General features: G+C 43.7%; 7 protein-coding genes and 1 pseudogene across 26 annotated transcripts; 5 read left to right on the top strand and 3 right to left on the bottom strand.

The window, feature by feature from the left end:
- The first annotated feature begins 24,550 nt into the window (after positions 1 to 24,550).
- Positions 24,551 to 70,559, top strand: kif26aa (kinesin family member 26Aa). The gene is made up of 13 exons (XM_078173587.1): positions 24,551 to 26,669; positions 29,499 to 29,694; positions 34,207 to 34,419; positions 36,344 to 36,437; positions 36,524 to 36,798; positions 38,286 to 38,469; positions 41,142 to 41,298; positions 45,147 to 45,309; positions 48,147 to 51,309; positions 54,521 to 54,711; positions 59,210 to 59,230; positions 62,686 to 62,836; positions 67,247 to 70,559. Exons 1-13 carry the CDS (start codon positions 26,653 to 26,655, stop codon positions 67,432 to 67,434), a joined length of 5,013 nt encoding a protein of 1,670 aa, XP_078029713.1. The 5' UTR covers positions 24,551 to 26,652; the 3' UTR covers positions 67,435 to 70,559.
- Positions 54,743 to 58,956, top strand: LOC144466510 (E3 SUMO-protein ligase ZBED1-like). The gene is made up of 2 exons (XM_078173593.1): positions 54,743 to 56,885; positions 57,372 to 58,956. Exons 1-2 carry the CDS (start codon positions 56,328 to 56,330, stop codon positions 57,438 to 57,440), a joined length of 627 nt encoding a protein of 208 aa, XP_078029719.1. The 5' UTR covers positions 54,743 to 56,327; the 3' UTR covers positions 57,441 to 58,956.
- Positions 70,560 to 114,805: 44,246 nt separating the features above from the next.
- LOC117270538 (kelch repeat and BTB domain-containing protein 11-like) lies at positions 114,806 to 116,683 on the top strand. The gene has a single exon (XM_033648198.2). It carries the CDS (start codon positions 115,153 to 115,155, stop codon positions 116,356 to 116,358), a length of 1,206 nt encoding a protein of 401 aa, XP_033504089.2. The 5' UTR covers positions 114,806 to 115,152; the 3' UTR covers positions 116,359 to 116,683.
- Positions 116,684 to 120,766: 4,083 nt separating this feature from the next.
- LOC144466509 (C-C chemokine receptor type 6 pseudogene) lies at positions 120,767 to 126,091 on the bottom strand (annotated as a pseudogene). 4 transcript variants are annotated; one of them, XR_013493107.1, is made up of 3 exons: positions 125,918 to 126,091; positions 122,932 to 123,214; positions 120,767 to 122,455 (listed from the first exon to the last, which is right to left on the bottom strand). The product of XR_013493107.1 is annotated as a C-C chemokine receptor type 6 pseudogene, transcript variant X3 (transcript). The 4 variants fall into 4 exon arrangements; XR_013493105.1 differs by having other exon boundaries at positions 120,767 to 122,458; positions 125,918 to 126,090; XR_013493106.1 differs by lacking the exon at positions 125,918 to 126,091 and having other exon boundaries at positions 120,767 to 122,458; positions 122,932 to 123,311.
- Positions 126,092 to 130,412: 4,321 nt separating this feature from the next.
- On the bottom strand, positions 130,413 to 144,442 carry ccr6a (chemokine (C-C motif) receptor 6a). Of its 2 annotated transcripts, XM_033648559.2 has the most exons (3): positions 143,645 to 144,442; positions 140,999 to 141,107; positions 130,413 to 132,906 (listed from the first exon to the last, which is right to left on the bottom strand). In XM_033648559.2, the coding sequence occupies exon 3, from the start codon at positions 132,889 to 132,891 to the stop codon at positions 131,761 to 131,763; it is 1,131 nt and encodes a 376-aa protein (XP_033504450.2). In that variant the 5' UTR covers positions 132,892 to 132,906; positions 140,999 to 141,107; positions 143,645 to 144,442; the 3' UTR covers positions 130,413 to 131,760. The 2 variants fall into 2 exon arrangements, with proteins under 2 accessions (XP_033504450.2, XP_033504454.2); XM_033648563.2 differs by lacking the exon at positions 140,999 to 141,107.
- A 143-nt stretch (positions 144,443 to 144,585) lies between these two features.
- cep43 (centrosomal protein 43) lies at positions 144,586 to 205,686 on the bottom strand. Of its 10 annotated transcripts, XM_078173577.1 has the most exons (22): positions 205,491 to 205,686; positions 200,634 to 200,687; positions 200,023 to 200,077; positions 199,284 to 199,372; positions 195,635 to 195,757; positions 194,335 to 194,361; positions 191,366 to 191,422; positions 191,202 to 191,272; positions 190,483 to 190,544; positions 189,091 to 189,152; positions 179,479 to 179,544; positions 177,742 to 177,783; positions 167,028 to 167,209; positions 165,775 to 165,831; positions 164,837 to 164,968; positions 164,585 to 164,659; positions 160,110 to 160,187; positions 145,657 to 145,775; positions 145,470 to 145,544; positions 145,075 to 145,108; positions 144,837 to 144,924; positions 144,586 to 144,747 (listed from the first exon to the last, which is right to left on the bottom strand). In XM_078173577.1, the coding sequence occupies exons 1-22, from the start codon at positions 205,572 to 205,574 to the stop codon at positions 144,667 to 144,669; spliced, it is 1,713 nt and encodes a 570-aa protein (XP_078029703.1). In that variant the 5' UTR covers positions 205,575 to 205,686; the 3' UTR covers positions 144,586 to 144,666. The 10 variants fall into 10 exon arrangements, with proteins under 10 accessions (XP_078029703.1, XP_078029706.1, XP_078029705.1 ...); XM_078173580.1 differs by lacking the exon at positions 164,837 to 164,968; XM_078173579.1 differs by lacking the exon at positions 177,742 to 177,783.
- An 8,570-nt stretch (positions 205,687 to 214,256) lies between these two features.
- Positions 214,257 to 236,676, top strand: mboat2b (membrane bound O-acyltransferase domain containing 2b). The gene is made up of 13 exons (XM_033649011.2): positions 214,257 to 214,547; positions 216,383 to 216,528; positions 219,972 to 220,049; positions 226,775 to 226,870; positions 226,964 to 227,019; positions 227,109 to 227,163; positions 227,453 to 227,636; positions 229,075 to 229,267; positions 229,348 to 229,451; positions 229,583 to 229,647; positions 233,789 to 233,921; positions 234,155 to 234,306; positions 234,459 to 236,676. Exons 1-13 carry the CDS (start codon positions 214,455 to 214,457, stop codon positions 234,619 to 234,621), a joined length of 1,518 nt encoding a protein of 505 aa, XP_033504902.1. The 5' UTR covers positions 214,257 to 214,454; the 3' UTR covers positions 234,622 to 236,676.
- Positions 236,677 to 238,190: 1,514 nt separating this feature from the next.
- kidins220b (kinase D-interacting substrate 220b) lies at positions 238,191 to 285,307 on the top strand. Of its 6 annotated transcripts, none has more exons than XM_078173572.1 (30): positions 238,191 to 238,354; positions 241,691 to 241,848; positions 251,818 to 251,916; positions 252,019 to 252,117; positions 252,437 to 252,535; positions 252,779 to 252,880; positions 252,989 to 253,087; positions 253,266 to 253,463; positions 253,725 to 253,823; positions 253,947 to 254,045; positions 258,239 to 258,337; positions 261,546 to 261,723; positions 262,488 to 262,652; positions 262,747 to 262,926; positions 271,150 to 271,315; positions 271,474 to 271,625; positions 271,709 to 271,998; positions 272,113 to 272,253; positions 272,472 to 272,709; positions 272,810 to 272,898; positions 273,055 to 273,199; positions 273,354 to 273,516; positions 273,683 to 273,861; positions 273,994 to 274,229; positions 274,736 to 274,858; positions 275,194 to 275,223; positions 280,069 to 280,206; positions 280,289 to 280,387; positions 281,881 to 282,111; positions 282,190 to 285,307. In XM_078173572.1, the coding sequence occupies exons 2-30, from the start codon at positions 241,717 to 241,719 to the stop codon at positions 283,363 to 283,365; spliced, it is 5,244 nt and encodes a 1,747-aa protein (XP_078029698.1). In that variant the 5' UTR covers positions 238,191 to 238,354; positions 241,691 to 241,716; the 3' UTR covers positions 283,366 to 285,307. The 6 variants fall into 6 exon arrangements, with proteins under 6 accessions (XP_078029698.1, XP_078029697.1, XP_078029700.1 ...); XM_078173571.1 differs by having other exon boundaries at positions 272,807 to 272,898; XM_078173574.1 differs by lacking the exon at positions 275,194 to 275,223.
- Positions 285,308 to 288,358: the final 3,051 nt, after the last annotated feature.

Raw genomic sequence — 288,358 nt, 5'->3', positions numbered from 1 at the left:
TCTTAGTTCCTGTTAGTACACGTGCTGCTGCATTCTGAATTAGCTGGAGAGTTTTTAAGGACTTACTAGAGCTACCTGATAATAGAGAGTTACAGTAATCCAGCCTTGAGGTAACAAAAGCATGGACCAATTTTTCTGCATCTTTTCGGGTCAGGATAGGCCTAATTTTCGCAATATTACGCAGATGAAAAAATGCAGTCCGTGAGGTTTGCTTTAAATGAGAATTAAAAGACAAATCTTGATCAAATATTACTCCGAGGTTTCTTACGGTAGTGCTAGAGGCCAGAGCAATGCCATCTAGAGAAACTATGTCATCAGATAAAGAGTCTCTGAGTTGTTTGGGGCCAAGAACAATAACTTCAGTTTTGTCTGAATTTAACATCAGGAAATTGGTGCTCATCCAATTTTTTATGTCTTTAAGGCAGTTATGGAGTTTAGTTAATTGATTACTTTCTTCTGGCTTCATCGATAAATACAACTGTGTATCATCCGCATAACAATGGAAATTTATAGAGTGATTTCTAATGATGTTACCTAAAGGAAGCATATATAGAGTAAATAGGATTGGTCTGAGCACAGAACCTTGCGGAACTCCAAAACAAACTTTGGTACGTAAGGATGATTCATTACGAACGTCAACAAATTGAAAACGATCAGATAAATAAGATTTAAACCAGCTTAGTGCTGAACCTTTTAGGCCAATTAAGTGTTCCAGTCTCTGCAGCAGAATTTGATGGTCAATTGTGTCAAATGCCGCATTAAGATCTAATAAAACAAGAACAGAGACGAGTCCTTTGTCTGAAGCAATCAGAAGGTCATTTGTAATTTTAACTAGTGCTGTCTCAGTGCTATGATGCACTCTAAATCCTGACTGAAATTCCTCAGATAAATTATTATCCTGGAGAAAATCACACAGCTGGTCTGCGACTACTTTCTCAAGGATCTTTGACATAAAGGGAAGATTAGATATTGGTCTATAGTTGGCTAACACCTCTGGATCCAGGGTGGGCTTTTTTAGTAGAGGTTTAATTACAGCTACCTTAAAAGACTGTGGTACATAGCCTGTTAATAAGGATATATTGATCATATCTAATATATGAGTGTTAACTAAAGGTAAGACCTCCTTAAGTAGCCTAGTTGGGATGGGGTCTAAGAGACACGTTGATGATTTAGATGAAGAAATCACTGCGGTCAATTCTTGAAGAGAAATTGGGGAGAAGCAATCTAAATATATATTAGATTCTACAGCTGTGTTTGAGGTTAGATAGGTACTATCTGAGGACAGGAGGTCATGAATTTTGCCTCTAATAGTTAGAATTTTGTCATTAAAAAAGCTCATAAAATCATTACTGCTAAGGGCTAAAGGAATACAAGGCTCAATAGAGCTTTGACTCTCAGTCAGCCTGGCTACAGTGCTGAAAAGAAACCTGGGGTTGTTCTTGTTTTCTTCTATTAATGCTGAGTAATAGTTTGCTCTGGCATTGCGGAGGCCCCTCTTATAAGTTTTGAGACTGTCTGTCCAGATTAAACGAGATTCTTCCAGTTTGGTTAATCGCCAATTCCTTTCAAATTTTCGCGATATTTGTTTTAACCTACGGGTTTGAGAGTTATATCAAGGAGCAAACTTTCTTTGCTTTGTTAACTTCTTTTTAAGAGGAGCTACAGAGTCAAGTGTTGTTCGCAGCGAGCCTACGGCGCTATCGACAAAATGATCAAAGTCGGCACGGGAAACCTCTGTTACTGAAGGTATTGGTATTGAATTTAACGACGAAGTAATCTTTTCCTTAAATTTTGTGACAGCACTATCTGATAAACATCTAGTATAGTAACTGTTGCTGAGTGGCGTGTAATCGAGTAAAAAGAAATCAAAAGTAATCAGATAATGATCTGATAGCAAGGGATTCTGTGGAAAGACTTTTAGGTTATCAATTTCAATTCCATACGTCAGAACTAGATCGAGGGTATGGTTAAAACAATGAGTGGGTTCACGTACACCCTGACTGAAGCCAATGGAGTCTAATAATGAGATAAACGCGGTAGCCAGGGAGTCATTATCAGCGTCGACATGAATGTTAAAATCGCCTACAATAATAACTTGATCTGATTTAAGAACTAAACTGGATAAAAACTCTGAGAATTCAGATACAAATTCAGAATACGGGCCAGGAGCACGGTACACTATAACAAATAAAAGTGGCTGCGAGGTTTTCCAGGTCGGATGTAAAACACTAAGAACGAGGCTTTCAAATGAATTATAATCTAGTTTAGGTTTAGGGCTGATTAACAGACTAGAGTTAAAAATGGCTGCAACTCCCCCTCCTCGGCCGCTGCCTCGAGGAATGTGGGTATTATTATGACTGGGAGGAGTGGACTCATTTAGACTAACATATTCATCTTGACACAGCCAGGTTTCAGTGAGACTGAGTAAATCAATATGATTATCTGATATTAATTTGTTTACTAACACTGCTTTAGACGATAGAGACCTGATATTTAACAGTCCGCATTTAATTCTCCTGTTTTGTCTTTCTGTCACAGAAGAGGTTTTAATTTTTATGAGGTTGTTATGCACAACTCCTCTTTGTTTAATTTTAGATTTAAATAATTTAGGTGGTCGGGAGACAGACACCGTTTGTATAAAACTATGAAAACTATGGCTGGGTAACTGAACTAGAAGCTCAGAGAAGCGTATAGGACTGCGACTCTCTGTCCTGGTCTCAACTCTGGGTTGTCAGGGATTTAAATTACTAATAAAATTTGCCAGGTTCCTAGAAATGAGAGCAGCTCCATCCAAAGTGGGGTGAATGCCGTCTCTCCTAATAAGACCAGGTTTTCCCCAGAAAGTTTGCCAATTATTAACAAAACCCACATCGTTTGCTGGACACCACCTGGACAGCCAGCGGTTAAATGATGACATGCGGCTAAACATGTCATCACTGGTCAGATTTGGGAGGGGTCCAGAGAAAACTACGGAGTCCGACATCGTTTTTGCATATTCACACACCGAGGCAATATTAATTTTAGTGACCTCCGATTGGCGTAACCGGGTGTCATTGCCGCCAACGTGAATAACAGTCTTACTGAATCTACGTTTAGCTTTAGCCAGCAGTTTTAAATTTGACTCAATGTCGCCCGCTCTGGCCCCAGGGATACATTTGATTATGGCCGCTGGTGTTGCTAACTTCACGTTCCTCAGAATAGAGCTGCCAATAACCAGAGTTTTATCCTCAGCGGGTGTGTCGCTGAGTGGGGAAAAGCGGTTGGAAACGTGAACAGGCTGGTGGTGAGCCGTGGGCTTCTGCTTGGAGCTGTGCTTCTGGCGAACAGTTACCCAGCCTCCCGGCTGAACGGGAGTTACCGGAGGACAGTTAGCTGAGGCTAAGGCTATGCTATGTGGCTCCGCACCGGCTACAGGGGGCTGGCTAACTACCGCAGCTACTGAATGGTTTTCCATGGTGCGGAGCCGCACTTCTAATTCACTAAGCCTCGCCTCCAACGCAGCAAATAAGCTACACTTATTACAATTACCACTGTCGCTAAAGGAGGCAGAGGCATAACTGAACATTTGGCTCACCGGGCAAGAAAGAGCAGAAGAAGGAGAAGCCATGGCTAAGCTAAAGTAGCTAACAAGGCTAAGAGCGTGCAAACAACAGCTAAGAGATTAGCGAGAAAGTCGTAGAAAGGAGGAGAGCTATAAGTGCTTAAACAGAACCAGTGTGGGTTATGACTTGAAGTAGACGTTAAAGCAACTGAGGTGAGAAAGCAGGCTAGCAGAATTCACCAGAGCAGTACAGAGACGCTGTCACAGAAACACCGGAAATGACACAACTCGCTTACCGCAATACGTCAGCACGTCAATCTCAAATGTTTGACAGTTGCAGTGTAGTTCACATCTAGACTCCTAACACACATTACATCATCAGTTTATAATTAACTTCATGAAAAATAATCATGACAATTATGAATATAAGAGTTTATTCATTCATCAACACACACACACACACCCACACACACACACACACACACACGTGGTTACGTTTAGCCAACACACACACACGTGGTTACGTTTAGCCAACACACACACACACACACACACACGTGGTTACGTTTAGCCAACACACACACACACACACACACACACACACGTGGTTACGTTTAGCCAACACACACACACATGGTTACGTTTAGCCAACACACACACACACACACACACACACACACACACACACGTGGTTACGTTTAGCCAACACACACACACACACACACGGTTACGTTTAGCCAACGCACACACACACACACGTGGTTATGTTTAGCCAACACACACACACACACACACACACACACACACGTGGTTACATTTAGCCAACACACACACACACACACACACGTGGTTACGTTTAGCCAACACACACACACACACACACACACACACACACACACGTGGTTACGTTTAGCCAACACACACACGCACACACACACACACACACACGTGGTTACGTTTAGCCAACACACACACACACACACGTGGTTACGTTTAGCCAACACACACACACACACACACATACGTGGTTATGTTTAGCCAACACACACACACACACACACACGTGGTTACGTTTAGCCAACACACACACACACACACACACACACACACACACACGTGGTTACGTTTAGCCAACACACACACACACACACACGCACACACACACACACACACACACACACGTGGTTACGTTTAGCCAACACACACACACACACACCCACACACACGTGGTTACGTTTAGCCAACACACACACACACACACACACACACACACACACACACACACGTGGTTACGTTTAGCCAACACAGAAACACTCAAACACAAACTGGAGTTTCAGAGTTTTTCATTTTCATCAGCTCCTCAAAGATTAAACTTTTCTTCTGATCTGAATATTGACTTTAAATCTTTTGTCTCTGACTCCGCCCCCTCAGGACGTGGCCTATGCCTCCTTCCTCTTCGATAAACTCCAGCGGCTCCAGTGTCCTCGCCGCGGCCGCCATGCCTCTGTGGATGCTCATTGTGACGTGTGTGGCGCCTCCTTCCACCAGCTGAGACGTCTCGCTCTGCGTCGTGCTCTGGGCATCAGCAGAGAGATGACGCCTCGCCCTGCTGGCCCCGGTGTACCCCCACCCCCCACCTCCACTGCCACCACCACCTTCGCCCGGCCGATGTCAGATAAGCTGCCGCTGAAGCAGCAGAAGTGGTCGGTTGAGGATCATCAGGGGGGCAGGACTCTGTGGGGGTGGGGCGGAGTTCACAGCACCTACCTGGGAGGGGGCGGAGCCAAAGGTCTGGCCACAGTCACACCTCTTCCTCTGAACGCACAGCACCACCTGGAGGGAGTGTGGAGGGTCTCCTGCTGCACTCCTGAACACCTGCACGCTACGGTGAGCCGTGAGGGACAAACTGCATCAATACACACACACACACACACACACACACACACACACACACACACACACACACACATACATACACATACAAACCTGGTTAATAACTTCTCTGGGATTTAAACAAAACGTGTGTGTTACCTCATGTTTATTCTGACATGTTAAAACGAATCAGGTCCAACATGTTCATCAGCTGATGGGTGAGCCAGGCTAACAGTTTCCCCCCGCTCCCAGTCTTTATGCTAAGCTAACGTTAGCACAACTCAATGTTATAAAGACTGTTTCATTGACTGACGCCTGTCCTGATCCTGGAGACAGAAAAGATTCATAAGATAACATCTGACACAGACTCTCAGGGGTTGTTAGAACGCCCCCTGCAGTCTCTCTCAGGTACGAGGGACCAGGACCTCATCATGACCTTGGTTTTGATTTCCCAGAGTTCTGTGTGTGTGAGTCAGAGCTCTGCAGACTCATGGCTGTGGTGGAGCAGATGTTGATGTGGGCTGACGGCAGCAGCAGCCGGTAAACGCTCCACCCTCTGCAGGAAGCTACGTCTTCATTATCCACCTCATTGTTCTCCATCAGCATGCTGAGAGAAGCTTCGTCAGTCTCCACAACATGCTCACGCACACACACACCTGACACACACCGCACACATCCACGGCACTCAGTTTCTCCTCAGATGGTGAAAACACCTTAAATGAAGATTATCCTTAAAATCTGAGTTAAGATTTCTTAAGAATAAAATTGTTTGCACAAAACACCCTTAATTCTTCTCCTCCATTTCCGTAAAGTGTTCACTTAGCATTTAGAGTTTTACCACCCCTGAAAACTCGCACTTTTGCCGCCTTAACTTTCGTCCTCGTATCGCCATGTTTCCCCTGGTGCTGCTGGGCGGCATTAAACAACCACTGGCAGCATATCATGGTGACATAAAAGGACACCTTGTTTTGTTGGTTTCTGACGAGTCACTGCCCAAGCACCGGATTTTGACAACTTCAGAATGAGTCCAGGCTCTGGTTGCAGTGTCCTCCATGTACGCTCTTGTTGTTATTTGCAGATCAGATTTACTCTTTAGTGAGTGCAGTCTTTTATTCTATTCTGTCTATTTTCCTCCTCTGAACAACTTTATTGTCTCGTCTTCTTTTCTTCTGCCATCTTCTCATTAATTCTACTCTGTGAGATGAGATCAGGCATCACGAGCGCAAACAGTCATAAAATCTCTTTTAATGTGTTTTTGCTTAACTAAGGAAACTTTTTTAAGGGATTCTGTGCAACACCCCCCAGCTAAGATGGAATTAGGCCTTAAGGGTAATACTGAAGAAGAAGAAGAAGAAGTCACAGTTCAGAACAACAGCGAGTTCCTGATAATGACCTCACAGCTGTTTTTCTGTTTAACGCTCTGAACCTGATTGAATAATTAAAACCTGTCCCACAGATTCAAACCAGCGGAGGAGCTGGCGGCCCTCGCTGCTCTCTGCTCGTTAGCGTTTAGCAGGATTAGCCATCAGCCACCGACATCAGTTGTTCAGTCAGCGGTCATGTTATTGTGATGGAGCAGAGTGGGAAGTTTGGACGCCAGCGAGTCGTCTAATGATCTCAGATAATCAGTTAATGACCTCATCAACATGAGCCTCCTCCTGCTGCAGCTGATGGAGCGTCAAGCTAACGAACCTCCCGCTGCAGGGGCGGTCATCTTTTCCTCCTCTGGGACCTTGAGCATGTCCGAGGACGTTAATCATTTTTTATTGAATCAACGAGGCTTCAGTCTGAAAATCAGAAAATATCAAACAGTCAAAGCTACAAGAGGCCAGTGGTCAGAAAACCTACAGCTCCCATGATGCATTTCTCCAACAGTCAGTCAATCACAGAGCGCCACGTTAACGAGAAAACTGATTTTACAACCACACAGCTTCTGTTTATGATTCTGGATCAGTTTGGGATGAATTCAGTTACCATGGTGACTGACTCAGGCCTCTGACTGGCTTCATCTCCATAGCAACAGCAGCAGAGGCTCATGGGTAGTGTAGTATTCAGAGACAGAAACAAACATAGTGACTGTTATTCAGAATATAAACTTGTACGATCAGTAAAGTGTCTTTATTCTGACGTGATTTTCCAGCATGAACCGACAATAATCAATAAAATTATTGATCATAACGAATGACAGGTTTTAACTTCCTGTGTCTCATCTGTCAGGCTCTGACATCAGATGCAGATCATGTGACCCCGAAGACTTCCACTCAGGACATCAAACCAGCAGCTCACAGCGTTGCCACCCAAACCAGCCAACCTCTGTCTCCTGCCGCCACCTTCTTCATCAGGTCAGTGAACGCATCACCCATCGACCCTTTAACCAATAAACTTTACAGCACTGCTCAGCGCTTCACAGGATCGTACTCTGCAGCACCGTGAGATAAAGATCTGCAAAAGTAAAGTGAATAAAATAAAAGATAAAAACAGAAACACACCAGGTGTAATTCAAAAACTGTTCAGACTGTAAAACCCCAAAGTTTGAGTGAACCTCTGAATTTGTTCTCTCATTGAAACGTTTCAAAGTGTGAATGGAAAAAATATTTTCATACATTAAACATGAAGAGCTTTCAGTCACATTTCATGGTCTTCATCAGCTTACAGTACATTAACATAATCATCTCCACAAACATCAAAGCTCCAGAGTGTCAGATTATAATCTGATGCTTGTGTTCTGGTTCCCTCAGAATGAGCTGTTCATATCTACACATGGGGTACGTCCCAAGTCCCTTAAAATTACTGCTAACCACCTAACCTAGCCACCTTACCTAACTGTTTAGTCCCTCCCACTTAGGAAAACATTTAAGGAGTCAGGAGTTAGGAGTGAGGAGCGAGGATTGCTGATAAGAGACATGAGACGGCCTTACTCTGAAGCGTCACGTAAAGCGACGTCCTATTCTGGTGACGGCGGCACAGCTGGATCTGCTGCATAACGGAGCCACTGTTTGGCGTACATCCCAAGTCACATTATATTCACTGATCAAAGCCCAAGAACAGTAATTCGTATGACACAATGAGACAGAGAGAGAGAGACAGAGAGAGAGAGAGAGAGAGAGAGTACTTTATTTGTAAATTTTTAATGTCTTTGGCAATATTGTTAATCTACAGTCATGCCAATAAAGCTTATTGAAATTGAAAAAATTGAGAGACAGAGAGAGAGAGACAGAGAGAGACAGAGAGACAGAGAGAGAGAGACAGACAGACAGAGAGAGAGAGAGAGAGAGACAGAGAGAGAGAGAGACAGAGAGAGAGAGAGACAGACAGACAGACAGACAGACAGAGAGAGACAGACAGACAGAGAGAGAGAGAGAGAGACAGAGAGAGAGAGAGAGAGACAGAGACAGAGAGAGAGAGAGACAGAGAGAGAGAGAGAGACAGAGAGACAGACAGACAGAGAGAGAGACAGAGACAGAGAGAGAGAGAGACTAATTGAGAAGGGTGTAGGGGGGAAGGTCTATGACATCATCAAAACCATGTACAGTCATATGAAATGTGCTGTTAAAATTAACATGGAAACAGATTTCTTCCCCCAGAGTAGAGGAGTAAAACAGGGCTGCAGTCTCAGTCCCACCCTCTTCAACATTTATATCGATGAATTGGCCAAATCACTAGAACTATCTGACATCCCTGGTCTCACTCTGTCTGACACACAGGTTAAATGCCTACTTTTTGCAGATGATCTCATATTGCTGGCTCCATCAAATGAAGCACTACAACAGCAACTGGATCACCTGCAAACCTTCTGTCAGACCTGGGCCCTGACAGTTAATCTGGACAAAACCAAAATTATGATATTCCAGAAACGACCCAGGGGTCAGGGAGACCAAACCAGGTTTTTCCTGGGCTCTCATGAGGTGGAGCACACACACGACTACACATACTTAGGACTACACATCACGTCCACGGGAAACTTTAACCTGGCTGTTGATGATCTCAGAGAGAGGGGAAGAAGGGCTTTCTATGCTATAAAGAAATCTTCAAACATTAATATACCCATTAGAATCTGGCTCAAAATATTCAAATCTATAATTGAACCAGTTATTCTGTATGGTAGTGAGGTGTGGGGTCCTCTTGCAAATCAAGATTTTGAAAAATGGGACAAACACCCCATCGAAATCCTGCATACAGAGATTTGCAAGAGCATCCTCAGAGTGCACAGGAACACCCCCAACAACGGGTGCCGAGCTGAGCTAGGCCAATTCCCCCTTTTAATTAGAATTCAAAAAAGAGCCATCAAATTTTATAAACACCTTAAAACAAGTGACCCCAACTCCTACCACTACAAAGCTCTGCAATGCCAAGAGGAGAGCATGGAGAAGAGCCCCCTCAGCCAGCTGGTCCTGAGGCTCAGCTCCTCTAACAGCACAAGACCTCAGGACAGCCCTCACACAATCTGGACCCACCAAATTATAGAGAAACAAAAAGAACATTACATTAACTATTGGACATCGACCACAAAAATGCAAAGCAAACTTCAGTGTTATTTGGCTCTAAACAGACAGTACACGGTGGCAGAATATCTGAGCACCGTGACTGATGAGAAACTGAGGAAGACTTTGACCATGTACAGACTCAGTGACCACAGCTTGGCCATAGAGACGGGCAGACACAGGCAGACCTGGCTGCCCAGAGAGGACAGGTTGTGTGAGCTCTGTCCACACAGACAAGCGGAGACAGAGACACACTTCCTGTTGCACTGCAGCAAGTATGAACACATCAGAGCCAACTTCCTCTCAAAAATAAAACATAAAGTCACTGACTTTGATTCTCTGCCTGATCAAACTAAAATGCAACACATCCTTGGAGAGAACAGAGTCAGCAGCTTAGCAGCAGCAAAATATGTCAGGTTATGCCACAGCCTGAGGGACAACCATCACAACACCTGACACACCTGTCTATATTTACAGTCCTTGTAACTCACAACCTACATTTTTCTTTATTCATTTTTTTTATATATTATATATTGGTGTATTGTATTGTAGATTGGTGTATTTTGTATTATATATCATATATTTAATCTTTTTTTTTTTTATAGTTTTCTGACTTACTTTTATTATTGTACTTTATTTGTAAATTTTTAATGTCTTTGGCAATATTGTTAATCTACAGTCATGCCAATAAAGCTTATTGAAATTGAAATTGAAATTGAAATTGATAGTAATGAAAGTAATAATAATAATTAATATTAATATTAATAATTAATATTACCTACAGCCTATTAAACATTATTCCACTCACATGACATGCAGGACAATTAATGATGGGCAAATGTGTTTGTGTATGTGTGTGTGTAGTGTTATATCAGTCGAGCAGCTGCACATTTAACAGTCACACATCACAGACAGTCCGCTGAACAACGCAACAGGTTGTGAATGAAATAAACTTAATTACAACATGACAGTCTTGCAGGAAATATCATTAACGTTACTCTTTGTAGTCACGTAGGCATGTGAATTACAGCGTTTCATTGCAAAGAATGCATGTAACGGGTACACTTGAGCTGTTTCTCCGCCATCTCGTTCAAATGAGACAGACGAAGGGGGCGGGTATTTATACTTCATTGCCTCAAGCTGAAAAAGACTTCCTGTTAGGAACCTCTCGTGTTGCTGATCTGTTCTGTACGACATCTATTGCACGTCTGTCCGTCCTGGAAGAGGGATCCCTCCTCAGTTGCTCTTCCTGAGGTTTCTACCGTTTTTTTTCCCTGTTAAAGGGTTTTTTTTTGGGGAGTTTTTCCTGATCAGCTGTGAGGGTCATAAGGACAGAGGGATGTCGTATGCTGTAAAGCCCTGTGAGGCAAATTGTGATTTGTGATATTGTGCTTTATAAATAAAATTGATTGATTGATTGATCGTGTTACCCTACTCATCGCACCTACCAGATCCTTCCTAACGCCTAACGCTAACTCCTTACTGGCAGGAATAAGAGACATGAGATGGCCTTAAAGATGGCGGACCTCGAACGACTTCCGGTTCAAGTAAGGAGTTAGGAGTTAGCAGTATAAAATAAGAGACTTGGGACGTACCCAGGGAGCAGGTCCTCGTCTACAGAGATCACCATGTTGCACCGCCATGTTTCTACAGTAGCCCAGAATGGACAAACCAAACACTGACTCTAGATAGAGACATTCATGTGTTCATAATCAGCAGCTCCTCTGTGACGAGCAGCGCCAGAGAAACACTGAGTTTTATGCCTTCGCACTGGTGACAGCTGCGTCCATCTATCCCATCCTCTCTCAAGAGGGGATTTCTTCTTAAATTTGGCACAAACATTCACTTGGACTCAATGATGAACTGATATTTTGGTGGTCATGGGTTTAAACTCAAGGTCACTGTAACCTTACACAGTCTCATTCTCAGGAACGTAGTATCTCAAGAAGGCCTTGAGGGATGTTCCTCAAATTTGGCACAAACGTCCACTCAAACTCAAAAATTAACTAATTATAAATTTTGTAGTCGAAGGTCAAAGGTCATTATGACCTCACAAAACATGTTTTTGTCCATAACTGAAGAGTTCATTCACTAGTTCTGACCAAACTTGACACAAATGTCTAACAGGATAAAATAATGAAGGTTAAAAGGTCAAAGGTCAGCTTGACTGTGACATCTTCATGTTTTAACCTCATTGATCGAGCTAACTCGATCTTCTGTGTGTGAAGCTTCCATGTTTTCACTGACATGGATGGAGACTGTCAGAGACACTGGACTGGTGGGTGGAGTCATACAACCACAGGGTGGACTGGTGGGCGGAGTCATACAACCACAGGGTGGACTGGTGGGTGGAGTCATACAACCACAGGGTGGACTGGTGGGCGGAGTCATACAACCACAGGGTGGACTGGTGGGGGGAGTCATACAACCACAGAGTGGACTGGTGGGAGGAGTCATACAACCACAGGGTGGACTGGTGGGCGGAGTCATACAACCACAGGGTGGACTGGTGGGCGGAGTCATACAACCACAGGGTGGACTGGTGGGTGGAGTCATACAACCACAGGGTGGACTGGTGGGCGGAGTCATACAACCACAGGGTGGACTGGTGGGAGGAGTCATACAACCACAGAGTGGACTGGTGGGCGGAGTCATACAACCACAGGGTGGACTGGTGGGAGGAGTCATACAACCACAGGGAGGGCTGGTGGGCGGAGTCATACAACCACAGGGTGGACTGGTGGGAGGAGTCATACAACCACAGGGTGGACTGGTGGGAGGAGTCATACAACCACAGGGTGGACTGGTGGGTGGAGTCATACAACCACAGGGAGGGCTGGTGGGCGGAGTCATACAACCACAGGGTGGACTGGTGGGTGGAGTCATACAACCACAGGGTGGACTGGTGGGCGGAGTCATACAACCACAGGGTGGACTGGAGGGTTGAGTCATACAACCACAGGGTGGACTGGTGGGAGGAGTCATACAACCACAGGGTGGACTGGTGGGCGGAGTCATACAACCACAGGGTGGACTGGAGGGTGGAGTCATACAACCACAGGGTGGACTGGTGGGCGGAGTCATACAGCCACAGGGTGGACTGGTGGGCGGAGTCATACAACCACAGGGTGGACTGGTGGGCGGAGTCATACAACCACAGGGTGGACTGGTGGGCGGAGTCATACAACCACAGGGTGGACTGGTGGGAGGAGTCATACAACCACAGGGTGGACTGGTGGGCGGAGTCATACAAGCACAGGGTGGACTGGTGGGTGGAGTCATACAACCACAGGGTGGACTGGTGGGAGGAGTCATACAACCACAGGGTGGACTGGTGGGAGGAGTCATACAACCACAGGGTGGACTGGTGGGAGGAGTCATACAACCACAGGGTGGACTGGTGGGCGGAGTCATACAACCACAGGGTGGACTGGTGGGAGGAGTCATACAACCACAGGGTGGACTGGTGGGCGGAGTCATACAACCACAGGGCTGTGATTCTAGTTTTAACCTGAACCTGTTTCCATCTGAATAACGCTGACAACATGAGACACCTGATTTAAATGAAACTTTAAATCTGTGTGTTTCGCTTTAAGGGTAAACTGAAGGGTGAATTTTTGGTGTGAATCTGCAGCTGAACTCTGAAGAGAAATACGGTGATGACGTTCTGTAAATCGTTCTCCTGGATGAAAGTTCTGTGTTCCCACCAAACCAACCTGGTCTCAATCTGAAGTCTTGAGTTCTGGTGCTTGGTCAGTGACCTCCAGCGTCTGATGACAAAAGCCGTCCTGTCACAGCCAATCAGCTTGTTCTGACCTCAGCATCAGTCTGATGTGTCCCATATGACAGGCCAACAGATATTGATCCTGATCTGATGATTGATCAGACGCTGATCCTCTTCCTGTCTTCCCAACGCCACCTGTTTATCTAAGAAGGTCGAGAATATTTAACGGTTCTGTATCATCAGACTGGTTTTTGAAGTCAGACGGCGACTTTGATACAAAGTGGTGACCACGACACGTGAACACACGGATGTATAAAGACACCTGGATACAGTGTTGGAGGCGGGTCCTGGGTCAATCCTGTCAAAGTTACTCAGAGGCTCATGAAGCCAAAATGGTTCAGCTGATGTGTGTAACATTATCTGGATGGTGCAGGTGCAGCAGAGACCTTTGCCGGCTGATACTTCCTGTTTAGCGCTCCGTTGATCTGCACGGTGATAAAAGTGATTGAATCTCGCAGCTGTTTAGACGTTGCAAATGTTTTCAGGATCAAATCTTGAGAAACGAGTCATTTACAGACGTCTCTTTATCAGTGGAGGTCTGTGGGAGGAAGTGTGGTCGGGCCGCAGGGCGTCATGTGACCAACAGAATTGGCTGAAAGCCTGTCACACTTCCTGGAGGTCAGATGTGAATGTATGAATCAGATCTGCTTCATTCGCCCCCTGCTGGAGACATAATGAACTGCAGTGAACTGGATCTTTCTGAGCTCTGATTGGCTGCTCTGAAACAACATGACCTTTGAGAGTGACCCGACGCTGGCGGCACGCTCTGTGAAACATTTAGTATAGAGTCAGCTGACTGCTCTCTGTGTGTCAGGGTGAGTATTGCACACAGTATCCTGTTAGCTAACTTCCTTTTTATGCTAACTTCCTGTCCGAACATCAAAGACCACAGAAGTTGTCACTGAATGAACAGATGTCTGCTGACTATTTAACGTACATGGAGCTGTGCGGAAATGAGGCATTCACGTGCGGCCATGACACGGCGCCTCACACCACCTCCTGATGGATCTCTGTGGCCGGGGCTATTGTCAGGGGTCACTGTGGGTGGTGGGAGGTGTCAGCTGGTTTATTCATTTCACTATGCCTCTTATTATTATCACTGTCTGTGTGTGTGTGTCTGTGTGTGTGTCTGATGGAAATGTTAAAGATTAATGTGGTCATGAAACAGAGACTCCCCATGACGAAGCTCATCACACATTCAGAAACATGAAGCAGAAGAAAAGATGTCCATAATTCAGAGGACGAAGAGAGACCTCTGTGTGATGAAGGAGGAGGAGGAGGAGGAGGAGCTAACATCAGTGTGTGGAGCGTCTGAACTGGTTCCTGTCAGGTCACACCAGGGCTGGACTGGGACAAAAAATCGTCCCGGGCATTTTGAGCCTAGTCCGGCCCACCAGGTATTGATGGAAAGACAATGAAGCCTATGAATGAAAACAAACATTCTTGTGACACCACTTGTACACTGTCTTGTTGGTGTTTATGTACTTGTCTAATAAATTTAAACCTACACCATCCTCCCAGTCCCATTATTCTATACAGTACTTACTTAGAGGAACCCAAAAGGCTGCTTGGTCTAATGAACCTCCTGAACAATGAACGTATGATGGGATCCTGAAAATTGGACAGTGAGGAACAGAGATGAGACATGATCACTGATGAATATTAAAATGAATAAATGACAGATTTAGTAATATTTTCATAGACTATGTACTCACCACATCAATAAACAGCACAACAACACATAATACTTCCTCAAACATGGCAACCTTTAAAAAGTGAAGGGATATTTTAAATTGAATGGAAACATGCCCACAATAAAAACAAAATACAGGTAATTATTGTCCACAAGAGTTTGCTGTTACATGTCAGTAAAAAAACAATAAGATAAAAACACAACTTATCTAGAATAAAGAGAATATTTATGTATAAAAGACAAATACATTTAAGTAGTTACTTTTAACTCCAAGCCACTTTTATGTTAATGAGCAGCAACACATCTCCTGGCAAATCCTAATTTGATTCAATCTAAATTATATCTGCAAGTGGGTTTATGATGAATACTAGCCTCATCATTTGGTTTTACATGAACATTTTTGCTCTGTTGAGCTTTAGCTGTTTCAGAGTAAAGAATTACTGCATAGTGCACTTATATCAATTAATAGACATTGAAATATTTTACTACCTAACTAATAAAGACTATACTTAACTAACTAAATGAATAAAATAAAGTTACTGAAGCACTAAGATCACCATCACTAGTATAACATCATAGAAACAGCCCAGCAGTAGAGAAACCCCGTCATGCTGCTCAACAGCCAGCTAAATTGTTAAATGGCCTACTCATAACTGTGCTGTGTTAAGAGTTAGCAAGCACAACGAAAATAAACTATCAACCAAACTTGATTCATATCTGACCCAGGTAGACTGCTGTTCATCACTTCTTACCTGAAGCTCAAATTCCCCTCCAGTCGCACCGACTGTGCCGTCGTCATATAATGCGGCGGCCGCGGGTCTCCTCCTCCTCCTGCCTCCCCTTCACCTCATCCACCTGCTGACGGCCACCTCCGCCATCATTACCTGCTGCAGCTGTCACTGATGCTGCCGCTGAAGAAGCTCCGCCATAGCCAGCAAACATCTGTGTTATTTTAACACATTTGGCAGCATCTTCCTAAAGGGCTTGTCTCTTTTTCTCTCTTATTTTTTCCGCACCTCCTTTGAGTTTCTTCTCAATTTTGTCAGTCTCCTCTCTCTCTGTATGATTGATTGACTGGCAGCCGAGGCCCAAGTGGGAGTGGGCACCGGCCCTCGGCTGTAATTGGTCCAGCCCAGAATCAATCATGACTAATGGGCCGATCTACCAGTTTTGTGTACCAATAGGTATCATGACATGACTAAAAAAAAAAAAAAAAGAAAAAAGGCCCGGCCCAAAATTACCATCTGATGGCCAGTCCAGCACTGGGTCACACTCAGGGCTCAGGTCCTGCTCTGACATCACTTTGCCGTCTGTGTGATGTTGTGTTTGTGTGTTTCATGGCAGTGTGTGTTCACTGAGCAGCAGTGTGAGCTTCATGTTGCTCCTCTTATTAAACTGAAACTGTCAACAATATGTCACCAGCCCCCCCTCCCCGTCACTGAGGGGAGTCGAGTTCCCCAAAGTGTGTTTCTGGCTTTGGGCCGAGCGTCAGTATCGATGTGTTGGACTGAGGAGCGTCCGTCCTGACTGTGTTTGTGGAGGAGCTGCAGATCTGCAGCAATGCACCAAAATGTGACCTGGAAATGTGTCAGAGACTCGCAGGAGGCTGATTAACCATGCAGGGTCTGATGTCCACGAAACACGAGTCACTGCCACCGATGACTTTCAAAGCTCTCACAAAGTTAACTGAGAGGAGAGACGGCCCAGAGCTCACTGAGACACAGCTGCTCCTCTTTTACTCTTTGCATCAGTTCGTCTGTGTGTGAGCAGAGTTCAGTCTGTTGGTTGGATCCAGACCGACTGTCGCCTCAGATTTGTGCTGCTTGTTTATCTGTGAAGACATGTCAGGGACAGACGCAGTGAGACTGTTCTTAAAGATGAAACTCCATCAGCAGGTGTCTCCGTCCTCTCGGCTCTCATCACGTTCTGTCTCAGCAGGACGCTCGGCTCAGCCAGGCTTCAGAGCCCAGAGCAGAGTCTGTGGGTCACATGACTGCTGCTGATGTACAAACACGTCTTTTAACACTGATGTTCATCAGGTCCAGATAAAGTGACCGTCACACGTTTCAACCTGTGAGTTCATCATGAGGAGAACCTGCATGTGAAGGAAAAGACGTCACATGACAGCGCCACCTGCTGCTACCACATATATCTACAGGTTATCTAGATATTCATAGAGACTGATGGCAGAGTATGGACACACTGGGTCTCATTCATGAAACGTGAGCAGAAGGAATTTGTGTGTAAACTGTTCGCAGACGGAAATTTACGTGCATGTCCTCATTCATCAATATTTTAGTAGCTCCGATCTTTTCGTAGCTACTAACAAAATCTACTCCTGCTCCTGACCACTCGTAGTGCTTGTGTAAATTTAGTAAAGCACATAAATATTGCTTGTCACTATTGGAAATTACAATTTTAACTTGTATTGCGCTCTGTTATGTACACAATACACAGATGCCTTTGAAACACGTAATCTAAACATGACAAAATATTAAAAATATAACACATTTAGTTAAATTAGTTGGCAATTAGCAGGTTTAAGATCCAGATTAAGTTTGTGATGATGATTCACATGATTGTGAATTATCTATGTAAATCGACTCAATAGATTACACGTTCTTTCTACATGTTGAATGATGATAATAAAAATATCCGTAAGGACAGCCGGATCACAGCCTCTTCGGCCTCGGTGCCTGGGTTCAGCAGGAGCAGCAGGTGGTGGAGCCACGAAGGAGCACGCGCCAGCTGAAAGAATTATTTGAGACAACACTCTTTTTTTTTTGTTTTTGTGGCTTTTTCATCATTTGAATGAATAAATCTGATTTGAAAACTGTTTAATTTACGTTGTATAAAACAGAGCTTTAGTCTATTAAGATTCAAATAATTTGAAGACGATGCATACAAACTGCTGTAGGCTATATGTTATCCGTATCATTTGTTAAAATAAATGTTAAATAGCTCTACATTCCGACAGCCATCACTGATTTAGAGTTTATCCATTACGCACAAAACATCTCTGGTTTCCCGTTCCCACTTCATTCAAAACCCCACAAATGAATCTTCTGTTTGTTTGGTGACCGCTGTATTTTTTGTGTGTGTGCTTATGTGTTTCTTTGCCTCCAGTTTCATATGAAACCATTTACGCTTCACCTCTGACACCTCTGGTTCTTTGTACCACGGAGACAACATTAACAGCATCTGTTACCTCCCTCCAGGCCTTCACTTTGCCTGTCCCTGTCACACCACTACTAACTGAAGAAAATAAAATGTTTTTTCTTAAGTCCACTTCATCCAAAATTATTTCAATCTCCGCTTCGGAAAAATTCTTTTTTCTTTCTCTCTCTCTCTCTCTTTGTTTGCGCCATGACTGACAGGTCGACTGGATTCACCTACACCTCCTTATATGGTGGTCATTGGCTATTCATGGGTGGGGATTTATGCTAATTGATGATTACCGGGAGTGCACTGTCACTTTACGATGGATTGGCATTCATGATCATACACACGTGTTTACGATCAAATCTGAGTTTCCCGCAGCGTTCCTGAATCCAGAGTAGGTTTTTAGTAGAGTAGGCTTTTATGTGCAAATCTACACACAGATTTACTCATTTTTCATGAATGAGACACAATGTTTTGGGGTTGTCCGTCTGTCCTGTCCTTGTGAACGTGATATCTCAAGAACGCGTTAAAAGAATTTCTTCACAGTTTGGCACAAATGTTCATTCGGACTCAACAACAAACTGATATTTTAGTGGTCGGAGGTCAAAGATCACTGTGACTTCTCCAGAACACCATCAGAGAATTTCTTCACATTTAGCATAAACATTTACCTGAACTCCACAATCCATCACATCCTCACTGTGACCTCGTCATATGTCCACGTTTGGTCATGGACTTTCCACGTCCACATATGACGTCCAAGGTACCCTGGGTGTGTTGGTTGTTGACGTTCTGGGACGCCGTGTCAACTTCAGCCTGTTACATGCATTGTCTGTTTTCAAAATACACTTCTGTTTTCACAGGAAATGTATAGTTTGCATACAGTCTCTTTCAAAATAAAAGCACTACGTCGGTACAACACCACCAACTGATGTTTTTTTCTTTCAGCACACACACACATGATTACATTTAGCCAACACACACACACACACACACACACACACACACGTAGTTACGTTTAGCCAACACACACACACACACATATACACACACACACACATATACACACACACACACACACACGTAGTTACGTTTAGCCAACACACACACACACACACACACACGTAGTTATGTTTAGCCAACACACACACACACACACACACACACACACACATGTAGTTACGTTTAGCCAACACACACATACACACACACAAACACACACACACACACACGTAGTTATGTTTAGCCAACAAGGTTTGGGATAAGATTAATATGATGGTTACAGTAATTTAATGAGTCTGCTGACGTGAAAGGACGGCGTTTTTTAGTCTGTGTCTGACATCAGAGGTCACTGACCAAGCGCCAGTATTCGACTTCAGAATGAGACCGGGTTGGTGGGCGACAGGACAGGAGTTTGGTATCAGAAGTGTTCTGGGCTCCGTCTGTAGTACGAGTAGTGTTGACCAATCATGTCTGAACAGGTAAAGACTCTGTGTGAAGAGGAGGGACTGACATCTGATCATCCATCAGACTGAGATTTAATAAACTGCAGACACAGACAGATGCTGTGCGTGAAGCTGGACACAATAATGTGAACACACTGACACGTAAAGACAGCTGACCTGTGAGGACGACAGGACATTCTGACGCCGTCCTGCGGGACGTCAGAGGACGGACTCTCTGTGTGACTGTGGGAAATAAAAACTCTGGCTGTGAGTCATGTTCAGTGTTCGATGAGAGAGACGCACTGATGGACTGAACATTGTTTCATCTCAGAGCTGTGGACCTGCTCAGGGCCTGTGTGTCTCTTACTGATCATAGTCCAAGAAAGACAAACATGTCTCACTACAAAGAGACGGACGTCTGTCCTCTGGGTGTTCGATTCATCTGACAGACTGAAGAGAAATGTTTCTGTGTTCAGAGGAGACGAGACGCCGTACAGATTCTGTCAGAGCTCAGAGGAACTGCAGAAACGTCTGTCCCACTGTCTCAGTTCATGTGTCCAGGTTTGTCCTCAGGACGAGGACGCAGTGAGGATGTCATGTACAAATCTGGACCCGTCTGCCATCACACAGATGATGTTGTTACTGTTGACTGTTTCCTGGTAAAGATTCGTGTTACATTCCTGTAAAATTTCAACTTTGTTCTTTAATTTTTAATTAAATTTGATTTTATTTTGACTCTTTATCATGAATGTGTCTATTTATAAAGAAAACTTCAACTTTTCCCTGTAAAACTATGAAAACTCTATGAAAACTTTTTCCCTTTAACATTTAATGTTTTTTCCACAACATTATGACGTATTTCCACATCACCTCTCATATTCCCAGTGGTTTATAATAAATTAGTCTCTTTATTTACTTTATTACTTTATTGACTTTATTCTGGTGGCCCTCTGACTCTGATGATATCTCTACATTGATTAATAGATCATCAGTTTGCTGCAGCTCCTCTCACCTCTCTGCAGTCTGACAACTTCCTGCGGCTGCTCACCTGGTATTGATCGCTGTCTGCTTCAGAGTATTGATCTGGATATTGATCTGTGGATCCTCTCTGATACTTTGTCTCTGTCTGCAGATATGATTCAGTTTTTTTCTTACAGTATTGATCTGCTCCTCTGATCACTCATCATCATCATCATCATCATCATCTGTTCAATCAGATTGATTTATTGATCTGTTTTTTTTTTTTTTGTTTTTTTTTAAAATCCAAACCTGTCTCATGTTTCTACTGACTGATCCAGAGTCTGAAAAATATCATGGCTAATAATTTAAAATAATGGCAAGTACAGTAACGGCCAGTGGCTAGGTATGGTAAATAATGGATACCAATAAATGGCAGGTAATTGCAAATGACTGTGAGTAATCACTGGTCGTGGCTTGTAATGGAAAATAAAGGTTCAAATAATGGGTAATAATGATGTACCAGAGCTAGTAATGACAAGTACTGGATATTAATGAAAGGTAATGGGTAGGTGTTGCAAATAATGTAAAATTATGTAAAATATTGGCAAGTGTAATGATGAGTCGTGCCTAAAATAGCAAATAATGGATACCAATGAAAGGTAATCGCTACAAATGGAGAGTAATGGCAGGTTATTGCAAATAATGGCAAGTAATTACTAGTCGTGGCTAGTAACTGGAAATAATGTCTAGTAATTTCAATCAATTCAATCAATCAATTTCCAACTACAGGGGGATCACACTCCTCAGCCTACCCGGTGAGGTCTACTCCAGGGTGCTGGAGAAGAGAGTCCGGTCGATAGTTGAACCTCGGATTGAGGAGGAGCAATGTGGTTTTCGTCCCGGACGTGGAACCGTGGACCAGCTCTTTACCCTCGCCAGGGTGCTGGAGGGGGCATGGGAGTTCGCCCAACCAGTCCACATGTGTTTTGTGGATTTGGAGAAGGCTTACGACCGCGTCCCCAGGGGCATCCTGTGGGGGGTGCTCCGGGAGTATGGGGTTGGTGGCCCCTTGCTAAGGGCCATCCAGTCCCTGTACCAAAGGAGCGCGAGTCTGGTTCGCGTGGCCGGCAGTAAGTTGGACCTGTTCCCGGTGAGGGTTGGACTCCGCCAGGGCTGCCCTTTGTCACCGGTTCTGTTCATAACCTTCATGGACAGAATTTCTAGGCGCAGCCGAGTGGTGGAGGGTGTCAGGTTCAGTGACGGGAGAATCTTGTCCCTGCTTTTTGTGGATGACGTGGTCCTCCTAGCTCCATCGAACAGTGACCTCCAGCTCTCGCTGGGACGGTTCGTAGCCGAGTGTGAAGCGGCTGGGATGAGAATCAGCATCTCCAAGTCTGAGGCCATGGTCCTCAGCTGGAAAAGGGTGGATTGCCCACTCCAGGTCGGGGAGGAGGTCTTGCCTCAGGTGGAGGATTTAAGTATCTTGGGACCTTGTTCACGAGTGGGGGTAGGATGGAGTGAGAGATTGACAGGTGGATTGGGGCGGCGTCAGCAGTGATGCAGACACTTAACTGGTCCGTTGTGGTGAAAAGGGAGCTTAGCCAGAAAGCGAAGCTCTCGATTTACCGGTCGATCTACGTTCCAACCCTCACCTATGGTCACGAGCTCTGGGCAGAGACCGAAAGAACGAGATCGTGAGTACAAGCGGCCGAAATGAGTTTCCTCCGCAGGGTGGCTGGGCTCAGCCTTAGAGATAGGGTGAGGAGCTCGGACATCCGGGAGGGACTCGGAGTAGAGCCGCTGCTCCTCCACATCGAGAGGAGGGTTAGGGGAGGAGACCTCGGGGCTGCCCCAGGACACGCTGGAGGGATTACATTGCCCGGCTGGCCTGGGAACGCCTCGGGGTTCCCTTGGAAGAGCTGACGGAAGTGGCTGGGGAGAGGACTGTCTGGGCTTCTTTGCTGAGGCTGCTGCCCCTGTGACCCGGACCCGGATAAGTGGATGACGAGTACGAGTATGAATTTTATTTATAAAGCCCAGTATCACAAATCACAATTTGCCTCAGAGGCTTTACAGCATACAATATCCCTCTGTCCAGCAGAACAGGAAAAACTCCCCAAAAAAACCTTAAACGGGGGAAATTTAAAATAATGGCAAGTACAGTAATAACCAGTGGAAAGTAATGGCAAATAGTAATGTTGTAATGTAATGGCAAGCAATGGTGAGCAATGGTGAACAATGACCATGGTGAGCAATGGTGAACAATGGTGAGCAATGGTGAGCAATAGTGAGCAATGGTGAACAGTGACCATGGTGAACAATGGTGTGCAATGGTGAACAATGGTGAGCAATGGTGAGCAATTGTGAACAATGACCATGGTGAGCAATGGTGAGCAATGGTGAACAATGACCATGGTGAGCAATGGTGAACAATGGTGAGCAATGGTGAGCAATAGTGAGCAATGGTGAACAGTGACCATGGTGAACAATGGTGTGCAATGGTGAACAATGGTGAGCAATGGTGAGCAATTGTGAACAATGACCATGGTGAGCAATGGTGAGCAATGGTGAGCAATGACCATGGTGAGCAATGGTGAACAATGGTGAGCAATGGTGAGCAATTGTGAACAATGACCATGGTGAGCAATGGTGAGCAATGGTGAACAATGGTGAGCAATGGTTAGATTTTGCAAATAATGTAAAATAATGGCTGATAATTAGAAATAATGGATACCAATGAAAGGTAACTGTAGAAATGGAGAGTAATGGGCAGTAATGGCAAATCAGAATGGTGAGTAATAAAAATTAAGGCTTAATAATGTAAAACAATGACATGAATTATTACCTTGTGGCGCCCTGGTAGCGCCCCTGTTGGTCATGCGCCCCCTGTAGGCCGTCTGACACACAGCCGTCTGCTTCATGTCGTCCTCTGTTTCTCTCTTTCTGTCTTTCTGTTCTGACTCATAACAAAGGACATAAAAACAAAACAAATAAACAAAATGTGTCATTTTGTACCAAACTTGTTAAAACATCTGAAGATTTGAATGTTGTATAAATATTTCATTTTATTTCTGTGCTGTTTTAATTGTTTTGTTTTTATTTGTATTGAACTTTTTTTCTCTTTATTTACTGTTTATAATCATGATGTGTTCACTGTCCTCTGGTAATTCTGGGACAGGCACTAAAACAACTCTAAGTCAACGAGGTTCAGTGTTACACATAGAAATAAAGTTAATTTATATGTGAACATGAAATAATTAAAAATAAAACTTCACACAGTCTAAAATATTATTAATGATATTTATGATCATTTATAAAACACACAGTTTAATTCAGTTTAAACTATAGTCATTAAGATGTGACGTTCACTGTGACTGGTCCTTCATCACCACACACACACACACACACACACACACATGCTGAGTGTCTTTGAAGTCCAGTGGTGGGGGTGTCTGTCTTCTCATGAAGTATTCATGTAGCATGTCAAGTGTGTGTGTGTGTGTGTGTGTGTGTGTGTGTTTCACGGCTGCTGTGTGTCGACACGACGAGGAGGCGGGGCTGTGAGGAGAGAGGGAGGAGGGGGGAGGACAGGGAGGAGAGGTGAGGGAGGTAGACAGACGGAGGGACGGACGGAGGGGAGGAAGGCTGGAGCATCGCCAGTGTTTCCCGGCAACAACATCAGTGAGCGGCAGGAATCCTCCCGCTCTTCATCCTCCCGCTCTTCATCCTCCCATTTGTTCCCACCTACTGATTTTAATCCTTTATTCCTCCTCTGCTGCTGCTCTCCTTCATCACCCCCCCCCCCCTCCCGTGAGTTAGAGGAGGAGGAGGAGGAGGAAGGAGGGAGAGGAAAAGCATTGCGATACTGCAGGAACAGACTGAGGAGCTACAGGAGAGAAGAGAGAGGGAGAGGAAGAGGAGAGGAGGAGGAAGAAGGAGGAGGAGAGGAAAACCAGAAAGAGAAACAGAGAGGTGAAATTAAGACGGGGACAGAAGGAGGTCGGTGCAAAGGAAACGATGATGGAAAAGAGGAGAACATGAGCTGAAGGAGAGCAGCAGGAGGAAAAGGTAAAAGTAAAGACAGAGGAGAAACAGGACGGACGGAGAGGAAGACAGGAGGGAAACGGTGAGGAAAAGGAGGCTGAGTTCAGCGGAAATGAAAGAGGAGCAAAGTGAAGGATAAGGACAGGAGGAGGAGGTGAAGAGGAGCAGATGGAGGGGTTTGGTGCAGTGTGTGTCGGGTGGAGGCAGTCGGGTGGAGAGATGCATCTCTGCAGGACTTTGATACTTTCTGCTGCTTTTCATGGATCATTTTTCAACAGGAACTTCGCTCCATGTTCTCTGAAAACTTCCTGCTGATTGGATGGACGCTGCAGGTCAGACATGAGACTCAAGGACACGCACGGACGGACGGATGGAGAGTTTACTGATGTGTTGAGGATGGAGTGATACAGCCGTCGGTCTGATCGACAGGCGGACTGAAACCTGTTGGAACATCACCAAGAAATCCCCAGAGGAGTTTGTTGGGAGGAGATGTAGTCACGCAGACGTCACGGTGCAGATGATGATGAAAGGAGGTGTTTGGCACATTTGGACTCGTCTTTTTGACTCAAAGACGAAGTGAAGTCTTGGGGAACTTCCTGAAGGCACTCGGTGAGAATTACTGTGAAAAGAGGAAATAGCTGACTGATGGTCGACTGATGCGTTAAAGTCTAAAAGTCATTTCAACAAACCAGGAAGAGTCTCAGAAAATGTCCAGACTCCTTCAGGACTCTGATCTGTCAGATATCACTTCAGGGTCACAGAGGTTACTGACAGATGGATGTGTTCAGGGTGAACTGAAACTGTTGGACGTGTGTTTGCAGACATACAGAACGATCTGATTGATGACACACACATCCACAGGACTGTGGTGGGAGATGATCTAACAGATGAAAACAGAAGCAAGTGAGGACAGATGCAGTTTACAGATATTTCAATGAACCCAGAACATTTTTTTTAAACTCTCAGATCTCCTGAGAAGTTTGGTGACAGCGACTGGAGTCGTCACTGATGGACGAGATGTCAGGTCACTGATGTTTCAAGAGTGAATTGACACTGTTGGACGATTATCAGATGCACAAGCAAGACTGAAGCCTGTTTGAAACTTGGTGAGGAGTTTGTTGAGACTCGAATCACTTTGACGTCGTCACAGGATCGACGGACAGTTTACAGATACATTCAGGATAAATTTGTGCAGTTTGGATTTTTGTTTGTAGACGTAGATTTTATTGATGAACCTGAGGCCTTTGGTGTCAATGCTCCTGAAAACAGGAAAACACAGGATGACCAAATCGTTTACTCACACATGCAAGTTAAAGTCCTCCAATTGACGTCTGTCCTGGAACAACCCACCTTTGGATCCTTGTTGCCAGAACACATTTTGGGGGATTTTGATGGAATGACTGGTCTAAACTTTTCTGAAAACTTTTCTTGTACCTTTCTGGATTTATCTCGGACTCTACCTGGAGAACTTCCATTTTCTGGATCACTTCTGGCTCCACGTGTTGGTTTTCCTGCCGCCATGTTTCACAGTCGAACACATCGCTCATGTCTCAGCCTCGCTGGTTTTTACTGATTCCTCTCTTGTTGGATTCAATCTGGTTCTGTGCAATGGTGAATGAGGATGAGTTTGGACCTGGTTCCTCTTCGAGGTGGAGAACTCTGAGCAGATAATGGACTGGAAGGAACTGTGAGTATCACTGTCTCCTCCACAGCATCCATCTGGTTTCATGATCTTTATGTGTCGGTTGGTTGATTTCAGAGTTTGAAAAAAGCCTCAGGTTCCAGGATGTTGATGTGTTCAGAGGAACAGAGAAGACGGTGTAGAAATAAAGTCCATAAATCTAGTTTAGTGGAGACGGCAGGAGGTTTAACTGTAAAGAGAGATCGTTGGCGGAGCAGAGGGAGAGTTAACTTTAATGTTAGCTTGTAAAATAACACAAACTCTTTCCTCTTTATGTTGAGCTGCAGCTTCACACACTCGAAAAGGAAGTCTTTGCCTTTTTATGAGTCTCTGAGGTCTCTTTGTGGTCCAGGCTCTTCAATATATTACAGTCTCATTATTAACCCTGCGAGTCTCTCTGAGCCCAGTTCAACCAGAAGGTTTTCCTCATCTTGTCATGTCTGCATCCTTCACCAGAAACACTGCTCACTAATAATTGACCACATAGTTATTGAACTCTGAGTTTGTGCTCGTCCGACTCCTCCACAGTTTCGTCGCTTTTCTGTTCCAGTGTTATTTTTCTCAGGCTGAATTTTTGGTGCAGGAGATGAAGATATGAACAGTCGTCAGGCCCAGGCCCAGGCCCAGGCCCAGGCTCAGCTGTTTGATCACTGTGGAGTTTTTAGTTTGTGCTGCTGTTGAACTTTGAGGTGTTTCTACATTTACTCTGCACACTGATTCAAATGGGTCGGACATAATGCTAAAATCTCTGTGTGATGCAACACGATTTAACTACGTCCTCCAACAGTTAGCCGATGTGAAAGTACGACAAACGTCTCTGTAACAGACTGAAAACAGACAGAAACTTTTATCTGCTCAGTAACAAATTGAACTTTTCACTCTTTGTGTCTTTTCATTGTTTATTTAATTTACGGCAGATTTTTAACAGAAGATTCTGTTTGCGTCTCGTTCTGAGGCCCCTTTAACTCTGTCTGCTTAAATCCTCCTACAGACTGTGAGATGTTATCAGTCCTCTAAGTTTAGTGCAGTGACACTGTGTCACATGGATCTGATAAACTATGGTATGACATCATGTGATGCTGCAGGGTTATTATTGCAACTGTGAAGGGCAACATAGAGGGAACATTTAATACAATGAATAAGACTAATTAATAAAATGCCCCAAAAAAATGTTGAGAAAATATCAGAAAAATATTCTTAAATTGTCCAAAAAGTTTTGATAAAATCTCAGGAAAAATGTTTAAAAACATGTCCGACAAAATGTTGATAAAATGTCCCAAAAAAATCTGCAGTTTGTGTTTGCAGAGTTTCTTGTGATAATTGTAACACTGTGTGTGTGTATGTGTGTGTGTATGTGTGTGTGTGTGTGTGTGTATTCCCTGAGGCTGTACACTCTGCTGTCCTTCATGGACACTGTATAATTACACACTCTGTTCTCTGATTGGACTCAGTGAGGAGGATGGAGGGATGAAGAGGAGGAGGAGGAAGAGTCTCTTCTTCCCTAATGATGTCAGATCTCAGTTTGAGCCTCCTCGACCCCCCATTGAGCCTCCTCCTCCTCGTCCTCCCCCCTCTCTGTACTGTAACAAGCAGTCTGCAGGTCAGCCGAGGTTTTTTTCAGATTAAAGTTAAAGTCTTCTTCCTGTGGACGATGTCAGTGACTCACATTTGGAGCCTCTACAGTCCAGTCCCTCTGGAACCAGCAGTAAGCCTTCAGACATGGTACCTAGACCCTGGGTGTGTTCAGACAGTCCTCTTAAATGTGGGCGGGGTTGTTGTCACTCACTGCTCCGTCCAGCACTCGCTGTATTTCCTCATCAGCGGTGACACAGATGGAAGTCTGCACCTGGTTTATCGTCCACAGAACGAGGCTGCACGCCCACATTTTCACAACAAAATAGAACAGGCTGCAGTGAGAGTCTCTCTCCATGGGATATTTAAAAAAAATAGCAGCTTTGTGCATTTAGTCCTTCTCAGGCAGAATGAGCTGGAAAATATCATCCAAAACCTAATATCATACATGGCTGGTACAACTCCATCATTACTTCAATCAGTAGAGACAGAGGAATAAAGTAAAGATAATATTTAATACAGAATATGAGTGAACCGATGAACAGGTGATTTGTGCTGATGAAGATTTATCAAGTCTTTGGACAACAGAGGAGATATTTTCTGATCGAGGGACATCTGAGCAGCAGCAGGTTCACTCCCCACTGTGGAGTCCAGACACTGGTGGAAGGGGTGGCTGAGTCTGAGGATGATGACTCTGAGGCTGATGACTCTGAGGCTGATGAGTCTGAGGCTGATGAGTCTGAGGCTGATGACTCTGAGGATGATGACTCTGAGGCTGATGAGTCTGAGGCTGATGAGTCTGAGGCTGATGAGTCTGAGGATGATGACTGAGGCTGATGAGTCTGAGGATGATGACTCTGAAACAGATGACTCTGAGGCTGATGAGTCTGAGGATGATGACTGAGGCTGATGAGTCTGAGGATGATGACTCTGAAACAGATGACTCTGAGGCTGATGAGTCTGAGGATGATGACTCTGAGGATGATGAGTCTGAGGCTGATGACTCTGAGGCTGATGAGTCTGAGGCTGATGAGTCTGAGGCTGATGACTCTGAGGCTGATGACTCTGAGGCTGATGAGTCTGTAAAGACTGGGTGGTAATGGGGAGGTGGAGGGCATGCACAACTGCAACAAAAAAAGAAAGAACCATGTTTAAAATGATGAGGTGATTGGCACACAGGGAAGGTCAACCTATGATAATGGTGATGATGATGATGTTGTTGACTGATGAAGATGATGTCTGACTCTGTGTCTCTGTCCTCAGGGCGGCTCAGAAGCTCAGTCTGTCCCGCAGGAAGAAGTCCCAGCCGGGCGCCGGGTCCACATCACCCGCTGAGGCCTCGGGGCCCTTGCTTTACACTGGGGGCTTCAGCGGGGCCCTGCAGCTGTCCCCGCCCGCCGTCCCACCATGCCTCCTCCGGGCCAGATCAAAGGTCAAGGACACGCCGGGGATGGGGAAGGTATGAAGTCATGTAGTTACCCAGAATGTACTGCAGCAGCTCAGATTCTCAGCCTTCTGGAATCTCATGAATCCAGTCCAATCCACATTGGCCGGGTGGCGGGCTTTGGGAACCGTCAGTGGGTGGGTGGGTGGAGTCAGTGGGTGGGGGTCATAGGGTCATCTGGATGAAGGAGCTTCCTGTTTGAGTATGAAGGAGCTGACTAATGATGATGATGATGATGATGATGATGATGATGAAGCAGTCTTTATTCAACCTGTTTTTTTGTCATTGCGCTGCTGACCCCTGATCGCTGCAGACATGATGTTCTCAGGTTGTCCATCTGTCCTTTTCCATTCTGTTGAGTCAGATATCTCTGAAGGGACTTGAGGGTATCTCTCGAATTTGACACAAATGTCCACTTGGCCTGAAGAATGAACAGATTAGAATTAGGTTGGTTTTGTCCATAACTGAAGAATTGATTCACTAATTCTGAGCAAACTTGACACAAATGTCTAACAGGATAAAATAATGAAGGTCAAAAGGTCAAAGGTCAGCTTGACTGTGACATCATCATGTTTTAACGTATCTCAGGAACAGAAGGGGAGACATTTGGTCAGATACTGAATTGGTGACTCTAATCTTGAAAATGTGCTCATTGTATAGATCTTCTGTGTGTGATGGGTGGAGTCATACAACCACAGGGTGGACTGGTGGGAGGAGTCATACAACCACAGGGTGGACTGGTGGGTGGAGTCATACAACCACAGGGTGGACTGGTGGGAGGAGTCATACAACCACAGGGTGGACTGGTGGGTGGAGTCATACAACCACAGGGTGGACTGGTGGGAGGAGTCATACAACCACAGGGTGGACTGGTGGGTGGAGTCATACAACCACAGGGTGGACTGGTGGGAGGAGTCATACAACCACAGGGTGGACTGGTGGGAGGAGTCATACAACCACAGGGTGGACTGGTGGGTGGAGTCATACAACCACAGGGTGGACTGGTGGGAGGAGTCATACAACCACAGGGTGGACTGGTGGGTGGAGTCATACAACCACAGGGTGGACTGGTGGGAGGAGTCATACAACCACAGAGTGGACTGGTGGGAGGAGTCATACAACCACAGAGTGGACTGGTGGGCGGAGTCATACAACCACAGGGTGGACTGGTGGGAGGAGTCATACAACCACAGAGTGGACTGGTGGGCGGAGTCATACAACCACAGGGTGGACTGGTGGGAGGAGTCATACAACCACAGGGTGGACTGGTGGGAGGAGTCATACAACCACAGAGTGGACTGGTGGGCGGAGTCATACAACCACAGGGTGGACTGGTGGGAGGAGTCATACAACCACAGGGTGGACTGGTGGGAGGAGTCATACAACCACAGGGTGGACTGGTGGGAGGAGTCATACAACCACAGGGTGGACTGGTGGGAGGAGTCATACAACCACAGGGTGGTGACTCTAGTTTACAGTTTAAAGAGTAAATATCATTTTTTGATTTGAAACGTCTCAGAGTCTCAAACGTCCTTTTGGAGACGTGGACCTGTCCTCCTCCGGTCTGATGTGAGAGCAGATCATCAGGATGTGGTTTCAGGCTGTAATGAGCTGTGTGTCCTCTGGGGGACGCTCTCAGGACTTGAGACTGTCCAACAGGGCAGCTGTCTGCTGTCATTATGTAACACGTGTAGAGACGTGTGTTTGGACTCAAATTCAGCTGCTGGCTGCAGATCAGACGCTCGGCTGTCACTGAGCATCCTGCTGCCAGGTCTGCTGCTGTAGATGCAGGTTTTGGTCTGTCCAGACGTGTCATTCATACATACGTGTCGTACACAGTGTTCCCACCAGTCTCTGAGCCTCTGTCTCACTGAGCTCGTCTCCTGCCGGACTGTTGGAGCATTAACCCTTCATGTACCTGAGGTCACGATGAAACATGTCCTGCTGCAGCACGTCTGCAGTTCAACAGTCTTGACTCTTCAGCTTCGTTCTCCTTCATCTGTGACCCAGCAGATTCTCCAGGATGCCACAGGAGTCTGATCAGACCTGAGGGACAGTTAACGAGCCGCAGCAGACAGGAAGAGGAAGTACATCAGTATGTTCATTAGAGTGGAGGAGTTCTGCTGCAGCTCAGACCTCAGCCAGCCTCAAGACCTGCTCATGTCATTATCAGAGGCCATACACATGCCGTGTCTTTATCTGCCTGGAATATGTGAGGTCAGACGCTGGGATCTACTCTGAGCTAATTTTCAAGGGCACAGTGGCAGGTTGTGTCTGTGGTTGGTAAGCAACCATAACCAGCACCGTATCCCAGCCTGTTAACCTGAAACCTTGAGGTCAAAGCTGATCTACTGGGACAGATGTGACGCTCTGACAGCTCTGCACTAACATGATCAGCTTCTCGTCCATATTCATCACACACTGATATTTACTGAAGAAGAAAAGATATCTGTCAGCTGTGATTGGTTGGTCCTCGTCACATGACATGTGGTGTGAGCTGCTGTGTTCCATAAGTTGAACCCAGTTTATCTCAGGGTGCAGCTGTTGCGCCCTGAACAAAAGGCCCTCAGGAACATGTGTGCGCTGCGACACCATTGCTCTGGCGTCTGAGCGCCTGCTGCACGTCTGCAATGAAAACAATGAATCTGAGGGCGCACACAGCGCAGCATGTTTACAGCTCCTATAAGTTTCAATTTCAATTTCAATTTTATTTATAAAGCCCAATATCACAAATCACAATTTGCCTCACAGGGCTTTACAGCATACGACATCCCTCTGTCCTTATGACCCTCACAGCTGATCAGGAAAAACTCCCCAAAAAAACCCTTTAACAGGGAAAAAACGGTAGAAACCTCAGGAAGAGCAACTGAGGAGGGATCCCTCTTCCAGGACGGACAGACGTGCAATAGATGTCGTACAGAACAGATCAGCATAATAAATTAACAGTAATCCATATGACACAATGAGACAGAGAGAGAGAGAGAGAGAGAGAGAGACAGAGAGAGAGATGCAGGTAATGACAGTAGGTTACAACAACATTATTGAAAGTAATAATATTATAGTTATAGTTCTGGCTACTGTGGTACAATATGTTCTCAGAGGAGACACTGCAGGTGATCAGGTTTAAACTAACAGATTTCACCAGGAAACTTTCTGATTCCTCTCATTAAGACACTTATCATTATTAATGACAAGTATACTGAAGTTTGATGTTAAAATATGAAATGAGGCATCATCTCGTTAAATGTAAACTTTCTACAAACATCAGTCTGAAGTGAAACAAACTTTAAAGGTGTATTTTGGATGTTTCTTTGTCTCCTGTCTGACAGCAGTCGTCACTGGAGACAGACGGGTCAGTTCTCAGCTGCAGACTGTGTCACGTGTTGTCGCTGTAAAAAGTGTTTTATCGTCGTTTGTTGGTCATAAAGTTCAAACTGTGAGTCACAGCAGAGACTCATAAGACACTGATCTGAGACTCACCGGTCACATGAGTTCAGATCTGTAATAACAGTCTTTCTTTCTGTTTCCTTTCGCTTCATGTCTTTCTTTTATTTTTAATTTGTCTTGTTGTTTTTCATCCTGTCTCCCTCTCTCGTCACTTCAAGTTATTCCATCCATTTATTTTTTTTTACAAATTTCTAAATTAATTTTAATGTTAAATTTCTTTCTCCCTGTTTTTATTCTTTATTTTCCTTTCTTTCCTTCGTAAGCATTTTATTTTACTTTTTCTTTAATCATCATTTGTCTGTCTCATCCTCTCATTCTCTTTCATCAGTTATTTTTACACCAGCAGACGTCACCATCTTCACTCTCTGTCTCTGTGACTGAACGAAGAAACTGATTTCATCTTCTGACGATTCTTCAAATCTTTAACAACAAATATTCTGTGTTTAAAAGGAGAAAATAAATCTTTAATTTCAGCTGAAGAGTCGACAGATTTTTATTTCACATTGAATCTGATGTCATCATTATGTGTCACAGCTCAGACTCTGATTGGTCCCTGTCTGTCACTAATGATATTATTTAGGTGAAACAAAGTGACGGCGCTCCTCTTCAGCTCTTCATCACATATTCAGAGCCACAGCTGCTTCACAGACTGCAGGTGTGTCTGCTGTAGACGAGCGGCGTCCTGCGTGCGGCCGCAGTAACTGAGGAGCTGATGATTCGCTCCGCTGGCTCGCAGCAACACATCATTTAAAAACTGCTGCGTCTCAGATTGTTTTTGGCTTTATACTTGACCTCGTCACCGCCGTCGAGCGCCAACTCAGCAGCTCTGTGACACACCAATAAAAAGCCTTCAGAGAGCCACAGCACGCCACGGCGGGCTGATCTGAGATCGGATACAGCAGCTACTGCAGGTCAGAGGTCAGGAGGTCGGGACGTTGGTCACACTGTGGTCACAAACTGCTCCTGAGGGTCTAATGACACCAGCTGATGATGTCGACATTCATCAGACTGCTGACAGTGACATAAAGACACCTGCCGGTCCCCCGTCCTCTCTGATGTGGACTTCCTGTCTGTCTCCAGGTCAGAGTGATGGTCCGGATCTGTTCAGTCCACAGCAGCGAGTCTTCAGAGTCCATGTCCCTCCTCAAAGTGGACGGCAGAAAGAAGCTGCTGACTCTCTGTGAGACGTCAGCCGGAGGACAAACCGCTGCTACCACCGCCCAGAGACGATCCTCCGCCTCCGCTCCAAAGACCTTCACCTTCGACACCATCTTCACCCAGGATGCCTCACAGGTGAGACGGGACAGAGTCGGCTCTGCTTTAGTTTAACCCTCAGAGACAGATACACACCAGGAGACACACACTTCCTGTGTCCTGATGTCAGAGTGAAACTCGCTTCAGCTTCAGACACTTTACTAACCTGCTCAGTCTGTAACTTACACACTGATAGTCTGAGCTCTTCATCACACACAGTGTGTTTTTAGTGTGTGTGTGTGTGTGTGTGTGTGTGTGTGTGTGTGTGTGTGTGTGTGTGGGTCTGACTGATCAAACACACGCTGACGTTCAGCCTCCTGCTGACTTAACGATCAGATGATTCAGGTTGTGTTTCAGAAGCAGAGCTGCAGGTTTCAACAGCTGACTGTGGAGTCTGTGTCATCTCCTCTCGTTATGTCTTGATACTAACATACTGTGACATCATCACATAAAGTCTGGGATCATAACAGGAAGTAACCTACAGTGTCACACAGTAACACAACGTAATGTGGATCACAGTGACTTATTGTCACTCAGGCAGCGTTCACACCTGCCCTGTTTGGTTCGGTTCAGTTGAACTCAGGTGTGTTTGCCCCCTCAGTGCGGTTGGTTTGTGGAGGTGTGAACACGCCAAAACCAACCGGACTGAGACCTTCTTGAAGAGGTGGTCTCAGTCCGGTTCCAAAGGAACTCTGGTGCGGTTGGTTTGTGGTGAGAAGGTGTTCCGACCTGGATGTGAAGCAACTGCAGTCATATGACACATTGTTTGGGTTAAACATGAGCATGTTACAGTCCTGGAGGATTATTAATGTGCACCTCCTCCTGTACTGCCTTAATATGCACATTCAGCACATCCAATGCATCAAAACATTGTTTTCTAGTTGGAGCCGCGCCTCGTTTTCAAACTGTATGCTTTGACTAAAATGAACAATGACAGCAATATAGTCCACGATGAGCAGCGCTAAAATCAACCTGCGTAGTTGTCCCTCCATTGTGACATTAGAAAGTGTCACATTTATCTTGCAAGTGTACTCTTCTTCAACGTTTGCTTTACTTCCTGGATTTTTCCCACATGGAAATTCTGACCAATCAATAGCAGCTTTCTCACACAAGGCATTTGATCTGGTCCTTTTGTAAATACTGCCGTGAGAACACGAACCAACTCTAGGCAATTATACAACTTTGGAACAACATGAGTCCCTGATTCAGACCAGAGGAGACCACTCTAGGGCTGACAGCAGCCTGAACATCAGCTGAACTGAGTCATAATGTGACATCACTGAAAATAAACAAACACAACTAAGTACTTTATTTTTTTTATTTAACCAGCAGGTCTAAAAGAACAACTTCCTGTTTACAGTAGAAGCTGGGCAGAGTCGTGGATCATCATGTGATATAACATGAGCTAAGGTATTAAATTATAATGAGCTGTGAGGTCATGGAGACGAGGCTGCAGATAATCAGTGCTGATGTTCAGTCCAACAGGACGACCTCCGGTGTGACATCACTTTTATACAAAAGATCTACAGGCACCGTTCGTCAACAGTGACGACAGGTTCTGATTTATTTGATTTATTAGATAACGTTAATAAAAAAAACTTTATGGGTTAAAAGTGACGAGACGACTCCATGAGAGCCGACGAGAACAAACATCAGGCACACAACACTGTGTATGACGCACAACGTGAAGCTCCGCCCCCTCAAACAGAATAAATCGCACAATATGGCGGAAGCTTCATTCAGGCAGAGAATTCGATCTGAGCATAGATTTTGATTAAACATGACATGATGATGTTCAATAACTAGAACTAGAAGAAAGGTTTCGTGACATGACCTGAACAGTTAACGTGACGTCACGTGTGCGAACACATCCCATCATAATACAGTGTGTAAACTTCCTCCCTGTGAGGTGACTGTGCTCTGACGTGATTGGCTGACACTAACTGGATCTGGCCCCTGATAGGCTGAGGTGTGTTCAGGGACGGTGGCAGAGGTCATCCAGTCGGTGGTGAATGGAGCAGACGGCTGCATCTTCTGCTTCGGACACAAGAACCTGGGTAAAACACTAACTGAGACACACACACACACACACAGAGTTACCTGACCTGTCACATAACCATTCTGTTGACTCCGCCCCCCTCAGGTAAGACCTACACCATGATTGGACGGGACTGCTCCACCCAGAGTCTGGGCGTGGCTCCGACCGCCATCTCGTGGCTGTTTAAGGTGATCGAGGAGCGGAGGGAGAAGTCTGGAGCTCGTTTCTCAGTCAGAGTGTCGGCTGTGGAGATCTCTGGTCGGGAGGAGACGCTCAGCGACCTCCTGGCTGAACTCTCCTCCTCCTCCTCAGGGGGGAGCCAGCAGGAGGCCCCGGGGCCCGCAGTGTCCCTGAGAGAAGACCCCCTCTGTGGATCCCAGGTAGGTCATCCACTCCCTCCTACATCATCTCTTTCTTCCAGAGGCAGCGGGGCAACAACAGACTCACCAAATACCGCTGCTTTGTCAGTGTTGGCTAAACGTAACCACGTGTGTGTGTTGGCTAAACGTAACCACGTGTGTGTGTTGGCTAAACGTAACCACGTGTGTGTGTCGGCTAAACGTAACGACACATGTGTGTGTCGGCTAAACGTAACCACGTGTGTGTGTTGGCTAAATGTAACCACGTGTGTGTGTTGGCTAAACGTAACCACGTGTGTGTTGGCTAAACATAACCACGTGTGTGTGTCGGCTAAACGTAACCACGTGTGTGTGTTGGCTAAACGTAACCACGTGTGTGTCTCGGCTAAACGTAACCACGTGTGTGTGTGTTGGCTAAACATAACCACGTGTGTGTGTTGGCTAAACGTAACCACGTGTGTGTTGGCTAAACATAACCACGTGTGTGTGTTGGCTAAACGTAACCACACGTGTGTGTGTCGGCTAAACGTAACCACGTGTGTGTGTTGGCTAAATGTAACCACGTGTGTGTGTCGGCTAAACGTAACCACAACATCAGGTGGTGGTGTTGTACTGACGTAGTGCTTTTATTTTGAAAGAGACTGTATGCAAACTGTACATTTCCTGTGAAAACAGAAGTGTATTTTGAAAACAGACAATGCATGTAACAGGCTGAAGTTGACACGGCGTCCCAGAACGTCAACAACCAACACAACCAGGGTACCTTGGACGTCACAGTGAGGATGATGATGGACGGGGACAACAGACACATGAGGACACAGAACTCCGTATTTAGACGTGTGTGTCCTATGACGAGGCGTCAGTATTTGACGAGATGAGAACATGTCAGGTCACCTCGCCTCCTTCACTGCCTCCTCTCTTCCTGTCTGACCTTGTCCTCAGCTCGGGGGACTTTGTCTCAGTCCACAACTGTCCAATTAGTCCTGACCTTCCTCCTTTTATTCCTCCTCAGTCTGTGTTATCTCCCCGGGCTGCGTCTGTCTCACACTTTATCTCCTCTCACTTTAATTTTCTCTCCACTTCTTTTTCTTTATCAAGCCTCATTCTGTCTCCTTTCAGCCGCTATCATCCGCTCGCTTTTATCTCTGAGACACTCTTCATCACGTCTTCATCACGTCTTCATCACGTCTTCATCACATCCTTCTCATTAACTCAAACTGACGTCTTCACCTGAACTTACTTCTTCTTCTGCTCTGTGTTTCAGCAGTGTTATACTTCCTGTTTCTGTCCTCAGGTTGATGGATGTTGTTGTTCATGTATCTGGTGGAGGTGGAGGTGCAGCCTGAAGCAGTGATCAGGTGGTGCAGCCTCCTCCGTCAGTCACATGTCGTCTGTGCACCAGCAGACTTCATTAAACCACCATATTCATGACGATAAGCTTCATGTTGTTCCTGCTTCTCTGGGTTCTTTATCCTCCTCACCTGACTCCTCACCCCTCTCTCCATCAGCTGCAGAACCAGACGGAGCTTCGGGCCACCAATGCTGAGCGAGCAGCGTTTTTCCTGGACGCCGCGCTGGCAGCGAGGAACAGCAGCCGGGCGCCGAATGATCAGGAGGTCCGGAGGAACTCTCACTTCCTGTTCACCCTGCACCTTTACCAGGAGAGGCAGGACAAGAGCAACAAGGCGGCAGGTCAGTGTGTGTGTGTGTCTGTGTCTGTGTCTGTGTGTGTGTGTGTGTCTGTGTCTGTGTGTGTGTGTGTCTCTCTGTGTGTGTGTGTGTGTGTGTATGTCTCTGTGTGCTTATTTTTCTGTTACGTTCATCAGACACACACACAGACACACCGTCCTGCTGACACTGATACACACTGCAGCACCAACTGTGGATTCATCCGCCCCTGAAAATAGTCCCCATCATGTTTGTCTAATAAAAACGACAGTGAGCGGCTGATCACTGATCAAACTATTGATTATTGAAGATTGTCAGCAGGAACCAACGAGCTCAGAGACACAGACAGGAAGTTAGACTCACATGTTGGTTTGAGTCTGATTATTGGATTCATTAAAGAGACGTTCGACCCGACACAAAGTGAAACTAACGTCTGACTCTGAGGTTGTAAAAACTGAGATGATGAATTTAAACTGAACCCAAAGTTGAATTAAAGAGAAATCACAGTGATGCAGCGACGCTGACGTCTGTGTGCACACAGCGAGCCCTCGGGCTGTAATAAACTCATCTGTTGGTGACTCTGCAGTCGTTCACTCTCTTCCTCCTCCTCCTCCTCCTCCTCCTCCTCCCCCCTCTGCTTTTCATTTCCAAACAAGCAGCTGCTAATTAGCTTCATCCTGATCTGCCGCCGCCGTGCTCTACACGAACATTAACGAGCAGAGAGGCTACGCTAACGCCACCTCCGCCCACGCCTACCTGTCACAGCAGTTATTAGTGTTTCACTGCTCTTGGAATAAATCTGCATGCTTAATGAGGCCTGAAGCCTTCGTGTGTCCTGCAGAGAAACTCCGCCGCTCTCAGCACTTTGTAAATCCTGCTGATGTGAGCAGCTGATGGTTCACGCCATCTGACGCTGTTAAAGAGAGCAGAGATAACAGACTGGGATCAGATCTGAGCTGCTCACACTCGTCCTGCCGTCACAGACAACACTCATCTTTTATCAGGTTACAGATGTTTATACATGTTGATGGTTAAAAACAGATTTGACTTAATGACATCAGAGCATCAACACAGCTACTGTCTGTGTGAAGATGGAGTGATGGCGTCCTGAGCAGAGAAGGAAGCTGTAATCTGAGCGTCTCTGTGGTTTGTTGTACGGCTGCACGGCTAATGGGAATATTATCAAAATCACAGCACGATCACGTCAAATATCTAAATCACAGGCGCTGTGAAGGTAAAATGTGTCACAGCAGAGTGTGATTACTGAGACTGTCACAGAACATGAAAGTTTGGGACAGACGCCGCCAAGAATCACATCATCATTTTAATATTTGTTACAGTAAATAAACAAAGGCAAGTGTCACCATTCCAACTGAATGATCGTGATGTGATTTATTTTTGGCACATTGTGCAGCCCCAGTTTGTTGTGGTAATGTGGTCGTGCAGTGTGTTCATGTTAGTGCACGTGTCTGCTGACACTGACTCCCTCGGCCTCAGGCTTCACTGCACAGGGACACGCCTTAGCGGTGATATGAGATGCACTGGGCAGCAGCATTTTGGATGCTCTGAAGAGCAGGAAAGTGTGCACGGGGAGGGCGGGAGCAGAGGGTCAAACACACTCCAGACTTTCACCCAGCAGCCTGCTGTTTGTTTCCTGTGAAACCAAAAGTAGATTCAGTTACCTGAATAACAACGTAGTGTGCTACGCTAGTGACACACTGATCAACCAAACATTCAAACCACTGACAGGTGACGTGAACTGATCATCTTGTTTCAATGTCCTGCTGATAAACCTTGCACACATCTATCGAGCAGAAACTGGACATTTCCTGTGAAAACAGAAGTTTATTTTGAAAAGACACGATGTCTTTTACAGGCATAAACTGACACAGCGTCCCTGAGGACACGTAGAGTATCATGTTTAGATGTGTATGTCTGATAATGGGACCATGTCATCATGTAAGTGTAGTCCCCGCCCTCTGGTTTCCTCCTAGTTAGCACCGTTAGCCCAGTAAGAACTGTTGCTGTAGTTTAGCACTGTTCATAGAGTTAGCACAGTTAGCTGCTAGCTGCTAGTTCAGCCAGCTTCATGTTGAGAGTTGTGTGCAGAAAACTGGTATGATCCGAATATCTCAGAGAGCCACTTTAACTTGGGACTTGTTCACCTTGACTCAGGAATTTCCTTGATTCTTTCTTGTCACATGACTCGGACTCAGCAGATCACCCTGATTTCACTCAGTATGACAAAATCAAAAAAGACCCGCCCACCTTGACTTGGGATGTACCTCAGTTTCTGGTCCTCTCAACTTGGGACTTGTTGGTGCTGACTCTGGTCTTGCGATGGGACTTGACTTAGACCTGTACTGACCTTGTATCTGATACGCAACTTCATTTGGGACTTTTTGTCCTGGAAATTGTTAGCGACTTGTCCCAGGACTCGCTGTCCTTGACCTTGTGTCTGATACAGAACTTGATGAGGGACGTTCTGCTCTGGACTTGTTAGGGACTTGTTGGGAACTTGACCTGGGACTTGGGAAACAGTGACATGTCTGAGCTCTGATGTCTCAGTTGGGGCTGTGAGCAGTCTGATATTTAACTAACCTGATGAATCAGTTATTAAAATAAGCATCAATCATGTTTCTGTCAGTGAAGCAGCCGATGGTTGAACAGCTGTCGTCTCCGTTTCTGTCCCTCAGTGTCCGGGCGGAGTCGTCTCCACCTGCTGGATCTGGGCAGCTGTGAGACAGACATCAGCAGGACCAGAGAGGGAGGCGGAGGACAGTGTCTGTCTCTGTCCGCGCTGGGAAACGTCATCCTCGCCCTCGCCAATGGAGCCAAGCATGTTCCCTACAGGTACCGGCTTGCATGTTGATGACCTGGCAGTGGTCAAAGGTCACAGACAGACCGCAGCTCGGAGACTGAATACTGATTGTGTATTTAATGGGTTTGGCTGATTAGGCGATGAATGAATCACTCAGTACAGACTGATGGAGGTTCAGTCCTCCGGATCCTTCAGCACCATCATTCTTATCATTCTTTATTCTCAGCCTGTTGTTGGTGTTTTGTCTCCTTTTGCTTTTTAAGCTGTTTAATTTTTGGATGTGTTTGGGGGGATTTCATGCTCATTTACTATTTGTGCAGTAACGACTTTTGTTAGTCCAACTTGTTCTCATTCTAAAGTTGTCAAATCCCGCCATGTGGTCAGTCATTTCCAGGTCAGACACCAACGAGATACGCCACTGTCCAGCGTCAGTTTATAACGCAACTTAAAGAGCTGTAAAGTCACTACAGGGCGGGCAGGAGGGGAGGTGGGACTGTCACCCAGGAGTCAGGTGTTCACTTCCTGTATAACTGTAGAGCCAAACCATGATGTTTCTCATAAACCTAACTATCAATCAATCAATTAATCAATTTTATTTATAAAGCCCAATATCACAAATCACAATTTGCCTCACAGGGCTTTACAGCATACGACATCCCTCTGTCCTTATGACCCTCACAGCTGATCAGGAAAAACTCCTCAAAAAAACCCTTTAACGGAAAAAAAAAACGGTAGAAACCTCAGGAAGAGCAACTGAGGAGGGATCCCTCTTCCAGGACGGACAGACGTGCAATAGATGTCGTACAGAACAGATCAGCATAATAAATTAACAGTAATCCATATGACACAATGAGACAGAGAGAGAGAGAGAGAGAGAGAGAGAGATGCAGGTAATGACAGTAGCTTACAACAACATTATTGAAAGTAATAATATTATAGTTATAGTTCTGGCTACTGTGGTACAATATGTTGAAAGTATGTATTAATATCTGACAGTATACTTGTGTGACAATAGTCATATGTGTATAATAACAGTAGAAGTATGACTAATGACTAATGATGGCAGCAGCAGCAGGAGGCATCTGGCAGGACCACGGCAGCAGCACAACCACACACGTCACGCTGTCCAGGCACCGCTGTGATATGAGTTAATCTGAGAGACAGTGGAGCACAAAGGCTCCGGAGAAGAAGCCGAGTTAGTGACATCCAGAATGGCCGAGTTAGCAAGATGCAGTAATAGAATACGAGAGAGAGAGAGAGAGAGAGAGAGAGAGAGAGAGAGAGAAGGTGCCCGGTGTATTATAGGGGGGTCCTCCGGCAGACTAGGCCTAAGTCAGCCTAACTAGGGGCTGGTACAGGGCAAGCCTGAGCCAGCCCTAACTATAAGCTTTATCAAAGAGGAAAGTCTTAAGTCTAGTCTTAAATGTGGAGACGGTGTCTGCCTCCCGGACCGTAACAGGAAGATGATTCCACAGGAGAGGAGCCTGATAGCTGAAGGCTCTGGCTCCTGATCTACTTTTGGAGACTTTAGGGACCACGAGTAACCCTGCGTTCTCAGAGCGCAGTGTTCTGGTGGGATAATATGGCACTATGAGCTGTCTAAGATATGACGGAGCTTGACCATTTAGAGCTTTATAAGTTAACAGTAGGATTTTAAATTCAATTCTGGATTTTACAGGGAGCCAGTGCAGAGAAGCTAAAACAGGAGAAATATGATCTCGTTTCTTAGTTCCTGTTAGTACACGTGCTGCTGCATTCTGAATTAGCTGGAGAGTTTTTAAGGACTTACTAGAGCTACCTGATAATAGAGAGTTACAGTAATCCAGCCTTGAGGTAACAAAAGCGTGGACCAATTTTTCTGCATCTTTTCGGGTCAGGATAGGCCTAATTTTCACAATATTACGCAGATGAAAAAATGCAGTCCGTGAGGTTTGCTTTAAATGAGAATTAAAATACAAATCTTGATCAAATATTACTCTGAGGTTTCTTACGGTAGTGCTAGAGGCCAGAGCAATGCCATCTAGAGAAACTATGTCATCAGATAAAGAGTCTCTGAGTTGTTTGGGGCCAAGAACAATAACTTCAGTTTTTTCTGAATTTAACATCAGGAAATTGGTGCTCATCCAAGTTTTTATGTCTTTAAGGCAGTTATGGAGTTTAGTTAATTGATTACTTTCTTACACTATGTGTTTTTGTCTCCTGAACTCCAGGAAGTAAACCTAAAAACAAAGTTTTGGCCAATGTTTCAAGTTGATTTTGAAAAAGACTGTCTGAATTTAAGGAGCAGAAACTGACCATTTCCTGTAAAAACAGAGGCTGATTTTGAAAAGACACGCTGCATGTAACAGGTGTAAACTGACACCAGAACATCAACATGCCCTGGATACCTGCGCATCACATGAAGACGTCAGAAGTCCACTGAACAAGCTGCAGTATGTGACGAGTTGTGATGAGAACATGTTGGTTAACTAAGTCTTGTGGTGGTGGATTAGGTGGGGTGGGGCGTGGTGGTAGGTGTTTGTGCCTCACAACCTCGTCTCATGATCCGTGTACGGCCTTCACTCATCTGAAAGAAAGATGGACGCATCTGATGAGTCCATCTGAGGCTCTTCGATGGGTCTCTGCTGTTCAGTCACTGGGCCTCATTCACCACCTGTCGTTACACTTCGCATGGTTCATGTGTTTCCTTCATTTCTACAGCTGTATAATAACTCTACTGTATAATCTAAATTACAATCATGTTTTTATCATTCATATTTTTAAACCTCCATCCCGACGGTAACTGCAGCCAGAGGCATTATGTTTTCAGGTTTGTCGTCTGTCCCATTCTTATAACTGCGATATCTCAAGAACACCTTGAGGGAATTTCCTCATATTTGGCACAAACATCCACTTGAACTTAGTGATGAACTGATTAGAATTTGGTGGTCAAAGATCAACATCACTGTGATCTTGCATCCATCTCATTCTCAAGAACAACTTGAGAGGTCGTCTGTCAGCTCCACAACAGGGAATTCCTTCAAATTTGACACAAACGTCCACTTGGACTGAAGAATGAACTGATTACAATTTGGCTTTTGAAGGACAAAGGTCACTGTGACCTCACAAAACATGTTTTCGTCCATAACTGAAGATCTCATACACGAATTCTGAGCAAACTTGACACAAATGTCTAACAGGATAAAATAATAAAGGTCAAAAGGTCAAAGGTCAGCTGTACTGTGACATCATCATGTTTTAACGTCATATCTCAGGAACAGAAGGGGAGACATTTGGTCAGACATTGGATCTTATTTGCAGCTGATTATACACCAAAGGTTTATTTGATTATATCTGATTTGAATCTGATGCATCTCTTCAGTTTTCTTTTCAGTTCCTGTTTTCACGCGGCCCTGCAGTCTGATGCCCTTATATGGGCGTTTGTTGGGAGTTTGTGTTCATTAAGATCAGTTGACGTGCACTTTGATTTTCTGAGGACACTGGGATTCATCATTAGAAGAACACAAGTGTGAACAGATGTGCACACGTAGACCAAGATGTCGGTGAATGTGACTCACTTCCTGTTAAATATCCTCACATTAAGGAGGCTGATGTGAATGTGAACTTTTCATTAACAAGCACTGAGCTCTGCTGGAGCTCAGCTGTGAAGTTATAAAGAAGCTGAGGCTGCAGATTGGATAGTCAGGATGTGATCAGAGTCTTTAGAGGCCGTAGTTCTGACTCCAGATCACATGAGTTCAAAGTCAGCGTCATTAATGTGAAATGAGAGATGATTTTTATTCCTTTTGCTGTGCGTGGGGTAACAGAGGGTTTCACAGGCCTGTCTCAGCGTCGGCTCTGGTTTACTGGCTAACGAGGGGTTTCTTGATCTATTATTCAGGGACAGTAAGCTCACCATGCTGCTCAGAGAGTCCCTCGGTAACATCAACTGTCGAACCACCATGATTGCCCACATCTCTGACTCCCCAACCAACTACATGGAGACGCTGACCACAGTGCAGCTGGCGTCCCGCATCCACCGCATGAGGAAAAAGAAGTCCAAGGTGCTTCATCTTTTATTCAGTCTTTTATTCCTCAGAGCTGTCGATGAGCTACAGAGGGGACTGATAATTATATTTCATGTTTGGTGATAAATGAAAAACAGTCCATCAGGACACGTTTAATATCTGTATTGATGCTAACAGTGTTTGACTGAATGATTTTTATTTCTGTTATGGCTCAGCAGCAGTGGAGACAAATCTTTAACTCCATTTAAAGATATTTTAAAGATTTATAATTGAATGTTTTATTCTCTCTGACCACACGTCTCATCTTCGTCATGCAAAAATTAAAGAAAACTCAAAAAACAAAACATACATCAGCAGATATTAATCAGTAGAGATGAGATGACATGAAATGAATAGGGATGACATGACATGAGTAGAGATGACATGACATGACATGAGTAGAGATGGGTGACTAGAGATGACATGACATGAGTAGAGATGACATGACATGACATGGGTAGAGATGACATGACATAACTAGAGATGACATGACATGAGTAGAGGAGGTGACTAGAGATGACATGATGAATAGAGATGACATGACATGAATAGGGATGACAGGACATGAGTAGGGATGACACAACATGACATGAGTAGAGATGACATGACATGAGTAGAGATGACATGGCATGACATGAGTAGGGGTGGCATGAAAGGACATGAGTAGAGATGGCATGACATGAGTAGAGTAGAGATGACATGACATGAAATGAATAGGGATTACATGACATGAGTAGAGATGACATGACATTGGTAGAGATGACATGACAGGACATGAGTAGAGATGACATGATATGAGCAGAGATGGGATGACTAGAGATGACATGACATGAAATGAATAGGGATTACATGACATGAGTAGAGATGACATGACGAGTAGAGATGACATGACATGAAATGAAGAGGGTTACATGACATGAGTAGAGATGACATGACATGAAATGAATAGGGATTACATGACATGAGTAGAGATGACATGACACGGCATGGGTAGAGATGACATGACACGGCATGAGTAGAGATGACATGACATGAGTAGAGTTGAGATGACATGACATGAATAGAGTAGAGATGACATGACATGAATAGCGATGACATGAGTAGAGTAGAGATGACATGACATGAGTAGAGATGACATGAGTAGAGTAGAGATGACATGGCATAACTAGAGATGAGATGACATGACATGAATAGAGATGACATGACATAACTAGAGATGAGGTGACTAGAGATGACATGACATAACTAGAGATGAGGTGACTAGAGATGACATGACATGAGATGAATACGGATGACATGACATGAATAAGGATGACATGACATGAGTAGAGATGACATGACATGAGTAAGGATGGCATGAAAGGACATGAGTAGAGATGACATGAGTAGAGATGACATGGGTGACTAGAGATGACATGACAAGAGTAGAGATGAGGTGACCAGAGATGACATAAGTAGAGATGACATGACATGAGTACAGATGAGGTGACTAGAGATGACATGACATGAGTAGAGTAGAGATGACATGACATGACTAGAGATGACATGCCATGAGTAGAGATGAGGTGACTAGAGATAACATGACAAGACCTGTCAATGTCAAGATTCGCACACTGATCTCACTCAGCCTCACCAGTCACTGGTAACACTAATGTTTCCTCTGTCTGGACCTTTGTCAGGAGGATTTAACATCATTCTTTTTAACACTGATCCTAAATAATGCTCTGCCAATTTCATGTGCACAAGTGTGTGTGTAGGTGTTTCTGAATACCTGACAGTGACACGTGAACCATCTGTCACATATTAATACTCTGTATGAAACAGACAGGAAACAAGGGAACAAGCACAACATGCAAAATCTGGTGTTAAATGTTCTTAACGAAGGTCCAGAGTAACGAGACATTAATATAAGCATTAAATCATGAAGCTGAGCAGGAACAGTGTATGAGATCTTCTTTAAAGACTCTGTTTGAACCAAAATATTAAAATGAAACAATATTAAACAGGAACTTGTTTGTTCGTGCAGGTCGTCACATCAGCTTATTATTTATGAGCTTTAAAGTATTTAACTTTGTGAGAGGAGACATTTGAAATATTTCCATGTGATGGAACAAATATTTCTTTACTGCATGAATAATGAATGTTGGGACAAAAAAAGAATAATAACGGACTCAGTTTAAAGTGTAAAGACCTTTTGTTGAATTGAAAAACGTACTCATGTTTTTTTTTTGAGAGATGTGACTTCCTGATTTCCTGCCAATCGTGAAGTTTCCATGGTTACCAGATATGTCAGGCTCAATAACAGCGAGATGTGACTGACATTTAATGTAATGGAGCAGAAAGAAAACGGCACCCTGGGCTTAAATATCACATTTCACTGCAGACTGAGCTGACAGGAAATACAGCTGATATATCACAGCTTTAAAAACACTGAAGCTTCTTCTGAGCTCATTTAAAGGGAAGCGTTTCTCTGAGTGAGCTTTAAGCCACTTCCTGCAGCTGGTGTCTGTAAATCTGTACGACAGGATCAGACTCATAACTCAGGGAGATTATTCTGCTGTGATATGACAGATAACTGATGTCAGTGTGTCTGTGGTGAGATGAAACTGATCTTCACTCTCATTAGAGGCTGTATTTGTATCATACAGACTGAAGAAGCAAGAAGCCACGTGGTCATGAGTTTATACGTCTCATTGACATTCATGTTAATCCGGCCCACAGCGTGCACTGTAACCTCGTGCTGTATCGACAGCCGACGCTCCAGACGTGTGTTCAGGCTGATCACTGCAGCTGAGGTCTCTTCTCTTTGTTAATTATGTCCTTTTTATCTGCAGTACGCCTCCAGCTCATCCGGAGGGGAGAGTTCCTGCGAGGAAGGCCCGTCCCATCGACCCCCTCATCTTCAGCCCTTCCACCCTCGAACTGTGGCCCTCGATCCTGACACACCCCTGCTGCTCTCCAGCGATCCTGACTACTCCTCCAGCAGTGAACACTCTTGCGACACCGTCATCTACATTGGGCCCGGAGGGGCGGCCATCTCGGACCGAGAGCTGAGCGACAATGAGGGGCCGCCTTCCTTTGTCCCCATCATCCCCTCCCTGAACAAGAAGCGAGTCAAAGACTCCCCCCGGTCTGACGGAGACCACTTCAAGTGTAACACTTTTGCAGAGCTGCAGGAGAGACTCGACTGCATTGACGGCAGCGAGGGTCCGGCCATGTTCAGCATGGAGGTCAAAGCAGCACCAGCAGTGGCACTCAGGACTCAGGGTGGAGCTACAAAACCCACAGAGGCAATGTCTCCACCTAAACCTGAGACGTACTCTTCCCACAGGTTCTTAGAAAGCACAAATAAACCTGATCAGGAACAATCCAAATCCCCTTCAGTCAGCGGCCTCCTGGACTCTTCCAGACGGATGAGTGCAGATGGGGAGAAACTTCCAGCCCCTCCCCCTCAGCCATGTGGGGTTAAACAGGTCGGGGCTTTGGGCCAGGATGCAGAGCCTGTGGTTCGAGAGAAGGTCTACCTCACAGGAGGTGTTCCCAAACCGTCAGCCTCGCCGTCTATACCCAGGACATCCAGGGCAGCATCTCAGTCCAGGGGCATTGTAGCCAGGACTCCCCCAGTGGGTATGAGCCAACCGGCCTTGAGGCAAAGCCAACCGCTGGGGTCCCCCAACATGGAGAGGGCCCACAGTTTGCGGGCCGCTCTGTTAGGAAGATGTCTGGACACAGATTTTCTGAGGACGACCGTGACTCTGCAGCAGCCGGTGGAGCTGAACGGGGAGGACGAGCTTGTGTTCACAGTTGTAGAGGAGCTTCCACATGGCCTCGTCCCGGACAACGGCCGCCCCTCCAACCTCCTCAGCTTCAACACTGACTGCTCTCTACAGGCCTTAGCCTCTGGCTCGCGGCCCGTCAGCATCATCAGCAGTATTAACGATGAGTATGATGCGTACACGTGTCAACATGGAGCTGTGGGACCTGGGGCTGATGTTGGCATTGAATGCCAGGAATTGCAGTTTTCCCAATATGACAACAAGCAGTCCACTGACTCATGGTTGAGAGAGGTGAGTGCTGATTCGGCTGAAGCTGAAGGCGCTCATTCAAGCAACATTAACAGGCTTTACGTGAGGGACAGAATTGTGGCATCACAGAGTGCGTCCATGCTGTCCTCGCCAAGTATGTTTCATAAACAGCCGTTTCTGCAGCACGGCATCAAGAGCTCCCTGAACGACAGCGGCATCTGTTTCTCAGAGCTGGACAGTGACCCTGCTACTCCGAACAAACCTTCTCTGACAAAGTGCCCCCCCTCCCCTGACTCAACCAAAGCCAGAGGCTCTCTGAAGGTGAGATCCAGCACCCTGAATCCTTCAGTGTCCGCCCACATTTCCCATCACGCCGCCCATTCCAGTCTTCCCAGGAAAAATAAGCTTACCTCATCTGCAGCAGCAGCCTACAACAGACAGGAAGGCAGACATGATGACTTTTTGCTTCAGGGAAGCAGCCACTTTGATCCCAGAGGGGTGGAGTTTCTCTCTGCTGGTAAGCCACTGAGAAGTGGCACGAGTAGTGTTTCCTCTAAGAGGCCCGGCGGGAACAGTAACAGTGTGCCCCGCCCACCAAAGGCACAAACGTCAGCTCAGAGGGTTGTTGACGGCTGTGAGAAGTCCAGCAGCAGGAGAGGAGATACTCTTATCAAGCTGCCACAACTCACCAGGGGCGCAACAACTCTGGGAACCGTTTCTGTTCCCCAGAGTTCTGAACTGAAATGGAGTAATGAGGGTGTGTCAGTGACAGGAACCCTGAGGTTTTCATCCCTGGGAAAAAAGTCAAACGGGCAGAAAAGCAGCGTCATCTCCAAGTTTGGATCTGGAAATATCTCCCCTGCTGCTCCACCTGTCAGACAGTCGAGCCAAGAACAAAAGACAAAGCCTGCGATTTCTCCAAGTGCCTTAAAAACAAGCAGCGACACTGGAAAATTACCGTTCCCTAAAACATCAACCTCAGAGGAGGAATTCAACATCAGGCTGCGGGCCGAGTCGTTCACCCACAGGACATCCAGTCTGAAAACTGAACAGGGCTCTGCAAGGATGTCCTCCAGCCTGAAGACACGAGGGATCAAAGCAGATTCTTCCAGGTACCTTGGCAGTCTGATGTCTCTGGAGAGATGTGACGGTCAAACAGCAGGGTCCAAGCCTGAACCGTCCAGGGAGAGCAGTGGTGCTACTTTAGGAGGGAACAGCAGATCCAACAGATCAGTGCCAAGACTCGGGGTTCCAGCCTCCACCTCCACCTCTGCTGCTGCTTCACAACTTTCCTCTGCTGTCCTTGCACCTACAAGTAAGCTTGGTCAGGTCAAAAGCAGCAGCAGCTGTCGAGCAGCAGTTTCTGGTGGATCAAAGGTTCGAACTCTGTCCGCCAGCACTTCCAAAAGCACGAGCTCCTCTCCTAAACCTCCTGATAATGGTGCTGCACGCAACACCAGCCTGTCTCCAACTGTTAAGTCCCCCGCTCGGTCGGGGGCAGGAGCCAAGACAGGAAGAGGCACCATCATGGGCACGAAACAGGCCATCAGCAGGGCAGCTAACAGCCGTGTTAGCGAGCTAGCCACTGGTAGTCAAAGGAAGCAGCTCAGCAGGGGCACCAGAGTGACAGGAAGTGATGGCACTGACAGCGGGACTAGTAGTATCAGTGGTTCGCCAATCAACATGTTGCTGCCATCACCTTACAGCAAGATCACAGCGCCTCGCAGGCCGCAGCGCTACAGCAGCGGGCACGGCAGTGACAACAGCAGCATCCTCAGTGGGGAGCTGCCCCCCGCCATGGGACGCACCGCCCTGTTTTACCACAGCGGGGGGAGCAGCGGCTATGAGAGTATGATCCGGGACAGTGAGACCACCGGCAGCACCTCTTCAGCACATGACTCCATGAGCGAGAGCGGAGTGTCCTCGTCCAATAGGAGCAGAGTTTCCAAATCGCCCAAGAAGAGAGGAAACGGTGAGTCTGCTTTGCACCTGTTTTCATCACGTCACAGAGATGTAAACAGGTGGATTCAGAATGTTTAGACTGTTCAGACTCAATAAATATGATGCCAATCTGCCTGGTGGGGGCGCTGTAATCTAAGGTCAACTTTGAACAGTCATAAGTCCTGCAGAGCCAGTCTGATTAACTTGAAATTGAAAACACAAGTGCAGCTCAGTGGCCTCTACAGAAAGCCTCTTAAGACCTGCCTGACTAGATTTTATGCCATTTTGAATTTTTTTTTTAAATCTGTTTTTGACATCATCTCCTAAACTGTAGGTCTGATTTGTACCACATTTTCTGTGGATCATTATTGGACTAAGCTGATCTAAGGTTATTAAAATCTTGTCAATATCTCAGTATGATTTGAAATTCTTGACTGATGAACTTCAAATGGGGCGTAACTCAGCACATAAATAGACCTAACTCAACAATGGTTTGGCCAATCATCACGAAACTTGCAGTTAATGTCCTCATTAGTACCTGAAACATACCCTGAGAGGTTCGTTTAATTTGACGACTAAGAGGTGTCACAAATGCAAAAAATGTGCCTGGCACAACACAAATCAGACAATAGATCTCGAATCATTTGTCTAATCATTACAAAACTTGCAGAATATGTCTGAGTAATGAACAACGTGCGTAAAATGAGAACATTTGCCTGGGGTAAAATTTGGCCATGAATCAATGACAGTTTGTCCACATATCTTCACACTCAATGGATATTTTGATGCCATTGAAGGATGGCAGCCATCAGTCCTAACTATTCTTGGAACCCATTGGCTGTATTCGGCGTCTGACTTCCGGCAGACGGCGATACAGCCTCTGGGGGCAGACCCCCGATTTTTTGGCATTCTGGTTTGATTTGGGCGGAGGAGGCGAATTTCCATTTCCGACTTCTGTTTATATATAAGTAAATATGCTGAACCATTGCAATGCATTCGGAGTTTGCAGTGACGCCAATTATGTTCCGCCTCGTTAGTTCACCGCATGGACCGTTTAACCTGGCAACAACTGCAGCCCGCTCAAATGTGATTGGTCAATATCACACGGACTACAAACAGCCTACAACCGGAAACCAGGGCTCTTCTGCTCTTCTTCCAGAGGCAAGCTCTCCGGGGTTTGCCTACAGACTTTACATTCACTGAATGTAAAGTCTGTATATAGAGACTACTAACTAACTAACTAATTAACTGAACTAAAGACTAAAGTGAGTTACCAAAGTGTCCTACAGTTGATAAGTGGGGTGATCAGTGTTGGCCCAGCGCAGATTGGTACATAAATAAATGAGGACCTACCTGATGGTGATAACAGCTGTTAGTTATCTTTATGAAGGTGATGTGAACCATCAGAGTTTTAATCATCCACAGTGTTAAACTTCAAACTGTCCATGATGTCTCTAACCCTGGATTCATCCTTCAGGAATCAAAAAGATCAAGGCATCAATAAATTTCACAACATGTGGACACTTTATGTTCTGTCAGCCCTCACACATGTGTACTTCTACTTCATTACAGACCTGGTACACTGTGGTCCCTGATGTTCTCATAGTACTGAGACGTTTGTAGCTGGAGACCAACTGCATCATGTGTACTGTGTTTTTCTGTAGAGAGATTACAGCCTGTGTTTTTGTGGACATTTAAAGTCCTAAATACAGTGGAGCAGGAATGAGTCCTCACCCCTGGACACGAGTTAGCATGTTAGCATATTAGTACTTCCTGTTCCCTGGTCGTGAAGTCAGTGTGTGAAATAATGTCTGTGGTCAACATGAGCTGAAGAGACGTCAGTAAATACCCCGCTGTCAGTTTACAGCTTTATGTGTCTCTGACAAGATGAGACTACAGAACGCCACCACATCCAACACAACGTCACAGCCTCGCTGTGGTGGTGACGTTAAGTCATGTGACCTTGGTGCAGTTTGTTTACGGACTCGGCCTGGTGGTGATTTGTGGCTGATTAAATTCATTCTTCAACAATCATAAAGTGGTGTTCATTAGTGAAGATTATCTGACTGATCAGAAACATTTGTTATCCAAAATCCAACGGAGCAATCTGATTGGGTGTTTGACGAGGGAACCAGGGCACCGCTGACTTCAACGTCGGACTACAGAAACACATCATCCCTGCAGATCTCTGTTGTCAGCTGAGGAATGTGAGGTGGATCCTCAGAGGGCGGAGCATCACTGTTTCATCTCCTCTAATTATTATTGAAATGAGGTTTGACATCATCAGAGTGAACAGCAGAAGTTTAACGCTGTAATCTGACATTCACCAACTGATTCTGATTGTACTGATTCAGACTGTGACAGAGCCATAAAACTCTTCTGAAGCTACATCAATAAATTAACATGTATATGAGTTTTTTCTGCGGCGTGCTCTGGTACATCAGCGTGTGTGATGATGGGATGAAAGCGGCTGTTGGGTCTCATATTTTCATGAAGCACATTGAAGAGTTGAGGTTTTATCAAAGGCTGCTCTCCTCTCTGATATATCACTGCATTGATTTGTCCTCAGATCTACATCCACACACGTTATCTGGGCCGGTGTAGTGTGTCCTGCCTCTGTTACCGTACAGCAGCTGATTGTGATTCATGGCAGCGATGTGCAGGTCAGGCAGCCTGATGCATATGGAATCAGCACTCGTGTGATCTGTCTGCCATCAGTCTGCAGATCTGGGCTCGTTTCTGCCTCATGAATATTTCATGAAGCTGCTGCGATTCCCGGTGTACATATCCAACTCCAATTATCACCCACACACCCCCCCCATCCACTCCACAGCACACACACTCCCCCTCAATCTGTCACCGCTGTCGAGTCGTCACATACAGACTCTGAACGCTCTTAATAACCAGTAATGTCTCTGTGTTTGTGCTGCACGCTGTTGCTTTTGGTTTTACTCTCTCGGCAGTTATGATAATGATAAAATTAATTTGTTTGGCGGCTCTCTGACAGACGCCTGTACAAAGTCATTAAAAATAAGATGGAGGTCTTCAGGTTGACGGTGGTGGTTTTAAACCTTATCAGCGACACAAATGGTTGTTGACACAGAACAGTGTTGGAACACTGAACTGATGAAGACGATGAGGCTAATTAAAAATAACGAGCCGTCTGTGTCGCCACCTGTCATCTACTGATATCAAGAATGAAATTAAACCTTGTTTCTGTTGTCACATTTTTATTCCATCAGGTTTCCTCCGGCGGCGTCTGATCCCAGCTCCCCTGCCGGACCCCTCATCCCTGATCAGGAAGGTCGGGGGTCAGTGGGTGGACCTGCCCCCACTGGGCGGCACGCTGAAGGAACCCTTTGAGATAAAGGTGTATGAGATCGACGACGTGGAGCGCCTGCAGAGGAGGAGGGAGGTGGTGACGGGGTCAGAGGTGAGGAGTACTCCACCTGCCCAGATATGAAGGTTATACAACTGTCAGCCGATCATCAGAACAAACACCAGCTGGAAGCATTCAGCATCACTGACAAAGACTTCAGTCACAGGTTGAGCTTTTGAATCGTTAGCTTCTTTAAATATGATGTCGTTCATCAGAGTGCTGATGAGACTAGTGATGGGCATTTTAGCCGATGCGCAATCAGTGCATCGATGCAAGGGTCTATGATACATTGCATCGGTTGGAGTGGTGTACATTGGATATAAACTGGGCTGAAACCACATCTCCTTGTAAAAGCTTTGCATCGGTAAAATCCGATTTCTTCTTATTATATATATATTTTAAATGATTATTTTCAGTCAATTCACTTCCATAATTATCTCAATCAGCCGTTTCTCACGAGCAGACACACTCTGATTCACCTATTCACCCCTAGGCGTAGTACGCATCACTAGTCACTGAATATCAACATCCGGGCTGAAAAAGAAGAAGAAGAATAACAACAATAACATCCATGCAACAGAGTCGACAAGAAACGAACGTGTTAAAGTGGGCTACCGGTAAACATGGCAGAAGACGAACAACAAATTCATAGTTTACCGAGCCATACATACAAGTCCAATGCTTGGCGTCACTTCGGATTTTTCAAAAAGGACGGAAACCTTGATAAGTCCCAAGCAATTTGTAAGATATGCCGTCTTGCTATAAAGTACACAGGCAGCACGACCAACCTGATAACTCACCTGAAACGACGACACAGTGGCTGAAGAAGCCCCCTCGGTATTAGCCAACTCGCCCGGCTCGGATCATGCCTCGGATTCACCTCATGCTACTAGTAGCTCCAGCGGCGCTAACAAACAGCCAAGCATCAGTACTTTTTTCCAAACTCCTCTGGGCGCAAACTCTGCCCGCGCCAAGGTAATAACTAAAGCCATTGCAATCTATATATGCAAAGATATCCAGCCGTACAGTGCTACAGAGGGCGAGGGCTTTGAATACCTCATGAGCGTCCTGGAGCCGAGGTATAAAAAGCCAGGCAGGAAGGTTTTCGCGGAAAAACAAATACCCGAGCTGTACCAGAAAGTAAAACAAGACATAGCTAAATCAATGCATAATGCTAATACAGTCGTCATGACAATTGATGGCTGGACGTCTTGTGCTACAGACTCGTTTGTCACTGTCACAGCACATTACATTGACGAAGAGTGGACTTCGCAAAGCCATGTGCTACAAACGCGCAAGTTTACCGAGGCCCACACAGGGAAGAATCTAGCAGCCTTGCTGCAGGAAGTTTTCCGCGAGTGGAAATTACAAGACAAGAAAACAGCCTTGGTCACAGATAACGCCTCGAACATGCTACTGGCTGCAGCTTTGGCAAAAGTTGGTCTACACGTGAGATGCGCCGCGCACCTACTCAACTTGGCTTCACAAAAAGCCCTGAAAAGGTGTTGGAGCTACTGGTGAAACTGAGAAAGGTGAGTGTACTTTGGAGAGTAGGCCTACCAACCAAATCTTGTTATACATGTACCTGTACTGTATAATGACAAAGTTTATTTCATTCATTCACTCAATCATTCATTCATCCATCCATTCAGGTGGTTACATTTTTTCACATGAGCCCAAAGGCAACTGAACTGCTACGTGAAACCCAGACCCAGCTCAACTTGCCAAAGCACAAGCTGATCCATGATGTTCCCACGAGATGGAACAGTTCCCTTGACATGCTGGCGCGTTTCTGGGAACAGCAGCCTGCCGTGCTGAATACTTTGCTCTCAAGGAAAATCAAGAAGGACGAAGACATGGCCAGGCTGAGTGAAGACGACATGGCACTGATCCAAGAAGTCGTCAAACTGATGACTCCCCTGAAAGTGGCAACCACACTCCTCAGCGAGGAAAAGAATCCCACCATCACAATGATCTCTCCACTCCAGGCGAAACTGCAGAAGCACTTCCAGGCAAAAGAAAGTGATCTGCCTGAGATTTCAGAGATGAAACGACGATTCAACCAGGACTTTTCCGGCCGCTATGCCAATATCCAAGACACCCTCCACTGTGCCACAGCCCTTGACCCACGCTTCAAGGACCTGGCGTTCCTTGATGATGAAACCACCAAGGACACAATCTTCATGAAGATTGCTGCAGAGGTGGTGAACATGGATGGAGAGGACGAGGTAAGATTTAGACTACTCAGCGCTCCCTCTCTTTCACTCTCTCTCTCTACTGGCATGTCATGGTGATGTTCATTTGTTTAGTTTAAGAAAATCTGTTTTATACCAATTCTGTAGTAGTAATTAATGAATAATGAATACTGATTATGGTCAGGCAGGTGACAGTTACACAGACAGCCAGAATGACAGCCAGACAGCTGAAGGCAGCTCACAACGTGACAGGAGCACTCACCGAGAGGAAGAGAGTGAGAATGAGGAAGAGAGTGAGAATGAGGAAGAGAGTGAGACAGGTTTGTTTAGTCAGGATATTTCAGAGCTGTGATAAAGTATTTTGTGGATCATGTGAATGTGGCTTTATTAATTATTAGGCCTAGACATTGTGTATTTATTATTTATTGATTTATTATTTATGTATGCCATTTACTGTTAAATGAATGACAGACATAATTGCACAACTTGTAATTCCTTCTCCTCTGATCCACTCCTTAGATGACGTCCCTGAGCCTCCAGCGAAGAAAACAGCCTTGGACCAGATGTTTGGGGGATTCCTCACTCTGAGAGCACCACTGAAGACCACAAGGGAGAGAGCTAAGGAGGAAATCTTGAAATATCAGGAGAGGGCTTCTCTAGATCTGAGTGGTGATGTGTTACAGTGGTGGAGATATCAAGGAGATCTTCCACTGCTTGCAGCTTTGGCAAAGCACTATCTGTCCATTCCAGCAACAAGTGTAGCGTCGGAGCGAGTATCTAGCACAGCAGGTGACATAGTCACAGCCCAGCGCAGTTTACTTGCCCCTGAACATGTGGATCAGCTGGTATTCATGAAGAAAAACCTTAAAAAAAGACATTTGTCTTAAGTTTGCTGTTATGATAATGGTGAGGCTGGTGTTGTTTATGTAGGCCTAATCTTTATTTTTGTAGTTATGACAGACCTGTTTTGTGACTGTTTATCTGTTTAGTCTAAATTGTTAATAACATGTCCTGACTCCTGACAGCTTTGTAGGCTGAGCTCCACTACTGTTAGGCCTATGTGCCTTTTGTGAATAGGCCAACTTATTTATGTTGACAAACACCTCCTCAATGCTTAAGTAGCCTAATTTAAGAGATCTGTCTTCATTTGTTATAAGCCTCTTAATGATGAGAAGTATGGTACTGCTTATATGTTCTTGAAGGAACAATAAAGTTGAGTTGAATTTGCACAGATTTGCATTGTTTTTGAATCGTAATTGCATCGTGATTGAATCGCGGTAGGAAGATAAATCATATCGTACTGAATCGTTAGATGCTTCATGTGAATCGTTAGTGTATCGTACCGTAGCCTATATATCGAGATGCATATCGTATCGTCCTGGGGATGGAGATTTCCATCCCTAGATGAGACAGAAAACAGAGGCTAAAGTTAGCTAACGTTAGCCTGTCAGTGGTGCATCCATGTTCACAGCTGAAATGTAAAGACAGTGATACTCTCCACATTTTCTCACCCAGCCTGAAACCCTGAAATCACCTGATCACACCTGATCACACCTGATATCACCTGAAATCACCTGATATGACCTGATCACACCTGATATCACCTGAAATCACCTGATCACACCTGATATCACCTGATATCACCTGAAATTACCTGAAATCACCTGATCACACCTGATATCACCTGAAATCACCTGATCACACCTGAAATCACCTGATCACACCTGATATCACCTGAAATCACCTGAAATCACCTGATCACACCTGATATCACCTGAAATCACCTGATCACACCTGATTAATCCAGTGAGAACATGTGAGGCAGGAGGTTTAATCAGTGACCTGTGAGTCTGAGCGTTCAGGAATCATCAGAGCTGTGGTTCAGTCAGCTTCTAACTAAACTGCATCATCTACAGAATATAATGAATATGAGGAAGACGAGGGACACATGATGAAGGTGGATAAGTAATGAGGGAGCATGAATGTGTCTCGTTACTCAGATAGACTCAGGTCTGTCCTCCTGAGACTGTCACACATTTAAAGACGTCCGTCTTCATGAGCTCCAGCCTGAGGCCAGTTTATCTTCCAGTCACTCACAGGTCAGTCCTAATTGGTTTAGATGGGAGTGATGGGTGGAGGGGGAGGGGGGGAGGGGGTGCAATGATGGATGAAGGTTGGGCGTTGGCTGGTTGGTCTTTATGGCCGTCACCTCTCTCTGTGTTGACGGGTCATTAACCTTCAGTGTGTGGAGGGAAGTGAAGTCATGAACTGATTTATTTTCAGTTAGAGGTACAGGATGTGCTCTTCATCACAGCCTCATCATCCTCTTCTTCTCTGTCTCTGTCTTCTCTCTGCAGCCATTCCATGATGTTGAAAAGGTGAGTTTGGATCAGATGATCACACTAATGTTCGACGGATGTTACAGCCTCAGTTAATTTTAATATAAATCCTTTTTGTTCTCATGTCGTGTTCACACCAAACATGATGTGAATTTTCGTGTTGCATTACTGACGCTAGTTTAACGCTAGAATATTTTATGTTGACTTGGTTCATATGCACAAATAACTTGCATCATCCACACATGAACTTGCCAGTACGTCTTTGGCGTGCTGATTGGTCACGGCGCAAATTAGATGTTTAAGTTCAGATTTTTTAACAGGAATAAGCAAACGATGCAAAACTGCACCACTCGCTTCATCCATGGCGCCCATCACGCTGCCTGGCGTCAAACATCACTGTCTTCATATGGAATAATTAGATGTTTTACTAATATTAATATTAATTATATCATACCAATGAATTGTGTGAAATATATAAATTAATAATGATTCCTGGAAAAAGATGAACTCAATATTCTAAAAATATTTCATCATCCTAATTTGACACCAGCAGATTGTTATCAGAGTTCAACTGGTTTAATTCTGTAAATCAGTGATTCACATTTCTCCTCATGTGTTCACACCGACCTCAATAAAACGCTTCACACCAGTGACTGACACGTAAAGACCAGATTAGACGTGAAATCCCGCTGGGTGGCGTGATGTACATGACATGAATGACATGAAACACGTGAATTAAGCAATGCAAATGAAGCGAGTAGTGTGATTTCACATCATGCGCTTAGTCACAAGAGTTGAAAAATCTGAACTTCAGCGACCAATTCGTGCTGCAATAGCCAATCAGCATTGAGATCATCCAGGGATGGATGACGCTGAGGACGTACCGGTGGAAGTTCACGAGATATGCGCACATATAAAGAGTCAACACAAAATATTCCAGTGGTCAAACTCATGACAGTAATGTGACATGAAACTTCTCATTGTGTTTGGTGTGAACACAGTTGGTTTGCTCTTTCTGTCCAGTAGTCTGACTCTACAGCAGGAAACAGCACTTCAAAATAAAAGCTTTGTGCTGAAAATTCACTGTGCTTAAAAACAAAGACACGTTTGTGACGCACTTTTAGACCACGACCCACCAGTTGGGAACCACTCCTGTAGTTTATATTTTTCCTCAGCAGTTTTTCCTAGTGAGACTTTTATTTGACATGGCAGCTTCTGGTTGATTGATTCAGAATAAAGCTGAAGCTAACAGGCTAACTGTGTTAGCAGCTCGCTGAGCTTGTTTTGAGTCCAGTTCAGACCAAAGATTCACAACAAGACAAAACTGTTTTAGAACACAGAGAACACAGAGAAAAGTGTCAGCGGTGTGAACTGGCCGGTCTGAGCTCGACTCAAGCTGGCTGATGGTGTCACCTGACACTCAGCTGGTCAAATGGCTGACGGCTGGTTTTAAAGTACGTCACCTGTTTTAACAGCCAATCAGCTTGTAGTGAAGTCTGCTGGTCAAAATGACCACAGACGGCGTGTTGGCTTGCTGCAGCAGGTGCTCCGTCCCCACAGAGCCCTCTGTTTCTGTCCTCACGGTGTGCCGGTGTCAGACGGTGGGTCGCTGCTGCTGCTGGCTGTATGTGCTTATGCCCCGCCCACACACACATTCACATTGACTGATGAATTGGCGCTGGTTATTTATATTATTGTGGTGTATTGATTATGAATACAGTCCATCTGATGCTGGTTTTGTTTCATCACTGTAGCCAGTATCTCACTATCACTATCCTCATTCAGATTTTAAGAAGCTACAAATTATATTCAGCCACAAAATAAGTCTGAAAAGATGCAAATCAGAACGAAGCACAGAGAGTTGTTGACTAGAGATGATGCGCCGTCTCATGGCGGTCACTTCCTGTCGACGTTACAGATCAGAAGCACAGAGAGTTGTTGACTAGAGATGATACGCCGTCTCACGGTGGTCACTTCCTGTCGACGTTACAGATCAGAAGCACAGAGAGTCGTTGACTAGAGATGATACGCCGTCTCACGGTGGTCACTTCCTGTCGACGTTACAGATCAGAAGCACAGAGAGTCGTTGACTAGAGATGATACGCCGTCTCACGGTGGTCACTTCCTGTCGACGTTACAGATCAGAAGCACAGAGAGTCGTTGACTAGAGATGATACGCCGTCTCACGGCGGTCACTTCCTGTCGACGTTACAGATCAGAAGCACAGAGAGTTGTTGACTAGAGATGATACGTCGTCTCATGGCGGTCACTTCCTGTCGACGTTACAGATCAGAAGCACAGAGTCGTTGACTAGAGATGATACGCCGTCTCACGGCGGTCACTTCCTGTCAGCGTTACAGATCAGAAGCACAGAGAATCGTTGACTAGAGATGATACGCCGTCTCATGGCGGTCACTTCCTGTCGACGTTACAGATCAGAAGCACAGAGAATCGTTGACTAGAGATGATACGCCGTCTCATGGTGGTCACTTCCTGTCGACGTTACAGATCAGAAGCACAGAGAATCGTTGACTAGAGATGATACGCCGTCTCATGGTGGTCACTTCCTGTCAATGTTACAGATCAGAAGCACAGAGAATCGTTGACTAGAGATGATACGCCGTCTCATGGTGGTCACTTCCTGTCAGCGTTACAGATCAGAAGCACAGAGAGCTGTTGACTAGAGATGATACGCCGTCTCACGGTGGTCACTTCCTGTCAAGCGTGCACACGTGAGCGCGGAGCACAGAGAAGCAGTCAGAGCTACAGGCTACAATGAGGCTAAAAACAGAGTTCAAATGACGTTTTTCGAAACAGCTTTTTATGTCGGGGCTTCAGGACACTTGGATCACTATGGATGAGCAGTATGGAGATACTTTGTGGATTCAATTTTGTGTTCTTGGACGTTAGTCTGGGGCCCCGTATGCCATTAGGTGTGCTAGCTCCCTTGGCATGAGGGTGAGTAGATAATGGCTGAATTGTCATTTTTGGGTGCACTATCCTTTTAACAAACGTGGAAACTCTGCCTCCTTTATAACAGTTTACGTCTCATTAAGATACCGATCTTAAGAGAAAAATGATCACATGTCCTCATGGATAAAACATTCGTATCAGTCTGTGAGCGCTGCAGCGTTTCCTGCCTCAGCAGAGACTTCCTCCCTTCTGTCTTCCTCCAACACCTGTAATTAAGTGAAGCTGAGAGGCGACACTGATCCACCTCTCCGTCACCTGTCCGTCCTCAACTGGCCCTAATCCTCCGCCCACAGATTAAGCCTACAGCCGGCAGATTATTGCACATGCTAATTTTATCTCCGGCTGGCTCCTAATTAAATCCAGCCATGGACACAGACTGACGTCTCAGAGCAGGTTAGCAGCCCCCATTCCACTGGTGGTAATCCCCCCTCCCACCTATATAAACCTGCTGACGCTCTGCAGAGTTCACATCACAGAGACACCAGAGACAGAAGTATCAGCAGTTTGTGTTTGGTCCTCAGGGTCTGCTGTACTTTAACGCCCGGCTGAGGATGCTGGAGAAGCGACAGCAGCAGACCAGGGAGCTGAAGAGCAAACATGAGAGGCTGAAGGTGGAGCTGGAGGAGGCCAAGAGCCGGCTGATGCTCCACCCCGGCAAGTGGAGTGGAGAGTGTGAGTACAGCACACACACGTACACAGCACACACACATGTACACAGATCATATATAAATACAGTCATTACAGTATAAAACTCTGCCAGTGACGGGGTTCACTGTCGCTCAGTGGTGAGGCTCACAGGTCAGATTTTCAACAAAGATGAATTTGAGGCAAAATATTCACAACACTTTGACCCTGCAGGTGAATCCACTGACCCTGGTGATTCAACTGACATTTATTTATTTCTGCTGTTTGAAATGTTAATGTGACGTCAGCTGATATTATCACAGAGGTGGATCTTATTAGACGACTCTTATTCTACTGCGTACTTCACTTCAACTCCACTCAGCTCACTTTGAGACCAGGTTCTTTGGCACCAGGTTCTTTGGCACCAGGTTCTTTGGTACCAGGTTCTTTGAGACCAGGGCCCGTATTCACAAAGAATCCTAAGACTAAAAGTAGCTCTTAGTGACGTCATTCTAAGAAAAATCTTAGAATTCCTCGAATTCTAAGATTTTTCTTAGAATTTTCCCTTGGTAAGATAAAAGTTATTCACAAAGCATCTTAGGCCTTAAGAGAGCTCCTAAGGTGAAAAACTGTTAAGAGGAGGGAGGAGGACTTTTAAGAAGCCTAAGAGTGTCTTAAACAGAGAAGATGGCGGAAAGACAGAGAGGAAGGAGAGATATTCTCCGTATATTGAACGACAGTGATTTAATAAGACGCTACCGGCTTGATCGTGCAGGGAGAATGTTTGTGGTTGACCTCATCAGGGATGAGCTTACTTTTCCCACCCAGCGTAGAAACGCAATAACGCCTGCTTTGGATTGCAGCACGTACCAGCGCTTCTCACACTCATCGCTTGTGCGTAAAAGGAGAGGGAACGACGCACTGATTTGTTGGGCAATGTGCTTCCAAGTCTGCCTCTTCCCTTGTGCCGTGATCCCGGGACCGAATTTCCCTCTTAAAGCTCATTTGTTCTCCTCCATGAGCTGCGCCAACAGCAGACACTGCTCTTCTGTCCAGTTCGGCTTTCTCGTTCTTTTTTTCTCCATTTCATTCGTTGTTTTGGTCATTCTGCCAAATCACACCGCTTTTTACAAGGAGGCCAGCAATCACAGTAACTGCTGACAGCTGAGTCTGCGTCCACCATTAATATCAAATAGATTAAGCAGTAAAATTACCAGCATGGCGAGTAAACATAACAATAAGCAAATTAATATAATAATCGGCATGTGAATGAGGTACGTTCAAACATTTTGAAGCTGTGTAACAATTAATTTAATTTTGCTGAGTTTCATCATCATGACATAAAATTATTTTCACGATTACACATTTCTTAATACAGTCTACGTTCTATGATCGGTTCATTTCACTGTCCATTCATTACTAGGAGCGCATTTTTTTTTTTTGTAACAACCAATCACAGCTTTTAGAAGACTGCGTCATACCTAGCAACGGGGTCAACCACACCTCCTCACTAAGATAAACGTGTCTGTCCCCTCCTTGCTCAGAGTTGCTCTCAGTATTGATGGATTCTCGGCTGATGGCCAGGGTGACCTCACGTCAATCTGCTGTGACCAGTTACCAATCAGAGGAACACCTTCAATTTGTTAATCATATGTTTCAGTGTATGTAGTATACAACGTGGTGTATGAAGGGCTTGGTGCGTTGTACAGTAAACATCCTTTGTTAGGTTAGTGATGATTCTCTCTGACCAATCAGAGGTCTGCAGTGTTTGCACCCCACCTTCTATTATCAGCTCATTTGGAACCTCCACCGAGGTGGTGCCATGAACGCATTATCTGCCAGGTTCTGTCTACGACTGCTGTTCATGGAAAACCTTTGAACAGAAACCCTGCACAGTGCTCTCACTCAGCCTCGCAGTTTATTACTTTCACCAGTGGTTCAGTCCTCCTGCACCTTCAGCAAGACTGTTCTCATGATAACACTCTAAAGCTGTTCTCAGAGATGATCCAGCGTCTGACCACAAACACACAGTGTGGACAGACAGACAGTGGGTGTTTCTCAGAGTCAAGAGAACGAGTCCTCCAGAGACAGAGTCCTTCCTCTCATTCAGTGAACACACACTGGAACAGACTAACAAGTGTCCCCATGTGATCATCATTAACCCTCAGCAGACTGAAGAGGTTTCACTGAAGAGGCCCCGCCCTCACTACCTGCAAATCGTGTGCAAAGCATTGTGGGGATTTTATACCCGTGGAGGATCCACACATGCATCCTTGGTGTTTCTGTGAAAGAAGGACTCAGTCCTTCGTGAAACTCAGAAGAATCCTTGACATTGGAACAGTCCTTCCTTCGATGGGTCGATGACGTAACGTCCTCCAGATTCAGCTGTTCGAGGATCCTCGGTGACAGTTCTAGCCTAAACGTCCCCCCACACGTTGTGACAATGTGCCGCCCTGGGCAGACGCCCATTCGGCCTATATTGGGATCTGCTACTGAGGATCCTTTCTTGACTTTGAGAAACATCCAGTGTGTTTTCAGCTGAGAGCGCGAGCAGCTCGAAGCCTCACCTGTTAAAACTCTTCCTCTGCAGCTCTACTGGCTCCACCAGGATTCTGTTTCTGGCTCCAGCTGGCGGAGTTCGGAGAGGAGACTGTTGGAGCAAACTGTGAAGACAAACAGCCTCGAGGGACACAGTTTTATTTTCCATCAGCGGGACGAACTCTCAGCTCACCTCTGAGAAAACAGTCAGACGAGCTGCGAGGCCTCGGCTCGTCCTCAGATCAATAAGACATTATCTCCTCCAGTAGCTGCTCATAAATCTCTGTCTGCTTCTGTGGAGATACAGAGACGTGGTCAGGCTCCGTCAGCGTATCCCAGCATGCCCTGCACCATCAGAGAAGAAGACATCACACTGACTGAGATTAATTAATTAATTAATTAATTCATTCATTCATTCATTCAGACTGACTCCACCCTGAAACACCTGACACACTTTGGATATTTTTTACACTGACTCTTTTACACAAGATTTTTCCCAAACTACAAACTGTTAGATTTTATGTGTTTGATACGATCGTGTTTCTCCAGACGATCCTCGGCTGACGAGACAGAAAGAGTCCGCAGACATCTGAGCCGATTCACCGTGTTCTCTTTATGTTTAAGCCTCGGCGTTCGAGACAGCCGAGATCGAAGACATCATGTTTACAGGTTGTCAATCCGTCCGACACACACTTTCCAAATTTTCTTCAAATTTGGCACAAATGTCCACCTGGACTGAAGAATGAACTGATTAGAATTTGGTGGTCAAAGGTAAATGTGACCTTGCATTTGTTTCATTCTCATGAATTCAGTGTCTCAAGAACGGCTTAAGGACATTTTTTTCCTTGGCACAAACATCAACTTGGACTGAAGAATAAACTGATTGAAATGAGGAATTTTGAGGTTGAAGGACAAAGGTCACTGTGACCTTGTGTCTGTCTTATTCCCATGAATGTGATATCTAAAGTATATCTTGAGTGAGTTTCTTGAAATTTGACACAAACATCCACTTGGACTCAGCAATGCAGTGATTACATTTTGGTGATCAAAGGTCACTATGACATCATCTGTCTCATTCTTATGAACATGATATTTCAATCCCCCAAATTTGGCACAAATGTCCTCTTGGACTTTTGCCCTCAGAATTTTGTGGTCAAAGGTCAGTGTGACCTCACAAAACATGTTTTTGTCCATAACTGAAGAATTCATTCACGAATTCTGACCAACCTTGACACAAATGTCTAACAGGATAAAATAATGAAGGTCAAAAGGTCAAAGGTCAGCTTGACTGTGGCATCATCATGTTTTAACATCATATCTCAGGAACAGAAGGGGAGACATTTGGTCAGATACTGAATCTGATTGGTCAGGAATTTGTAGCTTCTTTTCAGCAGCGTCCATATTTGAATTGTCGTCTTCTGTCATTGCTCCGTTCAAGTCTGGACGGACATTTCCCTTTAAGGGCAGCGGCCTTGTGTGTAACCTGTGAGTGTGTGACATGAGTTTTGTTGTGTGTGGAGGGAAGCAGCTATGTTGGATTGTCATGGTGACGATGCAACAAACAGTGATGACAGCAGCAGAATGAAGTGTGTGAATAAGTTCAGGGCTGTTAGACCTCATGAGATGGCCATGTTTTGTGGTGAAGACTCATAAAGTCTGTGTTGGTGAACAGCACCTGAACGCCTCACGGTCCTTCCCTTTGCACTGCTAGAGGCTAGTCACCAGCTAACAACGAGTCAGGCTAACATTATTGTTAAGAAGGTTAGGAGTCCTCACTGAGAGGTGACACATGGATATAAACTGTAACTGTGACTGGGCCGGTGGGCGGAGTCATACAACCACAGGGCGGTGATTCTTGCGTATTCATATGAAATGTTTTTAACTCTGACTCGTCTCTTCCTGTCTGTGTCCCCCCTCCAGTCGACGTGGACCAGGACCTGGACCGGGAGTCCCAGGAGTACCTGGAGGCTCTGGCTCAGGTCACGGCGGAGCTGGAGTACTGCGTCAACCTCTGCAAGTCCCGCGTCATGATGGAGACATGCTTTGACATCGCTGTGACATCAGCCGCCGCCGCCACGCAGGGAGGACAGCAGGAGGTGGAGGTGTGAGAGGAGAGACGGGGATGGGCGTATTAAAAGAGCACCACTGCTGTCAGCCTGCCCCCTGTGGCTACTCACAGTACTGCAACAAAAAAAAATCTACTGAGGCCCCAAAAACACTGACAGTCATGCACAAGGGAGCAACTTTGATTAAAATGAATGAGTGAAATGTTGAAGTGCAGTTTCTAGCTCTGATAACACGTTCATGGCGACCAATGGGAAGCGCAGAAAGGAGAGGAGTCTCTGTGGCATAATGACAAAGGACATGATTTATTGTCCTGAGCAGAAATTCATTTTTCAGGACATCACAGGAAAACTCTGACGTCATTTATCTCAGCGGACAAAACGTCCGACAGACTCATTCATTCATTCGTTTAATCAAAGTCAAATCTCTGAAGACTCGAACAGATGAGACGGAGACGGAGACAGAGGAGCTGCAGCTGGAACAAACAGGAAGTTAAAAACTCAGAACATGTCGGTGACAACTGATGTAAGAAAACTGTTTTTGGATGTGTTTCCATGGTGACTGACGTTTGTCCTCTGTGGACACATCCCGTCAAAGCAGAGGAACACACTGCTGGTCCTGAGTCAGTGACGACGAACAGATCTCAGAGAGGATGAAAGTTCTGGAAGTGCCTTTCTATTTATCATCTAATTTAATACATTAATTATTTATTCTGATTTTATATGTTTATCATGTCTGTTTGTTTTTATGGTGCTGATCTTAAAACTTTAATATATTAGTTATGCAAAAAGCTGATGTGTGATTTCAGAGTTTACATGATAGAAACTGTATTTAAGTTTGAGCGAGAGAAGAAAAAAAAGGAGACGGAGAGACGAGCAATAATTCAGTTATTAATACAGAGCTCATCTCACTGGATGATTTGCTGCCTTTGACTCGACACACACACTGACTCACAGCTTCTGTCAGATTATCATTTAAAGATAAATCTCCTCCTTATCGTCTCATGAAATGTGAACTCATGTTGAAATCATTTAGTCTCATTGTCATTGACGTTTATCCAGATTAAACATGACTCCATAAATCCTCTCAGAAATCAGAGACAAAAAATCATCATGTTTCCTTCAGCTCAGTGTGAACAGACACACCTCGCCAGCTCTGACAGACAGAAACACGTTCTGATGGTAAAAAACCTGAAAGCAGAAACTGTCGGTCGTCTCTGAGACCAGAACCAAAGAGCAGGAAACAGGAGCAAACTGAGTCCAGCAGACGAGCTCTGGTTCTTGAAACCTTGGTTCGATCTGGAGAACCAGTCTGCGTTTCCACCAGCAGAACCATTGAAATACATAGATAGATAGAAGTAAACAGTTGTAGCAGGACGACAGATCACTCTGACGACCTGTGAGCTTCTAGTCTTTTTCCTGACGAGTTCTTGTTATGTTTCTCGTTTGTTGCCGTCTCTATCGTCTCTTTCCAACCTGTAGACTATGACACGCCCTCTGATGTCATCATGTTTCAAACATCCATTTCAGAAATACCTGCCGTTTGTTGGTTCAGAAACAACTTTCTGGGCTCCAAACCAGTTTAATTTTTTTGAAATGCTCTGTCCAGTTCACGATGAGATGCAGGAACCAGAACAGAAGCTGTTTTATGTTGGTGGAAAAGTGACCTGAGAGACTCGACTGATTCAAACTGAGACGAGTCTGTGAGCTGAAAATGTTTCACTGATTGAAGATGACAAACAACAAACTTCATCAGTCAAATATAAGCTCTCTAAATTCAATATTTAAACATCTAAAAAAGTTGATATTGTCTCTATATTTTATTCATATTTTTGCAACATTTTACGACATTTTATAAACATTTTTGAGACATTTTATTAATATGTGTTGAAGAATTTAATAACATTTTTATGACCTTTTTTCAGTATTTTTTTCAGATATTTTATTATTTTTTTGACATTTTATCAACATTTATTAAGACATTTTTAAACTAGTTAAAGAGTAGATTTGTTTTCTGTCAGGTGCCTCAGCTGTGGCAGGAGATATCATGTTTTCAAGCCCATTCTCATAAACATAATATGTCAACAACATGCTGAGGGAATTTTTAAAACTTTGACTCAAACGTCCACCTGGACTCAACAATGAACTGATTAGAATTTTGTGGTCAAAGGTCACTGTGACCTCACAAAACATGTTTTTGTCCATAACTGAAGAATTCATTCACTAATTCTGACCAAACTTGACACAAATGTCTAACAGGATAAAATAATGAAGGTCAAAAGGTCAAAGGTCAGCTTGACTGTGACATCATCATGTTTTAACGTCATATCTCAGGAACAGAAGGGGAGACATTTGGTCAGATACTGAATTGGTGACTCTAATCTTGAAACTGTGCTGATTGTATAGATCTTCTGTGTGTGAAGCATCCATGTTTTCACTGACATGGATGGAGACTGACTCTGTTCATCAAAATGCTTCAAAGCCTGACATTCAATAACAGTGTAGAAACCAGGCTGAGTCACACTGTCACCCTGAGGAGTCATTCATTCATTCAAATTTCTAACTTTGTTTCTTCAACCATTTTTTCCTCTTTAACTTTCTGAAGTGTCTGTTCTTCTCCTCCCTCTTCTTCTTCTCCTTCTCCTCCTCCTTCTCCTTCTTCTCCTTCTTCTTCTTCTTCTTCTTCTTCTCCTCCTCCTCCTCCTCCTCCTCCTCTTCCTCTTCCTCTTCTTCTCCTCCTCCTCCTCCTCTTCTTCTTCTCCTTCTCCTCCTCCTCCTCCTCCTCCTCCTCCTCTTTCTCTTCTTCTCCTCCTCCTCCTCCTCTTCTCCTCCTCCTCCTCCTCCTCCTCCTCCTGGTCAGTCGACATTAAAACATTCTCAGGCTGTTTTTAAAGTTGCTGCATGAAAACTTTTCTTCTTCTTCTTCTTTAAACATGTGATGTTCTGCTTCTGTTTCTTTAGTTGTGTTTGTCTTAGAAGAAAAAGTGAGTTTTGCCAAACACATTTTTTTAAAGTGACGTGAGACCTTTACTAACTCTTTTTTTATTTATTTTGGTACTGTACAGTTTTCTAATCATTTGTAAAGAAAAGAGAAGAGTTTGGAAAACAGTGTACAGGCTGGGTGGGTTGCCTCGTGTCATACATGTTAATAAAGATAAGAGTCTTTTGGTTAAATCACAACACGAGTCACTTTTTATTATCTGTTGTACATTTTAGAAAAAGTGTCCTGCTGTCAGTCTGACCACATGAGATCAGTTTAAAGCTCCAGTGTGTGTCAGGTTTATCCAGTGTGTGTGTCAGGTTTATCCAGTGTGTGTGTCAGGTTTATCCAGTGTGTGTCAGGTGTATCCAGTGTGTGTGTCAGGTTTATCCAGTGTGTGTGTCAGGTTTATCCAGTGTGTGTGTCAGGTGTATCCAGTGTGTGTCAGGTTTATCCAGTGTGTGTGTCAGGTTTATCCAGTGTGTGTCAGGTTTATCCAGTGTGTGTGTCAGGTTTATCCAGTGTGTGTGTCAGGTTTATCCAGTGTGTGTCAGGTGTATCCAGTGTGTGTGTCAGGTTTATCCAGTGTGTGTGTCAGGTTTATCCAGTGTGTGTGTCAGGTTTATCCAGTGTGTGTCAGGTGTATCCAGTGTGTGTCAGGTTTATCCAGTGTGTGTCAGGTGTATCCAGTGTGTGTGTCAGGTTTATCCAGTGTGTGTGTCAGGTGTATCCAGTGTGTGTGTCAGGTTTATCCAGTGTGTGTGTCAGGTTTATCCAGTGTGTGTGTCAGGTGTATCCAGTGTGTGTGTCAGGTTTATCCAGTGTGTGTGTCAGGTTTATCCAGTGTGTGTGTCAGGTTTATCAGGTGTGTGTGTCAGGTTTATCCAGTGTGTGTCAGGTGAATCCAGTGTGTGTCAGGTTTATCCAGTGTGTGTCAGGTGTATCCAGTGTGTGTGTCAGGTGTATCCAGTGTGTGTGTCAGGTTTATCCAGTGTGTGTGTCAGGTTTATCCAGTGTGTGTCAGGTGTATCCAGTGTGTGTCAGGTTTATCCAGTGTGTGTCAGGTGTATCCAGTGTGTGTCAGGTTTATCCAGTGTGTGTCAGGTGTATCCAGTGTGTGTCAGGTTTATCCAGTGTGTGTCAGATGTATCCAGTGTGTGTCAGGTGTATCCAGTGTGTGTCAGGTTTATCCAGTGTGTGTCAGGTGTATCCAGTGTGTGTCAGGTTTATCCAGTGTGTGTCAGGTTTATCCAGTGTGTGTCAGGTGTATCCAGTGTGTGTCAGGTTTATCCAGTGTGTGTCAGGTGTATCCAGTGTGTGTCAGGTTTATCCAGTGTGTGTCAGGTGTATCCAGTGTGTGTCAGGTGTATCCAGTGTGTGTCAGGTGTATCCAGTGTGTGTCAGGTTTATCCAGTGTGTGTCAGGTTTATCCAGTGTGTGTCAGGTGTATCCAGTGTGTGTCAGGTTTATCCAGTGTGTGTCAGGTGTATCCAGTGTGTGTCAGGTTTATCCAGTGTGTGTCAGGTGTATCCAGTGTGTGTCAGGTGTATCCAGTGTGTGTCAGGTGTATCCAGTGTGTGTCAGGTTTATCCAGTGTGTGTCAGGTGTATCCAGTGTGTGTCAGGTTTATCCAGTGTGTGTCAGGTGTATCCAGTGTGTGTCAGGTGTATCCAGTGTGTGTCAGGTTTATCCAGTGTGTGTCAGGTGTATCCAGTGTGTGTCAGGTGTATCCAGTGTGTGTCAGGTTTATCCAGTGTGTGTCAGGTTTATCCAGTGTGTGTGTCAGGTTTATCCAGTGTGTGTGTCAGGTTTATCAGGTGTGTGTGTCAGGTGTATCCAGTGTGTGTCAGGTTTATCCAGTGTGTGTCAGGTGTATCCAGTGTGTGTCAGGTTTATCCAGTGTGTGTGTCAGGTTTATCCAGTGTGTGTGTCAGGTGTATCCAGTGTGTGTGTCAGGTTTATCAGGTGTGTGTGTCAGGTTTATCCAGTGTGTGTGTCAGGTTTATCCAGTGTGTGTGTCAGGTGTATCCAGTGTGTGTGTCAGGTTTATCCAGTGTGTGTGTCAGGTTTATCCAGTGTGTGTCAGGTTTATCCAATGTGTGTCAGGTTTATCCAGTGTGTGTGTCAGGTGTATCCAGTGTGTGTGTCAGGTTTATCCAGTGTGTGTGTCAGGTTTATCCAGTGTGTGTGTCAGGTGTATCCAGTGTGTGTGTCAGGTTTATCCAGTGTGTGTGTCAGGTTTATCCAGTGTGTGTGTCAGGTTTATCCAGTGTGTGTCAGGTTTATCCAATGTGTGTCAGGTTTATCCAGTGTGTGTGTCAGGTTTATCCAGTGTGTGTGTCAGGTTTATCAGGTGTGTGTGTCAGGTTTATCCAGTGTGTGTGTGTCAGGTTTATCAGGTGTGTGTGTCAGGTTTATCCAGTGTGTGTCAGGTGTATCCAGTGTGTGTGTCAGGTTTATCCAGTGTGTGTGTCAGGTGTATCCAGTGTGTGTGTCAGGTTTATCCAGTGTGTGTGTCAGGTTTATCCAGTGTGTGTGTCAGGTGTATCCAGTGTGTGTGTCAGGTTTATCAGGTGTGTGTGTCAGGTGTATCCAGTGTGTGTGTCAGGTTTATCAGGTGTGTGTGTCAGGTTTATCCAGTGTGTGTCAGGTGTATCCAGTGTGTGTGTCAGGTTTATCCAGTGTGTGTGTCAGGTTTATCCAGTGTGTGTGTCAGGTTTATCAGGTGTGTGTGTCAGGTTTATCCAGTGTGTGTCAGGTGTATCCAGTGTGTGTGTCAGGTTTATCCAGTGTGTGTCAGGTGTATCCAGTGTGTGTGTCAGGTTTATCCAGTGTGTGTCAGGTGTATCCAGTGTGTGTGTCAGGTGTATCCAGTGTGTGTCAGGTTTATCCAGTGTGTGTCAGGTGTATCCAGTGTGTGTCAGGTGTATCCAGTGTGTGTGTCAGGTTTATCCAGTGTGTGTCAGGTTTATCCAGTGTGTGTGTCAGGTTTATCCAGTGTGTGTCAGGTGTATCCAGTGTGTGTGTCAGGTTTATCCAGTGTGTGTGTCAGGTTTATCCAGCGTGTGTGTCAGGTTAATCCAGTGTGTGTCAGGTTTATCCAGTGTGTGTCAGGTGTATCCAGTGTGTGTCAGGTTTATCCAGTGTGTGTCAGGTGTATCCAGTGTGTGTGTCAGGTTTATCCAGTGTGTGTGTCAGGTTTATCCAGTGTGTGTGTCAGGTTTATCCAGTGTGTGTCAGATTTATCTGGTGTGTGTCAGGTTTATCCAGTGTGTGTCAGATTTATCCAGTGTGTGTCAGGTTTATCCAGTGTGTGTCAGGTTTATCCAGTGTGTGTCAGATTTATCCAGTGTGTGTCAGATTTATCCAGTGTGTGTCAGGTTTATCCAGTGTGTGTCAGGTGTATCCAGTGTGTGTCAGGTGTATCCAGTGTGTGTGTCAGGTTTATCCAGTGTGTGTGTCAGGTTTATCCAGTGTGTGTGTCAGGTGTATCCAGTGTGTGTGTCAGGTTTATCCAGTGTGTGTGTCAGGTTTATCCAGTGTGTGTGTCAGGTGTATCCAGTGTGTGTGTCAGGTTTATCCAGTGTGTGTGTCAGGTTTATCCAGTGTGTGTGTCAGGTGTATCCAGTGTGTGTGTCAGGTTTATCCAGTGTGTGTGTCAGGTTTATCCAGTGTGTGTGTCAGGTTTATCCAGTGTGTGTGTCAGGTGTATCCAGTGTGTGTGTCAGGTTTATCCAGTGTGTGTGTCAGGTTTATCCAGTGTGTGTGTCAGGTTTATCCAGTGTGTGTCAGATTTATCTGGTGTGTGTCAGGTTTATCCAGTGTGTGTCAGGTTTATCCAGTGTGTGTCAGATTTATCTGGTGTGTGTCAGGTTTATCCAGTGTGTGTCAGATTTATCTGGTGTGTGTCAGGTGTATCCAGTGTGTGTGTCAGGTTTATCCATTGTGTGTGTGTCAGGTTTATCCAGTGTGTGTGTCAGGTTTATCCAGTGTGTCATCAGATGACTAAGGGAAATGAACATTTCTCCTTCTCTCTGTGCTGCTCAGAAATGACGGTGAGACATCGACACGCTGACAGCATGTTAAAGTCCAGGCTGAGTAACAGACACATAAACACTGTGATGACTGTGACCTCCCTGAGACACTGTCTCTGAATGCTGGGGACACTTCAGGACTTATTCAGACAGGTTGTCTTCCTCTGATGATCCTCAAACTGTAGGTCAGGCTTAATAATGGGTCAATAACAGGTTGATAACAGGTGAATAACAGGGTAATAACAAGTGAATAACAGGGTAATAACAGGTGAATAACAAGTGAATAACAGGTAAATAACAGGTGAATAACAGGTAAATAACAGGTGAATAACAGGTAAAAAAACAAGTGAATAACAGGTGAATAACAGGTAAAAAAAAACAAGTGAATAATAGGTGGATACCAGGTGAAAAACAATCAATCAATCAATCAATCAATTTTATTTATAAAGCACAATATCACAAATCACAATTTGCCTCACAGGGCTTTACAGCATACAACATCCCTCTGTCCTTATGACCCTCACAGCTGATCAGGAAAAACTCCCCAAAAAACCCTTTAACGGGGAAAAAAACGGTAGAAACCTCAGGAAGAGCAACTGAGGAGGGATCCCTCTTCCAGGACGGACAGACGTGCAATAGATGTCGTACAGAACAGATCAGCATAATAAATTAACAGTAATCCATATGACACAATGAGACAGAGAGACAGAGAGAGAGAGAGAGACAGAGAGAGAGATGCAGGTAATAACAGTAGCTTACAACAACATTAATGAAAGTAATAATATTATAGTTATAGTTCTGGCTACTGTGGTACAATATGTTGAAAGTATGTATTAATATCTGGCAGTATACATGTGTGACAATAGTCATATGTGTATAATAACAGTAGAAGTATGACTAATGACTAATGATGGCAGCAGCAGCAGGAGGCATCTGGCAGGACCACGGCAGCAGCACAACCACACACGTCACGCTGTCCAGGCACCGCTGTGATATGAGTTAACCTGAGAGACAGTGGAGCACAAAGGCTCCGGAGAAGAAGCCGAGTTAGTGACATCCAGAATGGCCGAGTTAGCAAGATGCAGTAATAGGATACGAGAGAGAGAGAGAGAGAGAAGGAGAGAAGGTGCCCGGTGTATTATAGGGGGTTCTCCGGCAGACTAGGCCTAAGTCAGCCTAACTAGGGGCTGGTACAGGACAAGCCTGAGCCAGCCCTAACTATAAGCTTTATCAAAGAGGAAAGTCTTAAGTCTAGTCTTAAATGTGGAGACGGTGTCTGCCTCCCGGACCGTAACAGGAAGATGATTCCACAGGAGAGGAGCCTGATAGCTGAAGGCTCTGGCTCCTGATCTACTTTTGGAGACTTTAGGGACCACGAGTAACCCTGCGTTCTCAGAGCGCAGTGTTCTGGTGGGATAATATGGCACTATGAGCTCTCTAAGATATGATGGAGCTTGACCATTTAGAGCTTTATAAGTTAACAGTAGGATTTTAAATTCAATTCTGGATTTTACAGGGAGCCAGTGCAGAGAAGCTAAAACAGGAAATCTCGTTTCTTAGTTCCTGTTAGTACACGTGCTGCTGCATTCTGAATTAGCTGGAGAGTTTTTAAGGACTTACTAGAGCTACCTGATAATAGAGAGTTACAGTAATCCAGCCTAGAGGTAACAAAAGCGTGGACCAATTTTTCTGCATCTTTTCAGGTCAGGATAGGCCTAATTTTCGCAATATTACGCAGATGAAAAAATGCAAGTGGATAACAACTAAATAACAGGTGAATAACAGGTGGATAACAGGTGAAAAACAAGTGAATAAAAGGTAAATAACAGGTGAATAACAGGTAAATAACAGGTAAAAAAACCAGGTTAATAACAGGTGAATAACAGGTGGATAACAAGTAAATAACAGGTGGATAACAGGTGAATAACAGGTAAAAAAACAAGTGAATAACAGGTGAATAACAGGTAAATAACAGGTGAATCACAGGTAAAAAAAAACAAGTGAACAACAGGTAAGTAACAGGTTAAAAAAACAGGTTAATAACAGGTGAATAACAGGTAAATAACAGGTTAATGACAGGTGAATAACAGGTGAATAACAAACTGAAAACAGGTGAATAACAGGTAAATAACAGGGTAATAATAGGTGAATAACAGGTTAACAACAGGTAAAAAACCAGGTGAATAACATGGTTATAACAGGTGAATAACAGGTTAACAACAGGTGAATAACAGGTTAAAAAAACAGGTGAATAACAGGTGAATAACAGGGTTATAACAGGTGAATAACAGGTGTGTAACAGGTGAGTAACAGGTCTATAACAGACATATAACAGCTGAATAACAGGTAAATAACAGGGTAATAATTGGTAAATAACAGGTGAATAATAGGTAAAAAAACCAGGTGAATAACAGGTGAATAACAGGTGTATAACAGGTGAGTCATAGGTTCTATAACAGGTGAGTAACAGGTGTATAACAGGTAAATAACAGGTGAATAACAGGGTTATAACAGGTGAATAACAGGTGTATAACAGGTAAATAACAGGTGAATAACAGGGTTATAACAGGTGAATAACAGGTGAGTAATAGGTTGTATAACAGGTTTATAACAGGTGAATAACAGGGTTATAACAGGTGAATAACAGGTGTATAACAGGTGAGTAATAGGTTGTATAACAGGTGAATAACAGGTTAATAACAGGTGAATAACAAGGTTATAACAGGTGAATAACAGGTGGGTAACATGGTAATAACAGAAGGGTTTCTGTCTGTGTTATGTTCAGCTGATTTTCATGCACAATGCGTCTTTATGAAGTTATCATCATCTCAGCAGACTGAGGGCAGGGACAAAGTGGAGGCTGAGACATCTTCATTGTCTTCATCATCTGATCTCAGACATCAGAGTGAAACGCAGGAAGTCTACAGGGAAATACTTAGAGAGATCAGAGCACCACAGAAGACGTGAATGCGATCCGTCACCTACAGAGAGACAGACAGGAAGTCCCACAGAGATGACACAAAATGAGACGCTGCAGAAAGAGAAACCAGGTTTTCAGGATAACTCAACAGTAGTTTTATAAATAACCTCTCTCGACTCTCAGACCGCTAAAATCTCCGACATTAAACACGGTCATTAAACACATCTCCACCTTCACTGATCAGCGTCACGTCTCTGCTCTGATCTGTCTGTAGTTGTCGAGGTGATTTTCAGTCAGACAGAGTCAGTAAAGTTTTGTTGGAGGAGCTGGAAGTATGATCAGATATTAATAATCCAGCTGGTAATGACCAGTCATCAGAGCAGAGCTGTGGCCGACACACAGAGGGAAAGGTTTGACAGTAAAGTGGATGAATATGAGCAGAGCAGGTTATGTCACACAGTCAGGTGTTATAAACAGGAAGTTTACCTGCAGAGGCTCAGAGGCAGCAGCTGGACCAAAGATGAGCCGAAAGATTCTCGCTCCAATAAAATCTGTAAAATCTTCATGTAAATGTCCACGTCACTCTGGCTCCTGCTAAGCAGCACAGGCACAAAGAGAAGATGGTGAGACATAAATGAATGTGTGAACATGAGTGAAAAACTAATCAACACAGACAGAAATGTCTGTTTAGGGGCTCACTGTGAATAAAACACTTTCAGAAAACCTGCAGTGATCAGAAAAACTGTTCAACAGCAACAGAGGAGACATTTCTTTATTATGCCTGTACACGGAGACAATAAGGGGTTCAAATCTCACTACAACACCCATAATCCCGCAAAACAGTGGTGTAAGGTAGTTGCGATGGGTCCAATAGCACACGCTATCGTGCACATATGGTCTGGTCATCAACACACATATTAAACAACAACCATCACTGTTTATCTGTTTATCAGAAAATATACCAAAGAAAATCAGAAATGATTTATTTAATTTAACAGTTTTAATAATTTATTTGTTATAATTTTGTTCTAGATGTTTTTGATTATTTTACAAAAAAAGAATGAATAAACATGACAGAGATGTGTTTGTCTTTTTCCAGGGAATAAATATATAAATAAAACGTTACTGTTTTTAATGTAATGAGAGTTCTTCTGGCAGGCAGATATCTAAAGTCACAGTCATTCATGATGGCCCACTCTCTCTATGGGCCCCCCACCTCACGGAGCCCCCTGCACTGTCTGTGTTTACAGCCCTGCTCGGTAACATTTGGCCAATCAGTGGCTCTTTAAAAACCTCTGAACTACAGAATGTCTCAGTGACACACATCACCTCAGCTCAGGCTCTGGTTGGCTATCCAGGCCATAGCCACAGCACTTGAAACTCTTACTGGTTGAACTGAGGTGTCAATCAAAAGGTCAGGAGCCAGCCTCCAGTTTGAGGTCCAGTTCAGTCGGTTTGTTTCCATGCAGGATGGAGAAATGATGGATCATATGTGGGGACTTATGAAGGTCTGTGACTGACTCTGGCCACGTTTCCCAGATCGCTCCTAGCGCTAAGAGCTTCTTAAGAACACTCTTAAGCCTCCCGTGAAAGAAAAGCGCGTTTCCCAGAATCGCACTTAGCTTAAGATCTTTCACTAAGAAGGAGTTGTAAGATTGAGCTGACCCACTCTTAACAGTCTTCTTAGCGACCAAACGCTCACAGCTCCAGCCACATCAGGCACATTAATATTACACTAAGCAAGGAGATGTTAAAACAGTGCACACCATATATATTTTGATCTGTTTCATACTTCAGATTTATATTGTTTAGCATTAATTGGTGACAGAAAAGAACAAGTTTCATTCTGCAGGGAAACATGTGTCCTTACTGTGCATATGACAATCAACACTTTGAATCTTGAATCTATATGTTTTATGAAGACCCTATGTGCGCTCAAAGCTGTGGCACAAGTTACGCACCGAAATCTGGCGGAAGAAAAATAAAAATAAGACGAAAAATAAGTATGAGGAATAACAAGTGTGTTCCTGTATGTGCTGTGCACATCAGGCACACAAATAAAATGAATCATCATGACGATCATTTATCATAATTTGTCCGCACATATCCCGTATCTGCATGCACATATCAGATAGTTTACCACATCCAAAATGTGCGTCAGGGCTCAACAGAAACACATCCACCCTCCAAACTTGCGACATTCAGATATCAAGCAACTGACAGGTGTAATTAAGCTCAGCTGGAACCTCATCAAAGGACGCTCCACCCGCTACTCTACATAAAGGTGTTGCCACATCACACATGTGTGAGATACCATGGCTGCTTTACAGCATATTCTCGCTGCTAACCAACAGCATCACCGTGTGCGAAGCCAAACCGTATATGTAAATGCATTTGTGCGTCAGCACTTCAGCCCACTCGACGTGCTGTCAGACCGGGCTGTCCAAACGAAGTAGCAGCTGAGATACAACGCCTCATCAATTAGTGTCTCCACACATCTGGAGGGCAACCCGGTACAATGTGGCCCTCAGCCCGGAGGTGCAGTGCCTGGCTGTGCTGCATTTTTACGCAGTGGGGAGCTTCCTGGAGGTGGTGGGAGACGGCACCGGCCTCAGCAAGGCGTCTGTGTTTTTTTGTTTAAATATAATACATGTCCTCATGATTCTCTTACCAAGACTACTTCTTATTTAGATGTAGTCTTGTTTTCATCATGAAAATAGATCATTAACAAATATTAATCGTCTTAGTTTTTCATTAGAAATATTAGAACACACATACACAAACAGCAGGGAATTAGTGCGTTAGGTAGCAGCGCTGTGTGTGACTTATGCGCTGATTCACAGGTGGGTGATTGATGTGCCTGACATTGATTGATGTAGTTTCAGCACTGCGGAAGTGGCCAGCTCCTGTTAAGAGTGTCTTAACGAGCGATCTTAAGACAGTCCTAAGACGGGCATTAAGAACTCATCTGGAAAACACTCTTAGCGACCTTTCTTACCAAAGATGTTTTAAGATCGTTCTTAACTGGGAAATGCGGCCTGTGTGTTTATGATCAGATTATCTTTGGGGGCTCTGATACACGATGATCGACAGGTTATTGGGTCGAGGACTTTTTGTTTTTATTCTGTAAATTCTCTTCAAAGGTCATCTGTTCTCTGCAGGCTGGATGAGAGCCGACGTTAATCGTGTTTAAATCTTCACGTCATTGACTCTGGCTGAGTGCAACCGCAGGTTTAAAAATTTCTGATGAAACTCTTCAGGTTTGTTTATGACACACCAGTGAACTCATCGTTGTCATGCAGTTTTCAGCTCCACATTAAATATTGATGTGTTTCTCGCTTTGTGACAGCCGTTAGAACGCCAACCTGCAGTGACGCTCACTTCCTGTTTGATCAGAGCTTTATTTAAAGTAGTGACAGACGAGTTCAGCCAGAGTTCAGCTGTGACGTGAATCCTGATGGGTTTTCACTGACACACAGCGAAGCTGACGAGCTTCTGTCAGAACGATGCACCTGAGACGTCCCTGAGGACGCTGGTATACATGTCCTCGGTGTTTACTGTTTGTGTGTGTGTGTGTGGGCCATCAAGGGTTAAAGACTCCATCATTTCCATATTTAACAAGAAGCTTCAGAGCTGATAACATGACAGGAAATCAGACTTCTGGTCGGCACTCTGAGCTTTACAGCGACTAATCCAAAAACATGAGTCCTGTCCAAAGACAGCAACATGAGGGACGGACAGATGGACGGACAGACGGAGGGACGGATGGAAGGACAGACGGAGGGACATGTCCACAGTTTGATTTTTTCATAAAGAGTCAAAACGTCAGAAGAAAAGAAAAAGCTTTGTAAGAGGGATCCCTCCTCAGTTGCTTTTCCATGAGCTTTCTACACTTTTTTCCCGTTAAAGGGTTTTTTTTTTGGGGAATTTTTCCTGATCAGCTGTGAGGGTCATAAGGACAGGGGGATGTCGTATGCTGTAAAGCCCTGTGAGGCAAATTGTGATTTGTGATATTGGGCTTTATAAATAAAATTGATTGATTGATTGAGATCGATGAGGCGAGGCGAGGAAACAGCTGACGGTGAACAGGTCATGTGACAAACACTAATTAAGACCCGTCACTGAGAAGAAGACGAAGAAGAACAAGACAAAGAAGAAGAGGAGAACAGATAGTTTTCACCTCCTGAACGACGGCTAATTTACTCATTAATGAGTCAATAAAAATTCGCTCCATCCTGGTCGCCATGGCGCCCAGAGGCCTCGTCACGTCAGTGCTGGACGAGGAGAAAGCGCAAACAAGTGTCTCGTTCAGAGTTTGTGTTTGACGGGTGAAAATAAAGAGATGAACCAGTGACGACATCACTGATGATCAGACGTTTATACTGAATTCAAATAAACACAAGAAGTTTATTTATGGCAAGGCTTAACTATACAGACCAGTGAGCAGTGATAAGTAACATGTCTTTGGGGTCATCGGGTGGGAACCTCCTTTCACCAGTGACAGCTGATCTTGCTATGAATCCCCTACACCCCACTTCCACTGGACAAATCCTAGTTTTCCATCCTCGCTGCTCAGCTTCTGCTCCTAAAGGCCCGAACATACTTGGGTGTACTATTAGCGGAGCGGACTCCCCGAGGAATGTCCGCAGTCATTCAGGCTTTCATAGTTGAGTGCACTTCTGCGTTGTAGTTTCCTGTAAAAATGTCCGTGAAAAATCCCCGCGATGTGAAAAATACATGCCGAGCAGTCACTGGTGCGCGGAGCGGAGTCCGTGTGGTCGTAAAATCTGAGCTTTGCACGCACAGGGCTTGTGAACGTCCACTTTGAGTCCACGCGAACCTCCACAGAGTCCGTTCCGCATACGTCCGCCCGAGTATGTTCAGGCCTTAAGTCTGCATATCTAAGCTTTTATCTTTCATAGGCTTCTTCCGCTGAATCTTCCCAAGGAACTGTCAGCTCAATTAAATAAACTATCCGTTGACTCACTGACCACAACACTAAGTCAGGCCTCTGCTTGGTACAGACTATTTCCTGGGGAACAACAAGCTTTCCCCCTACATCTACTTGCATTTCCCAATCACAAGCACCTTCTAGGCGGCCACACCCTTGCCTCCTTACTAACTTATCCCTTCTCTATTTCTCTCCCTCATGGACAAACTGAATTGCTAAACTCCTATCCTTAACACCTGAATTCACCTGTCTTCGTTTCCCTTCGATGTCTGCAACTAAACATTTCAACACCTGGTTATGTCGCCATGTATATCGGCCTTGTGACAAGCTAACTTTACAGCCTGACAAAATATGCTTTAAGGTTGCGGTATGTGAACACAATGGGCATGATGGGTCCTCATTTACCCACAGTTTTAGGTTCTGGGGGGTTGGTAACACATCGTATGTAGCCCCTACCAGGAATCTAATACGATTCTCCTCCATACTCCACAGGTCCCTCCAACTTAGCTTCCTCTTCTCTACACTTTCCCAATTCAACCACTGTCCCTGTTTAGCCTGGGCCACTACCTTTGCACCCCTTAGCATCTCCTCTTGTCTACGTATCTGTTCTACAACCAGCTTTCTTTTATCTTTGAGACCTGCTGTATTCCATACCGGTTTGCCTGAGCCAAGCCCCAGGCCTCCCCGGCCAAACTGAACATTACCTACAATCTCTGCATGCCTAAGAGAGATAGAGAGGTGCTCTATCTATTGATGGGGAGAGGACGCTGGCGCTGTCTGTTCGCCGCTTCTCCCCTCAAGCTTCAAGCTTCAAGTTTTTTAGTTTTAAGTTTTAAGTCTTGAGCAATACTGACCACTCTTGCCACCAATTTCTGTGAGCGATTCATCGGTGGAACTGCCATGTTGATGCACGGATCTTACCGACTTGGGCAATTTCCCATCCTGCGGCTGGTAGCAAGTGTCAACGAGCAGGTATCGGTGGTTAGCAGAACAGTTAACCGGCCTTGGCACTCTCAATCCTGCCTGTATCTCCTGCTCTTGGCTCCCTGGATGCCCGACACGCTTCATACGCTCCGATCTCGACTTCACCAGCCATGTCCCTGATGTACCATCTGTGCAGAGTGATTCGCCCCCGAGTGTTTCTCCTCCTGTGTGTGCTACCTCTGTGGCTGACGGTTAATAACAGACGCGGAGCCCAAACGCCTGGCATAATGAACTTCTCTGCTGCCCAGCTGATGAAGCTAAACAACCACAATGCTCCTGCCTGTATGTCGGTCATAAAAGAACTTGATCTCCTACGTCGGCCCCGGTACATCCACAGAAGCTCTCGAAGAAAGTTTGTTTTCTCCTGGTCTGATAACGCCATTCCCTCCGTCTGGTCAGCTGTGCGCCCTGTCGCATCTCTCCCTCGTCATCAGAGCGCTGTCACTCCATGGATTAGTAGCAGTGACACTGGAGTGGCTGCAACAGCGCCACGCATGGACACAGTCAGTAAGCGCGGGGTGAATTTCAGTCTACTTAAATGAGTACAGAGACTCACTACTTCATCCAACATTAAAACTGAACTTTTTAATGTCCAGTCCCTCACAAATAAATCATGCCTCATACATGATCACATACGGGACAAGTGTTATATATAAATGATATAGATATAATGTGCCTAACAGAAACCTGGCATCAACCAGATGTATTTTCTGTTTTAAATGAGACCTGTCCTCCTGGCTACTGTTACCTCCAACAAGCCCGCAGCTCTGGTCGTGGTGGTGGCTTGGCTGTCATCTACCGCAATCACTTGGTCCTGTCTCCCCTGCCTGTCCCTGAACTGTCCTCTTTTGAATGTCTTGCATTCAATAGCAAGCATCCTCTCCCCATGACTGTTCTCTTAATCTACCGTCCACCTAAACCAAATACACGTTTCATCCCAGAGATGTACAATCTTCTTTCCACCTTCTGTTCAACTTCCCCCAACATCATAATTCTTGGAGATTTTAACATCCATGTCAACACCCCCTCCTGCCACCTTGCGTCCGAGTTCCTACAGCTACTGGACTGTTTAAACCTCAGGCAACATTTAGACTCTCCCACACACATCAAGAGGAACATCTTGGATCTTGTTATCACTGACTCTGCCCCTGTAAGTGCACCTTCTGTGTATGATATGGGTGTGTCTGACCTGAATGATCAGAGGAATCTGCTGAAATGTGTTTTTATGTGTTGATAATAAAAATGTCAGATGTCTCTTAAAGCAGCGTCTGATCTTAAACCAGCCGTCAGTCAGACGTACTGAAAGCAGCCGTTCTTTAAAAAGGTTCACTTCCTGCAGGACAGCGGTCTGACAGAAGAACACAGTGTGTAATAAATAAACAGGACATGTTTCTAATTTCAAAGCTTGTGAGATGTGCTGCGGTCCATCAGGCTCCATCCTCTCACTCTGATATCACATGATTTTCTCATTTAGTTTTGGGAGGAAACTTTCTGATGTTCAGTACCGGTGTGTGTCTGCAGTGGATTAAAGCTGCAGCCTGACATTCAGATGCCACTTTATCTCCTGACAGTCGACTGTGAGGGTTTAAGACCCATACATTTGTGAAATTGCAAATAGCGTTGTGATGGCTGCGTGATGGACAGACATCAGCTGAGATGGAAATGGTTATCTACAGAGGAAACAGTTCCAACCATCATCACCATCATCACCATCATCATCATCATCACCATCACCATAATCTGATGGTTGTGTTCTGGTTCCCTCAGAATGAGTTGTTTATATCTACACAGGGAGCAGGTCCTCGTCTACAGAGATCACAGTGTTGCACCGCCATGTTTCTACAGTAGCCCAGAATGGACAAACCAAACACTGATTCTAGATGGAGGCATTCATGTGTTCATAGTTATCAGAGAAACACAGCTGACAATGAACCTGCGTGTTCCTGGTGTAAATCAGCTGGTGTATTTCTGAGAGGAAGAGACCTCTGAGGACAAAAACAAAATCACTCAGAATTAAAGATTCAAAATTATTGAACTCAGTAAATAAAGTTACTTAGTACTAAAATAAAGTGTTTTGAGCTATTAATAATGTTAACTGTTAATTAGCCTTCATTACATTACCATTACATTAACAAATCATATGACCATGAATAACATCTGATATAAATAATGACCGGTCAGGGACGGACACAAGCTTGAATACTTGATTGTAAATCTCCAGGTGTGATCAGGTGACATCAGAAGATGATACAGCGTCCTGATTAATCTGTTACCTCATCATCTCATTATCATCATATCATCATATCATCATCATCATCATCATCATCATCATCATCACCATCATCATCATCATCATCATCATCACACATGTTCCACCACTGTCAGACTGATGTCACACAGCAGCTGGTCTGTGCTGATGTGTCGACCTACTGTAAATAAATGGTGCTTGCAGAACTGTGGTCTCATACCTACGACTGAATTTCAGCCAGGATATATGTATGTGTATATATATAAATATAAATATATATATATATATATATATATATATATATATATATATATATATACATATATATCCTCCTGGGTCCTGACAATTAATTTTTGTCCTCTGTGGAGGACATTGGTCTAACTAGTGTAAGTCAAGTATTCTTTATGCTATCCATTTGGGTCAAATTGTGTTCTGAAGAGGACATCCAGGGCTTTCTAATGATGTAGACATTATGTGGGTGGGATTAACAGGGCAAACACACACCCTTTTCAAAATGGCTGCCATTACGTTTTTCTCATTTTTTGCTGCCAGAGTGGTAATTGATCATTTTCTGGCAAAAGTTATGATTATTTTGTTAATATTTAATTAGTTTCCTGAATATAAGGGTCTTAACTTTAATTTAGAGAGATTTCAGAAATCCAGAGTAATTTTAACCTTTTCAAAATACACCTTTTATTCAATGTCCTCTGTAAAGGACATCAGGACCCCCTGTCTTTTAACCAGTTTCCATGATTCAGCAGGCAGAAGGCCATTAAGGGGAATGACATTTTTTTCTCATAATTTCTAATACATTTTAAAGGTTAGTCAGTGTGAAAGCAGAAATTTGGCTTGGAGTGAGACTCTGAAGTAATGTGTATGCAAGAATTTTAAGGTTTATTGGAAAATAAGAACACCTTAGGTGAACGTACATTCCCATGCATCTATGGTAGGATATTACCTAAAAGGAGAATTTCAAGAAACTTCTTGCTCTATTTCCTTTAAACAATGACAATTCTTGCTGAGAGTGTATTCACACATACAATATTATCTATAAAGCTTCACTCCACTGTTCTTTACCCTTCCCAGGCCACCACACACAATAAAGTTTACCTGGTCTTCGGGGTCCGTCACATAGGGGTCATGGGTCAAACTATGGGGCTCCCCATCACTTCTTATTGCCTGGGTGAGTGTTAAATGACTACATAGCAAGCATTACACCTCATCACATCATAGATAGTGAGGGGTGAATGCAGTTGGACCACTAGGCCTTTAAACCCAGTGGTACAGGGTACCAATCCTGCACCCTGACTGCAACGTCAGGCCCATTGGTATAGCTATTAAGAATACACTCTACCTTGCTACAGCTATCAATCATAGTGTTAAGCATTGAAGACAGCCACATAATAATTCCAGGGGAGTAAAAGTCCTTTGTAGCTCATTTATTTAGAGATAAAGCATAAAATACCCCAAAGTCCCATTGTAACTCAATTGAAACTCATTGACTAACTCTGGAAATTTAAGACCCGACTAAGTCCTGATGTCCTCTACAGAGGACATGTGATAAAAAGTAAATAAATAATATTTTTGAATTTTTTTTTGATGCAAAATGTTTCTTTCAAGTCTAATACTTAAATTACATAAAACAAATCTTGATATCAAAACTTTTTTTCTTCTGGGTCCCAGGAGGATATATATATATATATATATATATATATATATATATATATATAACATATAATTCATTTCTGTAAACTGTCTGCCAAATGATTCAAATGTATTTTATGAAGTTCATAAGAAAACAAAACAGAAGAAACAAAATGCAACTGTATGTTTTAATGAACATGTAAAGGGCTGACTGACAGCTGATGTCAGCACACGATGTGATGTAGGAACGCAGGTCTTTAAACACATTCGTCACAGACCGTGTTTATATTCTTGATAATGGCTAATTAAAATGATTAATATTTCCTGTTGGAGTTTGGAGACAGGAGCTGTGGTCCTGACAGCAGCTTGTTAGAAGATAACACACAGTAAAGCTCGTCACTGTGAGAACAATCAGCCGCTCGCCTCCAACATTCACAAACACACGAAATACAAGACGATGAAACACTGGCTCGTTTCCATGGAAGCACATACAAAGGTTGTCAACATGTGCTCATAAGCCGGGGGGTTGCCAGGTCTGTTTATTGTTCAGTTTGTTTCTCAGCTGGTTAATTAACAGCAGGACTAAAACAGAAAGATCATTGATATTACTGAGCGCGTAAGTGTATGACCGAGAACGTAGAAGAAAATCAGCTCTGTATTTAGCTATTTATTTGTTTTCTTTACAAGATTTTATGGATTTGCTCTGACATGTTCTCCCTGTGTCAGCGTGGGTTTCCTCCAGGTGCTCTGACATGTTCTCCCTGTGTCAGCGTGGGTTTCCTCCAGGTGCTCCGACATGTTCTCCCTGTGTCAGCGTGGGTTTCCTCCAGGTGCTCTGACATGTTCTCCCTGTGTCAGTGTGGGTTTCCTCCAGGTGCTCTGACATGTTCTCCCTGTGTCAGCGTGGGTTTCCTCCAGGTGCTCTGACATGTTCTCCCTGTGTCAGCGTGGGTTTCCTCCAGGTGCTCTGACATGTTCTCCCTGTGTCAGCGTGGGTTTCCTCCAGGTGCTCCAGCTTCCTCCCACAGTCCAAAGACATGCAGGTTAATTGGTGACTCTAAATTGTCCGTAGGTGTGAATGTGAGTGTGAATGGTTGTCTGTCTCTATGTGTCAGTCCTGTGATAGTCTGGTGACCTGTCCAGGGTGAACCCTGCCTCTCACCAAATGTTGGCTGGGATAGGCTCTACCCCCCACCCCACATGAGCCTCAAGAGGACAAGCGGTTAAAAAATGGATGGATGAGTAGAGCTGGAACTCTCAGATCACAAACAGCTGAACACAAGCGGAAAAATAATAACTCTGAATCAAAGTTGAGTTTCCGTGAATTGATTTTGCAGGAAAACCTTATTGGGCATTTTGTCTCTAATTAGTTTCTCTGTTTTCAGCAGAAACATTTTCACAAAATCATGAAAAAAAAATCATAGTACAGCATGTCGTCAAAATTCACAAAAAAGTCATAGTATAGCATGTCGTCCAAAATCATGACAAAACGTCATAGTATAGCATGTCATCCAAAATTATGAAAAAAACATCATAGTATAGCATGTCGTCCAAAATCAATAAAAAAACATCATAGTATGGCATGTCGTTATAAATTTTGAAAAAAACATCATAGTATAGCATGTCATTCAAAATTATGAAAAAAACATCATAGTAAAGTATGTCTTCCAAAATTATGAAAAAAAAACATCATCCTCAGCAAAGTTCACAAAAACGTCATAGTATAGCATGTCGTCAAAATTCACAAAAAAGTTATTGTATAGCATGTCGTCAAAATTCACAAAAATGTGATAGTATAGCATGTCGTCAAAATTCACAAAAACGTCATAGTATAGCATGTCGTTAAATTTAACAAAAAAGTCATATTATAGCATGTCGTCAAAATTCACAAAAACGTCATAGTATAGCATGTCATCCACAATTATGAAAAAAACATCATAGTATAGGATGTCATCCAAAATCACAAAAAAACATCTTAGTATAATATGACATCCACAATTATGAAAAAACGTCATAGTATAGCATGTCGTAAAAATTCACAAAAAAGTCATAGTATAGCATGTCGTCCACAAATATGAAAAAAACATCATAGTATAGCATGTCGTCCAAAATTATGAAAAAAACGTCATAGTATAGCATGTCGTCCAAAATCATGAAAAAAACATCATAGTTAAACATGTCGTCAAAATTCACGACAAACGTCATAGTACAGCATGTCGTCAAAATTCACAAAAAAGTCATAGTATAGCATGTCGTCCAAAATCATGACAAAACGCCATAGTATAGCATGTCATCCAAAATTATGAAAAAAACATCATAGTATAGCATGTCGTCCAAAATCAATAAAAAAACATCATAGTATGGCATGTCGTCAAATTTCACAAAAACATCATAGTATAGCATGTCGTCAAAATTCAGAAAAAAGTTATTGTATAGCATGTCGTCAAAATTCACAAAAACGTGATAGTATAGCATGTCGTCAAAATTCACAAAAACGTCATAGTATAGCATGTCATCAAATGTCACAGAAATGTCAAAGTATAGCATGTCGTCAAAATTCACCAAAAAGTCATAGTATAGCATGTCGTCCACAATTATGAAAAAAACATCATAGTATAGGATGTCATCCAAAATTGTGAAAAAAAGGTCATAGTATAGCATGTCATCCAAAATCATGAAAAAAAAAACATCATAGTTTAACATGTCATCCAAAATCACACAAAAACATCATAGTTTAGCATGTCATCCAAAATCACAAAAACACGTCATAGTATGGCATGCCATCCAAACTCACACAAAAACATCATAATATAGCATGTCGTCCAAAATTATGAAAAAACATCATAGTATAGCATGTCGTCCAAAATTATGAAAAAAACATCATAGTGAAGTATGTCGTCCAACATTATGAAAAAAACGTCATATTGTAGCGCGTCGTCAAATTTCACAAAAAAGTCAAAGTACAGCATGTCGTCAAAATTAGCAAAAAAGTCATAGTATAGCATGTCGTCAAATTTCACAAAAACGTCATAGTATACCATGTCGTCAAATTTCACAAAAACGTCATAGTATAGCATGTCGTCAAAATTCACAAAAAAGTCATAGTATAGCATGTCGTGAAATTCACAAAAAAGCCATAGTATAGCATGTCGTCAAAATTAGCAAAAAAGTCATAGTATAGCATGTCGTCAAAATTAGCAAAAAAGTCATAGTATAGCATGTCGTCAAATTTAACAAAAACGTCATAGTATAGCATGTCGTCAAATTTCACAAAAACGTCATAGTATAGCATGTCGTCAAAATTCACAAAAAAGTCATAGTATAGCATGTCGTGAAATTCACAAAAACGTCATAGTATAGCATGTCGTCAAAATTCACAAAAAAGTCATAGTATAGCATGTCGTGAAATTCACAAAAACGTCATAGTATAGCATGTCGTCAAAATTCACAAAAAAGTCATAGTATAGCATGTCGTGATATTCACAAAAACGTCATAGTATAGCATGTCGTCCAAAATTATGAAAAAAACGTCATAGTATAGCATGTCATCCAAAATCACACAAAAACATCATACTGTAGCATGTCGTACAAAATCACGAAAAAACATTATAGTATAGCATGTCGTCCAAAATCACAAAAAAAATCATAGTATAGGATGTCGTCCAAAATCACAAAAAAAAATCATAGTATAGCACGTCATCCAAAATCACAAGAAAACGTCATAGTATAGCATGACGTCAAAAATCAATAAAAAACGTCATAGTATAGCATGTCGTTCAAAATTATGAAAAAACATCATAGTACAGCATGTCGTCCAAAATTATGAAAAAAACATCATATTGTAGCGGGTCGTCAAATTTCACAAAAAAGTCATAGTACAGCATGTCGTCAAAATTAGCAAAAAAGTCATAGTATAGCATGTCGTCAAATTTCACATAAACGTCATAGTATAGCATGTCGTGAAATTCACAAAAAAGTCATAGTATAGCATGTTGTCAAAATTGACAAAAAAGTCATAGTATAGCATGTTGTGAAATTCACAAAAAAGTCATAGTATAGCATGTCATCAAAATCCACAAAAAAGTCATAGTATAGCATGTCGTCCAAAATTATGAAAAAAACGTCATAGTATAGCATGTCATCAAAATCCACAAAAAAGTCATAGTATAGCATGTCGTCCAAAATTATGAAAAAAACTTGATAGCATAGTATGTCATACAAAATCAAAAAACAAATCCATCTTAGTATAGTATGACATCCAAATTTATGAAAGAAACATCATAGTATAGCATGTCGTCCAAAATATGAAAAAAACGCCATTGTATAGCATGTCATCCAACATTATGAAAGAAGCACAATAATATAGCATGTCGTCCAAATTTGTGAAAAAAACGTCATAGTATGGTATATCGTCCAAAACTGTAAAAAAAATTTCATAGTATGGTATGTCGTCCAAAATCATGAGAAAACATCATAGTGTAGCATGTCGTCCAAAATCATGAGAAAACATCATAGTGTAGCATGTCGTCCAAAGTCATGAAAAAACATCATAGTATAATATGTCGTCCAAAATCACAAAAAAACATCACCGTACAGCATGTCGTCCAAAATCACAAAAAAACATTACAGTATAGCATGTCGTCCAAGATCATGACAAAACGTCATAGTATAGCATGTCGTCCAAAATCACAAAAAAAATATCACAGTTTAGCATGTCGTCCAAAATCACAAAAAACATCACAGTTTAGCATGTCGTCCAAAATCACAAAAAACATCACAGTATAGTATGTCGTCCAAAATCACAAAAAAACATCACAGTATAACATGTCGTCCAAAGTCGTGAAAAAACGTCATAGTATAGCATGTCGTCCAAGATCATGAAAAAACGTCATAGTATAGCACGTCGTCCAAAATCACAAAAGAAATCATAGTATAGCATGTCATCTAAAGTCATGAAAAAACGTCATAGTATAGTATGTCGTCTAAAATCACAAAAAAAACATCACAGTGTAGCATATCGTCCAAAATCACAAAAAAAACATCACAGTATAGTATGTCGTCCAAAATCATAAAAAAACATCACAGTATAACATGTCGTCCAAGATCATGAAAAAACGTCATAGTATAGCATGTCGTCCAAAATCACAAAAATAAAATCTTAGCATAAGTCGTCCAAATTTTAAGGAAAAAAATCATAGTATATAAAGCATGTCGTTTTTTTCATGATTTTGGACGACATGCTATACTGTGATGTTTCTTCATGATTTTCGACAACGAATTAAATCATATTGATTTACTCAGTCTCACAGAAACCTGGCTGTGTCAAGATGAATATGTTAGTCTAAATGAGTCCACTCCTCCCAGTCATAATAATACCCACATTCCTCGAGGCAGTGGCCGAGGAGGGGGAGTTGCAGCCATTTTTAACTCTAGTCTGTTAATCAGCCCTAAACCTAAACTAGATTATAATTCATTTGAAAGCCTCGTTCTTAGTCTTTTACATCCGACCTGGAAAACCTCGCAGCCACTTTTATTTGTTATAGTGTACCGTGCTCCTGGCCCGTATTCTGAATTTGTATCTGAATTCTCAGAGTTTTTATCCAGTTTAGTTCTTAAATCAGATAAAGTTATTATTGTAGGCGATTTTAACATTCATGTCGACGTTGATAATGACTCCCTGGCTACCGCGTTTATCTCATTATTAGACTCCATTGGCTTCAGTCAGGGTGTACGTGAACCCACTCATTGTTTTAACCATACCCTCGATCTAGTTCTGACGTATGGAATTGAAATTGATAACCTAAAAGTCTTTCCACAGAATCCCTCGCTATCGGATCATTATCTGATTACTTTTGATTTCTTTTTACACGATTACACGCCACTCAGCAACAGTTACTATTCTAGATGTTTATCAGATAGTGCTGTCGCAAAATTCAAGGAAAAGATTACTCCGTCGTTAAATTCAATACCAAGTCCCTCAGTAACAGAGGTTTCCTGTACCGACTTTGATCATTTTGTCGATAGCGCCGTAGGCTCGCTGCGAACAACACTTGACTCTGTAGCTCCTCTTAAAAAGAAGTTAAAAAAGCAAAGAAAGTTCGCTCCTTGGTATAACTCTCAAACCCGTAAGTTAAAACAAATATTGCGAAAATTTGAAAGGAATTGGTGATTGACCAAACTGGAAGAATCTCGTTTAATCTGGACAGACAGTCTCAAAACTTATCAATCAATCAATCAATCAATTTTATTTATAAAGCCCAATATCACAAATCACAATTTGCCTCACAGGGCTTTACAGCATACGACATCCCTCTGTCCTTATGACCCTCACAGCTGATCAGGAAAAACTCCCCAAAAAAAAACCCCTTTAACGGGGAAAAAAAATGGTAGAAACCTCAGGAAGAGCAACTGAGGAGGGATCCCTCTTCCAGGACGGACAGACGTGCAATAGATGTCGTACAGAACAGATCAGCATAATAAATTAACAGTAATCCATATGATTAAGTGATCCAGTCTCTGCAGTAGAATTTGATGGTCAATTGTGTCAAACGCCGCACTAAGATCTAATAAAACAAGTACAGAGACAAGTCCTTTGTCTGAAGCAATCAGAAGGTCATTTGTAATTTTAACTAGTGCTGTCTCAGTGCTATGATGCACTCTAAATCCTGACTGAAATTCCTCAAATAAATTATTATCCTGGAGAAAATCACGCAGCTGGTCTGCGACTACTTTCTTAATGATCTTTGACATAAAGGGAAGATTAGATATTGGTCTATAGTTGGCTAACACCTCTGGATCCAGGGTGGGCTTTTTTAGTAGAGGTTTAATTACAGCTACCTTAAAAGACTGTGGTACATAGCCTGTTAATAAGGATATATTGATCATATCTAATATATGAGTGTTAACTAAAGGAAAGACCTCCTTAAGTAGCCTAGTTGGGATGGGGTCTAAGAGACACGATGATTTAGATGAAGAAATCACTGCTGTCAATTTTGGACAGACAGTTTCAAAACTTATAAGAGGGGCCTCCGCAATGCCAGAGCAAACTATTACTCAGCATTAATAGAAGACAATAAGAACAACCCCAGGTTTCTTTTCAGCACTGTAGCCAGGCTGACTGAGAGTCAAAGCTCTATTGAGCCTTGTATTCCTTTAGCCCTTAGCAGTAATGATTTTATGAGCTTTTTTAATGACAAAATTCTAACTATTAGAGGCAAAATTCATGACCTCCTGTCCTCACATAGTACCTATCTAACCTCAAACACAGCTGTAAGACCTAATATATATTTAGATTGCTTCTCCCCAATTTCTCTTCAAGAATTGACCGCAGTGATGTCTTCATCTAAATCATCACAAGGTCTCTTAGACCCCATCCCAACTAGGCTACTTAAGGAGGTCTTTCCTTTAGTTAACACTCATATATTAGATATGATCAATATATCCTTATTAACAGGCTATGTACCACAGTCTTTTAAGGTAGCTGTAATTAAACCTCTACTAAAAAAGCCCACCCTGGATCCAGAGGTGTTAGCCAACTATAGACCCTGGCTCAGGCTTGCCCTTTACCAGCCCCTAGTTAGGCTGACTTAGGCCTAGTCTGCCGGAGGACCCCCTATAATACACCGGGCACCTTCTCTCCTTCTCTCTCTCTCTCTCTCTCTCTCTCTCTCTCTCGTATTCTATTACTGCATCTTGCTAACTCGGCCATTCTGGATGTCACTAACTCGGCTTCTTCTCCGGAGCCTTTGTGCTCCACTGTCTCTCAGATTAACTCATATCACAGCGGTGCCTGGACAGCGTGACGTGTGTGGTTGTGCTGCTGCCGTGGTCCTGCCAGATGCCTCCTGCTGCTGCTGCCATCATTAGTCATTAGTCATACTTCTACTGTTATTATACACATATGACTATTGTCACACATGTATGCTGCCAGATATTAATACATACTTTCAACATATTGTACCACAGTAGCCAGAACTATAACTATAATATTATTACTTTCAATAATGTTGTTGTAAGCTACTGTCATTACCTGCATCTCTCTCTCTGTCTCTCTCTCTGTCTCATTGTGTCATTCGGATTACTGTTAATTTATTATGCTGATCTGTTCTGTACGACATCTATTGCACGTCTGTCCGTCCTGGAAGAGGGATCCCTCCTCAGTTGCTCTTCCTGAGGTTTCTACCGTTTTTTTTCCCTGTTAAAGGGTTTTTTTTGGGGAGTTTTTCCTGATCAGCTGTGAGGGTCATAAGGACAGAGGGATGTTGTATGCTGTAAAGCCCTGTGAGGCAAATTGTGATTTGTGATATTGGCCTTTATAAATAAAATTGATTGATTGATTGATGTTATACTATGACGTTTTTTCATGATTTTCGACGACATGCTATACTGTGACGTTTTTTCATGATTTTGGACAACATGCTATACTATGAGGTTTTTTCATGATTTTCGACAAAATCCTATACTGTGACGTTTACCGTGATTTTGGAGGAAATGCTACACTATGACGTTTTTTGTGATTGTGGACGACATGCTATACTATAATGTTTTTTGTGACTTTGGACAACATGCTATACTATGACGTTTTTTCATGATTTTGGATGACATGCTATACTATGACGTTTTTTCATGATTTTGAACGACATGCTATACTATGACGTTGTTTCATGATTTTGAACGACATGCGATACTATGACGTTTTTTCATGATTTTTAACGACATGCTATACTATGACGTTTTTTCATGATTTTGAATGACATGCTATACTATGACGTTTTTTCATGATTCTGGACGCATTCTATAATATGACGTTTTTTCATGATTTTGGACGACATACTATACTATGATGTTTTTTCATGATTTTGGACGACATCCTATACTATGACGTTTTTTCATGATTTTTAACGACATGCTATACTATGAGGTTTTTTCATGATTTTGGACGACATGCTATACTATGACGTGTTTTCATGATTTTGGACAACATGCTATACTATGACGTTTTTTCATGATTTTTAACGACATGCTATACTATGACGTTTTTTCATGATTTTGAACGACATGCTATACTATGACTTTTTTCATGATCCTGGACGCATTCTATACTATGACATTTTTTCATGATTTTGGACGACATACTATACTATGATGTTTTTTCATGATTTTGGACAACATGCTATACTATGACGTTTTTTCGTGATTTTCGACAACATGCTATACTATGACGTTTTTTCATGATTTTCGATGACATGCTATACTATGACGTTTTTTCATGATTTTCGACGAAATCCTATACTATGACGTTTGTCGTGATTTTGGAGGAAATGCTATACTATCATGTTTTTTGTGATTTTGGACGACATGCTATACTTTGACGTTTTTAGTGTTTTTGGACGACATCCTATACTATGATTTTTTTTGTGAGTTTGGACGACATACTGTACTATGACGTTTTTTCATTATTTTGGATGACATACTATATGATAACGTTTTTTCATTATTTTGGACGACATGCTATACTGTGACGTTTTGTCATGATTTTGGACGACATGCTATACTATGATGTTTTTTATGATTTTGGACGACATGCTTCACAGTTATGTTTTTTATGATTTTGGATGACATGCTATACTATGACGTTTTTACATGATTTCGAGCGACATGCTATACTATGATGTTTTTTGTTAGTTTGGACAACATGCTCTACTATGACGTTTTTTGTGATTTTGGATGACTTGCTATACTATGACCTTTTTTCAAAATTTTGGACGACATGCTATACTATGATGTTTGTCATGATTTTGGACGACATGGTATACTATGACGTGTTTTGTGATTTTGGACGACATGCTATACTATGATGTTTTTTGTGATTTTGATGGACATGCTATACACTATGATGTTTTTCATGATTTGGACGACATGCTATACTATGACGTTTTTTCGTGATTTTGGATGACATTCTACGCTAAGATGTTATTTTCATAATTTTTTGACGACGTGCTATACTATGACATTTTTTCATAATTTTGGACGACATGCTTTGTACTAAAATCGCAAAAAAGACATCATAGTGTAGCATCTCATCCTATAGCATGTCGTCCAAAAAATCTGTAAAAAACATCTTAGTATAGTATGTATAGTATGTATGATATTTTTTCATGATTTTGGACGACATGCTATACTATGACGTTTTTTCTTGGTTTTTGGACGACATGCTATACTAGGACGTTAATAATGAAAAAAGGTCATAGTATAGTATGTCATCCAAAATCATGACAAAACATCAGAGTATAGCATGACGTCCAAAAATCATGAAAAAACATCATAGTATAGTATGTTGTCCAAAACCATGAAAAAATGTCATAGTATAGTATGTCATCCAAAATCATGAAAAAACATCAGAGTATAGCATGACGTCCAAAATCATGAAAAAATCTCATAGTATAGTATGTCGTCCAAAATCATGAAAAAAATCATAGTATAGTATATCGTCCAAAACCATGAAAAACGTCATAGTATAGCATGTCGTCCAAAATCATGAAAAAACATGTTAGTATAGTCTGACGTCAAAAATCATGAAAAACCATCATAGTATAGTATGTCCTCCAAAACCAGAAAAAACGTCATAGTATAGCATGTCGTCCAAAACCAAGAAAAAACATCATAGTACAGTATGTCGTCCAAAACAAAAAAAAACGTCATTGTGTAGCATGTCGTCCAAAATCATGAAAAAAAATCATAGTATAGTATGTCGTCCAAAATCATGAAAAAACATTATAGTATAGCATGTCGTCCAAAATAATGAAAAAACGTCATAGTATAGTATGTCGTCCAAAATCATGACAGAACATCCCGAGTATAGTATGACGTCAAAATCATGAAAAAACATCATAGTATAGCATGTCGTCCAAAACCATGAAAAAACATCATAGTATATTATGTAGTCCAAAACCAAGAAAAAACATCAGAGCATAGCATGACGCCCAAAATCATGAAAAAACGTCATAGTATAGTATATTGTCCAAAACCATGAAAAACGTCATAGTATAGCATGTCGTCCAAAATCATGAAAAAACATCATAGTATAGCATGACGTCAAAAATCATTAAAAAACGTCATAGTACAGCATGTCGTCCAAAATCATGAAAAAAAGTCATAGTATAGTATGTCGTCCAAAACCAAGAAAAAACATCAGAGTATAATATGATGTCTAAAATCATGAAAAAACGTCATAGTATAGTATGTCGTCCAAAACCATGAAAAACATCATAGTATAGCATGTCGTCCAAAACCAAGAAAAAACATCAGAGTATAGCATGACGTCCAACATCATGAAAAAACGTCATAGTATAGTATGTCGTCCAAAATCATTAGAAAACGTCATAATATAGCATGACATCCAAAATCATGAAAAAACATCATAGTATAGCATCTCGTCCAAAATCATGAAAAAACATCATAGTATAGCATGTCGTCCAAAATCAAGAAAGAACGTCATAGTATAGTATGTCATCCAAAATCATAAAAAAACATCATAGTATAGTATGTCATCCACAATCATGACAAAACGTCATCGTATAGCATGTCATCCAAAATCATGAAAAAACATCATAGTATAGCATCTCGTCCAAAATCATGAAAAAACATCATAGTATAGCATGTCGTCCAAAATCATGAAAAAACATGATACTATAGCATGACATCAAAAATCATGAAAAAACATCATAGTATAGTATGTCCTCCAAAACCAAGAAAAAACATCATAGTATAGCATGACGTCCAAAATCATTAAAAGAACATCATAGTATAGCATGTCCTCCAAAACCAAGTAAAAACGTCATAGTATAGCATGACGTCCAAAATCATTAAAAAAAAGGTCAAAGTATAGTATGTCATCCAAAACCAAGTAAAAAAGTCATAGTATAGCATGTCGTCCAAAATCATGAAAAAAACATCACAGTATAGTATGTCCTCCAAAACCAAGTAAAAACGTCATGGTATAGCATGACGTCCAAAATCAAGAAAAAACATAGCTGTATAGCATGACGTCAAAAATCATGACAAAACATCATAGCATAGCATGTCATCCAAAATCTTGAGAAAACATCATAGTATAGCATGACGTCAAAAATCATGAACAAACATCATAGTATAGCTCAACGTCAAAAATCATGAAACAACGTCACAGTATAGCATGTCGTTCAACAACGTCATAGTATAGCATGTCGTCCGAAATCCCAAAAGACGTCATAGTATAGCATCTCGTCCAAAATCATGGAAAAACATCATAGTATAGCACGTCGTCCAAAATCATGCAAAAACGTCGTAGTATAGTATGTCGTCCAAAACCAAGAAAAAAAGTCATAGTATAGCAAAATGTCAAAAATCATGAAAAAACGTCATAGTACAGTATGTCCTCCAAAACCAAGGAAAAACGTCATAGTATAGCATGTCGTCCAAAATCAGGAAAAAATGTCATAGTATAGAATGTCATCCAAAATCACGTAAAAATGTCATAGTATAGCATGTCATCCAAAATCCTGAAAAAACGCCACGTTTTGTCATGATTTTGGACGACATGCTATACTATGATGTTTTTTATGATTTTGGACGACATGCTTCACAGTTATGTTTTTTATGATTTTGGATGACATGCTATACTATGATGTTTTTTGTTAGTTTGGACAACATGCTCTACTATGACGTTTTTTGTGATTTTGGATGACTTGTTATACTATGACCTTTTTTCAAAATTTTGGACGACATGCTATACTATGATGTTTGTCATGATTTTGGACGACATGGTATACTATGACGTGTTTTGTGATTTTGGACAACATGCTATACTATGATGTTTTTTGTGATTTTGATGGACATGCTATACACTATGATGTTTTTCATGATTTGGACGACATGCTATACTATGACGTTTTTTCGTGATTTTGGATGACATTATACGCTAAGATGTTATTTTCATAATTTTTTGACGACGTGCTATACTATGACATTTTTTCATAATTTTGGACGACATGCTTTGTGCTAAAATCGCAAAAAAGACATCATAGTGTAGCATCTCATCCTACAGCATGTCGTCCAAAAAATCTGTAAAAAACATCTTAGTATAGTATGTATAGTATGTATGACGTTTTTTCATGATTTTGGACGACATGCTATACTATGACGTTTTTTCATGATTTTGGACGATATACTATGCTATGATGTTTTTTGCTTTTGTCTGTTTTGTTTGTATTTTTTTATATTTCTACTCGATATTATCAGTTACTTTTATTGGACAAATAAAATAAACATCAGTTCAGCAGTTTCGTTCAGTTCTTTACTTTTTACTGTTTCTTGAAATTCATTTTCAGTAAAACACGTCATCAATACAAGAAAAGGAACCATGTTCATTTTCTTTTTCACCAGACAGTTAGAGCTACTGCGAATGATGATGATATCAGCGTTTCGATGGAAACCTTGAAGGTTCACTGTGTAGGATTTGTTGGCATTCAGTGGTGCGGTTGAAGAGGTTCATTTACTCTTTTCTGTGGCTGATGTGGAAACATGAATGTCTCTATGCAGAGTCAGTGTTTGGTTTGTCCGTTCTGGGCTTCTGTAGAAACATGGCTGTGCAACATGGTGATCTCTGTAGACAAGGACCTGCTCCCTGTGAAGACATAAACATCTCATTCTGAGGGAACGAAAACACAACCATTCTGATCTCCTTCAGTAGATGCTTGTAAATCAGAAACACTGGACCTGATGAAAAATAACTGTTACTGTGAATGTGTTCATCAGAGCGCTATTCTCAACCAGGAAGTGGACGTCAGAGAGAACAGTGTTCACAAACCAAAGTCAACAACAACCAAGAAAACAAATAACACAAATCTAATGTGTTCATTTACTACAGTTATTTAATTAACCACAGTTCAGATGATAAACACACATCACATGACCAAACAAAATATCCAATAAAGTAAAAAAGGGAGTTTTCACTGAGCACTGAGTGGAGCTCCATCTGTCATCTACATTATTATGCAGTTCACTGTTACATCATACTGACATTTCTGATATGACATCACACTGTGACACAACATGTCACATGACTGGTTCCTGCAGAAGTCATCTGTATGTGTGGAATCAAGTTTAAGCATGAGCAGTTGACCTTCAGCTCACCTCGTCATCACAGCCGCCATGTTTCATTAAGGAAATGAAACCTGATGTGAAGGTGTGATGTTATGAACCTGCTTGGCAGCTTCGCCCCGGGAGTCCAAATCATTTCACATTTTAATTTCCCTCTCAGCTGCTGCGCTCCAATAATCCTTCATTCAGTCTCACCATCAAATTGTTTTTAATAAAGGATGATGAAGACTGATGAAGACTCTGAGATGAAGAGCACCAAACCTGATTCATAAAAAAATACATCACAACACAAAGTCCATAAAAGTGTCAGACAAACATTGTCAAGAAAACATGATTTAAAGATGCATTACTAAAATAAATAAATGATAGCTTTGCCCGTCAGAATTCAGTTTCCCTTTAAAACAGTTTAACCCTTTAAAAACTGGAAAATATGGGAAGAAGTCAGCAAGCAACGAAAGAAGAAATGACACAAAACATCAGCAAACAAAGAAAAGTCCGCACACTTCAGCTCCCTTTTTAGGTCCATTTATTCCATCATCGTGAAGTGACGTTTTGGGCCACAGTCTGAAGAAGGGCACATCTCTGCACATGGCTGCATCTCTACATATATGAATGTTACTTAGCAGATCATTAGTACGGCCATAATAAGTTAGGAGGTCATCCTTTGTGAGGGATATCCAGTCTATTTTTTCAGTACCGAGACTACCATCTCTTACTACTGCAGGTAAAATATCAACATTTAGCGACACGGCAAATGGTATGTGGTCTGCTGTTGACGTACCATACAAAATGTCCAAACCCCCCAAAGAGGCATGTGCATCAGCTGTACTGATACAGTGGTCCAGCCCTGACGTGTTGTGCCAAGCCCAGTCCTACTGTTAACTTATAAAGCTCTAAATGGTCAAGCTCCGTCATATCTTAGAGAGCTCATAGTGCCATATTATCCCACCAGAACACTGCGCTCTGAGAACGCAGGGTTACTCGTGGTCCCTAAAGTCTCCAAAAGCAGATCAGGAGCCAGAGCCTTCAGCTATCAGGCTCCTCTCCTGTGGAATCATCTTCCTGTTACGGTCCGGGAGGCAGACACCGTCTCCACATTTAAGACTAGACTTAAGACTTTCCTCTTTGATAAAGCTTATAGTTAGGGCTGGCTCAGGCTTGCCCTGTACCAGCCCCTAGTTAGGCTGACTTAGGCCTAGTCTGCCGGAGGACCCCCCTATAATACACCGGGCACCTTCTCTCCTTCTCTCTCTCTCTCTCTCTCTCTCTCTCTCTCTCTCTCTCTCTCGTATCCTATTACTGCATCTTGCTAACTCGGCCATTCTGGATGTCACTAACTCGGCTTCTTCTCCGGAGCCTTTGTGCTCCACTGTCTCTCAGATTAACTCATATCACAGCGGTGCCTGGACAGCGTGACGTGTGTGGTTGTGCTGCTGCCGTGGTCCTGCCAGATGCCTCCTGCTGCTGCTGCCATCATTAGTCATTAGTCATACTTCTACTGTTATTATACACATATGACTATTGTCACACATGTATACTGTCAGATATTAATACATACTTTCAACATATTGTACCACAGTAGCCAGAACTATAACTATAATATTATTACTTTCATTAATGTTGTTGTAAGCTACTGTCATTACCGTCTGTCCTGCATCTCTCTCTCTCTGTCTCTCTCTGTCTCTCTCTCTGTCTCTGTCTCTCTCTCTGTCTCATTGTGTCATGCGGATTACTGTTAATTTATTATGCTGATCTGTTCTGTACGACATCTATTGCACGTCTGTCCGTCCTGGAAGAGGGATCCCTCCTCAGTTGCTCTTCCTGAGGTTTCTACCGTTTTTTTTCCCCGTTAAAGGGTTTTTTTGGGGAGTTTTTCCTGATCAGCTGTGAGGGTCATAAGGACAGAGGGATGTCGTATGCTGTAAAGCCCTGTGAGGCAAATTGTGATTTGTGATATTGGCCTTTATAAATAAAATTGATTGATTGATTGATTGATTGATTAATGTATGTATAACTATCTGTAGGCAGAAACACTTTGCTAGACAATATACGATTATTATCCTCACAATATTGAACCATGTGATTAGAAAACAATGATTTGCTGTCCAGGAGATCAGGGTTCATATCCCCAGTGACATATATAATGGAGCAGGAATTATCTTGAATAAAAGAGTTGATGAATGCAAGCCTATGTAAATACTCATCCTCATTATCATGGCATGCATAGGGTGTATACACCCTGGACAGGGGGACACCTGTGTCCAACATCTTGGAGCACAGAGGGACACCTGTGTCCAACATCCAGCAGCTTCACTACAACACATCTGATCAATAATCATTAAATACTTTCACAGTAATGATCAATGTTTGTGATCAATAACTGTTCATTCAGACACGTGAGGAAAAGCTCCGCCTCCTCTGGGTGCTGCTCGTTGTCAGAGCTGAGACACTGAAACTGAAATATAAAATGTGTCATCCCTCTGTGAGTCCTTATGCACACAACTGTTAGAATGAGGATGATGATAATCATGGCAGGGACATGATGTCATCACTGTCCACACACACACACACACACACACACACACACACACACACACACCAGCTGATTGACACCTGAGGGGTATTCCAGGTAGGAGGTTCAACAAACTCTGAGTGTAATCCTGAACTCTGACTTGACTTACCCTGAGCTGGAGAACTCTGAATATCCGGTTCCAGAACAGCTGATTCTTATTAGTTCAGTCAACTCTGAGTAGGTACACCTTGAGTTAAGCATGTGCACAACCACAATAAAAAGCCATCATCAATGGAGCCCCGATACCTCGAGTCACCATGGCAACCGGAGAGAAAAAACAATGAACTTATTTTACAGCTGTGGAATTGGAGGTGCTCATGAATGTAGAAACATGGCGGTGCAACATGGCGGTCCAGCTCACATCATGTTGTTCAGACGCAGTGACGTGTGGTCTGCTAAGGCTGCTGCTTCGTCACAGAACATGAAGACGACTGAGTCCATATTTGATACGTCTGTATGAATCTTCCTGTTGTGTATCCACCGCCATCGGTCAGACCAAAGGGCACCTGAGCGACATCACCATCCCTTTATCTGCAGTGCCACCTGCTGTGACATCACAGCTCTACGTAGACTGCGCAGGTGTCAAACCCCAGAGACCCTACAGCATCACAGAGTGTCTCCCCACCTTAGTTGATGAGGCCCCGCCCTCTGGATACAAACGGCTCGTTCTGAGGTAAAGAAGGCGCGACGAGTCCCAACATTTATTTCATTATTATTTATCATTATAAAATAATTAATAAAAACATTTGTGAGCTCGTCACACTCTGCAGCGTCTCTGTCGGGCTCTGCAGCGCCACCTGCTGCTCTCTGACTCTGATTTCCTGTTTCACACTTTTTATTGAAACATTTCAATTCTGACAGATTAAAGATTCTTTAAAACATCAAAATCAGAGGTTTGATCTGCAGAAAGTTATTTATTATGTTTATTAATTCATATTGTAAATGTTCAGTTGATCTTCAGACACTGAAACTGCACAAACAGTGATTTTATTTTGTTGAACACACAGAAACATTTGAAGGTTTGGACTAAAATAAATCCAGACAGGTGTGATTCACACTTTGTGACAGCAGGTGGAGCCGTCTGATCTCAAACTGCTCCTGAAGCTTAGTCTGTCAGTTTCAAAAGTTAAACTCGATCTGCTGTTACTGATGATGTCATGTTACTGATGATGTCACATCGTCTGTTTGTGTTGAAATGATTTCATGTCTTTACATTTCATCAATAACTCATCAGCTGCTTCTTGTGATCAGATTTTCACTTCAGTGTTTGATTTTCTGCAGTTTGTCTGCTGAAATATTAAATTCTCCTTTTTTAACATATAAAAATGTTTTATTTGAATTTTTAAATGTTCTGATCATTTTGTTGATCAATAACAGGTTTGATTTATCAGTTTGTTGATCAATAACAGGTTTGATATTGTTGATCAATAACAGGTTTGATATATCAGTTTGTTGATCAATAACAGGTTTGATTTATCAGTTTGTTGATCATTAACAGGTTTGATATTGTTGATCAATAACAGGTTTGATTTATCAGTTTGTTGATCAATAACAGGTTTATCAGTTTGTTGATCAATAACAGGTTTGATATTGTTGATCAATAACAGGTTTGATTTATCAGTTTGTTGATCAATAACAAGTTTGATATATCAGTTTGTTGATCAATAACGGGTTTGATTTATCAGTTTGTTGATCAATAACGGGTTTGATTTATCAGTTTGTTGATCAATAATGGGTTTGATTTATCAGTTTGTTGATCAATAACAGGTCTGATATTGTTGATCAATAACAGGTTTAATATATCAGTTTGTTGATCAATAACAGGTTTGATATTGTTGATCAATAACAGGTTTGATTTATCAGTTTGTTGATCAATAACAGGTTTGATATTGTTGATCAATAACAGGTTTGATATATCAGTTTGTTGATCAATAACAGGTTTAATATTGTTAATCAATAACAGGTTTGATTTATCAGTTTGTTGATCAATAACAGGTTTGATATTGTTGATCAATAACAGGTTTGATATATCAGTTTGTTGATCAATAACAGGTTTGATATTGTTGATCAATAACAGGTTTGATATATCAGTTTGTTGATCAATAACAGGTTTGAGTTATCAGTTTGTAGATCAATAACAGGTTTGATATTGTTGATCAATAACAGGTTTGATATATCAGTTTGTTGATCAATAACAGGTTTGATATTGTTGATCAATAACAGGTTTGATATATCAGTTTGTTGATCAATAACAGGTTTGATTTATCAGTTTGTTGATCAATAACAGGTTTGATATTGTTGATCATTAACAGGTTTGATATATCAGTTTGTTGATCAATAACAGGTTTGATTTATCAGCTTGTTGATCAATAACAGGTTTGATTTATCAGTTTGAATCGTCACAGATTAAATCATTCAATTAAAGTGTCGGAGGTTTGTCCATCTGTAATCTGTCCTCCTCTCCACTGTGGACATTAATAATGTGTTTATATGGAGACAGAGAAACAAGTCTGTCTGTCTCAGCCTGTCTGTCTCAGTCTGTCTGTCTCAGTCTGTCTCAGCCTGTCTGTCTCAGTCTGTCTCAGTCTGTCTGTCTCAGTCTGTCTGTCTCAGCCTGTCTGTCTCAGTCTGTCTCAGTCTGTCTCAGTCTGTCTGTCTCAGCCTGTCTGTCTCAGTCTGTCTCAGCCTGTCTGTCTCAGTCTGTCTGTCTCAGTCTGTCTCAGCCTGTCTGTCTCAGTCTGTCTCAGTCTGTCTGTCTCAGTCTGTCTGTCTCAGCCTGTCTGTCTCAGTCTGTCTCAGTCTGTCTCAGCCTGTCTGTCTCAGTCTGTCTCAGTCTGTCTGTCTCAGCCTGTCTGTCTCAGTCTGTCTGTCTCAGTCCGCCAGTCTCAGCCTGTCTGTCTCAGTCTGTCTGTCTCAGTCCGTCTGTCTCAGTCTGTCTTAGTCCGTCAGTCTCAGTCCATCTGTCTCAGCCTGTCTGTCTCAGCCTGTTTGTCTCAGTCTGTCTGTCTCAGTCCGTCAGTCTCAGCCTGTTTGTCTCAACCTGTTTGTCTCAGCCTGTCTGTCTCAGCCTGTCTGTCTCAGTCCGTCAGTCTCAGTCTGTCTGTCTCAGCCTGTCTGTCTCAGCCTGTTTGTCTCAGTCTGTCTGTCTCAGTCCGTCAGTCTCAGCCTGTTTGTCTCAGCCTGTTTGTCTCAGCCCGTCTGTCTCAGCCTCACAAGTCGTCCCTCACTAGTTGTCCCTCACAAGTTGTCCCTCACTAGTTGTTGTCCCTCACTAGTTGTCCCTCACAAGTCGTCCCTCACTGGTCGTCCCTCACTAGTTGTCCCTCACAAGTTGTCCCTCACTAGTTGTCGTCCCTCACTAGTCGTCCCTCACTAGTCGCCATCCCTCACTGGTCGTCCCTCACTAGTCGTCTCTCACAAGTAGTCCCTCACTAGTTGTCCTTCACTGGTCGTCCCTCACTAGTTGCCATCCCTCACTGGTCATCCCTCACTAGTCGTCCCTCAAAAGTCGTCCCTTACTAGTTTTCCCTCACTGGTCGTCCCTCACTAGTTGTCCCTCACTGGTCGTCCCTCACTAGTCATCCCTCACTAGTTGTCCCTCACTAGTCACCATCCCTCACTGGTCGTCCCTAACAAGTCGTCCCTCACTAGTTGTCCCTCACTGGTCATCCCTCACTAGCCGTCCCTCACTAGTCGTCCCCCACTAGTCGTCATCCCTCACTAGTCGTTGTTCCTTACTAGTCGTCCCTCACTGGTCGTCCTTCACTGGTCGTCCCTCACTAGTCGCCATCCCTCACTGGTCGTCCCTCACTAGTCATCCCTCACAAGTTGTCCCTCACTGGTCGTCCCTCACTAGTCATCCCTCACTAGTCGTCATCCCTCACTAGTCGTCCCTCACAAGTCATCCCTCACTAGTCGTCCCTCACTAGTCGTACCTCACTAGATGTCCCTCACTAGTTGTCCCTCACAAGTCGTCACTCACTAGTCATCATCCCTCACTAGTTGTCCCTCACAAGTCGTCCCTCACTAGGTGTCCCTCACTGGTTGTCCCTTACTAGTTGTCCCTCACTAGTCATCCCTCACTAGTCGTCCCTCACTGGTCGTCCTTCACTGGTCGTCCCTCACTAGTCGCCATCCCTCACTGGTCGTCCCTCACTAGTCGTCCCTCACAAGTCGTCCCTTACTAGTTGTCCTTCACTGGTCGTCCCTAACTAGTCGCCATCCCTCACTGGTCGTCCCTCACTAGTCGTCCCTCACAAGTCGTCCCTTACTAGTTGTCCCTCACTGGTCGTCCCTAACTAGTTGTCCCTCACTGGTCGTCCCTCACTAGTCATCCCTCACTAGTTGTCCCTCCCTAGTCATCCCTCACTAGTCACCATCCCTCACTGGTCGTCCCTCACAAATCGTTCCTCACTAGTTGTCCCTCACTGGTCATCCCTCACTAGCCGTCCCTCACTAGTCGTCCCCCACTAGTCATCATCCCTCACTAGTCGTCGTTCCTTACTAGTCGTCCCTCACTGGTCGTCCCTCACTAGTCGTCCCTCACTAGTTGTCCCTCACTAGTCACCATCCCTCACTGGTCGTCCCTCACAAGTCGTCCCTTACAAATCGTCCCTCACTAGTTGTCCCTCACTGGTCATCCCTCACTAGCCGTCCCTCACTAGTCATCCCCCACTAGTCGTCATCCCTCACTAGTCGTCATTCCTTATTAGTTGTCCCTCACTGGTCGTCCTTCACTGGTCGTCCTTCACTAGTCGCCATCCCTCACTGGTCGTCCCTCACTAGTCGTCCCTCACAAGTCGTCCCTTACTAGTTGTCCCTCACTGGTCGTCCCTCACTAGTCATCCCTCACTAGTCGTCATCCCTCACTAGTCGTCCCTCACAAGTCATCCCTCACTAGTCGTCCCTCACTAGTCGTACCTCACTAGATGTCCCTCACTAGTTGTCCCTCACAAGTCGTCACTCACTAGTCATCATCCCTCACTAGTTGTCCTTCACAAGTCGTCCCTCACTAGGTGTCCCTCACTGGTTGTCCCTTACTAGTTGTCCCTCACTAGTCATCCCTCACTAGTCGTCCCTCACTGGTCGTCCTTCACTGGTCGTCCCTCACTAGTCGCCATCCCTCAATGGTCGTCCCTCACTAGTCGTCCCTCACAAGTCATCCCTTACTAGTTGTCCTTCACTGGTCGTCCCTAACTAGTCGCCATCCCTCACTGGTCGTCCCTCACTAGTCGTCCCTCACAAGTCGTCCCTTACTAGTTGTCCCTCACTGGTCGTCCCTAACTAGTTGTCCCTCACTGGTCGTCCCTCACTAGTCATCCCTCACTAGTTGTCCCTCCCTAGTCACCATCCCTCACTGGTCGTCCCTCACAAGTCGTTCCTCACTAGTTGTCCCTCACTGGTCATCCCTCACTAGCCGTCCCTCACTAGTCGTCCCCCACTAGTCATCATCCCTCACTAGTCGTCGTTCCTTACTAGTCGTCCCTCACTGGTCGTCCTTCAGTGGTCGTCCCTCACTAGTTGCCATCCCTCACTGGTGGTCCCTCACTAGTCGTCCCTCACAAGTCGTCCCTTACTAGTTGTCCCTCACTGGTCGTCCCTCACTAGTCGTCCCTCACTAGTTGTCCCTCACTAGTCACCATCCCTCACTGGTCGTCCCTCACAAGTCGTCCCTCACTAGTTGTCCCTCACTGGTCATCCCTCACTAGCCGTCCCTCACTAGTCGTCCCCCACTAGTCGTCATCCCTCACTAGTCGTCATTCCTTAATAGTCGTCCCTCACTGGTCGTCCTTCACTGGTCGTCCCTCACTAGTCGCCATCCCTCACTGGTCGTCCCTCACTAGTCGTCCCTCACAAGTCGTCCCTTACTAGTTGTCCCTCACTGGTCGTCCCTCACTAGTCGTCCCTCACTAGTCGTCATCCCTCACTAGTCGTCCCTCACAAGTCATCCCTCACTAGTCGTCCCTCACTAGTCGTACCTCACTAGATGTCCCTCACTAGTTGTCCCTCACAAGTCGTCACTCACTAGTCATCATCCCTCACTAGTTGTCCTTCACAAGTCGTCCCTCACTAGGTGTCCCTCACTGGTTGTCCCTTACTAGTTGTCCCTCACTAGTCATCCCTCACTAGTCGTCCCTCACTGGTCGTCCTTCACTGGTCGTCCCTCACTAGTCGCCATCCCTCAATGGTCATCCCTCACTAGTCGTCCCTCACAAGTCATCCCTTACTAGTTGTCCTTCACTGGTCGTCCCTAACTAGTCGCCATCCCTCACTGGTCGTCCCTCACAAGTCGTCCCTTACTAGTTGTCCTTCACTGGTCGTCCCTAACTAGTTGTCCCTCACTGGTCGTCCCTCACTAGTCATCCCTCACTAGTTGTCCCTCCCTAGTCACCATCCCTCACTGGTCGTCCCTCACAAGTCGTTCCTCACTAGTTGTCCCTCACTGGTCATCCCTCACTAGCCGTCCCTCACTAGTCGTTCCCCACTAGTCATCATCCCTCACTAGTCGTCGTTCCTTACTAGTCGTCCCTCACTGGTCGTCCTTCAGTGGTCGTCCCTCACTAGTTGCCATCCCTCACAAGTCGTCCCTCACAAGTCGTCCCTTACTAGTTGTCCCTCACTGGTCGTCCCTCACTGGTCGTCCCTCACTAGTCGTCCCTCACTAGTCGTCATCCCTCACTAGTCGTCCCTCACAAGTCATCCCTCACAAGTCGTCCCTCACTAGATGTCCCTCACTAGTTGTCCCTCACAAGTCATCACTCATTAGTCGTCATCCCTCACTAGTCGTCCCTCACAAGTTGTCCCTTACTAGTTGTCCCTCACTGGTCGTCCCTAACTAGTTGTCCCTCACTGGTCGTCCCTCACTAGTCATCCCTCACTAGTTGTCCCTCCCTAGTCGTCCCTCACTAGTCACCATCCCTCACTAGTCGTCCCTCACAAGTCGTCCCTCACTGGTCGTCCCTCACTAGTTGTCCCTCACAAGTCGTCCCTCACTAGTCGTCCCTCACTAGTCGTCCCTCACTAGATGTCCCTCACTAGTTGTCCCTCACAAGTCGTCACTCACTAGTCATCATCCCTCACTAGTTGTCCCTCACAAGTCGTCCCTTACTAGTTGTCCCTCACTGGTCGTCCCTCACTAGTTGTCCCTCACTAGTCATCCCTCACTAGTCGTCTCTCACTGGTCGTCCTTCACTGGTCATCCCTCACTAGTCGCCATCCCTCACTGGTCGTCCCTCACTAGTCGTCCCTCACTAGTCGCCCCTTACTAGTTGTCCCTCACTGGTCGTCCCTAACTAGTCGCCATCCCTCACTGGTCGTCCCTCACTAGTCGTCCCTCACAAGTTGTCCCTTACTAGTTGTCCCTCACTGGTCGTCCCTAACGAGTTGTCCCTCACTGGTCGTCCCTCACTAGTCATCCCTCACTAGTTGTCCCTCCCTAGTCGTCCCTCACTAGTCACCATCCCTCACTGGTCGTCCTTCACAAGTCGTCCCTCACTAGTTGTCCCTCACTGGTCGTCCCTCACTAGTCGTCCCTCACTAATTGTTCCTCACTAGTCGTCCCTCACTAGTCGCCATCCCTCACTGGTCATCCCTCACTAGTCGTCCCTCACAAGTCGTCCCTCACTAGTTGTCCTTCACTGGTCGTCCCTCACTAGTCGCCATCCCTCACTGGTCATCCCTCACAAGTCGTCCCTTACTAGTTGTCCCTCACTGGTCGTCCCTAACTAGTTGTCCCTCACTGGTCGTCCCTCACTAGTCGTCCCTCACTAGTTGTCCCTCACTAGTCACCATCCCTCACTAGTCGTCCCTCACAAGTCGTCCCTCACTAGTTGTCCCTCACTGGTCATCCCTCACTAGCCGTCCCTCACTAGTCGTCCCCCACTAGTCGTCATCCCTCACTAGTTGTCATTCCTTACTAGTCGTCCCTCACTGGTCGTCCTTCACTGGTCGTCCCTCACTAGTCGCCATCCCTCACTAGTTGTCCCTCACAAGTCGTCACTCACTAGTCATCATCCCTCACTAGTTGTCCCTCACAAGTCGTCCCTCACTAGGTGTCCCTCACTGGTTGTCCCTCACTAGTCCCTCACTAGTCATCCCTCACTAGTCGTCTCTCACTGGTCGTCCTTCACTGGTCGTCCCTCACTAGTCGCCATCCCTCACTGGTCGTCCCTCACTAGTCGTCCCTCACAAGTCGTCCCTTACTAGTTGTCCCTCACTGGTCGTCCCTAACTAGTCGCCATCCCTCACTGGTCGTCCCTCACAAGTCGTCCCTTACTAGTTGTCCCTCACTGGTCGTCCCTAACTAGTTGTCCCTCACTGGTCATCCCTAACTAGTCATCCCTCACTAGTTGTCCCTCACTAGTCACCATCCCTCACTGGTCGTCCCTCACAAGTCGTCCCTCACTAGTTGTCCCTCACTGGTCGTCCCTCACTAGTCGTCCCTCACTAGTCGCCATCCCTCACTGGTCGTCCCTCACTAGTCGTCCCTCACAAGTCGTCCCTCACTAGTTGTCCCTCACTAGTCGTCATCCCTCACAAGTCGTCCCTCACTAGTTGTCCCTCACTGGTCGTCCCTCACTGGTCGTCCCTCACTAGTTGTCCCTCACTAGTTGTCCCTTACAAGTCATCCCTCACTAGTCGTCCCTCACAAGTCGTGGTCCCTCACTAGTTGTCCCTCACTAGTCGTCCCTCACAAGTCGCCCCTCACTAGTCGTCGTCCCTCACTAGTCGTCCCTCACTAGCCGTCCCTCACTAGTCGTCCCTTACTAGTCGTCCCTCACTAGTCATCCCTCACTAGTCATCCCTCACTGGTCGTCCTTCACTGGTCGTCCCTCACTAGTCGCCATCCCTCACTGGTCGTCCCTCACTAGTCATCCCTCACAAGTCGTCCCTTACTAGTTGTCCCTCACTGGTCGTCCCTCACAAGTCGTCCCTCACTAGTTGTCCCTCACTGGTCGTCCCTCACTAGTCGTCCCTCACAAGTTGTCCCTTACTAGTTGTCCCTCACTGGTCGTCCCTCACTAGTTGTCCCTCCCTAGTCGTCCCTCACTAGTCACCATCCCTCACTGGTCGTCCTTCACAAGTCGTCCCTCACTAGTTGTCCCTCACTGGTCGTCCCTCACTAGTCGTCCCTCACTAATTGTTCCTCACTAGTCGTCCCTCACTAGTCGCCATCCCTCACTGGTCATCCCTCACTAGTCGTCCCTCACAAGTCGTCCCTCACTAGTTGTCCTTCACTGGTCGTCCCTCACTAGTCGCCATCCCTCACTGGTCATCCCTCACAAGTCGTCCCTTACTAGTTGTCCCTCACTGGTCGTCCCTAACTAGTTGTCCCTCACTGGTCGTCCCTCACTAGTCGTCCCTCACTAGTTGTCCCTCACTAGTCACCATCCCTCACTAGTCGTCCCTCACAAGTCGTCCCTCACTAGTTGTCCCTCACTGGTCATCCCTCACTAGCCGTCCCTCACTAGTCGTCCCCCACTAGTCGTCATCCCTCACTAGTCGTCATTCCTTACTAGTCGTCCCTCACTGGTCGTCCTTCACTGGTCGTCCCTCACTAGTCGCCATCCCTCACTAGTTGTCCCTCACAAGTCGTCCCTTACTAGTTGTCCCTCACTGGTCGTCCCTCACTAGTTGTCCCTCACTGGTCGTCCCTCACTAGTCGTCCCTCACTAGTCACCATCCCTCACTGGTCGTCCCTCACTAGTTGTCCCTCACTGGTCATCCCTCACTAGTTGTCCCTCACTGGTTGTCCCTCACTAATTGTCCCTCACTAGTCGTCCCTCACTAGTCGCCATCCGTCACTGGTCGTCCCTCACTAGTCGTCCCTCACAAGTCGTCCCTCACTAGTTGTCCCTCACTGGTCGTCCCTCAGTAGTTGTCCCTCACTGGTCGTCCCTCACTAGTCGTCCCTCACTAGTCATCTTGTCCTCCTGCCCTCCTGCTGTCCTCTGTCTCTCTTCTGGTCCTCCTCCTGTCCTCTGGTCCTGCTACTGTCCTCTGGTCCTCCTGCTGTCCTCCCGCTGCCCTCATCCTGTCCTTCTCCCCTCCTCTGGTCCTCCTACTGTCCTCCTCCTGTCTTCTGGTCCTGCTACTGTCCTCTGGTCCTCCTCCTGTCTTCCTGCTGCTTTTGTCCTGTCCTCCTCCTTTCCTCTGGTCCTCCTACTTTCCTCATCTTGTCCTCCTCCTGTCCTCCTGCTGCCTTCATTCTGTCCTCCTCTGGTCCTCCTACTGTCCTCCTCTGGTCCTCCTACTGTCCTCCTCTTCTCCTCTGGTCCTGCTACTGTCCTCTGGTCCTCCTCCTGTCCTCCTGCTGCCCTCATCCTGTCCTCCTCTGGTCCTCCTACTGTCCTCATCCTCTCCTCTGGTCCTCCTCCTCCTGTCCTCCTCCTGCCCTCGTCCTGTCCTCCTCCTGTTCTCATCCTGTCCTCCTCCTGCCCTCGTCCTGTCCTGTCCTCGCCCTGTCCTTTGGTCCTCCTCCTGTCTTTGTCCTCCTGTCCTCCTCCTGTGACCCACAGTGGGGGTTGGGAGCCACAGGTTGGAAACCAGTGACCGAGGTAACTAAAATACATGTACTCAGTTTCTCAGTTACTCAGTAGAGTCTGAGGTACTTTGACTTCACTGCAGGTTTTTACTGAACTCCAGATTCAGATCATTGAAACTAAACTGATCGATTGATTGATTAATGTCCCTCAGGATTAATAACAAATCTGTCTACGGAATATGATCAATAATCAATCATGATGTCTCAGGATATTTAAAGTCATTAAAATGAGCTGATACTGTGTGTGTGTGTGTGTGTGTGTGTGTGTGTGTCTGTCTGTCTGTCTGTGTCTGTGTGCTCTGCAGCAGAACCTTCAGTGTGATTCTGCACAGGCTCATTGTTCCTGCGGAGTCACTACAGGGGCGTCAACACCGAGAACACAGAGTCCAGTGTGAGAGGAGGAGGAGGAGGAGAGAGAGAGTCCACGCGGTCACTGAACGCCTTTGTGCTCTCAGACACCTCCGGACTCTGCAGCGGGAGGACGCAGCGAGCCTCGGCGGACAGACAGGGGGAGAATCCCGGCTTCAGCGGCCGCCGCGCCCCGCTGGAGGAGGATGGAGGATCCGGAGGGAGGTTTGTGAAACAGGAGCTGCGTGTGTGAAGAGGGAGAGGAGGAGGAGGAGGAGGAGGAGGAGGAAAACTTGAAACAACAGACAGAATAAAGGAGGAGAGGAGGAGTAAAGGGGCGTTGATTGTAGCAGAGGAAGTCGTCTGGATCTGTGACGGGACCCGGATCGATCCGGATCAAATGGAGGCCGGAGAGGGGAGGCAGTCCGACACATTCTCCGGGGATGTGAGCTCACACCTCGGCTCAGCAGCCGCAGACATGTCGCATGACATCAGCGCAGACAACTGCTACGAGCTGCTGACAAAAGCCAAGCGCGCGGGCGCGGAGGGCGAGCGGGACCGGATCTACCGTTACATGAGCGACCACTTCCTGCAGGTGCTGCGGAGCCCCGGGGTGTACGGCCGGCTCACCGCGGGGGAGAGGGAGCTCATCTTGGCCCGCAGGATGGAGGGGACCAAGGTGCTGGCGGTGGCGGAGAGCAGCGAGGTGACTGACCGCGTGGGGAGCCGGGAGAACAGCCGGCCGCAGAGCCCGCTGCTGGCCGCCCCGGAGGACACCGGACACCGGCGGGTGTTGTTCCTCCACCCGGAGCGGCAGCAGTGGGAGGTGCTGACCAGCCTGCCGGAGGAGATCCCGGCCAAAGGCTCCGGGATGTGCACCATGTATAACTACCTGTTCGTGGCGGGGGGCATGAGGGCGCACGGGGACGGCCGCTCCAAAGCGTCGGACCGGGTGTTCTGCTTCAACCCGCGGACCGGCCTGTGGAGCCAGGTCCGGCCTCTGAGCCAGCCCCGCTGCCAGCTGCGGCTGGTCTCCATGGACGGACACCTGTACGCCATCGGAGGGGAGTGTCTGTTCACGGTGGAGCGCTACGACCCGCGCGCGGACAGGTGGAGTCCGGTGGCGCCACTGCCCAAAGGCTCCTTTGCCGTTGCGCACGAGGCGACGTCGTGCGGCGGGGAGCTGTTCGTGTCCGGTGGCTCGCTCTTCTACCGGCTGCTGCGGTACGACTCCCGCCGGGACGAGTGGGAGGAGTGTCCGTTCAACGAAAGCCGGCGCCGCTCCACCGACATGGTGGCGCACCGCAGCCTCGTGTACCGCTTCGACGTGGACCGGGAGCGCGCAGGTGTGAGCGTGTACAAGTACAACACGGTGGTGAAGGCGTGGCACGGCGGCGCCTTCTTCCCGCTCCACAACCCGCTGCCTTTCCGCTGTGCGGTGCTCGGGGACCGGATCTACTGCGTCAACCGGAACCAGGCGGTGCAGTTCGAGGTCCGGGAGGAGCGCGAGGAGCAGGAGGGCTTCCTGCCGGAGCTGCTGCCCTCCCCCCCGGACACCAGAGGGGCCCTGGTGCCCTTCGTCCTCTGTCTGGACCGGGACCACTGAGGGGGCCCGGGACAGATCCGGCATGGTTCGGGACTGAAGAGGCCCGGGACAGATCCGGGACTGTGAGCTGAAGGAGTCCAAACAACAGCTGTGCCTTTTTCTTTAACTCTTTAACTCCTGATTAACAGAAACTTTAGCTTCACTTGTTGCTGCATGGAAAAAAAAAAAAAATCAGCTGATGAAAGATGAGAGGAAGTGACGTCAGCTGTTTGGAGTAAATGAATGTTGATGTTTGATGCAGTTTGTCAGAAGCTGAAACCTGACGTCACAACTTATTTATGTTTCTTTATAATTAACAGAAAGAAAATAAAGTTATAAAAGATAATTCAGTGTTTTTAATGACGTCACAGACGAAACCACAGAATCTAACATGTGTTGTCAGAAACATCTGGAGCGCCTCAGTCACATTTATCTGAAGGTTCTGCATCAAACACAGCGTCACATAAACTCTGAAAATAAACTCAAAAAAACCTTAAATATAGAAAATGTAATGTGAGCCCTGTGAGACGTTCATGGACACGTCTTTATCTCTGTCATGTGGAGACGCAGGTCGACTGAAGGTTGGCATCATCTGTAATCAGAGAACCTGAGACACCTTAAGTTTTCTCCTTAAGTATGACACTTAATTTCTCCTCAGCTGAGGGACAGTTGCACAGAATCCCCAAAAATGTTTCCTTAGTTAAGGACAAACATTAAGTAATTCGCTGTGTAGAAAGAGATTTTACAGCGGTGACAGTTTCCATGGATACTGTTTGTTTGTGACGCCTGTTATCATCTCACAGAGTCGTCTTATCGTACGATGGTGAAAAACTGTCAGAAGAAAAGAAGAGAATAGAAGCAGACAGGTGAGAGGAGGAAGAGATGAAACTTAATATAATATTAATCTTTTAATAGTTTTCAGTGTTTGAGCCAAAATGAAAATCTGATGAATGTTTTTGTTTGTAAAGTGATTGAGAATATTAATTTATGATTGAACCAAAATAACCTCACACACACACACACACACACACACACACACACACACACGAGGACGAGACATTTACAAGCAGCAGCTGGATAACATAACATAACATAACATAACATAACATAACATAACATAACATAACATCTGCTGATGAGTTGTTGCAGCATTTTTTGGGTTGTTACAGATTTGCTTTTAAATTTAAGATTTCTCACCAGTGAAGAATTAATAAATATGTTCAAATCACCACATGAACACACAGAGAGAAACACCAGAGAAAAATCTCTGCTGAGATTTGGAATCAGAAACTGTTTTTCTATCAGACTCATCAGTGACTGGAAACAAAGCTGAGAGAGTCAAACGTCCTCTTAGTGTTTGATGATGCTGTGGTCAGAGGTCACTACAGGTCGTTGATACAGTGATGTCATGTTTCAAAGAGCAGGTCTGAAATAACTGACATCATCACACAGGAAAGAAACTGAGCTCATTAAATCAACACGAGTCTCAGCTTCACACTCAGACCTGATTTATGTGATGAATGAATGAATTTCTATTATCGTGTCATGCAGCAGACACGCCCCGCCCACATGAGCTGACAACACCCCATAAAATCAGAGCGAGCAGAAAGTCAGACACAACAAAATCATCAATATGACAATAATAATAATACATTTTATTTCTGGGCGCCTTTCATGACACTCAAGGTTGCCTTACAGAGTAAAATGCAATAAAGTACAAAGTACGAGATAATTAAACATTTAACAACAAACAAACAAACAAACAAACAAACAAACAGTTCAACCATAAACAAAACATCTGTTCAGGGTTACACACTCAAAGAGCAGGAGAACCTGAACAAAGACAGATCACAGTGTGAACACACCTGAACTCTATGATGTGTGTGTGTGTGTGTGTGTGTGTGTGTGAGACAGCAGGTGGGTGGAGCTTAGGACCATAAACATACCAGAGAGCTGACACACACACACACACACACACACACACACACACACACACACTGTCTCACCAGGTCCTGCTGAGTCCATCTGTTCAGTCTCTGAAGGTCAAACTGAGTCGTCTGTTGTCTCCCTGCAGCAGCTTCTTCATCTTCATCATCGTCATCATCTTTGCTGTTGAACAGAAACATTTTCTTGTATTGATCTTTGTTTTTATATTTCATTACTGGTTTGATAAATGATTCCATAATCAGACTGAGTGTGACATCACTTCCTGTGCTGACAGACCTTGATCAGAGACGTTTGAGTAGAAATGTTTTTAATTTCACTTTAATAAAGAAAAACTGACACGTTTAACTGTTTGACAAGGACAGACGTCAGAGCTGGGCTGGAGACAAACCTCATCCTGCTGCTTTAGTCCATTTACACACCATGATGATGAAGATGATGATGATGATGATGATGATGAAGATGTTTCTGTGGCTTGATTTGATTCAGCAGGAAATAGGAACCTGAGGGAGGAGAGACAAAGACAGAGGAAGAGGACTCAGTGAGACCATAAACAAACAGTCCACAATCATTCAGGATCATCATCATCATCATCTTCATCAGATACACTGACCTGCTCCAGGTGCTGCGTTCAGGGACCAGAGGACAGAGGAGTTTCTGCTCTGATGAGGAAACAAACGGTGGCTGTGTCGTATCTGTAGCGAGGGATGGTTTGACCATGTCCTGGGTAGAGGACAGTCCTGAGACATTCACAGTGTGACAGCTCAGCCTGGTCTCACTGAGAGGACATGTCTCTGAGGTCAGAGAGGACAGACAGGTCAAACAGTCACAGGACTGTGACCCAGAACACCTCTGTGTTATGTCCTGACAGAAAGTCACCAGTGACTAGTTTGAAGTTATGTACGTATGTAAGATGAAACCATCAGACAGGATTCTTTCCTCAAACTAATCCAAACGGTCAGTTCAGAAGAAATCACATGAGCTGCTGTACGAGGACATGTTGTCCACTGTTCAGACTGCACCTGTCCCTTTAACATTAAATTAGATTTAAAAAAATCAATTAAACCAAATCAAATTAAAATTAATCAAATTATTGTCTGTAAATGTATCAGTTGAGGCTTGATGAAGGTTATTTGTTTGATTCTTGTTCTGTTGTTGTTGTTGTTGTTGTTGTTGTTCCCACAGCGGAAGGCTCTGATCATCAGTCTGCTAAAAGCTTCAGTTTAATAAATCTACTGTGACACAGCTGCAGTGTTTTAGTGAGATTAAACTGTCGACTCTTTATGATCTAAAAGCTTCACTGTGAACTCTCTCTCTCTCTCTCTCTCTCACACACACACACACACAGGCTGATATATATATATATACATACCCTACAGCATGGGGGGTGGGGGGACATATGTGACTGGTTTATTATTGTGTGGAGGCTGAAACTGTGACAGCAGCTCCTCAGGCTGCAGGAGGACGGGTCATGATTGTCTTAATTGTATTGATCATATTGATCATGTTTCGAGAATCAGGATCATTTTCTTACTGTCTCTCTGCAGTTTGTGTAAGTCAACAGTTTCCTTCCTCTCTGAGCTGCAGGAAGTTGTTACCTAACTCTAAACTGAAACTCCAACAGTTAAACAGCAGGACATTCGGCTGCAGCTCAGCTCGTCACACAGATATATGAGGAGTGCTCTGTTTGTTTTATGCTCTTCTGGCCACTGGGGGGCAGAACAATTTCACATGAGTACGAGGGGCATCAGGGATCTAAAATTTACGCCGGGTGTTCAGGAACTAAAATGAGTGTGAGGGGCCTCAGGGAACTAAAATGAGCACACGGCATATGGCAATTAAAAATGAGTGCAGGGAGTTCAGGAACTAAAATGAGCAAGGGGAATTAGGGTGCAGGGTGAAGGGCAAAGGGTGAAGGGTGCAGGGTGAAGGGTGCAGGGCGCAGGGTGAAGGGTGAAGGGCAAAGGGTGAAGGGCGCAGGGTGAAGGGTGCAGGTGAAGGGTGAAGGGCGCAGGGTGAAGGGTGAAGGGTGAAGGGCGCAGGGTGAAGGGTGCAGGGTGCAGGGTGAAGGGTGCAGGGTGAAGGGTGCAGGGTGAAGGGTGCAGGGTGCAGGGCGCAGGGTGAAGGGTGCAGGGTGAAGGGTGAAGGGTGCAGGGTGCTCATTTGAAGTTGTTCTGCCCCCCAGTGGCCAAGAAGAGCATAAAACAAACAGAGCGCAGCTTTAAGAAGACGTGTCCTCATATATCTGTGTGACGAGCTGAGCTGCAGGGACATGAGAGAGTTTGGAGGGTTTCGTTTGGCACTGGATTAAAAGGTTGGTTCCTGACAGAGCAGAGGAGTCAGACCTCCTCATTAAATCATCTGTCTTTGAGGACGGCGTCACCTGGTGTCCACACACAGAGTTACAGTGTCAATGAAGTTAACAGCTAACTCTTAAATTAATTCATCAGTGAAAAACTGCTTCAAATTAAAACATTTATTCTGTAGTTTCATTTGACACATTCAAAGTTAAAAAACTCAAATATTAAAGAGACAGGAAACAGTTTAAAGTCGTCAGAGGAGGTCACAGAGAGTTCAGTCTGACATTTAAAATCTAAATTAAATCCAGATCTGATCTTCAGACTGTGAACAGTTTGTAATCCTGAAAATCAGCAGATTAAGATTAAAGCTGCTTCAGCTACGTCACAGGAGGTCAACACAGTAAAACTACTTCCTGTTCTGAAGACTGAAGAAAACTGTCAATCCAACTGAAATATTTCAGTTCCTCCTGTTTTATTTTAGCTGTTTGAAAACTTTTTCTTTTTTAATTTTTTTTTAAAATGCTCATCTGTCCACACTGCTGACGACACACCACAAAAATATGACTCGCATATAAAAACAAAAGATAAAAGCCGTCAGATTTCTCTCCTGATCTTCTGACTAAGCCTGAAGCTTGACACATGAGAACAAACTGAGTCTGGTTTGGATCTCCAGAGAACAGCAGGCCTCAGGCTCAGCTCCAGACATCCCCGGCTGAATCTGCCGGGCGTCCTCACATGGTGAAAGATGAGCCGTTTTCACTGGATCCGTCCACTGAGCGGCGGGTGGACACGTAGACCTTGGAGGTGACCCTGGAGAAGCGGCGCGGGGCGATGTACCTCTTCCCCAGACACCACAGGTCCTGGACGATCCTCCTGAAGTGGTTCCTGAACTTCACCCCGACGAAGGCGTATAGCACCGGGTTCAGGCAGCAGTGCAGGTAGGCGATGCTCTGCGTCACCATCTTGACCATCTGCAGGATGTCCGAGTCTTCGCACGTCTGCAGCTCGAACATGACTGCAGTCTCGTAGAGCAGCGTGATGTTGTAGGGCAGGTGGCAGACGATAAACACCGCCACCACGGCGAACACCACCCACATCGCCTTGTGCCGCTGGAAGTTTTTGGCTTTCAGCAGTGTGACGATGATGGCGGTGTAGCAGAAGACCATGACGAGCAGCGGCAGGAAGAAGCCCGCGGCCAGCTGGGTGCTGGGGACGGCTACCTTGGTCTTCCGGGCCGTGGTGTTGTCCATGAACTTGAACTCGCAGACGTAAGCTGGAGGCCTGGACGTCTGGTTGCTGCCCTCGCCCTCGTCCATGAAGGCGTCCTTGCTGTGGGACGGCTCGTACCAGTTGTAGAAGTAGAAGGTGGGGAAGGACAGCAGTAAGGCGGCGGCCCAAACGATGGCGCAGATGAGGCGGCTGTACGGCAGCGAGCGCAGCCTGAAGCTGCGGCGGGCCTGGACAATGGCGATGTAGCGGTCGGTGCTGATGCAGGCGAGCAGCAGCATGCCGCTGTACAGGTTCACGCTGTAGGAGCCGCGCAGCAGCTTGCAGGCCACCGGCCCCATCGACCACGACGACAGCTCATTGTAGACGATGAGAGGCAGCGACACCACGAACAGCAGGTCTGCGATGGCCACGTTGAGCAGGTAGACGTCGGTCATGGATTTGGTCCTCTTGTAGAAGGCGTAGGTGACGATCACCAGGCAGTTCCCAACAAAGCCCAGGATGCAGATGATGGAGTGGATGTACGGGCCGACCACCAGCTCCACGCTCTGGTTGTTCTGGTGAGAACAAGGTCCAACCAGATCGTAGTCATAATCGTCGCTGTCGTTGTAATCTGATTGGTTGGCGTGGTTCATCTTCTTCTTCTTCTACTGTAAACAAAGACACAAGAGAGACAGAACATCAGACTGAGCACTGATGAGGTCTGAAGATGAATGAATGAGGATTGAAAATGAATGTGTGAGGACTGAAGATGAATGAATGAGAACTGAAGATGAACGTGTGAGGACTGAAGATGAATGAATGAGGACTGAAGATGAATGAGTGAGGACTGAAGATGAATGAATGAGGATTGAAAATGAATGAATGAGGACTGAAGATGAATGAATGAGGACTGAAGATGAACGTGTGAGGACTGAAGATGAATGAATGAGGACTGAAGATGAACGTGTGAGGACTGAAGATGAATGAATGAGGACTGAAGATGAATGTGTGAGGACTGAAGATGAATGAATGAGGACTAAAGATGAATGAGTGAGGACTAAACAGAGAAAAGCTTGGGGGATCAGGAGGAGACTCGCATTGACCAGGAGGAGACTCGTTACAGGAGGAGACTCGTACTAACCAGGAGGAGACTCGTACTGACCAGGCGGAGACTCGCTACAGGAGGAGACTCCTTACAGGAGGAGACTCGTACTGACCAGGCGGAGACTCGTACTGACCAGGAGGAGACTCGTACTGACCAGGCGGAGACTCGTACTGACCAGGAGGAGACTCGTTACAGGAGGAGACTCGTACTGACCAGGCGGAGACTCGTACTGACCAGGAGGAGACTCGTACTGACCAGGCGGAGACTCGTACTGACCAGGCGGAGATAAAGGATGTAGTTAACGTCAAACCAACGTCACCTGTTGGATAGGATATGTGGCACATTTCTTAACTTCTACCACTCAGTACCAACACATTATTATCATTACCAACACATTATTATCATTACCAACACATTATTATCATACCAACACATTATTATCATTACCAACACATTATTATCATACCAACACATTATTATCATTACCAACACATTATTATCATTACCAACACATTATTATCATACCAACACATTATTATCATTACCAACACATTATTATCATACCAACACATTATTATCATTACCAACACATTATTATCATTACCAACACATTATTATCATACCAACACATTATTATCATACCAACACATTATTATCATACCAACACATTATTATCATTACCAACACATTATTATCATACCAACACATTATTATCATTACCAACACATTATTATCATACCAACACATTATTATCATACCAACACATTATTATCATTACCAACACATTATTATCATTACCAACACATTATTATCATACCAACACATTATTATCATACCAACACATTATTATCATACCAACACATTATTATCATTACCAACACATTATTATCATTACCAACACATTATTATCATACCAACACATTATTATCATACCAACACATTATTATCATTACCAACACATTATTATCATACCAACACATTATTATCATTACCAACACATTATTATCATACCAACACATTATTATCATTACCAACACATTATTATCATACCAACACATTATTATCATTACCAACACATTATTATCATACCAACACATTATTATCATTACCAACACATTATTATCATACCAACACATTATTATCATTACCAACACATTATTATCATACCAACACATTATTATCATTACCAACACATTATTATCATACCAACACATTATTATCATTACCAACACATTATTATCATACCAACACATTATTATCATACCAACACATTATTATCATTACCAACACATTATTATCATACCAACACATTATTATCATTACCAACACATTATTATCATACCAACACATTATTATCATACCGACACATTATTATCATTACCAACACATTATTATCATACCAACACATTATTATCATTACCAACACATTATTATCATACCAACACATTATTATCATACCAACACATTATTATCATTACCAACACATTATTATCATACCAACACATTATTATCATTACCAACACATTATTATCATACCAACACATTATTATCATTACCAACACATTATTATCATTACCAACACATTATTATCATACCGACACATTATTATCATTACCAACACATTATTATCATACCAACACATTATTATCATTACCAACACATTATTATCATACCAACACATTATTATCATTACCAGTCCTCATTTTTGCTGAATCGTAGGTCACTGTTTATGTTGTTAGGTAGGAGTTAGCTGACGTTTTTTCTAGCTAGGAAACGTTACAGGTGGTCAGTACCACTGTCCTCTGTTTGATCTGGAATGAGAGAAGCTAGCTGTTGTGTCATGTGCATGTGTTAATATTAAAGCCAAGGTGCTACTGACTAGCTAACTGACTGGATGCCCATTAACATTATAACTCCTATTGTGTGTATTTACTATTATTATTATTTTGTAGATTTCAAGCACTTTTCTTTTTTGAAGTGTATTTTTATTTATGTATTTGTATTATATAATACAGACAAGAAGGAAAAAGGCAGACACAAACATTGAAAAAGTCAGTTACTGTTAATGTGTTAATGTTACATGTTGTGCATTGCATTTCAAACAGAAGTCCAAAAAATAAGCCCAAGGTCCATTTTTGGTATTTTTGGTACTCACTATAGGGGGCTGCTTTACTCCAGAAACATAATACTGTTTATGTGTATGTTGAGGAGCTGCTGTATCAAAATGAGTTGTCCTCCCCAGAAATTAGGGTTACGATATGTTTCTTTTATGATTCCAATCCATTCCTCTTTTGCTGTGGCTCAGCATTTAAATAACCTTTATCAGATTTGATGGTTTAGTCACAGACTTTCCCAAAAAGTGTTGTGCTTTTCTTTCACAAATGTGGGAATGAAATTGAGTTAAAATGTACAAAACAGTGAAATTTATCTTGCCTGGCCGGGCAGCTCTCTGGGTGCTCAGCACCCCTAAACCTCTGATCCTAGAATCGCCCCTGGCGAGAGGACAAAGCTGTGGAGGAGCGAGGGGTGGATCTATCTACTGTCAGCATACAGCCTGTCAGTTAAAAAGGCCCCATCCCCTTAATGATGCGTAACTTTAAGCATATAAACAGGTGAGGTCATCTGATGAATAAGCCCTGCTCATGTTAAATGTATTTTACAGTAAATATGAAGCTACAGCTAGCAGCTCATTAGCTTAGCTTAGCATCTGGAAACAAGGAGGAAGTAGAGCTTAATATTGTAGCACATAAAGATGGAGGACGTTAATCGTTCATCTTCACAGGTGCTGGCAGGTGAGTTTAGTCTCCTTTGGACAGATGAGCTGTTTCCTGTCGTTATGCTAAGCTAACTAGCTGCTGGCTGTAGCTTCATATGAACCACACAGACATGACAGTGATATCAATCTGAACCTGTGACTGTCACAGAGACAGAGAAGTTTAAAAAGTAAGTCGGACACTGACATCGATGTCAGAAATATAACCTTAGAACATTTCAACATTAAAAGTGAAAATGAATCACGCACCTCTGAGGACGTCAGTGACGACAGGACAGAGATTATCAGATGTTTATCACTGGGATACAACTTGTTGAACTGGTTTACAGCCTGACGCAGATTCTTTTATCAGCATTTAAAGACACAGTGAAATAAAGGTTCTGATCCTCTGTCTGCTGTTCAGTTCTTTTGTGGACGTGTGAATCCAGGAGACACTTTGTTGACATGAACCATCTGCTCTGATGACTGACAGGAAGTCATTCTGACAGGAACAAAACACAGACTGTGGACACAGTGTTCAGGTCTGAGAAGTCAGAGCAGTGAGAGTTTCCTCAACATTTAACATAAAACCAGTGATGTAATAACCTGATCAGTGATGTAATAACCTGATCAGTGATGTAGTAACCTGTGATGTAATAACCTGATCAGTGATGTAATAACCTGATCAGTGATGTAGTAACCTGTGATGTAATAACCTGATCAGTGATGTAATAACCTGATCAGTGAAGTAGTAACCTGTGATGTAATAACCTGATCAATTCAATTCAATGTTATTTATAAAGCCCAATATCACAAATCACAATTTGCCTCACAGGGCTTTACAGCATACGACATCCCTCTGTCCTTATGACCCTCACAGCTGATCAGGAAAAACTCCCCAAAAAACCCTTTAACAGGGAAAAAAAACGGTAGAAACCTCAGGAAGAGCAACTGAGGAGGGATCCCTCTTCCAGGACGGACAAACACGCAAGCCTGAGCCAGCCCTAACTATAAGCTTTATCAAAGAGGAAAGTCTTAAGTCTAGTCTTAAATGTGGAGACGGTGTCTGCCTCCCGGACCGTAACAGGAAGATGATTCCACAGGAGAGGAGCCTGATAGCTGAAGGCTCTGGCTCCTGATCTACTTTTGGAGACTTTAGGGACCACGAGTAACCCTGCGTTCTCAGAGCGCAGTGTTCTGGTGGGATAATATGGCACTATGAGCTCTCTAAGATATGACGGAGCTTGACCATTTAGAGCTTTATAAGTTAACAGTAGGATTTTAAATTCAATTCTGGATTTTACAGGGAGCCAGTGCAGAGAAGCTAAAACAGGAGAAATATGATCTCGTTTCTTAGTTCCTGTTAGTACACGTGCTGCTGCATTCTGAATTAGCTGGAGAGTTTTTAAGGACTTACTAGAGCTACCTGATAATAGAGAGTTACAGTAATCCAGCCTTGAGGTAACAAAAGCGTGGACCAATTTTTCTGCATCTTTTCGGGTCAGGATAGGCCTAATTTTCGCAATATTACGCAGATGAAAAAATGCAGTCCGTGAGGTTTGCTTTAAATGAGAATTAAAAGACAAATCTTGATCAAATATTACTCCGAGGTTTCTTACGGTAGTGCTAGAGGCCAGAGCAATGCCATCTAGAGAAACTATGTCATCAGATAAAGAGTCTCTGAGTTGTTTGGGGCCAAGAACAATAACTTCAGTTTTGTCTGAATTTAACATCAGGAAATTGGTGCTCATCCAGGTTTTTATGTCTTTAAGGCAGTTATGGAGTTTAGTTAATTGATTACTTTCTTCTGGCTTCATCAATAAATACAACTGAGTATCATCCGCATAACAATGGAAATTTATAGAGTGATTTCTAATGATGTTACCTAAAGGAAGCATATATAGAGTAAATAGGATTGGTCCGAGCACAGAACCTTGTGGAACTCCAAAACAAACTTTGGTACGTAAGGATGATTCATTATGAACATCAACAAACTGAAAACGATCAGATAAATAAGATTTAAACCAGCTCAGTGCAGAACCTTTTAGGCCAATTAAGTGATCCAGTCTCTGCAGTAGAATTTGATGGTCAATTGTGTCAAACGCCGCATTAAGATCTAATAAAACAAGTACAGAGACAAGTCCTTTGTCTGAAGCAATCAGAAGGTCATTTGTAATTTTAACTAGTGCTGTCTCAGTGCTATGATGCACTCTAAATCCTGACTGAAATTCCTCAAATAAATTATTATCATGGAGAAAATCACACAGCTGGTCTGTGACTACTTTCTCAAGGATCTTTGACATAAAGGGAAGATTAGATATTGGTCTATAGTTGGCTAACACCTCTGGATCCAGGGTGGGCTTTTTTAGTAGAGGTTTAATTACAGCTACCTTAAAAGACTGTGGTACATAGCCTGTTAATAAGGATATATTGATCATATCTAATATATGAGTGTTAACTAAAGGTAAGACCTCCTTAAGTAGCCTAGTTGGGATGGGGTCTAAGAGACACGTTCATGATTTAGATGAAGAAATCAGTGCTGTCAATTCTTGAAGAGAAATTGGGGAGAAGCAATCTAAATATATATTAGGTCTTACAGCTGTGTTTGAGGTTAGATAGGTACTATCTGAGGACAGGAGGTCATGAATTTTGCCTCTAATAGTTAGAATTTTGTCATTAAAAAAGCTCATAAAATCATTACTGCTAAGGGCTAAAGGAATACAAAGCTCAATAGAGCTTTGACTCTCAGTCAGCCTGGCTACAGTGCTGAAAAGAAACCTGGGGTTGTTCTTATTGTCTTCTATTAATGCTGAGTAATAGTTTGCTCTGGCATTGCGGAGGCCCCTCTTATAAGTTTTGAGACTGTCTGTCCAGATTAAACGAGATTCTTCCAGTTTGGTTAATCGCCAATTCCTTTCAAATTTTCACGATATTTGTTTTAACTTACGATCAGTGATCAGTGATGTAGTAACCTGATCAGTGATGTAGTAACCTGATCAGTGATGTATTAACCTGATCAGTGATGTAGTAACCTGATCAGTGATGTAATAACCTGATCAGTGATGTAGTAACCTGTGATGTTATAACCTGATCAGTGATGTAGTAACCTGTGATGTAATAACCTGATCATTGATGTAATAACCTGATCAGTGATGTAATAACCTGATCAATGATGTAGTAACCTGTGATGTAATAACCTGATCATTGATGTAATAACCTGATCATTGATGTAATAACCTGATCAGTGATGTAGTAACCTGATCATTGATGTAATAACCTGATCAGTGATGTAGTAACCTGTGATGTTATAACCTGATCAGTGATGTAGTAACCTGTGATGTAATAACCTGATCATTGATGTAATAACCTGATCAATGATGTAGTAACCTGTGATGTAATAACCTGATCAGTGATGTAGTAACCTGATCATTGATGTAGTAACCTGATCAGTGATGTAATAACCTGATCAGTGATGTAGTAACCTGTGATGTAATAACCTGATGAGTGATGTAATAACCTGATCAGTGATGTAGTAACCTGATCATTGATGTAATAACCTGATCAATGATGTAGTAACCTGTGATGTAGTAACCTGATCAGTGATGTAATAACCTGATCAGTGATGTAGTAACCTGATCAGTGATGTAATAACCTGATCAGTGATGTAGTAACCTGTGATGTAGTAACCTGATCAGTGATGTAATAACCTGATCAGTGATGTAGTAACCTGATCAGTGATGTAATAACCTGATCAGTGATGTAGTAACCTGATCAGTGATGTAATAACCTGATCTGTGATGTAGTAACCTGTGATGTAGTAACCTGATCAGTGATGTAGTAACCTGATCAGTGATGTAATAACCTGATCAGTGATGTAGTAACCTGTGATGTAGTAACCTGTGATGTAGTAACCTGTGATGTAGTAACCTGATCAGTGATGTAGTAACCTGATCAGTGATGTAATAACCTGATCAGTGATGTAGTAACCTGTGATGTAGTAACCTGTGATGTAGTAACCTGTGATGTAATAACCTGATCAGTGATGCAATAACCTGATCAGTGATGTAGTAACCTGATCAGTGATGTAATAACCTGATCAGTGATGTAATAAGCTGATCAGTGATGTAGTAAAGCGTCCCGACTGATATCGTCACGACATCACAAAAGCACTGTTCCATAAACTGAACTCTGACTCTGACTTTAAACAGGTGTTGACGGCGTGCTGCTGAAACCACGGCTCACCATCACTGGATATCTGACCAGTACCGCACACTTCCTCTTTGTTCTTCTCCTTCTTAAAGGAGCTGGTTTTGTTTCCATGTTACAGATTTATCAGTGTTTTATATTTGGGTGTGTCGACTGCCATAAGATGATGCGAGTCAGAGGAGACGCTTCGTTCAGTTAGAAACACTGTCGACTGATGAAGATCATCTCCCTGCATGTCCACCAGTCAGCAGGCGTGTGGGTGGGTTCATCTCCCACTGACTGGGACTTCACTTTAATGCATCATGTGCCTGAACACAACATGTTTTCTGTATAAATCCTTAATTTGACATTTGCAAACATGAGTCAGTGTCAGCTGTTGGCAGCAGGTGAAGGTGACACCAGCTGGACTGTAAATGCTGCACACAGGGTGTAAATAATAGTGTCTGGTGTTTCTTTCTAACCCTGATCAGCTGCTTTCATTAAACTGAAGAAAACAAAAAAAGTTTGCTTATTTTTAAAAAGACTTTATGCATGTAACAGACAGAAACTGTACACTTCCTGTGAAAACAGAAGTTTATTTTGAAAAGACACGATGCATGTAACAAGCACAAACTGACAGACTGTCCCTGAATGTCGCACACCGACACAGGAGGAAACGTAGAGCATCTTAAGTGCAACGCACACCGCTGCCGTACGCCGCGCGTCAAAATGCCCGCCTCCATTATATTCTATGAACCAACCCACACTGGTGCCGGCTGACGCGCCGCGCCGCTCTGCTTCAGCCCACTGCTCTATTTCCAGCGCGGCCGGCGCTCATGGCAGCGCTGCGAGAAAAGCCTTTTATGTACGTCTCGTCTCGTAGGATCAACTCCGGTTGTTTCAAATTTTTAATAAGACGACTTTGATAAGAAACTCACCCATGAAATTCAAGTTGTTGTTGCCTCAAAGTTTTTCCTCTTCTTCTGTTACTAGCAGTTGGCAACCGTGGCAACTAGTGTAGGTACAGCCACCTAGAGGGCTGGGGTGGGAAATACATGTTGATGGTGCCGCTGCGCGCCGCTGCCAGTGTGTGTTGGGGGGCGGCCCTTGACGGCCACAGCGCCGCGCCGGTGGCAGTGTGTGTTGCACTTTATGTTGACGTGTCGGCTCACTGACAGAACAGTGCTATCTGATGAGTTGGGTTGAGAACGTGTTGCGCCACACCGCCGACTCGCTGACACGGGGAGAACATGTGGGAGCACAGACGAGCTCCCCCACACTGGGTTTGAACCCTCTTGCTGTGAGGCGACAGCACTAACCACTGCACCACCGTGCCAACCTTTAGATCAATATGGAAAAAGTAAAAACCGACTTAAACACGACAAAGGACTTTTTGACCTTTCGACCTTTTCAACACTGAACCCAAACCTTCATGTTTCCTGAACGTTAAACGCGAAGGTTCAGAATCTGAAGGTAACACTTAGACCAATGACCTGCTGAGATCAGGTCCTTTACAAAAAGTCAGTAGGATACAGAAATTATATTGAAGAGAGTCACACAGTGTCAACTTGAGAAACAGCTGGTAAAAAAATAAATCTTTAACTCTTAGTTTCTGGACTCTTTAAAGCAAAGCGATGTTTAGTCACAGCGTTCGTCTCTAGCTGATCACGTTTCCTTCTCAGGTTGTTTCATTTCTACAGTTTTTTAATCCTGAGGACGTAAAACTTTGCAGGATTTCACATTTACAAACAAAACATGACACGTCTGGTGTTTTAAATCATTTTAAAGCTGTCAGATTTCTCTCCTGATCTTCTGACTAAGCCTGAAGCTTGACACATGAGAACAAACTGAGTCCAGTTTGGACCTCCAGAGAACAGCAGGGCTCAGGCTCAGCTCCAGACATCCCCGGCTGAATCTGCCGGGCGTCCTCACATGATGAAAGATGAGCCGTTTTCACTGGATCCGTCCACTGAGCGGCGGGTGGACACATAGACCTCGGAGGTGACCCTGGAGAAGCGGCGCGGGGCGATGTACCTCTTCCCCAGACACCACAGGTCCTGGACGATCCTCCTGAAGTGGTTCCTGAACTTCACCCCCACGAAGGCGTATAGCACCGGGTTCAGGCAGCAGTGCAGGTAGGCGATGCTCTGCGTCACCGTCTTGACCATCTGCAGGATGTCCGAGTCTTCGCACGTCTGCAGCTCGAACATGACTGCAGTCTCGTAGAGCAGGGTGATGTTGTAGGGCAGGTGGCAGACGATAAACACCGCCACCACGGCGAACACCACCCGCACCGCCTTGTGCCGCTGGAAGTTTTTGGCTTTCAGCAGCGTGACGATGATGGCGGTGTAGCAGAAGACCATGATGAGCAGCGGCAGGAAGAAGCCCGCGGCCAGCTGGGTGCTGGGGACGGCTACCTTGGTCTTCCGGGCCGTGGTGTTGTCCATGAACTTGAACTCGCAGACGTAAGCTGGAGGCCTGGACGTCTGGTTGCTGCCCTCGCCCTCGTCCATGAAGGCGTCCTTGCTGTGGGACGGCTCGTACCAGTTGTAGAAGTAGAAGGTGGGGAAGGACAGCAGTAAGGCGGCGGCCCAAACGATGGCGCAGATGAGGCGGCTGTACGGCAGCGAGCGCAGCCTGAAGCTGCGGCGGGCCTGGACAATGGCGATGTAGCGGTCGGTGCTGATGCAGGCGAGCAGCAGCATGCCGCTGTACAGGTTCACGCTGTAGGAGCCGCGCAGCAGCTTGCAGGCCACCGGCCCCATCGACCACGACGACAGCTCATTGTAGACGATGAGAGGCAGCGACACCACGAACAGCAGGTCTGCGATGGCCACGTTGAGCAGGTAGACGTCGGTCATGGATTTGGTCCTCTTGTAGAAGGCGTAGGTGACGATCACCAGGCAGTTCCCAACAAAGCCCAGGATGCAGATGATGGAGTGGATGTACGGGCCGACCACCAGCTCCACGCTCTGGTTGTTCTGGTGAGAACAAGGTCCAACCAGGTCGTAGTCATAATCGTCGCTGTAGTTGTAATCTGATTGGTTGGCGTGGTTCATCTTCTTCTTCTTCTACTGTAAACAAAGACACAAGAGAGACAGAACATCAGACTGAGCACTGATGAGGTCTGAGTACAACTGAGACGAGAGTAGGGAACTAACATGAATGAGGGGTGTTTGGGAGCTAAGATGAGTGAAAACAGATGAATGGATGAGGACTGAACATGAATGAATGAGGACTAAACAGAGAAAATCTTGGCGACAGTGAGCTGCAGACTGACGGGACATTTACAGAACAACTGATCCGAGGCATTATCTGATGAGTCATCTCTGCTTATGTAAAATGTATATTACAGTAAATCTGCAGCTACAGCCGGCAGCTCGTTAGCGCAGCTTACAAACTGGTCTGTACTTGTTGCGGTCAGATGGAAAGGAGCAGGTTTCTGAGGAGTGGCTGGACGACAGTCAGGACACATCCAGAAGATAAAGAAGCGTTGATTCAAAGCAGGGGCGGAGCTTAATTATCGACAACCTTTAATACGAGTTTGGTATTTTTTATCCCACTGTCTGACTGTAAATGTCCTCTACATGTAGAGACTCACATGTCCCACTGTCTCACATGTCCTACTGTCTGACTGTAAATGTCCTCTACATGTAGAGTCTCACATGTCCCACAGTGGAGGGACAAACGTCCAATGTGATACAGTGTCAGTTTTAAATCTGTCTTCAAACAGGTTTAATTTTCCGTCCTGGTCATCAGAAGATTTCCTACAGTTCAGTCTCTCTCACAGGAGAAACTGTCTCAGTCTCTGTTTCTGCTTCTGCAGAGCTCACGTACATTTGTACATCTGTATGTTCCATACGTGTCATCTCAGTGTTTGTGAAGTGACGCAGTGACTGAGCTGACTGCATCAGGAGGTGGAGGAGAGGCTGGAGGGTGTGAGCCTGCAGACACTGTTCATGCTGGTGTTTGTGTTTCCAGCTGTGACTGTGCCACGAAAACTGAGTACTTTAACCTCAAACACCATGAGCAGGTGGTGTTTGTGCTTAAATAAAACCACACGTTTTTCAGACATAAAGTTTCAACATGTCCGCTAACAACATACACGTGTAACATATCGATTCAGGTGACTGTTGGTGATGGAAAACACAATCTATATTTTCTCCAGTGTAAAAACATTTCCAACATTTCGACAGATAAAAAGTGAGTCCTGGTGAGTCTCTGGGTCTGTGTGAGGAAACCTGATGTGGTGTCTGACTCCTCATGTTAACATGTTAATACACTGAGATCAGAGAAGAGTTGACCTTACTGTCAAACACACACTGATCAGTTCAGACAGTCCATAAATACAGAAATCAAAGGAGGAAGTATTAACGAGTGAGTGAATCATTAACAGAGCCGACATGTTTGGATCGCTGCAGGTCTGCGTCACGACACAGGTGTGACCCCACCTGGATCGTAGCAGGAACCAAACAGAGGCCTTCATGTGACCCAGATGATGACATCACAGGTCAAATAAACAAGGAGTAACAACAAATGAACAAGTGAATAAAAACACCGATTAACAGGAGATGAGACACAGACACGTGTCCACAGTCTGAGAGGGACAGAGACACTCAGCGTGTAAAATCTTTATCCTTAAAATTGTCGACGTCAAAGAAACCTTTTATCTTAATGACACAAAGACATTTAAACCTTTCTACAAAGGTTTTATTGTTTTTCTTTTTCTTTGTTTGCTTCTTTAACTCTCAGTTATCTATGTCCTCTCCATCGCTCCTTCACTGATCTGAAGTCATTTAATCCTCCTCAGCATGTTGAGCAGCGACTCTGAGAACAAACCTTGAGTTGTCTGAAGTGATGTGAGGTGAAGCCATGAGGAGAGCACAAACCACACATTACATATGAAGTGGGTCACTCCGACGCTTCAGACCCAACTGACCTGTTTTCTGCAGACTTCCTGTCAGCGTTCAGATACCTGAGAACAAATACGCACCACCTCAGCCGACCACAACTGGAACAAACCCCAACAAACTGTGAAGCTCAAACACGCTGACGTCTGTGCCACTTTCATATCATTTAAATACTGAAGCTGCTTTTTTACATCAGACTGAACCAAACAGTCATTTATGTCCTGAAGAAGTCTGGAAACTGTGTCGCGACGCCTCTCATTAACTCCACGTTATTAACACCACGTTATTCACCTGACGTATCAACAGTTTCAAACATGGAGAGCTCAGACCCAGTGAGCTGTGACGTGGTGGTTTGACAGTAGGACATGTGACACAGTGGGACATGTGAGTCTCTACATGTAGAGGACATTTACAGTCAGACAGTGGGACATGTGAGACAGTGGGACATGTGAGTCTCTACATGTAGAGGACATTTACAGTCAGACAGTGGGACATGTGAGACAGTGGGACATGTGAGTCTCTACATGTAGAGGACATTTACAGTCAGACAGTGGGACATGTGAGACAGTGGGACATGTGAGTCTCTACATGTAGAGGACATTTACAGTCAGACAGTGGGACATGTGAGTCTCTACATGTAGAGGACATTTACAGTCAGACAGTGGGACATGTGAGACAGTGGGACATGTGAGTCTCTACATGTAGAGGACATTTACAGTCAGACAGTAGGACATGTGAGACAGTGGGACATGTGAGTCTCTACATGTAGATGACATATACAGTCAGACAGTGGGACATGTGAGACAGTGGGACATGTGAGTCTCTACATGTAGAGGACATTTACAGTCAGACAGTGGGACATGTGAGACAGTGGGACATGTGAGTCTCTACATGTAGATGACATATACAGTCAGACAGTGGGACATGTGAGACAGTGGGACATGTGAGTCTCTACATGTAGAGGACATTTACAGTCAGACAGTGGGACATGTGAGACAGTGGGACATGTGAGTCTCTACATGTAGAGGACATTTACAGTCAGACAGTGGGACATGTGAGACAGTGGGACATGTGAGTCTCTACATGTAGAGGACATTTACAGTCAGACAGTGGGACATGTGAGACTCTACATGTAGAGGACATTTACAGTCAGACAGTGGGACATGTGAGTCTCTACATGTAGAGGACATTTACAGTCAGACAGTGGGACATGTGAGACAGTGGGACATGTGAGTCTCTACATGTAGATGACATATACAGTCAGACAGTGGGACATGTGAGACAGTGGGACATGTGAGTCTCTACATGTAGATGACATTTACAGTCAGACAGTGGGACATGTGAGACAGTGGGACATGTGAGTCTCTACATGTAGAGGACATTTACAGTCAGACAGTGGGACATGTGAGACAGTGGGACATGTGAGTCTCTACATGTAGAGGACATTTACAGTCAGACAGTGGGACATGTGAGACTCTACATGTAGAGGACATTTACAGTCAGACAGTGGGACATGTGAGTCTCTACATGTAGAGGACATTTACAGTCAGACAGTGGGACATGTGACAAGTGGGACATGTGAGTCTCTACATGTAGAGGACATTTACAGTCAGACAGTGGGACATGTGAGACAGTGGGACATGTGAGTCTCTACATGTAGAGGACATTTACAGTCAGACAGTGGGACATGTGAGACAGTTGGACATGTGAGTCTCTACATGTAGAGGACATTTACAGTCAGACAGTGGGACATGTGAGACAGTGGGACATGTGAGTCTCTACATGTAGATGACATATACAGTCAGACAGTGGGACATGTGAGACAGTGGGACATGTGAGTCTCTACATGTAGAGGACATTTACAGTCAGACAGTGGGACATGTGAGACAGTGGGACATGTGAGTCTCTACATGTAGAGGACATTTACAGTCAGACAGTGGGACATGTGAGACAGTGGGACATGTGAGTCTCTACATGTAGATGACATATACAGTCAGACAGTGGGACATGTGAGACAGTGGGACATGTGAGTCTCTACATGTAGAGGACATTTACAGTCAGACAGTGGGACATGTGAGACAGTGGGACATGTGAGTCTCTACATGTAGAGGACATTTACAGTCAGACAGTGGGACATGTGAGACAGTGGGACATGTGAGTCTCTACATGTAGAGGACATTTACAGTCAGACAGTGGGACATGTGAGACTCTACATGTAGAGGACATTTACAGTCAGACAGTGGGACATGTGAGTCTCTACATGTAGAGGACATTTACAGTCAGACAGTGGGACATGTGAGACAGTGGGACATGTGAGTCTCTACATGTAGATGACATATACAGTCAGACAGTGGGACATGTGAGACAGTGGGACATGTGAGTCTCTACATGTAGATGACATTTACAGTCAGACAGTGGGACATGTGAGACAGTGGGACATGTGAGTCTCTACATGTAGAGGACATTTACAGTCAGACAGTGGGACATGTGAGACAGTGGGACATGTGAGTCTCTACATGTAGATGACATATACAGTCAGACAGTGGGACATGTGAGACAGTGGGACATGTGAGTCTCTACATGTAGAGGACATTTACAGTCAGACAGTGGGACATGTGAGACAGTGGGACATGTGAGTCTCTACATGTAGAGGACATTTACAGTCAGACAGTGGGACATGTGAGACTCTACATGTAGAGGACATTTACAGTCAGACAGTGGGACATGTGAGTCTCTACATGTAGAGGACATTTACAGTCAGACAGTGGGACATGTGAGACAGTGGGACATGTGAGTCTCTACATGTAGATGACATATACAGTCAGACAGTGGGACATGTGAGACAGTGGGACATGTGAGTCTCTACATGTAGATGACATTTACAGTCAGACAGTGGGACATGTGAGACAGTGGGACATGTGAGTCTCTACATGTAGAGGACATTTACAGTCAGACAGTGGGACATGTGAGACAGTGGGACATGTGAGTCTCTACATGTAGAGGACATTTACAGTCAGACAGTGGGACATGTGAGACAGTGGGACATGTGAGTCTCTACATGTAGATGACATATACAGTCAGACAGTGGGACATGTGAGACAGTGGGACATGTGAGTCTCTACATGTAGATGACATTTACAGTCAGACAGTGGGACATGTGAGACAGTGGGACATGTGAGTCTCTACATGTAGAGGACATTTACAGTCAGACAGTGGGACATGTGAGACAGTGGGACATGTGAGTCTCTACATGTAGAGGACATTTACAGTCAGACAGTGGGACATGTGAGACTCTACATGTAGAGGACATTTACAGTCAGACAGTGGGACATGTGAGTCTCTACATGTAGAGGACATTTACAGTCAGACAGTGGGACATGTGACAAGTGGGACATGTGAGTCTCTACATGTAGAGGACATTTACAGTCAGACAGTGGGACATGTGAGACAGTGGGACATGTGAGTCTCTACATGTAGAGGACATTTACAGTCAGACAGTGGGACATGTGACACAGTGGGACATGTGAGTCTCTACATGTAGAGGACATTTACAGTCAGACAGTGGGACATGTGAGACAGTGGGACATGTGAGTCTCTACATGTAGAGGACATTTACAGTCAGACAGTGGGACATGTGAGACTCTACATGTAGAGGACATTTACAGTCAGACAGTGGGACATGTGAGTCTCTACATGTAGAGGACATTTACAGTCAGACAGTGGGACATGTGAGACTCTACATGTAGAGGACATTTACAGTCAGACAGTGGGACATGTGAGACTCTACATGTAGAGGACATTTACAGTCAGACAGTGGGACATGTGAGTCTCTACATGTAGAGGACATTTACAGTCAGACAGTGGGACATGTGAGACTCTACATGTAGAGGACATTTACAGTCAGACAGTGGGACATGTGAGTCTCTACATGTAGAGGACATTTACAGTCAGACAGTGGGACATGTGAGTCTCTACATGTAGAGGACATTTACAGTCAGACAGTGGGACATGTGAGACAGTGGGACATGTGAGTCTCTACATGTAGAGGACATTTACAGTCAGACAGTGGGACATGTGAGTCTCTACATGTAGAGGACATTTACAGTCAGACAGTGGGACATGTGAGACTCTACATGTAGAGAACATTTACAGTCAGACAGTGGGACATGTGAGTCTCTACATGTAGAGGACATTTACAGTCAGACAGTGGGACATGTGAGTCTCTACATGTAGAGGACATTTACAGTCAGACAGTGGGACATGTGACACAGTGGGACATGTGAGACTCTACATGTAGAGAACATTTACAGTCAGACAGTGGGACATGTGAGACTCTACATGTAGAGGACATTTACAGTCAGACAGTGGGACATGTGAGACTCTACATGTAGAGAACATTTACAGTCAGACAGTGGGACATGTGAGTCTCTACATGTAGAGGACATTTACAGTCAGACAGTGGGACATGTGAGACTCTACATGTAGAGGACATTTACAGTCAGACAGTGGGACATGTGAGCCTCTACATGTAGAGGACATTTACAGTCAGACAGTGGGACATGTGAGTCTCTACATGTAGAGGACATTTACAGTCAGACAGTGGGACATGTGAGACAGTGGGACATGTGAGTCTCTACATGTAGAGGACATTTACAGTCAGACAGTGGGACATGTGAGACTCTACATGTAGAGGACATTTACAGTCAGACAGTGGGACATGTGAGACAGTGGGACATGTGAGTCTCTACATGTAGAGAACATTTACAGTCAGACAGTGGGACATGTGAGACTCTACATGTAGAGGACATTTACAGTCAGACAGTGGGACATGTGAGTCTCTACATGTAGAGGACATTTACAGTCAGACAGTGGGACATGTGAGTCTCTACATGTAGAGGACATTTACAGTCAGACAGTGGGACATGTGAGACAGTGGGACATGTGAGTCTCTACATGTAGAGGACATTTACAGTCAGACAGTGGGACATGTGAGTCTCTACATGTAGAGGACATTTACAGTCAGACAGTGGGACATGTGAGTCTCTACATGTAGAGGACATTTACAGTCAGACAGTGGGACATGTGAGACAGTGGGACATGTGAGTCTCTACATGTAGAGGACATTTACAGTCAGACAGTGGGACATGTGAGTCTCTACATGTAGAGGACATTTACAGTCAGACAGTGGGACATGTGAGACTCTACATGTAGAGGACATTTACAGTCAGACAGTAGGACATGTGACACAGTGGGACATGTGAGTCTCTACATGTAGAGGACATTTACAGTCAGACAGTGGGACATGTGAGTCTCTACATGTAGAGGACATTTACAGTCAGACAGTGGGACATGTGAGTCTCTACATGTAGAGGACATTTACAGTCAGACAGTGGGACATGTGAGACAGTGGGACATGTGAGTCTCTACATGTAGAGGACATTTACAGTCAGACAGTGGGACATGTGAGTCTCTACATGTAGAGGACATTTACAGTCAGACAGTGGGACATGTGAGTCTCTACATGTAGAGGACATTTACAGTCAGACAGTGGGACATGTGAGACTCTACATGTAGAGGACATTTACAGTCAGACAGTAGGACATGTGACACAGTGGGACATGTGAGTCTCTACATGTAGAGGACATTTACAGTCAGACAGTGGGACATGTGAGTCTCTACATGTAGAGGACATTTACAGTCAGACAGTGGGACATGTGAGTCTCTACATGTAGAGGACATTTACAGTCAGACAGTGGGACATGTGAGACAGTGGGACATGTGAGTCTCTACATGTAGAGGACATTTACAGTCAGACAGTGGGACATGTGAGTCTCTACATGTAGAGGACATTTACAGTCAGACAGTGGGACATGTGAGTCTCTACATGTAGAGGACATTTACAGTCAGACAGTGGGACATGTGAGTCTCTACATGTAGAGGACATTTACAGTCAGACAGTGGGACATGTGAGACTCTACATGTAGAGGACATTTACAGTCAGACAGTGGGACATGTGAGTCTCTACATGTAGAGGACATTTACAGTCAGACAGTGGGACATGTGAGTCTCTACATGTAGAGGACATTTACAGTCAGACAGTGGGACATGTGAGTCTCTACATGTAGAGGACATTTACAGTCAGACAGTGGGACATGTGAGTCTCTACATGTAGAGGACATTTACAGTCAGACAGTGGACACAGAATGATGTCACAGCTCTTCTGTCAAACTGCTGATAAACACTCTTTTTTACTCACAGCTGACAGTTCCTCAAACACCTGGTTGTTCCTGCTCTGTACTTCTGCTCTGTGGACGTTGACAGTAGCTCAGTTTGTCCCGTCTGACTTCCCGTATTTCAAATGTCAGCTGAAGTCAAACAAACAAACAAACAGAGACATCGTCAGGTTTAGATTTTATGTTCCTGACACAGATTTTCAAACTGGACAGACAGAAACGGGTCTCCGAAAACTTTCACGTTTAAATATCAGCGACTAAAAACATTAATATTTATTCTGAATAAAATATTTTAATATTGAGTTTATCTGAATACGAATAAAGTTGAGACTGAGTGTGACCTCATGAGACTGAGTGTGACGTCATCAGACTGAGTGTGACATCATGAGACTGAGTGTGACATCATCAGACTGAGTGTGACATCATGAGACTGAGTGTGACGTCATGAGACTGAGTGTGACATCATCAGACTGAGTGTGACATCATGAGACTGAGTGTGACGTCATGAGACTGAGTGTGACATCATCAGACTGAGTGTGATGTCATGAGACTGAGTGTGACCTCATGAGACTGAGTGTGACATCATGAGACTGTGTGACCTCATGAGACTGAGTGTGACATCATCAGACTGAGTGTGACCTCATGAGACTGAGTGTGACCTCATGAGACTGAGTGTGACATCATGAGACTGAGTGTGACATCATGAGACTGTGTGACCTCATGAGACTGAGTGTGACATCATCAGACTGAGTGTGACCTCATGAGACTGAGTGTGACCTCATGAGACTGACTGTGACATCATGAGACTGTGTGACCTCATGAGACTGAGTGTGACATCATCAGACTGAGTTCAGTTTCTGAGGATCAACGTCAATGGATATTCAGGTCAATGAGCTGCAGCCTGGCTGTGCTGCTCAGCAGACAATGTGGCCTCAGTGTGGCCCCAGTGTAGTGAGAGGCTGAGTCAAACCAGGTACACAGGTTACACTCGGTCCAGCCTGTCCGCTGAAGGTCCGTCTGCAGAGTCACTTCCTGTTCTCCTTCAGGTGAGTCGTCTCGTCAACGTGGAGATTGACGTGACTTAACTGTAAATGGGACTTACAGGTGACTTGCAGAGTGCTGACTTGGTCCCAGTTCTGATCATTTTAAACTGTGTGTGATGAGCTCTGATAGAAACCTGCAGGACTCATCCACTACACTAAACGTCCTCTGTGTAGATGTGACTCGATTGACTTGATGTTACTCGATGTGACGTGTTGACCGAAACACGTCTGAACTAGTTGATTCAAACCTGTGAACCGAGTCACATTATTCCGTCACCTGTTCACATGAAGCTTCTCTTTACATTCAGACGTGTCAGACAAGTGTTTGACGAGCTGAAACCTGATGGCATTCGGCTCAGAGCGACATGTCCACACTGCTGACGGGAACATTTATGGCTGTACTGACACCCTCACAGCAGCCCAGGTGTTACCATGATGATGGATCAGACACACAACTCAGTAATTTTTCTGTTGATGAGTCTCGGTAACCTGAGACAGCCGAACGTGTCGGAGAGAAGTCAGGAAACACAGCAGCTGCAGTCTGAATATTATTATCATATTCTGACTGCAGCTTATCAGAGTTCAGTTTCAAAGTATTTCAAACTTTAGTCTGCTCACTGACGTCTTCATTAAACCTGCTGACTTGCCTGTAGCAGCTCACCTGTACAGGTACGTGACAGGTACATGTTTCAGACTGAGTGAAAACATTTTATTTAAATAAATTCAGATGTTTGAGTCTCGTGAACAGTCCGTGTGTTCATGTGTCCATCTGTGAATTTGAAACAACTTCCACACACACACAAATACAGAGATCTGTAAACTCACAAAAATATTCAGCAAATATAAAACACATCTGCACAAATTACACACATTTAATTTAAATGTAATTAATTTACAGATAAATAAAAATCACCAGTGAATTTCTAACATTTAAAACTTTCAGATATTTGAGTCCAGTTTTTATTTGCAAATCTAAATTCTACAGCTGCAGTTTTTTTTTTATAATCACTGAAATCTGTTTTATATTTTCTGTGTGTGTGTGATGTTTTCTATTAACAGATGACAAATTAACTGTCGAGATAAGACTCTGTATGTTTCCATAGTAACAGCTGCTTTAAGCTTTAATAACATGTTGAATCTTTAGTTTGTGTCCATCAGCAGCAGCAGGTGCGTCTGATCAGCTGATCATGATCTGATAAATCTGTGACTGAAGAAATCAAACTGCTCTGACTCAACGAGACAAAGTGTAAAACTCTGCCGATGTTAAAGATGGTGTTAAAATTAGTTTTAAATGATTTTATTTTTCAGTTTGGTTTCTGTGCAGCAGATTCACAGAGCAGCTGGATATGAATCTTTGTCTTTGTGTCTTCGTCTGTTTCTTTCTGAAGCACTTTAATAAAACATCATCGATTACACTTCACAGCCTGCTGATTTTCAAGATAAACTGACACCAGAGAGACCGACTGATCTTATCAGACTCAGAGTGACATCATGATTTCTGTCTCAGAGTCCTCAGAGACAGACGCAAATGAGAAATGAAGGAGGCAGACGGACAGAGGGACAGACATACTGTAAAGATAGAAACACAGACAGTAAAAATATGAGTAAAAATCAGAACTCACTGACCTGAAGTTTGGATCTGCTGCTGGTTCCCTCGAACAAGTGAAGATGATGATGATGATGATGATGATGATGATGATGATGGGGAGGTGGTGGTGAGGCAGCTGCACGACATCAAACACACACTCTGCTGATAAAAGGGAAATGTGTGTGTGTGTGTGTGTTTGTGAAAGTCTTCCTCTTTGGTTTCACATCCACACACAGACACACACACACACACACACACACTCTCTGTTTCAACTCGTCTCATGTTTCATGTGTATGTGTGTGTGTGTGTGTGTATGTGTGTGTGGGTGTGTGTGTGTGTGTGTGTGTGTGTATGTGTGTGTATGTGTGTGTGGGGGTGTGTGTGTGTGTGTGTGTGTGTGTGTGTGACCCACAGCTGTTTCTGTGTGTGATACATGTGCTAAGGTTTACACAACATTCTGTGGGTTTACTTAGGAAGAACTGGTTAAAACAAGTTAAAGTTACCGCACAGTAAATCTTCACATATTTCCTCCCCTCACAAGTTGTATCCTGTTGCCGTGGAGACGCGTCAATGAGCAACAACATGGTGAGGTGTGACTGTGGAAGTGTGTGTGTCTAAATGTGTTCTGATGTTAATATTCATTAAATAAATGATTTATTCACAAAGCATTTTTTAAACATACAGTTACAAAGCGTTTGACACAGAAGCAGGAAACATTAAAATTCAACAACATGTAAATGTTTGTGTGTACATGTACATATGTTCAGACCACAGATTGATGTCACCGCCCTCGGAGGTGGTCGGGTGCGCTCTGGTCCGACTCTGGAGACGGTCCCTCTCAGGGGGAACTCGCTGTGTTTAAACTGGTGATGTCATTAAACGCAGCAGAGATTGACTCAGAGGAACTGAACACGGCTCAAACATCCTCCGTCACTAACAACTGAAGCTTTGCAGTGAAATCATTCTCCATCAAACAGCCTCTGGATACAAATGACTTTATTTTCTCCTTGACGCTGTACAGACAAATATTGACGACACAAAGAGGTGCATGATGGGAAGGTCAGGCCACGTCCTCCATGTAGTCGGCTCCATGACTGTGACTGAGCTGAGAGACGCTCAGATCCTGAGTGGTTTCATCAAACTGCAGAACAAACACCAACAACATGGAGTTAAAGACTTACAGGACCAGAACTCGCAGGTCAGACCTGAACCAGGAGGCCGTCTCATCACCTTGTCGCTGTTGTCGGGTCCCTCGATGGAAACCTCCTCGATCTCCTCGCCGATGCTGAGCTCGCTCTTGGACAGGTCCGACCGATGGCTGAAGCAGACATAGGAAACCAGTGTTAAACGATGATCCTTCCCGACTGACACTGGTTCTGATCCCGTCTTTAACTTCATCCCTTCATCATACAGCAGAATGAATCCTGAGCATGATGATGTCACTGAAGCTGCATATCATCGGCCTTACCTGTTAAAGTCATCGTCGTATTCCACATCGTCATCTGTTAAAGTTCAAACAAAGTTTTATCAGTGAAGTTAAAACATTTCAACACGTCTTCATCTCTGAGGTTTAACTCTTTACAGACCACACGTTTCTGACTTTCTTACAGCCATGTTTAATTCATACTGTTTAAAGATCCTCTCCACATGTTGTTAACGTGTCCTCCTCAGATCTCCAGAGGACAGAACTCTGTTTAAGGGTTGTTTCTTTATCTGAACTCAGAGTGACGCAGACTGGTCAGAACCATGAAGACACCATAACCTCATCCTGCAGAGTGAGACATGAACCAGCAGAGGGACAGACTGTCCCCTTACAGCGCTGCAGCAGGAGACGCTGTGATGTAATGACGGTTTGAATCGTACCAATGTGTAGAGATCCAGTTTGATCATTCGGAGCCTTTGAGTCTCTGAAGCCTCGCTGTCTGGAGTTCAACGCTCCTGCAGGAAGAAAACACACACTGTGACACACCTGCTGCAGGTGATCCTGCAGAGGGCGCTATAACAACTCCTGGATGTTCAGAATGAAACTTTAACAGTGTTAAGCTCTGACCGTTCCTGCTGTGGCTCTGCTCTGAGGCACTGCTTCCTCCTCCTCCTCCTCCTCCTGGTCTCGGGGCCTCTGACAGGGACCCTGCTGGACTCCCTCTGGCCCCTGTCGCCTCCACCTTCCTGGGATACAAATAGCACTCAGTCTGTGCTCAATGTTACTGCCCACTGCTCACAATCACTGCTCACTCTCACTGTTACTGTTAATGTCACTGCTCACTGTTAATGTCTCTGCTCACTGTTACTGCCCACTGTCACTGTTAATGTTACTGTCACTGCTCACTGTTAATGTCTCTGCTCACTGTTACTGCCCACTGTCACTGTTAATGTTACTGTCACTGCTCACTGTTAATGTCTCTGCTCACTGTTACTGCCCACTGTCACTGTTAATGTTAATGTCACTGCTCACTGTTACTGCCCACTGTCACTGTTAATGTTACTGTCACTGCTCACTGTTAATGTCTCTGCTCACTGTTACTGCCCACTGTCACTGCTCACTGTTACTGCCCACTGTCACTGTTAATGTTACTGTCACTGCTCACTGTTAATGTCTCTGCTCACTGTTACTGCCCACTGTCACTGTTAATGTTACTGTCACTGCTCACTGTCACTATTCCGCTGTGAGGGTCATAAGGACAGAGGGATGTCGTATGCTGTAAAGCCCTGTGAGGCAAACTGTGATTTGTGATATTGGGATTAATAAATAAAATTGATTGATTGATTGCATTGACGATTACTGTTACTGCCCACTGCTCACAATCACTGCTCACTCTCACTCTCACTGCTCACTGTTAGGCCCAATCCCAATTCCTATCTTAACCCTCAATCTTAACCCTCAGTCTCAAAAATCCACGCTCCCGCGAAGTGCTAGTGCTGTCCCGATTCTCAGAGTGTTGAGTTGAGGGCCAAGAATAAGGGCTGTATCTTGGTAGTGAGTGCTATCCCAGAATCCTTTGCGCATCATCCGCCGAGCCCAGCCGAGCCCGGCCGAGTACAGACGATTCAGTCAATGCAAGATGGCGGCGACAAGCGTAAGGAAGCGGAGTCATCAATGTGAGTATTTTCCTCGTTAATAGTTGTTTTAAAATTATGATAACCATTGCATTATCTTAGTTTAACGTCATTTTATGGACTATAGACCTCTTTGTAGCGTAACATACATATTCTTTTCGCTAGCTAACGAAGCCCGCGCGTAACCCTGGTTCTCTGATAACCGAGTATGCTGTCATTCAGTTACAAAAAGTAATTTTTCTCAGTGATAATGTAGTTGTTAAGTTGTTTTAATATACGTGAAATGTTTGCATTGACATTTTTGTAAGATGACCGGACGGTGTCATCTCCTGTAGCTGTAGAGTCTGCAGCTGGTAACGTTACAGCTGCAGGTTAACGTTAGTGATCGTATTATCTGGTGACTTTCCACTGAATAAGTTACGTCAGTTGTTGTGGTACAGGTTATTTGGTTGAATATCAATTTATAACCCAACGAGTGAAACGTTAACGTGGATGAAAGTCACAAGATAACACTTGTGTGACTGTGTAAACAGCCTCACCAGTTCTGCTGGATGTTGACTACAGTATTCATTGTGATAATACTTGCAATACTGCATGAAACTAAACTAATAACTTAACGAATATCTGACAGGTAGCCCAAAAAAATAATAAAAGAAAGTAATGTTGTTATCTCTGTTCCATTTCAGGGCCACCAGACAAAACACAAGCCCTGATTCATTTCAGGGCCACCAATGAAGACAAGTTTACAAAACGCAAGCAGGCTCCAAAAAAACTATGGGAGTGAGTAATTTGTAACTTGTGAACTGTTCATATTCATAACATAATTCTCGGTCACAATGGCAACTGTTCCCCTAATGATCAAGCATTCTGTTTCAATATGAAATCAGCACAGCTGCAGACGGCATTGTCGAAGATTATTGTTTGGTAACTGTACATTTGTTTTGGAGCTGCCCCTATACTGTCACTTTCTGGAAAGATTTTTCCGATTATATTCGTTGTAACATTTATGTTCTATTTTCACTACTGTACAAAGATGTGCTGTTTGGATTTTATGATGTCAGCATTTCAAAACAAAAACAATTCTATATTATTAATCTACTTATCTTAGCGAAATTCCATATTCATAAGAGTAAATTTTGTAACAGAAAACCCTTGTTCAAAATTTTTATGAATGAAATGCAGCAATACTTCGAAACCATTCCGCACTCCACAAACTCCAAAGCTATAAAGACTCTGAAAATATGTAAACAATTTAATGGTTTGAGCTGGTGAACTTTTTTATTTATTTATTTGTTTATTTTATTTCTTTTTCTTTTCTCTTAACCCTGGCATATTTGTTCTGTTCATGTCTGTCACTACTTGTTTTGTACAAGAACTGAAATAAAGTGTTGGGGAAAAAAATTGTCGCATCTTTTTATTGACGACTACTGATGATGTATATTTCTTCTTCTTTGAATTGACAGACTGGACAGAGTTTTGCCCCCCCACAGTCTTAAGACGTATTTGCCTTTGAGGGGTGTCCCATTTTAAAGTCACAAGATAGCCCTTAACACTTGGTTTTGAGGGCTAGTGAGATTGAGGGTTGAGTTTGAGAATTAAGATTGAGGGTTAAGATAGGAATTGTGATTGGGCCTTACTGTCACTGCTCACTGTTACTGTTAATGTCACTGTTCACTGTTACTGTCACTGCTCATTGTTACTGTCACTGTTCACTGTTAATGTCACTGCTCATTGTTACTGTCACTGTTCACTGTTAATGTCACTGCTCATTGTTACTGTCACTGTTCACTGTTAATGTCACTGTTCACTGTTAATGTCACTGTCACTGCTCACTGTTAATGTCACTGTCACTGCTCACTGTTACTGCTCACTACTCACAATCACTGCTCACTCTCACTGTTACTGTTAATGTCACTGATCACTGTTACTGTTAATGTCACTGCTCACTGTTACTGTTAATGTCACTACTCACTGTTAATATCACTGCTCACTGTTACTGTTTTTGTGACTGTCACTGCTCACTGTTACTTTTAATGATACTGCTCACTGTAACTGTTACTGTCATTGCTAACTGTTAATGTCACTACTCACTGTTAATGTCACTGCTAACTGTTACTGTTATTGTCACTGTTACTGTTAATGTTACTGCTCACTGCTCACTGTTACTGTCACTGCTCATTGTTACTGTCACTGTTAATGTCACTGCTCACTGTTACTGTCACTGCTCACTGTTAATGTCACTGCTCATTGTTATTGTCACTATCACTGATCACTGTTAATGTCACTGTTCACTGTTACTGTCACTGCTCACTGTCACTGCTCACTGTTACTGTTAATGTCACTACTCACTGTTAATATCACTGCTCACTGTTACTGTTATTGTCACTGTCACTGCTCACTGTAACTGATAATGTCACTGCTCACTGTTACTGTCATTGCTCACTGTTACTGTCACTGCTCATTGTTACTGTCACTGTTCACTGTTAATGTCACTGCTCACTGTTACTGTTACTGTCACTGCTCATTGATACTGTCACTGTTCACTGTTAATGTCACTGCTCACTGTTACTGTCACTGCTCATTGTTACTGTCACTGCTCATTGTTACTGTCACTACTCACTGTTACTGCTCACAATCACTGCTCACTCTCACTGTCACTGCTCACAATCACTGCTCACTCTCACTGTTACTGTTAATGTCACTGATACTGTCACTTCTCACTGTTACTGTTAATGTCACTGTCACTGTTACTGCTCACTCTCACTGTTACTGTTAATGTCACTACTCACTGTTCACTGTCACTGCTCACTGCTCACAATCACTGCTCACTCTCACTGTTACTGTTAATGTCACTGATACTGTCACTTCTCACTGTTACTGTTAATGTCACTACTCACTGTTAATGTCACTGTCACTGCTCACTGTTACTGTTAATGTCACTACTCACTGTTAATGTCACTGTCACTGCTCACTGTTACTGCTCACTGCTCACAATCACTGCTCACTCTCACTGTTACTGTTAATGTCACTGATACTGTCACTTCTCACTGTTACTGTTAATGTCACTACTCAGTGTTAATGTCACTGTCACTGCTCACTGTTAATGTTAATGTCACTGCTCACTGCTCACAATCACTGCTCACTCTCACTGTTAATGTTAATGTCACTGCTCACTGCTCACAATCACTGCTCACTCTCACTGTTAATGTTAATGTAACTGATACTGTCACTTCTCACTGTTACTGTTAATGTCGCTGATCACTGTTACTGTTAATGTCACTACTCACTGTTAATGTCACTGCTCACTGTTAATGTCACTGTCACTGCTCCCTATTATTGTTAATGTAATTGTCACTGCTCACTGTTACTGTTAATGTCACTGTCACTGCTCACTATTATTGTTAATGTCACTGCTCACTGTTAATGTCACTGCTCACTGTTAATGTCACTGCTCACCGTTACTGTTAATGTCACTGCTCACTGTTACTGTTAATGTCACTGCTCACCGTTACTGTTAATGTCACTGCTCACTGTCACTGTTCACTGTTACTGTCACTGCTCACTGTTAATGTCACTGTCAATGTCACTGCTCATTGTTACTGTCACTATCACTGTTCACTGTTAATGTCACTGCTCACTGTTACTGTTATTATTATTAACTCTTTATTGGACAGGGACAGTGCACACAAAAAAAAACATTAATCTCAGATGAGAAAAGATGCTTTGTGCCAGATTTAGCTGTCAGCTAGCTACTTTCCATCTGTAGTCCCTGGGTAGGTACGCACAAAATCTAAAAACAACATTGAATACAAAACATTCATACAATATAAAATCTCAGGCACACACGTCATATGGACAAATCTACAACATATAAATAACAACAAAGCACATTCATCCGGTTGCCTATAGTTAAAGCTCCATTCAGTGAAATTAAAAATCTATATCACAGTCAAGTTAATGTTGACATGATTGGTTATACAGAATCCATTTTTTAACACCATGGGAAAAAGAATGGAGATCAGAGCAAGTTTTAAGCTGCGCTGGGAGCATATTCAAATGTTTAATAGCTGTAAATGAAAAAGCAGATTGTGCAAGGGCAGTACACCGCAGAGGGATGTTTTGGTCTGAATTTAGAGTAGATCGAGAGGTTCTGGACATTTGCTCTGAGCGAACCTGACAAAAGCTCTTCAGTGGTGAAGGAGCAGCATTGTGAATGATTTTAAATACCAATCGGACTTCTGAGTACAGGATGAGATTTTCAAAACTAAAGAGGTTGCGATTGGACAGTATGTTACAACGATAGTAATTTAAGGATTTCCTATCGTAAACTTTTAAAGCCTGTTTAAAAGAATCTCAATTGGTCTCAGCACAGTCCTACTGGCCTGGGACTAGCAGGATATACAGTAATGGAGATGTGAAAAGATCATGGCATGCAAAAATGTTTTTGCTGCTTCTATTGTTAATGAATTTCTTATGTGTCTAAATTTCACAATGTTATATTTCACCTTTTTGCTCATCTGCTTAATGTGTTTTTCAAAAGTCAGATTAGAATCCAAAACCATACCTAAATATTTGACTTCATTAACATTTTTGATCATTTGTCCCTTAACAGTGAGCTGTGGATACACAGTTTGTTTTTGCTTATTAGCAAAGTACATCGTCACAGTTTTCTTAGTATTCAAAGTAAGACACGAATCATCCAGCCATTTGGCAACTTTATCAAGTGTCAATGAGAGTTTAGTGGCCACCTGTTTCTCCCATGGGTATATATAACCGTATCATCGGCATACATTTGAATATCCACACAAACAGATGGGAGATCATTAATGTAGAGACTGAACAACAGTGGCCCCAGAATAGAGCCTTGAGGCACACCCACTGTACATGATTTTGTTGACAAAAAAATCATTATTTATTCGAACACATTGAGAGCGCCCAGATAAATACGATGTCAGTCAATTTACTACACTAACTGAAAGATTGAATTTCGACAACTTTGATATAAGTATTGGATGGTTCACTGTATCAAATGCTTTTTGAAGGTCAAGAAACACTGCTCCTACCACTCCTCCTTTGTTTAATTTGGCCTTGATTACTTCTAGGAAATGGCAACATGCAGTCTCAGTGGAGTAGTTACTCTTAAATCCGAACTGCATGGGATGGAATGAATCTTTGTTATTAAAATGTGCCACTAACTGTTCTGCAACTACTTTTTCAGCCACTTTAGAAGCAGCAGGTAGTATGCTGATTGGTCTATAGTTGCTCACTTCTTTTCTGTCACCACACCCTTGGGTTTGTTTTGGTTGCTTCTTGGATCCATTTGACGTGCTGACGTATTGCAGTAAGCGAGTTGTGTCATTTCCGGTGTTTCTGTGACAGCGTCTCTGTACTGCTCTGGTGAATTCTGCTAGCCTGCTTTCTCACTTCAGTTGCTTTAACGTCTACTTCAAGTCTTAACCCACAGTGGTTCTGTTTAAGCACTTATAGCTCTCCTCCTTTCTACGACTTTCTCGCTAATCTCTTAGCTGTTGTTTGCACGTTACTAGCCTTGGTAGCTACATTAGCTTTACAGTTAGCGATGGCTTCTCCTTCTGCTCTTTCTTGCTCGGTGTGCCAAATGTTCAGTTATGCCTCTGCCTCCTTTAGCGACAGTGGTAATTGTAATAAGTGTAGCTTATTTGCTGCGTTGGAGGCGAGGCTTAGTGAATTAGAAGCGCGGCTCCACACCATGGAAAACCATTCAGTAGCTGCGGTAGTTAGCCAGCCCCCTGTAGCCGGTGCGGAGCCACATAGCATAGCCTTAGCCTCTGCTAACTGTCCTCCGGCAACTCCCGTGCAGCCGGGAGGCTGGGTAACTGTTCGTGAGAGGCGCAGCTCCAAGCCGAAGCCCACGGCTCACCACCAGCCTGTTCACGTTTCCAACGGCTTTTCCCCACTCAGCGACACACCCGCTGAGGATAAAACTCTGGTTATTGGCAGCTGTATTCTGAGGAACGTGAAGTTAGCAACACCAGCGGCCATAGTCAAATGTATCCCTGGGGCCAGAGCGGGCGACATTGAGTCAAATTTAAAACTGCTGGCTAAAGCTAAACGTAGATTCAGTAAGATTGTTATTCACGTCGGCGGCAATGACACCCGGTTACGCCAATCGGAGGTCACTAAAATTAATATTGCCTCGGTGTGTGAATATGCAAAAACGATGTCGGACTCCGTAGTTTTCTCTGGACCCCTCCCAAATCTGACCAGTAATGACATGTTTAGCCGCATGTCATCATTTAATCGCTGGCTGTCCAGGTGGTGTCCAGCAAACGATGTGGGTTTCGTTAATAATTGGCAAACTTTCTGGGGAAAACCTGGTCTTATTAGGAGAGACGGCATTCATCCCACTTTGGATGGAGCTGCTCTCATTTCTAGGAACCTGGCAAACTTTATTAGTAAATCAAATCCCTGACAACCCAGAGTTGAGAGCAGGACTCGGAGACGCAGTCCTATACGCCTCTCTGAGCTTCTAGTTCAGTTACCCAGCCATAGTTTTCATAGTTTTATACAAACGGTGTCTGTCCCCCGACCACCTAAATTATTTAAATCTAAAATTAAACAAAGAGGAGTTGTGCATAACAACCTCATAAAAATTAAAACCTCTTCTGTGACAGAAAGACAAAACAGGAGAATTAAATGCGGACTGTTAAATATCAGGTCTCTATCGTCTAAAGCAGTGTTAGTAAACAAATTAATATCAGATAATCATATTGATTTACTCAGTCTCACTGAAACCTGGCTGTGTCAAAATGAATATGTTAGTCTAAATGAGTCCACTCCTCCCAGTCATAATAATACCCACATTCCTCGAGGCAGTGGCCGAGGAGGGGGAGTTGCAGCCATTTTTAACTCTAGTCTGTTAATCAGCCCTAAACCTAAACTAGATTATAATTCATTTGAAAGCCTTGTTCTTAGTCTTTTACATCCGACCTGGAAAACCTCGCAGCCACTTTATTTGTTATAGTGTACCGTGCTCCTGGCCCGTATTCTGAATTTGTATCTGAATTCTCAGAGTTTTTATCCAGTTTAGTTGTTAAATCAGGTAAAGTTATTATTTTTAGGCGATTTTAACATTCATGTCGACGTTGATAATGACTCCCTGGCTACCGCGTTTATCTCATTAATAGACTCCATTGGCTTCAGTCAGGGTGTACATGAACCCACTCACTGTTTTAACCATACCCTCGATCTAGTTCTGACGTATGGAATTGAAATTGATAACCTAAAAGTCTTTCCACAGAATCCCTCGCTATCGGATCATTATCTGATTACTTTTGATTTCTTTTTACTCGATTACACGCCACTCAGCAACAGTTACTATACTAGATGTTTATCAGATAGTGCTGTCGCAAAATTTAAGGAAAAGATTACTCCGTCATTAAATTCAATACCAAGTCCCTCAGTAACAGAGGTTTCCTGTACCGACTTTGATCATTTTGTCGATAGCGCCGTAGGCTCAGTGTGAACAACACTTGACTCTGTAGCTCCTCTTAAAAAGAAGTTAAAAAAGCAAAGAAAGTTCGCTCCTTGGTATAACTCTCAAACCCGTAAGTTAAAACAAATATCGCGAAAATTTGAAAGGAATTGGCAATTGACCAAACTGGAAGAATCTCGTTTAATCTGGACAGACAGTCTCAAAACTTATAAGAGGGGCCTCCGCAATGCCAGAGCAAACTATTACTCAGCATTAATAGAAGACAATAAGAACAACCCCAGGTTTCTTTTCAGCACTGTAGCCAGGCTGACTGAGAGTCAAAGCTCTATTGAGCCTTGGATTCCTTTAGCCCTTAGCAGTAATGATTTTATGAGCTTTTTTAATGACAAAATTCTAACTATTAGAGGCAAAATTCATGACCTCCTGTCCTCAGATAGTACCTATCTAACCTCAAACACAGCTGTAAGACCTAATATATATTTAGATTGCTTCTCCCCAATTTCTCTTCAAGAATTGACAGCAGTGATGTCTTCATCTAAATCATCAACGTGTCTCTTAGACCCCATCCCAACTAGGCTACTTAAGGAGGTCTTTCCTTTAGTTAACACTCATATATTAGATATGATCAATATATCCTTATTAACAGGCTATGTACCACAGTCTTTTAAGGTAGCTGTAATTAAACCTCTACTAAAAAAGCCCACCCTGGATCCAGAGGTGTTAGCCAACTATAGACCAATATCTAATCTTCCCTTTATGTCAAAGATCCTTGAGAAAGTAGTCGCAGACCAGCTGTGTGATTTTCTCCATGATAATAATTTATTTGAGGAATTTCAGTCAGGATTTAGAGTGCATCATAGCACTGAGACAGCACTAGTTAAAATTACAAATGACCTTCTGATTGCTTCAGACAAAGGACTTGTCTCTGTACTTGTTTTATTAGATCTTAGTGCGGCGTTTGACACAATTGACCATCAAATTCTACTGCAGAGACTGGATCACTTAATTGGCCTAAAAGGTTCTGCACTAAGCTGGTTTAAATCTTATTTATCTGATCGTTTTCAATTTGCTGATGTTAATAATGAATCATCCTTACGTACCAAAGTTTGTTTTGGAGTTCCGCAAGGTTCTGTGCTCGGACCAATCCTATTTACTCTATATATGCTTCCTTTAGGTAACATCATTAGAAATCACTCTATAAATTTCCATTGTTATGCGGATGATATTCAGTTGTATTTATCGATGAAGCCAGAAGAAAGTAATCAATTAACTAAACTCCATAACTGCCTTAAAGACATAAAAACTTGGATGAGCACCAATTTCCTGATGTTAAAATTCAGACAAAACTGAAGTTATTGTTCTTGGCCCCAAACAACTCAGAGACTCTATCTGATGACATAGTTTCTCTAGATGGCATTGCTCTGGCCTCTAGCACTACCGTAAGAAACCTCGGAGTAATATTTGATCAAGATTTGTCTTTTAATTCTCATTTAAAACAAACCTCACGGACTGCATTTTTTCATCTGCGTAATATTGCGAAAATTAGGCCTATCCTGACCCAAAAAGATGCAGAAAAATTGGTCCACGCTTTTGTTACCTCTAGGCTGGATTACTGTAACTCTCTATTATCAGGTAGCTCTAGTAAGTCCTTAAAAACTCTCCAGCTAATTCAGAATGCAGCAGCACGTGTACTAACAGGAACTAAGAAACGAGATCATATTTCTCCTGTTTTAGCTTCTCTGTACTGGCTCCCTGTAAAATCCAGAATTGAATTTAAAATCCTACTGTTAACTTATAAAGCTCTAAATGGTCAAGCTCCATCATATCTTAGTGAGCTCATAGTGCCATATTATCCCACCAGAACACTGCGCTCTGAGAACGCAGGGTTACTCGTGGTCCCTAAAATCTCCAAAAGTAGATCAGGATCTAGAGCCTTCAGCTATCAGGCTCCTCTCCTGTGGAATCATCTTCCTGTTACGGTCCGGGAGGCAGACACCGTCTCCACATTTAAGACTAGACTTAAGACTTTCCTCTTTGATAAAGATTATAGTTAGGGCTGGCTCAGGCTTGCCCTGTACCAGCCCCTAGTTAGGCTGACTTAGGCCTAGTCTGCCGGAGGACCCCCCTATAATACACCGGGCACCTTCTCTCCTTCTCTCTCTCTCTCTTGTATTCTATTACTGCATCTTGCTAACTCGGCCATTCTGGATGTCACTAACTCGGCTTCTTCTCCGGAGCCTTTGTGCTCCACTGTCTCTCAGATTAACTCATATCACAGCGGTGCCTGGACAGCGTGACGTGTGTGGTTGTGCTGCCGTGGTCCTGCCAGATGCCTCCTGCTGCTGCTGCCATCATTAGTCATTAGTCATACTTCTACTGTTGTTATACACATATGACTATTGTCACACATGTATACTGCCAGATATTAATACATACTTTCAACATATTGTACCACAGTAGCCAAAACTATAACTATAATATTATTACTTTCAATAATGTTGTTGTAAGCTACTGTCATTACCTGCATCTCTCTCTCTCTCTCTCTGTCTCTCTCTCTCTCTCTCTGTCTCTCTGTCTCTCTCTCTGTCTCTCTCTCTCTGTCTCTCTCTCTCTCTCTTTCTGTCTCATTGTGTCATACGGATTACTGTTAATTTATTATGTTGATCTGTTCTGTACGACATCTATTGCACGTCTGTCCGTCCTGGAAGAGGGATCCCTCCTCAGTTGCTCTTCCTGAGGTTTCTACCGTTTTTTTTCCCTGTTAAAGGGTTTTTTTGGGGAGTTTTTCCTTATCCGCTGCGAGGGTCATAAGGACAGAGGGATGTCGTATGCTGTAAAGCCCTGTGAGGCAAATTGTGATTTGTGATATTGGGCTTTATAAATAAAATTGATTGATTGATTGATTGACTTTTGTATATTGGGGTTACAATTGTCATTTTAAATGCTGAAGGGTAAATGCTATCTTTTAATGACTGATTTGTGATATAAGTTATTGGGGTGGTTAAGTAGTTCTTATGTTTTTTAAGAAAAACTGTATCAAGTCCCCAATGATCCTTTGCCTTTGAATTTGATAAAGTTGAGATGATTTTATTCACTTTTTCCTCATTAATAGCATTGAATTTAAATGCATTAATTGCGTTAATGTCACTGCTCACTGTTACTGTCACTATTACTGTTTATGTCACTGCTCATTGTTACTGTCACTATCACTGTTCGCTGTTAATGTCACTGCTCACTGTTACTGTCACTGTCACTGCTCACTGTTACTGTCACTGCTCACTGTTACCGTCACTGCTCACTGTTACTGTCATTATCACTGTTCACTGATGATGTCACTGCTCACTGTTACTGTTAATGTCACTGCTCACTGTTACTGTTAATGTCACTGTTAATGTCACTGTCACTGCTCACTGTTACTGCTCACTGTTACTGTTAATGTCACTGTCACTGTTACTGTTAATGTCACTGCTCACTGTCACTGCTCACTGTCACTGTTAATGTCACTGCTCACTGTTAATGTCACTGTCACTGCTCACTGTTACTGTTAATGTCACTGTCACTGCTCACTGTTACTGTCACTGCTCACTGTTACTGCTCACTGCTCACTGTTAATGTCACTGCTCACTGTTACTGTCACTGCTCACTGTTACTGCTCACTGTTAATGTCACTGCTCACTGTTACTGTCACTGCTCACTGTTACTGTTCACTGTTACTGTCACTGCTCACTGTTACTGCTCACTGTTAATGTCACTGCTCACTGTTACTGTTCACTGTTACTGTTACTGTCACTGCTCACTGTCACTGTTACTATCACTGCTCACTGTTACTGCTTACTGTTACTATTATTGTCACTGCTCACTGTTAATGTCACTGTCACTGCTCACTGTTACTGCTAATGTCACTGCTCACTGCTCACTGTTACTGTCACTGCTCACTGTTACTGCTCACTGCTCACTGTTAATGTCACTGCTCACTGTTACTGTCACTGCTCACTGTTACTGCTCACTGTTAATGTCACTGTCACTGCTCACTGTTACTGCTCACTGTTACTGTTAATGTCACTGTCACTGTTACTGTTAATGTCACTGCTCACTGTCACTGCTCACTGTCACTGTTAATGTCACTGCTCACTGTTAATGTCACTGTCACTGCTCACTGTTACTGTTAATGTCACTGTCACTGCTCACTGTTACTGTCACTGCTCACTGTTACTGCTCACTGCTCACTGTTAATGTCACTGCTCACTGTTACTGTCACTGCTCACTGTTACTGCTCACTGTTAATGTCACTGCTCACTGTTACTGTCACTGCTCACTGTTACTGTTCACTGTTACTGTCACTGCTCACTGTTACTGCTCACTGTTAATGTCACTGCTCACTGTTACTGTCACTGCTCACTGTTACTGTTCACTGTTACTGTTACTGTCACTGCTCACTGTTACTGTTACTATCACTGCTCACTGTTACTGCTTACTGTTACTATTATTGTCACTGCTCACTGTTAATGTCACTGTCACTGCTCACTGTTACTGCTAATGTCACTGCTCACTGTTACTGTTAATGTCACTGCTCACTGTCACTGCTCACTGTTACTGTTAATGTCACTGTCACTGCTCACTGTTAATGTCACTGTCACTGCTACTGTTAATGTCACTGTCACTGCTCACTGTTACTGTTAATGTCACTGTCACTGCTCACTGTTACTGTCACCGCTCACTGTTACTATCACTGCTCACTGTTACTGTTACTGCTTACTGTTACTATTATTGTCACTGCTCACTGTTACTGCTCACTGTTACTGTTACTGCTCACTGTTACTGTTATTGTCACTGCTCATTGTTAATGTCACTGCTCATTGTTACTGTTACTGTCACTGCTCACTGTCACTGCTCACTGTTACTGTTACTGTCACTGCTCACTGTCACTGCTCATTGTTACTGTTACTGCTCACTGTTACTGTTACTGCTCACTGTTACTGTTACTGTCACTGCTCACTGTCACTGTTACTGCTCACTGTTACTGTCACTGCTCATTTTTACTGTTACTGTCACTGGTCACTGTCACTGCTCATTGTTAATGTCACTGCTCACTGTTACTGTCACTGCTCATTGTTACTGTTACTGCTCACTGTTACTGTTACTGCTCACTGTTACTGTTACTGTCACTGCTCACTGTCACTGTTACTGCTCACTGTTACTGTCACTGCTCATTGTTAATGTCAGTGCTCACTGTTACTGTCACTGCTCACTTTCACTGTTAGTGCTCACTGTCACTGCTCACTGTTACTGTCACTGCTCACTGTTACTGTCACTGCTCATTGTTAATGTTACTGCTCACTGTTACTGTTACTGCTCACTGTCACTGCTCACTGTTACTGCTCACTCTCACTGTTACTGTCACTGCTCACTGTTACTGTTACTATTACTATCACTGCTCACTGTTATTGCTCACTGTTACTGTCATGGTTAATGTCACTGCTCACTGTCACTGCTCATTGTTAATGTCACTGCTCACTGTTACTGTTACTGCTCACTGTCACTGCTCACCGTTACTGTCACTGCTCATTGTTAATGTCACTGCTCACTGTTACTGTTATTGTCACTGCTCACTGTTACTGCCAATAATCACTGTCACTGTTCACTGTTCACTGTCACTGCTAACCATTCAGGGTTTAAAATATTGCTTCAGGACTGTTTTACATGTCAACAGACTGATGCACAGTGAGCAGCTCCTGTCTGCAGCCGACTCTACGGTCAGCTGAACGAAACTGAAAACAGGACGATGGGCATTTGTCCTGATGGACGTCTGACAGAATGGTTAAACACACTGAATTATGTGTTTCTAATGTTTTCATTGAGAGATGAAAAGGAGGAGAGTCTTCAACAGCTGCACCTGCTGACAAACTACAGTGACTTCTTGTTTTATCACGGCTGGATGCACCTGTCCCTGTCACCTGACGTCTGCAGCTCACCTGAGCTCAGAGCTCTGACTGTGTTCAGAGAGACCATCGTCTCCCTCGTCCTCTGAGTCAGCAGCAAGGACAGACAGACTGAGAACGGACACACAGACAGACAGACAGACAGAGAGGGACAGAAAGGAAGAAGAGTCAGAGACACAAAGAGGACAGAGACAATGAAAGGGTCAGTCTCATCCTCACATTATAAAGAACGTCTGTCCTTTAAAGACAAATGTCCTCACTTTATAAAAAAATGTCTTCTGTTAATCAAAACAAACATTTGGAACACACTGTACTAAAGACACCATGCAAAGTCATGCAGAAAGTCTCGTGAGACATTCAGGACAGTTTAGTCTTTCAGTGGTTGTGTGTGACTGTTAGAGCAGGAGAGAGGAAGACGCCTGGAGCTGCTCGCTGCTTGCTGCTCAGCGCTCGGTGCCCCCCATTTTGACCCACTTCCTGCTCAGAGCTCATTAAAGTTTGATGGAGCCGACAGTGAGATGTAAACTGATTCACTTACACTTGTCCACTGAGACTTTACACTGACATGGACGCCTGTGTCCTCCACGGGGACATTGCTCTCTTCACACAACGTCAAACACACTGTCCATCACACAGTCAGCCGAGCAGCTGCAGGCGCCTTCAGCCTCCTGATGACATCACACATGAGCTGATGACATCACACATTACAGGTGAATAATGAAGATAAAACAGCAGTGTCAATCCCTCCTCTGCCACCACACTGATGCATGCTGGGAAATCACTCTGACATGTCTCTGGTTAGTCAGTTAGACGGTGTTCACACATCATAAAGAGACAGATGTTCACAGGAGGACAAGACCTGATTCTGGACTAAAACCAGTCTGCTGAACCAGTGAGACCAGTGTCCTCTGACACAGCTGAACCAGTGAAACCAGTGTCCTCTGACACAGTGGAACCAGTGAGACCAGTGTCCTCTGACACAGCTGAACCAGTGAGACCAGTGTCCTCTGACGCAGCTGCTGGTTTCTGTGTGAATGTGACTGTCAGCTTCATCTGATCCACTTTCCTCCAGCAGCAGATATTTATTATCTCAACACTGCTCTGAATGCACCGCTGCTACTGCTGTAATACTGATACTGCTGCTGTCTGAGCTCCTAACTCTACTTCATCTGAACAAACTAAGTACATGTAGCATAGTATTTCTATTGTCTGCTGCTTTACTCTACTCCTCCAGATATTGTACTGTTCAGTGTCTCTGATCTGACAGCTGTTAAACGTCACACAGCTTATTAACTGTGACGCTCTGATTCAGTAACCCGAGGTCGTCTCTTCAGTCTGATCAAAGGTTGGTGTGTGTGACACTGTTGATGAGTGTCGCTCTGTAGAAGTGGTATTTCTGACCAAAAATGTCACGTGACTTTTGTAACGTTGTGACGGCGTTATATTTTTTGCACAATGTATTTGGTAATATTACCACTGTTGTCAAAACACCTGACGACCTCTGATAGAATAAGACGCTGCGACATATCGATGAACATCTGGACTCTGGCATGATGGAGGGACGTTAATACACACCACAACGTCACCACCACAACCAGGCTGGACACAAACTACACCACGGACACATGACTTAACGTCACCACCACAACCGGGCCGTAAACAGACTACACCACGGTCACATGACTTAATGTCACCGCCACAACCAGGCCGTAAACAAACTACACCACGGTCACATGACTGAACGTCACCGCCACAACCAGGCCGTAAACAAACTACACCACGGTCACATGACTTAACGTCACCGCCACAACCAGGCCGTAAACAAACTACACCACGGTCACATGACCTAACGTCACCGCCACAACCATGCCGTAAACAAACTACACCACGGTCACATGACTTAACGTCATCGCCACAACCATGCCGTAAACAAACTACACCACGGTCACATGACTTAACGTCACCGCCACAACCGGGCCGTAAACCAACTACAACACGGTCACATGACTTAACGTCACCGCCACAACCGGGCTGTAAACAAACTACAACACGGTCACATGACTTAACGTCACTGCCACAACCGGGCCGTAAACAAACTACACCACGGTCACATGACTTAACGTCACCGCCACAACCGGGCCGTAAACAAACTACAACACGGTCACATGACTTAACGTCACCACCACAACCAGGCCATAAACCAGCTACACCACGGTCACATGACTGAACGTCACTGCCACAACCAGGCTGGACACAAACTACACCACGGTCACATGACTTAACGTCACCGCCACAACCATGCCGTAAACAAACTACACCACGGTCACATGACCTAACGTCACCACCACAACCATGCCGTAAACAAACTACACCACGGTTACATGACTTAACGTCACTGCCACAACCAGGCTGGACACAAACTACAATACGGTCACACGACTTAACGTTACCGCCACAACCGGGCCGTAAACAAACTACAATACGGTCACACATCTTAACATCACCGCCACAACCGGGCCGTAAACAAACTACACCACGGTCACACGACTTAACGTCACCGCCACAACCGGGCCGTAAACAAACTACAACACGGTCACATGACTTAACGTCACCACCACAACCGGGCCGTAAACAAACTACAACACGGTCACATGACTTAACGTTACCGCCACAACCGGGCCGTAAACCAACTACAACACGGTCACGACTTAACGTCACCGCCACAACCGGGCCGTAAACCAACTACAACACGGTCACATGACTTAACGTCACCACCACAACCAAGCCATAAACCAGCTACACCACGGTCATGTGACTGAACGTCACCGCCACAACCAGGCTGGACACAAACTACACCACGGTCACATGACTTAACGTCACCGCCACAACCATGCCGTAAACAAACTACACCACGGTCACATGACCTAACGTCACCACCACAACCATGCCGTAAACAAACTACAACACGGTCACATGACCTAACGTCACCGCCACAACCATGCTGTAAACAAACTACAACACGGTTACATGACTTGACGTCACTGCCACAACCAGGCTGGACACAAACTACACCACGGTCACACGACTTAACATCACCGCCACAACCGGGCCGTAAACAAACTACAATACGGTCACACGACTTAACATCACCGCCACAACCGGGCCGTAAACAAACTACACCACAGTCACACGACTTAACGTCACCGCCACAACCGGGCCGTAAACAAACTACAATACGATCACACGACTTAACGTTACCGCCACAACCGGGTCGTAAACAAACTACACCACGGTCACACGACTTAACGTCACCGCCACAACCGGGCCGTAAACAAACTACACCACGGTCACACGACTTAACGTCACCGCCACAACCGGGCCGTAAACAAACTACAATACGATCACACGACTTAACGTCACCGCCACAACCGGGCCGTAAACAAACTACACCACGGTCACACGACTTAACGTCACCGCCACAACCGGGCCGTAAACAAACTACAATACGATCACACGACTTAACGTTACCGCCACAACCAGGCCGTAAACAAACTACAATACAGTCACACGACTTAACGTCACCGCCACAACCGGGCCGTAAACAAACTACACCACGGTCACACGACTTAACGTCACCGCCACAACCGGGCCGTAAACAAACTACAATACGGTCACACGACTTAACATCACCGCCACAACCGGGCCGTAAACAAACTACAATACGGTCACACGACTTAACATCACCGCCACAACCGGGCCGTAAACAAACTACACCACGGTCACACGACTTAACGTCACCGCCACAACCGGGCCGTAAACAAACTACAATACGGTCACACGACTTAACGTCACCGCCACAACCGGGAGGTAAACAAACTACAATACGGTCACATGACTTAACGTCACCGCCACAGTGAGGCTGTGACGTTGTGTTGGGCATGACGGCGTTTTGTAGTCTCATCTTGTCAGGGAAACATAAAACTATGGTATTTACTGACGTCACTTCAGCTTGTGTGAACCACAGACCTTATTTCACACACTGGCATTAAAACCAGGAAACAGGAAGTGCTAACATGCTAACATGCTACCTGACTCTGTCAGGAATGAATAAAGTTTTGTGTGTCAGTCCTGATGAGCTTCAGACAAACTCTTTGTTTCAGACATGAATACTGAATATTTACTGAGACACAGAAACACAGATAAAGAATCCTTCAGTCTTCTTTCTCTAAAAGTCTGAACAGAAGAAGAAGAAGCAGCAGTGAACGTGCAAGTGTATGAACGTGTGAGTGTATGAACGTGTGAGTGCCGCCTCAGGACCAATTCAGATAGAGAGACAGCAGACTGAAGACAGCAGAGGAACTACAGACGATTGTCCTCCTCAGTGAAGTGTCTCTGTGTGAACACACTGTAACTGACCAAACATCAACGTCTTTGAACGTCCGTCCAGCCGCCGAGGACAAACAGCACGCACTGATCTCAGGTCAGACACGGCGGCCGTTAAGACTCACTCGCTGAGGCTTTTGCCTCGCCTCATGGAGGACACCACGGGCCCAGAGAGACACTCCTCCCTCAGGGGGACAACACTGCAGGGTGAGGATGGGGGACGCACAGGAAGCGGAAGGCAGGGAGGACGAGGCAGAGAGGACGAGGTAAGGATGCAAGGAGCCAGGAAAGGATATAAGGAGACAAGAACAGGAAGTAAAATAGAAATATAAAGACATCTTGGACAGAGTGGGGACATGAGACAGAGGGACAGATACCTGGCCAGGTGGAACATCAACAGAGGGACATGACAGTGTGTAAGGTCAGAGCAGAGGGACAGACACCTGGACAGGTGGGACATCAACAGAGGGACATGACAGTGTGTAAGGTCAGAGCAGAGGGACAGACACCTGGACAGGTGGAACATCAACAGAGGGACATGACAGTGTGTAAGGTCAGAGCAGAGGAACAGAGGGCCAGAGGGCCTTTATTGTGAAATCAGAGGTGGTGACGAAGATGTTCAGCTTCAGATTTACTGAACATGGTTTTAATAAACGTTCTGTACTTCCTGTTTGGGTTAAAGTTTTATCACCATGTGCTGGTGAGTCATCGTCCGCTTTAATAAACATTTCTTTAACGTCCTGACAGATTAATATGATGTAATAATAATAATAAAATGTTTTTCCACTGTTGAAGTGATTTGGGGAAAGATGTGTTGGATCAGCGCTCTGCGTCAGATCAGGAAACAGAGTGTGATTGGTTCATCCTCAGACACAGAGTCAGGATCTGAACAACAGGAAGAGGAAGACAACACAACAGCAACTGCACAGGAAGTTGAATACAGCACGTAGGAGCAGAGGGCTGAGTCTGAGGAGGAACTTTTCTCCTGAATCATTTTAAAGAAACTTAAAGATGTGAAATTCCTGTGTATCACAGCCTGAACTTATGACCCACTGCCTCATACTGACACACCAATGCTTATAAACCATCATTTATTTATATTACTATGATAATATTTCTCCCATCAAAGATATATATTTGAAACACAAAGTCCAGTCGATATTTAAACTCATGTCAGTAATAAAAACTCTAAAGAAGACTGTGTGCTAGTCTCAGCTCAGGACAGGGCTACAGTAAGAAGACCCTTCAAATCTCAGTCATCATTTAAAGTTGACTTTACTGATGATGTCATCACTGAGAGAGTGGAGAGTCTTACTCTTTGTGACTGTTGGTCCGTTCTGATGGGTCCTGGTCACCCACAGGAGAACTGCGACTGGACCAGAGGACACACATACGCACACACACACACACACACATGAAATCATGATTATGCAGCGCACGTGATGACTTGTATTGTTTACATGACAGCATGTCATTTCTGTCTCTACATGGTTGCACGTTTACAATTCTCCTTTGCTCTGTATCGTGCGCGGTGGAGTTCGGCCCCGATGCGCGCACACACACACAGACCAACCTCTCTCGCTCTCCCTCTGCCATTTTCCACACGCTGTTTTTGAAATCTTACGCGATCACCTGCCCCTCGCATCATTCGTAGTTCACCTACTTGACTGGCTTGTGGAGTGAGAGGAGGGGAGAAGGCAGTATTGCACATACGTGGCTTCCGTAGAAGACAAAATAACATCTCCAGGTACCCTTGATTTCAGTAAATTTGAAATCGTTTGACCTCAAAATCGTAATCGTGATCACAAGACGATTAATTGCAAAGTCCTAGTTCAGATTCATTTTTATCCTCTGCTGACGTTAAACGGATTCACGCTCAGTTACAGCTGAAACCTTAAAAAGATTAAAACTGTCTGAGTGCACTCTGTTCAGACGCTACTAACACCTCCTTCTGTTTAAAACCAAAGTGTGAAAACAACATGTTGTGGGTTTATGCTAAGCTAAGCTAGCTGTTTCCAGTCTTTATGCTAAGCTAAGCTAAGCTAAGCTGTTTCCCTGTTTCCAGTCTTTATGCTAAGCTAAGCTAACTGTTTCCCTGTTTCCAGTCTTTATGCTAAGCTAAGCTAACTGTTTCCCCGTTTCCAGTATTTATGCTAAGCTAGGCGAGCTGTTTCCCCCTGTTTCCAGTCTTTATGCTAAGCTAAGCTGTTTCCAGTCTTTATGCTAAGCTACGCTAACTGTTTCCCCGTTTCCAGTATTTACGCTAAGCTAGGCGAGCTGTTTCCCCGTTTCCAGTCTTTATGCAAAGCTAACTTTTTCCCCCTGTTTACAGTCTTTATGCTAAGCTAAGCGTTTCCCCTGTTTCCAGTCTTTTGCTAAGCTAAGCTAAGCTAGCTGTTTCCCCTGCAGATCATTTAGGCTTCATGATCCACTAAGCAGCTTTAACTGGAATGACAAGGCTCCGCCCCCAACGCTGTATCCAGGGGTCTTTGTACATTCCTGGTTAAAACACAGACTTTTCCTGAGGTGTGACTACACCTTTACTCAGGCCAGGTCATGTGACCTTACCAGCCATAGGTCTTCTGTGGTTTGGGCAGCGGGTCGTCGAAAAACGAGTCCCCGTCTTCAGGATCGTCCTCCACCTCCAGGTTCAGGTCCAGAGGCTCCTTCTTGTGGTCAGACGCCTCGCTGTTTCTGGAGCCCTGCTGCTGAAGGTCTCCTTTACCCACAGAAGCCACGACTCCCGAGTCCTGAGCGTGAACATGAAAACATGACAGACGACACAAACATTAGGCGTATCCAGAAACAGGAAGCTGAATATCAGATCCAGACTGTTAATGATGACAGAGGAAAACATGGAGGCAACTGTCCCTGATGTCTCCTCATGATGTTCATGTGGGAGGCAGACACCGTCTCCACATTTAAGACTAGACTTAAGACTTTCCTCTTTGATAAAGCTTATAGTTAGGGCTGGCTCAGGCTTGCCCTGTACCAGCCCCTAGTTAGGCTGACTTAGGCCTAGTCTGCCGGAGGACCCCCTATAATACACCGGGCACCTTCACTCCTTCTCGCTCTCTCTCTCTCTCTCATATTCTATTACTGCATCTTGCTAACTCGGCCATTCTGGATGTCACTAACTCGGCTTCTTCTCCGGAGCCTTTGTGCTCCACTGTCTCTCAGATTAACTCATATCACAGCGGTGCCTGGACAGCGTGACGTGTGTGGTTGTGCTGCTGCCGTGGTCCTGCCAGATGCCTCCTGCTGCTGCTGCCATCATTAGTCATTAGTCATACTTCTACTGTTATTATACACATATGACTATTGTCACACATGTATGCTGCCAGATATTAATACATACTTTCAACATATTGTACCACAGTAGCCAGAACTATAATATTATTACTTTCATTAATGTTGTTGTAAGCTACTGTCATTACCGTCTGTACTGCATCTCTCTCTCTCTCTCTCTGTCTCTCTCTCTCTCTCTGTCTCATTGTGTCATACGGATTACTGTTAATTTATTATGCTGATCTGTTCTGTACGACATCTATTGCACGTCTGTCCGTCCTGGAAGAGGGATCCCTCCTCAGTTGCTCTTCCTGAGGTTTCTACCGTTTTTTTCCCTGTTGAAGGGTTTTTTTGGGGAGTTTTTCCTGATCAGCTGTGAGGGTCATAAGGACAGAGGGATGTGTCTCTGTGTCTCTCAGTGTGTCTGTGTGTCTCAGTGTGTATTTCTGTGTCTCAGTGTGTCTGTGTGTCTCAGTGCGTGTCTGTGTGTCTCAGTGTGTCTCAGTGTGTCTCTGTGTCTCAGTGTGTCTGTGTGTCGCTGTGTCTCAGTGTGTCTGTGTCTCTGTGTGTCTGCGTCTCTGTGTCTCAGTGTGTGTCTGTGTGTCTCAGTGTGTATCTCTGTGTCTCAGTGTGTCTCAGTGTGTATCTCTGTGTCTCAGTGTGTATCTCTGTGTCTCAGTGTGTCTGTGTGTCTCAGTGTGTCTGTGTCTCTGTGTGTCTGTGTCTCTGTGTGTCTGTGTCTCTCTGTATCTCAGTGTGTCCGTGTCTCTGTGTCTCTGTGTCTCAGTGTGTCTGTATGTCTGTGTGTCTCTGTGTGTCTGTGTCTCAGTGTGTCTGTGTCTCAGTGTGTCTGTGTGTCTCAGTGTGTCTGTGTCTCTGTGTGTCTGTGTCTCTGTGTGTCTGTGTCTCTCTGTATCTCAGTGTGTCCGTGTCTCTGTGTGTCTGTGTCTCAGTGTGTCTGTGTCTCTCTGTATCTCAGTGTGTCCGTGTCTCTGTGTCTCTGTGTGTCTGTGTCTCAGTGTGTCTGTGTGTCTGTGTGTCTCTGTGTGTCTGTGTGTCTGTGTGTCTCTGTGTCTCTGTGTGTCTCTCTGTCTCTCTGCGTGTCTGTGTCTGTGTGTGTCTCTGTGTCTCGTGTGTCTGTGTCTCTGTGTGTCTGTGTGTGTCTGTGTGTGTCTATGTCTCAGTATGTCAGTGTCTGTGTCGCTGTGTCTCTGTGTGTCTGTGTTTCAGTGTCTATGTGTCTGTGTCTCAGTGTGTCTGTGTGTCTGTGTCTGTGTGTCTCAGTGTGTGTCTGTGTGTCTGTGTCTCAGTGTGTCTGTGTGTCTCTGTGTGTCTCAGTGTCTCTGTGTCTCTCTGTGTGTCTGTGTGTCTCTCTGTCTCTCTGTGTGTCTCAGTGTCTCTGTGTCTCTCTGTGTGTCTGTGTCTCTGTGTGTCTGTGTGTCTGTCTGTGTGTCTGTGTCTCTATGTGTCTGTGTCTCTGTGTGTCTGTGTCTCTGTGTGTCTGTGTGTCTCTGTGTCTCAGTGTGTCTGTGTCTCAATGTGTCTGTGTGTCTGTGTGTCTGTCTGTGTGTCTCTGTGTGTCTGTGTCTCAGTGTGTCTGTGTGTCTCTGTGTGTCTCAGTCTCTGTGTCTCAGTGTGTCCGTGTCTCAGTGTGTCTGTGTCTGTGTGTGTCTGTGTGTGTCTGTGTCTCAGTGTGTCTGTGTCTCTGTGTGTCTGTGTTTCAGTGTCTGTGTGTCTGTGTCTCTGTGTGTCTGTGTCTCAGTGTGTCTGTGTGTCTCTGTGTCTCTGTGTGTCTCTCTGTCTCTCTGTGTGTCTCAGTGTCTCTGTGTCTCTCTGTGTGTCTGTGTCTCTGTGTGTCTCTGTGTGTCTGTCTGTGTGTCTGTGTCTCTATGTGTCTGTGTCTCTGTGTGTCTGTGTCTCTGTGTGTCTGTGTGTCTCTGTGTCTCAGTGTGTCTGTGTCTCAGTGTGTCTGTGTGTCTGTCTGTGTGTCTCAGTGTGTCTGTGTCTCAGTGTGTCTGTGTGTCTCTGTGTGTCTCAGTCTCTGTGTCTCAGTGTGTCCGTGTCTCAGTGTGTCTGTGTCTGTGTGTGTCTGTGTGTGTCTGTGTCTCAGTGTGTCTGTGTCTCTGTGTGTCTGTGTTTCAGTGTCTGTGTGTCTGTGTCTCTGTGTGTCTGTGTCTCAGTGTGTCTGTGTGTCTCTGTGTGTCTGTGTTTCAGTGTCTGTGTGTCTGTGTCTCTGTGTGTCTGTGTCTCAGTGTGTCTCTGTGTCTCAGTGTGTCTCTGTGTGTCTGTGTGTCTCAGTGTGTCTGTGTCTGTGTGTCTCTCTGTGTGTCTGTGTGTCTCTGTGTCTCTCTGTGTGTCTGTGTGTCTCTGTGTGTGTCTGTGTGTCTCTGTGTCTCAGTGTGTCTGTGTTTCAGTGTGTCTGTGTGTCTCTGTGTGTCTCTCTGTCTCTCTGTGTGTCTGTGTCTCAGTGTGTCTGTGTCTCTGTGTGTCTGTGTCTCTGTGTGTCTCTGTGTGTCTGCGTCTCTGTGTGTCTCAGTCTCTGTGTCTCTGTGTGTCTCTGTGTGTCTGTGTCTCTGTGTGTCTGTGTCTCAGTGTGTCTCTGTGTGTCTGTGTCTGTGTGTGTCTCTCTGTGTGTCTGTGTGTTTCTGTGTGTCTGTGTGTCTCTCTGTGTGTCTGTGTCTCTGTGTGTCTCTGTGTCTCAGTGTGTCTGTGTCTCTGTGTGTCTCAGTCTCTGTGTCTCTCTCTGTGTGTCTCAGTGTGTCTGTGTGTCTCTGTGTGTCTGTGTGTCTCTGTGTGTCTGTGTGTCTCTGTGTCTGTGTGTCTCTCTGTGTGTCTGTGTCTCAGTGTGTCTGAGTGTCGCTGTGTCTCAGTGTGTCTGTGTGTCTCTGTGTGTCTCTCTGTCTCTCTGTGTGTCTGTGTTTCAGTGTGTCTATGTCTCAGTGTGTCTCTGTGTGTCTCTGTGTCTCAGTGTGTCTGTGTCGCTGTGTCTCAGTGTGTCTCTGTGTGTCTGTGTTTCAGTGTCTATGTGTCTGTGTCTCAGTGTGTCTGTGTCTCAGTGTGTCTGTGTGTCTCAGTGTGTGTCTGTGTGTCTCTGTGTCTCAGTGTGTCTGTGTCTCTGTGTCTCTGTGTGTCTGTGTGTCTGTGTCTCAGTGTGTCTGTGTCTCTCTGTCTCTGTGTGTCTCTGTGTGTCTCTGTGTGTCTGTGTGTCTCTGTGTCTGTCTGTATGTCTGTGTCTCTATGTGTCTCTGTGTCTCAGTGTGTCTGTGTCTCTGTGTGTCTGTGTCTCTGTGTCTCTGTGTGTCTCTCTGTCTCTCTGTGTGTCTCAGTGTCTCTGTGTCTCTCTGTGTGTCTGTGTCTCTGTGTGTCTCTGTGTGTCTGTGTGTCTGTCTGTGTGTCTGTGTCTCTATGTGTCTGTGTCTCTGTGTGTCTGTGTCTCAGTGTGTCTGTCTGTGTGTCTCAGTGTGTCTGTGTCTCTGTGTGTCTCAGTCTCTGTGTCTCAGTGTGTCCGTGTCTCAGTGTGTCTGTGTCTGTGTGTGTCTGTGTGTGTCTGTGTCTCAGTGTGTCTGTGTCTCTGTGTGTCTGTGTTTCAGTGTCTGTGTGTCTGTGTCTCTGTGTGTCTGTGTCTCAGTGTGTCTGTGTGTCTCTGTGTGTCTGTGTTTCAGTGTCTGTGTGTCTGTGTCTCTGTGTGTCTGTGTCTCAGTGTGTCTCTGTGTCTCAGTGTGTCTCTGTGTGTCTGTGTGTCTCAGTGTGTCTGTGTGTCTCTCTGTGTGTCTGTGTGTCTCTGTGTCTCTCTGTGTGTCTGTGTCTGTGTGTCTCTGTGTGTGTCTGTGTGTCTCTGTGTCTCAGTGTGTCTGTGTGTCTCTGTGTGTCTCTCTGTCTCTCTGTGTGTCTGTGTCTCAGTGTGTCTGTGTCTCTGTGTGTCTGTGTCTCAGTGTGTCTGTGTTTCAGTGTGTCTGTGTGTCTGTGTCTCAGTGTGTCTGTGTCTCTGTGTGTCTGTGTCTCAGTGTGTCTGTGTCTCTGTGTGTCTGTGTCTCAGTGTGTCTGTGTCTCTGTCTCTCTGTGTGTCTCAGTCTCTGTGTCTCTGTGTGTCTGTGTCTCTGTGTGTCTCTGTGTGTCTGTGTCTCTGTGTGTCTGTGTCTCAGTGGGTCTGCGTCTCTGTGTGTCTCAGTCTCTGTGTCTCTGTGTGTCTCTGTGTGTCTGTGTCTCTGTGTGTCTGTGTCTCAGTGTGTCTGTGTCTCTGTGTCTCTGTGTGTCTCTCTGTGTGTCTGTGTGTTTCTGTGTGTCTGTGTGTCTCTCTGTCTCTCTGTGTGTCTGTGTCTCTGTGTGTCTCAGTCTCTGTGTCTCTCTCTGTGTGTCTCAGTGTGTCTGTGTGTCTCTGTGTGTCTGTGTGTCTCTGTGTGTCTCTGTGTGTGTCTGTGTGTCTGTGTGTCTCTCTGTGTGTCTGTGTCTCAGTGTGTCTGAGTGTCGCTGTGTCTCAGTGTGTCTGTGTGTCTCTCTGTCTCTCTGTGTGTCTGTGTTTCAGTGTGTCTATGTCTCTGTGTCTGTGTCTCTGTGTGTCTCTGTGTCTCAGTGTGTCTGTGTCGCTGTGTCTCTGTGTGTCTGTGTTTCAGTGTCTATGTGTCTGTGTCTCAGTGTGTCTGTGTCTCAGTGTGTCTGTGTGTCTCAGTGTGTGTCTGTGTGTCTCTGTGTCTCAGTGTGTCTGTGTCTCTGTGTGTCTCAGTCTCTGTGTCTCTGTGTGTCTGTGTCTCAGTGTGTCTGTGTCTCTCTGTCTCTCTGTGTCTCTGTGTGTCTGTGTGTCTCTGTGTCTGTCTGTGTGTCTGTGTCTCTATGTGTCTCTGTGTCTCAGTGTGTCTGTGTCTCTGTGTGTCTGTGTCTCTGTGTGTCTGTGTGTCTCTGTGTGTCTCAGTGTGTCTGTGTCTCAGTGTGTCTGTGTGTCTCTGTGTGTCTCTGTGTCTCAGTGTGTCTGTGTGTCTCTCTGTGTCTCTGTGTCTCTCTGTGTGCCTGTGTGTCTGTGTGTCTCTGTGTCTCTATGTGTCTCTGTGTCTCAGTGTGTCTGTGTCTCTGTGTGTCTGTGTGTCTCTGTGTGTCTCAGTGTGTCTGTGTGTCTCAGTCTCTGTGTCTCAGTGTGTCTGTGTCTCTGTGTGTCTCAGTCTCTGTGTCTCAGTGTGTCCGTGTCTCAGTGTGTCTGTGTCTCTGTGTGTCTGTGTCTCTGTGTCTCAGTGTGTCTGTGTCTCTGTGTGTCTGTGTTTCAGTATCTGTGTGTCTGTGTCTCAGTGTGTCTGTGTGTCTCTGTGTGTCTCAGTCTCTGTGTCTCAGTGTGTCTGTGTCTCAGTGTGTCTCTCTGTCTCTCTGTGTGTCTCTGTGTGTCTGTGTGTGTCTGTGTGTCTCTGTGTGTCTGTGTGTCTCAGTGTGTCTGTGTCTGTGTGTCTCTCTGTCTCTCTGTCTCTCTGTGTGTCTGTGTGTCTCTCTGTGTGTCTGTGTCTGTGTGTTTCTGTGTGTCTCTGTGTGTCTGTGTCTCAGTGTGTCTGTGTCTGTGTGTCTCAGTCTCTGTGTCTCAGTGTGTCTCAGTGTGTCTGTGTCTCTGTGTGTCTGTGTCTCTGTGTGTCTGTGTCTCAGTGTGTCTGTGTGTCTCTGTCTCTGTGTCTCAGTGTGTCTGTGTCTCAGTGTGTCTGTGTCTGTGTGTCTCTCTGTCTCTGTGTGTCTCTGTGTCTCTCTGTGTGTCTGTGCGTGTCTGTGTGTCTCTGTGTGTCTGTGTCTCAGTGTGTCTGTGTGTCTGTGTCTGTGTGTCTCTGTGTCTCTGTGTGTCTCTCTGTCTCTCTGTGTGTCTGTGTCTCAGTGTGTCTGTGTCTCTGTGTGTCTCAGTGTGTCTGTGTCTGTGTGTCTGTGTGTCTCTGTGTCTCTCTGTGTGTCTGTGTCTGTGTGTGTCTGTGTGTCTCTGTGTGTCTGTGTCTCAGTGTGTCTGTGTGTCTCTCTGTCTCTCTGTGTGTCTGTGTCTCAGTGTGTCTGTGTCTCTGTGTGTCTGTGTCTCAGTGCGTCTGTGTGTCTCTGTGTGTCTCTCTGTCTCTCTGTGTGTGTGTCTCAGTGTGTCTGTGTCTCTGTGTCTCAGTGTGTCTGTGTCTGTGTCTCTCTGTGTGTCTGTGTCTGTGTGTCTGTGTCTCTCTGTGTGTCTGTGTCTCAGTGTGTCTGTGTGTCTCTGTGTCTCTGTGTGTCTCTCTGTCTCTCTGTGTGTCTGTGTCTCAGTGTGTCTGTGTCTCTGTGTGTCTGTGTCTCAGTGTGTCTGTGTTTCAGTGTGTCTGTGTGTCTCTGTGTGTCTCTCTGTCTCTCTGTGTGTCTGTGTCTCAGTGTGTCTGTGTCTCTTTGTGTCTGCCTCAGTGTGTCTCTGTGTCTCTGTGTGTCTCAGTGTGTCTCTGTTTCTCTGTGTGTCTCTCTGTGTGTCTGTGTGTTTCTGTCTCTCTGTGTGTCTGTGTCTCTGTGTGTCTGTGTCTCTGTGTGTCTGTGTCTCAGTGTGTCTGTGTGTCTCAGTGTGTCTGTGTCTCAGTGTGTCTGTGTCTGTGTGTCTGTGTGTCTGTGTCTCTGTCTCTCTGTGTGTCTGTGTCTCTGTCTCTCTGTGTGTCTGTGTCTCTGTGTGTCTGTGTGTCTCTGTCTGTCTGTGTGTCTGTGTCTCTATGTGTCTCTGTGTCTCAGTGTGTCTCTCTGTCTCTCTGTGTGTCTGTGTCTCAGTGTGTCTGTGTCTCTGTGTGTCTCAGTGTGTCTGTGTCTGTGTGTCTGTGTGTCTCTGTGTCTCTCTGTGTGTCTGTGTCTCTGTGTGTTTCTGTGTCTCTGTGTGTCTGTGTATCTGTGTCTCAGTGTGTCTCTGCGTGTCTCTGTGTGTCTGTGTCTCTGTGTGTGTCTGTGTCTCTGTGTGTCTGTGTCTCTGTGTGTCTCTGCGTGTCTCTGTGTGTCTGTGTCTCTGTGTGTGTCTGTGTCTTTGTGTGTCTGTGTCTCAGTGTGTCTGTGTGTCGCTGTGTCCCAGTGTGTCTGTGTCTCTGTGTGTCTGTGTTTCAGTGTGTCTGTGTGTCTCAGTGTGTCTGTGTGTGTCTCTGTGTGTCCCAGTGTGTCTGTGTCTCTGTGTGTCTCAGTGTGTCTGTGTGTCTCAGTGTGTCCCTGTGTCTCTGTGTCTCTGTGTGTTTCTGTGTCTCTGTGTGTCTGTGTATCTGTGTCTCAGTGTGTCTCTGTGTGTCTCTGTGTGTCTGTGTCTCAGTGTGTGTCTGTGTCTCTGTGTGTCTGTGTCTCTGTGTGTGTCTGTGTGTCTCAGTGTGTCTCAACATGTCTCTGTGTGTCTGTGTGTCTCTGTGTGTGTCTGTGTCTCTGTGTGTCTGTGTCTCTGTGTGTCTGTGTGTCGCAGTGTGTGTCTGTGTCTCTGTGTGTCTGTGTCTCTGTGTGTGTGTGTGTCTGTGTGTCTCTGTGTGTCTGTGTGTCGCAGTGTGTGTCTGTGTCTCTGTGTCTGTGTCTCAGTGTGTGTCTGTGTCTGTGTGTGTCTGTGTCTCTGTGTGTGTCTGTGTCTCAGTGTGTTTCTGTGTCTCTGTGTGTCTGTGTCTCTGTGTGTGTGTGTGTCTGTGTGTCTCTGTGTGTCTGTGTGTCTGAGTGTGTGTCTGTGTCTCAGTGTGTCTGTGTCTCTGTGTCTCTGTGTCTCAGTGTGTTTCTGTGTCTCAGTGTGTCTGTGTCTCTGTGTGTGTCTGTGTCTCTGTGTGTGTCTGTGTCTCTGTGTGTGTCTGTGTCTCTGTGTGTGTCTGTGTCGCAGTGTGTGTCTGTGTCTCTTTGTGTCTCAGTGTCGAGGTCAGACTGAGTTTATGAACGGTCCAGTTTGTAGTGAACGCAGCCTGTAGCTGAGAGATCGACATATCTCACCTCAAACGTGATGAAGAAATGGTTTAATGAAGATTTTGATTTTCACTGAAATAAAACTACAAACATGAAATTAAGAAACGCCATGTTAATAACATTTGATTAAATAATGTCAGTTAGCTTAGCATCAGTTAGCTTAGCATGACCAGGTTATCACTACAACCTGTACTTGTTCAGTTCAATGATCCACCCACTTGATGAGTCACTGGTCTGAGACTGGTTCACAGTTCCTGAACAGACTCATGTCTCTGCTCCAGTTTGTTCTGCAGGTTTAACTCAGCTCAGGTTTTCCTCCCACTGACGCTGACGTCACACTCAGACTCATTTCTTCAGTGTGTCCACAGATCTTTATGTAACAGATGATTCATTAACATTCAACTACAGACCTGTGTGTTTTATAAACGTCATGGTGACTCCAGTTACCAGTAACACCCACCCACACCCTCCTGTGATGTCATCTGTCTATGTCACATTTACCATCAGTGGCTCCATCTAGGTCATGGCGTGTTATCGTGTCTCTACACGTGGAAACTCTGAAGGTTTAACACACATTATTTATTGATCTAAAATCTATTTCACTGGTTGACTGATTGTGTTTTCATCAGCTGTTTGTGCCCTGCTCTTTAGTCTCAGATGAATTTGAGGTTTGTTTTATGTTCAGCTGGTCAGTGATGTGGACGCAGAGCGCTGTGACCTGCAGCGACCTGTACGACAGGTAACGCCTCATTCATCATGTCTTTATGTTCAGTAAACTAAGTCCTGACAGGCCACGCCCACTCTGACTGCACCTGAAACCACCACTGTTACAGCTACTGTTAAATGAAGAGGCTGCTTGTTGTGAATAATAAAAAGACGAAAATATAAATGTTCTTTTGTTAGAGCAGAAACAACAGGTGCTTAAATCATGTTGAGTTTATCTGACACATGTTTAGTGTCGGTTTGATCAGAGTAACACGCAGCAGACAGGTGTTTCCTCAGCCCTGAGTACTGTCTGCAGGTGCTCCAGGTAAACCTCTACTAATAACTCAGGACACAAACTGAACCGACAGAAGTGACAGTGACCACACCTGTACAGGTGTAGATTGAGATCACTCATATCTGACAGCAGTCTGTGTGTATGTGTGTGTGTGCGTGTGCGTGTGTTCAGGTGAGTTCAGGTGTGTTGAGGTGAGTTCAGGTGAGTTCAGGTGTGTTGAGGTGAGTTCAGGTGTGTACAGGTGAGTTCAGGTGAGAGTGATGACTGAGCTCACTTAGTGAGCAGAGGACAGTGTCAGGGAACAAACATGGTCCACACACGTACGCAGACGCTTCAGGCTATGTAACATTGATTTAACGTGACGCTGCGTTTGCCAGCTACAGTCTGAGCGTTACAGCCAGGAGGCGCTATAACACGAAACAACCAGAGAAAACTGAACCTTTTTGTTTGAGCTGACTCCTGCTCAGAAACACCACAGCTGATCAGTCTGTCACAACTCCTGCTGAACGTGTCTGTGTGATTGTCATCACCTCTTCATTCACACACGGGTCACGTGTTTGTCCCAACTCGACCACATGATGTCATTAAGGTTTGTGAACGACTATAGTGTATAGTGTGTGTGAAAGCTGAGTCACTGTACAGGTACAGGTGTCTCTGACATAAAGCTGAGTCATTGTACAGGTACAGGTGTCTCTGACATAAAGCTGAGTCACTGTACAGGTACAGGTGTCTCTGATATAAAGCTGAGTCACTGTACAGGTACAGGTGTCTCTGACATAAAGCTGAGTCACTGTACAGGTACAGGTGTCTCTGACAAAAAGCTGAGTCACTGTACAGGTACAGGTGTCTCTGACATAGAGCTGAGTCATTGTACAGGTACAGGGGTCTCTGACATAGAGCTGAGTCATTGTACAGGTACAGGTGTCTGACATAAAGCTGAGTCATTGTACAGGTACAGGTGTCTCTGACATAAAGCTGAGTCATTGTACAGGTACAGGTGTCTCTGACATAGAGCTGAGTCATTGTACAGGTAGAGGTGTCTCTGACATAAAGCTGAGTCACTGTACAGGTACAGGTGTCTCTGACATAAAGCTGAGTCATTGTACAGGTACAGGTATGTCCAGGTGTTGTTACCTTTGCTGCAGTCTGACTCTGTCCTCCTTTATATCTGGGGATCTGTGCACACAGGGACACAGCAGCTGTCAGAACTCTGAACCTGAACTCAACTATCACTCTGCTTTAGTGACTTCCTGTCACACTCCGTGGTCACTGTGGGCAACGTAAGTCCACCGACAGTGTTTCTGTCTCTGACGGGATCAGACGGTTATTCTGAGTGTGTGACATCATCATGAGAGGATCCTACAGAGACAGAGCTTTGTGTTAAAGATCCAGAAACAGTCATGCCGTCACCAAACCCACCAGACTCCATTTAAACAATCAGAGGCAGCATGTTGTCACATCTAACTGGTGAATTAAGGGTTAATTTAAACCAAACCAGAGCTGCTGATTGTTGAACAGTGAGAGGATGAACCAGGACAGTTTCACTGAGTTTTATTTTCTTTTCATTTACCTTGAATGAGGTGAGTTTAATGGGGATAAATTTTAAATGGAGTCTGGTGGGTTTGGTGACGGTATATGGACCTGCACTTGTCATCTGACCTCTCAAAGCACTCATTCACCCATTCACACACACATTCACACACTGGTGGCTGAGGCTGCCATACATGGTGCCACCTGCTACTCAGTTTTAACACACTCACTGGGGTTCAGGACCACAGCCGCCCCTGGTGAGTTGTGGTTGAACAACAAGGATCTTCCTGTTGAACACAAAGGATGCTCTCATCATGGTGTCAGACACAATAACAGTCTGATCCTGTCAGAGACAGAAACACTGCCAGTGGACGGACAGTGTGGAAACATCACAGCCTGTTTCTGTCTCTCCACACTGTTCACAGTTATAAACTGTAGTTCCCATCAGACACTGAGACACAGAGGAAGATAGAGGACAGACTCCAGGGAGGAGAATACAGATGTCCCCTTTGATTCAGTTTGATGCTGTACCACTGAGGCTGTGGTTGGTGATGGAGCTGTACTAGGACAGACACAGGTCCCAGTATGTAGTCCAGTACAGCCCCACCTTTAACTGTGACCTCAGTGATCAACACACAGAGGACTGAAACATTACAAGCTTCACACAGACAGGTGTTACTGCACAGCTATCAGCATTAGACTCAGGTGTTCCTAATAAAGTGACCAGACCATCTGACATGGACTCATCCCCAATTTCCACATACTCCATCTGTGCTGCGCTGCGCAGTGCTGTGGATCTGGAGCGACTGACAGCGCGTACCCTCACCTACTGGATGCGTTTCTGGAGTGCCGTGCCGTGTAGCGGAGCTGCACCATTCACTCCAAAAAATCTTGCAATTTTACACCAGGTCTTCTCCTTTTGGTTTGTATCCTTGTAGAAAGGATGTGAGCTGTGGAAATGAAGCTATTCACTAGAATGGGAGCGTATCTGCTACGCACTGCTGTGCGGCACAGACGGAGTATGTGGACATTGGGGGTCAGTCTGTCGACTCTGAAGGTTAAAGCTGTCACATCTTCTGCCCCTGATACAAGATGAACTGATTAATCTGACAGGATGTGATGACAACATGTTGATGAACTGATTAATCTGACAGGATGTGATGACAACATGTTGATGAACTGATTATCTGACAGGATGTGATGACAACATGTTGATGAACTGATAAATCTGACAGGATGTGATGACAACATGTTGATGAAGTCGTAATAACATCAACAGCTGAGCAGGAAACAGAATCAGTTGCAGCTCTGTGTGGGACAAACTCTGAGAAGTGAATGTACCTGACTGACAGGTGAGCCGCTGATCTTCTCCTCAGGTAGGTGACTGACATCAAAGTCCTGAACCACCTGAAGACAAACGTCATAATTAAGAGCCTGAGACTGAGCTGAAGAGACACTATCTCAGTGTCTCTGTGTGTCTGTGACCTCACAGCATATTACTGACCTCACAGCGTGTTACTGACCTCACAGCATGTTACTGACCTCACAGCATGTGACTAACCTCACAGCATGTGACTAACCTCACAGCATGTTATTGACCTCACAGCATGTTACTGAACTCACAGCATGTTACTGACCTCGCAGCATGTTACTGACCTCGCAGCATGTTATTGACCTCACAACATGTTACTGACCTCACAGCCTGTTACTGAACTCACAGCATGTTACTGACCTCACAGCATGTTACTGAACTCACAACATGTTACTGACCTCACAGCCTGTTACTGACCTCACAGCATGTTACTGACCTCACAGCATGTTACTGAACTCACAGCATGTTACTGACCTCGCAGCATGTTATTGACCTCACAACATTTTACTGACCTCACAGCCTGTTACTGAACTCACAGCATGTTACTGACCTCACAGCATGTTACTGAACTCACAACATGTTACTGACCTCACAGCATGTTACTGACCTCACAGCATGTTACTGAACTCACAGCATGTTACTGACCTCACAGCATGTTACTGAACTCACAGCATGTTACTGACCTCACAGCATGTTACTGAACTCACAGCATGTTACTGACCTCACAGCATGTTACTGAACTCACAGCATGTTACTGACCTTGCAGCCTGTTATTGACCTCACAGCATGTTACTGAACTCACAGCATGTTACTGACCTCGCAGCATGTTACTGACCTCGCAGCCTGTTATTGACCTCACAGCATGTTATTGACCTCACAGCATGTTACTGACCTCACAGCCTGTTACTGACCTCACAGCCTGTTACTGAACTCACAGCATGTTACTGACCTCGCAGCATGTTACTGACCTCGCAGCCTGTTATTGAACTCACAGCCTGTTACTGACCTCACAGCCTGTTACTGACCTTGTAGCCTGTTACTGACCTCACAGCCTGTTATTGACCTCACAGCATGTTACTGACCTCACAGCCTGTTACTGACCTCACAGCATGTTATTGACCTCACAGCATGTTACTGACCTCACAGCCTGTTACTGACCTCACAGCATGTGACTAACCTCACAGCATGTTACTAACCTCACAGCATGTTATTGACCTCACAGCATGTTACTGACCTCGCAGCATGTTACTGACCTCGCAGCCTGTTATTGACCTCACAGCATGTTACTGACCTCACAGCCTGTTACTGAACTCACAGCATGTTACTGACCTCACAGCATGTTACTGAACTCACAGCATGTTACTGACCTCACAGCCTGTTACTGACCTCACAGCCTGTTACTGAACTCACAGCATGTTACTGACCTCACAGCATGTTACTGAACTCACAGCATGTTACTGACCTCACAGCTTGTTACTGACCTCACAGCCTGTTATTGACCTCACAGCCTGTTACTGACCTCACAGCTTGTTACTGACCTCACAGCCTGTTATTGACCTCACAGCCTGTTATTGACCTCACAGCCTGTTACTGAACTCACAGCATGTTACTGACCTCACAGCATGTTACTGACCTCACAGCTTGTTACTGACCTCACAGCTTGTTACTGACCTCACAGCATGTTACTGACCTCACAGCATGTTACTAACCTCACAGCATGTTATTGACCTCACAGCATGTTACTGACCTCGCAGCATGTTACTGACCTCGCAGCCTGTTATTGACCTCACAGCATGTTACTGACCTCACAGCCTGTTACTGAACTCACAGCATGTTACTGACCTCACAGCATGTTACTGACCTCACAGCCTGTTACTGACCTCACAGCCTGTTACTGAACTCACAGCATGTTACTGACCTCACAGCATGTTACTGAACTCACAGCATGTTACTGACCTCACAGCATGTTACTGACCTCACAGCCTGTTATTGACCTCACAGCATGTTACTGACCTCACAGCCTGTTACTGACCTCACAGCATGTTACTGAACTCACAGCATGTTACTGAACTCACAGCATGTTACTGAACTCACAGCTTGTTACTGACCTCACAGCCTGTTATTGACCTCACAGCATGTTACTGACCTCACAGCCTGTTACTGACCTCACAGCCTGTTATTGACCTCACAGCATGTTACTGACCTCACAGCCTGTTACTGACCTCACAGCATGTTATTGACCTCACAGCATGTAACTGACCTCACAGCATGTTACTGACCTCACAGCATGTTACTGAACTCACAGCATGTTACTGACCTCACAGCCTGTTACTGACCTCACAGCCTGTTATTGACCTCACAGCCTGTTACTGACCTCACAGCCTGTTACTGACCATGTAGCCTGTTACTGACCTCACAGCCTGTTATTGACCTCACAGCCTGTTACTGACCTCACAGCCTGTTACTGACCTCACAGCATGTGACTAACCTCACAGCATGTTACTGACCTCACAGCATGTTACTGAACTCACAGCATGTTACTGACCTCACAGCATGTTACTGAACTCACAGCATGTTACTGAGCTCGCAGCATGTTACTGACCTCGCAGCCTGTTATTGACCTCACAGCATGTTACTGACCTCACAGCCTGTTACTGAACTCACAGCATGTTACTGACCTCACAGCATGTTACTGAACCCACAGCCTGTTATTGACCTCACAGCATGTTACTGACCTCACAGCCTGTTAGTGACCTCACAGCATGTTATTGACCTCACAGCATGTTACTGACCTCACAGCCTGTAACTGACCTCACAGCCTGTTACTGGCCTCACAGCATGTGACTAACCTCACAGCATGTTACTAACCACACAGCATGTTATTGACCTCACAGCATGTTACTGAACTCACAGCATGTTACTGACCTCGCAGCATGTTACTGACCTCGCAGCCTGTTACTGAACTCACAGCATGTTACTGACCTCACAGCATGTTACTGAACTCACAGCATGTTACTGACCTCACAGCATGTTACTGACCTCACAGCCTGTTACTGACCTCACAGCCTGTTATTGACCTCACAGCCTGTTACTGAACTCACAGCATGTTACTGACCTCACAGCATGTTACTGAACTCACAGCATGGTACTGACCTCACAGCCTGTTACTGACCTCGCAGCCTGTTATTGACCTCACAGCCTGTTACTGACCTCACAGCCTGTTACTGACCTTGTAGCCTGTTACTGACCTCACAGCCTGTTATTGACCTCACAGCATGTTACTGACCTCACAGCCTGTTACTGACCTCACAGCATGTTATTGACCTCACAGCATGTTACTGACCTCACAGCCTGTTACTGACCTCACAGCATGTGACTAACCTCACAGCCTGTTACTGACCTCACAGCATGTTACTGACCTCACAGCCTGTTACTGACCTCACAGCATGTTATTGACCTCACAGCATGTTACTGACCTCACAGCCTGTTACTGACATTCACAGCATGTTACTGACCTCACAGCATGTTATTGACCTCACAGCATGTTACTGAACTCACAGCATGTTACTGACCTCGCAGCATGTTACTGACCTCGCAGCCTGTTATTGACCTCGCAGCATGTTACTGAACTCACAGCATGTTACTGAACTCACAGCATGTTACTGACCTCACAGCCTGTTAGTGACCTCACAGCCTGTTACTGAACTCAAAGCCTGTTACTGACCTCACAGCCTGTTAGTGACCTCACAGCATGTTACTGACCTTACAGCCTGTTACTGACCTCACAGCATGTTACTGACCTCACAGCATGTTATTGACCTCACAGCATGGTACTGACCTCACACATGTTACTGATATTCACAGCTTGTTACTGACCTCACAGCCTGTTACTGACCTCACAGCTTGTTACTGACCTCACAGCCTGTTAGTGACCTCACAGCATGGTACTGACCTCACAGCATGTTATTGACCCCACAGCATGGTACTGACCTCACAGCATGTTACTGACCTCACACATGTTACTGACATTCACAGCTTGTTACTGACCTCACAGCATGGTACTGACCTCACAGCATGTTATTGACCCCACAGCATGGTACTGACCTCACAGCATGTTACTGACCTCACACATGTTACTGACATTCACAGCCTGTTACTGACCTCACAGCATGTTACTGACCTCACAGCATGTTACTGACCTCACAGCTTGTTACTGACCTCACAGCCTGTTACTGACCTCACAGCTTGTTACTGACCTCACAGCTTGTTACTGAACTCACAGCCTGTTACTGAACTCAAACCATGGTACTGACCTCACAGCATGTTACTGACCTCACAGCATGTTACTGACCTCACAGCCTGTTACTGACCTCACAGCATGTTACTGACCTCACAGCATGTTACTGACCTCACAGCATGTTACTGAACTCACAGCATGGTACTGACCTCACAGCTTGTTACTGAACTCACAGTATGTTACTGAACTCACAGCCTGTTACTGACCTCACAGCATGTTATTGACCTCACAGCTTGTTACTGAACTCACACCATGGTACTGACCTCACACCATGGTACTGACCTCACAGCTTGTTACTGACCTCACAGCTTGTAATTGACCTCACAGCCTGTTAGTGACCTCACAGCCTGTTACTGACCTCACAGCATGTTACTGACCTCACAGCATGTTACTGACCTCACAGCTTGTTACTGAACTCACAGCCTGTTACTGACCTCACAGCATGTTACTGACCTCACAGCATGGTACTGACCTCACAGCATGTTATTGACCCCACAGCATGGTACTGACCTCACAGCATGTTACTGACCTCACACATGTTACTGACCTCACAGCTTGTTACTGACCTCACAGCCTGTTATTGACCTCACAGCATGGTACTGACCTCACAGCCTGTTACTGACCTCACAGCCTGTTATTGACCTCACAGCCTGTTACTGAACTCACAGCTTGTTACTGAACTCACACCATGTTATTGACCTCACAGCATGTTACTGACCTCAAAGCTTGTTACTGAACTCACAGCTTGTTACTGACCTCACAGCTTGTTAATGAACTCACACCATGGTACTGACCTCACAGCATGGTACTGACCTCACAACATGTTACTGACCTCACAGCCTGTTATTGACCTCACAGCCTGTTACTGACCTCACAGCCTGTCATTGACCTCACAGCCTGTTACTGAACTCACAGCTTGTTACTGACCTCACACCATGTTATTGACCTCACAGCATGTTACTGACCTCACAGCTTGTTACTGAACTCACAGCTTGTTACTGAACTCACACCATGGTACTGACCTCACAGCTTATTACTGAACTCACAGCCTGTTACTGACCTCACAGCCTGTTACTGAACTCACAGCTTGTTACTGACCTCACAGCCTGTTACTGAACTCACAGCCTGTTACTGACCTCACAGCCTGTTACTGAACTCACAGCTTGTTACTGAACTTACACCATGGTACTGACCTCACAGCATGTTACTGACCTCACAGCTTGTTACTGAACTCACACCATGGTACTGACCTCACAGCCTGTTACTGACCTCACAGCCTGTTACTGACCTCACAGCCTGTTACTGACCTTGTAGCCTGTTACTGACCTCACAGCCTGTTATTGACCTCACAGCATGTTACTGACCTCACAGCCTGTTACTGACCTCACAGCATGTTATTGACCTCACAGCATGTTACTGACCTCACAGCATGTTATTGACCTCACAGCTTGTTACTGAACTCACACCATGGTACTGACCTCACAGCATGGTACTGACCTCACAACATGTTACTGACCTCACAGCCTGTTATTGACCTCACAGCCTGTTACTGACCTCACAGCCTGTTATTGACCTCACAGCCTGTTACTGAACTCACAGCTTGTTACTGACCTCACAGCATGTTACTGACCTCACAGCATGTTACTGAACTCACAGCTTGTTACTGAACTCACACCATGGTACTGACCTCACAGCTTGTTACTGAACTCACACCATGGTACTGACCTCACAGCCTGTTACTGACCTCACAGCCTGTTATTGACCTCACAGCCTGTTACTGAACTCACAGCTTGTTACTGACCTCACAGCTTGTAATTGACCTCACAGCCTGTTAGTGACCTCACAGCCTGTTACTGACCTCACAGCATGTTACTGACCTCACAGCTTGTTACTGAACTCACAGCCTGTTACTGACCTCACAGCTTGTTACTGACCTCACAGCATGGTACTGACCTCACAGCATGTTATTGACCCCACAGCATGGTACTGACCTCACAGCATGTTACTGACCTCACACATGTTACTGACATTCACAGCTTGTTACTGACCTCACAGCCTGTTATTGACCTCACAGCATGGTACTGACCTCACAGCCTGTTACTGACCTCACAGCCTGTTACTGAACTCACAGCTTGTTACTGAACTCACACCATGTTATTGACCTCACAGCATGTTACTGACCTCAAAGCTTGTTACTGAACTCACAGCTTGTTACTGACCTCACAGCTTGTTAATGAACTCACACCATGGTACTGACCTCACAGCATGGTACTGACCTCACAACATGTTACTGACCTCACAGCCTGTTATTGACCTCACAGCCTGTTACTGACCTCACAGCCTGTCATTGACCTCACAGCCTGTTACTGAACTCACAGCTTGTTACTGACCTCACACCATGTTATTGACCTCACAGCATGTTACTGACCTCACAGCTTGTTACTGAACTCACAGCTTGTTACTGAACTCACACCATGGTACTGACCTCACAGCTTATTACTGAACTCACAGCCTGTTACTGACCTCACAGCCTGTTACTGAACTCACAGCTTGTTACTGACCTCACAGCCTGTTACTGAACTCACAGCCTGTTACTGACCTCACAGCCTGTTACTGAACTCACAGCTTGTTACTGAACTTACACCATGGTACTGACCTCACAGCATGTTACTGACCTCACAGCTTGTTACTGAACTCACACCATGGTACTGACCTCACAGCCTGTTACTGACCTCACAGCCTGTTACTGACCTCACAGCCTGTTATTGACCTCACAGCCTGTTACTGAACTCACAGCTTGTTACTGACCTCACAGCATGGTACTGACCTCACAACATGTTACTGACCTCACAGCCTGTTACTGAACTCACAGCTTGTTACTGACCTCACAGCATGGTACTGACCTCACAACATGTTACTGACCTCACAGCCTGTTATTGACCTCACAGCCTGTTACTGACCTCACAGCCTGTTATTGACCTCACAGCCTGTTACTGAACTCACAGCTTGTTACTGACCTCACAGCATGTTAGTGACCTCACAGCTTGTTACTGACCTCACAGCTTGTTACTGACCTCACAGCCTGTTACTGACCTCACAGCATGTTAGTGACCTCACAGCTTGTTACTGACCTCACAGCTTGCTACTGACCTCACAGCATGTTACTGACCTCACAGCATGTTACTGACATTCACAGCTTGTTACTGACCTCACAGCCTGTTACTGAACTCACAGCCTGTTACTGAACTCACAGCATGGTACTGACCTCACAGCTTGTTACTGAACTCACAGCATGTTACTGAACTCACAGCTTGTTACTGACCTCACAGCCTGTTACTGACCTCACAGCTTGTTACTGACCTCACAACATGTTACTGACCTCACAGCCTGTTATTGACCTCACAGCCTGTTACTGACCTCACAGCCTGTTATTGACCTCACAGCCTGTTACTGAACTCACAGCTTGTTACTGACCTCACAGCATGTTAGTGATCTCACAGCTTGTTACTGACCTCACAGCTTGTTACTGACCTCACAGCCTGTTACTGACCTCACAGCATGTTAGTGACCTCACAGCTTGTTACTGACCTCACAGCCTGTTACTGACCTCACAGCATGTTAGTGACCTCACAGCTTGTTACTGACCTCACAGCTTGCTACTGACCTCACAGCATGTTACTGACCTCACAGCATGTTACTGACATTCACAGCTTGTTACTGACCTCACAGCCTGTTACTGAACTCACAGCCTGTTACTGAACTCACAGCATGGTACTGACCTCACAGCTTGTTACTGAACTCACAGCATGTTACTGAACTCACAGCTTGTTACTGACCTCACAGCTTGTTACTGACCTCACAGCTTGTTACTGAACTCACAGCATGTTACTGACATTCACAGCTTATAACTGACCTCACAGCATGTTACTGACCTCACAGCATGTTACTGACCTCACAGCCTGTTATTGACCTCACAGCCTGTTACTGACCTCACAGCCTGTTACTGAACTCACACCATGGTACTGACCTCACAGCATGTTACTGACCTCACAGCATGTTACTGACCTCACAGCTTGTTATTGACCTCACAGCCTGTTACTGACCTCACAGCCTGTTATTGACCTCACAGCCTGTTACTGACCTCACAACATGTTACTGACCTCACAGCTTGTTATTGACCTCACAGCCTGTTACTGACCTCACAGCATGTTACTGACCTCACAGCCCGTTACTGAACTCACAGCATGTTACTGACATTCACAGCTTGTTACTGACCTCACAGCCTGTTATTGACCTCACAGCCTGTTACTGACCTCACAGCATGTTACTGAACTCACAGCCTGTTACTGACCTCACAGCATGTTACTGAACTCACAGCATGGTACTGACCTCACAGCTTGTTACTGACCTCACAGCCTGTTACTGACCTCACAGCCTGTTACTGACTTCACAGCATGTTACTGACCTCACAGCATGTTACTGACCTCACAGCTTGTTATTGACCTCACAGCATGTTACTGACCTCACAGCCTGTTACTGACCTCACAGCCTGTTACTGACCTCACAGCTTGTTATTGACCTCACAGCTTGTTATTGACCTCACAGCCTGTTCCTGACCTCACAGCCTGTTCCTGACTTCACAGCATGTTACTGACTTCACAGCATGTTACTGACCTCACAGCTTGTTACTGACCTCACAGCCTGTTACTGACCTCACAGCCTGTTACTGACCTCACAGCTTGTTATTGACCTCACAGCCTGTTCCTGACCTCACAGCCTGTTCCTGACTTCACAGCATGTTACTGACTTCACAGCATGTTACTGACCTCACAGCCTGTTACTGACCTCACAGCTTGTTACTGACCTCACAGCCTGTTACTGACCTCACAGCCTGTTACTGACCTCACAGCCTGTTATTGACCTCACATTCTGTTACTGTGTATTGTAACAAATCTGTGACAGATGTAACTTCACAATAGTTCCTACAGGTCATTTGGTTCTGTAATATTTATGATATTCAGATTAAACCATTAATCGCCCTGTGTGGTCCTTCTGAAGCGTCTCTTGTCCTGTCACATGTCAGATTGCTGCTTTAAATCTCTGCATGTGAAGTTTAAAACTAAACAGCTTCACCACACCTCTGAGGGGCCCCGTGGCTCAGTGGGTCAGAGCAGGTGCACCCTCATGTAGAAAGGCCATGTATTTGTCCCTTCTCTGTCCCCTTCACACTTCAATCTGTCATTAAAGGGAAAAAGCCCCAAAATGTTCATTAAAGAAAACTCACCACGCTGCAGCACTGAGAGAAGAGACGTCTGTAACACCCCATAAACAGCTGGAAATCCACAGCTGTCAACACAACAACACACAGTACACAATCACAAAAAACACATTCAAGGATCAAACTGACTGATATCTGACACTTTGTATTATATGGACAAAAGTATGTGGACACCCTGAGGACAGACTCTGGTGTCCTGCTGGTTTGTTCTTTCTGCTGTGAGCCTATCAGCTCCAGGTGAGGTGACACCTTATCAGCACATAGAGACATTAAACACATCAGTCTGAGATTCAACACCACACACAGGAGGGAGAAAGACCCCATCTGAACCCCGTCCATCCCATCTGAACCCCATCCATCCCATGTGAACCCCATCCATCCCACCTGAACCCCGTCCATCCCATCTGAACCCCATCCATCCCACCTGAACCCCGTCCATCCCATCTGAACCCCATCCATCCCACCTGAACCCCGTCCATCCCATCTGAACCCCATCCATCCCATGTGAACCCCATCCATCCCACCTGAACCCCATCCATCCCACCTGAACCCCGTCCATCCCATCTAAACCCCATCCATCCCACCTGAACCCCGTCCATCCCATCTGAACCCCATCCATCCCACCTGAACCCCGTCCATCCCATCTAAACCCCGTCCATCCCACCTGAACCCTGTCCATCCCACCTGAACCCCATCCATCCCACCTGAACCCCGTCCATCCCACCTGAACCCCGTCCATCCCACCTGAACCCCGTCCATCCCATCTAAACCCCGTCCATCCCACCTGAACCCCGTCCATCCCATCTAAACCCCGTCCATCCCACCTGAACCCTGTCCATCCCACCTGAACCCCGTCCATCCCATCTAAACCCCATCCATCCCACCTGAACCCCGTCCATCCCATCTGAACCCCATCCATCCCACCTGAACCCCATCCATCCTACCTGAACCCCGTCCATCCCATCTGAACCCCATCCATCCCACCTGAACCCCGTCCATCCCACCTGAACCCCGTCCATCCCACCTGAACCCCATCCATCCCACCTGAACCCCGTCCATCCCATCTGAACCCCATCCTTCCCATGTGAACCCCATCCATCCCATCTGAACCCCATCCATCCCACCTGAACCCCGTCCATCCCATCTAAACCCCGTCCATCCCACCTGAACCCTGTCCATCCCACCTGAACCCCGTCCATCCCATCTGAACCCCATCCATCCCACCTGAACCCCATCCATCCTACCTGAACCCCGTCCATCCCATCTGAACCCCATCCATCCCACCTGAACCCCGTCCATCCCACCTGAACCCCGTCCATCCCACCTGAACCCTGACTGAGAGCTGACCACCTGTCCACATACTTGTGTCCATGTACACATCTGAAAACAGTGTCTCACCTTTAGAGAAGGATCTGTCAGCAGCTCTGAGCTCATCACTGATGAACCTCTCCAACATGTTCCTGCAGATCACAACATCACAGTTGACATCACTCATTCACTCATGATGAGAGGGTTAAACTACAGCTGAGCTCTGACAGATAAGTCTGTCTGTCTGAACATGGAGCAGCAGAAACACACTTAAATTATCATTAAATGTGAATCAAACTAAAACACAGTAACGACACACACGCGCACACACACACACACACACACACACACACAGAAGCTCAGGAACATTACTGATTAAATAAATCGTTACAATAAATAAACAATAATTAATCTGTCAGTGTGTGTGTGTATGTGTGTGTGTCAGTGTATGTCATTGTGTGTGTCACAGTGTGTGTGTGTGTGTGTGTGTGTGTGTCAGTGTATGTCATTTCACCCTGACTGTATATATTTGTGTAAATAATCTTGTTCAGCTTACAACATATATATATATATATATATATATATATATATATACACATATATTTACATTTACGTTTCTTAATAATTCCTGTTTATTTAACTATATATTTGTAAATACTATTGTTTAAATTTCTTATATTTTCACGTATCTTTCATCTCTTGCAAGGAGCACCTATAACATAAATAATTTCCCCTCGGGGATCAATAAAGTATTTCTGATTCTGATTCTGATTCTGATTGCATTGTGTGTGTCACAGTGTGTGTGGTACTTGTTGAGACTGGGGAACAGATCCATGAAGATGTTCTTCAGATCTTCTCTCAGCACCGAGCTGCTCCCGTCCTGCAGGAGGAGAAACAACATCATCAGCCTCCACAAAGCTGGCTGTGACTGGCCAGAGAGTGATGACATCACACTCAAGTATCAGGTGCTCACCTTGTCGTAAAAGTCAAACTTCTTCCGAGCGAGTGAGATCTGTCTCTGAGACGGTTCCTGTGAGACATTACGGAGATGAGAAGCTTCATGAGGACAGGAGGTCATACAAACTAAAATACAAAGTGTTTCAGATTAGGACATTCAGAAACACCACAGACACCAAAATACTACAACCTGAAGGTGAGAAAGTTTGAAGGTTTGGAGGTGTGGAGGTTTGGAGGTGTGGAGGTTTGGAGGTTTGGAGGTATGGAGGTTCAGGGCTCGACAGTGCGAGCGTTTCACTTGCATTTGCGACTAAAAATAGGTGTGTGCGAACTATAAAAAATATTTAGGGGCACATGTGCGCATAAAAAAATCAGCCGAAGCAGCCTATATTTTTGTCACTAAAAAAATAAGATAATCTAACCGCAAATCCCAAGTTGAATTTCCCCTCAGGGGATTAATAAAGTTAAATAAAAAAAATAAAATAAAAAAAATGTTGGAGGAACTCCAGCCGCCTTCCCTCTTCCCCGTGTGACACGGTTATGGGCGGTTTTCCAAGCCACTGTCGGCACAATGAATATCGTGCGTGACGCCAAAGGTAGCGGTGCCGCTTTGTCAGGCGTTGCTGTCCCCTCCATAGACAAACAATGAGACAGCCAGCAAAAAGCAGTTTTACAGCTGATCATGTGTAGAGGCCTTTAGGGACCGTTCGCCACGGTACCGCTGCTGGGCAGGGTGGAAATAAAGCCCTTTTCACACAGAGCGCGCAAAGCGCAGACCTCCACTGACGAACCCATTCATCGTGTATGTGCTACCGCGGCACAATGCCGAGCGTTGCGAGCGAGGTTTAAAGGTTTGAAGGTTTGGATGTTTGAAGGTCTAAAGATTTGGATGTTTGAAGGTTTAAAGGTTTGGAGGTTTGAAGATCTGGAGGTTTAAAGGTTTGAAGATTTGAAGATCTAGAGGTGTGAAGGTTTGGATGTTTGGAGGTTTGAAGGTTTGGAGGTTTGGAGGTTTGAAGGTTTGGAAGTTTGGATGTTTGAAGGTTTGAAGGTTTGGAGGTTTAAAGATCTGGAGGTTTGGAGGTTTAAAGGTTTGGAGGTTTGGAGATTTGGAGGTTTAAAGGTTTGAAGGTTTGGAGGTTTGGAGGTTTAAAGGTTTGGAGGTTTAAAGGTTTAAAGGTTTGGAGGTTTGAAGATCTGGATGTTTGAAGGTTTGGAGATTTGGAGGTTTGGAGGTTTGGAGATTTGAAGGTCTGAAGGTTTGGAGGTTTGAAGGTTTAAAGGTTTGGAGGTTTGAAGATCTGGATGTTTGAAGGTTTGGAGGTTTGGAGGTTTGGAGGTTTGAAGGTTTGGAGGTTTGGAGGTTTAAAGGTTTGGAGGTTTGAAGATCTGGATGTTTGAAGGTTTAAAGGTTTGGAGGTTTGGAGGTTTGAAGGTTTGAAGGTTTAAAGGTTTGGAGGTTTGAAGATCTGGAGATTTAAAGGTTTGGAGGTTTGAAGGTGAGAAAGTTTGAAGGTTTGAAGGTGAGAAAGTTTGAAGGTTTGGAGGTGTGAAGGTTTGGAGATCTGAAAGTGAGAAAGTTTGAAGGTTTGATGGTTTGGAGGTTTGAAGGTGAGAAAGTTTGAAGGTTTGAAGGTTTGATGGTTTGGAGGTTTGAAGGTGAGAAAGTTTGGAGGAGTGAAGGTTTGGAGGTTTGAAGGTGAGAAAGTTTGAAGGTTTGGAGGTGTGAAGGTTTGGAGGTTTGAAGGTGAGAAAGTTTGAAGGTTTGATGGTTTGGAGGTTTGAAGGTGAGAAAGTTTGAAGGTTTGGAGGTGTGAAGGTTTGGAGATCTGAAAGTGAGAAAGTTTGAAGGTTTGATGGTTTGGAGGTTTGAAGGTGAGAAAGTTTGAAGGTTTGAAGGTTTGATGGTTTGGAGGTTTGAAGGTGAGAAAGTTTGGAGGAGTGAAGGTTTGGAGGTTTGAAGGTGAGAAAGTTTGAAGGTTTGGAGGTGTGAAGGTTTGGAGGTTTGAAGGTGAGAAAGTTTGAAGGTTTGATGGTTTGGAGGTTTGAAGGTGAGAAAGTTTGAAGGTTTGGAGGTTTGAAGGTGAGAAAGTTTGAAGGTTTGGAGGTGTGAAGGTGAGAAAGTTTGAAGGTTTGGAGGTGTGAAGGTTTGGAGATCTGAAAGTGAGAAAGTTTGAAGGTTCGATGGTTTGGAGGTTTGAAGGTGAGACAGTTTGAAGGTTTGGAGGTTTGAAGGTGAGAAAGTTTGAAGGTTTGGAGGTGTGAAGGTGAGAAAGTTTGAAGGTTTGGAGGTTTGAAGGTGAGAAAGTTTGAAGGTTTGGAGGTGTGAAGGTTTGGAGATCTGAAAGTGAGAAAGTTTGAAGGTTCGATGGTTTGGAGGTTTGAAGGTGAGACAGTTTGAAGGTTTGGAGGTTTGAAGGTGAGAAAGTTTGAAGGTTTGGAGGTGTGAAGGTGAGAAAGTTTGAAGGTTTGATGGTTTGATGGTTTGGAGTCAAAGATCCTGAGTCCTGCTGTCTCACAGAGAAACAATAAACGTCAACCTACTGAGTCAACATTCACAGTCTGCTGATGACCACTTTATCTCAGGAAATCATGTCTGTATTATTGATGTATTATAAAGTGACCACAGCTCACACACACACACACACACACACGCAGCTCTGTTTTCAGGATCAGTTCTACTGAACTTTCTTGTGTTCATTAGTCAGACTTCCTGTGATCAGCTGCTCCTCTGCTGTATTAATACACAGATTTATAAAGTACAGCCTGAGGTGGAAATATTTACTGCAGCTGTTCACACGTTCACTGAGAACAGGTTCAGATCATATTTCAATATATCACTGCAGCAGGCAGACGACAGTGTGAGTACCCGCAGCTTCTACAGAAACCAGGACACACACAGATCAACAGGAAACCAGAGCTGCACCTCTTCCTCCTCTGACCCAGATCACAACACACACACACACACACACAGTGTCAGCTCACCTTCAGGATGTTTCCACTTCTGTCTCCCTGTTCACAGAACCAGACGCCACAGACAACAGAATCAGGGTCAGAGTCAGGTTTATGTTCAGGTTTATGTTCAGGTTCAGACAGATCTGATCCTGGTTCGGCCAATCACTACCACTAATTAAGTTTTTTGCACTTTACACAAAATATGTGATGAGGTCAGTTTTGTTCTACACGACAGAGATCATGAACCAGATTAGTGGAGAGGAGCGCCGTCAAGGTTTTAAGATGTTCATGAGTCTCATGTCATCAGATCTGTCTTCACAGAGCTGCGTCAGAAACATCTGGAGTCACTCATTATCTTTCTGCTGTAAAGCAAAAAAATGCTCTGACATGTTTGCGTTTCTGTGAACCAATCACAGTCGCCCTGGGCGGAACGAAGTCCAGCGTTGGGGTGGAAGTTGTTCTGGTGGAACATCTGTACGTGAGGAGATGCACTCTGTCTTTAAAATGGCTCCACTGTAGAAACATCCCAGACACATGAACAGCGGTCTCCAGTCTCACTGAGTCAGACTGTTCATTCACACACACGACGCGCGACGCTCCACCATCACAACTCATCTCTGCATGCTGGCGTCCGTTTACACCTCAGCTCTACGTCACATTTCACTGCTCTGATTGGTCGCAGGTCTATCCAATCATATCAAGACGCCATCTGATAACTCCTGCTGAACATCACAGACTGAGCAGCTGAGAGGTTCAAAGTAAAAGGTGTGTGACGGCTGAAGGACGAAGAGGCAGGACTGACCAGACTCTGTCATGTTCATCTGATCACAACATGTTGGTCTCATGTTGGAGCTGATACATCAGTCATGTTATCCCTGAATCACCTGACTGATGATCATGTTAATATTCATACAGCATTAAACACTCTGTCCTGATGTACAGAACCTGTGTGACCACTGGCTGCTTCTACAGGTGTGGAGGCAGGTGGTGCCTGATATTGCTCAGTGACATCACCTGCACCCTATGTGATCCTGTCGTCACTGTTTTTAAGTATGTACTCAGCCTAAAACGTTGCCTGAGGGTGCAGCTGTCACGCCCTGAAAACAGACACTCTGGAACGCTCACACGCTGCGACAGCTTTGCTCTCACTTTTAAGCACGCTTTCTGGGCGTCTACATAAATAACCAATAGACTGGAGGGCACAGAAACACGACGTGTACAGGTGACATACATATACTGACTTTGATCCCAGCAGCGCCTGGTGGCTGTCAGACGACCTGCAGCTGAACTCTGACAGCTGATTGGCTGATGATGTGAATGTTTGTCTCACCTCAGTCAGTTTGTGGCGTCCTCTCCTGACCAGCTCCAGCAGCAGAGGAGACTTCCTGTTGACCTCCGACTCTGACAGACCCAGATCTCTGCAGACCAGCTCCCGACTGTCCACGCCGTTCAGCTGCACACCAACAAGACAATCATCATCACTGTGTGAGTCCCATTTAACTCGTTAACTACAAGTCACACAGTCCATCAACATCCAGTCACCATTCCTTTGTTTTTACATTATCATCTAGAGATGGGTGATCTTGTCCATATCCTATCGTCCTATCGCCATCAAGTGAAATCGCCAATCTGTCATCGCCCGGGGGGGGCGTCATCGCCCGGGGGGGGCGTCGCCGATGAAACGTTCACTTATAGCCTCTCTTTGGCATTTGAGCAGCTTTATAAAACTCTTGAACATGTAATGGCTCCTTAATTAGCAAGTTGACTTTACATAGACGGCATATCTTTTCAATTTCTCCTGACACTGTGTTGTTTGGTTTGTTCACCGCTCCGTGACATGCGCGTTAAGGCCTGAACATACTCGGGCGGAACATACGCGGAACGGACTCCGCGGAGGTCCGCGCGGACTCAAAGCGGACGTCTGCAAGGCCTGTGCGCGCAAAGCTCAAATTTTACGACCGCGCGGACTCCGCGCACCAGTGACTGCTCGGCATGTAATTTTCACATCACGGGGATTTTTCACGGACATTTTTACAGGAAACTACAACGCGGAAGTGCGCTCGACTATGGAAGCCCGAATGACTGCGGACATTCCTCGCGGAGTCCGTTCCGCGTATGTTCCGCCTTAAAGGCCTGAACATACTCGGTTGTTGACTAGAGATGATACACCGTCTCATGGTGGTCACTTCCTGTCAACGTTACAGATCAGAAGCACAGAGAGTTGTTGACTAGAGATGATACACCGTCTCATGGTGGTCACTTCCTGTCAACGTTACAGATCAGAAGCACAGAGAGTTGTTGACTAGAGATGATACGCCGTCTCACGGTGGTCACTTCCTGTCAGCGTTACAGATCAGAAGCACAGAGAGTTGTTGACTAGAGATGATACGCCGTCTCATGGTGGTCACTTCCTGTCAACGTTACAGATCAGAAGCACAGAGAGTTGTTGACTAGAGATGATATGCCGTCTCATGGCGGTCACTTCCTGTCAGCGTTACAGATCAGAAGCACAGAGAGTTGTTGACTAGAGATGATACGCCGTCTCATGGTGGTCACTTCCTGTCAACGTTACAGATCAGAAGCACAGAGAGTTGTTGACTAGAGATGATACACCGTCTCATGGTGGTCACTTCCTGTCAACGTTACAGATCAGAAGCACAGAGAGTTGTTGACTAGAGATGATACACCGTCTCATGGTGGTCACTTCCTGTCAACGTTACAGATCAGAAGCACAGAGAGTTGTCGACTAGAGATGATACACCGTCTCATGGTGGTCACTTCCTGTCAACGTTACAGATCAGAAGCACAGAGAGTTGTTGACTAGAGATGATATGCCGTCTCATGGCGGTCACTTCCTGTCAGCGTTACAGATCAGAAGCACAGAGAGTTGTTGACTAGAGATGATACGCCGTCTCATGGTGGTCACTTCCTGTCAACGTTACAGATCAAAAGCACAGAGAGTTGTTGACTAGAGATGATACGCCGTCTCACGGTGGTCACTTGCTGTCAACGTTACAGATCAGAAGCACAGAGAGTTGTTGACTAGAAATGATGCGCCGTCTCATGGTGGTCACTTCCTGTCAACGTTACAGATCAGAAGTACAGAGAGTTGTTGACTAGAGATGATACGCCGTCTCACGGTGGTCACTTCCTGTCAACGTTACAGATCAGAAGTACAGAGAGTTGTTGACTAGAGATGATATGCCGTCTCATGGTGGTCACTTCCTGTCAACGTTACAGGTCAGAAGTTGACTAGAGATGATACGCCGTCTCATGGCGGTCACTTCCTGTCAACGTTACAGATCAGAAGCACAGAGAGTTGTTGACTAGAGATGATACGCCGTCTCATGGCGGTCACTTCCTGTCAGCGTTACAGATCAGAAGTACAGAGAGTTGTTGACTAGAGATGAATACACCGTCTCATGGCGGTCACTTCCTGTCAACGTTACAGATCAGAAGCACAGAGAGTTGTTGACTAGAGATGATACGCCGTCTCATGGCGGTCACTTGCTGTCAACGTTACAGATCAGAAGTACAGAGAGTTGTTGACTAGAAATGAATACACCGTCTCATGGCGGTCACTTCCTGTCAACGTTACAGATCAAAAGCACAGAGAGTTGTTGACTAGAGATGATACGCCGTCTCACAGTGGTCACTTCCTGTCAACGTTACAGATCAGAAGCACAGAGAGTTGTTGACTAGAGATGATGCGCCGTCTCATGGTGGTCACTTCCTGTCAACGTTACAGATCAGAAGTACAGAGAGTTGTTGACTAGAGATGATACGCCGTCTCATGGCGGTCACTTCCTGTCGACGTTACAGATCAGAAGCACAGAGAGCCGTTGACTAGAGATGATACGCTGTCTCACGGTGGTCACTTCCTGTCAACGTTACAGATCAGAAGTACAGAGAGTTGTTGACTAGAGATGAATACACCGTCTCATGGTGGTCACTTCCTGTCAACGTTACAGATCAGAAGTACAGAGAGTTGTTGACTAGAGATGATATGCCGTCTCATGGTGGTCACTTCCTGTCAACGTTACAGGTCAGAAGTTGACTAGAGATGATACGCCGTCTCATGGCGGTCACTTCCTGTCAACGTTACAGATCAGAAGCACAGAGAGTTGTTGACTAGAGATGATACGCCGTCTCATGGCGGTCACTTCCTGTCAGCGTTACAGATCAGAAGTACAGAGAGTTGTTGACTAGAGATGAATACACCGTCTCATGGTGGTCACTTCCTGTCAACACGCAGCTTTTTACAACATTACAGAACGGAGCGTTGACAGTAGTTGTTTGTTAAAACTCGTCTCGTAATGAATCTTTGTTCTGAACTGGATTTTAAGGTCAGAGGATGCTGACCCACTGATGCCAAGTTCACACTGAATGCTGAAGCACCCTGATGTGTTCACTGTCACGCAGCCATCTATCAGCGGTCACCTGGACGTTCACACCTGAAGCACATTTCTCCACACGGGTCAAATCAATACATTACAGTATCACCATATTTTGGCATGGCGATATCGAATCCATACACAGACGCCAAGTATTGATTATTTTAATTATACAAATTTGACAAATTTATACGAATTTGAAGTTCTAGTGACCTGCCAGAGACAATGGTGACAGCTTTCAGAGACTCAAACATTTTTTTAATCTCATATGGCCACAGTTTAATATTAAATAATTTAAAGACAATATTTATCAGTGGTGTTGATGTGGAGCTCCTCTGTGGTCACATGACCCTGTGGTCACATGTTCAGACTCAGATATTTTAAACATGTTGTGTGATCAACAGATTAAACCTCAGTGATGGTAAAAGTATTACAGTACGATGATGATGTCTCAGTGATGTGTGGTTACTGATGTGAGACATGAAACTGTGATGAATGACAGGAGGACACGTGTCCTGAAGGAGTGAACACACAGCAACAGCCACAGACCACACAGAGTCACACTGTGGTCACATGACCTCTCACCCAGTTTATCTCCGGCTGGAACACGGCGAGGCTGAAGTCCAGGTTAAACACCTGCAGGAAGTCCATGATCAGACTGGCCACAAGGCGTCCTGTAGGGGGACGGGGGGACAGACAGTCAGAGGACACCTGAACACACCGTCAGAGACAACACGAGTCAGAGAGGACACCTGAACACACCGTCAGAGACAACACGAGTCAGAGAGGACACCTGAACACATCATCTCTCAGTGACAGGACACAGTCAGAGGACTCCTGCTGTTCAGACTGAGGACAGACTGAGTAAAATAATAATGTCCCCTGTCTTCTGTCTGTCTCAGAAACAGCAGTCAGGTTCAACAGGTGCTGAAACAACGACTCACAGAACCATTTGAATATTTAACACTGTCAGGACTCAGACTGTTCAGGTCCTCTATGAGGCTCACAGCGCCCCCTGTGGTGACAAACACCAACTACAGCACCTCATACTGACAGTACTATAAGGATTCAGTCTGCTTCCTCAGGTCCTCTCTGACCCTGCTGAACATCCACAGCGCCCCCCTGTGGTCTAACACAGCAACTACAATAACTCAACTCCAGGGCATGAACACGTGCACACGTCCAGCTGCTCTGAGCCACAGCATCACAACATACAGACGAGTCGACATGGGACTGTTCACTCACAGAGACACCAGCTGAACAACAAGAGGAGTTGAAGGTCAGAGGTCAAAAGATCAGACCCTGAGAGAGAACAGAGACTCACCGTCTTTAGTGTTGAGACATTTCTTCAGGTTTTCATTGATCAGAGGAATTTTATTCTGAAACACACACACAGTCTGTAGATCAGCTGCAGTCACAGATTAATATAACATGACAATATGTTCTGTTAATGATTAATGATGTCTGATCAAACTATGTTCTGTTAATGATGTCTGAACTATATTCTGTCCCTCCATCTTCTGTTGAGGACAAACCCAAATATTTGTAACTGGATGGAGTTTCTATAGAAACCAGGAAGTGAACAGAGAAGATGAAGAACCTGGTTCCTCTGTGTGAACACCTCATCCTGGATCTGACCTGAGACAAGACTCATTAACAGGTTACTCATGTCCATCTGATGGTCCTCAGTGAGACATGAGGACAGACAACAGGAGCTGAAGACATGAGGACAGACAACAGGAGCTGAAGACACAAGGACAGACATGAGGACAGACAACAGGAGCTGAAGACATGAGGACAGACAACAGGAGCTCAAGACATGAGGACAGACAACAGGAGCTGAAGACATGAAGACAGACAACAGGAGCTGAAGACATGAGGACAGACAACAGGAGCTGAAGACATGAGGACAGACAACAGGAAGTGGACGCTTACCTCCAGTTTGTCCTGCTCCTCCATGGCCAGGAACACTGCTGCCCTCATCTCTGCCTGCAGGTGAGAGCAGGTGAGTCACACAGGTAGAACATCACCAGTCCTTGAGAAAGTCGTTCCTTGAGAAAGTAGTCGCAGACCAGCTGTGTGATTTTCTCCATGATAATAATTTATTTGAGGAATTTCAGTCAGGATTTAGAGTGCATCATAGCACTGAGACAGCACTAGTTAAAATTACAAATGACCTTCTGATTGCTTCAGACAAAGGACTCGTCTCTGTTCTTGTTTTATTAGATCTTAGTGCGGCGTTTGACACAATTGACCATCAAATTCTACTGCAGAGACTGGATCACTTAATTGGCCTAAAAGGTTCTGCACTAAGCTGGTTTAAATTTTATTTATCTGATCGTTTTCAGTTTGTTCACGTTCATAATGAATCATCCTTATGTACTAAAGTTTGTTTTGGAGTTCCACAAGGTTCTGTGCTCGAACCAATCCTATTTACTCTATATATGCTTCCTTTAGGTAACATCATTAGAAATTAGGGCCGTAACGGTACATGTATTTGTCTCGAACCGTTTGGTACGTGGCTTTCGGTTTGGCACGACCCTGTACCAAATTATTGGGCGCAGGATATTATTTTATTTTATTTTGTTTTATTTTAATTCCGTTTTTGCGAGCCGAACCATTTAAAATATCTAGTTCCCCGAAGGACATAATTGAGTGACGGACCGAGTCCCGTAAATCTCCGTTTTCACTTTGTGCAGCGCATTCTCGCATTTTGACAACATGGCAAGTGAGCCTGACGAACCTGAAGACCAACCCGCAAACCTTAAGTCCTCCGTTCGGGAACACTTTCGTTTCAGGGTAAAATACGAAGATGGAAATAAACAAGTTGACAAGACAAAAGTAGTGTGCCGACACTACAGAAGGTCGGGTATGTACTTGGAAACACGTCTAACATCCTAACGCATCTAAAGCAACACCACCCGAGTTTGAACGTTAACCGGCACGACTAGAAAAAGCAATCTGGTGCAAACTACGATATCGTCGTCGTTTAAAAAGAAAGAGCGTTTCCCTGACCATCGCGCTTTTGTTTACTGCACTTTAACAAAGTGGGAAAGCTAAGTAAGTTCCTAGTAAAACTGAATCTGAGCAGGCTTTAAAGCTGACCAGCTGCACTATACTTTTTATTTTAATTGAGTAAAACTGTTTAAGCAGAAATGTACATTTATATTTTTCATTCAAAAAATGTGGTTACCAATAAGTAAAACATATTTAATAGTTGTCTATTTTTTTCATTACTGTACCGGAAAAAAAAACGAACCGTGACTTGTGTACCGAGGTACGTACCGAACCGAGATTTTTGTGTACCGTTACACCCCTATTAGAAATCACTCTGTAAATTTCCATTGTTATGCGGATGATACTCAGTTGTATTTATCGATGAAGCCAGAAGAAAGTAATCAATTAACTAAACTCCATAACTGCCTTAAAGACATAAAAACTTGGATGAGCACCAATTTCCTGATGTTAAATTCAGACAAAACTGAAGTTATTGTTCTTGGCCCCAAACAACTCAGAGACTCTTTATCTGATGACATAGTTTCTCTAGATGGCATTGCTCTGGCCTCTAGCACTACCGTAAGAAACCTCGGAGTAATATTTGATCAAGATTTGTCTTTTAATTCTCATTCAAAGCAAACCTCACGGACTGCATTTTTTCATCTGCGTAATATTGTGAAAATTAGGCCTATCCTGACCCGAAAAGATGCAGAAAAATTGGTCCATGCTTTTGTTACCTCAAGGCTGGATTACTGTAACTCTCTATTATCAGGTAGCTCTAGTAAGTCCTTAAAAACTCTCCAGCTAATTCAGAATGCAGCAGCACGTGTACTAACAGGAACTAAGAAACGAGATCATATTTCTCCTGTTTTAGCTTCTCTGCACTGGCTCCCTGTAAAATCCAGAATTGAATTTAAAATCCTACTGTTAACTTATAAAGCTCTAAATGGTCAAGCTCCGTCATATCTTAGAGAGCTCATAGTGCCATATTATCCCACCAGAACACTGCGCTCTGAGAACGCAGGGTTACTCGTGGTCCCTAAAGTCTCCAAAAGTAGATCAGGAGCCAGAGCCTTCAGCTATCAGGCTCCTCTCCTGTGGAATCATCTTCCTGTTACGGTCCGGGAGGCAGACACCGTCTCCACATTTAAGACTAGACTTAAGACTTTCCTCTTTGATAAAGCTTATAGTTAGGGCTGGCTCAGGCTTGCCCTGTACCAGCCCCTAGTTAGGCTGACTTAGGCCTAGTCTGCCGGAGGACCCCCTATAATACACCGGGCACCTTCTCTCCTTCTCTCTCTCTCTCTCTCTCTCTCTCTCGTATTCTATTACTGCATCTTGCTAACTCGGTCATTCTGGATGTCACTAACTCGGCTTCTTCTCCGGAGCCTTTGTGCTCCACTGTCTCTCAGATTAACTCATATCACAGCGGTGCCTGGACAGCGTGACGTGTGTGGTTGTGCTGCTGCCGTGGTCCTGCCAGATGCCTCCTGCTGCTGCTGCCATCATTAGTCATTAGTCATACTTCTACTGTTATTATACACATATGACTATTGTCACACATGTATACTGCCAGATATTAATATATACTTTCAACATATTGTACCACAGTAGCCAGAATTATAATTATATTATTACTGTCATTAACGTTGTTGTAAGCTACTGTCATTACCGTCTGTCCTGTCTCTCTCTCTCTCTCTCTCTCTCTGTCTCTCTCTCTCTCTCTCGCTCTCTCTGTCTCTCTCTGTCTCATTGTGTCATACGGATTACTGTTAATTTATTATACTGATCTGTTCTGTACGACATCTATTGCACGTCTGTCCGTCCTGGAAGAGGGATCCCTCCTCAGTTGCTCTTCCTGAGGTTTCTACCGTTTTTTTCCCTGTTGAAGGGTTTTTTTGGGGAGTTTTTCCTGATCAGCTGTGAGGGTCATAAGGACAGAGGGATGTCGTATGCTGTAAAGCCCTGTGAGGCAAATTGTGATTTGTGATATTGGGCTTTATAAATAAAATTGATTGATTGATTGATTGAATTGATCACCATGACAACAGACCCTCAGCTTCTTTCAGCTTCTAACATGAGACCACAGTAAGGAGTTACCACAGGAGAGATAAATGTTTCTACTGCTGAATGAATCTACCCAGCAGGATATGATGTCATTAACATCAGCTGATCAACAGTCCCTAATCACAGAGTGAGGTGCACCATACTGCTGTTTTTTTATTGGATGTCACCAGTGGGAAAAAAAGAGCTTACTGTGCCTTTTTATTGTTGCCAGGCAACCACTCCATCACCTCCTCACCCTAACCCTCCTGTGTAATCAATCTAGTGTTTATTTATTGTTTCTGTATCCTGCAGTAATCAGTGTGCAGCTGCTGCCATGTTGAGGCAGAGGGTGCTGTCTGTAGCTCTGGTTGAGGGTGAGAGGCTGTCAGCAGATAAACAGAGATCTGTGTGGGTACATGAGACCCTAAAAAAGAGGCTGGATCATGGGGAGTACCACCAGTTGGTCCAGTACTGCACTTATCTGCTTCCACGCCTGCTGTTTTCTATTGAGATGGTGCTAACTGTTTGTCATATCCAGCAACCGCTACCACCAGTTTCTCCTCCATCATTTACCAACCCAGAGCACAGAAACATGAGGTGCATAGCAATGCAGAAACAGCAAACAAAAAGTTTCATTCTCATTGACAACTGTTTGAAAAAAGATCCTCCAGCTGCTGAAACACTTCCTGTGTGATCAAGTCTAATACATAAATAATATCATACATGATTCTGCTGAATGATTATTTTACTTTCTACAGATTCATCCAGTGTGGTCTGCCAGTGAGGACTAAAGCTGCTCTTGGTGAGAATTCCTTCACACCAGCTATTTGGAAACATTCTAAACACATGTTAGAACACAACCATCAGATTATAATCTGATAAAAGAAAACACAACCATCAGATTATGATCTGAAACAGAGGAGCTTTGAGTACACTGGAATAAAAATTTATAACAGAGTATTTTCACTCTGTCGTATCAGGACTTCAACTGTTTCCTGAAGAAGAAACTCTAGAGATGCATGATACTGGATTTTTTGCCAATATCTGATTGATCAATATGTAACAACTCATTTGGCTAATCAATAACTCTAACCCTTTTCCCTCCTGATGTCAGTGATCATCATCAAGTCACATTATACATACAGACTGTTATAGCGACGGAGACATGACACACTCTGCAGTGTCTGTAATATTCATTCACTGAGCTGATGGTTCATTATAAAGCTGATGTCAGCTGATATTGATAACATGCAGATCATATCGATTACCCCTAAAAGATCAGATTACTTCTTCGTCATCTCGAGGTGACTGTCAGATACATGTAAAGAGTCCCTGTATACACAGGTCCCTCTGATGTCAGCTCTGCTGTCACCAACATGTGCTGCAGTAAAGCTTCACACTGTCAGAAACACACACTCTTCAGAAGAAGAAGAAGAAGAAGAAGAACTGATCTTCATGAACAGAACCGGATGTGAACTCCTCTGCGAGCTCAGAACTACAGCATTAGCCGCGTTAGCACAATTAGCTAACGCTCAGAGCTACATTAGCCTTATAGGTAACAGAAAGTTCACACGAAACATCCCAGATCTTTCACCTCCCGTTAAAAACCCGTTAATGTTCCCGGTAAAGTTACAGCTGAACCTGTGTCGCCATGACTGCTGACCGTTGAGCTACCGTTAGCCTAGCCTAGCCTAGCCTAACCTAACCTAGCCTAGCCTAGCTGACCGGTAGTATTTAAATGTGCGGGACCTTGAGCTTGTTGAGGACTCCGTTATTCTCCAGATTCTGGATCAGCAGGTCCCGCAGCTCTGTGTCGTCCTCTGTGGCTGACATCTTTAAATATATATATTAATTTATTTTACTTTATTTTAGCTTGAAGCTAACTGCTGCTGTCAGGCCAACAAAACAAAACAAACCACCCGGAAGTATTGTTGTTGTTCTTCTTCTACGGTGAAATATCGGCTGACACACTGCTGTGAGTCACAGTGTGGTCTGGATCCAGAGACAGACACATGAAATCATGAACTGAATAAACATCTGCTGGATGTTTCAAAATCATGTTGATGCTGAATATCAAAATATTAATATAAAATAAAATCCTGACAGTCATGTGACATCAGGGAGGTCGACCAGCCGCTCTTCATCACTTATTGTGTCATACCACCACCATCAAAATAAGTCCTCTGAGGCATTTAGCAGATATTATGTGGAAAATAAAATCTGTTTAAAGAAAAACACAGTTTAAATCTAAATAAATACAAATAAATCATCACACAGAAAACATGCTGAACTGTTCTTGTATTACATAGTTTAATGAGGCTGTCAGGCTGCTGATATATATCTTTCCTGTGTTTATCAGTGTTGTGTTTCCTTTGTCTTTGGGTGACTTATGTTTTTATTATTAATAATAATTAATAAGGTCCATATCTCTGCTGTGCAGTGACTAATGACCTATGTGGGTTACACTCAGAGTGAATCCAGTTGAACACTGTCTTAACACTGTTTAATATCACACAGGAGAAATTAACTGTTAATGGCCGACATGTAAATCAAAGTGTTCAGCTTTCTGTTGGTTGGACCAGCATGCACATGGGCTCTGTGCTTTGTTTTCTCTTCTTCTTTGTTTTCCAACAGATAAATAATCCACAGCTCTCAGTTTTAAAAGAGATTCAGAGGATTTTATTGTAAGAAAATAAAACTGTGAAGGATAATCTGACAGAAAAAACTGTTCTGTAGTCTGATCACTTCGTAACAGAGGAGTCTGTTTGTGTCTCATTTATATCTGTGAGGCTTCACGTCACACCTGTCCACAAAGAATCATCACACTGTAGATGATGTGAAGGAAAAAATGTCTCATCCCTCTGTTTAAAAGAGGAGAGAGGAGAGAGGAAGAGGACGAGGACGAGGAGGAAATGACCACACTGATGCAAAAATACAAAAACAAAGAAATGTAAAACATTTCTCAGTTGGGTGTTTACTCCTGTTGGCACATTGGTCACGTGATTGCAGCCATTAGCTAGTGAATGCTATCGTTAGCACTTGCATTATTGTTGGCGGTACGAAATCATCACCCAACACCCAACAAACATCATTGACGGCTTCTGTTCGACAACAGATTTAATGCTTAGAGTAAAAAACATGATGAACTTCCATCTGTAGAACGTGGTGGTGTTCACTGTCACCAGCTCAGGCTATGTGTTGTCCCCAGCCAACATGTCAAGCTACGTCACAAAGATGGCGACTGCTGAGGGTGAGAAGTGTCCGTCAGTCCACACTCAACCTTTGGACCATTTTGAGTTTGTCAGTAGGACACTGTGTTTCACCGCACTGTGTGAACACACTCCAGTATGAAGAGTTTAGGACAGAAGGACGAGATCTCAGACACTGATGAAACAGATAAGATCAGGACAGACCAGACCAGACCAGACCATGCCAGACCAGACCAGACCACGCCAGACCAGACCACGCCAGACCAGACCATGCCAGACCAGTCCAGATCAGACCAGACCAGACCAGACCATGCCAGACCAGACCACGCCAGACCAGACCATGCCAGACCAGTCCAGATCAGACCAGACCAGACCAGACCAGACCAGACCATGCCAGACCAAACCAGACCATGACAGACCAGACCAGACCAGACCATGCCAGACTATTCCAGATCAGACCAGACCAGACCATGCCAGACCAGACCACGCCAGACCAGACCATGCTAGACCAGACCATGCCAGACCAGTCCAGATCAGACCAGACCAGACCATGCCAGACCAGACCACGCCAGACCAGACCATGCCAGACCAGTCCAGATCAGACCAGACCAGACCAGACCAGACCAGACCAGACCATGCCAGACCAAACCAGACCATGACAGACCAGACCAGACCAGACCATGCCAGACCAGACCATGCCAGACCAGTCCAGATCAGACCAGACCAGACCAGACCATGCCAGACCAGACCACGCCAGACCAGACCATGCTAGACCAGACCATGCCAGACCAGTCCAGATCAGACCAGACCAGACCATGCCAGACCAGACCACGCCAGACCAGACCATGCCAGACCAGTCCAGATCAGACCAGACCAGACCAGACCATACCAGACCAGACCACGCCAGACCAGACCATGCCAGACCAGACCAGACCATGACAGACCAGACCATGCCAGACCAGTCCAGATCAGACCAGACCAGACCAGACCATGCCAGACCAGACCACGCCAGACCAGACCATGCTAGACCAGACCATGCCAGACCAGTCCAGATCAGACCAGACCAGACCAGACCATGCCAGACCAGACCACGCCAGACCAGACCATGCCAGACCAGTCCAGATCAGACCAGACCAGACCAGACCAGACCAGACCATGCCAGACCAAACCAGACCATGACAGACCAGACCAGACCAGACCATGCCAGACCAGACCATGCCAGACTATTCCAGATCAGACCAGACCAGACCAGACCATGCCAGACCAGACCACGCCAGACCAGACCATGCTAGACCAGACCATGCCAGACCAGTCCAGATCAGACCAGACCAGACCATGCCAGACCAGACCACGCCAGACCAGACCATGCCAGACCAGTCCAGATCAGACCAGACCAGACCAGACCAGACCATGCCAGACCAAACCAGACCATGACAGACCAGACCAGACCAGACCATGCCAGACCATGCCAGACCAGACCATGCCAGACCAGTCCAGATCAGACCAGACCAGACCAGACCATGCCAGACCAGACCACGCCAGACCAGACCATGCTAGACCAGACCATGCCAGACCAGTCCAGATCAGACCAGACCAGACCATGCCAGACCAGACCACGCCAGACCAGACCATGCCAGACCAGTCCAGATCAGACCAGACCAGACCAGACCATGCCAGACCAGACCACGCCAGACCAGACCATGCCAGACCAGACCAGACCATGACAGACCAGACCATGCCAGACCAGTCCAGATCAGACCAGACCAGACCAGACCATGCCAGACCAGACCACGCCAGACCAGACCATGCTAGACCAGACCATGCCAGACCAGTCCAGATCAGACCAGACCAGACCAGACCATGCCAGACCAGACCACGCCAGACCAGACCATGCCAGACCAGACCAGACCATGACAGACCAGACCAGACCAGACCAGACCATGCCAGACCAGACCAGACCAGACCAGATAAGAGAGTTTTACCATCACGTGATGTCTCAGCTGTTGGTCAAGGATGATATTTAAAAAAATTTGGAGTCTGTAAAAAAAAAAAAAAAAAACTTAGATATTTTGTTCTTATTGGTTCAAAAAAAAAAAATCTGAGTGTGGACAAAAAGTCAAAGTTCACTCTGTGGTAACACCTGTGAAAGTCATTTATATACATCACACATATTACTAAAAATAAAATCCATGAGGACTATACATGACGTCAGAGAGTCGTGTATTTAAATTCACGTATACAGTTTAATTTAAAAAACAGTAAGAAATAATCTACGTCAGAGATAATTTAAGGGGAAAATTAAATGTAAAGGAGAGGAGATGAGGACTTAAGACACAACACTTTAAACAGACGGACAGATGCAGTGTGTTCACGAGGTCTGCAGACGAAGAGCGGTGATGATGATGATGATGAGGGGCTCTTAGTTTATTTGGGATGTTGATAAACACCAGGTAATGTTTGTTTGTTTAATGTTTGTACAAAACATCTTTTTTCTTTGTGAGATTAATGTACTTTGTGCACTGTCCCTGTTACAAATAAATTTAATAAACTAAACTAAAACACTAAAATTGTATTTATCTATGAAGCCAGAAGAAATGGTGGCCATGGAAGTCGGAATCCGCTAAGGAGTGTGTAAAAACTCACCTGCTGAATCCCCCATTTGTTATGCCCCACCCTTAGGCGGCCCTACTGGGGCAAACAAAACTCAATCACTGACCCATAACAATCACATGAACACCTTTAAAACACTCAAATCCATGGGATTTATTAGAATTAAAACAAGCAGACAAGACAACAAAAATCCCTCGGTGAGAGGCAGCAGGACCAGCAGTCCCCACACCAGAGCCTCTCCCCTCTGCTGCTGGCAAATAAAACTACATATTATACCTTTAAATAACTTAAATGTATTATTGTTCAAATTACTTAAATGTATTATTGTTTAAATTATTTAAATGTATTATTGTTTAAATTATTTCCTAGTATTATTGTTCAAATTACTTAAATATATTTTTTGTTTAAATTATTTCCTAGTATTATTGTTTAAATTACTTAAATATATTTTTGTTTAAATTACTTAAATGTATTATTGTTTAAATTATTTCCTAGTATTATTGTTCAAATTACTTAAATGTATTATTGTTTAAATTATTTAAATGTATTATTGTTTAAATTATTTAAATGTATTATTGTTCAAATTACTTAAATGTATTATTGTTTAAATTATTTCCTAGTATTATTGTTCAAATTACTTAAATGTATTATTGTTTAAATTATTTAAATGTATTATTGTTTAAATTACTTAAATATATTATTGTTCAAATTACTTAAAAATATTTTTGTTTAAATTACTTAAATGTATTATTGTTTAAATTATTTCCTAGTATTATTGTTCAAATTACTTAAATGTATTATTGTTTAAATTATTTAAATGTATTATTGTTTAAATTACTTAAATGTATTATTGTTTAAATTATTTAAATGTATTATTGTTTAAATTATGTAAATGTATTATTGTTTAAATTACTTAAATGTATTATTGTTTAAATTACTTAAATGTATTATTGTTTAAATTATTTAAATGTATTATTGTTCAAATTACTTAAATGTATTATTGTTTAAATTATTTAAATGTATTATTGTTTAAATTACTTAAATGTATTATTGTTTAAATTATTTAAATGTATTATTGTTTAAATTATGTAAATGTATTATTGTTTAAATTACTTAAATGTATTATTGTTTAAATTACTTAAATGTATTATTGTTTAAATTATTTAAATGTATTATTGTTCAAATTACTTAAATGTATTATTGTTTAAATTATTTACATGTATTATTGTTTAAATTACTTAAATGTATTATTGTTCAAATTACTTACATGTATTATTATTTAAATTATTTAAATGTATTATTGTTTAAATTACTTAAATGTATTATTGTTTAAATTATTTACATGTATTATTGTTTAAATTACTTAAATGTATTATTATTTAAATTATTTAAATGTATTATTGTTTAAATTACTTAAATGTATTATTGTTTAAATTATTTAAATATATTATTGTTTAAATTATTTAAATGTATTATTGTTTAAATTATTTAAATATATTATTGTTTAAATTATTTAAATGTATTATTGTTTAAATTATTTAAATGTATTATTGTTCAAATTACTTAAAGCAGCTGTGCGGAACTTTTCGTTTTCGTTGATTATAGCGCTCCTTTGGTCGAAGCGGTATGACACCCACAGCCTGGTGTCATAAAATCTTGACTGCAACTGGCAATTACCGCATGCAGTTGTTTTGGAGAGCGAGAGGATTAACTAACGTCAGGTCAGTCCAAGTAATTAGTGGAAACAACAAAATTACTCAGTAAATTCTCCTGTCGTCTTTCTGTTCTGATCTAATCTAATCTGTTGTATATTTTGAGCTACTAAGGCTACCGTAGTAGTGTGAGCCTCAAGTTATTCTGGGTAATGTAGTAAACGTTGTTGTGCTACTGGAAACAATGAGAAGCAGCCGTGTGCGTTCGGTGTAAGGAGGAATAAACAGTTAACAAGTCATCTGCTGAGTCCGCATTATTATGTGAAAAGAATACTCCGACGATTTGGGAGTTATGCCCTTTCTCTATCATTTTCATATTGAGACAGCAGTTAGCACTACATCTTGCGCGGAGGGATACACCGGTGAGCAACAGCTGCAGCTGGCTCTGGGACAGGTACGCTAGGTCACTCGGTAAAAGCAAACAAAGAGAAGACACGGACGATATTACTCGCCCGACTGAAAGCTGTCCATCAGCTCCTGCAGGCCTGGGGCGTTTTTTCCAGTTCATCTTAGGAACACGAAAAAAAGTTTAAATCACGCCAGGATTAGTGATTGCTGCAAAGTTTTCACTCCTTATGATGCACTCTCTGCGGCGCTTTTCCTCCTGATAATATATCTCCCCAACAATGGTAGCACCGAATCCCATTCTGTGCAGTAAAATGACTAACCCTAGGGACAGTTTTATTAATGGTAAAAAGTTCCGCACAGCTGCTTTAAATGTATTTAACTTACTTAAATGTATTATTGTTTAAATTATTTCCTAGTATTATTGTTCAAATTACTTAAATATATTTTTGTTTAAATTATTTAAATGTATTATTGTTTAAATTATTTCCTAGTATTATTGTTCAAATTACTTAAATGTATTATTGTTTAAATTATTTAAATGTATTATTGTTTAAATTACTTAAATGTATTATTGTTTAAATTATTTACATGTATTATTGTTCAAATTACTTAAATGTATTATTGTTTAAATTATTTAAATGTATTATTGTTCAAATTACTTAAAAATATTTTTGTTTAAATTACTTAAATGTATTATTGTTTAAATTATTTCCTAGTATTATTGTTCAAATTACTTAAATGTATTATTGTTTAAATTATTTAAATGTATTATTGTTTAAATTACTTAAATGTATTATTGTTGAAATTATTTAAATGTATTATTGTTGAAATTATGTAAATGTATTATTGTTTAAATTACTTAAATGTATTATTGTTTAAAATATTTAAATTTATTATTGTTTAAATTACTTAAATGTATTATTGTTTAAATTATTTAAATGTATTATTGTTTAAATTACTTAAATATATTATTGTTTAAATTATTTAAATGTATTATTGTTTAAATTATGTAAATGCATTATTGTTCAAATTACTTAAATGTATTATTGTTGAAATTATTTAAATGTATTATTGTTGAAATTATGTAAATGTATTATTGTTCAAATTACTTAAATGTATTATTGTTGAAATTATTTAAATGTATTATTGTTGAAATTATGAAAATGTATTATTGTTGAAATTATGAAAACGTATTATTGTTTAAATTACTTAAATGTATTATTGTTTAAATTATTTAAATGTACTACTGATTGATATCAGGTCATTATAACGAGCACAAACTCAAACTGATCACAGCCGACAGAGAAAAGTTCACTCAGTGAATAATCCAGTGACACACTCACACTCTCACACCACACAGGTGAACAGGAGGTGCCGATACAGGTTTTTAGTGTCACCGCCCACACTCCTGTGACCCCACCCTCCCTTTGACATCATCACAACAATATTAATAAATATCCCAGAACAACAACAACAAACATGGAACCATACACGAATATAAACCACCTTAAAATGTGTCAATCAAACAAGATGAATTCCTCCAATGAATTTATGGCTCCTACAACTTTGTGTCACTCAGAGACAGGACACACACACACACACACTGGTCTTCTCAGAGACAGGACACACACACACACACACTGGTCTCCTCAGAGACAGGACACACACACTGGTCTTCTCAGAGACAGGACACACACACACACACACTGGTCTTCTCAGAGACAGGACACACACACACACACTGGTCTTCTCAGAGACAGGACACACACACACACACTGGTCTTCTCAGAGACAGGACACACACACACACACACTGGTCTCCTCAGAGACAGGACACACACACTGGTCTTCTCAGAGACAGGACACACACACACACTGGTCTTCTCAGAAACAGGACACACACACACACACTGGTCTTCTCAGAGACAGGACACACACACACTGGTCTCCTCAGAGACAGGACACACACACACACTGGTCTCCTCAGAGACAGGACACACACACACACACACACTGGTCTCCTCAGAGACAGGACACACACACACACACACACACTGGTCTCCTCAGAGACATTCCTGTGTCTGTTTGACCTCCGACCTGCATCCTGACACGTTAACCCTTTACACCCCATCAGCATGTTGGTCATGTGATCACAGCTTCATGATGATGACCAGTGTCTGAGAGCAGCATGGTGGACAGGTGGGCTCCGCCCTCCTGGACCCTACAGCCCTGCTGCTGATCCAGACTTCACCTGATGAGGTGTGAACGCGGCTGAACTGTCGACATACAGTGTTCACGGTGACATCAGGCCTCAGTCTCAACATGTCTGTGCTCAGGGGCCCACTGAGTTCTGGTCCCTCCAGTACGAGGACTGACACAGCTCTATGAGGAAGAGGAGGAGACAGAAGAGACAGAAGGGGAGTGAAGAAGAGGCTGAGGAGGAGGAAGGGGAGGAGGATACTGAGAGAAGAGAAACAAAGAGATGAAGAGAAGGATGGAGAGAGGAGGAGGAAAACAGAAGAAGAAGAAGAAGGAGGAGGAGGAGGAGATGATGGATGTGAGGGGGAGCAGAATTCGGGGGGGGGGGGGGGGGGGCTCAGAGGGAGGAGGGGGGAGACATCCAGACTGAGGAGGAGGAGGAGGAGGAGGAACAGGAAGAAGAAGAGGAAGGAGCATCAGCAGCAGCAGCAGCGGCAGCAGCAGGACGCACAGACACACAGACACACACACAGACAGACAGACGGACTGTCGGCGGATCACGGAGCCTCCACCGCCGCCTCTGAGCCGCTGCAGCCGGACACAGGAGTCACAGACCCGGCCGCAGACACGGAGCCATGGCCGCTGAAGAGGAGAGCCGATCCACGGCCTGCACCGGCTCCAGCCTCCTGCAGCCGGTCAGCGAGATCACCAACCTGCCGCTGGACCAGGTAAGACCCGCCGGAGCCCCGGACAGGCTCCGGGGCGGACACCGGCCGCTGGCTCCCACACACACCGAGCTCAGAGCGACATGAGCGGACACACAAAGCGTCAGAGCCGCGGTGAAACGACGGGCCGTTAAAGATGGACGGAGGCCTGGAGACTGTGCTCACAGAGCCCGGTGACCGAGCCACTACCGTTAACACCGATTTATCTGGTGTCGTTGGTGGGAAGACAAGACAGCAGGGTGTGTGTGTGTGTGTGTGTGTGTGTGCGTGTGCGTGTGCGCGTGTGGTTCAGACATGATGAAATAACTCTGATGTCATTTGACTGATCAGATCTGAGGTCAGCTGGTCTCAGTCTCATCACAGGATGTTTCTAACCTCCCATGAGGCCCCACTATAACATGCATCACACCAACAGTTATTATTATCAGGTTATTATTCTGTCACTGACTCTAAGGGACTGTTCTGTGTTTATCAGGGGGGCTGCGGTCCATGACTCCCCACCATGAATCAGTGTTTAGATTTTTGATGTTTGGAAGTTAAAAGTTAAAAAGTCTCAGTTTTTCAGTCTCATCATACAAACACTTTATTTTTGGCCAAATTTAAAATGAAACATAGAATAAAGTGACTCTGATGAAGAGTCATTATTTTCACATCAGATTTGGTTATGTGTGTTTGTTTTTTCTGACTGAAGCATTTGTTGTCCGTAACGTTTTGTGAGGGACCGTCCAAAATCTGAAAATCCAACAATATTCTGTTTTTACAGTTTCTGGCTGATAAATGTGTCATGTTGGTGATTTTTAAAGAAAACAGGCCAAAAGTTAGCACCAAAATTTGAAGAATCACCAAAAGTTTTCTTGAAAAATCTGCAGTAAAATAAAAACAAAATACAACCATTTAAATGTGTATGTCCCTCCCTCAGCCAAAATAAAAACATCAGTCCCTCCTCAGTGATTAAAATATTATTTGACAAGCCTCCACCTTTATGCACCCCCCTCCATAAATAACGAACAGTCCCTAATTTAAAGATAAATGCGTTGCGTCACATCGCAACATGTCACAGAACAAAGTAACATTTTCTGAAACATTTAACTTCAGTATAAACGTCACTTTTTGTCAAGACTGTATGTGACGTGATTTTTGTCATGTATTATAGAATTTTACACTGAAAATAATTTGATAAATCATAAAATAAAAAGCATCATTAAAGATTAAATCAGCTCCTTCAGTTATAACAAAAATAACAAAAAACTTACCTGTCAGGTTTATGTGGCGACCATCTGCAGGGCCCGGACCCTCAGGTTGGGAAACACTGGACTCTTTATAAAACTGTCTGCAGAACTTTATCTGTTGATGCAGAACGTGTACATGAATCAGAACTTTGACCTCGTCCACTGTAGAGATCAGAGTGATGGTCTACCTGTGTGTTTATACTGCAGGTGATGTCATAATGACATCAGTTAGTTAGTTTAGTTAGTTTATTTACTTTATTAATCCTCCTGAGGGGAAATTCAATGTTTTTACCCTTGCTTGTCAATTACACACAGGTCCGAAAGACACACACATGCACAAGCAGGACCTATACATGCACAAAGTGGAGAGATGTCAGAGTGAGGGGGCTGCCTTTGGTGAGGCACCCCGAGCAGTTGGGGGGTTCGGTGCCTTGCTCAAAGCCAGGAGGTGAACTGGCACCTCTCCAGCCACCAGTCCACGCTCCATATTTTGGTCCGGACGGGGACTCGAACAGGCGACCCCCTGTTTCCCAACCCAAGTCCCTATGGACTAAGCTACTGCTGCCCCAGTCCCTGTCCCTGTCCCTAACCCCTGTGTTTTGCGTGCAGGTGAACTTCGTGGTGTGTCAGCTCTGTGCTTTGCTGTCGGCCTTCTGGTTTCGTCTCTTCCTTCATCCCAGTAAAACCAGTCCGTTCATCAGACACGTGGTGGCAACGTTACTGGGACTCTACTTCGCTCTCTTCTGCTTCGGCTGGTGAGATTTGGTTCTGATTTAAGATCTGATTTAAGGTCTGATTTAAGACCTTTTTTAAGGTCTGATTTAACATCTGATTTAAGACATATTTTAAGATCTGATTTAACATCTGATCTAAGATCTGGTTTAACACCTGATTTAAGACCTAATTTAAGATCTGATTTAAGACATATTTTAAGATCTGTTTTAACATCTGATTTAAGATCTGATCTTAGATCTGATTAAGAACTGATTTAACATCCGATTCAAGGCCTTATTTAAGATCTGATTTAAGATCTGATCTAAGATCTGGTTTAACACCTGATTTAACATCTGATTTAAGACCTAATTTAAGATCTGATTTAAGACATATTTTAAGATCTGTTTTAACATCTGATTTAAGATCTGATTTAACATCTGTTTTAACATCTGATCTAAGATCTGATTTAACATCTGATTTAACATCTGATCTAACATCTGATTTAACATCTGATCTAACATCTGATTTAACAAATTATTTAACATCTGATTTGAGACCTAATTTAAGATATGATTTAACATATGATATAAGGCCTAATGTAACATCTGACTTAAGATCTGATTCAACATTTGATTTAGTATCTGATCTAAGATCTGATTTAACATCTGATTTAACATCTGATCTAAGGTCTGATTTAACAAATGATTTAAGACCTGAATAAACATCTGATTTAACATCTGATTTAACATCTGATTGAAAGCACCTGATTTCAGATCTGATTAAACATCTGATCTAAGGTCTGATTTAACACCTGATTTAACATATGATTGAAGACCTAATTTAACATCTGATTTAAGACATATTTTAAAATCTGATTTAAGATCTGATTTAACATCTGATTTGAGACCTAATTTAACATCTGATTTAAAACCTAATTCAAGATCTGATTTAACATCTGATCTAAGATTTGATTTAACATCTGATTTGAGACCTAATTTAACATCTGATTTAACATCTGATCTAAGGTCTGATTTAAGATCTGATCTAAGGTCTGTGTAACAAATGATTTATCATCTGACTTAAGATCTAATTTCAGATCTGTTTTAAGACCTAATTTCAGATCTGATTTAACGTCTGATTTGAGACCTAATTTAAGATCTGATTTAACATCTGATTTAAGACCTAATTTAACATCTGATTTAACGTCTGATTTGAGACCTAATTTAAGATCTGATTTAACATCTGATTTAAGACCTAATTTAACATCTGATTTAACGTCTGATTTAAGACCTAATTTAACATCTGATTTAAAACCTAATTCAAGATCTGATTTAACATCTGATCTAAGATATGATTTAATATCTGATTTGAGACCTAATTTAACATCTGATTTAACATCTTATTTAAGGCCTAAATTAACATCTGATTTAACATCTGATCTCAGATCTGATTTAACATCTGATCTAAGGTCTGATTTAACACCTGATTTAACATATGATTGAAGACCTAATTTAACATCTGATTTAAAACCTAATTCAAGATCTGATTTAATATCTGATCTGAGATCTGATCTGAGATCTGATTTAACAAATGATTTAACATCTGATTTGAGACCTAATTTAACATCTGATTTAAAACCTAATTCAAGATCTGATTTAACATCTGATCTGAGATCTGATTTAACAAATGATTTAACATCTGATTTGAGACCTAATTTTACATCTGATTTAAAACCTAATTCAAGATCTGATTTAACATCTGATCTAAGATTTGATTTAACATCTGCTTTAAGGCCTAAATTAACATCTGATTTAACATCTGATCTAAGATCTGATTTAACATCTGATCTAAGGTCTGATTTAAGATCTGATCTAAGGTCTGTGTAACAAATGGTTTATCATCTGACATAAGATCTAATTTCAGATCTGTTTTAAGACCTAATTTCAGATCTGATCTAAGGTCTGATTTAACACCTGATTTAACATATGATTGAAGACCTAATTTAACATCTGATCTAAGATTTAATTTAACATCTGATTTGAGACCTAATTTAACATCTGATTTAACATCTGATTTAAGGCCTAAATTAACATCTGATTTAAAACCTAATTCAAGATCTGATTTAAGATCTGATTTAACATCTGATCTAAGATTTGATTTAACATCTGATCTGAGACCTAATTTAACATCTGATTTAACATCTGATTTAAGGCCTAAATTAACATCTGATTTAACATCTGATCTAAGATTTGATTTAAGATCTGATCTAAGGTCTGTATAACAAATGATTTACCATCTGACTTAAGATCTAATTTCAGATCTGTTTTAAGACCTAATTTCAGATCTGATTTAAGATCTGATTTGAGACCTAATTTAAGATCTGATTTAAGACCTAATTTAACATCTGATTTAAGACTGGATTTAAGACCTAATTTAACATCTGATTTAAAACCTAATTCAAGATCTGATTTAACATCTGATCTAAGATCTGATTTAATATCTGATTTGAGACCTAATTTAAGATCTGATTTAACATCTTATTTAAGGCCTAAATTAACATCTAATTTAACATCTGATCTCAGATCTGATTTAACATCTGATCTAAGGTCTGTGTAACAAATGATTTAACATCTGATCTGAGACCTAATTTAACATCTGATTTAACATCTGATTTAAGGCCTAAATTAACATCTGATTTAACATCTGATCTAAGATTTGATTTAATATCTGATCTAAGGTCTGATTTAAGATCTGATCTAAGGTCTGTATAACAAATGATTTATCATCTGACTTAAGATCTAATTTCAGATCTGTTTTGAGATCTAATTTCAGATCTGATTTAACATCTGATCTAAGGTCTGTGTAACAAATGATTTAACATTTGATTTAAGACCTAATTCAAGATCTGATTTAACATCTGATTTAAGACCTAATTTAAGACCTGATTCAACATCTGATTCAACATCTGATTTAAGACCTAATTTAAGACCTGATTTAACATCTGATTCAACATCTGATTTAGGACCTGATTTAAGATCTGATTTAACATCTGATTTAACATCTGGTCTGATGTCACAGTGAGGAGTCATATCCAGTTTCTTACTGAGGAGAATCTTCAGAGTGTTACAACCTGTAGATGTTAAGTTCACACTGTTAGCATGTTAGCTTGCTGTTAGCATTCTATGCTAGCTTTAAATCCAGAGCACAGCTGAGCATGACATTAATTAAAACACTGTTCTCTGCAGTCAGAGTATCATTAGGAAGAGTTTCAGTTCTGACTGGAAACAGACGTCTGTGTTCAGATAATATCATCATGTAGATAAACAAAGTAATAACAAGATAAACTGTGTCTGTTCTGACTGAAGGACAAAGTTCTTTAAATCATATAAACAGTTCTTAATTTTCTTCCTTTAAAGATAAACAAAGTAAAAACAAGATAAACTGCATCTGTCTGACTGATGTTTGAACTTCCTGTGTGTCCCAGGTACGCCCTTCACTTCCTGGTTCAGAGCGGACTCACCTATGGCATCATGATCCTGACCGGAGTCGAACACATGCACAAGTGAGCTTCACAGGTTCCTCCTCATCCTCACTCTTCATCATGTGACATCATGGGATGTCATGTGAGCACTGATGTAACAAACAGACAGTCTGATGATCAGATTGACTGACAGAGTCAGTAACAGTCTAGTGGTGCAGAGGAGCCTCAAATCCTGTTTGTAGTGATGAAGAAGAGTCCTCTGTGACACTGAGCATCAAAGAAACATCTTCATCATCTGATACTTTATGTGATCAGTAGTTTTTGTTGTTTTCTTTTGAACAAGGCACAACAACACAGGGCTGTGAGACAGGACACATGGAATAGAAAGTTACAAAATGTTATGGCTAAGGAGCAGATAGCACTGAAACTAACTAAAGGAAAACACAAACTGACAGAAAATAAAGACCTAAAATGGTACACAAGCCATATAGAAAGTTTCACTGGCAGATACTTAGGTTATTATTTTAACAAAGGTCTAAATTATTCTCTGGGATATGAGCCAGTATGTTAACATAAATTGTCAGGGTTCATGAATAAAAGAGATGTATTTTGCCCACTTATCATGATATTTCTCCACCTGATTGGTGAGCCTAAAGTAAAGGCCCTCGTCTGCTGCCACAGTACCCAGCTGGGAGAAGCACACTCTAGCTGGTGAGAGGGTGATTGCCTTCCAGTTTGTAACTATGAGCTTTCTCCCCAGCATAAGTGCTGTCTGGACTCAGTCTGCCTGAGCTGCAGGGAGAGTTTTAAGAGGAAGAGGGTCACTCAGAACAAACAGGCTTTGGCAGAATGGAATATCAGATTTAAGGATCAATTTGATATTCTCATGTAGGGCTAACCAGAATTTTTGTACAACTGGGCAGGACCACAGCATGTGGAGGAGTGTACCAGTGCTTCCCCCACAATTTGGGCTGTCCCTTAATTTCACTCTGTGTAGCCTTGAGGAGGACCAATATACTCTGTTAATTATTTTAAACTGCACTAGTCTTGTTCTAAGTTTCCTTGATATTTTCTTCTAGAAGATGTTCTTTCTCCTCTGTATATCAAAGATTGAGCTCTGTCTCCCAGGCTGACCTAAAATTGGAGCCCTTGCTATTTGAGCCTGTAAGCAACTGGGAGTAATATTTTTAGGCCTCATGACTTGAACCAAACACCTTAATCATAAAGGAGAGAACATCAGAGCTTGGAAGGGATGTTATAGTAGAGTCAAAGGTTTGGGATAGGAGATGCCTAATCTGAAGATATCTCCAAAACTGCTGTTGAGGGAGGCCGAACTGCTGTACCAGTGCCGTGAATGATTTCAATATGCCACCATCATATAAATCACCCAGTACAAGAATACCCTTTTCAACCCACTGTTGCCAAAGGAATGCAGGGCTCAACAATAAGGATTGCCCGATTGCCCGGGGCAAGTAAAACTCAAGGTCGGGCATGTAAACTAACAACTCGCTTGCCCGATTGGGCAAGTTGCTAAAAATAGTAAAAGTTAATAACTAATTGATAAAATAAATGTATTTTAAAATGTGCTCTTCTGCTCTGATGCAGCGGTCTGTCTGCCTGAAGTCACAGGCACAGCTGTGTAACAATGTCCTGCCCACAGCCCCCATTGATATTATTTTGCGCGACGGACGCTTCATATAATAACATAACAATATACTATTTATGGTGTTATGCCATCGTGTCATTTCTGTCTCTACATGGTCACGCGTTAACAATTCTCCTCTGCTCTCTGTATCGTGCTCGGCGGAGTTCCGCCACACACACAGGTGAGCACGCTAGAGCGGCTCGGGCCACATTTTCCTGACCAAACCTGACCCCGAGCCCGGTGCAGTTTGTCAGCTGACAAAGTTATTGAAATGGACAGTGTGTAAATAACCAACAGACTGCTGTTACGCACAGACAAACAGCTGCTCGCACAGCAGCGCAGCACGGCACTCATGCTGAGCTTGTGTTGCGTTCAGGCGTTGTCACGTAAATAACAACTTCCAGCACTTAAATAGATCATAGCACAAAACAGCAGCATGTCAAGTGACTTTTTACTTTATTATATTCAATAAAATTGTATGTTCCTAAATCTTGAGACACCTCATATGTAAGCTAGACAGACATTTCACCTGCTCATACTGTGCACACATGTACTGTATGTACTTAGTCCTAAAGAGCCCTTCTGGTGCCAGTAGATACATAGAAACATCCCAGCAGACTGTGCTTTGCAAGCATACAAAAAAGTTTCACGCATGTGAAAATTATTTTTCATGCGTGGGCTTCACCTCTGCTGCTACAGCTCCATCCTAGAGGAAACACTGCTGTGTGCGTTTTGTGCAACAGGTGGATGTGGTAGTCTACTGGTAGAGTAGAGAGAGAGCTAAGTAGCGTTGAAGTAGAGTAGAGCAGGGCAGAGAGATGGAAGCAAAATATATTAAACCCGGTGTTAATACAGCAGAACTGGAGAGAGGGGTGAAAAATAAATAGAGGTGGGCATGGCTCAAGTAGGGCGCAAAATTATAGACGGAGAATGATTAACAAAGATTGCCGCTGCCCTGACACTGTCATATTTGTGTAGGAATTAAGCTACAATACATGACATATGTTGTTTTAATTAATAAATACAGTGTGAATAATGATTACATAACATAAAAATAACGGCAGTCTTTGTTATTTGATAGCCACTTAAATTAAACTATTTTTATAGGGCAAGTAAAAACTGACTTCAGGCAAGTAGATCTCTGACCAATTTGCCCGACCGGGCAAGTGAAAAAAAACCTTAGCGTTGAACCCTGGAATGGTTTATTTTCTATATTTAACTTAGGATTCAGCCAGATACCTGCTGACAGGTTCAAGCAGGGATTAAAGTCGAGCTTAATTGAAATTCTTTTCCAAATCCATTGCATATTTATAAGTATTGGTGGGGTCTGAGCCTCCTTGGACAGTGCTGCTGTAATGAAATGGAGGGGTGGGAGAACATCACAGAGTGGGCACGCTCAGGGGGCAGACACCAGTGGGCAAGGTGTCTGAGGCCAAAGGCATAGTAATATAACAATAAGTTTGGAATCCCCAACCCACCTTGGTCAACTGGCCAACCGAACGGGCCATTTAACCAACAGTTACAGGCTGCCACACTGAAATATCGCCATTCCGACGGTCCGCCATCCCGAATTCTGGTCCCTGAGTCCTGACAGTAAGCTATGGCGAGCCTGTAGAAGCTGTATTCCCCATGCATGTCAGTGATTTTCACCGGGGACGCACGCGAGTAATTCAGGCTGACATTACCTGTTTTTCAGCAAACTCCACTGGTAATTTTATTAAAAGGCATGGCATATAGGTCCACACTAACTTCTTCTTCTTCTTCTTCTTCTTATTATTATTATTATTGGGTCTTATCAGAGTGGGCTACAATGAGTACCGGGCCATCAAATCACAGCATCCGTGGTGAGAGGACACGGAATTGTGTGCGCTTTTACGCATGCGGGTCAAGGCGATCACAGATATTTGATGTGGGAAAGATGTAGCCAGATGTATTACCTGTTTTAGATACGTGGCTGTCTGTCCGTCCGTCCGTAGCACGAGTCATGTGCACCACTTCACCACCAACCCATGTGTAAAAGCGCAAACAGTCCCTCAAGGAGGGACAGCCATGAGGCAATGAATGAGGAAATAATCCCCCGGGAGTTTAATCGGACCGGCATTTAATACGCAAAATGGGGTCAAACCCCCAGCGGCTATTAGGTGCCCGACGGCTATTTGCCACCAGGCGACTATTTGGAAATATACGGTAATTAAACTTGGGTACACAGACCATTTTCAAAACATTGGCTTCCCCCCACAATGATAAGAAAAGAGGGGTCCACCTTCCAATATCTGCTGAAAATTGGTCCAACACAGGTTCAATATTGACCTTACTGGATCTGCTAATTTAGTGACACCCAGGTATTTGATGCCATCGCTAGGCCAGGAAAAGTTTTGTAAGGTTAAGGGGAGGGCTTTGGATTTCAGACAGTTAACTTTGTAACCTGAGAGGTGGGAAAATGTATCTAAAATTTTGAATAATGCAGGCAGGGAGAGATTGCGAGTACAAGTCTCTCTCTGCCTGCGTTATTCAAAATTTTAGATACATTTTCTGAGTACATCGCGAGTACAAGCGGCCGAAATGAGTTTCCTCCGCAGGGTGGCTGGGCTCAGCCTTAGAGATAGGGTGAGGAGCTCGGACATCCGGGAGGGACTCGGAGTAGAGCCGCTGCTCCTCCACATCGAGAGGAGCCAGTTGAGGTGGTTCGGGCATCTGGTAAGGATGCCTCCCGGACGCCTCCCTTGGGAGGTATTTCGGGCATGTCCAACCGGGAGGAGACCTCGGGGCCGCCCCAGGACACGCTGGAGGGATTACATCGCCCGGCTGGCCTGGGAACGCCTCGGGGTTCCCTCAGAAGAGCTGACAGAGGTGGCTGGGGAGAGGACTGTCTGGGCTTCTTTGCTGAGGCTGCTGCCCCCGCGACCTGGACCCGGATAAGTGGAGGACGACGAGACGAGACGAGGCAGGCAGGGAGTGCTCAGGCTCAGAGACAAAAATAAGAATATTGTCTGCATATAACATAAGCTTGTGGTTTGAGTGACCAATTCATATCCCAGGAACTGATGGATCCAGGTGGATGGCTAGGGGTTTGAGGACCGGTGCGAAGAGACCCGGGGAAATACCGTCACCCTGCCTGTCCCCCTTCCCAGTTCAAACCAGGGTGAAACCAGCCCATTAGTTAACAGTACAGTAGTGAAGTAATGCTCAAAAAGACAACTAACACTGTGTTGAGTTCTAAACAAAAAGACTATGGTCCGCGACTCATAGAGATAAGCTGCTATAAAAAAATCTAACCAGCGTGGCTAATCTGTACAGTGAGGCACTTATGTTTTTAAATAAGCGTAACAGCTTTTAACTTTGCATACCCACCCAGGGACAGCAGAAGAAAATTAACATAAACATATATGTACTGCAAACCGTCCCCGTTTTAGCTAAACCCATAAATGTATAACCAATAACAGGTGTTAGACGCCGATACTTTGCGGAGACAAAAATATCCATTCAGAACAGGATACAAACACAGCAGAACTGTATGAGTCTGGTCGCATCCCAGTTCAACAACAGGATGTATAGACTGCTATGTGGCAAAACTCCAGGTTCCTGAACAGACTATAATGACCTACATATTATACACTTAAAATAACATAACGAACAGAAATGGTCGTTACCTGGTTTCGTTTAGCATGAATAAAAGTCAGCTATTCTGTTCGTCTTGGAGGGGTGTATATGCACATCAACTGTGTGCAGGCAGTGGGGAGCGTGTTATAAACCCATATTATTATGTCCGCTCAGTGGTAAAGTGTAGGGGGCTATGCCAGTCACAGGGTCCCGATATATTCCAGGGCTTTTTTCGGGTCGTCAAACTCCCACGCCGTCCTCCCTCACCTTTGGAGTTGATAACCAGCACAGCCGGGTAGCACAGTGAAAATCCTATGTGGCGTTCATGAAGCATTTCATTACATTGTTTGACCTTTCGGTGCTTGTTGTTCACAGCCTTGGAGTAGTCTGGGAATATCATAATATGATGTCCTCTCCATGTCAGCTTCCCTTTGTTTCCTTTTGTTTTGCTTGCATAATCCGATCCTTGTCTTGATAGCGCAGGAACCTGGCCACTATAGCCCTGGGTGGCTGGCCGTCAGGTCTGCGCAGAGCCAGTGCTCGGTGGGCTCTGCCTATTTCCAAACCCTTGGGAAAGTCGAGTTCCAGGAGATTTGGGATCGCTGCAGTTAGAAATGAAAGAGCACCTCACAGGATTCAGGGAAACCCACAAAAACCAGGTTGTTGCGGTGACTTCTGGAGTCAAGGTCATCCACCCACTGGCAAAGTAGCTCTAGCTCAGCCCGGGATGCAGCTGGGTCAGCTTTCAGCGCTTTATCACTATCCTTCAGAAAGTCTAAATTACTTTCTACGTTGGAAAGGCGAGTAGTAAAGGCAGTTAATTGTGACTCCATGGATGTGGTGGCTCTGTGGATTCCATGCAGTTTATTGCTGTGCCCACTTGAGATTTCTGAGAGAAGGCTGTATATGTTAGCGATGTCAGCAGCGACCTTGCGTGGTTCATTGTCTGAGAGAGTTTCATTAGCCGTGGCTGCTGTTAGCTTGGCACAGCTAACACTGCAGTGGACGGTGTCATTAGCCGTATCTACAGCTGTTAGCCATGCTGTTAGCTTGGCGCTGCTAGCACTAGGAGTCATCTGTTTGGCTGCTTTACTAGCACGGTCTGAGATAGAATCGTATGGGCCATACGAGGAGGAATTCTTCGCAGCTGAGCCTTTGCTTGCGGTGTTCTTGCTTCCTGGCATTTTGACTGAATTATATTGGCTCAGGATATATCAACGTTGTGTCGCTCCAGTATGGGTTTTTTGTACAAGTTTAAATGCCGCGATGTCAGGGGCGAATTTTCAGGCAGCCATTCTCCAACTCTGGGTTACGTGACTCCTGGCCACGGCTGCATTTTAATTCATTTGAACATATTTTTTCTCATCATCTGATATATATTGATTTATCTGATCTGATTTATAACTTTATCAATGTTGACATTATGTCTAGAGACCAGACCTGTGTGTGCCTCAGGCCGTACACATGTTAAACATGGAGACATGCCTTCTGGTGGATATCAGAGAAACTACACATGTTTTGTGTGTGTGTGTGTGTGTGTGTGTGTGTGTGTTGTTTTCAGATACTGCCTGGTGGTGGCTCTCAGCTATCTGAGTCTGTGTCAGATCACCAGAGTCTATGTCTTCGACTACGGCATGTACTCCGCTGATTTCACAGGGTGAGATGACATCTCCTCGTCCAGACTGCATCTTCCTTTGCTCTGTCTGACCCATGTTGTTTCTGACCTTTGACCCTGTCATTGTCTCTGCAGGCCGATGATGGTGATCACACAGAAGATCACCAGCCTGGCGTTTGAGATCCACGATGGTGAGATGATCACGTGGCGATGTGCAGAGCAGACCTGTCTGAAGATTCATATCTGATCATGTTCATGTGTATTTTTTTCTGTGGAACAGGAATGGCTCGAAAAGAAGAACATCTGACGGCAGGACAAAAGATTTTAGCCATCAGGTTGGTTTGTAGAGAAACACTGTATTACACTGTTATTTTACATTTTATAATTCTGCTCATCGGTTTCCTGCAGAGTAACGACTGCTGACAGATGTAGAGGTAGGACTGAAGTATAATGCAGCTACAGAAAGAAACACTCCAGTAAAGTCGGAGGACAAACTGATTCAGCTCTGATGAAACATGATACCAGGAGGTCATGACGTACAGCGTCAGTGTGTATCACAGCTCCCAGTGTAGACATCAATTAGGTGAGCAGAGTCTTACTGGTTATGTGTGTGCGTGTGTTCAGGAGGATGCCCAGTCTGCTGGAGTACTTCAGTTACAACTGTAACTTCATGGGGATCCTGGCTGGACCCACCTGCTCCTACAACGACTACATCGCCTTCATCGAGGGAGAACCCCGTCACCATAGAGACCAGGAGGCCAACAGGAAGTCCACCAGCAAGCTGAGGCAGAGCGAGCCATCGCCAAACGTACGACACTGGACCACAAACACCATCAGAACCAAAACCCAAGTTTGATTCCTATAAACACTTAGACTCATTTTATATTATTGTTATTTAATAATATCAACATTCTGTGATATCAGGTCATCCTGAGTAGGAATATAAACATCCAGACTCATGTCACTGAGTTCATCTTTATATGATTAACTGTGTTACAACTAGTGCTGCACGATTTTATAAAAATGTACGATTGCGATTTGAGTGGACAATATCGCGATTTGCGATTGCGATTACAATATAATACATAAATGGTATCATTATTCTTCTTGCTTGATGCAGTGTTTCCCTACATTATATTAGGGGGCACTGACCTGACATAGTTATTTTATGGACAGTGTGTTAAAAACCATCAACAGACTGAGCACTGTCAAACACGCTGCTCACACAGCAGCGCAGCATGACACTGTACACACAGCACAACACAGCAGCGTATCAACTGGGCTGAAACCGAGCAAAGTTGCTCAATTTTTCATTTGTTATTATATAGTCTGTTATGGAGTCTGTGATTTCCCCGTGACACTTACAAATGTTTGCATAACTATGCTTGGATGTTGTTTTATGAGGCTCTGGTGTCTTTCAGTTGTCTCTTTGTCTTTAACGTTACACGGCTTGTCTTTCTCTCACATGCAATCTTCCTACGTTTCTCTGTGCTGTCTCAAGTGCTGATATAGATCGGTCGTGTCGCCGCGGGACATGGCGACTTTAACTTTTACACTTTCACAGCACGTCTTTCTGGTCAACGTCGCCGTAGCTGAATCCAAAGTATCGCCATGTAACAGACGTTTTTTTCGGCACCAAATCAGCCTGTTCATGGTCGAGCTCATGCTCTTCTTCAGCGTCTGTGTTGGTCACTGCTGCATGCCGGCTGCACGCACCAGGATAGCTTGTGGGCGTGATGTCAACAAACTCCACACACTACAGGAGAGGCAGTCACGTTCACAAGCACACGTTAACATTTATTTACATTAAATCTCAAATCGCAGCCTTTTATGCGGTTATGTAATCGCACAGCCTGCGATTAGATTAATCGTGCAGCACTAGTTACAACATTCTGTCACATAAAACTCACACTGAGGAATAAATGACTGAAACTAAGATTCAACTCTGACATCTAAATATTTAACACTGTCTCCAGCAGCTGTCTTGTCCCTTCAGTTCACACAGATATCTGACAGTCGATAATTCTCATAGTGATGATCAGGACGTATTTTGTGTCTGTGTCTGTTTATATAAACAACTTGACTGAAGCTGAAGACCAGATCAGACCTGCAGGAACAACAACACATCATCTGCATAATGTTTGATTCTACAGTCTGATTAATGTCTTTACATACGTGATGTTGACATGCCTGTCTGTGAGACATCATGATGAAGTCAGAATCACTGTCCACGTGTGTCTCCTTAGACCGAGGTCGTCCGTAAGGTGTCTACCTCCTTCTTCTGCCTTCTGGTCTTCCTGTCAGTGTGTAAAGTTTTTCCTGTAGAGCGAAACATCGATGACGACTTCATCGCCAACACACCGTTCTACGCTCAGGTGATCTACTTGTATCTGTCCATGCTGACCACCAGACCCAAGTACTACTTCGTCTGGACGCTGGGTGAGTGTCTGACAACACCTTTCTCACCTGTCTCACCTGTCTCACCTGTCCAACGCCGTCTCATCTCTTTCTGACCTCAGCTGACGCCATCAACAACGCTGCCGGTTTCGGCTTCAACGGCTACGACAGTGACGGCTCTCCTCGCTGGGACCTGATCTCCAACCTGAGGATCCTGAACATCGAGGTGAGGACCATCAGCGCTCCGCCGTCAGCGCTCCACTGTCGACGCTCCACCGTCGGCGCTCCACCGTTTGTGCTCTGCTGTTCTTCTGTAAAGACTGATTGATGAATCAGATTGTCTCCTCTCTGTTTCAGCTCGCCACAAGCTTTAAGGTTTTCCTGGACAACTGGAACATCCAGACAGCACACTGGCTCAAAAGGTCTGAACAAATCATTGATACTGATGTTTATTCACAGTGACCCACAGAGTGTCAGCACATCGGTCAGACTGTCAGCAGTCATCAACAGGAAACGCTTCAGTTTCCACTGAATTTGTATAGCACTTTTCATACATTAAAAATGCAGCACAAAGTATGCACAAAACTATTACATACATATTGAAAACCCGCCCCTCCCACCCCCACATAAAAACACACACACACACACACACACACACACGGTCAATATAGTCAATAACATGGCTGGGCACTGAGGAACCAGGTGAGGAAAGAACCACCTATGGGGAGCTCATCCACACTGAGAGGTGTCACAGCTGACGGCCATAGGAAGCGCCACCACGACCCAGACAGACCGGGGTGGACTCCACAAATGGTGCAGAGCCCCCCAGTCCTCCGGACCTGAGGGATCTCCAGGACGACGTCCCCACAGGCAGACCGGGCAGACCTCTCAGTGTGGAGGCCCCCATGAGGAAACACTGGAGCTAAAAACTAAAAGACTAAAAGGCAATATGATAAGATAAAACAAATATGAGATAAAATAATAATAAATAAATAAATTTATTATTATTTTATCTCATATTAAAAAAATAAATAAATAAATAAATGAAGATTTAGAAACTTAATAATAATAAAATGCGTAAAGATTTAAAAATAAATCATTTAAAACCATTAGAAATTAAAATAACATATAATATAAGAATTAAAAGACTAAAAGAAATCCGTTAAAAGCCAAACTAAAAAGGTGAGTCTTGAGCCTTCTTTTAAAAACATCAACAGTCTCTGCAGTTCTGATGCTCTCCGGCAGGCTGTTCCACAAGTGAGGGCCATAATGGCTGAATGCAGCCTCCCCGTGGGTTTTTGTACTACCTTTTGGAACAGTTAGAAGGCCGGTGCCGGAGGACCTCAGGGTCCGCGAGGGTTGATATGATAAAAGCAGGTCAGATAAATAAGATGGCCCAAGACCGTTAAGACATTTAAAAACTAATAAAAGAACCTTAAAATCGATCCTCAAACACACGGGGAGCCAATGCAGCGATTTTAAAACTGGTGTAATGAAGGTCTTTGTTGTGTTTTTATGTCTCTGAGCCCCTGATAGCCGCGACCACACGTGTTATGTTTTCAGTTTGTCCGTACGTCTCATTCCCGTGAACCTGATATCTGAAGAACACCTTAAGGGAATTTCCTCAAATTTGGCACAAACGTCCACCTGGACTCAACAATGAACTGATTAGATGTTTGTGGTCAAAGGTCACTGTGACCTTACAAAACATGTTTTTGCCCATAACTGAGTTCATACACTAATTCTGACAAAACGTGACACAAATGTCTGACAGGATGAAATAATGAATGTCAAAAGGTTAAAGGTCAGCTTGACTGTGACATCAAACTAGACTGGTGGGCGGAGTCATACAACCACGGGGTGGACTGGAGGGAGGAGTCATACAACCACAGGGTGGAGTGGAGGGAGGAGTCATACAACCACAGGGTGGACTGGTGGGAGGAGTCATACAACCACAGGGTGGACTGGAGGGCGGAGTCATACAACCACAGGGTGGACTGGAGGGAGGAGTCATACAACCACAGGGTGGACTGGAGGGAGGAGTCATCCAACCACGGGGTGGACTGGAGGTAGGAGTCATACAACCACAGGGTGGACTGGAGGGAGGAGTCATACAACCACGGGGTGGACTGGAGGGAGGAGTCATACAACCACAGGGTGGACTGGTGGGTGGAGTCATACAACCACAGGGTGGACTGGTGGGCGGGGTCATACAACCACAGGGTGGACTGGTGGGCAGAGTCATACAACCACAGGGTGGACTGGAGGGAGGAGTCATACAACCACGGGGTGGACTGGTGGGCGGAGTCATACAACCACAGGGTGGACTGGTGGGTGGAGTCATACAACCACAGGGTGGACTGGTGGGTGGAGTCATACAACCACAGGGTGGACTGGTGGGTGGAGTCATACAACCACAGGGTGGAGTGGAGGGTGGAGTCATACAACCACAGGGTGGACTGGAGGGCGGAGTCATACAACCACAGGGTGGACTGGAGGGAGGAGTCATACAACCACAGGGTGGACTGGAGGGAGGAGTCATCCAACCACGGGGTGGACTGGAGGTAGGAGTCATACAACCACAGGGTGGACTGGAGGGAGGAGTCATACAACCACGGGGTGGACTGGAGGGAGGAGTCATACAACCACAGGGTGGACTGGTGGGTGGAGTCATACAACCACAGGGTAGACTGGTGGGCGGAGTCATACAACCACAGGGTGGACTGGTGGGTGGAGTCATACAACCACAGAGTAGACTGGTGGGTGGAGTCATACAACCACAGGGTGGACTGGTGGGCGGAGTCATACAACCACAGGGTGGACTGGTGGGTGGAGTCATACAACCACAGGGTGGACTGGTGGGCAGAGTCATACAACCACAGAGTGGACTGGTGGGAGGAGTCATACAACCACAGGGTGGACTGGAGGGCGGAGTCATACAACCACAGGGTGGACTGGTGGGTGGAGTCATACAACCACAGAGTGGACTGGTGGGAGGAGTCATACAACCACAGGCTGGACTGGTGGGTGAAATCATACAACCACAGGGTGGACTGGTGGGAGGAGTCATACAACCACAGGGTGGACTGGTGGGCGGAGTCATACAACCACAGGGTGGACTGGTGGGTGGAGTCATACAACCACAGAGTGGACTGGTGGGAGGAGTCATACAACCACAGGGTGGACTGGTGGGTGAAATCATACAACCACAGGGTGGACTGGTGGGAGGAGTCATACAACCACAGGGTGGACTGGTGGGAGGAGTCATACAACCATGGGGTGGACTGGAGGGTGGAGTCATACAACCACAGGGTGGACTGGTGGGTGAAATCATACAACCACAGGGTGGACTGGTGGGCGGAGTCATACAACCACAGGGTGGACTGGTGGGCGGAGTCATACAACCACAGGGTGGACTGGAGTGCGGAGTCATACAACCACAGGGTGGTAATTCTAGTTGAAGCAGGACATTGTTCAGCTTGTGTGTTGGCAGATTCAGTTTATCAGAGACGACAGTAAAGAAAGACAGAACATGAAATAATCACAGCAGAAACATCAGAGAGGTTGTTTAAATATATGTCTTTAAATGTTACAGCTGAACATGAACAGAAATATCTCATCAGATTCACATTAATGTGACTGTTGTTGTCAGTGTGACATCACACTGATTCAGTCTAATGAAACTAGATGGTTTTTTAATAGTTGTATCATTGACCTGATATTCATCCTGTCAGATTTTGGGATCTTTGGAAACTTTCATGTGTTAGAATTTAAATAAAGTTTAAATGAAAACACAAGTTGGTAAAGACGGAGACAGTCGAGGGTTTTAAACATCAAACATTAGTCCCAGTTCAGGACATGAAGATGTGCACGGTGACACCAAACTGTACCTGAACACATCCAGCTGATGAGACTCAGATCTGTCAGTGAACACATCAGTGGCATGTCAGTGGACATCATCCCTCTGTGATTGGCTCCCTGTGAAGGTGTGCAGGTTGGTCCTCTGCTGCCCCCAGCTGGATGATCAGTAACAGGACAGACGGTCACATCAGATATAGACACACTCTCAGTCCATGTGTAAGTCACCATGAATTCATTTTATCTCCACGGTGAACCAAGAATCCAAAACCTGAGACACGTCTTCTTAAAAGCTGAAGTCTCATTGATCTGATCAGATCATCAGATCCTCACACACACACGCACACACACACACACGCAGAACACTGAAACATTACAATACCTGAAACAGCGCAGGTTCACCACCTGTCTGAGATGATCTCACTGTTTTATTCTGCTCCTGTCTGATGTACTTTTATTTCTCCTCTGTGTGTGTGTGATGTGTGTAACTGTGTGTGTGTGTGTGTGTGTGTGTGTGTGTGTGTTTGTTGTAAACACCTGTGGCCGACGGAAACAGCATTTTGTTTCTGTGGAAATGACAAACAAACTTTTAACAGCGGTGAGGCATCACAGACCCTTGCTGTCAGTGGGGCTGTTTGTGACGTCACAGTAAAGACCAGCTGAAATAACATAACATTCTTCTGTCTGACCTCTGACCTCTGACAGGGTGTGTTACGAGCGATGTCCCTACCACCCGACAGCAGCCACCTTCATCCTGTCAGCCATGTGGCACGGAGCGTATCCAGGCTACTATCTCACCTTCCTCACAGGCATCGTCATCACGCTGGCTGCAAGAGCGGTGAGCTGCCCCCGCTAACTGTTAGCTGTTAGCATATAATCCGCCAACTCACTGTTGGCTGTTAGCTTCTAATACTGCTAACTCACTGTCCCCGCTAACTGTTAGCTGTTAGCATATAATTCACTAACTCACCATTAGCTGTTACTTTCTAATACTGCTAACTAACTGTTGGCTGTGAGCTGTTAGCAGATTATCCCACTAACTAACCGACTGTTAACGTTTTGTTCTCTCAGGTCAGACACAACGTTCGGCCGTACTTCCTTCAATCACCCACCCACAAACTGGTCTATGATGTCATCACGTGGGCGGCCACTCAGATCGCCATCTGCTACACAGTGGTGCCTTTTGTCCTGCTGTCCGTGAGTCCATCCATCAAGTTCTACAGGTCAGTGAGTCAAGTTTAATTCAAGTTTAACTTTGTTTAACTCAGGTTTGATTCAGGTGTAACTCAGGATTAACTCAGGTTTAACTCAGATTTGACTCAGGTTTGGTGTTGGCTCACCTGACGTGTCTCCACCTGTTCCCTCCCCCCATCAGGTCGTGGTACTTTAGCCTCCATATCGGCTGCGTTCTGCTGGCTGTGGCGCTGCCGGTCAAACCGAGACATCTCCGTCTCAAAGAGCAGCAGAAGGACGTCGTCCAGGAGCCGAGCCAGCGCCACTTGGAGGCCACAGACAGCCAGAAGGAAAAGACCACATGAGCCAGAGGACCAATCCTGAACTACATTTTATTTCCATGAACTTGTACAGGAAGACGAGGAGGTGACGTTCCTCCTGCGTCAAAGCAGAAGCACGATGGTCGAATTAAGCTCTGTATTATTTGGACGAAGCATTTCAGAAACAGGAAGTTAGAACCTGAAGTTTTTAACAGTCTGTTTGACCTGATGAAGAGTTTTCACACAGCGCTGCGATGTTCTGACTGTCAGGAAAACATCTGGACTCAAACTCCACCAACACCTGTCAACATGTTCGGATCAGGCAGATCTACAGTGACAGAGAACACACACACACACACACACACACACACACACATAAACTGTAACGTCACATGGAGCAGCTGCCGCAGAGTGTCATGGCTGCCCACTTAGTGTAACAGAGGGAGGAGGCAGTGACAGGATGAAGAGAGAAGTGACTGAATGAGTACATGAATGAATGAAAGCCCGTTAAAGAAAAGTTCAGAACTTGTAAAGACAGAGTGAGTGAATGAATGAATGAGTGAATGAATGAGAGCATTAAACATTCCTCTCAGACAGTCGTCCTGTTCTAACCTGTTAATCACAGTGTCACAGTGTTCATAAACATCCGTTTGGACAAAGTGCCAGTCATGACTTCACTCAGTCGCCTTAGTTTGTTTGTTTGTTTGTTTACTCGGTGGTGTCATGTGAGTCGGTGGTGATGAGGGCGTCGTGTTTACATTTGTAGGTGTGAGGTTATTTATCTGATTCCTGACACAGACTGTGTTTGGATGGAAGATGTGTTGAAGAGAATGCGTCGTTATATTGTAGTAAATGGATTAACCCTGAAATTTAATTTAATTTAATTTGATGATGTGAAACAGACTCAGTCCCTCTCAGATTAAATAACAGGAAGTGAACCAACGTCTCCGTCTGAAGCTCGTTTGGTCCGTCTAATGTTTGGTTCAGGTTAACTAACGCTTCAGTTCAGCAGCTGAAATAATCGGGTTCAGTGGAGCCATAGACTGGATAAACTCAGCCGCTGTCAGTCTGTGGAGCGCCTGCTCGATGGGCCCGATGAGGTTTAAATGAAGCAGCGTTGATCATCAGGATCATTTTATACCATGAAAACAGAACTTTTCTGGTTTCATGACCATTGTGACATGAATGAACAAGGTCCTGCCTCCGATGCTGTATCCAGGTCTGTTTATATGTCCTTATGTCTGTTTGGTCATGTGACATCAAACAGCTGTTAATCAGTTAAAATCAAATGACCAATAAACATGGAGGGGGGATGCGATTGGTAAATCACGACACAGGTAGGACGAATCGTCAGGTGATGAGGGGTAAAAACAAAGATGGCGAGCACTAACTCAGAAGACGTGTTTATTTCTGTTGTCATGGTAACTTTAAAGTTTAAAGATATAGGCCTACAGTTAAAGATGGTGGTCGGACCGATCTGATGTTTCTGCTGTCATTATTTTATGTTCTGTTTCTTTAATAAACCCAATCTACTGACACAGAATTTGAACAGCGTCCTGTTTTGGACGGACCTCAGAGGACAGGTGTGAGTATTATCACCACACTAACTGATGGAAGCAGCGACCAGGAGCCTCCACCATCATGGAGTCATGTGACTGCAGGGTTTCCACTGTACGACCCTATGACTCTACATGACCCTCCGTCAGAAGCTCTCTGTGTTTTATCAGTGTTACAGCTGGTCAGGAGACAAAAGCACTCCACCTCTGTCTGTCTGTCTCCATTAGCACATCCACCATGTTTCTTCTATGACTTCCTGTTTCCACCTTATTTGAAACATTTTAATGGGACCTGGACGAGGACTGTGGGTGATGGACGATAGACGAGGATGATGGAGGGGGCTGATGAATGAGGATAATGGATGAGGCTGATGGACAGGCTGATGGACAGGATGTGATGCTGCAGACAAACACAGAGGCTCCTCTGACTGTTAGAGATGACTCACAGATGTTCATGTTGTCACAGTGAACCAGCCGCCTGTCTGTAGGTTTATATCTTTGGTTTTTGTAAATGATGTGAATAAACATTGGATTTTTTGACACTTGATGTCGTGTGTCCATCTGTGTTTGGTGTTTGAACCTTCAGCTGACTGATGAGTGTCTCTGTCTCATCAAGTCGTGGTGAAGAGTCACATTCATCACTGCAACCGCTCTCCAGCACCTTTTCTTCAGTGAGTTTCACATTGTAACAATAATTTAAATTATCATGTATTAACATGAAATGTTTCATGTCACAACAAGATGAATTATTTTGTTAGAACATGAAAATAAAATGTAAAAGAAACACATAGTGATAACAGGAAACTCTTCATGTTTTTATTTTTTTCCTGGTGTGTCCGCTCTGAGCTCCCGTAGCTTTGGCAAGGTGAAAAACCAGGAGGACCTGATTGATGACAGACGTTCTGAACTTTAAACCCTAATAAACACAGTCACTGACGCTCACACTGTTAATGAGTTATTATTTTTATTTCTCAGATGATAAGCTGCTGCTGATGATAAACTCACTTCTCTCTGCTCATTTCAAATTAAAAGTCTGCAGTTATTACGGAGCCACTAAAACCAACAGGGACTGAAATCGTTATCTTTCTTTGACTGTACCCCCCACACAGAGGTGGGAAACATGATGTTTTGCAGATGTTGAGTTTTGTTCTTAATACCTAATAACTAAATGTTATTTTACGTCAACATGACGTTGGCATGAGACGTGTAGAAGATGTTGGATTCTGGTTATTTAACAACACAAATAAAAACCAACAAAATATCAGTGTCATCTGTCATTGACATTAGTTGACGTTGGCATTTGATGTTGTTCTGACATTGAATTTTCGTCACCCAATAAAGCAACCTTAAGGCAACCAGATATCACCAAGACATTGGTCACCAGCTGGGGAATAACTGACTGACAGAAAAAAATACTGGCAACTTTCTTTAAATATGATCAAATATTTCCTCCTCCAGCAGCTCACCTTTACATCCTTTGTCTCTCTCAGTGATAAAAATAAATGTGAAACCGTGGTGAGCTGTTTGTCTCGATATTTTCTGTCATTTTCCAAGATAGCATTTTAAGATTAATTAAAATGTCAGAAAACACCGTGACAAAATGTCCACGTCAGTTCTATATTAAACAAAATGACTGATATGTGATAACTATATGATTTTTGAAATTATAAAACAGCTTCTTGATGATAAAAAATATTCTATTGTTATAAAAATAAATCAGAGTCCATTTTCAGAATTGACATTTAAAGTTGTATAAAGACAACAACAATAACATCAACAGCACCTTCAAAATAAGTTACCAGCCGCAGTCTGCTCGTTGGTTCGGTGGAAATAAATTAAAATATGAGTCAGACTCAGGTGAAATAAACTCAGTGTGATATCACCAGTGTTAGTGGAGGTGAAGAATAACAAAACCCTTTAAAACCCTGTCAAAGTGGTCGGATTGTTGAGTTCAGTCGGGAGTGGCCGCTGCCTGTGCTTTTATTTTGATAGTGGTGAGCGGAAGTAAGGCTGTCAGTTTGGCGGGCTTGACGCAGCGGCGGGCTCTAGTTGCTTGTTGTTCTTATCAAGATGGCTGCTGCTACCGGGGATGGAGAGTGAGCTCCGGCTGTCATCTCAACACAGGCCCAGGAAACCGACACTAACACGCCCAGAGACCGGCACCGAGACCCGACTGGACCCGAACCAGGACCGCCTAAACCGAATCTGATTCTCGTTTGAAGGTAAACCCGGTTATTCTCCGGTGGTTGTTACCGTCAGCATCATCCGCTGTCGTCGATTAATATTTGATTGACACTTGGATCGATCATAACAAATCACAGTGACGGTTAAATGTTTGATTTATTTTAAATGAATAAAGATTTATTGTGTTCATCAGACGGATTAATGAGTCCGTATTGTTCCTGTGTGAACGGGTTCACACAGTGAATGACAGCGTGAAGGTGACAGGGTTACTGCAGTGTTATAACAACAGGACCAGTTATAACACTGTGCTCACTAGAGCACTCTGACGGTATGTTCATAATGTTTATTAATAATGTTTATTAATGTTAATAATAAATCACACAGGGCGACGCCTCGTTATTACACTGACCTGATTTCAGACATGAACACCGGAGACCTTTGTTTCCTGTTTATTAAAATACCTCATGTTATTGTCCAGTTAGACATGATGCGTTCACTGTTATTCTGTAATATACTGTGCTGCATATGAACTCATGAAATATATTTATAATGATAGGAAGGTTACATCTGACATATAATAGGTCACACATCAGCCCAGTCTGAATCTGCTCAGATTTTAGGAATGTAGATGCTGTCGTCACATGAAATGTTAGAAATCAGATTATCTGTTAATGTTTGTTCTCCCTAGCTGCTCCATATTGATCTTTTAGTTTTAATGACCATGTGTCCCACAGTTTGTTCATTAACTAAATGTTTTCTTGAAGTCAATCAATCAATCAATCAATTTTATTTATAAAGCCCAATATCACAAATCACAATTTGCCGCAGAGGCTTTACAGCGTATGACATCCCTCTGTCCTTATGACCCTCACAGCTGATCAGGAAAAACTCCCCAAAAAACCCTTTAATGGGAAAACAATGGTAGAAAGCATTGTCCATTTTTTGGGGAGTTTTTCCTGATCAGCTGTGAGGGTCCTAAGGACAGAGGGATGTCGTATGCTGTAAAGCCCTGTGAGGCAAATTGTGATTTGCGATATTGGGCTTTATAAATAAAATTGATTGATTGATGATTAAATCAAATCTATGATTCAAAATTTTCACTAAAATCTACTCAGTAGTTCTTTTAGCCTGCTTCAGGTCATTTTAGGTTTTAATGTGCTGTGTGGGGTTGTTTTGGTTCAAAAACAATTGTCATCATAAATGAATATTGTCGATCTCAGTGTTTTATGGCGGCGCTCAAACCAGACTGTGTCGGATTTTATAGATGCTGCCCTTGTTCAGTCAGTGAAGCAGTTTGGCTTCATCTTATCAGATATTATTTCAGTTATCAGATTAATACATAATAATAAAATGTCCCATCATCGGCTGATGACTTCTTGGCCTGTTGTGAAGCTTTGGTGGATGATGTGACCGATGAAGGAGACTGTTGCCGTGGTGACAGCAGAGCTGCAGATGAGACTTTATTGATGTCTGTGGTTTCCGTGGTGACAGTAAAGTGATCCTGAGAGAAGACAATCCTCTCAGGGTTTATTGAAGTGATATCAGCGGTGCAGCAGAGTCCACAGGAATGTGTACATGCTGATCTGAGGTCAGCTCAGAGCAGGGACATTAAAGGAAGCTGCTGAGTGCTGAAGAGCAGACTTCAGACTGTCTGGATCCCAAATATCACCGACACAGAGATGTGACTGACAGCAGGGGAGTCTGTCCTGAGGGGGGTGCTGCAGGACACACCATGGAGTCACTAAGCAAACACAGAGACGTGACTGACAGCAGGGGAGTCTGTCCTGAGGGGGGCGCTGCAGGACACACCATGGAGTCACTAAGCAAACACAGAGACGTGACTGACAGCAGGGGAGTCTGTCCTGAGGGGGGCGCTGCAGGACACACCATGGAGTCACTAAGCAAACAGTTTGAGAATTTATCATCAAACAAGGTGCAAAAACCCGAGTGTATCTTCATAAGTCAGTGATCATAAAAGATAAAAATGATTTCTGTTTGAAGTTCCAGTTTGATGTGACATCGGCTGTCAGGTTCATCTCAGCATTAAGGCAAACATTAGGTCAATAAACGACTTTACAGGCTACAGTTTAACTAACTTGTCCAGAAAGTGATGAGACGACCCAATGAGAGCCGACAAGAATGAACATCAGACACACAACACTGTGTCACGCAGGATGTGAGGCTCCGCCCCCTTCCCCACTCAGATCTTAGTCCTATGTTTACGTCAGAGGTGGATCGAGTACTCAGTTCTTTTACTTCAGTACTTATACTAATACCACAGAGTAGGAATACTCTGCCAGAAGTTAAGGTCCTGCAGTCAACATCTTACTGAAGCAAAAGTACTAAAGTATTAACATTAAAATATACCCAAATCACTAACGGTAAAAATACTCTTATTATTTATATATGATATTATTGGATTATAAGTGTTGATGCATTAATGTGATCATGAGTTAAATATTACAGGCGGTGAAGGTGGAGCTTATTGTTTACTGACAGTATGTCACGTTATGTTCTGCTGTGGAGCTTCACCTGTAATATTATATATCATTATTTATTACTGATTGTATTTCATGTTAATAATCTGAATCTAAACAAAGTTATCAATGAAATGAAGCACAGGAACAAGGACAATATCTCCCTCTTAGACGTAGAAGAGTAGTATAAAGTACAGAAATTGTCAAAGTACAAATACCTCAAAATGTACTTTACTTTAGTTCTACAGAGGAAACATAGTCAGAAACTTTCTACTCCTGCAGTCGTGTGAATTCAATTTTCAATCAATCAATTTTATGTATAAAGCCCAATATCACAAATCACAATTTGCCTCACAGGGCTTTACAGCATACGACATCCCTCTGTCCTTAGGACCCTCACAGCTGATCAGGAAAAACTCCCCAAAAAAACCCTTTAACAGGGAAAAAAACGGTAGAAACCTCAGGAAGAGCAACTGAGGAGGGATCCCTCTTCCAGGACGGACAGACGTGCAATAGATGTCGTACAGAACAGATCAACATGATAAATTAACAGTAATCCGTATGACACAATGAGACAGAGAGAGAGACAGAGAGAGACAGAGACAGAGACAGACGGTAATGACAGTAGCTTACAACAACATTAATTTAAGTAATAATAATAATAACAGCTATTGTGGTACAATATGTTGAAAGTATTAATAGAATAATAATGTTAAGCTAAGGCTTAAGCTTAGCCCCTGAAAACATAAAACTACATGTTTATGACTTGATGAGACACACTCAAAGTTCCGAGAGAGAATATCCTCTTATTTTTGTATTTATTTATTTGCTGCTATGTTTACTTCCTGCACTGAGCCCTCCGTGCTTTTGTCTCCTAACACTGTCTCCTGTTTGTAGGACAGGCAGACGGACAGACAACAGACATGGACACCACCACGTCCATAAAGATGACCACACTGGCCATCCAGAACCTCTTCAGCTACGTGGAGGAGGAGAACCTGGCTGCGCTCAAAGCTCACCTGGACCGCTTCAAGGAGGTGGACGGACGCAGCGATGTACGTACACAAAGACACTTCCTGTTGTATTTGTACTACTCCTGTTGTAATCCTTTGGAGGACTGAAACACTGAACATGTTTCTCATCAAAAGACCGGATCCTAATTCCTGCTGCTGCTTTATTTATTATTTATTTACAGTAAACATGGTTAGTTTATTTTTATTCAGACCATCTCCAAAAATCCTCCAATAAACCTCCAATAATCCTCTAAAAATCCTCCAATAATCCTCCAATACTCCTCCAAAAATCCTCCAATAAACCTCCAATAATCCTCCAAAAATCCTCCAATAAACCTCCAATAATCCTCCAATAATCCTCCAAAAATCGTCCAATAAACCTCCAATAATCCTCCAAAAATCCTCCAATAAAACTCATCCTTGGCAAAAATCCTCCAATAAACCTCCAAAAATCCTCCAGTAGTCCTCCAATAATCCTCCAAAAATCCTCCAATAATCCTCCAAAAATCATCTAATAAACCTCCAAAAATCCTTCAAAAATCCTCCAATAAACCTCCAATAATCCGCCAAAAATCCTCCAATAAACCTCCAATAATCCTCCAAAAATTGTCCAATAAACCTCCAATAATCCTCCAATAAACCTCCAATAATCCTCCAATAATCCTCCAAAAATCGTCCAATAAACCTCCAATAATCCTCCAATAAACCTAATCCTTGGCAAAAATCCTCCAATAAATCCCCAATAATCCTCCAAGAATCCTCCAATAATCCTCCAAAAATCATCCAATAAACCTCCAAAAATCCTCCAAAAATCCTCCAATAAACCTCATCCTTGGCAAAAATCCTCCAATAAACCTCCAAAAATCCTCCAATAAACCTCCAATAATCCTCCAAAAATCATCCAATAAACCTCCAAAAATTCTCCAAAAATCATCCAATAAACCTCCAATAATCCTCCAATAATCCTCCAAAAACTCTCCAACAAACCTTCAATAATCCTCCAAAAATCCTCCAATAATCCTCCAATAATCCTCCAATAAACCTCCAATAATCCTCCAATACTCCTCCAATAATCCTCCAATAAACCTCCAAAAATCCTCCAATAAACCTCCAATAATCCTCTAAAAATCCTCCAATAATCCTCCAATAATCCTCCAAAAATCGCCCAATAAACCTCCAATAATCCTCCAAAAATCCTCCAATAAACCTAATCCTTGGCAAAAATCCTCCAGTAAACCTCCAAAAATCGTCCAATAAACCTCCAATAATCCTCCAAAAATCCTCCAATAAACCTCATCCTTGGCAAAAATCCTCCAATAAACCTCCAAAAATCCTCCAATAGTCCTCCAATAATCCTCCAAAAATCCTCCAATAATCCTCCAAAAATCATCCAATAAACCTCCAAAAATCCTTCAAAAATCCTCCAATAAACCTCCAATAATCCGCCAAAAATCCTCCAATAAACCTCCAATAATCCTCCAAAAATTGTCCAATGAACCTCCAATAATCCTCCAATAAACCTCCAATAATCCTCCAATAATCCTCCAAAAATCGTCCAATAAACCTCCAATAATCCTCCAATAATCCTCCAATAAACCTAATCCTTGGCAAAAATCCTCCAATAAATTTCCAATAATCCTCCAAGAATCCTCCAATAATCCTCCAAAAATCGTCCAATAAACCTCCAATAATCCTCCAAAAATCCTCCAATAAACCTCATCCTTGGCAAAAATCCTCCAATAAACCTCCAAAAATCCTCCAGTAAACCTCCAATAATCCTCCAAAAATCCTCCAATAATCCTCCAAAAATCATCCAATAAACCTCCAAAAATTCTCCAAAAATCCTCCAATAAACCTCCAATAATCCTCCAAAAACTCTCCAGCAAACCTCCAATAATCCTCCAATAAACCTCCAATAATCCGCCAAAAATCCTCCAATAAACCTCCAATAATTCTCCAATAAACCTCCAATAATCCTCTAAAAATCCTCCAATAATCCTCCAATACTCCTCCAAAAATCCTCCAATAAACCTCCAATAATCCTCCAAAAATCCTCCAATAAACCTAATCCTTGGCAAAAATCCTCCAGTAAACCTCCAAAAATCCTCCAATAAACCTCCAATAATCCTCCAGAAATTCTCCAATAAACCTCATCCTTAGCAAAAATCCTCCAATAAACCTCCAAAAATCCTCCAATAGTCCTCCAATAATCCTCCAAAAATCCTCCAATAATCCTCCAAAAATCATCCAATAAACCTCCAAAAATCCTTCAAAAATCCTCCAATAAACCTCCAATAATCCGCCAAAAATCCTCCAATAAACCTCCAATAATCCTCCAAAAATTGTCCAATAAACCTCCAATAATCCTCCAATAAACCTCCAATAATCCTCCAAAAATCCTCCAATAAACCTCCAATAATCCTCCAAAAATCCTCCAATAAACCTCATCCTTGGCAAAAATCCTCCAATAAACCTCCAAAAATCCTCCAATAAACCTCCAATAATCCTCCAAAAATCGTCCAATAATCCTCCAAAAATCCTCCAATAAACCTCATCCTTGGCAAAAATCCTCCAATAAACCTCCAAAAATCCTCCAATAATCCTCCAAAAATCATCCAATAAACCTCCAAAAATCCTCCAAAAATCCTCCAATAAACCTCCAATAATCCTCCAAAAACTCTCCAACAAACCTCCAATAATCCTCCAAAAATCCTCCAAAAAACCTCCAATGATCCTCCAATAAACCTCCAATAATCCGCCAAAAATCCTCCAATAAACCTCCAATAATCCTCCAATAAACCTCCAATAATCCTCCAAAAATTCTCCAAAAATCGTCCAATAAACCTCCAATAATCCTCCAATAATCCTCCAATAAACCTAATCCTTGGCAAAAATCCTCCAATAAACCTCCAATAATCCCCCAAAAATCATCCAGTAAACCTCCAAAAATCATCCAATAAATCTCCAATAATCCTCCAAGAATCCTCCAGTAATCCTCCAAAAATCGTCCAATAAACCTCCAATAATCCTCCAAAAATCCTCCAATAAACCTCCAAAAATCCTCCAATAAACCTCCAAAAACCCTCCAATAAACCTCCAATAATCCTCCAATAAACCTCCAATAATCCTCCAAAAATCCTCCAATAATCCTCCAGTAAACCTCCAATAATCCTCCAATAGTCCTCCAATAAACCTCCAATAGTCCTCCAATAATCCTCCAAAAATCATCCAATAAACCTCCAAAAATCCTTCAAAAATCCTCCAATAAACCTCCAATAATCCGCCAAAAATCCTCCAATAAACCTAATCCTTGGCAAAAATCCTCCAATAAACCTCCAATAATCCCCCAAAAATCATCCAGTAAACCTCCAAAAATCATCCAATAAATCTCCAATAATCCTCCAAGAATCCTCCAGTAATCCTCCAAAAATTGTCCAATAAACCTCCAATAATCCTCCAAAAATCCTCCAATAATCCTCCAAAAATCCTCCAATAAACCTCCAAAAATCCTCCAATAAACCTCCAAAAACCCTCCAATAAACCTCCAATAATCCTCTAATAAACCTCCAATAATCCTCCAAAAATCCTCCAATAATCCTCCAGTAAACCTCCAATAATCCTCCAATAGTCCTCCAATAATCCTCCAATAGTCCTCCAATAATCCTCCAAAAATCATCCAATAAACCTCCAAAAATCATCCAATAAACCTCCAATAATCCTCCAATAATCCTCCAATAAACCTAATCCTTGGCAAAAATCCTCCAATAAACCTCCAATAATCCCCCAAAAATCATCCAGTAAACCTCCAAAAATCATCCAATAAATCTCCAATAATCCTCCAAGAATCCTCCAGTAATCCTCCAAAAATCGTCCAATAAACCTCCAATAATCCTCCAAAAATCCTCCAAAAATCATCCAATAAACCTCCAAAAATCCTCCAATAAACCTCCAAAAATCCTCCAATAAACCTCCAATAATCCTCCAATAAACCTCCAATAATCCTCCAAAAATCCTCCAATAATCCTCCAGTAAACCTCCAATAATCCTCCAATAGTCCTCCAATAATCCTCCAATAGTCCTCCAATAATCCTCCAAAAATCATCCAATAAACCTCCAAAAATCCTTCAAAAATCCTCCAATAAACCTCCAATAATCCGCCAAAAATCCTCCAATAAACCTCCAATAATCCTCCAAAAATTGTCCAATAAACCTCCAATAATCCTCCAATAAACCTCCAATAATCCTCCAAAAATCCTCCAAAAATCGTCCAATAAACCTCCAATAATCCTCCAATAATTCTCCAATAAACCTAATCCTTGGCAAAAATCCTCCAATAAATCTCCAATAATCCTCCAAGAATCCTCCAATAATCCTCCAAAAATCATCCAATAAATCTCCAATAATCCTCCAAAAATCCTCCAATAAACCTCATCCTTGGCAAAAATCCTCCAATAAACCTCCAAAAATCCTCCAATAAACCTCCAATAATCCTCCAAAAATCCTCCAATAATCCTCCAAAAATCCTCCAATAAACCTCATCCTTGGCAAAAATCCTCCAATAAAGCTCCAATAAACCTCCAAAAATCCTCTAATAAACCTCCAAAAATCATCCAATAAACCTCCAAAAATCCTCCAAAAATCCTCCAATAAACCTCCAATAATCCTCCAAAAACTCTCCAACAAACCTCCAATAATCCTCCAAAAATCCTCCAATAAACCTCCAATGATCCTCCAATAAACCTCCAATAATCCGCCAAAAATCCTCCAATAAACCTCCAATAATCCTCCAATAAACCTCCAATAATCCTCCAAAAATTCTCCAAAAATCGTCCAATAAACCTCCAATAATCCTCCAATAATCCTCCAATAAACCTAATCCTTGGCAAAAATCCTCCAATAAACCTCCAATAATCCCCCAAAAATCATCCAGTAAACCTCCAAAAATCATCCAATAAATCTCCAATAATCCTCCAAGAATCCTCCAGTAATCCTCCAAAAATTGTCCAATAAACCTCCAATAATCCGCCAAAAATCCTCCAATAAACCTCCAATAATCCTCCAATAAACCTCCAATAATCCTCCAAAAATTCTCCAAAAATCGTCCAATAAACCTCCAATAATCCTCCAATAAACCTAATCCTTGGCAAAAATCCTCCAATAAACCTCCAATAATCCCCCAAAAATCATCCAGTAAACCTCCAAAAATCATCCAATAAATCTCCAATAATCCTCCAAGAATCCTCCAGTAATCCTCCAAAAATCGTCCAATAAACCTCCAATAATCCTCCAAAAATCCTCCAATAATCCTCCAAAAATCATCCAATAAACCTCCAAAAATCCTCCAATAAACCTCCAAAAACCCTCCAATAAACCTCCAATAATCCTCCAATAAACCTCCAATAATCCTCCAAAAATCCTCCAATAATCCTCCAGTAAACCTCCAATAATCCTCCAATAGTCCTCCAATAATCCTCCAATAAACCTCCAATAATCCTCTAATAGTCCTCCAATAATTCTCCAATAGTCCTCCCTCGCTAGTCGGCATCAGAAATATTAATTACTTAGTTAGTTACCAATTAGTGTTTTATTCATGTACAAGGCTGCTTAACTGTCATGCAGCTGCCTGCCACTAGTGGGTGCTGCAGAGCCGTCACACTGGAGTTTTAAATTGGAGAGATGTCCCCTCACAATACCAGCGCAGTTTGGCAGCACTCGGTCTAGAAAATGAATTCAGCAGCAATGAATCTTTTTTGAGATGTTACAATATTTGTTAACTTTAAGTGAGTTGTTGTCAGGTAATGTCAATCAATCAATCAATTTTATTTATAAAGCCCAATATCACAAATCACAATTTGCCTCACAGGGCTTTACAGCATACGACATCCCTCTGTCCTTATGACCCTCACAGCTGATCAGGAAAAACTCCCCAAAAAACCCTTTAACGGGGAAAAAACGGTAGAAACCTCAGGAAGAGCAACTGAGGAGGGATCCCTCTTCCAGGACGGACAGACGTGCAATAGATGTCGTACAGAACAGATCAGCATAATAAATTAACAGTAATCCGAATGTGCAGGTTCACATTCATACTGCACGCAGCAACATGCCTCATTTCAGCTGAAATTTAATTAAAATTCAGAGTCAGAAAACTTTATTTATCCCGCAGTGGGGCAATTCTGTTTACAGTTGACAACAACATGTATCACAACAAACACACACAACACATTCCCAGCAACAAGATTACAATAAAAGAAAATTATATTCAGGCTGTCAGTGGCATTGGCTCTACATTCATAGTTGTTCAGCAATGTAATAGCTGAAGGAAAGGAGTGTGAGTATCTGTTTGTTTCCCTCAGAGGGGTATAGTAGTGTTGCCCTGAGGGCATTAACACAACATTCTGAGAAAGGATGTGGTCAGGATGTCCAATAATGCTTTTTGCTTTCCTGACCACCTGCCTCATCCACAACGAGGCCAAGTCACTCAACTGGACTCCCATAATCTTGGAGCAGATCTTCACGATTCTGTGCAAACTATTTTTTATCTCTCAGAGGCAACCCATTAAACCAACATATAAAAGAGAATGTTAAAAGACTTTCAATAAAAGATTGATAAAAGAACAAAATATTCCGACAAACATTAAAAGAGTTCCACCTCCACAACGAGTGGATCCTCTGCTGCCCCCTCTTCGCAAGAGTGTTACAGGATAAATTGAGTTGGGAGTCAAAGACTGCACCTAAATATTTGTATGACTCCACTATCTGGACTTGCTGGCCCTGTATAGTGCCTCCCCTTTGCTCCAGCCTGTTCCTCCTGAAGTCAATGATCATTTCTTTAGTCTTTGAAGCATTCAGGTTGAGATAGTTGTCCTCACACCACTGTATAAAGGTAGGTAAGGCACAGCCATGATCTGACTGTCAACCTTGCAAAAGTGTCAACAGTGCTGTATCATCTGAGAATTTGACAAGGAAAGTGTCTGACTGGGATGACTGGGATGAGCTGCAGCTCTCAGTATACATGATAAAAAGTAGTGGGGACAAAACACAGCCCTGTGGAGAACAAGTGTTGGTAACAGTGGTGTGGGATGTTTGCTAATTTACACAGACCCACTGAGCCCTGTCGGTTAAAAAGTTTAAAATCAGGAGTAAGATCTGATCTGGTGAGTTAAAAAGAGAATCCAGTCTGGAAATTAAAATATGAGGCTGCATCTTTTTAAAAGCAGAGGAAAAATCGGCAAATCAAAGTCTTATGTGGCTGTTTGGATTTTCAAGGTGCTTGTACGCTTTATCTAAAATATTATTGCGTCATCGACGCCTTTGTCAGTTTGATATGCAAACTGTAGTGGATCAAGTTTGCCATGAACACCTCATCTATCAAGATCTTTTCCAACCCTTTCATTACAAGGGATGTTAAGTGCTACAGGTCTACAATCTTTCAGATCCCTTGGGTTTTTATTTTTAAGAACAGGTATTATTGCTGATGATTTCCGTAATCTGCGTAGCTGGCAAGTTTCAACACAGATCTGAAAAAGTGATGTAAAAACTAGTTTAGTCACCTGTTCCTGGGATATTGTGATGTCACTCTGAGGGACAAGAGACTTCTTCAAGGGGGAAATATTACCCGAGAAGTTTGACTTTTCAAAACATGAAAAAAAGCAGATTGTTATCATCAACTCCTTTTACAGTTATATGTTGCCTACTGGTTGAAGGATGCCATTAGCTTCATACCCTGCCAGGCTGTTCTAAGGTAACTGCGATTATACTGCTCCTCAACCTTGTTCTTATATTCTACTTTCACCTTTCTTGTTCTGTTCCTGAGCTCTCTGGAGGCCTCTTTATTTACCAGACAATCTTTAGTTACCCAGGGTTTGTTATTTGGGTATATGACAACTCTTTTTGATGGGATGACTGAATTTCCACAGAAAGATATATATATGATGAGACTGTGTCAGTTAGACTGTCTATGTCACCACAAGCCTTGTACAGCTGCTGCCAATCAGTGCACTCCAAGCATGCCTGAAGTGAAGAGATGCTGTCCTCTGTCCAAAACTTAACAGTTCTCTCTTTATGCTCCACGCTTCTGAGTACAGGTTTATACACTGGCATGAGGAAGACACTAGGGATGCACTGAATATTCGGTAACCAAATATATTCGGCCGAATATTGCAAAAAAACACACATTCGGTATTCGGTGGAATAAGTTAAAAGCAAGGCCGAATAATAGCGGCGTGTTTTGATAACGCAATCAAACGACGTGCCGTGACGGGCGGAATAAAATGTCGGCAGTGTGGCGATCCGTCCGTCACGGCACTCGCATTTGCGACTAAAAATAGTTTTGAGCGAGCAAAATAGGCTTAAATCATTCAGCACGCTGTGCGAACAGTCTACAGATTTCAACCAGCAGCAGAAACAAATGGCGAATCCCACCGATTGTGGGTTGAACGGGGGTCACAGACACAGACAGTAATGTATTCCTGTCAGTTACGGCGGCCATCGGCTTACCGGCGACGGAGAAGTCGGCTCCAATAATATCCTCTTCTTGGTGTCATGACTGCCCAAAAGTACCTGAACAGCCGAGCCAGCCAAACACAGGTATGTGACGTGTCAGAGGAGAAACGAGCCGTTCACGGTCCACAAACCTCACCGCACTTTAGGGACTCTTCTTTACTTATGAAGGGACTGTTCTTTACTTGTCAGAGGAGGAGGGTGGCTGGTTGACTTTTATTTTATTTATTTATTTTATTTTGATCCCCCCTATGTTCATCACTCATTGATGCTGTTTTTGAAGTATGAATAAGTCAATAAGTAATTTATTCCATTGAAATATCATTGATGTATTATAGAAAAGTGATTTATCTTTTTATGAATGACAAAAGGCACATCTGCCTCATTTTATCTGTGGTATTGTGATACTACTCAGAACCATGATATTTTCATTGGTATTGCATAGTGGGTCCCAATTTTGGTACCGTGACAACACTAATTTCGAGTGGGTTCATCTGCAAAAACTAATGAAAAACTAAACAATGATATTCGGTATTCGGTACTTGGTATTCAGCCAAGCGTTTAATAATATTTGGCTTCGGCTTCGGCCACAAATTTTCATTTCGGTGCATCCCTAGAAGACACTATAGTGGAAAGAATCCCCACACGCGGGCATAGGGAAGGATTTATACGCTCAGCCTACTGAACCATAGCAGAGGTCAATAGTCGTTTTCCCCTGTGTGGTGGCACAAGTCACATACTGTTGGTATGATCTCAGTGTTTTCCTCAGACCACACCTATTGAAATCCCCAAGAATGAATTTCGGTGCATCCGGGCATGTAGAATCCAATCTGCATGTGACATCATCAATCAGCTGAGCAGCTTGTTAAGGGGAGCTCCTTGGTGTGCGGATCTTCCTCATTTTCTTGTAGATGTTGTTTTATTAACTTAAAAGTGAAGTGCATCATTTCTGTCAGATAATCAGCAAGGTTCACTGTGCCCCACATTTCAGAGGCAGTTTATTTATTTTAGATGTTATTTTAGTGGTTAACTTTTGACTGAGTTGCCGTCATGTTCACATTCATACCGCACGGCACAAAGTGTCTTGTACTTCAGTAGCATTTAAAATCCAACATGGTTGTTGAAGATTGTGATTAAAGGCTTCAAAGGGCTCTGAATGCACACAATATTTTTGGGACAATTTTTCAGATACTTAACAATAAATTGTGCTAAATTTTTTATTTTTAGACTAGTCGACTAGTCTTAATTAAAATTTTTGTTTAGTTGACAGGGAAATTATTTGTCAGGAACATCCCTACCAGTAACCAGAGGAGTCTGTCTGGTGTTGTTAAAAGCTGAGTTTTAGTCATTTTTAATTGACTCCATTCATCGTATTTTAGTCGTCAGTTGTCTGAAGCTGTGACCGTGATGCTGGACTAAAGGCCTGAGACCCTGTTAGTTCCTGCTGCTGGCTTATTTGTGATTCATGAGGAGTAAACATTGTTTGTTTGTTGTTTACCTGTGTGTTGACAGAACGGACAGACTCCTCTCATGCTGGCGGCAGAGCAAGGCAGTCTGGAGATCGTCCAGGAGCTCATCAGGAGAGGAGCCAACGTTAACTTGGACGATGTGGTGAGTTTCGGTCTCTGAACTCAGGTGCTGCAGTTGCTAGGAGACAGTCTGTGTTAATGGCTCGTTTCTATGGTAACCCCGTCTGTGTGTGTGTGTTGTCAGGACTGCTGGTCGGCTCTGATCTCTGCAGCTAAAGAAGGTCATGTGGAGGTGGTGAAGGAGCTGCTGGAGAACAGCGCCTACATCGAGCACAGAGACATGGTGAGACGACACAAACACTGCTGAGACTCATGGGACATGTAGTCTATATCATGATCAGTTAACACAGGTACCCTGACGACAGTTGACGAGACGATGTCGTGTGTAATCAACTCTTTGTCCTGAAAATTAACTGAAGAAGATGAATTCTTTAATCAGACAGAAACAGGTTCAGTTTAACATCTGTCAGTTTGTCACAGGAAGGAAGGATGCTGTCATGTGATGTCATGTTATGCCATGTGTTTACAGAATAAACAGATGTTATAAACAGCCATAAACACATGTACTGACTGACTGTGTGATGTCACGCTGTGTGTGTCAGGGAGGCTGGACAGCTCTGATGTGGGCGGCTTACAAAGGTCGTGTAGACGTCACCGAGCTGCTGCTGGAGCACGGAGCCAACCCCAACACTACAGGACAGGTAACACACACACACACACACACACACACACACACACACACTCTCATGTAGATTTGTTACTATCATACAACCCAGTCACTGTGAGCTCAGTGATGAAACTTCTCTCTGACGGTGTTAACTGAGAATAAACATCACAGGTTTATAACAGCAGGCTGTAAACCAGAGCAGGGGTTCCTAATAAAGTGACCACTGAGTGTAAAAGGACACGTCCTGTCTCTGTCCATCTGCCTGTCTGTCCCACAGCAATACAGCGTGTACCCCATCATCTGGGCTGCAGGTCGAGGACACGCCGACATCGTCAAACTGCTGCTGCAGAACGGAGCCAAAGTCAACTGTTCTGACAAGGTGATGACCACCTGTGACATCACACAACAATAATCAAGTAAACAATAAATAACAAACAATAAACAATGCTCCTGTGTGTGTGTGTGTGTGTGTGTGTGTGTGAGACAGTACGGGACCACTCCTCTCATCTGGGCGTCCAGGAAAGGACACTTTGACTGTGTGATGCACCTGCTGGAGAATGGAGCCGACGTCGACCAGGAGGGGGCGGTACGACCACACCTGTATATTATTACCTGTATCAGTGCTGCCATACTGTTTACTATATTTATATACTGGTATCTGTTTGGATATCAGTATAGATCCAAACAGATACAAACACCCTGTCATGTGGAGATGACTGATAAAGGTGTGTGTCTGTGTCTGTGTGTGTGTGTGTGTGTGTCAGAACTCGATGACGGCGCTGATTGTGGCGGTGAGAGGCGGCTACACTGAGGTGGTGAAGGAGCTGCTCAAGAGGAACCCCAACGTCAACATGACCGACAAAGACGGGAACACGGCGCTGATGATTGCCGCCAAGGAGGGTTACACGGAGATCGTCCAGGACTTGCTGGATGCCGGGACCTACGTCAACATCCCAGACCGGGTGAGCCTGTGTTACACAGCATGACGACAGGGGCGAGACGTGAGGCGTCACATGTCACAATGTGTGATGTGGAGATGTTTTAGAAATATGTTTTGCTGCTGAAGAAGAATCAGAGTTAACAGTTTGACTTCCTGTTGTTTGAGCTCCACGCTGAGTCTTTCACCTGCAGAGTAACACACACAGGTGTGCTCACACTGTCACCTTCGCCTGGGGACAACCAGCAACATTCAGTCTGTGTGTGTGTGTGTGTGTGTGTTACAGAGCGGTGACACGGTGCTGATTGGAGCAGTGAGGGGCGGTCATGTGGAGATCGTCAGAGCTCTGCTGCATAAATATGCCGACATAGACATTAGAGGACAGGTGAGAACACAGTGATGAAACATGTGTGGTGTCACTGTTAGTAACAGAGGTCTTGTCAGGACTGATGACGGGACAGTGACGGGACAGTGATGATGTCAGCTGACGTCACTCTGCTGTTTCCAGGACAATAAAACTGCTCTGTACTGGGCCGTGGAGAAAGGAAACGCTACCATGGTCAGAGACATCCTGCAGTGTAACCCCGATACTGAGACCTGCACCAAGGTGAGACACCTGAACACATTTGAACACAGCTGAACACACTTGAACACACCTGAACACACCTAAACACACCTGAACACATCTGAACACACTTGAACACAGCTGAACACACCTGAACACACCTGAGCACAGCTGAACACACCTAAAAACACCTGAACACATTTGAACACACTTAAAAACACCTGAACACACTTGAACACACCTGAGCACAGCTGAACACACTTGAACACACCTGAACACACTTGAACACACCTAAACACACCTGAACACATCTGAACACACTTGAACACACCTGAGCACAGCTGAACACACTTGAACACACCTAAAAACACCTGAACACATTTGAACACACCTAAAAACACCTGAACACATTTGAACACAGCTGAACACACATCAACACACTTGAACACACCTAAACACACCTGAACACATTTGAACACATTTGAACACACCTAAACACACATCAACACACTTGAACACATCTAAACACACCTGAACACACCTGAACACATTTGAACACACCTGAACACACCTGAACACACTTGAACACACCAAAACACACCTAAACACATTTGAACACACCTGAACACACCTGAACACACTTGAACACACCAAAACACATTTGAACACACCTAAACACACATCAACACACTTGAACACACCTAAACACACCTGAACACATTTGAACACATTTGAACACACCTAAACACACATTAACACACTTGAACACATCTAAACACACCTGAACACACCTGAACACAGCTGAACACAGCTGAACACACTTGAACACACCTGAATACATCTGAACACACCTGAACACACTTGAACACATTTGAACACAGCTGAACACACCTGAACACACTTGAACACATTTGAACACAGCTGCTGAACACACTTGAACACATTTGAACACACCTGAACACACTTGAACACATTTGAACACAGCTGCTGAACACACTTGAACACATTTGAACACACCTGAACACACTTGAACACATTTGAACACAGCTGAACACAGCTGAACACAGCTGAACACACCTGAACACACTTGAACACATTTGAACACAGCTGAACACACTTGAACACATTTGAACACACCTGAACACAGCTGAACACAGCTGAACACATCTGAACACACTTGAACACACCTGAACACAGCTGAACACACCTGAACACAACACTTGAACACACCTGAACACACCTGAACACAGCTGAACACAGCTGAACACATGTGAACACAGCTGAACACACCTGAGCACAGCTGAACACACCTGAACACACTTGAACACACCTAAAAACACCTGAACACACTTGAACACACCTGAGCACAGCTGAACACACTTGAACACACCTGAACACACTTGAACACACCTAAACACACCTGAACACATCTGAACACACCTGAACACACCTGAACACATTTGAACACAGCTGAACACACCTGAACACATCTGAGCACAGCTGAACACACTTGAACACACTTGAACACACCTAAAAACACCTGAACACATTTGAACACTCCTAAAAACACCTGAACACATTTGAACACACCTAAACACACCTGGACCGACCTGAACACATTTGAACACAGCTGAACACAGCTGAACACACTTGAACACATTTGAACACAGCTGAACACACCTGAACACACCTGAACATATTTGAACACAGCTGAACACACTTGAACACACCTGAAGACACCGGAACACAGCTGAACACAGCTGAACACACTTGAACACACCTGAACACACCTGGACACACCTGAACACATTTGAACACACCTAAACACACCTCAACACACTTCAGCACACCTAAACACACCTGAACACATTTGAACACACCTAAACACACCTGAACACAGCTGAACACAGCTGAACACACTTGAACACACCTGAACACATCTGAACACACTTGAACACATTTGAACACAGCTGCTGAACACACTTGAACACATTTGAACACAGCTGCTGAACACACTTGAACACATTTGAACACATTTGAACACAGCTGCTGAACACACTTGAACACACCTGAACACACTTGAACACATTTGAACACAGCTGAACACACTTGAACACACCTAAACACACCTAAACACATTTGAACACAGCTGAACACACTTTAACACATTTGAACACAGCTGAACACACCTGAACACACTTGAACACACCTAAACACACCTGAACACATCTGAACACACTTGAACACACCTGAACACACCTGAACACATTTGAACACACCTGAACACACCTGAACACAGCTGAACACACTTGAACACACCTGAACACAGCTGAACACACCTGAGCACAGCTGAACACACCTGAACACACCTAAAAACACCTGAACACATTTGAACACACCTAAAAACACCTGAACACACTTGAACACACTTGGACACCCCTAAACACACCTGAACACAGCTGAACACATTTGAACACAGCTGAACACATCTGAACATACTTGAACACACCTGAACACATTTGAACACACCTGAACACACCTGAACACACCTGAGCACACCTGAACACACCTGAGCACAGCTGAACACACCTGAACACACCTGAACACACCTGAGCACAGCTGAACACAGCTGAGCACACCTAAAAACACCTGAACACATTTGAACACACCTAAAAACACCTGAACACACTTGAACACACTTGAACACACCTGAGCACAGCTGAACACACTTGAACACACCTAAACACACCTGAACACATCTGAACACAGTTGAACACACACAAACAGACTTGAACACAGCTGAACACATCTGAACTCACCTGAACATATCTTAACTCACCTGAACACACCATTGCATCATTCATGTGCCTGACATTCTGGAAACCTGCCTGTGAGGTTTTGGTGACGTGTGCGCACTGTCCGCCGGTCAGCCAAACTGTGGCTTACGCCGGATTTCCACTGGATGCGTTTCCGTTGCGGAACGGCAGCGCTGGTTATCCGCTGCGTGCTCCGCCGTCCGTCAATACCCACTGGCTGTGTTTGCTGTGCGGTGCAGTGCAGCTCCGCCGGAAGACATCTCGGTGCACTGCCATGATTAATATCTCCTCGTCCATGGTGTTCACGGGGTGAAATGACGTCTGAAAACCTCTGACCTGTTGACTTCAGGCCTGCCTCTGCCCATTATGACGTTTTCAAGGTGTAGTGCAGGGAAATATGATCCGCCATGAACACTATGTATTTTATTTTGAAAATTAACCTGATGTTTTAATGTGTTTCTGTGCACGACTTCCTGCCCCGCACGATCTGCTCTGTGCTGAATTGCTGCGTTGTGCTCTGGCATCCGGCAAAAATAGAAGTCCTGCGTATCTGTTGCGGAGGGCTCTGGAGTGCCGGAGCTGAGACGGAGCCGGAACGCATCACAGCCACAGCTGGTGGAAACACACACACATTGACTAGAATGGAATCCTATCGGCTCCGCTGCCATGCCGGAGCGCAGACGCAACCAACACGCATCTGGTGGAAATTGGCCTTTACACCGGTTGCGCTCCCCCTGCGCTGACGGTAGACGTGGTTTCAGCTGGCGAGCTTTTAGCGCACCTTCGGCGAAGCCTTTTGGCACGAAACTGTCACTGCGCCAAGCTGGATCTGTCGACACCTCCCCCTGCTGCGCCGCCACACCCATCTCGGCTACCAAATACCAAACTGAGCGCACCTCGGGTTGCGCTGCTCAAAACTAGCTCTGCGCGGGGTTCGCCACCCTGCGCTGCGCCAGGAAACTAGAGCCCTAAAACACAGCTGATCACACACAAACACAGCTGAACACAGCTGAACACATCTGAACTCACCTGAACACACACGAACACACACAAACACACACAAATACACTTGAACACAGCTGAACACACACAAACACACACAAACACACACTAACACACCTGATCACAGCTGAACACACACAAACACACCTGAACACACACAAACACACACAAACACACCTGAACACACACAAACACACTTGAACACACCTGAACATACACGAACACACCTGAACACACACAAACACACTTGAACACAGCTGAACACAGCTGAACGATCTCATCTTCTGGTTCCTAACACCTGCCGTGTCTCATGTATATAATTAATAAATGTAAATGCACCTGGGTGTGATTGTGCTCCTTCGTACAGATGTTTGGAGGCAGATGTTGTGATGTTGTGTTTCCTGTTTCCTGTCCCAGGACGGAGAGACTCCTCTGATCAAAGCCACTAAGATGAGGAACATTGAGATCGTGGAGCTGCTGCTGGATAAAGGAGCCAAAGTGTCGGCTGTTGACAAGGTGAGAACGATAAAGCCTCTTTAAGATTAATGTTAACGTGACAGAGAGCTCAGGCTGAAGTGTCAATCAATCAATCAATTTTATTTATAAAGCCCAATATCACAAATCACAATTTGCCTCACAGGGCTTTACAGCATACGACATCCCTCTGTCCTTATGACCCTCACAGCTGATCAGGAAAAACTCCCCAAAAAACCCTTTAACGGGGGAAAAAAAACGGTAGAAACCTCAGGAAGAGCAACTGAGGAGGGATCCCTCTTCCAGGACGGACAGACATGCAATAGATGTCGTACAGAACAGATCAGCATAATAAATTAACAATTTCAATTCAATTAAATTTTATTTATAAAGCCCAATATCACAAATCACAATTTGCCTCACAGGGCTTTACAGCATACGACATCCCTCTGTCCTTATGACTCTCACAGCTGATCAGGAAAAACTCCCCAAAAAACCCTTTAACGGGGAAAAAAAACGGAAGAAACAGTAATCCATATGATATAATGAGACAGAAAGGAAAGAGAGAGAGAGAGAGAGAGAGAGATGCAGGAAATGACAGTAGCTTACAACAACATTACTTAAAGTAATAATATTATAGTTATAGTTCTGGCTACTGTGGTACAATATGTTGAAAGTATGTATTAATATCTGGCAGTATACATGTGTGACAATAGTCATATGTGTATAATAACAGTAGAAGTATGACTAATGACTAATGATGGCAGCAGCAGCAGGAGGCGTCTGGCAGGACCACGGCAGCAGCACAACCACACACGTCACGCTGTCCAGGCACCACTGTGATATGAGTTAATCTGAGAGACAGTGGAGCACAAAGGCTCCGGAGAAGAAGCCGAGTTAGTGACATCCAGAATGGCTGAGTTAGCAAGATGCAGTAATAGAATACGAGAGAGAGAGAGAGAGAGAGAGAGAGAGAGAGAAGGTGCCCGGTGTATTATAGGGGGGTCCTCCGGCAGACTAGGCCTAAGTCAGCCTAACTAGGGGCTGGTACAGGGCTAGCCTGAGCCAGCCCTAACTATAAGCTTTATCAAAGAGGAAAGTCTTAAGTCTAGTCTTAAATGTGGAGACGGGGTCTGCCTCCCGGACCGCAACGGGAAGATGATTCCACAGGAGAGGAGCCTGATAGCTGAAGGCTCTGGCTCCTGATCTACTTTTGGAGACTTTAGGGACCACGAGTAACCCTGCGTTCTCAGAGCGCAGTGTTCTGGTGGGATAATATGGCACTATGAGCTCTCTAAGATATGACGGAGCTTGACCATTTAGAGCTTTATAAGTTAACAGTAGGATTTTAAATTCAATTCTGGATTTTACAGGGAGCCAGTGCAGAGAAGCTAAAACAGGAGAAATATGATCTCGTTTCTTAGTTCCTGTTAGTACACGTGCTGCTGCATTCTGTATTAGCTGAAGAGTTTTTAAGGACTTACTAGAGCTACTTGATAATAGAGAGTTACAGTAATCCAGCCTAGAGGTAACAAAAGCGTGGACCAATTTTTCTGCATCTTTTCGGGTCAGGATAGGCCTAATTTTCACAATATTACGCAGATGAAAAAATGCAGTCCTTGAGGTTTGTTTTAAATGAGAATTAAAAGACAAATCTTGATCAAATATTACTCTGAGGTTTCTTACGGTAGTGCTAGAGGCCAGAGCAATGCCATCTAGAGAAACTATGTCATCAGATAGAGTCTCTGAGTTGTTTGGGGCCAAGAACAATAACTTCAGTTTTGTCTGAATTTAACATCAGGAAATTGGTGCTCATCCAAGTTTTTATGTCTTTAAGGCAGTTATGGAGTTTAGTTAATTGATTACTTTCTTCTGGCTTCATCGATAAATACAACTGAGTATCATCCGCATAACAATGGAAATTTATAGAGTGATTTCTAATGATGTTACCTAAAGGAAGCATATATAGAGTAAATAGGATTGGTCCGAGCACAGAACCTTGCAGAACTCCAAAACAAACTTTGGTACGTAAGGATGATTCATTATGAACGTCAACAAACTGAAAACGATCAGATAAATAAGATTTAAACCAGCTTAGTGCTGAACCTTTTAGGCCAATTAAGTGATCCAGTCTCTGCAGCAGAATTTGATGGTCAATTTTGTCAAATGCCGCATTAAGATCTAATAAAACAAGTACAGAGACAAGTCCTTTGTCTGAAGCAATCAGAAGATCATTTGTAATTTTAACTAGTGCTGTCTCAGTGCTATGATGCACTCTAAATCCTGACTGAAATTCCTCAAATAAATTATTATCATGGAGAAAATCACACAGCTGGTCTGTGACTACTTTCTCAAGGATCTTTGATATAAAGGGAAGATTAGATATTGGTCTATAGTTGGCTAACACCTCTGGATCCAGGGTGGGCTTTTTTAGTAGAGATTTAATTACAGCTACCTTAAAAGACTGTGGTACATAGCCTGTTAATAAGGATATATTGATCATATCTAATATATGAGTGTTAACTAAAGGAAAGACCTCCTTAAGTAGCCTAGTTGGGATGGGGTCTAAGAGACACGTTGATGATTTAGATGAAGAAATCACTGCTGTCAATTCTTGAAGAGAAATTGGGGAGAAGCAATCTAAATATATATTAGGTCTTACAGCTGTGTTTGAGGTTAGATAGGTACTATGTGAGGACAGGAGGTCATGAATTTTGCCTCTAATAGTTAGAATTTTGTCATTAAAAAAGCTCATAAAATCATTACTGCTAAGGGCTAAAGGAATACAAGGCTCAATAGAGCTTTGACTCTCAGTCAGCCTGGCTACAGTGCTGAAAAGAAACCTGAGGTTGTTCTTATTGTCTTCTATTAATGCTGAATAATAGTTTGCTCTGGCATTGTGGAGGCCCCTCTTATAAGTTTTGAGACTGTCTGTCCAGATTAAACAAGATTCTTCTAGTTTGGTTAATCGCCAATTCCTTTCAAGTTTTTGCGATATTTGTTTTAACTTACGGGTTTGAGAGTTATACCAAGGAGCGAATTTTCTTTGCTTTTTTAACTTCTTTCTAAGAGGAGCTACAGAGTCAAGTGTTGTTCGCAGCGAGCCTATGGCGCTATCGACAAAATGATCAAAGTCGGTACAGGAAACCTCTGTTACTGAGGGACTGTGTGTCCTTCAAAATAAAAGTATCACAGAAGCATGACTTACTTGTTCATGTTGGATCAACAGTTTTACTTCCTGTTTTCTCAGAGAGGAGACACACCCCTCCACATCGCCATCCGTGGGCGGAGTCGCCGCCTGGCCGAGCTCCTCCTCAGGAACCCCAAAGATGGCCGCCTGCTTTACCGACCCAACAAAGGCGGAGAGACGCCATACAACATCGACTGCAGCCACCAGAAGAGCATCCTCACACAGATCTTTGGAGCGCGTACGTCTACACACAAACATGTTTCCTCGGGTCATCGATATGTTATGGTCACAGGAAGTCTCACAGGAAGTCTCACTCAGATACAGACAGTACAGGTTTATATTTGTGTTCTGGCTTTAACATCAGCCATAACTGCATGGCAGGAAGATAAATAAATCAATACAGGACCGAATACATAAATATGTAAATAATCCAATGATGAAATAAATACAAGAATAAAGGAATAAATAAATATATAATAAAAGTTGGTAGTTAAACAGGTCATAGATGTATAAATATCTTAATTATCTCTCTACATTTTTATTCTGTATGTTAGTGAGGTAGGTCCTAATGTCTGCATTTATTCATTTATTTCAGCTTTTACTCTTCTATTTATTTATACATTTATGATTCATTTATATAATTATTAATTTATCTATTTATTTATTTATTTACATATTGATTTATACATTTGTTTATCTTCTCCATAGAAATATTCAGATCCTTTGCTTAAATACTCAAACTACATTTTATGTGCAAAACATGATGAACCTGTATAACATGACGTGTTGTTTTCATGTTTTATATGTTAAATCCTAAAGTCTGTAACAAACTGAAGCTGTTTGATCGTCTGTGTTTAATATTTTAATTTAATGTTTAATCTCAGTTTTAAAGGACTGAAAGAAAAAAAAAATCAGAGAGAAGAAGAGTTTAGATATTTCCCATCTGGTGTGAGTGTGATCTCACACACACATGCACACCTGAGACATTGTCTCCACCCGCAGGTCACCTGTCCCCCACAGAGACGGACGGAGACATGTTGGGTTATGACCTGTACAGCTCTGCGCTGGCTGACATCCTGAGCGAACCCACCATGCAGCCTCCCATCTGTGTTGGTCTGTACGCCCAGTGGGGCAGCGGCAAGTCCTTCCTGCTCAAGAAGCTGGAGGGTGAGTCTGCAAACACACACGCACACACACAGACAGGACATATACATATGCACACACAGACACATCATGTGTTAACATCCCTTCTTCTCCTCAGATGAGATGAAGACGTTTGCCGGGCAGCAGATTGAGCCGTTGTTTCAGTTCTCCTGGCTCGTCGTTTTTCTGTCTCTGCTGCTCTGCGGCTCCGTTGCCGTCATCCTCGGCTTCACTGTCGACCCCAAACTGGCCATGGCGGTCTCCCTCAGCCTGCTCGCTCTGCTCTACCTCTTCTTCGGTACGTCCTCACTGTCCACGCTCAGCCTGAGAGAGGACAGCAGGCTTTTCTCTGTCCCTGTGCTGTATGAATAAAGTTTAGTCGTGTATAAATAAAGCTTAGTCGTGTATAAAGTTTAGTTGTATATAAATAAAGTTTAGTCGTGTATTAAGTTAAGACGTGTATAAATAAAGTTTAGTCGTGTATAAATAAAGGTAAGTCGTGCATAAATAAAGTTTAGTCATGTATAAAGTTAAGTCGTGTATAAATTAAGGTAAGTTGTGTATAAATAAAGTTAAGTCGTGTATAAATAAAGTTCAGTCGTGTATAAATAAAGGTAAGTCATGTATAACTGAAGTTCAGTCTTGTATAAATAAAGTTAATTCGTGTATAAATAAAGGTAAGTCATGTATAAGTAAAGTTTAGTTGTGTATAAATAAAGTTAAGTCGTGTATAAATAAAGGTAAGTCGTGTATAAATAAAGTTCAGTCGTGTATAAATAAAGGTAAGTCATGTATAAGTAAAGTTAAGTCGTGTATAAATAAAGTTAAGTCGTGTATAAATAAAGGTAAGTCGTGTATAAATAAAGTTAAGTCATGTATAAAGTTTAGTCATGTATAAAGTTAAGTCGTGTATAAATTAAGGTAAGTCGTGTATAAATAAAGTTAAGTCGTGTATAAATAAAGTTCAGTCGTGTATAAATAAAGGTAAGTCATGTATAAGTAAAGTTCAGTCATGTATAAATAAAGTTAATTCGTGTATAAATAAAGGTAAGTCATGTATAAGTAAAGTTTAGTTGTATAAATAAAGTTGAGTCGTGTATAAATATAGTTTAGTCATGTATAAAGTTAAGTCGTGTATAAATAAAGTTCAGTCGTTTATAAAGTTTAGTCGCGTATAAATAAAGTTTAGTTGTTTATGAATAAAGTTTAGTCGTTTATAAATAAAGTTCAGTTGTTTATAAATAAAGTTAAGTCGTGTATAAATAAAGTTGAGTCGTGTATAAAAAAGTTTAGTCGTGTATAAATAAACTTTAGTTGTGCATAAATAAAATTAAGTCGTGTATAAATAAAATTTAGTTGTGCATAAATGAAATTAAGTCGTGTATAAATAAAGTTAAGTCATGTATAAATAAAGTTTAGTCGTGTATAAATAAAGTTTAGTTGTGTATAAATAAAGTACAGTTGTGTATAAATAAAGTTCAGTTGTGTATAAATAAAAATTAGTTGTGTATAAATAAAGTTTAGTTGTGTATAAATGAAGTTTAGTCGTGTATAAATAAAGTTAAGTCGTGTATAAATAAAGTTCAGTCGTGTATAAATAAAGGTAAGTCGTGTATAAGTAAAGTTTAGTCGTGTATAAATAAAGTTAATTCGTGTATAAATAAAGATCAGTCGTGTATAAATAAAGGTAAGTCATGTATAAGTAAAGTTTAGTCGTGTATAAATAATGTTAAGTCGTGTATAAATATAGTTTAGTCATGTATAAAGTTAAGTCGTGTATAAATAAAGTTCAGTCGTGTATAAAGTTTAGTTGTTTATGAATAAAGTTTAGTTGTTTATAAATAAAGTTCAGTTGTGTATAAATAAGGTTTAGTCATGTATAAATAAAGTTTAGTCGTGTATAAATAAAATTTAGTTGTGCATAAATAAAATTAAGTCGTGTATAAATAAGGCAAGGCAAGGCAATTTTATTTATATAGCACCATTCATACACAAGGCAATTCAATGTGCTTTACAAGAGAAATACATTAGAAACAACAGATCATTAAAAACAAGAGGTAAAAGCAAGAAAATAAATAGTTAAAAACAGTGCAGAAAATGCATTTAAAAAGCAAACATAAAGCAAAAGCAACAGCAGACAAATACAAAAACAATAGCTACAGATTATCCTAACAATAAGTTACATATCTAGTTCACTGGTAAGCTGCAGTAAATAGTAATGTTTTAAGCCCTGATTTAAATGAGCTGACAGTTTCAGCCGACCTCAGATATCCTGGAAGTTTGTTCCACAGGCGGGGAGCATAGAAACTAAAGGCTGCTTCACCTTGTTTGGTTTTGATCCTGGGAACACTGAGTAAACCTGTTCCAGATGATCTGAGGGGTCTGGATGCTTCATAACGTACAAGTATATCAGAGATGTATTTAGGCCTGAGACCATTTAGTGCTTTATAGACAAGTAACAAGATTTTAAAGTCTATCCTTTGACACACAGGAAGCCAGTGCAGTGATTTAAGCACTGGTGTAATGTGCTCCACTCTCTTGGTGTTGGTGAGGACTCTGGCAGCAGCGTTCTGGACGAGCTGCAGTTGTCTGATTGATTTTTTACTCAGGCCTGTAAAGACACCGTTACAATAGTCCAGCCTGCTGAAAATGAAAGCATGAACAAGTTTTTCTGTATCTTGTTTAGACAGAAATTCTTTTATTCTTGCTATGTTTTTAAGGTGGTAGTAGGCTGATTTAGTAATTGTCTTAATGTGACTATTGAAATTTAGGTCTGAGTCCAGAACTACACCAAGATTTCTGGCTTAATTTGTAGGTTTTAGTGTCATGGCGTCAAGGTGAGCACTGACTATTGATCTTTGTTCTTTGGGGCCAAAAACAACTATCTCAGTTTTGTCTGTGTTTAGTTGTAGAAAATTCTGGCACATCCATGTATTGATTTCGTCAATGCACTTATTTAGCAGATGTAGGGGACTGTAGTCATCTGGTGACACTGTTATGTAAAGTTGTGTGTCATCTGCATAAGTATGGTAGGAGATGTTATGATATTCCATAATCTGAGCAAGAGGGAGCATATAGATGTTGAACAGAAGAGGCCCAAGAATGGACCCTTGAGGAACTCCACATGTAATTTTTGTTCGCACAGATTCATAATTGCCAAGTGACACAAAGAAATCCCTGTCTTGTAAATAAGATTTAAACCAATTTAGCACAGTGCCAGAAAGTCCCACAAACTTTTCTAGTCTGTCGAGCAGTATCTTATGGTCGACTGTGTCGAATGCAGCACTGAGGTCCAGTAATACTAGAACTGAAATCTTTGATGCATCACTGCTCAGATGAATGTCATTTTACAAGTGCAGTCTCAGTGCTGTGATGTGCTCGAAATCCAGACTGAAAGGCATCAAAGGAATTGTTTTGCTCCAAGAAGATGTTAAGTTGCTGAAAAACAACCTTTTCAATGATCTTTCCTAAAAATGGTAGGTTTGATATGGACCTGTAGTTATTTATTACTGAGGTATCCAGATTAGGCTTTTTTTAAGAGAGGTTTAATAACTGTAGTTTTCAGGGCCATTGGAAAAAGGCCTGACTGAAGAGAACAGTTGACTATCTGTAGTATATCTGATGCTATGCAGTTAAAAACATCTTTAAAAAAGCTTGTAGGCAGAGTGTCAAGGCAGCAGGTATATATTTTGGAGGCCTGTAAATGGTTACTAATACTGCTTGACAGGAGGATCTCAACTGCAGTGCAACACATTCAAAAGACTCAAACTTCCCATATGACAACTGTTTGCACTGGTAAACATCCTTAAATAAAGTGGCTACTCCACCTCCTTTCCTAAGTTCTCTAACTGAGCTGATAAAATGGAAGTCTGGGGGGGCTGATTCAATAAGTACTGCTGCATTGTTGTTTTCATTTAACCAAGTTTCAGTTAAAAACATAAAATCAAGGTTTCTCTTGATAATAAAATCATTATTTAATAGTGACTTGCCAGCCAGAGATCTGATATTTAATAAAGCTAAGTTTTTGACATTGGCTCCATGGTGATTGTGGTGGTGGTGGGGAGGGTCGACGTTGGCTTCTTAGTGGTTGCGCCGGTGCTGGGGGGGGGGGACGTTGTCTCTTTGGTGGTTGTGGTGAAGGGCAGGAGGGGGGTTGTTGGATCCCTGACTGGGACAGGGACATCCTCTGAATGCCTTGGGTGATGTGGAGCAAAGGGTCAGGTGAAGGGGGAGAGATGCAAGCTGTCTGTCTCTGTGCCACGTACTTGTCCTTGGCTCTTATCTGTCCATTCTTGTTTTGGTATGGCATTCCAAGAGCATGATGTTGTCAGTCAGTGATGTTCAGATGAATCCCATCACGCTGAAAGCGATCCTTACAGTTCCAAAAGATGTTAAAATTGTCAATAAACTTTATCCCATGAGTGAAGCATGCCGATGTCAGCCATGTATTCAGGGCAAGGAGTCTGGTAAAAGACTCGATTCCTTTCCCCAGGGTTGGAATGGGGCCAGAAATTAACACATTTTGTGACTGACAGTCACTCAGTTTCTCCAGGAGCAGGGAAAAGTCTTTTTTCAGGATCTCAGAGCCAGTTTTTCCTCGTAGAATGTCAAAAGACCCAGCATGGATGATGATCCTCATGTTACTGGGGTGTGTAGAGAGAATCACTGGCAACAGCTCGGTTAGCTCCCTGACAGACGTGTCAGACACTGTTAGATTTTCAGTCTTTGCCATTCTTACATGCTTGATTATTGAGTCTCCGATCAGGATGGTATCTGGCTGATCAGGTGTGGTGTTAGCGATACTTCTCCTGGCCCTTGGCTTCTCAGGTGTGGAGTTACCATAGTTTTTTTCTGGCCCTGGGTCTAGCAGTGGTTTTGGGGCTATTGCTTGCATTTTGGATAGCCTTAATACCACAAGTGTGATTGGCCTGCCTGGGTTCAGTGTAGTTGGTATTGTCACACATTTTATTTGGAGCCAGTGCATCGTACCTGTTCTGTAGAGAGAGTTCAAGTGGAGGGGTGAGCGTCGGGGCTCTCTTGACTGATTTCCTGCTGGATTTGCCTTTGTGTCTAGTGACATCAGACCAAGTCCTAGCTGGAGTTGATGCTTTTGGTCCAGCACCAGTTGTGTGCCAGTAGGAAGGGTCGTTAGGGAAGGCCAGTTTGGGAGCCTATGCAGCTGATCCAGTGGTGTTAGGACATATCCATGGGATTGTGTCAGCCAAGTCAGCGATGGTATGCTCCACATTTGATGTATTTCCATATATAACAGTCTGTCCATCAGCACCTTGTATGTTAGCTGCCACAGAGTCAATGAATTGCTCACTCTCATGAATTTGTTGTAGCGTTTCATTCTTCTTTTGAAACTGCCTTATCGTCTCGGTTAGTCGCTCACACTCTGTGCAGCTCACAGATTTTGCCATCTTGTCCTTGTTCTTATCACAGGTTTCCAGTCACAGACACAGCAAAAGGCTTGCACTGTGCCTCAGCCCTGCTCACACAGTACTAAAGTGGTGAAAAAGAGGTGAAAATTTGGCAGTAGTCCTCTGTATCTTTCACAAATTAAAGTCCCAGTGCTTTATAAGTATCCAGGATCTACTTTCTGTAGCTTTTAGCAGGAAAAAAAACAAGTATATCCACAAAAGAATGTAAGCAAAGTGGAGCACAAGCAGCAGAGCGTCTGCACTGTAAGAAAGCAGGAGAGGAAGTTAAGGCATGTATAAATAAATTTCAGTCGTGTATAAATAAAGTTAAGTCGTGTATAAATAAAGTTCAGTTGTGTATAAATAAAAATTAGTTGTGTATAAATAAAGTTTAGTCGTGTATAGATAAAGTTAAGTCATGTATAAATAAAGTTTAGTTGTGTATAAGTAAAGTTTAGTCGTGTATAAATAAAATTTAGTTGTGCATAAATAAAATTAAGTTGTGTATAAATAAAATTTAGTTGTGCATAAATAAAATTAAGTCGTGTATAAATAAAATTTAGTTGTGCATAAATAAAATTAAGTCGTGTGTAAATAAAGTTAAGTCGTGTATAAATAAATTTCAGTCGTGTATAAAGTTTAGTCATGTGTAAATAAAGTTTAGTCATGTATAAATAAAGTTCAGTCGTGTATAAATAAAGTTCAGTTGTGTATAAATAAAAATTAGTTGTGTATAAATAAAATTTAGTCGTGTATAGATAAAGTTAAGTTGTGTATAAATAAAGTTTAGTCGTTTATAAATAAAGGTAAGTCGTGTATAAATTAAGTTTAGTTGTGTATAAATAAAGTTTAGTCATGTATAAGTAAAGTTTAGTTGTGTATAAATAAAGTTTAGTTTTGTATAAATAAAGTTTAGTTGTGTATAAAGTTTTGTCATTTATAAAGTTAAGTCGTGTATAAATAAAAATTAGTCGTGTATAAATAAAGTTTAGTCGTGTATAAATAAATTTCAGTCGTGTATAAATAAAGTTTAGTCGTTTATAAAGTTTAGTCGTTTATAAATAAAGTTAAGTCGTGTATAAATAAAGTTTAGTCGTGTATAAATAAAGTTTAGTCATGTATAAATAAAGTTTAGTTGTGTATAAATAAAGTTCAGTTGTGTATAAATAAAAATTAGTCGTGTATAAATAAAGTTTAGTCGTGTATAAATAAAGTTCAGTCGTGTATAAATAAAAATTAGTCGTGTATAAATAAAGTTTAGTCGTGCATAAATAAAGTTAAGTCATGTATAAATAAAGTTAAGTCGTATATAAATAAAGTTTAGTCGTGTATAAGTAAAGTTAAGTCGTGTATAAATAAATTTCAGTCGTGTATAAATAAAGTTTAGTCATGTATAAATAAAGTTAAGTCGTGTATAAATAAAAATTAGTCGTGTATAAATAAAGTTAAGTGGTGTATAAATAAAAATTAGTCGTGTATAAAGTTTAGTCGTGTATAAATAAAATTTAGTTGTGCATAAATAAAATTAAGTCGTGTATAAATAAAATTTAGTTGTGCATAAATAAAATTAAGTCATGTATAAATAAAGTTAAGTCGTGTATAAATAAATTTCAGTCATGTATAAAGTTTAGTCATGTATAAATAAAGTTTAGTCGTGTATAAATAAAGTTCAGTTGTGTATTAATAAAGTTCAGTTGTGTATAAATAAAAATTAGTTGTGTATAAATAAAGTTTAGTCGTGTATAGATAAAGTTAAGTTGTGTTTAAATAAAGTTTAGTTGTTTATAAAGTTTAGTCGTTTATAAATAAAGTTAAGTCGTGTATAAATAAAGTTTAGTTGTGTATAAATAAAGTTTAGTCATGTATAAGTAAAGTTTAGTTGTGTATAAATAAAGTTTAGTCGTGTATAAATAAAGTTTTGTCGTGTATAAATAAAGTTTTGTCGTTTATAAAGTTGTCGTGTATAAATAAAAATTAGTCGTGTATAAATAAAGTTTAGTCGTGTATAAATAAATTTCAGTCGTGTATAAATAAAGTTTAGTCATTTATAAAGTTTAGTCGTTTATAAATAAAGTTAAGTCGTGTATAAATAAAGTTTAGTCGTGTATAAATGAAGTTCAGTTGTGTATAAATAAAGTTCAGTTGTGTATAAATAAAAATTAGTTGTGTATAAATAAAGTTTAGTCGTGTATAGATAAAGTTAAGTTGTGTTTAAATAAAGTTTAGTCGTTTAGAAAGTTTAGTTGTTTATAAAGTTAAGTCGTGTATAAATAAATTTTAGTCGTTTATAAAGTTCAGTCGTTTATAAATAAAGTTTAGTCATGTATAAGTAAAGTTTAGTCGTGTATAAATAAAGTTTAGTTTTGTATAAATAAAGTTTAGTCGTGTATAAATAGAGTTTTGTCGTTTATAAAGTTGTTGTGTATAAACAAAAATTAGTCGTGTGTAAATAAAGTTTAGTTGTGTATAAATAAATTTCAGTCGTGTATAAATAAAGTTAAGTCGTGTATAAAGTTTAGTCGTGTATAAGTAAAGTTTAGTCGTGTATAAATAAAGTTTAGTTGTGTATAAATAAATTTCAGTCGTGTATAAATAAAGTTTAGTCATGTATAAATAAAGTTAAGTCGTGTATAAATAAAAATTAGTGGTGTATAAATAACGTTAAGTCATGTATAAATAAAAATTAGTCGTGTATAAATAAAGTTTAGTCGTGTATAAATAAAGTTAAGTCGTGTATAAATAAAGTTTAGTTGTGTATAAATAAATTTCAGTCGTGTATAAATAAAGTTTAGTCATGTATAAATAAAATTAAGTCATGTATAAATAAAAATTAGTTGTGTATAAATAAAGTTAAGTCGTGTATAAATAAAAATTAGTCGTGGATAAATAAAGTTAAGTCGTGTATAAATAAAAATTAGTCGTGTATAAATAAAGTTTAGTGATGTATAAATAAAATTTAGTCGTGTATAAATAAATTTCAGTCGTGTATAAAGTTTAGTCATGTATAAATAAAGTTAAGTCGTGTATAAATAAATGTCAGTCGTGTATAAATAAAGTTAAGTCGTGTATAAATAAAGATTTTCTGCCCCCCCCCCCAGTGGTAGTGTACTTTGGCGGGCGTCGGGACGGCGAGAGCTGGAACTGGGCGTGGCTGATCAGCACCCGTCTGGCCCGTCACATCGGGTATCTGGAGCTGCTGCTGAGGCTGATGTTTGTGAACCCGCCGGAGCTGCCTGAGCAGAGTACCCGAGCTCTGCCTGTCAGGTAAACACGCCTGGCAGGACAAATTCTGGGCTTAAAAACACAGCGATCAGGATCAGCTGTTTGTCTTTACAAATGAAGTTGATTCAAATGTTATATCCTCCGGAGAGAACAGACGATGCGTTTTCATCATCAGTGGATGTGATGTCACCTCCCCGCAGGTTCCTGTTTACAGATTACAACCGGCTGTCGAGCGTCGGTGGAGAGACGTCGATGGCAGAGATGATCGCCACGTTGTCCGATGCCTGCGAGAGAGAGTTTGGCTTCCTTGCCACACGCCTGTTCAGAGTGTTCAAGACCGAGGAGACGCAAGGTGACACACACACACACACACACACACACACACACACACACACACACATTCACACAGCAGCTGAACTTCCTCTGTGATGTCAGGTAAGAGGAAGTGGAAGAAGACGTGCTGCGTCCCGTCCTTCATCCTGTTCGTCTTCGTGCTGGCGTGCCTGCTGAGCGGCATGGCGCTGCTGGCCGTCTTTAAGGTGGACGGGGAGAACCGGACGGTGAACGGCGTGCTGGTGGCCATCGGCAGCGTGGTAGGTCTGGCTCTGCTGCTGAACTGCAGGACGTGGTGGCAGGTGACCGACTCAGTGCTCAACTCTCAGAGGAAGAGGCTCCACAGCGCCGCCAACAGGATGCACAAGCTGAAGAGCGAGGGCTTCATGAAGGTCTGTGACATCATTACGTCTGTCTCTGTGTCGCCTGCAGTTTGATGGCGGCTCGTAACACTGACTTCCTGTCAGAATCGAAAACACATATGTTTCTACACACATGACCTGCAGGTGCTGAAGACTGAGGTGGAGCTGATGGCGAGGATGGCGAAGACCATCGACGGCTTCACGCAGCATCAGACGAGGCTGGCGGTCGTCATCGACGGGCTGGACTCCTGCGAACAGGACAAAGTTCTGCAGATGCTCGACACGGTGAGACACTGATCCATCTGTGGCTGTTTGGTGATGACATCATCGTACTCAGAATCAATGAACATCAAATCATCAAAATATATTTCCTGTTTCTCACATACACACACACACACACACACTCACCCGGCGGTTGAGCATCGTCTTGCTTCCAAACTTGGTTAGTTCTCCCAGACTGTGCTGAGATGGTCATCATTGTTACCTGTGTTTTTGTCTTGCAGGTGCGGGTGTTGTTCTCTAAAGGCCCCTTCATCTCCATCTTTGCCAGCGACCCTCACATCATCATCAAGGCCATCAACCAGAACCTGAACAGTGTCCTCAGAGACTCCAACATCAATGGACACGACTACATGAGGAACATCGTTCACTTGCCGGTCTTCCTCAACAGCAGAGGACTGTCCAGCGCCAGGAAGATGTGCGCTGCTGCACCGGCCAACGGGGACACCACCAACACTGAGGGTAACCATGACGATACTCACTACACACAGTGTGTGTGTGTTGATGTGTGACCCGCTGTGAGATGGGGTGTGTGACTGTAGTGTTTGTGTCCTGTCAGCAGGGTGGCACGAGGAGCTGGACAGGAAGCTGTCTCAGCACAGTCTGGGAGAACTAACCAAGTTTGGAAGCAAGACAACGCTCAACCGGCGGGTGAGTGTGTGTGTGTGTGTGTGTGTGTGGGTGGGTGGGTGGTGTGTAACGCAGCAGCTTGTTTATATCAACCAATCAATGACTGACTGATGAGGTCATGTGACCTCCACTGTGATCATATGACCTCTGCTGTGATCATGTGACCTGTGTGTTCAGGACACGTACCGGCGGCGGCAGGTGCAGCGCTCAGTGACTCGTCAGATGTCGTTTGACCTGACAAAGCTGATGGTGACGGAGGATTGGTTCAATGACATCAGCCCACAGACAATGAGGAGGCTGCTCAACATTGTTTCCGTCACAGGTCACACAGAGACAACACAAACAAACAAACAAACAGAACAGGATCACACTGTTGATAAAATACTCAGAGCTGATAAAGTCTGGTTGAAGTGTGAAAGCTCACCTGAGCAGCATCGTCACCTCATCATCACACCTGGTTTTATCTTTGCACACAGGTCGTCTGCTGCGAGCCAATCAGATCAGCTTTAACTGGGACCGCCTGGCGTCATGGATCAACTTGACGGAGCAGTGGCCCTACAGGACATCCTGGATCATCCTGTACCTGGAGGAGACTGATGGAGTCCCCGACCAGGCCACGCTCAAGACAATTTACGAGAGGTCAGAGGTCACAGCTGCCATCATTTACAGAGAAACAGCTGATTTAATGATTTATTGACACCAAACCTGATGATGTCATTACCCTGAAACAAGTCATGTGACCTGACTGAGGACACGTGAGCCCTCAGCAGCAGTCAGATGTCACAGTTTCTTCTTCTGCTGTCAGAGTGTCGAAGAACATCCCCACCACCAAAGACGTGGAGCCTCTGCTGGAGATCGACGGAGATGTTCGGAGCTTCGAGGTCTTCCTCTCCTCACGGACGCCATTCCTTACAGCCAGAGACATCCGGACCTTCCTGCCCTGCACCGTCAACCTGGACCCCAAACTGAGGGAGATCATTGCAGGTAACATTACCGCGAGGAATACTTGTGATAATACTACAGGCAGTGCTGTCACTTACTCTGCTTCAGACTGATGCAGGTCGGTATGATCGCCGGTAACGTGACTAATAAAACTATGACTGCTTTTTGATCCAGACGTTCGTGCTGCCCGGGAGCAGATGAATATGGGCGGGGGCACGTATCCATCCATCCCCCTGCAGGAGACACAGGCTCGCCCCACCTCGGTGTACAGTCAGGTGTCGTCAGCGTGCTCGCCGTCCGCCTCCTTCAGCGGGCCCTTCAACCAGCCGGCAGGGGGCGTGGTCTCCCCGCAGCCTCACAGCAGCTACTACAGCGGCTTGGCTGGACCACAGCACCCCTTCTACAACAGGGTGAGTAAAGGCCTCGCCCACTCCCGATGATGTCATAGTGACAGGTGTGGGCTCAACTGCAGTTCTGAGGTTGTGACTTGTCGTCGACTCACCTGATTGGTTGAGTGGAAGGTAAAGTTGTGATGTCACAGTTTCTCTCCTGTGTTTTACACACTGAGTCTCTGCTGTCGCCTCCGGAGTCTGATCACTGACTCAGTTCAATTCAAAACACTTTATTTGTCCCCGAGGGGCAATTAAAAGGCACACAGCGTAGCACAACAACACATACAGACAATTGACAGGACAACATAGACAATAAAAAGGATGCTACATGATATGCATGATCAATGATCCCCGATTGGTGATGATGTCATCAGTACTGAAGCGTCTGTCGTACCAGCTGTTCTCTGACTCCCTGTCGTGTCAGCAGAGATTCACTGTTTGTTATTTTTTTTATTTACTTCCTGTTTTGACATCGAATCATCTCCATGATGATTATTTTGATTTTCTGCCCCTCCCCCCTTCAGCCATATTTCCCCCATCACCTTTACCAACTGCCACGCCCACTCATGGCCTCCACCTACCCATCACACCTCCACCCACGCCCTCCACCCAAACACTCCTTCAGCCGGGACGCCTCAGCTGCACCTGTGAGTACGACACACACCTGAAACATCGAGTCTCTGAGCTGACTCTGTCTCTCAGTATCAGTCAGTCCAGTTATTTCCCATCATCCCCTGCTGTCAGTTTCTGGTTTTCTTTCTTCTTCTGCTGGTGATAGCACTGGACTCCACCCTCCGCTGCTCCTCTCTTCTTCTGTGGTTTGTGGAGCTGTGCAGTTTGGAAACTTGTTTTAAATCAGTTTTATTCTTCTGATTCTCTGAAACTGAAAAACAAAAATCATTTCCACTGTTCTGTCAGTCATCTGTCTCCAGGTGTCTCATTCCTCACCTGTCTGTCTGTCTGTCTGTCTGTCTGTCTGCAGTATAAGGTTTCATCTTTGAAAAGGAAGCAGGTATTGACCTCTCCCTAACTCCTTCCTTCCTTCCTTCCCTCCTTCCTTCCTTCCTTCCTTCCTTCCCTCCCTCTGTCAGCTCCAACATTAACTCCCTCTGCCTTCAAGGTTTGGGCGGTATCTGTGTTTTCAAACCCTCCTGGAATTTCACTGGTGTTTACAGAGTATGATGCTGTGCGGCACTGCCTGCCTCTCTGCCAACAGGCGACTTCATTACGTTCATCAGCCTCAGTTTGAATCTTCAGTCTAATAAATAAACTCACAGCATGTGCAGAGAGGAGAAACACTGACACCTGTGTTCCTTTCAAAATACAACCAAACACTCTTAAAGTTTCTCTCTTTAATCAAACTAAAACTAACGTTAGTTTCATAGACTTTAGACTTTATTGTCCCAAGAGGGGAAATTCTTTTCCACAGCACCACAGCAGTTTGACCGACATGCAGAACAGAACAGACATCATCGCACATACACATACGCACATTGCACAGGACATTTGGACAGAGACAGAAACAACTTTACAAACTACCTCAGTTTCTTGCAGGATCTATTGTTCAATGCCGCTATTGCTGACAGGATTAGGCTTCTGGATAGACGAGCCTTCCTGCAGCGCATTGTCCTGTATCTATGTCCGGAGGGTAGCGGGATGAGGTGGTGGTTGAGTGGGTGGGTAGTGTCCTGTTCTGTTGCGACTGCGATGCGTGCAATGGCCCATGATGTGTGAACTCATCGTAAACACACTTCATTCAAACTCATCAGAAACTAAATCAAACTGTCTTCATCAGTCTCGTTAGCTGTTTGGTTCACTCTTCATCACACTGTGATGTGATAATCAGCTGTTTCCCATCTGCTGCTGCAGGTCAGCTGTTTACAGTTCTGTAATGTTTTCAACACACCTACAGTCAGCTCAGCAGCCTGATGCACCACACTGACCTCTGGTGGCTCCTGATGTTCACTATACACAGTTTATCTTCAGCACAGCCTCACTGTGGGAGGTTCTTGTAAAGAGGAGCGTCATCATCATCATCTGAATACTCTGACACTCTGTAACACTGTGATACCGCCCAAGCCTGCTGCCTACTACACCTCCCAGCATGCACCTTGCCTGGACGAGCCCCTAGCTTCAATAGAGTAGTCTGGATCATGTCTGATAATACATGAGCTCCTGAACCAATAACTGATCAATATTCTGAGATAAAGCTGATGTTTGAAGCTGCTCAGAACATCAGTGTTTCAGAATAGATACAGTCTGAATACTGATCGACAGATATAAACAACAATCTGATGATCAGCAAACCTGTCGGTGTTTGTGACGGACGACTTCCGGTCAGTAAACGTTGAGGTTTAACACACAGCAGCTGTTTCTGTGTCAGAGTTCATCATCTGGTCATAATCATCAGCTGATGTGTTCAGGTGAGGAGAGGAGAGGTGAAGAGAGGAGAGGAGAGAAGAGGTGACTGAGGAGAGGAGAGGAGAGGTTACTGAGGAGAGGAGAGGAGAGGAGAGGTTACTGAGGAGAGGTGAAGAGAGGTGACTGAGGAGAGGTGACTAAGGAGAGGTGAAGAGAGGAGAGGAGAGGTGACTGAGGAGAGGAGAGGTGAGGAGAGGTGACTGAGGAGAGGTGAAGAGAGGTGAGGAGAGGTGAAGAGAGGAGAGGAGAGGTGACTGAGGAGAGGTGAAGAGAGGAGAGAATAGGTGACTGAGGAGAGGAGAGGTGAGGAGAGGTGACTGAGGTGAGGTGAAGAGAGGTGAGGAGAGTTGACTCAGGAGAGGAGAGGTTACTGAGGACAGGAGAGGTGAGGAGAGGTGACTGAGGAGAGGTGAAGAGAGGTGAGGAGAGGTGACTGAGGAGAGGAGAGGTTACTGAGGACAGGAGAGGTGAGGAGAGGTGACTGAGGAGAGGTGAAGAGAGGTAAGGAGAGGTGACTAAGGAGAGGTGAAGAGAGGAGAGGAGAGGTGACTGGGGAGAGGAGAGGAGAGGTGACTGAGGAGAGGAGAGGTGAGGAGAGGTGACTGAGGAGAAGTGAAGAGAGGTGACTGAGGAGAGGTGAAGAGAGGAGAGGAGAGGTGACTGAGCAGAGGTGAGGAGAGGTGACTGAGGAGAGGTGAAGAGAGGAGAGGATAGGTGACTGAGGAGAGGAGAGGTGAGGAGAGGTGACTGAGGAGAGGTGAAGAGAGGTGAGGAGAGGCGAAGAGAGGTAAGGAGAGGTGACTGAGGAGAGGAGAGGTTACTGAGGACAGGAGAGGTGAGGATAGGTCACTGAGGAGAGGTGAAGAGAGGAGAGGTGACTGAGGAAAGGTGAAGAGAGGAGAGGTGAAGAGGGGAGAGGAGAGGTGACTGAGGAGAGGTGACTGAGCAGAGGTGACTGAACAGAGGCGAGGAGAGGTGACTGAGCAGAGGTGAGGAGAGGTGACTGAGGAAAGGTGAGGAGAGGTGACTGAGGAGAGCTGAGGAGAGGTGACTGTGGAGAGGAGAGGTGACTGAGCAGAGGTGAGGAGAGGTGACTGAGGAAAGGTGAGGAGAGGTGACTGAGGAGAAGAGAGGAGAGGTGACTGTGGAGAGGTGAGAAGAGGTGACTGAGGAGAGGAGAGGTAACTGAGGAGAGGAGAGGTGACTGAGCAGAGGTGAGGAGAGGTGACTGAGCAGAGGTGAGGAGAGGTGACTGAGGAAAGGTGAGGAGAGGTGACTGAGGAGAGCTGAGGAGAGGTGACTGAGCAGAGGTGAGGAGAGGTGACTGAGCAGAGGTGAGGAGAGGTGACTGAGGAGAAGAGAGGAGAGGTGACTGCGGAGAGGTGAGAAGAGCTGACTGAGGTGAGGTGAGGAGAGGTGACTGAGGAGAGGTGAAGAGAGGTGAGGAAAGGCGAAGAGAGGTGAGGAGAGGTGACTGAGGAGAGGAGAGGTTACTGAGGACAGGAGAGGTGAGGAGAGGTGACTGAGGAGAGGTGAGGAGAGGTGACTGAGGAGAGGTGAAGAGAGGAGAGGTGACTGAGGAGAAGTGAAGAGAGGAGAGGTGAAGAGGGGAGAGGAGAGGTGACTGAGGAGAGGAGAGGGGACTGAGCAGAGGTCACTGAGCAGAGGCGAGGAGAGGTGACTGAGCAGAGGTGAGGAGAGGTGACTGAGGAAAGGTGAGGAGAGGTGACTGAGGAGAGCTGAGGAGAGGTGACTGTGAAGAGGAGAGGTGACTGAGCAGAGGTGAGGAGAGGTGACTGAGGAAAGGTGAGGAGAGGTGACTGAGGAGAAGAGAGGAGAGGTGACTGTGGAGAGGTGAGGAGAGGTGACTGAGGAGAGGAGAGGAAAGGAGAGGAGAGGTAACTGAGGAGAGGAGAGGTGACTGAGGAAAGGTGAGGAGAGGTGACTGAGGAGAGGTGAGGAGAGGTGACTGTGGGGAGGTGAGGAGAGGTGACTGTGGAGAGGTGAGGAGAGGTGACTCAGGAGAGGTGAGGAGAGGTGACTGAGGAGAGGTGAGGCGATATGACTGAGGTGTAAACTGACTGTTTCAGACTGCTGTGATCTGATGTGTGTTGTAAATCAGATGATAATAACTTCAGATAAACGTAGAAACATCTCTAACGTCTCTGTAGTTCAGACTTCCTGTGTGTCCTTTTTCACATCCAGACAGCTTCAGTCTTCACTTTAAAGTGTTCACATGTTATAATCAGGGATGTCAGTTTCATTCATTAGCCCCTCTGCCATCGACTGCTGACGAACATGTTCAGTTTTAATAATTATAAGAATAATAATGCATTTTATTTATAGGTGCCTTTCAGGACACTCAGGGACACCTTACAAGACACAGAACAAAAAAAAAGTAGCAATGTATCCATAGATCATAAAACGAACAATTCAGAGCTGGGTGTCATCAGCATAACAGTGTAATTGAATACCAAATTTTCTAAAGATATGGTCAAAAGGTACAAGGTAAATGATAAATATGAGTGTACATAGGACAGAGCCCTGAGGAACATCACTAGTAACTGGGAAAGAGATGGATCTGAAATTGCTGATTTGAACAAAATGAGTGCGGCCTGAGAGATTGACTTAAACCAATTTAGAGCAGTGCCAGTGATAGCAATGGTAGCTAATCTTTCTAGGAGAATGTTATGTGAAATGGTGTCAAAGGCTACTCTGAGATCCAGAATAATGAGAATAGTTAAAAGCCCAGAGTCAGCTGCCATTAGGAGATGGTTAGTGATTTTTACCAGAGCTGTCTCAGTGTTCTGAACTTGTTCAAACAGGTTGTTATGGCTTAATTATAATAGTTCGCTGTTGCAGTGACTCAGTGAGTCTTAAGCTCCACAGGTCAACACTTTAATGTTTAATTTTTTTCTGTCGACTGCTGACAGACAGACACACACACAGGCAGACAGATGGACAAATGGAGGGACAGCTGTGTTAAGATATAGACACATGGCGCCCACTGTCCACCCTCTGCTCTCCACTGGTTAGCTAACGTTAGCCCTGTCCGCTCTGCATTGTGCACCAACCAGGTTGGGTGGAAGTTAGCTAACTGCGCTGCCCATTCATGATTACTGTTAGTAATATATGGCGCGACGATGTTACTGCAGAAACATGGTGCTCCCCCTCCGCTCTCCCCCAGGGTCGCCTCGGTGGTTAAGCAGCTTTATTTTGAGCCATAAACCCAGTTTAGCATTGTTAACTACGTTAGCACCACTATCCATGCTGACACTGCTCATTGTGCTAACAGTGCTAACAGTAGTTAACAATGCTAATTTAGCCACTTGGTCCTCAGATGTTAACAGACTAACAACGCTGACATCCCTGGTTGTGATCATGTGTTTGAACATGGTACTGTGTGGGAATCAGACCTGTGTGTGTTTATGTACAGGGTTCAGCCTCCGTGGTGTCGGGCACTCCGGCCATCCTCCTCAGCTCCATGACAACAGAGGCCGTGTGTGAGCGCGTGCGGCAGATCGAAGGCATCGACCAGAGCATGATGGGACAGTACAGCGCCACCATCAGGAAGGTTTGTGTCTGTGAGAGGAAGGAAAGGGTTAAATGAGCCTCCGTGTTTTTACTTGTCAGATTAATGATCGGGTTGTTTCCAGGCCAACGTCAACGGCAGAGTTTTGTCTCAGTGTAACATCGACGAGCTGAAGAAGGAGATGAGCATGAACTTTGGAGACTGGCAGCTCTTCAGAGCCACCGTGAGATGACATCATCAGACACTGAACGCCATACAGCTCATTAACACACTGTCCTCAGATTATTACAGACAGCTGGTTAACACACTGTCCTCAGATTATTACAGACAGCTGGTTAACACACTGTCCTCAGATTATTACAGACAGCTCATTAACACACTGTCCTCAGATTATTACAGACAGCTGGTTAACACACTGTCCTCAGATTATTACAGACAGTTCATTAACACACTGTCCTCAGATTATTACAGACAGCTGGTTAACACACTGACCTCAGATTATTACAGACAGCTGGTTAACACACTGTCCTCAGATTATTACAGACAGCTCATTAACACACTGACCGCAGATTATTACAGACAGCTCATTAACACACTGACCTCAGATTATTACAGACAGCTGGTTAACACACTGTCCTCAGATTATTACAGACAGCTGGTTAAGACACTGTCCTCAGATTATTACAGACAGCTGGTTAAGACACTGTCCTCAGATTATTACAGACAGCTGGTTAAGACACTGTCCTCAGATTATTACAGACAGCTGGTTAACACACTGACCTCAGATTATTACAGACAGCTCATTAACACACTGTCCTCAGATTATTACAGACAGCTGGTTAACACACTGTCCTCAGATTATTACAGACAGCTGGTTAACACACTGACCTCAGATTATTACAGACAGCTCATTAACACACTGTCCTCAGATTATTACAGACAGCTCATTAACACACTGTCCTCAGATTATTACAGACAGCTGGTTAACACACTGACCTCAGATTATTACAGACAGTTCATTAACACACTGTCCTCAGATTATTACAGACAGCTCATTAACACACTGTCCTCAGATTATTACAGACAGCTGGTTAACACACTGTCCTCAGATTATTACAGACAGCTGGTTAACACACTGACCTCAGATTATTACAGACAGCTCATTAACACACTGTCCTCAGATTATTACAGACAGCTGGTTAACACACTGTCCTCAGATTATTACAGACAGCTGGTTAACACACTGTCCTCAGATTATTACAGACAGCTGGTTAACACACTGACCTCAGATTATTACAGACAGCTCATTAACACACTGTCCTCAAATTATTACAGACAGCTCATTAACACACTGTCCTCAGATTATTACAGACAGCTGGTTAACACACTGTCCTCAGATTATTACAGACAGCTGGTTAACACACTGACCTCAGATTATTACAGACAGCTCATTAACACACTGTCCTCAGATTATTACAGACAGTTCATTAACACACTGTCCTCAGATTATTACAGACAGCTGGTTAACACACTGTCCTCAGATTATTACAGACAGTTCATTAACACACTGTCCTCAGATTATTACAGACAGCTGGTTAACACACTGTCCTCAGATTATTACAGACAGCTCATTAACACACTGACCTCAGATTATTACAGACAGCTCATTAACACACTGACCATGTTAACTCTCCTTCCTGTCGTCTCCTCCTGCAGGTTCTGGACATGCGCCACATAGAGAGTCAGGTGCTGCATGAGGAAGCTGCCAGTGAGCAAGGCAGCCTTGTGGGCGGCCACACCGAGACGGGGAGGCGAGCTGTGGCTCTGCCCCACGCTGGCGCCGCCAACGCAGACGGTTCTCCAATGTACAGCTTCAACCTGAGCTTCGAGGAGCTGAGCACTGTGGGACTGGACGAGGCTCAGAGACACGGGAACATGCAGTGGATGGTAAATGTCTCCGACAGCTGGACGACCTCATTCAGTCAGACCATGACCTAACTCTTCTTCTGTGGTGTCTCTCCTCAGGGTGGCGCTCACCGTACTGCCAGCATGACCAGCCTAAACTCCCAGGAGTCGTCCAACGACATCTCTAAGCTGACCGACAAGCAGCAGGCTGAGTACCGCAACGCCTACCAGGAGTACATTGCCCAGATGGCGCAGGTGGAGATGGGCGGCGGAGAGCGCCCCGTCCAACCGCAGCCAGGTCAGTTCATGACATCATCATCAGAGGACAAGAGCAAAGATGGCGGCGAGCAAGACGGAAGAAAATCCTTTAACAAGCGGAGTGCAGGCAAACCAGCAGCAGACAACGCTGACTTCACCTCCAATGGCGACGGTCTGGACCCCATCACAGAGGAGGACGAGAAGGGTGACCACGGGTCCTCTAAGTTCCTGCTGACCCGTAAGACCTCGGCAGAAAGAGGAGGGCTGTTCCAGGGAGCCGCCGACCTGAAGCTGAAGGCCGGCGGTGGGCTGCGCTACCAGAAGCTGACTAGTGACGACGAGGAGTCCGAGGAGTCCGATAACGCTCCTCTGCTCAAAGACGGCAAGAAGGTGGTCGACCCTAAACTGCCTGGCGGCTCGCTGGCACTGAAGGGGAAGGACTACCTGTCGGATGCCATGCTGGACAAGAAAGACTCGTCGGACTCGGGCGTGCGATCCAACGAGAGCTCACCCAACCACTCTCTGCAGGACGAGGAGGCGGACCTGTCACAGCTGGAGCGGGCCAACCTGATCGAGCTGGACGAGGAGAGTCTGGCCAGGAAGAGAGGCCTTCCCAGCAGCCTCAGCGGCCTCCAGGACCCCGCCGTCGCACGTATGTCCATCTGCTCCGAGGACCAGTGCAGCCTGCTCGCCAGCAGCCCCGAGGAGAGCTGGCCATCCTCCAAGTCCTTCAACTTGAACCGCACGCCAAGCAACGTCACGCTCAACAACAACACCAACGCCCAGCAGGGCAACCGCCCCCGCCTGCCCGCAGAGGGCTCCTCCTCAGACCCTGCCTCCTCCTCCTCCAGTGATGTCATCCTCTCCCCGAGTTCCTCTGGCACCACCACCGCCACCGCCACCAGACCGGGGCCTAACAATGAAAATGTCCGAGTGGTTCACCTTAAGAGGGGCCTGAAGCCCGGAGACCCACCGGAGATCTGCACTGTGTCCTCCGAAACCGTCACCTTCGGCGAGGAGCGGGAGAGCATCCTGTGACATAATCCTGTGACCACACCCTGTCACCTCATCCTGTCACCTCATTGTAACCCGTGAAGAGTTAGAGAGCACTGACGGTCCACCAGGAGCGGCCTCTCGACCCTCTCAGCAAATCAGGAGCCTGGAGGTCGACCTTTAAACCTCTGAACTCCTGATGAGGCGAGACAACGTTTAATGAGTTGTAGAAACATCTGACAATGTTGACGAGTTGTGACATCACTTTGAAAGCTTCAGACGTCAAATATTAAAGTTAATCAACTGAAATTTGAATATTTTGGATTTTAAAATGGGATGACGTGCTAAACGTTGATGAGGGCGGAGCTTCTGCTGGTGGAGTCGTGGTCGTAGTGTTAAGTGGTCAGGAGTTGAAGGAGGCGGAGCTTCTGCTGGTGGAGTCATGGTTGTAGTTGTAGTGTTTAGCGTAGCGGTGGTGTAGCCGCCATCGGTCGTAGTCATAGTAGAAGTTAAAGTTTGGTAGAAACTTTATTGACAGTCGAAGCTGCTGCATGTTGATGTTGTGATGTTTGTAGTTTCCATAGAAACAGATTAATCAACATTAGAATTAAAAACAGCCCTCAATTAATTAATGATCAGAGAGAAAAATTCGATGTAATGACAAACTTTCTGAGCGACATGAAAACATGAATGTTATTGATGTTTATTTATTGTTTAATAATAAACTGACCTTTGTTTACATGTAAACATTAAATTAACAAGTGATAAATGTCAGAATGAGATGAGTCAGTGTTCATGTGTTTAAAGGAAGAGGCTTTTATTCTGAAGGGTCGTCGACTCCGGAGCTGAAACGATCAATAGATAATTAATACCTTCATTAATTAGTGGATTCATTTATAAGTTCATTAATTAGCGGATTCATTAATATGTTCATTAATTAGTGGATTCATTAATACGTTCAGCAATAAGTGGATTCATTAATACGTTCATTAATTAGCGGATTCATTAATAAGTTCATTAAAAAGCAGATTCATTAATACGTTCATTAATTAGCGGATTCATTAATACGTTCATTGATTAGTGGATTCATTAATATATTCATTAATTAGTGGGTTAATTAATACATTCATTGACTAGTGGATTCATTAATACGTTCATCAATTAGTGGATTCATTAATACGTTCATTAATTAGTGGAATCATTTATAAGTTCATTAATTAGCGGATTCATTAATACGTTCATTAATTGGTGGATTCATTAATATGTTAATTAATTAGCGGATTCATTAATACGTTCATTAATTGGTGGATTCATTAATATGTTCATTAATTAGCGGATTCATTAATACGTTCATTAATTGGTGGATTCATTAATACGTTCATTAATTGGTGGATTCATTAATATGTTCATTAATTGGTGGATTCATTAATACGTTCATTAATTAGCGGATTCATTAATACATTCATTAATTAGCAGATTGAATAATACGTTCATTGATTAGCGGATTCATCAATACATTAATTAATTAGTGCATTCATTAATACGTTCATTAATTAGTGGATTCTGAAAATTTTTAGCTTTTCATGGTTTTATTTTGTAAAGCAGGAAGTAGACGTGACATTGAAAATAAACAGATTAAATTCAGGATGACACGAATCGTTAGCAGAGAATAATTAAAGGTAAAAACTGGAACAGGTCATGAATTCATAATAAAATAAAAGTGTTATTTTATTTTGTTAAATGTTGACCCTGTGACCTCTAACCTCAGCTTTACAGGAAGCTGTGGTTTTCAGAATAAAAGCTGAGATCAGTGTTTTTAGATAAGTACAGTGTCAGTTTGATGTCGTTCGTCTGTCGGTGAAGCTGCATGTTGATGTTTTAGAGTTTCAGTGTTGTCGTCTCAGTGCTCTCATCATCATCATCATCTTCATCATCATGTGAACACCTGAATCTGTTGTGAAGTTAATAAATAAAATGTTTGGATGTTTCCTGTCTGTGTTTCAACTGTGAGACAGAGTAAAGGTTATGAACAGGTGAGTGTGTCGGGCGGTGCTCACCTGCTCACCTGACGGTCAGATCTCCCCGCAGAGCTGAGCCGAGTTTATCTTAACGTGTGACAGTTTCCAGATCAACAACAAACGTGACTTTAAAGAAAGAGCATCATCTGTCAGGAGAGTTTCAGCTGTTGACCTGTCGTCATGTCTGAAACCAGGTTAAATCAGTCCAGACGTCAGACAGTCAGTTTCAGGTCAAAGGTCAGAGGTCTGAGTTTGTTCCCATCAAACAGATGAACTTTAGAGTTTGACCGGCAGGAGGTGCCGTTAGTTCACAGTCTGACACACACCAACTGTACGGAGGCCTGGAGGTGCTATACAGACAAATATAGATAAACTGAGGCCATGTTTCACTGATGTTTCAATATTCAATAATTTTTGTTTTCATTAGAGAGATCTGAACCTGCTGCTGAAACAGAGACACGGCTCTCAACATCTGAAAACACCTGTCAACAGCTGAAAACATCTGTAAACAGCTGAAAACATCTGAAAACACCTGTAAACAGCTGTCAGTCTGTAACATTAATAAAGTTTTAATTTAAACTTGTGACAGGACGTCACAGACACATGACCTGATGTCAATAATGATAATAATGAGAAAATACAGATGAAGAATAAAATAAATAAGATTCAAACACACATCAAAAATACAAATTAGGTAACCAGATATCATTATTACGAAAAGGGGGAGAAAACTGGGAAAATGCTTAGCTGGCAAATCAGAAAAGAAGAGAATGCAAGAGTTATACATAACATAAAGAATAAAGAGGGGGAGGTTATCTCAGACCGTATTGACATCAAGTGTTTTGAAGAATTTTATCATGACCTTTATAAATCACAAAGTGACATAGATTCCTTACATATCAGACCATTCTTTGATAAGAGCCCAGTCCCTAAGTTAAGTGACAAAAACAGCTGGCAGCTTGATGCAGAAATCACAAAGGATGAAGTCATTCAAGCTGTAAACAAGCTACAAATAGGGAAAGCACCAGGACCAGACGGATTTCCAGCTGAATTCTTTAAAAAGTTTCTGCCTATATTGGTGGAACCACTTACAGACATCCTTAAAGAATCGCTGGAAATTGGTAAACTTCTCCACTCTCTGGAACTGGCTACTATTAACGTCTTTTTAAAACCGGGCAAGGATGAACAGCAGTGTAGCTCATACAGACCCCTCTCTCTGCTCAATGTGTCATTTAAAGTGCTGTCAGAATTGCTGGCACTGAGACTGGAGACAGTCATCACCAGTCCTCCGTAAACTACTCCACCTTATTCATGACTCCTCACTTACCTCAGAGGATAGACTGGTCTCAATGGATGCAGAGAAGGCATTTGACAGGATCGAATGGCCCTTTCTATTTCAGACCATGAGAGAAGCGAATTTTGGGAGTAAGTTTATAAATTATGGGTTAGGGTAACATTTTATAAAGCCCCCAAGGCTCACATTGCCACAAATGATGTCTTATCTAGACCTTTCAACCTTAAGAGAGGCACAAGACAGGGATGTCCACTATCCCCCCTGCTGTTTGCTATAGCTATTGGCCATTCGCTCAAACCCCAAAATTAGAGGAATTCAAATAGGAGAGATAGAGTGCAAACTGTCACTTTATGCAGATGATTTGTTAATTTAGGTCTTCCTGACCTGGTATCAAGGTTTAGATGGAATCCAGAGGGCTTTAAATACCTAGGTGTGTGTGTGTATCTAAGAACCTTAACTGTATTCATAAGTTGATATTACCACCCACTCATAGAAATACTCAAGAAAGATTTGCAGAGATGGAAGAATCTGCCTCTATCTCTAAGAGGAAGAGTCAACATTATTTAAATGAATGTGTTGCCAAAATTTATTTACTTATTTCAATCTATACCTCTGAAATACCCTAATAAATTGTTTACTGAAATTAATCACGTATTATCAAAATTTATATGGTCACACAAACGTGGGAATCAAAATGTTCAATTTGAAAGCTTCAATCAATAAAGGAGGACTAAATTTGCCAGACCTTAAATTATACTATCTGACCTCTCAACTCAGAGCTGTATGGTACTGGTCCCATGAAAAGACTCAAACGGCGTCATGGTTGGACATAGAACGACACCTTGTAAAATATATACCTTTAGAGTCTCTTCCTTATATCGGAACCCAAGTGGGAGAAATTACATCCATCCCAATAATTAGCCACACTTATGAGTGCTGGCAGAAATGCCATAACCTCATAGGCATAAAAAACATGCTCTTTGTAAGGACACCCCTGTGGAATAACTTTCCTCTGCAAGAGTTCATGTCTGATAGAATATCTAATATATGGCAAGACAGTGGCATTCAAGTCTTGGTGATCTCTGTAAAGACGGTCTAGTCAGTGAATTCTCAGATATTCATAATCAATATCATTTACCTTCTTCACATTTATTTAAATATTTACAAATAAGAAACTGTGTGATGACTACTTTAGAATTGGAGACACACCCTTGGGAAAAATAATTGATATTTCTGACTCACTAACTGGACTGATCTCAAAACTTTATAAATGTATTAATAATTGTTTGGATCGGGAACACTTGAAATATAAGTACAAATGGGGAAAGGACTTGAATGCTAATTATACGGACTCAGAATGGGAAACAATTTTAAGAAATTCACAGACTTTTTTTTTCCAGCACAAAGCACAGACTCATCCAGTTCAACATCCTGCATCACACTTACTATACTCCTCATAGACTAAAACAGATGTACCAATTAAATTCATCATCTTGCCCAAGATGCACTACCAGGGAAGGTGACCTATACCATATGTTATGGGACTGTAACGATCTTAAACTATTTTGGCAAGATGTTCAAAATAATATATCTAAGATTCTCCAAAAGATACTCAAACCAGACCCCCTGGTAGCTATTCTTGGGAATTTAAACAGATTAAATAAATTTACAGCTCATGGAAAAAAATGTCATTATGTTAGCATTGACTGCAGCAAAAAAATGCATG

This window comes from Epinephelus lanceolatus, chromosome 13 (genome assembly GCF_041903045.1).
Source record: "Epinephelus lanceolatus isolate andai-2023 chromosome 13, ASM4190304v1, whole genome shotgun sequence".
NCBI classification, from domain to species: domain Eukaryota; kingdom Metazoa; phylum Chordata; class Actinopteri; order Perciformes; family Serranidae; genus Epinephelus; species Epinephelus lanceolatus.
This window is presented reverse-complemented; position numbering and strand designations above follow the sequence as displayed.

What these genes read in the sequence shown, in the direction of transcription:
- kif26aa (XM_078173587.1), top strand. An exon ending in ACACGCCGGGGATGGGGAAG is followed by an intron (nt 29,695 to 34,206) that starts GTATGAAGTCAT and finishes GTCTGTCTCCAG; the next exon opens with GTCAGAGTGATGGTCCGGAT. An exon ending in TCACCCAGGATGCCTCACAG is followed by an intron (nt 34,420 to 36,343) that starts GTGAGACGGGAC and finishes GGCCCCTGATAG; the next exon opens with GCTGAGGTGTGTTCAGGGAC.
- LOC144466510 (XM_078173593.1), top strand. Translation starts at nt 56,328, where the DNA reads ATGAGCCCAAAGGCAACTGAACTGCTACGTGAAACCCAGACCCAGCTC. An exon ending in ACATGGATGGAGAGGACGAG is followed by an intron (nt 56,886 to 57,371) that starts GTAAGATTTAGA and finishes TCCACTCCTTAG; the next exon opens with ATGACGTCCCTGAGCCTCCA.
- LOC117270538 (XM_033648198.2), top strand. Translation starts at nt 115,153, where the DNA reads ATGGAGGCCGGAGAGGGGAGGCAGTCCGACACATTCTCCGGGGATGTG.
- ccr6a (XM_033648559.2), bottom strand. Translation starts at nt 132,891, where the DNA reads ATGAACCACGCCAACCAATCAGATTACAACTACAGCGACGATTATGAC.
- cep43 (XM_078173577.1), bottom strand. Translation starts at nt 205,574, where the DNA reads ATGTCAGCCACAGAGGACGACACAGAGCTGCGGGACCTGCTGATCCAG. An exon ending in GCGGCTCACCTGTCAGTCAG is followed by an intron (nt 177,784 to 179,478) that starts GTACATTCACTT and finishes CTGTGTGCACAG; the next exon opens with ATCCCCAGATATAAAGGAGG. An exon ending in TTGATGTTCCACCTGGCCAG is followed by an intron (nt 164,660 to 164,836) that starts GTATCTGTCCCT and finishes CTCACCCTGCAG; the next exon opens with TGTTGTCCCCCTGAGGGAGG.
- mboat2b (XM_033649011.2), top strand. Translation starts at nt 214,455, where the DNA reads ATGGCCGCTGAAGAGGAGAGCCGATCCACGGCCTGCACCGGCTCCAGC. An exon ending in CCAACCTGCCGCTGGACCAG is followed by an intron (nt 214,548 to 216,382) that starts GTAAGACCCGCC and finishes TTTTGCGTGCAG; the next exon opens with GTGAACTTCGTGGTGTGTCA. An exon ending in TCACGCTGGCTGCAAGAGCG is followed by an intron (nt 233,922 to 234,154) that starts GTGAGCTGCCCC and finishes TTGTTCTCTCAG; the next exon opens with GTCAGACACAACGTTCGGCC.
- kidins220b (XM_078173571.1), top strand. Translation starts at nt 241,717, where the DNA reads ATGGACACCACCACGTCCATAAAGATGACCACACTGGCCATCCAGAAC. An exon ending in ACGTTAACTTGGACGATGTG is followed by an intron (nt 251,917 to 252,018) that starts GTGAGTTTCGGT and finishes GTGTGTTGTCAG; the next exon opens with GACTGCTGGTCGGCTCTGAT. An exon ending in GGGACGCCTCAGCTGCACCT is followed by an intron (nt 274,859 to 275,193) that starts GTGAGTACGACA and finishes GTCTGTCTGCAG; the next exon opens with TATAAGGTTTCATCTTTGAA.